The sequence below is a fragment of the Suncus etruscus genome, chromosome 11, assembly GCF_024139225.1.
Source record: "Suncus etruscus isolate mSunEtr1 chromosome 11, mSunEtr1.pri.cur, whole genome shotgun sequence".
Taxonomy (NCBI): domain Eukaryota; kingdom Metazoa; phylum Chordata; class Mammalia; order Eulipotyphla; family Soricidae; genus Suncus; species Suncus etruscus.
Genome location: NC_064858.1, coordinates 11,579,784 through 11,868,141, shown reverse-complemented (window position 1 = coordinate 11,868,141; position 288,358 = coordinate 11,579,784). Strand labels below are relative to the sequence as shown.

The 288,358-nt window shown below is 42.9% G+C and overlaps 4 protein-coding genes and 1 non-coding gene across 5 annotated transcripts in view; 3 read left to right on the top strand and 2 right to left on the bottom strand.

The window, feature by feature from the left end:
* LRRK2 (leucine rich repeat kinase 2) overlaps nt 1-88,421 on the bottom strand; it is a 124,034-nt gene extending 35,613 nt beyond the window's left edge. The window contains exons 1-39 of the mRNA XM_049783874.1: nt 88,271-88,421; nt 86,719-86,804; nt 81,785-81,894; nt 79,156-79,244; nt 77,399-77,533; nt 75,623-75,761; nt 72,466-72,593; nt 67,370-67,489; nt 66,863-67,002; nt 66,697-66,776; nt 65,552-65,658; nt 56,629-56,758; nt 54,894-55,018; nt 53,459-53,571; nt 44,016-44,160; nt 43,768-43,907; nt 42,034-42,165; nt 41,785-41,955; nt 38,468-38,726; nt 37,834-38,019; nt 36,787-36,905; nt 35,816-35,885; nt 35,145-35,362; nt 33,585-33,832; nt 33,182-33,330; nt 29,456-29,549; nt 28,716-28,902; nt 26,967-27,148; nt 25,148-25,377; nt 24,571-24,698; nt 20,357-20,575; nt 15,425-15,626; nt 14,354-14,442; nt 11,726-11,916; nt 8,974-9,128; nt 7,889-8,035; nt 7,239-7,430; nt 6,173-6,319; nt 2,332-2,432 (exon numbers count right to left, since the gene is read on the bottom strand). Of these exons, the coding sequence (XP_049639831.1) occupies nt 2,332-2,432; nt 6,173-6,319; nt 7,239-7,430; nt 7,889-8,035; nt 8,974-9,128; nt 11,726-11,916; nt 14,354-14,442; nt 15,425-15,626; nt 20,357-20,575; nt 24,571-24,698; nt 25,148-25,377; nt 26,967-27,148; nt 28,716-28,902; nt 29,456-29,549; nt 33,182-33,330; nt 33,585-33,832; nt 35,145-35,362; nt 35,816-35,885; nt 36,787-36,905; nt 37,834-38,019; nt 38,468-38,726; nt 41,785-41,955; nt 42,034-42,165; nt 43,768-43,907; nt 44,016-44,160; nt 53,459-53,571; nt 54,894-55,018; nt 56,629-56,758; nt 65,552-65,658; nt 66,697-66,776; nt 66,863-67,002; nt 67,370-67,489; nt 72,466-72,593; nt 75,623-75,761; nt 77,399-77,533; nt 79,156-79,244; nt 81,785-81,894; nt 86,719-86,804; nt 88,271-88,421 (5,754 nt within the window). The remainder of the gene's footprint in view (nt 1-2,331; nt 2,433-6,172; nt 6,320-7,238; nt 7,431-7,888; nt 8,036-8,973; nt 9,129-11,725; nt 11,917-14,353; nt 14,443-15,424; nt 15,627-20,356; nt 20,576-24,570; nt 24,699-25,147; nt 25,378-26,966; nt 27,149-28,715; nt 28,903-29,455; nt 29,550-33,181; nt 33,331-33,584; nt 33,833-35,144; nt 35,363-35,815; nt 35,886-36,786; nt 36,906-37,833; nt 38,020-38,467; nt 38,727-41,784; nt 41,956-42,033; nt 42,166-43,767; nt 43,908-44,015; nt 44,161-53,458; nt 53,572-54,893; nt 55,019-56,628; nt 56,759-65,551; nt 65,659-66,696; nt 66,777-66,862; nt 67,003-67,369; nt 67,490-72,465; nt 72,594-75,622; nt 75,762-77,398; nt 77,534-79,155; nt 79,245-81,784; nt 81,895-86,718; nt 86,805-88,270) is intronic.
* A 25,301-nt stretch (nt 88,422-113,722) lies between these two features.
* SLC2A13 (solute carrier family 2 member 13) lies at nt 113,723-181,229 on the top strand. The gene is made up of 10 exons (XM_049783811.1): nt 113,723-114,218; nt 131,519-131,678; nt 141,630-141,838; nt 150,611-150,719; nt 166,799-166,962; nt 169,006-169,126; nt 171,404-171,529; nt 175,431-175,552; nt 175,669-175,821; nt 180,858-181,229. The coding sequence occupies exons 1-10, from the start codon at nt 113,723-113,725 to the stop codon at nt 181,082-181,084; spliced, it is 1,887 nt and encodes a 628-aa protein (XP_049639768.1). The 3' UTR covers nt 181,085-181,229.
* Nucleotides 181,230-188,878: 7,649 nt separating this feature from the next.
* On the bottom strand, nt 188,879-230,877 carry C11H12orf40 (chromosome 11 C12orf40 homolog). The gene is made up of 10 exons (XM_049782873.1): nt 230,858-230,877; nt 230,553-230,699; nt 213,009-213,048; nt 207,724-207,862; nt 205,896-206,028; nt 204,254-204,302; nt 202,986-203,092; nt 201,100-201,380; nt 191,233-191,315; nt 188,879-189,334 (listed from the first exon to the last, which is right to left on the bottom strand). The coding sequence occupies exons 1-10, from the start codon at nt 230,875-230,877 to the stop codon at nt 188,879-188,881; spliced, it is 1,455 nt and encodes a 484-aa protein (XP_049638830.1).
* LOC126023585 (U6 spliceosomal RNA) lies at nt 213,422-213,526 on the top strand. Its single transcript, XR_007500699.1, has one exon. It is a non-coding gene; the product is annotated as a U6 spliceosomal RNA (small nuclear RNA).
* Nucleotides 230,878-236,295: 5,418 nt separating the features above from the next.
* On the top strand, nt 236,296-271,524 carry ABCD2 (ATP binding cassette subfamily D member 2). Its single transcript, XM_049783802.1, has 11 exons — nt 236,296-237,283; nt 239,271-239,451; nt 245,137-245,258; nt 247,241-247,406; nt 248,894-248,988; nt 252,653-252,798; nt 259,597-259,742; nt 264,513-264,597; nt 267,655-267,780; nt 268,623-268,865; nt 271,333-271,524. Exons 1-10 carry the CDS (start codon nt 236,333-236,335, stop codon nt 268,849-268,851), a joined length of 2,247 nt encoding a protein of 748 aa, XP_049639759.1. The 5' UTR covers nt 236,296-236,332; the 3' UTR covers nt 268,852-268,865; nt 271,333-271,524.
* The last annotated feature ends 16,834 nt before the right edge of the window (nt 271,525-288,358 follow it).

Sequence of the window (288,358 nt, the reverse complement as noted above, 5' to 3'; positions counted from 1 at the left end):
TCCCATGTCTTCAGGAAAAGCATCAAATACTGAAGCATCAGATATTGAAATGATTTCCACATTGTTTCAGTTTTTAACTTTTACCATACTGATTTCATACTGATTTTACCATACTGATTCCACAATGTGAAATCATCCCACATTGTTTCAGTTTTTAAATTTTACCATGCTTTCTGCCTTCTTTTAGCAGAATTTGTAGTGCAAAGCCAGCACATTGGTCCCACCAATAGGCAGAGTCAACTTCTCCCGATAGCACTGAAGGCCAGGATCTGAACATCCGTAGCTCAGCCACCACCTCTGGCACCTGAACTGCCACCGCCACAAACTGGATGAATGGCCAGAAATCTGTGAGGACCAACACTTCTCTGATATGATTAGCGACTTGGAAGTTATTTATTGTTCAGTAAAGTAATTTATCAGGGCTAGAAATAGTGCAGTAGATGAGGCACTGAGTTCAATCTCCACTACCCATATGGTCCCTGAGCCACATGAGGAGTGAGTCCTGAGCACAGAGCCAGGAGTAAACCCTGAGCACTGCCAGCAATGGCCAAAAAAACAAAAAATAAAATAAAATAAAAATACCTTATTGAAACTATGTGACTTTTAAATTTTTTATGATAACTTCTTTTGGGGGGGGGTTTGGGCCCCACCCGTTTGATGCTCAGGGGTTACTCTTGGCTAAGCACTCAGAAATGGCCCCTGGCTTGGGGGGACCATATGGGACGCCGGGGGGATCGAACCGCAGTCCATCCTACACAAGCACTTGCAAGGCAGACACCTTACCTCTAGCGCCACCTTCCCGGCCTCGATAACTTCTTTAGATTTATATGCTAACCCTTTTTATTTTTTGTTTGGGTTTTGATTTCTTGGATCATACCCAGTGGCACTCAGGGGTTACTCCTGGCTCTGCACTCAGAAATTACTTCTGGCAGGCTCAAGGACCATGCATATGGGATGCTGGGATTTGAATCTGGTCTGGCTGCATGCAAGCAAACACCCTACCTACTGTGCTATTGCTCTAGCCACTACAGCCCATTTCTTAAGTAAATGGGAAAGTAAGATGAATGAACTAAAACTTCTAGTTGAATTTTGGACTATAAGATGCAGAATTCATACTATATTTGATCTCTCCTTGCATCTTGCTCTCTCCTCATTCCTGTAGGTCAGGAATGACTAACAAGAGAGATAAATCTATGCAAGTACTATAACAGAGAGAATACTGGGAGACTAATTTGATTGTGATTTAAGGAACATTCTTTTGCTGAGATAGTGAATGCTGTGATCCCATAGAGTCCACTGACTCTCCATAACCGTATAAGGGGCAGAACAATACAGATAGCAGATCCTTTTTATAACAATGAGGGTACTAGCAACCATTCTCATACATAGAGATATAAACTCAAGGCTCAGATATAAACCCAAGGAAATTGGTACATGCTGTCCTGAAACAATATTCGTTGAAAAATAACTGAAGAGTTAACTGCGTTAAAAAAATATCTTTTTTTTTTTTTTAAGGCCCACCATATTGTCTGACCCTGCATAACAGCTGCAGTCAAGGAGCCGCCCTGGTCATGTGGCAGACAGTGGCATGTGTGGGCTGTTTGAAGGGGACCTATCCTTTGCAATGGAAATTCCTCTCTGCTCTCATGCTGGCCCTGATCTCAGGCTCAAAACAGGTGTCCTGGGGGCACAGTGGCACAGTGGCCAGGATCCACTTTTAAGTCATCATGTCCATCCACACCAAACTGTATAAGATTATGTGATGAAGGCTCTGCTCTGGATCAAGTTTACATTCTTCTGGTCTCCAGAAGACCCATATCACATCTCCAAGAAGTGAGCTTTATCAAAACAATACAGATGAGGGAGCCAGAGCTATAGTATAGTGGGTAAGGAGTTAGCCTTACACGTGGTTTACCCAGGTTCAATCCCAGTATGGTCCCTCAAACCCACCAGAAATATCCCCTGAGCACAGAGCCAGGAGAAAGCCATGAGCATAGCCAGGTGTGGTTCAAAACAAACAAGCAAACACAAACAAACAAAAGAGGAAAACAAAAAAGATTATGTAGATGGAACAGCTCATCCCAAATGGCTCTTGGGTCAAATATGTCTAAATTGTGGCTTCCAGACACATGGAGACAATGCACTCCCAAGAGCCTCAGATTCACCCCCAAACCCCTGCTCTCACCCCATCCCACATCACAATTTTATAATTAAACTCAGGACACTTTGCAGGAAATGTGGTTAATATTTTCAGCATCATTAATATATTCAAAACCCAAGTTGAGGATATTAAAATATACAATTCAATATAATACAAAATACATTTCTTACTTGTCTTAACAATCTAAGTGATGTATGTTTATTAAAAATCTTCACTGCCACTTCTTCTCCTTCATAGGTTGCTTGATAAACTGATCCAAAGCTGCCATCACCTTTTAAAAAATACCACACAGTTAATCTGTACAAGTAGAAATGCTATAGAAACCATCAATTGTGCCTGTTCTGTAGAACAAAGAAGAAATCCAATGGCTTATTCCTGAATCTCCCTTAGGCCTGATGTCCCTCTGTTCCAGACACAGAGAGGCATCTCAATTTGTCTCTAGCCTTCCTGTACTTATAGATATAGCCCAGACTTATACTTAGCCAGACTTGTCCCTGAAGATACCACACTTTCCCTTAATGTGTATGATAACCTGTCTTTATTTCAGCAGTACACTCTTTCTGAGTTCAATTTACAACTTTGACTTGGAGATCCCACTCTACAGTCTCAAAGCTTAGTAGAATTCCATCAAAAGTCACTATCTTTTCTCTACAAATATTATTATTCCACCCTCTACTTACCTGATAAAAACAAAGCACAATATATTTTAGGTCATCTGGAATCATGACCAAGAGTGATATACCTGAAAATTTTATACTAACTCAACCCACAACTGCATGGAAGGCATTCACCATGCCCATCTGGTGCCCTGACATTTTGTCCTAGACTGTGAGGCCTCCCACTCATCCTGTCTCTCCTGCAACATTAACTACCTTACAGTTACATAATGCTGTGTTCCTCCCACACTGAAAATAAATTAAAACATATTAAAAACGGTGCTCCACCTCTTTAATTAAGTTGACTCTAAGATATTGAAGTTTGTGTGACACTAATATGAATTAGATTGTTTTTGTTTTGTTTTGTTTTGTTTTGGGTGGGGGTCACACCCAGCAGTGCAGAGGGGGCTACTCCTAGTTCTACGCTCAGAAATTGCCCCTGGCAGGCTCGGGGGACCATATGGGATGCCCGAATTCGAACCGCCATCCTTCTGCATGCAAGGCAAACGCCTTACCACTGTGCTATCCCTCCAGCCCCAGGATTGTTTTTTAATGTCCATTTCTTCTCTATCATTATTGGTTTATAAGAAGACCATTGATTTTCCCATACATGGATGTACATGGAATCTATTATGCTGAGTGAAATAAGCCAGAGGGAGAGAGATAGGTACAGAATAGTCTCACTCATCTGTGGGTTTTAAGAAAAACCAAAGACATCATTGTAATAATGCCCAGAGACAATAGAGATGAGGGCTGGAAGGACCAGCTCTCGATATGAAGTTCACCACATAGAATGGTGAGTTTAGGTAAAGAGATGACTACACTAACTATCATTACAATGTTAAGGAGTAAGAGAAGCACAATGCCTGTCTCAAATACAGGCAGGGGTGAGGAAGGGGGGGTATCGGTTGTGGGAATGTTGTGCTGGTGAAGGGGTATTCTGTTTATGATTGAAACCCAACTACAATCATGCTTATAATCATGGTGCTTAAAATAATTCTGTGAAAAAAAAGTAATTGTAGTAGAATGCCTGTCTCAAATACAGGCAGGGGATGGAAAGTGGGGAGAGGGGAATGTTACACTGGTGAAGGCGGGTGTTCTGTTTGTGACTGTAACCCAACTATGATCATGTTACTTAAAAAATATATTTAAAAAAATAAAGATTATATATATATATATATATATATATATATATATATGAACTGTGCTCAAAAATCTCTTGTCACTCTCATCTGTATCTCCCCATCAGTGTCTGACATCTACCCATGAGTTCCTAAAAATACTAGATTAAGTCATAGGAGGAGTCAGTCATCAAAAGTTATTTTTTTATTTTCTAGGTCACAGGCAGTAATAAGCAACAGGATAAAAGAAATTGTCTTACAAGCCTACCATAGCTAGACTTTCCCTATCATACCTTCTATCTCAGGTCTTCATGCCCTGGTCTTTCCATTGTCTTCTCATTGCCATTGTCCCGTTTACCCAGCCCTCAATCCCACCCCTATCCTTCTATACATCGAATTGCAGGCATCACATACGGAGAGATGCAAAGATCAACGACCAACTTTGGCCAACCCCATAGGCTATTATTCTCCCCTGACACATAGTGAATCCTTGCTTGTACATATTTACAGAATTTGTACAATATTGTACAAATGCCCCCCAACGATGCTACCTGGTGAATATTTGTGAATAAATCTTGTAGAAAAATCAACAAGAAAATATCAGTTTTGTATTCTCCCATTCCTTCCATTCAATGTTTTAAAAAGTTGACTTTTAAAAACCAGTCAATAGCTAATACTATTGGTTCTGAGAGAGAAAAGGTTAATCACAGGAAATGTGAAGGAAAAGCAAGGAATGTGCACAGGAACAGGGAGACAAGGCAGGTGGCAGAGGGCAAGGAATAGGGCGGGACATTCACTTTCTCACAGGGGCCCCTGGTGTTGGAATAACCAGTTTTCATTTCTATTCAGGACAATTCTTTGCTGGTGATTATCTCTCATTGGCTTGAAGCACCTTTAGATTAAAGCACCTTTTGGATTGATCCACAACCATACCTGTTCTCCACCCCAGGTTCCTAATAAAGAACCCGGGTCTCAGGGAGAAATGCCTTTTGGTTTCAGTTTTCATGATTTAGTTATCTGCCTGCTGGCCTTAGTGTTAGGAGCAGAAAGCTTAGTTTCCTATATACAAAATTAAGATGAAAATCGAGCCCTTTAAAATTAACTGTGAACACCATTTCTATACATTGCACAACATGTTTTCATAAATCTGAAACCTATCTTGAATGAAATGAGATTATTTCAAGAGTTAAATCTAGCGAGACTCCTTCACAGAAAGAACAGATTCTGAGCCTTGCTTACATCCTTAGACTTCTAATTAAGATGGCTGCTGGCTGAGATCTAGGTCCAGAGCTGACAGTTCAATTGCTTGTCTAACACACTAATATTATCTTAGAGCTCTAGAATAGTCAGGTTCCTTGTAAATTTCTAACAGGAAAGGAATCAAGGCACAAAACAAGTCACTCATCTCTTCTTGGGAAGGCTCAATTTGGGGCAATTTTTCTAATATGTTTTAACAGACTTACTTTAGGCAATCTAGCTGTAGAAATTTAATTGAAATTAAATGTATATGCACACAAACATTCAACAAAGTTGAGCCAGAAAAATCTGCAAATATTTTACATTAAATCTGTCCCAAAATACTCATGATCGCAGAACCCAAGTGAGTCACCATTTAATGCTTCTGAATTTTAGACCCTATTTTGTGAGAATTCAAAATTGTCTTGAAAACTGCTACTATGGGTAATGGAGCAATAAATACTACAGTGACTAGGGTACTTAGCAGTGACGATGGTACTTGCATGCCGATGACCCAGGTTCAATGCCTAGCACTACATATGGTACCCTAAGTATTGCCTGGAATGATGCCTGAATGAAAAGCCAAGAGTAAATCCTAAGATTACGGGTGTGGCCCAAAATCAAACCAACAAACCTGCTACAATAACTACAAAGAGGTGACCCCCACTTTACCTCTTCTCTTATTGAAACTAAAACAGTGCAATTCTTGGCTGCAAGCTTTCTTCTCTCTTTCTAAGTCCTATCATTTAGAGCACACAGAGAGGGACTCTTGAATAAGTGTGTGCACATGACAGACCCCTCCTCACACACATCACATCCTTGAGCAAGGTGTGGAAAGGAAATCCCTGATCTATCACTCTGAAAGAGGGGAAACATGAGCACAGGTGTGTGGAAACACTAGCAGCCATTTCAATGTAATGGTTATATTTGATCCTTTTATAAATCATAAAGAAATATTACGACCTAAATTTTGTCTTCAATTCAACAAAAATAGTTACCCAAGAGATATTCTGGAGCTTGTTCAAAATGAAGTTCATCATTATTCAACATAATGTTTCTCGGCAGGTCAGCCAAAATCAGGTCAGGAGCTATCTGAGATATTGGAATGGTGAGCTTCGGGTGGTCTGGGCTTATGAGGAGGTCTCCTGAGAAGCACAGAAATAGCTTTTGTAAAAATAAATATCTAATGAAGTACACACATTTGTCCTTTTTATTAATAAAAATTAATGACAATTTTCTACATATCTAATGCTTCTAGGTGTCCTCTAAAAACACCAAGAACATGTAAAAGATTCAATTAGTATTTCTTTGAAACCAAAGAAAACTCATTCCTACGTTCATCCTTCAGAATCAATACTCAGAACAGTCTCTGTGAGCTGATACATGAGGCATGATCCCACGGCACATCCTTTGTGCAACATACAGGATATGAATTCCCTGCATCACCTAGTCAAGTCCTTGTGCCATTTCTTTGAGGCAATCTGGTTGGTCTCCTACCCTGCAGACAAGGCCAATACAGCTCAGTAAGTCCATTTTCAAATTCTCAAAGCAATACTAATCTGAATCTAAGACACAATATCTATTGGTAATGGACATAACTATTTTTCTGAACTGTTATCACAATCAAAAGCAATAGCTTCTGGCAAATTCCTTGAACAGGGGTGGCGAACAAGTTCGACACAAAGAGCCAAAATTTTAAACCATGAGAGTCAGAGAGCCACACAACGCAGTGACCTGCCAAAACAGACAAACACTCACACAAAAGCATATAATTTTAACAATTATGTGACACAACATGTGACACACGGGTCAGTTGTTTCCGAGGGATGGGAGATGGGATGACGCAGCCTGGGGGTGGGACTACGAGCTCGGAGATCTCTACTCAGAGATCCCTCCTCAGAAGCAGCAGAACAAAATCCAAACTTGACAAAGAACCACAGTATACAAAAGAATGATGAGAGGCAAAGAGCTGCATTCGTGTTCGCCACCCCTGTCCTTGAAGATGAGAATATCTTTTACGTGTAAAGTGTCCCTTCAATCTCATCCCCAGAGCACTGCACTTGCCTTGTTCAGCCTTCTTCATCAAGTCATCCAGCAGAATCTTTTGATGCTCTTCCCCATCATTAAAACTATAGAGTGCCCATTTCTTCAAGAGAGTTTCTCCTTCCCCACAAATATCGATCTCCAGCAGCCCAGGAAACCATTCTTCCATTAGGGAGTCTATGTGGTCCACGACTTGGCCCAAAAGCACACAGCCTGCACAACCCAAAGGAGAGAGATCAGCATCTTGTCAAAGCTGGTGCTGCAGCACAGCAGGAGAGAAAACGACCAAGTTCTTCGAAAGTCTAGAGCAGGGGTCTCAAACTCGAGGCCCGCGGGCCATTTGAGGCTCTCCATACATTTTGTGGCCCGCGACCGGCCTTCAAATATCGCAGTATTCACGATTATTTGCTTACCGAATAATCGCAATAAAAATCGCATTAGTAAGAAAAAAATCGCATTAAACATTCGCATACCCCGAGCAGTTCTGTTTGGGGTATGCAAATGTTTAATGCAATTTTTTGCGATTTTTTTTCTTACTAATGCGATTTTTTATTGCGAATATTCTGTAAGCGAAATCCCTTATGCGGCCCTCTCTCACCCCGACTTTGCCTCCTGCGGTCCCCAGGTAAATTGAGTTTGAGACCCCTGGTCTAGAGCTTTCATCGCCTTACCTTTTCTACATGAAGGAACAGTGATTTTTAAGAAGCTCTCTGGGCGATTGTCAAAAGCTTCAGAGCCCACCAGGCAATAGGCTTCAGGAGACCAATTCAAGTAGATGCCTTGTCGCCAGTACATTCTATTTGGCCGAAGAGCTCGCTCTGGAAGAAGGTTAAGGAGATCTAAACATTCCATTGACTAAAATGCTGTATCAATGAGAGCACTGCTTCTTTCTGAAGAAACCATTGTGCTCACCCATGAGCATATGTGACAGAAACAGAAAAATTCTTACTTTGGTGCAATGTATCTACTAGCTAATGAAATGAGTCCCTACACTTAGTTGCTAAATGGGAAAGCAACAATTTCCCCCATCATTTTCAAAAAAAACATTACCTATAGATAAGTTGAGACATATTTTGGGTTTACAGTGTCAGATAGCTTAAGAAAGAAATAGAAACATACATTTTAATAATTTTCTTTAAAGAGCTGGTGAGATAAGTACTTCTTGATTAGTGCAATATGTCTATTGATGTATTAGTGAGCCTTGTAAGACCAAGTTCTTGTTCCAAAATTAATGATATTTCTCCTTGATACATTAAGGAAGAATTAACATTATAAATACTTGTTTTTACTATAACTTCTCAGATATCTTATTACCTGTGCCAGAGGTCAAATGGCCAGGATCTACTGACTGAAACACTCCAAATGGGCATCACGATTTCTAATTTTTATTTGTTCATTTTTGTATCTGTGGGTATGTTCATAGACATATGTGGTAAAGCCAAGAACTCCCAAAAGTATTGCCTTTTTAGACTAATTTGGTTGGGAAAGCAAAATACTTTCACTTGTAAATGTAACTAAGATACAAACAAATGGGCTTTGAAGAATTCAGAATTTTCCTCTTGACAAACTCCATGAGTTTATATATGTATATGTTTTGGTCCACGTGAAGTTTTGGGTTTTTTTCTTCTGACTATCAGAGGCCTTACAGCTAAAAAATATTGTCTGGTTATCCATTACAAATTCTGGGGAAAGGACAAGTTCATTTTAATATGTGCCCCTCAACTTTCCCCAAGTTTTATCATCATTAAATACATACCTCTTCCTGAAAGCATGAAAGGTGAAATTTCAAGTAATCGACTGATTAATCTTGACCAAAATCCCAGTGGGAAATAAGGCATTTCATAGAGCCGGATGATAATTTCAGAATTCTCACAGTGGGGAAGCTCAATCACAGGTCTGTGGTCAGAGAGACTGCAGGAAGAAGCAGCATAGTCATAGCTTCCTTCACACACACCCTCCTGCTGACCATTAGATTTCAAGACATGAAATCAATGAATTGTAGGAAAATACTAAAAGTGCACCTTCCTGTGATGTTATTTACCTCTGTCAAAAACTCAGTGATTCAAGTGTTTATTCAGATGTAGCAGACATGGGAAATTTTTCAGTAATCTTATTATATGAATAAATAAGTAAATGTTTAAGTAAATATTATGTGTTGTCTTAATATCTAGTAAATGTATTGATTTTACTTTTGAGATTTAATGATTTATTAATTACCTCAATAAAATTAAAAAATGTACACATTGTAGATAAATTTTCATATTTATCCTTAAAAGTAGATGTCATCATTAATACAATAAGCCCTTTTCAATTTTCAATTACTTTGTAATATTCCGCATTAACTTACAAAGCAAAAAATTTCTAAAATAACAGGGTTAGAACTCTAGTCTCAAGGCCGAGTGATAGCACAGCGGCAGGGCATTTGCCTTGCATGTGACTGACCTGGGTTCTATCCCTGACATTCCATATGGTCCCCCAGAGCCTGTCAGGAGTGGAGTGATTTCTGAACACAGAGCCAGGAGTAAGACCTGAGCTGCCAGGTTTGGCCAAAACAAAACAAAACACACACATCACAAAGAAGAAAAACAAGCAGTGCTGATGGGAATGTGGAGAGAAAAGAACTCTTTTTCACTGCTGGTGGGAATGTCGTCTAGTACAACCTTTATGGAAAGCGATATGGAGATTCCTTCACAAACTGGAAATTGAGCTCCCATAGGACCCAGCTATACCACTCCTAGGAATATACCCAAGGAACACAAAAATACAATACAAAAATCCCTTCCTCACACCTATATTCATTGCAGCACTATTTACAATAGCCAGACTCTGGAAACAACCAAGATGCCCTTCAACAGATGAGTGGCTAAAGAAACTGTGGTACATATACACAATGGAATACTATGCAGCTGTCAGGAGAGATGAAGTCATAAAGTTTTCCTATATGTGGATGTACACGAATCTATTATGCTGAGTGAAGTAAGTCAGAGGGAGAGAGAAAAATGCAGAATGGTTTCACTCATCTATGGGTTTTAAGAAAAATGGAAGGGCCTGGAGAGATAGCACAGCGGTGTTTGCCTTGCAAGCAGCCGATTCAGGACCAAAAGTGGTTGGTTCGAATCCCGGTGTCCCATATGGTCCCCCGTGCCTGCCAGGAGCTATTTCTGAGCAGACAGCCAGGAGTAACCCCTGAGCACCGCTGGGTGTGGCCCAAAAACCAAAAAAAAAAAAAAAAAAAAAGAAAAATGGAAGACATTTTTAACAGTATCTCAGAGACAAGAGAGATAAGGGCTGGTAGGTACAGCTCATGACATGAAGCTCACCACATAGAGTGATGAGTGCAGTTGGAGAGATAACTACACTAAAAACTATCCTAACAATGTGAATGAATGAGGGAAGTAGAAAGCCTGTCTTGAGTACAGGTGTGGGGGGGGGTGGGGAGGAGGGAGATCTGGGAAATTGGTGGTGGGAATGTTGCACTGGTGAAGGGGGGTGTTCTTTACATGACTGTAAGCATACAACTATAATCATATTTGTAATCACGGTGTTTAAATAAAGATAATTTAAAAAAAAAACGACTTCCTGGTTTCGCTTTTCCTTTGCAACTGGTTGTGGGCATTGGGCGGTCTTTCCAGCATTTGGCCTTGGCTGAGAAAGAACTCACATATCTTAACCTGGTTGAGCTAATGGAAGATGTGAATAATGCAGGATTATGGACCTAGTCTATAACTATATTATCTAGACCTAGTCTATAACTATATTTTATATTTTACATAAAAATTAACAGGAAAATTTGACTTGTGTGAGAAATTTTTTTACTTTTAAGAAAAACAAAACAAAACAACAACAACAACAAAAGAACTCTGGTCTCTGTTGTGAGACCACCAAGCACTCCCACAAATGTATATCAAATAGTAATACCACTGTCTGCATAAAGGCTGCTCAGCATAACTCTTAGCGCCAGGTATAAGATATTCAACACCTAAAATTATATATGCTACACTATATATATAAAATATTATGTAAATCTCAGCACCATATAAGAAACCATCCTTACATATGTATTTCATCAATAGCAATCAGATAGTTATATACATATATAGCAACATTCACTGCTACTTCATTAAACTATCACATGCAGTTTTGTTTTTGTTTTGTTTTGTTTTGATTTGTTGTTGATGCTCAGGGGTTATGCTTGGCTATCCGCTCAGAAATAGCTCCTGGTTTGGGGTACCATAGGGGATGATTGGGGGGTCGAACCAAAGGTTCGTCCTAGGTTAGCGTGTGCAAGGCAAATGCCCTACTGCTTGCGCCACCACTCCAGCCCTCAAATGCAGTTCTTTTAAAGTGAACAGTGTACTTCCACTGAAATTTTACACACACACACACACCCTTTTTAAGCAAGTAGTACATTTACACATTTACAACAGACCAAAGTTATTTTAACAACTAAAACAATGTAACAAACATGTAAGTGAAAATTCTAGGGTAAACTTTAAATTCTTATTTACCTGCTTGGAATGAGCAAATATTCCTCTCCTATTGGCAAGGCAATTTGGAATTTCTCTAGGAGCTTAAAGTACTGTGACATGTAGTTCTTTGGAAATCTCTTTTTCTTTGAAAGAAATCTTTCCACATCTCTGCGTGAAATAATTCCCTTAGGGCGCTTTGGGCAGCCTTCCACCACTTTCACTGTTAAAATCTGAAAAACAAATTCATTAAACTTATAAATAATGACCAAAATTTCATTTTCTGTTTTGGTTTTGGGGTCACACTCGAGTAATCAGGGATCCCACGTAGCAGGGTTTAGTTGGGGAGGGGGAGACATATGCAGTGCCAGGGATCAAATGTGGGTTAAAGTTGTGCAAAGCAAATGTCTTACCCTTCATTCTATCCCTTTGATACCAACCATCAGAATTTATTTCCTGGAAGTCTTTAGCTAAGTGTACACCATATGGTGTCACTACTAAGAATTATCAAAAAATCTTAATGTTGTCAAATACAATGCAGGACTAATTTCTCTAGCAAGTATAAAACATAGGACAGTAGGATACCCATTTCAACTAAAAAACATTTATTGTACTAAAGAAATAAATTCAGATCAATCCAATATGTCATGTCCTACTGCAGCTTCATTAATAATACATGTCTAGGGGCTAGAGTAGATGGGCAATTGTCTTGTATGTGGCCAAACTGAGCTCAATTCCCTGCACCCCCTAAGTGTTCCCGAAATGAAGTGATCCCTAAATGCAGAGGCAGGAGTAAGCCCTGAATATCACCTTCCAGATTTCACATTCACCACAGGTCACTTTCCACGTAAGTCACAGGAGAAGTTCCCATTGAAGCAAGAGTTCACACAGAGTAAGAGTTAAGGTTAATTCCATGATTCTTCCACATAGGCCTTAGAAAACGTAGGCTCAAGAGTTCATGTGCAAGACTGGGGCTGAGGCTTGGGAGAATGCTATTGAATGAGCCACTCAGAGGATCCCGAGATTGTCCTCTGAGCTTTGATCACAGCAGTGAGAAGTAAATCAGAGCTCTTCAAACTCAGGTCCCTTGGTTGTAAAACCATGGCATGTGGAATTCTCACCCCATTTCCTTCATGAGATTGTTATAGTGGTTATATCTAAGAGTCTCAGAAGTGTGATTGAAGAGAGTTTAGGCCACAAGGACATGTAACAGCTTTAGTACAAAGCAAACCTTCTTACATCACCATACTCATTCCTCTTGCTTCGTTTTCAAATTTATCCCCCACAGCTACATTTATTTTTAAAAGTGGCCAGCACTTAATCTTCTTACATACACCTGCAATATCAAGGCATTCAAAAATAGAAACTAAGAGTATTTTGCATTGTCAGATAACTGGGCAGAATGTTTATAAAACCACTCTGGCCAATCAAAGCTCTGCCTTTTGCACTTGTCTCACATTTATTTGTTTACTGAATCCATGAGTGGAGTATTATGCTCTTTTTATATCTCAGAGGATAGTACAGAGTTAAGATGCTTACACATTACTTTGGCTTTCACTTAGGAAACTTAAGTCATATAATGCTTTCGGTTCCATAACAGACGAGGTGGCCTCAAGAGTTTCTTTATCCTAGGGCCACCTTGTTGTCCTTAGATTTTTGGAACATTCAGTATTACTCAGAGGGAGTAAACTGTCACTACAGAGTGATGTTCAATGCAAAAAGAAGCCATTATTCAGGGATCTGTGAAGTCACACGCTGAGAGTAGATGAGGAGACGTACTCCTGCACTCATTTCTGCTCATGACAAAACTCAGCTGTGGTAGTTTTGCACCCCTGGAATATCGACCAATGTTCTGTATACACTTTCGCATCATAATTGACAAGATATGGGGCTGGAGAGATAGCGCAGTGGTAGGGCATTTGCCTTGCATGTGGCTGACACAGGACAGACCTCAGTTCGATCCCTGGCATCCCATATGGTCCCCCAAGCCAGGAACGATTTCTGAGCACATAGCCAGGAGTAACCCCTGAGCATCACCAGGTGTGGCCCAAAATCAAAAAAATAAAAAATAAAAAAATAAAAATAAAATAATTGACAAGGTACTACTGAAGTGTACAAGGAGGACGCCTAAGGTGCAGCTTACAATGCATCTTTCAAAGGCCAACAAAGCCACACTCAAGACTGTCCTGAGGCAAAGGTGGAGAGCAATGTTTACAACTAACCAATATCAACTTAGTAGCAATGGGGTATCATTGGCAGGATAAAGCATTTTCATAACCAGCATACATGGAGGAAAAGCAGGCAAGAGCATGGCATACAAAACTTTACAAAAACTGTGTTCAGAGTCCACTCTATTCCAATCACCAGCAAAGTCCCAATGGTCATGTACGGACACTTTTCAAGCCTATTTTCATTGAGATGTATTTGCCCCAAGGTTTTCACACAGTTTTGACTCAACTGAGTCAGTTAGCAGAGCACAGAAATATCCCAGATCGAGAACAGATGAGGGATCAATAGGAGCACACGTGACTCCCATAAGCCATCCAGGGCATAGACCATAGCCCAGTGGTTTGGTTAATGTGTTCCAAACAGAATCCTGAAATGATCATAGTGATACCATCTCTTCTCTGCAAGGACTACCCTCAAGTACCCCAGAAATAAGCCACCAACCTGGGAAATGACTTTGCAAAGCCACCTGGGTTCCACAAAATATAAGTCACTTAGCTGTAGTGCAGGGTCTTGGAAGTGAAGAAGGACTCCTGTTGGAGAAACACAGGGCGAAATACAGAATCAAGTCTCTTCAGTGAGACTTAGAGAGACGTTCCTTCCACAGACAGGTCCAGACCCTCAAAACCAAGTTTACCAGGCCTAAAATCTCAGGATTACTTAGAAGTGGTTTTGGCCTACACAAGAGGATCCTAAATATTTCTGAGATAATGTCAAGCAGTGCAGAACATATCATTAGAAACAAATTCATCATCATCTTTTTGACATGCACTATAAAATTCATATCTTATTTCAAATAAAAGTTTAAAAGAAGGCAGAATCTCAGGAAGCTTTTGGCTTAAGAGTAGTGAGGAAAGGGGCCGGCGAGGTGGCGCTAGAGGTAAGGTGTCTGCCTTGCAAGCGCTAGCCAAGGAAAGGACCACGGTTCGATCCCCCGGTGTCCCATATGGTCCCCCCAAGCCAGGGGCAATTTCTGAGCGCGTAGCCAGGAGTAACCCCTGAGCATCTAACGGGTGTGGCCCGAAAAACCAAAAAAAAAAAAAAAAAAAGAGTAGTGAGGAAAGGAGCAAATCATTACCTGTGTGACAGATATTCTCCCTTACTGACAGCTGAGTCCTACTACTCAGCTCACTGATTGCTGGGAGGTTCTGATTAGAGAGAATTAGAACTGAGGGTGAACTGGGGGTTTTATCATTGGGTCATGTGGACCATGAAACAGTCCACAGAGTAGAGATGTCATCCTGGCCAGCCTCATCCCTCAGCCCAGTCAGATCCCTTCAGCCTCCCTCTCCTGCATATAGGAAATCAGAGCTGCCCCTCCATGAGACCTGCCAAGGCCTGAATGCTGTCCAGTTCTGTAGCTCGTATGCATCAGTGCTCAGGCCATTGGGTTCTATTTGAGGCCAAAGAAAAAGCAATAACCCATGAGAAGTTCTGCTGATGTTCTGTTAACTTCAGAATGGAAATTCTCCACAAGATCAATATGGTTGAGCATTAAGAAAGCAGGGCACGTACCCGATTCGTTGAGGAAATGGACTGCATGGGAGAGCTCTTGCTCGTCCAACTGCAGCTGGTTTTCTCTCACGAGCTGGAACAATCGTTTCCGGCCAATTACAGGAAATTCAATTGGCACATTTTTACGCTCTGATAAAATGATTTTCTCAAGTTCCACGTAGCAATCTGGAATCAATTGTCCAACCACAGGCTGATCGCGAATCTAGGTAATGACATACAACAAGCCGTGAAACCCAATTTTTGTGTTTGCCAACTGGAAAGTAAGCTTCTGTACTAAATATGTTTTTCTTTCTTTTTTTGAGCATATATAGCTAAAGTTTACCCCCTAATTAATGTTTCTTTAGGATTTCAATAATAGTATTTAAATAGCATCACATTCGTGAACCTAATGAAGATATATTTACTTGAGTATTCTTGTGTACCATTATAATCTTATACTTTTTTCTTTTTTTATATAAAATTTTTATTTAAGCACCATGATTAAGTAAATTGGGCCCAAGAGATGACCCACGTGACTGTACACATGCCTTGCATGCAGGAGGTACAGGTTGGATCTGGTACCACATGGGGCAGCAATTGTCAAAAATGACTCTGAGCACAGAGCCAGGAGTGGGCACTGAGCAAGACTGGGGCTGATCCCAAAACAAACATTGGTGCAAGTCAGCCCTTGATGGGGTTGACTGATGGAAGGATGGAGGATGAGGTCTTTCCCCTCCAGCTCAGAGCACGCATCTGCCACCCTGTCCAGCCGACGGTCCTGAGGTAAACAGCTCGCAGACAGTCAGGCTTGTGGAAATATTAGTTTTATTCGGTGGACATGACTGAAGTCCAAAGCCTCAGCATCAGTTCCTGCCAAAAGTCTCTGGCCTTCCACAGACCCTTGTTTTTATCCCCCAGAATCAGGTACCACTCAATGGTGGGATCAGATACCACCCAATGGTGGAAGCAGAATCAGGTACCACCCTAGGGTGGGGCTAGAATGCCAGGTCACACCCTAGGGTAGGGCACAATCACCGATCAGGGAAGGGTCAGTAACATAATAATCCCCTAAAATATTTACATACACAACAAAAGATTAAGGGTAGAGGGGTCCTAATTCAAGAGACTACTTCCAAAAATCTGGGAACATCCCTGCCAAGGTTCATGGCAAACTCCCAGACACATCTGCTGCTAATTAGAAAGAAATGATTTTCTGATTTCTCAGATACTACAGAAAAATGTGGTAGGCATGCTAGCAGAAAATTTACAAAGTATTGCTAGAGATTTTGGATCTGTTGTTAGACTCAAATACCCAATCTTTATAATCTCTTATTAGGTGCATATCAGCACTGAATGTTAGAGACAAACATGTAATATCACCCAAGCTTCACTATTTCATGGAAACTTGAACTTGGGAAAATGAAAAATCATCTAAATAAAATGTTTCTGCCCTGTAGGATGATTCTGGGCCTAGTATACTCAAAATTTAACCTACTATCTGAGGAATTTATATAATTTATAATTTTAATAGTATCTTTGTGTGTGTGTGTGTGTGTGTGTGTGTGTGTGTGTGTGTGTGGTTTTTGGGTCACACCTGGCAGTGCTCAGGAGGTTTTCCTGGCTCCGTGCTCAGAAATTGCTCCTGGCAGGCACGGAGGACCATATGGGATGCCGGGATTCAAACCGATGACCTTCTGCATGAAAGGTAAACGCCTTACCTCCATGCTATCTCTCCGGCCCCATTTTAATAATCTCTTAAGATGATAGCTTCTGAAATACAAATCTTTTCCAAATATTTCTTTGTTTTGTTTTGTTTTGGGGCCATCCATACCGAATGGTGTTCAGGAGTTACTCCTGGCTCTGCACTCAAGAATCACTCTTGGCAGTGTTCAGGGTACCATATGGAATAGCAGAGATTGAGCTCGGTTTAGAGTGTGCAAGTCAAGTTTCTGTTGTACTATGGCTCTGATCTTCCAAATCTTTTTCTCTTGAAAATTTAATCTTAAATAGAGGCATAACTCTTCACAACGATAACTGAAATGCCTTTAAGGTCCACCAGGTGGCAAACTTGCCTCAGTTTTCAATCTGTAAGTATACTCCTTTTTATAAATCTGACAATAATTATCAAAAGTTCCACTTGAATAACTTATTATAAAGAGAGAGTGGGTTTATTGTGCACATATAATTTAACTTCTTCACTCTCTGTTTGCAATTATAATCTAAGGTACTGGATGTAGTACAGCCATTACCATTACTTACAGATTTGCTTCCAAATCAGTACCTCCTAGAAAAATTTTTTTTCATATATCCCTATCCCTAGAAAAACTGAATTTAATCCCACAGTTCCACTTTTTATTTCCTTTCTATTATTCATAAGTAAAAATAGAATTTCATTTAACTTTATTTTGAACCCAAAGAAAACCCCACATATAAAAGTAAACAAGGGTTTATTTGCTTATGGAAAGAAATGAAGTTGCAAAAGATGTGCTTTGCAGTGCATGGGCATAAGGTCAGCGCAGCCTCCACAAGCTCCACAAGTGAACGGCACCACAAGTGAATGGCACTACTTGTGAGCACTCATTTCAGGCTTGTCCTGTTTTTCTGTACATCATTACCAGGCTATCACTTGCTCCCCCAAACCCTACACACACACACACACACACACACACACACACACACACACACACACACACACACACACAGAGAGAGAGAGAGAGAGTTTGCTTAGTGTACGCACAGACACCCATAGATAAAGAAGAGACCAAGAAAGAGTAAAATATGGCAGTAAGAAGAAAGGGTCTCAGTCCGAGAGAGAGAACTGTGGGTAAGACCCTTAACTTGCATGTGGCCAACCCAGGTTGGATTCTCGGATCCTGCATGATCAGAAGAGTCACTTCTGAGTGCTGAATGAAAAGTAGCACCTGAACATTGCTGTATGTGGTCCTTCCACCAAAAAAAAGAAAGACAAGAAAGAAAGAAGAAGAAAGAAAGAAAGAAGAAAGAGAGAAAGAATGAAGAAAGAGAGAAAAAAAGAAAAAGAAAGAAAGAAGAGAAAGAAAGAAAGACAGAAAGAAAGAAAGAAAGAAAGAAAGAAAGAAAGAAAGAAAGAAAGAAAGAAAGAAAGAAAGAAAGAAAGAAAGAAAGAAAGAAAAGAAAGAAAAGAAAGAAAGAAAAGAAAGAAAAAGAAAAAAGTATCTCAAACATGTTAACAAATTATCTGAATACAGTTCAAGCATGGGATGGCAGTGGAGAGCACTGCTGGTGGCTCCCCAAAGGGGGCAGTTCCACAAAACTCCCAGTCAGTGGGCTTCCAAACAAGCAAGCCAGAAAGAGAAAGATCTACTAGCAGCATGAACTTTCTTCAGAGAACCCTGGCTTTCAACCCTGGCTTCTGTCCTATTTCTGTGTCCATGTTAAAATGTGGGAGAATGGGGGCTCTATTGATTTGAAGAAAAAAACAGCATCTCTCAGCTGGGGGCCATAGGACCCCTTGTGAGAGCACTGGATAAATAACAGTGGCAGCATAAAATTTGGGGGGACAAATGAAAGGATGGGGACCCTCCAAGGTCAGTAGGGGGTAAAGGTCACATAAAAGCTAAAGCACCACAGCTTCAGTTCAACAAAGCCACCACTTAGCCCATAAACTGCTTCCACAGACAAACTCATCCTGAAAATAAATCTCTGCAGAAGACATAAATCTGACAACAGTGATAAAAAGGGGCCATTAAATTCCTATGTTCAAAAGAAAAAATCTATAAATATAGACATAGTCTCAGAAGAAAAAAATCCAGGTGCAGAGAATATTTCCTAGGATGGATGTTTGTAATTTGTTTGTTAAAAGTTGTAATATACTGTAATTATTTGCCTCACTAGGAAAATGTGCAAATAAGTATCATTCTTTTCATAAAAAACACTATAGATCTGCCATTAGTAAAAAAAAATCAAACTAAAAAAATTGTGATAAATGCATTAAAAGATACAGATAACATCATTCCCTCCCTGAGCACCACAGAGACTGGCTGATTTATATAAATGCTTATTAGATTCTGGAAAAGAGCGTATCTTAGAAATGGAATTAAATCAGGCCGAAAAGGCTATAACCAGGGAGACCATATAATTTAACAACCAAAGTAGAATGTTTCTGAGAATGCAGAGGGGTTCTATTAATAATTATGCTTCATCTGTCTGGGATAAACAGGACCCTTGTTACAGGCATGGGCTTGATCATTAGCACTAATAAACAAAGCGAACAAAACTAAGAAGGAGCCATACACCATTGTGTTGGCCTTGATGAACTATTTGGGGCATTTTGTTGTTGTTTTTCAATAAATCTACACCACAAGGGAAAAAAATGTACACCATGCTCTCTCTGAAGGACTCAGAGAAGATTTATTCCTCCTGCAGGAATTGGAAATGAATGTTCTCCCTGACAACCAATTTATCTGTATTTTATGAACCCTGTATATTATTGTTGATGTATTAAGAAAGAACTTGTGTAAATGGAAAAACTTCTTTCTCACTGATGAAAACCCAGTTAGAAATACAGGCAAAAGAAGGAAGGTGCTGAGAGATCATGGACGAGACTTGCAGTAAGAAGAGAGTGAAGGACCAAGACAGGCATGAAAGGAACTGCAAAGAGAGGGACAGACAGCAACAAGAGCCCAGAGTATAGACGAGAGCAGAACATAAGACCCAGGCCACCATCATTTTTTCCACTAAATCACCAGGGAAGAGTTAAGAACAATCACAGAAACACCCCTGCACTTCTCTCATGATCTCTGGTTCATTCCAATTCATTGCTATGTTGAGACATAAAGTATGCGTAAAAGATTTTTCATTGAAAATATTTTTATGATTAGCTTTTTTTTTTAAGTTCACAATTTTGAGCCTTTTCTGCTTTCCCAGAAGTCTGGTGTGACTGAGCATTCACACAGTGGGTACACGGCACAATACCTTGAAATTCAGGCTCTCATTTATGATGGTTTTCCGAAGTTTGGCCAAAGCATCGGATTCTTCAGTAGCATTCACAAAGTGGTAATCCCGTATTGCAGGAAACCCTCGCTTGTTCAGGAGCTCTTTGGTAATCTTACTAATGCAGGCTTTGCGCTGCTTCTCGTCAGAAACATCCAAATGCGTGCCCACGAGGATCACAGGAGATGAGGAGGCTCGTGCCTGTAGAAAAGACACATCTCAATTTGCTTTAAAACTGCATGTGTTGGGCTGGAGCGGTGGCGCAGCAGTAGGGTGTTAGCCTTGCATGCGGCTGCCCCAACGTCTCATCTGAACAGTTCCCTGAGCCAGGAGCTATTTCTGAGTGCAGAGCCAGGAGTAAACCCTGAACATCACTGGGTGTGGCCCAAAAACTAGAAAACGATGACAACAACAACAACAAAACAGCCCATGTGTGTCCCACCCAGTCCAAGAACTATTGAGCAGAAGTTAAAAAAAAAAAAAAGAAAATTTCAGAAAGTAGAAAATAGCCTTTTGTTTCTACCTTAAAAAGAAGAAAAATGGGGCCCGGAGAGATAGCACAGCGGCGTTTGCCTTGCAAGCAGCCGATCCAGGACCAAAGGTGGTTGGTTCGAATCCCGGTGTCCCATATGGTCCCCCATGCCTCCTGCCAGGAGCTATTTCTGAGCAGAGAGCCAGGAGTAACCCCTGAGCACTGCCGGGTGTGACCCAAAAACCAAAAAAAAAAAGAAGAAGAAGAAAAATGGAACCCTATGGGATTTTAAAAGCCAATAATAGGGTCTTTTATTGACCCCGTTATTACCATGTTTTTGGAAGACTATTAACACTAGCAGTGCATTTTCCTTTTGTTCTCTTACACCCTGAAGAGAGCTCTTATCTAAGTGTGTTTTGAATTTCTAAATAGAATATGCTTCTAGAATGCTCCCAAACTGTACCAGTGACATAATGTGATTATTTTGTATTCCTTATCTGAAGATTACTCTCTGAATTCATTTCAAAGTCACTTCACTTGATGCCTATAGTGGGTAAAAAGCCATGAAAGCTTCACTACCATGGGAATAAATGCTCGCTATAATAAACTATAATCAAGAAAGTACAATATTTTAGCACCAGAGATGTAGCTCAGTAGCTACAGTATATGTTCTGCATGTGTGAAGAGCAATGTTTGATTCCTGACATGAAAAACATAGTGTCTTTTTAAATTATAAAAGCAAAAGAAGGTCTGCATGCTATCAGACTATGGTACTAGGGGCTCTGATCATGTCATGACTTCCACTGAGGTCAGGGGACCATCACTGGAGTCTTCCTCATACCTCCATCTTAGCTCTGAAAACTCAGAGATGAAGGAAAGTGAGTGGTCTGGCAGCAGGGACAGATGAACATTACAAAGAGAGAGCACATGCATTAACATGGAACATGGGAAATGTTGGGTCTGAATGCTCAGTCCCAGAAGTTATAAACCTCTATAGCAAATGAAGTTCATAGCCCCTTAAGAAATTATATGAACAAAAAATATTAGAAAATATATTTTAATTATTATAGTCTGAAAAGGTTTCAAATGACTTTCACACTCACCAATGTTTCCAAGTCAAAGTTTTACTGCTTTTAACTATTTAAAAATGCTATTTGAAAGGGCCCTCACCCACAGTTCCAGAATCTCTTGCTCACTGCTTCACCCTATGTCTGCCATTTCAATGGACCCAGGTCCACAACTCCTGAAGGATGTAGCCACGGGACAGTTTCTCAACAACACTGGACACAGTTACACTTCCTGTGTAGAAGGTAGGGAAGGAAATGAGCAACTCACAACCTAATTCCTTAGAGAGAGGACAAACTACAAAGAAAAGAAAAAAAAATTTCTGCACAGAAAGGTGCCAACTCAAATAGAAGATACCTAAAAGCCTGCCAAATTCAATGCATAAAAACAATCACCTAGGAAACAACCAGCACCAACCAGTTCAATAAATCCTCAGACAATGGCTTTAGTTACCATGGTGAAGATGTTTAATGAGCTCAAAGAAATAATTGCTCAGGTAGCCAGCAAAAAAAAAAAAAAAAAAAGTATGAGAACCAAACTGAGAAAACTATAAGCAGAAATGAAAGGAATGGCAGGTGATTAAAAGAAAAAGACTTCAGTAGAAATTCTGAGCAACAGAATAAGTTAAGCAGCTAAAAAAGATTGGAGGAGACCAGAGAGATATTACAGTGGCTGGTGATTGTCTTGCATACAGCAGACCTGAGTTTGATCCCTGGCACTATATATGGTCTCCACCAGAAGTGATTCATGAGTGTAGGACTAGGAGTAATTTCTAAGTATGTTGGGTGTCCTCTCCCCACAAAAAATATTGAGATTCTCCAAGTTAAAATGGTGGAAATTTCTAGAAAACATCTAAAGGTGAACAAAAATCTAAAAAGAAATAAACAGGACATCAGAGAAATATGAGATAAACTCGAGAGGAGCAATTTAAGAATCATTTAAGTCTATGAAGAACAGGAAGGCAAATTTGATGAAGAAATAACAATTAAGGAACCATAAATAAGAATTTCTCAGAGTTGAATAATATTGGAATGGAGAGCCAAGTGGCCCAAAGAGGCCCAGCAAAAGTATATTCAAACAGGAAAGATTGTGTTCAGAATGACAAATCCAAAGATAGAGACAGAATATGGAATGCAGCAAGATCTAAAAAGGAAGTTACATACAAAAAGTGCCCCTAAGACTCACAGCAGGTCTATCAAATGAAACTCTATGAGTCAGAAGAGAATGGAGGGATAGGATAGAAAAAGGCAATAAATGAACACATCACCAAGAATGCTCTAATCAGCTAGACATTCACATTTGAAGGAACAATACAGAGTTTTGTGGATAGGAAACATCTTATGGAATTAATAGCCTTGAAACCAGTCTTGCAAGAAGAATTAAAGGAGCTTCTTTAATGGGCAAGACAAACTCCTCAGCACTTGGCCCCTGAGTCCAGCACTCACTCATGATTGCTCTCTGCTAGAGTAAGAAAGGTCTGATTACTTCTATCCTGCAATAGGGTCTCATACATTCACAATAAAAATGTTATTTATACTGAAAGTTATATCCCTTATTAGTGTTTTTATGCCTCCACTGAGATTTGTAATACAATTCTTTACTTAATGCATGAGACATAAGCAGTATTTACAGTATTTGTTTTTTTTTGGGGGGGGTTGGGGGGGGTTGGTTTTTGGGCCACACCCGGCGTTGCTCAGGGGTTACTCCTGGCTGTGTGCTCAGAAATAGCTCCTGGCAGGCACGGGGGATCATATGGGACACCGGGATTCGAACCAACCACCTTTGGTCCTGGATCGGCTGCTTGCAAGGCAAACACCGCTGTGCTATCTCTCTGAGCCCTACAGTATTTCTTGTATTGTTTCATTTTTTTTTTTTTTTTTTTTAGGGGAGGCTATACCTGGTAATGCACAGGGTTTATTATTGGCTCTGCACTCAGAAATTACTCTTGGAAGGCTTGGGGGATGATAAGGAATGCTGAGGATTGAACACAGATCAGCTGATTGCAAGGCAAACATCCTACACACTGTGCTATCACTCCTACCTCCCTACAACATTTCTTAACATAAAGCCAATATACTCATGTTTAGGATAAAACACACTATTTTACTGCTATAGGTCTTTCCAGATTATCCTCTATATTCCCCCTAGCTTTTCTCACTCTTAATTAAATTTTATGTTTGCAGGACTTACCAGTTTCACATAAATCAGAGCATGCTTTGCATGTGGGTGCCCTAGATTTGATCTCACATGGGACATGGTCCCCTGAGCACCGCCAGGAGTATTTCCAGAGTACAAAGCTCAAAGTAGCTACTGAACACTGCTGGGAACGGCCCAAAAACCTATCAAATAAAACTAAAACTATTTGCAGAAACTGGCTGAAGCAACTGCGTACCTAAAATTCACAGTGTACAGTCCAGGGGTCTCAAACTCAATTTACCTGGGGGCCGCAGGAGGCAAAGTCAGGGTGATCCTTGAGTGCAAAGTCAGTAGTAAGCCTTGAACACTGGGGGTGTGTGACCCAAACAACTAAAACAAAACAAAACAAAAAAGAGATTCCTCTAGGGCAGGGCCACAAAATGTTGTACAGAGGGCCGTTTGCGCGGGCTGCGAGTTTGAGACCCCTGGTACACACTGGGTTCGACGGTCTAGAATTGATCACCTTGATATTGAATAGCCAAGGCTTCATGGCATCCACTTCAGTCTGTCCTTTGCTGAGGTCGTACACTGCCAGGTAAAGGGCCCTCTGGGTCATAAAGTGAGGGTGTGTGCTGTAGAACTCCTCTCGGCCTGTGGAGACACAGACAAGGTTCTCACTTTCCTGAATATGTAACAATCCTCTTTTCAAAAGTGGAGGAGGGCTGCCTGACTTACTCTTCAAAATACAAAGGAGAAGCAACTCCTGGGGAATCACTAAGAACTGAACACTTTACAGTTTACATTTGGATGGTGTGTGCACATGTGTGCCTCACCCATGTAAAGTATGTGCTCTGCCACTGAGCCACATCCCCGGTCCTAGATTGACAACCTTTGCAAATGCCAGCTGTCAACCAGGTGCTTGACTCCAGCTGACACTCCTAGTCTCCCCACCCCCCTCCACTGAGAATAGGGACAAAATGAGAAAAGACAAATGTCTTTGAATAATTCCAAGGCACAGACTGCCTTTGGAGTAGCATCTTGGTTGTTAAACCCCCATTCTGAATGTCATGTAACTGAAATAGGTTCTAGAGAGAAAATACCTGCAAAATCCCACACGTTGAGAACCAGGTCTTTCTTTCCTTTGCCCCTAATCTGGACAGGCCAGTCCTTCACGTCAATGCCAACAGTGGCACTCTGTGCCCCAAGATCGGATTTCTTCATCTTCATTAACTGCTGCAGTAAGGTGGTTTTACCACTGCCAGTATTTCCCACCATCATCAGTTTCATTCGGTTATAAGGCACGGCCTTTTTTAATCGCTGCTGAAGAAATCTATATTTAAAGGTAAAAAACAGAAAAAAAAAAACTCTTTACAATGAACTTGAGTGAATTCTAATGCATTGAGTTGTTTCAAATACCAAATTGTTTTTAGCATATAGAGCACACACAGTTCATAAAACCAGTAGCTGATAGGAGAGTCCCTGTTTCAATATACTGTGAATATAAATATCATGCTAGTAATGACAATGGAGTTGATGACTGATGACAGCATCAACTAAAATGATCTCTTATGCTCTTTCTCTCTCTTTCTCTCTCTCTCTGTCTCTCTCTTTCTCTCTCATTCTCTCTCTCTTTCTCTCTTTCTCTCTGTCTCTCTTTCTCTCTCTCTCTCTCTCTCTCTCTCTCTCTCTCTCTCTCTCTCTCTCTCTCTCTCTCTCTCTCTCTCTCTCTCTCCTGCCCTGTACCTACTTGCAGTAATTTTCCAGGTAGCATATTTCAAGTCTCTTAGAAAAAGAGACAAAAATAAATGTATATTTAATAACTCTGAAGCAAGAGACAAGTAGGTGTCAGTTATTAATAATTCAACACTTATACCTTTGAAAGGGACACACTTATTAATTTTGCATCATAGTCAGGAGGTGCCTGTTCAGGGCAGAATGGCCAGGACTGACATCCAGGATCCTGTATTGGTAGGTACCTACCTGGTCAAACTAAGGGAACATAGGAAAATGATGATCAGGATGAAATCTGCAAGATAATTACAGATGGAGCAATGGTACAACATCTCAGGTTTCTGAGAGGGATTGAGTAGAAATGTCACAAAGGATAAAGGGTGGAATAGAGGCTATTATAAAGAATTTTGGATTATGTAAGTGTGAAGACTAGATTCATTGACACCTAGAATGCTGTCATGATTTCACAAATGATACTTAAAATTTAGTTTGTTTCTGTAAACTGTGGTAATATCAAATGGCCAAGTAAACTGTACTTTGACACTTTTCTATTTTTGACAACATTTAAAAGCTATTATTTTCTAGGTAATTCCCTTTGTCATCTATCTGTGGCATTTCTAATGAGTTTCCATTATGTTAATATTAAAAATCAAAGTTGGTCATTTTTAATCATGTAAGCAATGATGCTTTTAGATAATGTAGCTCTCTCTTCTAAGAACTGTACCTTGAAAAATACTATAGGCTGCTACATATTTGAGATTTTATAATTGGCAATGAGAGATCTAATTGACAAGCTTATTTCCTTTGCATTTACTTCCACCTCACAATAATAGCAAATACGTTCTCTCACTATCAAAGGGAACATTAAAAGGCACATCATGGGGCTGAAGAGGTGGCGCTAGAGGTAAGATGTCTGCCTTGCAAGCACTAGCCAAGGAAGGACCGCGGTCCAATCCCCCAGCGTCCCATATGATCCCCCCAAGCCAGGGGCAATTTCTGAGCACTTAGCCAGGAGTAACCCCTGAGCATCAAATGGGTGTGGCCCCCAAAACAAAAAAACAAAACAAATAAAAAGGCACATCATATACTAATGATAGTAGTTTTTCCTAAGTTGAAGCAATCTGTGCATAAAAACAATAAACCAGAAATTAGCTTAATAAACAAATCAAAGTAATACAAAAATCTCACCCTATGATGTCTTTGGCTTTACATCCAATATGTTTAAAATCAAAATTAAGACGTAGTTCATCCAAAGGTAGATCCCATATCTTGCTTAATTTTCCCATTTCATTAGGAAAGGATCTCAGTTCCACGTTGTAACTAACATCAAGAGATGTTAGATTTTCAAGATAGCCAATCTCAGGAGGAATCTAAGGAAATAAAAGAGGGAAATCTGGTTGGTGTGAGGGAAGAAGCATGTGTGCCTGGGAAGATGAACCCAATACTGAGAGCTATGCCGGAGGCATAGTCCCCATGCTAAGATCTAGTGAAGGTTAGGCAGAGCTCAAGTCTCAAGCTCCGTCTCCCCAATGAACTACTCAGTGATATCCTCAGCACTAGGTCTAGTAAAGAACCAGCTTAACCTGAGGAGGACCTGACTAAGTCTTTCTCCTCTCCAAACTATAGAGCAACAGACAAAACACTGATTTGCTGGCCAGTATCACAGACAATTACGCTACCCACCCCTCACAAAATCAGACACCTAATTCTTTGCTTTTCAAAGGCAGTAAACAGGATCAACCAAAAAATAAAAAACTTTATGAAATGGATAAATGAATAATCAATTTTAGGTTTATAAAAGAAGCAACAAAGTGAAGCAAGGAGGATACCCACTGAGAAAGAGACAACGGGGGGGATTCAGAAATTTAAGAGTGTAGCAAGGTCAGCCAAAAACATGTTTCATATTCAGATGGCATGGTGACAATATCAGGAATGCTGAGACTACAACATACCAGAAATGTAATATGATACTGTTAAAACATGACACATAGAACTAACAGTTATTCTTTAAAAATGTAGAGTACAAATATTTGGGGTCTTCAGAGGCACTTAGGGGGACAGAGTTCAGGCCATACCTGAGATACTCTGGCTATTCATGACTGAGCTCAGAAGTGACCTCAGCTGGTATTTGGGCAAACATGTGGTACCAGATTGGAGAGATGCAAGGCAAAAGCTTTACCTCCTGAACTGTCTCTCCAGCTCCAGAATACATATGTTTTCATTTGTTTGGTAGGTTTTTGGTTTTTTTGGTCACATTGGCTGTGTTCAGAGCTTATTCCTGACTCTGCACTCAGGAATTATTCCTGGTGGGTTTGGGAGACCATACTGGGATGCAGGGGATTGAACTCAGGTCAGCCAGGTTCAAGAAAAGTGACCTACCTTCAAGTACAAATGTTTTTAAAGGAAATCAAATGTTAATATATACTCATTTACCTTTAGATAAGATATTATTAAAAATTGATATTATGCCAAAAATATTATATCAAAAAGATATAATATCAAATAAAAATTGATATTATATCAAATAAAATCAGTAACAGTGCTTAGGACTTACTTTTTGAGGTGCTCAGGGACTATTGGTACCAGAGATTAAACTCCATTTGAATCAAAGCATGCACTCCAGTCCATTGAACCAACTCTCTAGCCCCAAATAAAGGACTTATAAAAATTTGAGGTGATATGAATTATGAAAAAAATTATTCTACTTAGGGAGATTGGGACCACATCCAGAAGTGCTCAGGAGTTATTCCTGGATCTGTGCTCAGAAATCACTCCTGGCAGGCTCAGGGGACTATATGGGATGCTGGGGATCGAACCCAGGTCTGTCATGGGTCAGCCGTGTGCAAGGCAAATGCCCTACCGCTGTGCTAGCACTCTGGCCCCAAATATCCTATTTTAAATTGGAAATATATTAAACACAAAATGATACCAGCTTACCTCTTTCAGTTTATTGTGAGAAATATGTAGTTTCTCCATTCTTGACCACATAAATGCCTTTTCACTCAAGTCCAAAATGTTGATCTGATTATAGCTGAACAAGAGCTCTCTTAAATTCAAGGACTTCCAGTGAGCAGGACCAGGGAGGCACTGGATAAAATTGCTACTCATGTCTATGCACCGCAAGCTAAAGCAGTATGAGAGCAAGAAAAAAAAATGAGTGTTTCCAAATACATGGGGGAAAGGTTGCATCAGCAGAATGAGAATGAGATGCCAGGGTTGATGTCATGAATGCTGACAATTAGAAGTGTCTGAGGAGCTCAAGAGGCTGGGGAGGCCTCCACAGGTGTCAGCCAACAGGACCAAAAAGCTGCCACCTCCAGGCCAAGCCCTCAGAGATGATGCTTCTGAGGACCAAATCTCATTGTTCCTCATTGTTCTTGGCATGCAAGCTGCATGCATGGCTTTGTACATAAATGTACAAATGTGTACATAAATGTACACATCAGCTAGAAAGAATAAATATCTTTTTAGGGATGACCTTTAAATTATGACTTTTAAAAACATATTGTCCCCAGAGTTTGCCAGGAGTAATTTCTGAACACAGCCAGGAGTAGCCGTAGCACCACCAAGTGTGGCTCCAAAACAAACAAAACAAAACAAAACAAAAACAAGTACCCTTCCAGCTATACTATCTCCCAGGCCCATCCAGCTTATTAAAGCTAAAATAATAAACTTACTGTGGAAGATTTAAAATTGCTTCTGGAACACATGTAAATCTGTTTTGAGATAATTTTAGACTTGTCAGAGAAGAAGGCAAAAAAGGCATATCAGCTGAAAGAAAATTAAAATGAGAGAACAGATATAGGTTAGTACATTTCCATTAGATAAGTATAGTCCTATTATTTATCATTTACATTCTTTTTTGTTTTTGATTTTTGGCCCTCATCCAATGGTTCTCAGAGGTTATTACCAGCTTTGCATCCAGAAAGTATTCCTGGCAGGCTGGGTGGACCCTATGGGATGCTAGGAATCAAACCTGGGTCAGCCATCATGTGCAAGGCAAACACCCTGCCTGCTGTGCTAATACTCCAGGCCCCTAATTTATATTCTTACAGGTTTCTTGAACCTATTTTTAAAATAAGGTCTTAACTAAATATCCTTGATATTGACCACAAAACATTAAAATAATACAGCATAATTCTAAAAATCTTCTCATGTGAAAGCAAAACAACCTAAAGTCATCTGACCAACATCTATGAAAACGTCTCTGTTCTGAAAAGAGCTGGAAGTTACAGCTCACCTCATGAAGCTCACCACAAACAGGGATGAGTTTAGTTAGAGAAATAACTACGTTTTGAACTATCCTAATAATGAGAATGTATGAGGGAAATAGAAAGCCTGTCTAGAGTATAGGCAGGGGTTGGGTGGGGAGGAGGGATATTTGGGACATTGGTGATAGGAATGTTGCACTGGTGATGGGTGGTGTTCTTTACATGACTGAAACCCAAACACAATCATGTATGTAATAAAGTTGTTTAAATAAAAAAATTTTAAAAAATAATAAAATAAAATATTTTATCTATTGAAACTGATTTATCAGTTAAAAAAAGTCTGTTCTATTGGCATAATGATTTGGCTCAGGCCTCAGAAGAAGGGGCATCGCCCACACACACCTGAACTATGGAAACAATCATAATTGTCTTTAACATTCCCAGGATCCAAGCCTCTAACAGAGAAGACCTACCACTGCTTTTTCATTGACTGACTCCAAAGAGTACTCCCAACACCCAGGTGACTCAGCAATAGTCTGCATGCAAAGCAGATCGCTCTGCATTTAATGATATGCTGAAACTAGAGGATGCTCCACATCAGCCTGACATCAACGAAAGAAATGCACAGAATCCAGAGTCTTTAAATATAAAAGTCTGATACCAACTATAGCTAAAGTGTGAAAAAGTTTCACCAGGACCTTGAGAATGACTGGAGTTGGATAGACTGGTATGCCTGAAACCCAGAGTCTGTCTTATGCCAATAAACTTCTGGGGTGAGGCCTTTCTGTAATCAGGTCAAGGATTTTTTCTCCCATTTTCCCCATTTTTCTGGACCTATGCAAACATTGGCGATTGCCACTATCACACCTTTACTATATTTTTTTACTCTTATCCTTTAAGGAAAAAAATACAACTTACTGAACTTAAAAACAAACTACTGTAGTAGAATGCCTGTCTTGAAAACAGGGGATGGGAAGGGGGAGAGGTAATGTTGCACTGGTGAAGGGGGGTGTTCTGGTTATGACTGTAACCCAAATATGATCATGTTACTTAAATAAAAATATATTTAATAAAAAAAAGTCTGTTCTAAAAATCTTATAATGTGAAAGCTAAATAAATTTAAGATAAATTCACCTAACTAACATCTAATAAAAGTTCTCAGTATTCTAATATAAGTATAATCTAAATTTCCTGGTGGAAAAGACCAGACTGAGGTGCCTTGAAGGAATAGGATGCTGAATACTGAGAAATCATAGAGTCTCTTTCCTCACCTACAGAACAAAGCAGCTAGGACAGATAAGTTCTGTGATCCTTTGGTTCAAAAATTCTAACACTATGAAAATGACTAGAAACATTATTTCTTGGCATTGGGCAGGAAGGCTCCCAACCAGAACTCAAAGGCCCCAGGGGCCACTCCCAGTGATACTTGACAAACCAACTGGCTAGAGATGAGGATGTGGTGCTTCTTAGGCCAGTGATCCTGGAGAACACCAGCAGGCCTCCAGAAGTTCCTATGAGGCCCTAAGACAGCACCTGGAAGTGCAGGGTATCATGTGGTATCAGAGATCAAACTAGAGATGGTTATATGCAAGGCAGTACCTTAACCCCTGTATCACCTCCCCAAGCAATGTCTCGTCACCCACAACCAACAGGAGCAATCCCTGAGCAAGGTGTAGCCCTGGACACAAAGACATACACAAATATGGATTATATTATGTTTTAGAATATTTTACTTTTTTAAATTAATATCTTTATTTAAACACCTTGATTACAAACATTACTGTGGTTGGGTTTCAGTCATGTAAAGAACACACCCCTTCACCAGTGCAACATTCCTATCACCAATGCCCCAAATCTAATTCCTCCCTACCCCACCCTTGCCTGTACTCTAGACAGGCTTTCTACTTCCCTCATTCATTCACATTGTTCTGATAGTTCTCAATGTAGTTATTTCTCTAACTGCACTCATCACTCTTTGTGGTGAGCTTCATGTAGTGAGCTGGACCTTCCAGCCCTCCTCTCTTTTGTCTCTAAAAATTATTGCAGGAATGTCTTTCATTTTTCTTAAAACCCATAGATGAGTGAGACTATTCTGAATCTATCTCTCTCCTTCTGACTTATTTCACTCAGCATAATAGATTCCATGCACATATTTTTCAAGGGCCAAAATATACCAGGTCATGCTAGAAATTGTCTCCGTAAGAAACAGAAAGACACATTCTACCTCACCTGTTTCCAAAAATACGTGGAGCAAAATAAACTGGTCAAAACGACTTGCCACTGAACCATTAAGAGTGTCGGGGTTCAGACACTGCATGGGAAAGGTGTTATAAAACCCAACATCTAGACTTCACCTCACAGGGAGTATCTGTGATGGATGGTGCTTCCCTGGACACCATCATATAGACAAGCTCATCTCCAATATTGCTAAGTGGTACAGTTTGGCACAAAGCGCTGTTGAACTTGATTCTACTCAAGCTTCCCTGAGGGTGACCAACTGATTCCATCCACTGGGCACCCACAAGCCTTCTGCCACAGGTGTAAATTGGGAGGGCCATTGCTTCCCCCTAAGACAAGGTCCGGACTGGGGCTCAGCATCTTTGGAGAGGAGTCGCACTCATGGTACAGACACCATATCACTGGATCCCTGTAGGAGCCTCAGGGCATCCCAAGCCTTCTCCTTCTAGCACAGCACTCACAGGTCCAGTTGGAATCTGCAGGGCTTCTTCCCTGCAGGTTTGCTTGTCTCTAGTCTCACCTCCACTCAAGGAGCAAAGGAGGAGACAGCTCCCATCAGCACCAGCTTGTATGGGACATCCTGAGGGTCTTGGCCAAAGTGCAGTAACACAAACTCATAGCAGTATCACACAGAGTGGCTGCACTGACTGCCTGCAACCTTAGCAGTATCACACAGAGTGGCTGCACTGACTGCCTGCAACCTGCTCCTCTGCATCCCTCTCCCTTCTGGACAGCCAATGCTCTCTCACTATTTCCAGAATGCCATATGCTGAGTGATAGAAGCCATAAGCATTTGCTTCCTTCCATTTTCATGGTTAGACAGTTCACTTCTTTTTGCCACCAACATGACAACTTGAACTTTGAACTCTAATCTGTTTTAAAGAAAATGCCACCCAAAATTGTTTGTCTCTATGAACTGGAAAACACTGTCTAGTAGAGTTGTCAGGCACTTACCAAGAAAATTCATCTGAGCACTAAAATTTTCCACTTTAGGACAGGCCTCCAGGAAGTCCTTGGGTAGTAAGGAGATGAAGTTCTTACTAAGGTTCAAAACCTTCAGTTCCTTTAGACTCAAGGGGGAACACAGTTCTGATATTTTATTTCTAGTCAGAGTAGACAAAACAAAGACTAAGTTGTAGATATGCAACCACTTTGAAGAAATAACTCAAACAACTTACCTTGGAATAGTATTATCAGAGCAGGTAGATTCTTAAGTGAATATAAAGATTTCAGAGTGATTTCTGCAACCCTCATTTTTACCACTGACCTCTCCTCCCAGCAGAAGCAGTCCTGTTACATTCTGTTCCCCTGCAGCAGAGCCTGGTGTTGGGTTTGGAAGCAGGGGGTGGTTGCTTACCCTTCCACAATCAGTTGTTCCAAGTTCTCGGCAACAGTGCTCAGGTGCTCAGGAAGAAAAGTCAGCTGGTTGTATGACAGGTTAAGCAGTCTCAGGGTTGGACACTTCCATGTGGTCTCTAGGACCAAGGACCCAATGTTGTTACGAGAGATGTCAAGAGTGGCCAAACACTTTATCTTCAGCAAATATGGGGGGAATGAGATGAGTCTGTTACTGTGCAAGTCCAAATGAGTCAGACACTTCAGCATCTGGAAAGACAGGGACCTAAAATGTCAAAAGGTTGAGGATATTCACCTAGAATTTCTGCTTTCTATTATGCTGGCAACTGAGGCCATAAATATATATTTTTAAACAGACTGGAATCCACAGAAACTCTCTAGTACACTTATGAGTAGGCATTCTCTACTCTAAAATGGAGCAGCCAATCTTTAGGTGTGCCTGAGAATCCAGGGGAAATGTCTACTGGTCTTCCGAATGCCATAACTGTCTACACAGGTGGGCCATTTCCAAGTTCTCTTACTCTAGCCATTCTAGTCTTCTCCTTCCAATGTAGCAAATATGTCTAAAAGGGTCAGTCTAAGCAATCATCCTAAACACCTCTCCTATGCTGTCCCTTGCAGGTGTGATGGTGATGGTAGCTAAGGTGGAGATGACGCATACATTGTATACATTTCTCATTCGATCATACAGCTTGGAGCAACATCTCTACCCAGGTGAGCAAATGTGGTGATTTGGACCAGGTGGGGACAGGGTAATCAATGGGAGCTGGGGAGGAGAACAGCCAATGTGGGGACATCACCAATCAGCGCTGGGGACATGGAGGAAGGGGACCTCTGTCTCTACATTCACAGATGCAGTGAGAAGACACTGATACTAACTGAATCATTCAAGGTTGCTTCTGTCTCAAAACTACTGTACATTTTATAAGTTAGAGAAAGGAAAAATATATTTGAGATAAAGCTAGTTCTTTAAACCATGGATGTAATCTTTGATTAAGTTTTCAATTACATCTGAAAATAGTTAAAGAATTTACACATTCACATTAAGATCATGCTGTGGGGACATCTTCTTTGGATTCTGACTTAAAGTTCATAAAAAGTTATGAAAAAAAGTAAATATTCAAAGCACTACCTATCAGTAGATTTACATTTGAACTCTTAGAATAGGAACTTGGAGCAAAAAAATTTTCAAGTACATATAATTTAAAATGTTACTCAAAGAAATGCCTTTGGGATGACTGAGCCTCCACACCTGGAGATGAGAAAGATGTTTTCTTGTCACATTGCTGGCAGCTAAGCCAGAGCCAATGCTACCAAACCAGGGCAATTCTTGTCTCTCTCATTCCCTTGACCCTAGAACGAGGCTGTGTGCTCAAGCCTGCCTAGACGTGGGTCAGATCTCTATCTTCACTTCTATCTATCTTTCTATCTATCTCTATCTTTCCTTCTCCATGAAACCACCAAGATGGGGGTTCTGATCATATGGCACAGGAGAGCCTGCTCTGTAAACATCTATGTGTGCGATCTAGTGACAGATGGAGAAGCTTTCTTGTGCTGTCACCTCACACAGCTGCTGAGGGAAGCCCGTGAGCATGTTCTGGTGAAGCTCCAGCCTCTGCAGGTGCTCCAGGTAGCTGCTGAGCCCACTCTTCTGGCTGAGGGCGTCGATGTCTCTCAGCTCATTTGCTGAAAGGTCTAATGATGTGATATATTCTCTCTCAAGAACCAGGGAAGAAGAGCTGTCAGAAGGCCTTGTGCTAGACTGAAGCTTTGATGACCCTTTTGTCAAAAAATAGACAGAGAAGTGTAAGAATTCCTCTCACCTGGTAAGTAATTGCTAGCCACCCACTCCCACCAGCTTCTTCTCTTCCAGACCCTGGAAACTCAGAAGCAAAGCAAATGATGGGACTCATTCCAGGGGCAGCAACAACATGAACAATGGACACACAATCAGACAGAACGGGGACAATGGAGCAATTGAGGGTGGTTGGGGAGGGAGCTTGCACCTTCAGAGAAGAAGCAGGAAGAAAACAAATGTCTTCTACCACATCGTAAAGGACAAAATTCTAGTCTCCAACTGTATCTCATTATTCAAAATTGTGGAAGTGCTGGGAACATACAATTTGAAGTCGTATAAGAGGAAAGTAGAAAATTAGATCATCAGAGGAAATGAAACAAAGTGCTATACGTGCTCAAAATACCACTGCCTTAGGATTGCATTGAAATACTTACTGAGTGAATCATCTGAAGATAATATTTTTCTTTCTCGCTTCAGCAAGTTTTCATGGTTTAAAAACGGCTCCTATAAAAAATAGAATCTATAATAAAATCAGTGTCCATTTTTTATGATCTTTTAAAAAATTTATAATATTTTCTGGGGCTGGAGAGATAGCAAAGTAGATGCCTGATGCAGGGTCAATCAATAGCACCTCCTATGATCCCCCAAGTCCAATCAGGAGTGATCCCTGAGTGCAGTCAAGAATAAGTCCCTGGGTCCGGAGAGATAGCACAGCGGCGTTTGCCTTGTAAGCAGCCAATCCAGGACTAAAGGTGGTTGGTTCGAATCCCGGTGTCCCATATGGTCCCCCCGTGCCTGGTATTTCTGAGACAGCCAGGAGTAACCCCTGAGCACCGCCAGGTGTGGCCCAAAAACAAACAAACAAACAAATAAAAAAGTCCTGAGTATGTGGCCCCCCAAAAATATTTTTATTAGTTTTTATGGAAATCATATAATATCAAGAGTTTGTCAGTCAATAGTAGTGAGTGAGAGAAGTAGTATGCCTGTCATACTCCCCCAAGGGGTGGGGGAGGAGGGAGATATGGGGCATTGGTGTTTGGAAGGGTGCATTGGTGAAGGGGGAGAGGCATATTCTTTTTTTATAACTGAAACCCAACTACAAACATGTTTGTAATCATGGTGCTTAAATAAAGATATTATTAAAAAAAAAAAGTTTGTCAGTTCTCATGGGACCACCCTAAAAAGGCAAGTGTGGGGCTCTGAGGAAGCAGGCAGACTAGCATGGAGGGAATCTGTGCTCCACACAAGATCAAGTCTATAAACTAAAAGGCCACATCATTTAGGAATTCCTGGTTTGCATTGAAACTCTGCTGGATGATTTCACCAAGGCTTCAGGGTTCCAGCTACAGCAGAGAATGTCAGCTCCCTGATAAGTCGGTAATACATGCAAAGGAAGTTTACTGACCAAAGAACTGGAATGCCTTGGTAGCTTTGGAGAGCAATGCTGCAAGACAGGGTCTCGGTAAAATTCTCCCACGCTGATTGAATTTGGCTTCTTTTTCATAAGAAATGAGCTGCCACTTCCTATATTTTAATGGTAAAGGCAAATAAGAAATACTGACTCAGTTCACAAGATGGTGATCATATTTTCAATCAAGATGAAATTATTTCATTCCTGAAATTGCCCAATTCCCTTTTTGTAACATCTTTAAATGATGTTGGCTTTTTTATTTTCAAAACTCAACCACATTTTTCTTCATCCATAAATTATATCAAATCACTGTCAGGACTGAACAACAACAGTCTGTGACAAAGATACGATTGAAAAAGAATTCATCCCTCATCATGACAAGGTGGGAAAGAGCCAAAAGTTACTCATGCAACAAAAATATACCAGTCAAGAAGCAACTAACACTTATGTACAGTTCTTTAATGAAATTTCTTGGCTTCAACTAAAGTTTTCTTTAAAAAAAATTTTCAAATCTCAAATTACACAGTGGAATCACACTATATTTGGGGGTGTCTGTGCCAGGGACCAAATCCAAGGCTTCAAACATCAGAGGCCTGAGCTTCCCAAACCACCCCTGGGCCTCAGAATCACACTTCAACAACCAGCAGCCTCATCTATCTAATTAAGCTTCCACTTAACTCAGCACCTTACAGTTTCATTCATGGAAAGACAATAAACAGAAGGAGCAAACCCAAGCAAAAAAAAAAAAACCCTAGAAAAATATTTAAATAGGATCTGGAGAGTTAGACCAGGTGAGGGTCTGGTCTTCAGAAATCCAGTTGCAGTGCAGAAGGTACATGCAGCTGCACGCAGGGTCTCTAGCAGCCCAGTTCCCTTTATGCAGGAACACATGCAGAGAGATTCCTGTCTGAAAGCACAGCTATTCCCAGCCTGAGCCCATGCCCCTCAAGTTTTCAGAGTTGAATTGTTTTTTCACCTCAATTGCTACCCTTGGCTGTCAGGTGTGTGTAAAAAACAAGGAAGAATTTTGCAAATAAATACCTTCACTATCCAGGTCATCACTTGGACCAAACACACTGTCCACAAAGGTTTCAGAAATGAAAGTCCAGTCATCGAACTGCTCAAGGGCCTCAGGAACAGGCGCTTCCGAGCTGGAAGCTGTGTTCACAGGTCCCACGCTGTGCGCCTGGCACCGGAGCACCATACGGGCCAGTGTGGACCCAATATCTACAGTGAAAAGATATGGCACAGCTTTGAGGCCAGAATAGACTCAGACAAGCATAGACATCACACCAAAGATCCTTGCACATTCTCATTTTTCTACAAATCTGCCTCCTTCCTTCCAAAGGTTGGGGCCCAAAGCTTCTAAGCACAATTAAACATGACAATATCTAAGTTCCCTGAATGAGTGGTAAGCAGGATAACAGGGATGGGGGAGATGGTAGGGGGTCAGGGGCTGTGAGGGAAGAGAGGGAGCAGAAAGGGGCTGTGAGATAGAAAAGGGGATGGAGCACACAGGAGCTACTAATATATCAAGAATTTAGATATAGCATTCTCTCAAAGCATTATACAACAAAAACTATGTCCAAGCTTTGACCACTCTTTTCCTCCTGTGCCTCCAGGCAGGATCCACCCACCAACAAGATGCTGGTCAAGGGCCAGGTCCCCTCCTTACGTGTCTTGCTCTTGGTACTGGGTGTCTTATCTGGGAACAGAGGTCCCAGCCATGCAGGCTCAAGCTTCCCCAAGCAGAAGCCACCCAGGCAGATGCTGCTATTGGCCAGGTCCAGGGCCAGTCTCCTCAGCAACAGGCTGACCACAGGGCTGTCACCTTTGGCCACACTGATGGCCAGTGCGTCCCGGATGTCTTGCTCTCGGGAGCCAGCATCAAGCAGCAACTCCACCAACTGGGGACTGCTGGTCTTCTCACACACCTGGGATGGAAGAGCAGAGTGCAGATGGGAGATGGGGTTTGGAAAATTTCTTCCCTCTCGCCCTCCAAGACAGATTAACAAAATGAGGCAAGGACCGCTTTCAGTTGGGAAATCGAGATTGATGGCAGAGACGGTCTGGTCTGCCATAGTGTTGGCTGAAAGGGCCACAGGAGGACAGGAAGTTCAGGGACGAGATGGACCCTGAGTCCTCCCGCACACTTGCCTTCAGGTTCTCAGCTGCCCTACCTGTAGACTTGGGCACACTGAGCACCCTGGCACTCTGCCATATGATTTGTATGGCAAAACGAGTGTGGAAGTCTGCATCATGAATGGATTACCACTCACTTCTCCTACAGTGAGAAGAACAGATCTCATAGAGAATGGCCATCTCTGTCCTGTCCTTCCCTCCTGCATGTAACCTGCAGTTCACTCCCCAGAAATATGCTGAAGAACAGCCAATTCTGGGGCTCTTTTAGGTACCATGGGAGGAAGATGAGAGAGCCAGTGTCAACGCTAAAAATGGGCACATCTGCACCTGTCAGCAGCAACCTCCACCTCTAGTCATGTATGACCATAACCTATGTCCACTCCTCCAACCACAAACCTTCCAGTCACCTGCATTCAGGTGACTCCCTAAACTGTGCTCCACCATATACAAAGTGTGAAACCTTTCTTCATTCTTGACTGGTTCCCTCACATTGGTTCCTATCATCTGCACAGAAGGTGAAATGCGGATGCACTGCAGAAAGGGGAAGAGAGAGAGGGACAGAGAGAGAGAGAGAGAGAGAGAGAGAGAGAGAGAGAGAGAAACAGACAAAAAAGAGAGAGATAAAAGGATAACAGAAGACAAGAGGACAGAGAGACAAGAGATAGAAATACAGAGATAGTCCTGTGCCAGGAAACTTCAGGGGTAGGGTTTCCTTGTATTTAGACCATAATTTTTCTCTCCATGTCCCTTATATTTTGGTGGGCCTATGCAAACAAATGCCACTCTAACACCATTTTTACTATGTTCCCTTGACTCCAATCCTTAAGAAAAACAACCCACTAAAACTTTTGAGGTTAACTTAAACTAGTAAGCATGTGCATGGAACTAGATAAATGTTCTTTGCCCTCAATGTTTAAGGAGTTACATAAGTCTAATGTCTTTATATTATATTGTGTGCTGCTAAGAAATAGTATGTACTACAACTGGGGATTTGAGGGACAAAGTAATTGTATTGTATATGGATTCAGTTTTGCTTTTCTTAATGTTCTTTGGCTGAAAGTTCAAGGCTGGGATATCATCGATGGGACTACCGAGAATTCTGTTTATGGGTGATTGTGCTTCCACTGTAACTTTACCCTGTCCTCTTTCTTTGCATCTTTGTTGTCATAATTAAAATAATAAAAAAAAGGAAAAAAAAAAGAAATACAGAGATAGGGTCCCGGAGAGATAGCACAGCGGCGTTTGCCTTGCAAGCAGCCGATCCAGGACCAAAGGTGGTTGGTTCGAATCCCGGTGTCCCATATGGTCCCCCGTGCCTGGTAGGAGCTATTTCTGAGCAGACAGCCAGGAGTAACCCCTGAGCACCGCCGGGTGTGACCCAAAAACAAACAAACAAATTTAAAAAAAAACCAGAGATAGAGAAAGAGAGAGGATGACTGTAATTCTACCTTCATGAGAGAGGTGACAACACATGAGCCATGGGCTCACTCCACTCTACCCACACCCACCCAGTCTGGACACATCCTTCTCCTTCTTTATATGATTTTTTATATGATTTAAATGATTCTCTTTTCTCTCTCTCCTCTTACTTCACGCCAAATACAAAAATACAAACCACTGTTTCGCATTTAAATGATAAAAAGGAAATCCAGAATATAGTCCAAGTTATCAGCAGCACAATTAACGACCTTTGACATTTTCTCATCTTTCTGGCTTATAATTAGTACAGTTCACAAGCCAAACTAAGTATTTCAAACCAGTGCTGAAGAAAGAATGACAACTCCAGCAATTCCACTGGCAGAAGGAAGCGGTGTAGACAGGAAGCCTGGTTGTCCCACCCCTCCCCGTTGCACCTTAGCATGTCTTCAGTGCTTCCTGCCTCCCTCCTCTTCAAATGAATTCGGGGAGGAGGGTCTATCAGTCTCAGGGACAATAAAGCTGGAGGCGGCTTAGCAAAGCAGGCAGAGTGTCCCAAGAGCACCTGGTTGCTCTATACCCCATCTTAGGAGGAGCTTCATCTCAGTTTGCACACCCAGTGTCAGTTCCCAAAGTCCTTTCCACCCTGACCCCAGGTCACATTGATATTCACCCTAGAAACACTGAGATCAACTCTGATTTGGCTCTGAACATGCCTCACTTGTACACCTTTACATGTATGCTTGGTACATCCAGAACCAGTCACCTGAATTTATATTCAGTATCTGCTAAATGCAAATAACCTCTGTCAACCAGGATAGATGCTTCGAACTTAATAGTTCCACCAATGCAGACATCTATATTTAAGAAGAAAAATAGTTACATTAACTCTGAAGACTGTGGAAATAATAGAAAGATTTTTGTATAATAACATTTGCTTAAACTGAGGATGAGTAGGTAGGCAAAATAGAATAACTGTACTTTTTAGGATAGTTTTCCTAAAGAACTCTGAAGGCCAGTTTTTCCTCAGCTCAGGCACATGGATGCAATGTTCTCACAGCCTTCTTGGCTACCTGTAAACCACTGAGAACTTTCCAGACAACAAAATAAAATGTAGAAAAAATAGGAAATGAGCAGAACTAAATCAGCTAGTGAGATGATGTGAAGATGGAGCTAGTGAGATGAAGAAGAGTTCGTATAAAGTTTCAAAGCTATTCATCAACCTAACAAGATAGATTAACATTTTAAAACAAAGAATTATACTGAATGATACCTAAAGAACCCAATCTGAAATTCTGTAACTCTAAATTTCTTCTACAAATCACAAGCCAAAGTGTTGGAATATGTAAATTGGTAAATTCGGTAGTAAGAGAAAAGGATGTAAGGTCCATAGCAGAGCAGAGATCATCCTGAAATACCATCCTGAATATTTACCTGGCAGATCAGAGGAGGGGTGTCCTGGACTCCATTGACATCAGCACCCAGCAGGAGCAAACATTCAGCCATGATGCTGTTGTTCTGCTCACAGGCTCGCTCCAACATCAAGCTCTTCTGCTCATCTTCCACACTCAGTTTTGCAAAGCATTTGCAGCAAAGTTTCAGAAACTAAAAAGAGTGAAAATGAGTAGGGCCCAGATAAATACATCGCAATATTTAGCACAGAGATGAAGAAGTGGACAGAACCTGCTGGTCCTTTTGCTCGAGGATGCTGGAAGACATCTGATGGAAAATGACCAAATCAAATGAATGATGCAACAGCAGCTTGGAGGAAAAGGGAGGCAGCAATTCCAGTAATGTCAGGATGGTCTGAAAACCCTGAAAGTTTGAGAACAGTAACGTCAATAATGGCCCAATAAATAAAAAATAAGTAAATAAACATCTAATTTATCTAATAAATAAGTAGATAACACAAAACAGAATACTTTGCCTGTGATCATTTAAGACTTGTGATGTTCACTTAATTAAATAATAAATTTATAGGTTTTGTACTTTAAAGCAGTAATCTCTTTAAATGACTCTAAAAGCCCTCTATTGGGGCAGAGTATTAGCACAGTGGTAGGGCATTTTTCCCTTGCAAGTGGCTGGCCTGGGACAAACCAGGTTCTATCCCTGGCATCCCCTGTGGTCCCCCGAGTCTGACAGGAGCAAAGTCTGAGCACAGAGCCAAGTGAAATCCCTGAGCGCTGCCTGCCAGGTGTGGCCCAAAAATCAAATTAATAAATAAACTTCCCATTAAAATAAATAAATTAAATATAATACCCGCTGTTGCAGGCACACAATAAATAAAATGCTAATTATCAAGTCATCATTAGCAAAGTAGACAAACGACTTAATACACTATAATTAGCCTTTTATTTATTTTGTTTTGTTTTTGGGGCCACACCCAACGAAACTTCGGGAGTTACTTCTGGCTATGAGCTCTGAAATTGCTCCTGGCTTGGGGGACCATATGGGCTGCCAGGGGATCAAACCAAGGTCCGTCCTATGTTAGTGCAACAACAAGGCATAACGCACCTACCACTTGCACCATAGCTCCGGTCCCTAGAGTTAGCTCTTAAGATCCCTACCTGAAGCCATATCTGAGAAATTGAAGCCCCTTTTTATTACAAGATTGCAAGTGAGGTTTTACAGATAACCAAAACTTTCCCAACTGTCTTGTGCTCTAAAATTTTTTTTTGGTTTGGTTTCTGGGCCTCTCCATATGGGATGCTGGGGATCAAACCTGAGTTGGCCGCTATGCAAGGCAAGGGCCCTCCCTGATATACTATCTATCGCTCCAGCCACCATAGTGTTTTGAAATTTTTATTTTTTTATCTTTTATTTTTTTTATAGGGTGCATTTACTGTATCTCCTCTTTCTATACTATCAGTGTAAAGAACATAGCCTGTGGTAAGAACTGGGAGGCCTTTTCTTTTCTTTTTTTTGTGTCTGTACTTTCTCTGATCCCGCTGGTCATTAATCTAAGAATGCTGTGTGTTCAACACTGTTTAATTCCCTATTATCTCATTACTAACAATATTTACACAAAGAGTACTGCCTAGATATTTTCATTTCTTTTTTGTTTTGTTTTGGTTTTGGTTTTTGGGGTCACTCCTGGCAGCGCTCAGGAGTTCCTCCTGGCTCTACGTTCAGAAATCGCTCCTGGCATGTTCGGGGGACCATATGGGATGCCGGGGTTCGAACCACCGTCCTTCTGCATGCAAGGCAAATGCCCTACCTTCATGCTATCTCTCCAGCCCCGATATTTTCATTTCTGGTCATGATGCCACTTATGAATAATTAGTCCCATTGTCTACTATTTATAAACAAAACACCACAAAATGATCAATGGTTTCTCAAGTCACTATAACGTTCCCATTAATGCAAAATGGCATGACACTTGCTACTCTCCTGAAAGTGCCCTCGACAGGGACAAACCTTCATCTGCACATCACGAACATCAGGGAATCTTTGCAAACTGGACACCAGAATCTTTGCTAGCAGATGTCCAGTTCCTATGCCTAAGTTCTTCTTCGTAGCGAAGCAGCCTATAAGACTTAAACCCAGACACTGAATTTCTAGAACAAAAGGAAAATATAAGCAAAATTAAATATTTTAATTTCAAGGCAAGACAACTTTAAAGACATCTAGCCAATAGCAAAAAAACACTTGAGTCATGCGCTCACCTTGACTGTCAGGAAACATCTGCAGTGCGTGCACCACTGTATCTACAGCTCCCTCTTGGGACAGCTCCTCAAGTGCTTCAGGAAAACAGGCTATAGAGGAAATGACTTTCAATCCACATTTCTGAATCCCAGGATTGCCAATGAACTACAATCAAAAGAGCAATGTAGAGTATTTGTTGTTAAAATGAGTTGATTTTTACTATTATTAGTCTTACATTTATTTATTTATTGATGAAAAGCACTGAAACATCGTAACTTTAAGACAACCTAAAGCACAAATCTAAAGCTTCTCCTAAGCTCAAATATTGCTTTGTTGGAAACCTCCATCTTATATTTGCATGTTCAGAAAAAAAGCTGTCTCATCATTTCAAACAAAAACATTTGTTATACCCAAAATTCTGATGATGGACAGGCAGGACCGGCATCTGTTATTCTACATGGTCCCCAAGAAAACCGGCTTCCGTATATTGCTGCCACCTCTGTGAAATGTCTAATTTTTAAAAAACAGGTTGTCCACATTTATTTTATATGGGGTTCCACAATTTAGGTAGCTGAATGGGTCTGCTCCAATTTCTAAGTGCATCACAGACTTGTTTTATGCTAAAAATCAAATCAAATTTTAACTAATAAAGTACTCAACCCATGTTCTTAATACCTTCACCTGTAACAAGTGCCAACTTGAAGCCTGCTACCTTAAGCTCTCATGGTAACTATATCAGGTGCAATTCACTGTGACTAATGATGATGGGCAACAGAAGATCTGTTTTTCTCTGCAAATAAAAGGAATCCCTGAAGGACAGAGATAGTGTAGGAGTTAAGGCACTTAGCTGACATCATGCTGACCTGGTTCAATCTCATACTGACACTGACGGTGTCACCCACTCCTGAGAACAGATCCAGAATAGCCCTTAAACATTACAAGGTGTGGTTTACTGCTATTGGAGTGGAGGGGTGACAATCATATATGGTGCGGGAGATCCAACCTCAGCTCAGCCAGCCTTCCCTTGGCTGCTGCAATCTTGTCTCTGGCCCCTCAAAACCCCCCCCTTTTTTTTTAATGTCAAGTGTCTCAGTGGTCTTTGATAAAGTGACAGGCAAAAATTTAGACATAGGATTAAAAACTTGCTAATTCCATATTTGCTTGCAGTTAACACAGTTCCTATGTCTGTGTAACATCTTTGATAATAGTTTGGAATTTTGGTTACAACCAGTGGTGTTCGGCTTTACTCCTGGCATGCTCCAGGGCAGTATTTGCTACCAGGAATCGAACCCGGCAAGTGCTTTATCTACTGTAATAATGCTCTAGCACTTATCTTATATATTTATAGATCTTTGTGGGGTGGGGTGGTTGATCCCCAGCATTGCTCCAGGGACATTGCACACAGTGCTAGGATTTGAACCCAGGAGTCAAATCCCAAAGCTTGCCCTCCCTTCATTTCATGTGGCCTTCTGAGCTACCCTCCCCATTTATATTTTTTGAACTTAAGTTTATCTGGCACAATTTTGCATACAGTCCACACCCACTGGCTCATTGCATTTTGTGGTGTAGTTAGTCCATGTAATTCACTCAATGCTCCTATTTTCATGAATTCTGACAGTGACACATTCTTTAATTAAGTCCAAGAACGATTCCAAGAAGTTCCTCGAAGAGAATTTGGTCATGGGTTCAGAAAAAAAGAGCCCTAGGACTTGAGGATGCGAAGATCCTGTCTCTGGCAATGGCAATCCCCTGTCCTGAAGCCCTCTTTATGGCCAATCCCAGGAAGGCACAGATTTCTATCTCTTTTTTCTTCCTCTTTTAAACATTTGCTATTTTCTGGGCACAATGCAAATGCCCGCCCCCCCCCCCCCCCCCACACACACACACATTGTTGTCTAGCTAGTGAGGTCTGCTGGGAGGCAAATTCCTCCAGGATTGCTTGGAAAAAACATGGTAGTGAATTCCATGCCTGCCTGCAAGCACACTCCCCCTGCAGTCCCAGCCTGTGCCCAGCCCCTCTGGGAGTTTGGAGACAGAGACCCTGCATTACTAGGAAGGAATTTAGGAGTCAGAAACAAGAATGATGTCCAAGTAAAACCGTCCCACATGGTTTAAAATGAGTTCTTGCTTCATGATTTTTTTTTAATTCAAGGGTTAGGGCCAGAGAGAGTCCATAAATATATATATATATAGCACAGCAGGGAGGGACGCTTGCCTTGCATGCAAGCAACCTGTATTCAACCCCCCCGCATCTCATGATCCCCTAACACCACTGAGTGTGGACCCCTAACACAAATTCATGGGTTAAAAAAGAGTGGGGTCCAGTGATGGGAGCACTTATAGAGGATTCATTATGAGCGGGGGGGGGGGGGGTTTGCTATTTTCTTGAGTGAAGGCTCTTGGTGGTGAACAATAGTGAAATAGTTTTGCCTACTGAGAGTCCTTGGGACAAAGAGAAAAAAATTCAGAGCCTTCCAGGCCCATCTGGGTCCATAGATGAAGTCCTGGGAAATACCTTGGTCTTCCTCATGGGGGGGAACAAAAAAAAAGTCTTGGGAGAGGAAGGTTGTGGATGGGGCTGGCTTGGAGGCTGGGGGGCTGGAAGAGGGTGGTCACTTGCAGGGTCAGAGGTCAGGGGTCGCCTTGGGCACGAGGTGGGGGCGTGTCTTTGCTTAGAAATTCCAGTGCCGACCCCAGGCCTGCAGCTTGTCCTCGCACCGCTGCCCTGCCGTGTCCGAGGAGTTGAGAGGTGAGTTGGGGGTCCCCCAAGCTTTGCCCCCTGGATGTTCCCCCCTGGTCGGGCTGGGGACGGGCCCCCGAGGCTTCCACATTGTCCGCGATGTCTGCGCTTCCCCGGTTGCACTGGTGAAGGGGATCTATATTTTTATGACTGAAACCCAATTACTAACGTGTTTATAATCATGGCACTTAAATAAATATGTTAATAAAAATTAAAAAAAGTCGGAGGCGGCCGGTCCCCTGGCACTGTCCCCCGTCGTGGGGAGGCCGTGGGCCCAGCAGGCCAAGCAGGCCAAGCTCCAAAGGATTCCAACGGATTCCAAAGGCTGCTCCACATCACCTAGAAGGTCCCGTTGAACAACAAGAACAAGGGTAGGCCAAGTGCAACAGCTAATAAGTTCTCAAATCTCCAGATATTAAACACAGAAAACTAGTAAAGGTGACCAAAACTGACTCAAGGAACAAGCGAATGTTTCTACTTTAGAAGACCTCAAGTCAATAATTTGTAAGTTACCAGGAATTTTATTTTTTGTTCTTTGAAGACAAGTTCAACCTATTGTAAATGCCTAAAATAATGAGTATTCCTTTTTAGTTTCTATTGTATTTCAAAAGAAGACTTCTAATTAAAACATTGAACCAAAATTAAATTAATGTAGAAGCTAGGAATTCTTATTGTGCTCAGTCCAGTAGGGGGGGGGGCTACTTTAAGGGTAAAAGGCCCTTAGAGGCAGCCTTTTTTAGTATTTCTCTATGGGGTGAGAGGACTAAAGGATGCCCGGATTTAAAGGCGTCCCCATCCTTATCAAACTTATATTTACATTCAGTCAGCCTTGGAACCTGTTTTTATCCACCCAATTTTTAGAAATTTCTAAAGTCAGAAAAATTTTTTTTCTTTATTTTCAGTAGAAATTTTTTAAAAACCATTTTTTTTCTTTCTCTAGCTAGTCAGGTTATCTATTAGCATCGAGATGATGATCTGCCTCGGGCAATTTCCCTTGTCAGATATCAAGCAAGTTTTAAGGCCCCTAGGTTTAAAAAAAGCACAAAACACTTTTTTTCAGCCTAAAATGCGGCAGTACTCAATCATAAACTTAGCAAAAGCATAATGCAATTTGAACACACAATTTGAATGAAATTACAAATTAACACAAAATACAAACTGACAAGTCAAACGAATAAAAAGCAAATTTTTGCACAACACAATATGAACACACAATTTAAACAAACAAAAAAACACCACAGAACACATACATGCATGCAAGGCAAACTCCCTACTGCTATGCTATCTCTCTGGCCCCATTCTTTTTTTTTTTTTTTTTTTTTTTTGGTTTTTGGGTCACACCTGGTGGCGCTCAGGAGTTACTCCTGGCTCTGCGAGTGGCAGGCTCGGGAGACCATATGGATGCTGGGATTTGAACCAGGGTTCTTCCTGAGTTGGCCCCCTGCAAGGCAAACACCTTACCTCAGTGCTATCGCTCCGGCCCCATCTGGCCCCAGTCTTTTAAGGATCATTCCTGGTGGGATTCCAGAGACCACATGTGATGGTGGGCTGGACCCCCTGGTGTCTTCAAGCTAGACTTAAATCTCAGGCCTATGTGGCTTAGGAGTTTTTTTTTTTGGGGGGGGGGGGACACACCACATGCATCCTCCCTCCCTCCTTCCTTCTCTCCCTCCCTCCTTCCTTCTCTCCCTCCCTCCTTCCTTCTCTCCCTCCCTCCTTCCTTCTCTCCCTCCCTCCTTCCTTCTCTCCCTCCCTCCTTCCTTCCTTCCCTCACTCCCTCCCTCCTTCTTCCCTCCCTCCCTCCCTTCTTTCCTTCCTAGAACAAGGCCCAGCCAATAGAGGAGGAAGAGGAAGCAAACACAGAGGGGCCAATGGACGTGGCTGCGGTGGTGGTGGCGGTGGAGGAGAAGGCCAGGGAGGCAGAGGCGACGGTGCCAGGGCAGCAGCGTACTTGGCCAGGGTGGTGGAGTTGGCCAGGGCGGCGGTGGAGATGATCTGGGCGGCGGAGGACTTGGTCAGGGCGAGGGAGGAGTTGTTGAGGGCGAGGAGGGGTTGTTGAGGGTGGTGGACCTGGTCAAGGCAGCGGCAGCAGCCGGTGTCCACCCTGCCAGGGTCTTCATGCAACCCGGGCAACAGTCAAGCTGGAAGCAGGCACAGATAGGGCAGAAAGAGGACGGAGCGAAGCAGGATAAGTGACCATTCTTTCCTTTTGGGCGGCGCTCTGGGGTTACTCCTGGCCATCTGCTCAGAAATAGTCCCTGGCCGGCACAGGGACCATATGAGACGCCGGGATTCGAGCCAACCACCTTAGTCCTGGTCCTGGGTCGGCTGCTTGCAAGGCAAGTGCTGCTGTGTTCTCTCTCCGGCCCCAGAATAATTTTTGTTTGTTTGTTTTTGTTTTGTTTTTGGGCCACACCCGGCTGTGCTTGGGTTTCTCCTGGCTCCACGCTGAGAAATCGCTCCTGGCAGGCTCAGGGGAACATATGGGATTCCGGGATTTGAACCACCAACCAGATTCTGCACGAAAGGCAAGTGCCTTACCTCCATGCTATCTCTCCTTTTATTTTGGGGAGGGGGGGTGTCACACTCGGCAGCACTCAGGGGTTCCTTCTGGCCCTACGCTCAGAAATCGCTCCTGGCAAACTCGGGGGACCCTATGTGATGCTGGGATTTGAACCACTGATCTTCTGCGTGGCAGGCAAATGCCTTACCTCCATACTATCTCTGGCCCTATCCTACACTTTCCGATGGTATTTTGGCCTGGTTCAAATGTCATGGGGCCAAAGTGTAATAATATAGCAGGTAGGGCATTTGCCTTGTAACTTGACACAGGGTTCAATCTCTAGCATTTCATAGGGTCCCCTTAGCCCACTAGAAATGATTTCTGAGCACAGAGCCAGGAGCACCTAAGCTCTGAGCATAGCAGGGCATGACCCCCAAAATAAACAAAACAACAACAAAAATAAAAATAAATCAGTAAACTTCCTGGCACCCTGAGGAACAGCATATTCAGCATTTGTAAGAACTTAAGTCCAGAGACAATTTGTTATACTGTGACTTAGTAGTTTTTCTTTTGATTTTTAGCTTTTGGGTCACAACCGGCAGCGCTGGCTCAAGGGTTCCTCCTGGCTCTCCGCTCAGAAATCGCTCCTGGCAAGCTCATGGGACAATATGGGATGCCAGGATTCTTACCACCGTCCTTCCACATGAAAGGCAAACGCCTTACCTCCATGCTATCTCTCCGGCCCCAGAAAATCTCTAACTACTGTTTGATTCCTCCTTTCCTCCTTTTCTCGTTCTCTTCTTCCTTCCTTCCCAACGTGTGAAGTACTTAGAATGACATAAACCAGACTTAAAATAAAAGCCAAAATAAGTAAAATAAAAAAAACCCAAAACATTACAAGGTGTGGCCCCCAAGCCTTCCACCAAAGTGAATCACAGAATGTAGAGTGACTTATTATTACATAAATTGGAGCTCAGAATATTCATAATTCAGAATAATGGTACTTGATTACAAATTTTAAAATACACATAAACATATATGTAACATTTATCATATTTATCATCTTAAGGACTTTCTTTCACTTATCTAATATTCTATTTTAAAAACAGTGATAAAGGGTCCGGAGCGGTAGCACAAGCAGTAAGGCATCTATCTACCTTTCCTGTGCTACCTAGGATGGACCGTGGTTGGATCCCCTCACATCCCATAAGCCAAGAGCGATTTTTGAGTGCATAGCCAGGAGTAACCCCTGAGCGTCACTGGGTGTGGCTCAGAAAACAACAACAACAACAACAAAAGTGATGCATTACATTTCCAGTCAAATGGGAGTTAAAATCAATTTATTTGTACTCAACAAATACTGTTCAATTGAAATGTGGAAGTTGCCAACAGAAAGACAACTACAAACATTAATTAAAACCATTTAAGATCTGTTTGACAGTTCTCTAAGCTTTATACAGAAGTTATAAATAACATAAATATGTCTTTAATATGAAAACTAACCAGATTGAGTGAAAAATACTCACTGCAGTCCCTTTATATCTGACTGTTGAGTTGTTCCAATTCAGAAAACTACCCAGAAGAACATGATTATAGAGCTCGAAAGAACACACAGTAGCCCAGGGCTGACACTGAACTGAAATATGCCTGGGGAGAGTGTCTAATTTCAAGAGAAAGAATCCACTAGGCAGTCAGGCAAAAGTGACAAGTTTTGTACTCTGTGGGAAGGTATGAGACTAGGATTATGGGGTCTGCTCATGTCACTGGGGACCTGACTGAGAGGTGAATCTCTCCACAACATGGATACCAAAGAGGAGGCTCCAGAGACAACCCAACCCAGCAGTTTGGACCAGAAATGACCAAATTAGCTTCCCCTCAAACTCGGGTCAAAATCAGTCATGAGATCAAATCAGAATGCACAAGAGCCAACAGATCCTGCCCTAAAGTTCATGAACAGTAGAAAACTAAATGTATTTAACAAATAGTACAAATGATTACCCTGTAAGCATTTAGCAGCCAGAGGTCTCAAACTCAATTCACCTGGAGGCCGGAGGAGGCAAAGTCAGGGTGATCCTTGAGTGCAAAGTCAGTAGTAAGCCTTGAACATTGGGGGGTGTGACCCAAACAACTAAAACAAAACAAAACAAAACAAAGAAAGATTCCTCTAGGGCAGGGTCACAAAATGTTGTATGGAGGGCCGTTTTCGGCCCGTGGGCCACAAGTTTGAGACCCCTGAATTTTAGCCTATTGTCAGGTTTTTTTTTTATTAAAATAACATTACAATTAGGGCCAGAGCAGTGGCACAGGGGTAAGGCATCTGCCTTGCCCGCACTAGCCTAGGATGGGACCGTGGTTTGATCCCCCAGTGTCCCATATGGTCACCCAAGCCAGGAGCGATTTCTGAGTGCTATCACCAGGAGTAACCCTGAGCCTCACCGGGTGTGGCCCAAAAAACAAAAAAACATTACAATAAATAATATCTCAAAAAATCCTTTTGTACATTGTGAAAATGTACCCATATTATAAATTCTTACAGTGAAGATAAGGTCAGAAAATGCCATAATTTTGGTGCATATTTATGTAAATTTTTACATTTAAAATTTATGTGAATATTTTCATTTTATATTTAAAATTTACATTTCTTTTTTCAGGGGGCACACCCAACAAGCACTCAGAGGTCACTCCTGGCTATGCCCTCAGAAATCATTCCTGGGATGCTAGGAATCGAACCACCATCAGTCCTGGGTCAGCCACGTAGAAGGCAAACACCCTACCACTGGGATATCTTTACTCTGGCCCCAAAATTTACATTTCTTTAATAAAGATTACACTTGCAATTCTTCTTGCTTTTAAATTTCAGCAGTGTGTGACATGTCTGGCATAATGAGTACAATGACCGAGTTTCCTGTGCTTCCCCATGTAGCTGCAAAGCTCTGAGTCCCTGCTGAGCTGGAGACCATTTCTCAGGACTGGGACTTGCATGTAGGATCTATGCATTTACTGCTGAGTCAATTTCCTGACCATCCTTGCAGTGATGAGCTGTTTCCTCCAGTGCTGAGGACACTGCTCAGTTCACAGAATCATTAATTGCATCTCAAACTTCCATTTCCTTGACCCTGACACGCTGCCCCCAAGTGTGGGCCTGGGCAGAAAGAGGCTTCTCTGAGGTGGACACAGGCAAGGGAGGAAGCAAGCCTACCAAATAGCATTGGGGATAACCAGAGCAGGCCCAGGGCCCTCACTCAGGGGGGCTCACTCTCAGGAGCAGCTTATTGCAGAAATAGCACTCCAATATCAGGGACCTAGAAGGTTGTCTGAGATCTTCTGCCTCAGTACCACCTATCAATATCCCCTGTTCCCCTCACCCAAGGAGGCTGCATTGCATGAGACTCAGGACACACTCTTATATGACTTCTGATGCCTAACACACTCCTGTCACATATGCAATTTGCACTATTTCTGGAATCAACTTGAATTATACTATTAAAAATTTAAGTACATTACAGACAACTATAAAATTCAATTTCAGTTAAAATTTTTAAGTAGAGTTCCCTGCAGGCTATTTTTATTACTAATGACATTTTCAAAGTATACTAAAGGACATGGACTCACTTCATTCATTATTTGATTACTTTTTTTCTCACATGAAAACACTCTGTTCATCATACTTCTTTACTCATATCTCTTATGAAGATTCAATTTATCTTATGCCAAGGAACCAATCAAAACCTAAACCTTAATTCCATCAAAACCTTTTTCATTACTATACAAAAAAATTCTTTCATATCAAGAATGGTAATTGATTATAATAGGTTTTCACAAATGTAGTTAGGTAAGTAAAGTCTAAGAAGACATGCACATGGGCCATTTGTAGTTCATCCTGGTGAAAGCTGGGAACACGTGCATAGGGAATACGAAGATTTCAGGTGGAGCCCTTTGAGCATGAGGCCAAAGAAAAGGCTGACATCTAAGGGTCTAAGGTCACGTTCTCGCATTTAAAGAGTCTGGCCTGCAGCTGACGGAGAACCATCTTACTTCTGCCAGCTCATACTCTTTCTCCTATACATCTCCATGGCACCCTGTATGTCCATGCATATAATGTCCAACCATCAGAACAAATGGAGATTTTAAAAACTCAACTCTTAAAAGAACTCCCCCAGCACCAAAAACTTAGCATCCCAAGTAATGACAAAAAGGCATAAAATCAAAATTGTACTAACCCTATTCAGAGATGCTAAGACCAGCTTGTGGATATGATTCTTCAAGAAATGCTTTTGAACCAAATTTAGCTTCTGCTGCTCTTCAGTATCTCCCCTGAATTCTTCCGGCATGTCTAGATACAAAAATAAATCCATAAACCGATATACAAAATTCAAAGATGAAGAAAGAATTTGGTCATGAAGATTTAAGCTGAATAGATAGTTCCTTATTAGCTTTACCATGACTGACCAACAATACATTTGCTGTACTTTTTACTGATCAATGATTTTTCAGCATCAAATAAATCACCCTCCAGAGGCAAGAAGGGGAAGAAGTGGGAGTGGAGAGACATTGGTGGTGGGAAATGTGCACTGGTAAAAGGTGATATACACTGAATGCCTGAAACTCAATCACGAACAATTTTATAACCATGGTGTTTAAGTAAAGTAATTATATATACATATAAAAGAAACCATCCATTGCTTTGAATAACCTTTAAAAACTAGTTCATTGCTAAAGACAGAATAAATACAGTGTGTGTGGATGTAGAAAGCAGTTCTAATGGTGGAAGAAGTTCCTGTAGCAAACAATATCCTTTTTGTGTGAAGAGGCAATACAGGCCACAAGAAGCCAGAAGATTCTTATGCAGTGATGGAAAAGTTTTAGAGTTATTTGGACTACCACAAAAAATGTCAGATATGAAGTGTAGGCAGCAAAGGCAGCTAAAAAGAAAAACTGAGTTTAAGCATAAAGATGGCAAAAAGCATTGAGTTTTATCAAAAATCCTCAAATCTATATTATAGTCTTGTTTATCTAAACTATCCCAAAACTGTTAAATTAATTGGAAGTAATTGTTGGCCATGACTAAAGTGTGAATGAATGGGGGACTTGTTCTAAGGGGACTCTGAAGGACAAAGAAGGTTACAGCAGGCTGAAGCAGGAGGTAAAGTAAGATGAAGGGAGCTACTGAGGCTAATGAGTAACAGGTACATGTTACATCTGGAAAAGATTAATTTACCCACAGGGTAAGAGGGGACTGAAAAGAGGCAAGAGAAGGGAATGTAACCTGAGTTATTGTTGTATTTGGGACAAGGAAACCAGCTTAGGCCTAGTGCACTGGAAGGACTGGAATGAGAAGCTAGGTGGGCATTGCTAAGAGGTAGGTTCCTCACTTTACATCCAAGTTATTTCCCCTTTTATCGAGGCATTGGTGGTTCAGTGGTAGAATTCTTGCCTGCCAAGTTATTTCCCCTTTAAATAAGAACTGAAACTTCTTATTAATTAACCTGACTCTTCCACATCACTTTTCTTGTTTTTATTTTGGGATTAATGGGAAAAAAATCTGTATTCATTTGGTAGAAACCAGTCCTTTAATATTTTTCTAAAATGTTGATTTTTAACGAAAATCCCCAAATCCATGTAAGCTCTCCCTCCATCATCAGTTAAGTAACTCACCAGGAACTATAAAATGTGAAACAGCTCTCAGTGCCTCCAGCTGCACAGATGGCAAGGCTTCATGGCTCTTCATAATGGCAATGATTCTTGGAGTTACCACTTCCATTGTGTCCAGGGAAGAGATGCTGGGGAAACAAGAGAAAGCAAAAAGTACAAGCTGGTGCCAGCACAAGCACCAATTTAAAACCAATGCAGGAAAACAGAAATAACAAAGCAGGAAAAGATCAAACAGAGAATTTATCCATAGTCAGTACAGGGTGCTGAAGTGATAGTCTAGGGGAGAGGGTGTTTGCCTTGCACGCAGCCAACCCAGATTGAGTCCCAGCATCCCTTTGAAGTATGAAAGTATGGTCCTTTGAGCTGGCCAGGAATGATTCCTGAGTGCAAGCCAGAAGTAATCCCTGAACACCACTGGATGTGGCCCCAAAACAAAACAACAACAAAAAATAAGTACATGTGGCAAGAAAAGAGAACACATGCCTTGCCTTGTTTTGTGAGGGTCTAGGTTCAGCTACTGGTGCTGCAAAGGGACCAAAGCCAACAACAAATGAGGTATGTGGAATGTGTTTGAATTCAGCAATAGTAGCTTACATGTTATAAGGAGTTTTCATTCTTTCCTTGACCTAATAGCTGACCCCACAGTATCCTATTTAGTTGACAGTCTGATACTTCCTTCCGCCCACATGTAATTCGTGGCAAGAACTCAGTTCAGAAATTAACTGCCCACATTTTCAGGCAGCAGCTGATTGGAAGAAGACATGGTTGGGCCGATCGCTGCAGGGCACGGCTGGCACTGAACCCCCACGGCTCTGATGCCCAGACTCCACAGGCCTCAGACGGGGAAGCTTCTTCTACACAGAAGCCATGCCTCTTCCCAGATCATTTTTTAGGTCATTTCTCCCTTTTAGACAAATGAATTCTACCTCAGAGTAGAAATCAGTAGGTAAAATCAGAATTCACACAGAATTATTAGTGATACACGTTGGTACCAGACCCCAGTCTGTAGGGTCCAACGTGTGTACCATCTTAGAAATTACAATCCTAGTCAGACATGCCCTCTGTGTACTCTCACTCCTCTCTAACTAAGCTTGCTGGGTTGAAGAGGCCATAGTATTTCTACAGCTCATACAGTGTTCATACAGTTCATACAATGTTTGTACAGTGTGCAGTTCATAAAGTGTTCATACAATTCATAAATTATTCATACAACTTATAGTGTTCATAAGTTTTGATAGTGCTTACACATTCTTCATATAGTTTGTACAGTATTTTTATGGTGTCTGAGCATTCACAGCACCCTCACACTGTCTCACTGTCATGCTATCTCAACTCTCAGCTAACGGTTGAGAAGGAAAAATTCATTCCCAAAGGGAAAAATTAACATTAGTTTTGAAAACACAACAATTCGATTCCATACCCTGATTTATTTTTTTAATTTTATTTTTGATACTCCAATAATTTGAAGCTATCTAAGGATATTGCTTTACCGGTGCCATTTCTAAAATGATAGTCAACACCACGCATGGCTGAAAGCAAACTTTCCTTGCTTCCATGATCTCTATCAACCTTTCAATGTTTAGATAAAACTGTCCAGTGATTTTCTGCATCAGGAAATTACATTGCCTGTATTCCTATCTTTCAATGCTTTATGGTTTTCTTCTCCTCTTAGAAATGTGCTTGACAGATTGATATTCTACTTAGGTTTTATAGATTCTGTTTATAGATTCTATATTACCTTCCTTCAAACAGATGATTTAGCATTTTGCAGCCGCTTTCAGCCACTTCAGGAGACTGTGCATGTTTCCGCATCAATTCTAGTACATTCAGGAATATTCCTTTGGACAACAGGACTTTTCTGAAATTAACTACAAGTGTATTTGATATTAGTTATTGCAACAAACAGTTGAAATGTTACAGTAAGACACAAAATATTGAGTCCCATTCATAGTTAAATGCATAAAAGCATATATATTTATATCTTGTTGACAATTTAAAGATCATAAATGCTTGTTTAAAACATTTACCATTTCCAATATTTTCACAATATCTTTGTTATATTTTTAAAGGTTAATCACTGGCATTATTGGATCCAATATAATGGCCACATGGCTCACATAAATGAATTTTTTTCAGGAAAATATTTCAAAGATAATGCCTTCCAGTTATATTTTATTTGAAAATTGAAAACATTTACAAGAATTCTTTATACAGACACTAGTGGTAATGGAATAAGTTACAAACACATGGAAATGGTGTTTGTTATCTGCCTAAGCCCTGGGGACCTTGGGGAAGCAGTGGAGGTCCAGGGAAGCAGAGAGGACGGACTGGATTCAGTCTAGGATACTGTCATGAGCCCAGTATTAGCCTACAAACAGGCATAGGTATCATAATTTCTATGCATGCCACAAATGCAAAATGCTGGACTGTACTAGGATAAACAATTGTTTGTTTTTACTAAGTAAGGTTGAAGCTTAAGAAAAGATAAGCTTTGCAACTGGTTTTGGAAAATTTCCACTCATTTCCCACTCATGTGGAAAAGTAACTATGCAAGTAGTATGAATTACAAGATAATTTTCCTCTTCATAATAATCTTCCTCCACTAAATGCAAATCTATGGTCTTGAAGCCTCTAATATCAGTAACTCCAACATCAGACTATAATTCAATACCTCAAGAGTGGCAGAAAGGAAAACTAAAATTTTAACTTAAGTACCATTTTTTAAGTACCATTTTTATATTTAATATTAAATGATATAAATTTAAGTCTCAAATAATTAAAAAATAAATCAATATGCAATTAAAAATAAAATAAGAAGTGTGGGACGGACATGGTTCGATCCCCCGGCATCCCATGTGGTCCGTACCAAACCAGGAATGGTTTCTGAGAGCATAGCCAGGAATAACACCTGAGTGTCACCACCTGTGGTCCCAATAAAACAAGAACAAAAAAAAAAAAATAAAATAAGAGTTTTAATTTATTTTCCATTATTTTAAGTGCCATTTTAAAAAAGAATTCTGAATCTCGTACTAGGAAAGACAAGGTAGTACAAAACTCAGAAATAAGTAGAAATGGGAGCCAGAGCAGTGTTGCAAGCAGTAGGGTGCTAACTTAGGACAGACCGTGGTTCCATCCCCCGTTGTCCCATATGGTCCCCCAAGCCAGGAGCGATTTCTGAGTGCATAGCCAGGAGTAACCCCTGAGCATCAAACGGTGTGGCCCAAAAACCAAAAACCAAAACAAAAACCAAAGAAATAAGTAGAAATGAGACACAGATTCAAAAATACTGTCCAGATTGAAAAACTTCTTCCTTCCAAGGGCATCAGACATTAAAATACAATGAGAAGCTGGTTAGTCTGCTGGGTGTTGAGACCTTTATACAGTCCCTCCTAATCCTCAAGACACCACAGACTCCAAATCCCACAAAACTCTCAGCCCTGTTTTATGTGTGGTTTTTGCTATCAACAAGTCACATGACTAAGAACTGCAGCCCCAGCAAAGCTTCAGGGCATTGGCTAAGGCCTATCTCTTCTCCAAGGGGACTCCCCACCACAGCAAACAAAGTTGCGGCCCCAGATATGGCCCTGTCCCTGGACACGGCAGTCATCCACAGCCCTTCTTGTTCTTCCTCTGCTCTGACTCACTGATGGGCAGTCCCCATTAGCTCCCAAGGCTCTCCCCACCCATGCCAGCTGGGCTAGCACCAATGCCCAAGGGCCTTAGAAAACAGATTCTCCTTGCAGGAGAGAATCTTATTCCTGAATAAGCCCCACTGACTGGCTTCTGTATCTCCTCCCAGAGAGCAAAGGACTCTGCTGACATGAGTCTGTGCTTCTATTTTCCTCCCTCCAAAAATATCCTGTAAGTACTGCCAAGTTCCCATGCCTTTGTGATGAGTCCCCCAGATTGCCTGGCAGAACTTCCTGTGGGGGGCAGGGTTCTGTGTAGCCTGAGCCTCGGTCAAAACTTGAGGCTTTCAAAAGGTATAAGAAACTAGTTTCGGGGCCAGAGAGATAGCACAGTGGTAAGGTGTTTGCCTTTCATGCTTCGAAGGTCGGTGGTTCGAATCCTGGCATCCCATATGGTACCCCAAGCCTGCCAGGAGTGATTTCTGAGCGTGGAGCCAGGAGCGACCCAAAAAACAAAACAAAACAAACAAACAAACAAAAAGACGCTAGTTTCGAGGCCGAGTGAGATAGAACAACAGTAGGGTGTTTGCCTCGCACGAGGCTGATCCAAGACGAACCTGGGTTCTATCCCGGAGTCCCATATAGTCCCCAGAACCAGGAGCAATTTCTGAGCACATTGCCAGGACTGACCCTTGAGCGCTGCCGGGTGTGGCTCACAAACAAAAAACAAAGCAAAACAAAAAATAAATAAACAAAAAATAAACAAAAAGAAAGAAAGTAAGAAAGTAAGAAAGAAAGAAAGAAAGAAAGAAAGAAAGAAAGAAAGAAAGAAAGAGAGAGAGAGAGAGAGGGAGGGAGGGAGGGAGGGAGGGAGGGAGGGAGGGAGGGAGGGAGGAAGGAAGGAAGGAAGGAAGGAAGGAAGGAAGGAAGGAAGGAAGGAAGGAAGGAAGGAAGGAAGGAAGGAGGGAGGGAGGGAGGGAGAGAGAGAGAAAGAAAGAGGAAGGAAGGAAGGAAGGAAGGAAGGAAGGAAGGAAGGAAGGAAGGAAGGAAGGAAGGAAGGAAGGAGGGAATGAAGGAAGGAAGGAGGGAGGGAGGGAGGGAGAGAGAGAGAAAGAGGAAGGAAGGAAGGAAGGAAGGAAGGAAGGAAGGAAGGAAGGAAGGAAGGAAGGAAGGAGGGAGGGAGGGAGGGAGGGAGAGAGAGAGAAAAGAAAGAAAGAAAGAAAGAAAGAAAGAAAGAAAGAAAGAAAGAAAGAAGAAAGAAAGAAAGAAAGAAAGAAAGAAAGAAAGAAAGAAAGAAAGAAAGAAAGAAAAAGAGAGAAAGAAAGAGAGAAGAAAGAAAAAGAAAGAGAGAAGGAGAGAAGAAAGAAAAAGAAAGAGAGAAGAGAGAAAGAAGGAAAAAAGAAAGAAAGAAAGAAAGAGAGAGAAAGAAAGAAAGAAAAAGAAAGAAAGAAAGAAAGAAAGAAAGAAAGAAAGAAAGAAAGAGAAAGAAAGAAAGAAAGAAGAAATGAAAGAAGGGAGGGAGGGAGGGAGGGAGGGAGGAGGGAGGGAGGGAGGGAGGGAGGGAGGGAGGGAGGGAGGGAGGGAGGGAGGGAGGGAAGAAAAAAAGAAACCGATTTCAGGGCCAGAGCAATAGCACAGCAGTTGGGCTTTTGCCTTACACACGGCTGACCCAGGACGGACCTGGGTTCAATCTCCGGGGTCCCATATGGTCGGTCCCCCAAGCCAGGAGCAATTTCTGAGAGCATAGCCAGGACTAACCCCTGAGTACTGCCGGGAATGGCCCAAAAATAAAAACAAAAAAAGAAACTGGTTTCTTTCTCAGAATGCCAAGCAATTTGGGAGAATTGCATATAAAATAGATGATAACAAAAACTTGACCAAATTTTAAAATGACTCTCTCTACCCTTTGCATTTCTAGAAAGTCTTCCTAACAAAATTACAGGAACAATATATAGAAAAATGAGGTTCAGAGCAATAGGACAGTTGGTAAGATACTTGCCTTGCACTCCAAAAAAGAAAAGAAATAGAAAGAGGTAACAATTTGGTATTTTATAACAAAGCCAAAAATGTTGTTGAACATAAGATACAATGCATTACCAAAAATCTTCTTATATTCTCTAGGCATTTTCTAGGAAATGGAAGTCATTAAAAAAAATGCCAAAGTGAAAATTTACATTTATAAACATAAATAGGAAATGTAAAATTTCAGTTATAAAAGAGTATGAAATAGTCTAATTTTTACAAAAAATAAAATAGGAGCAATGGTACATTTACCTTGTACCATTCCCTAACCTAGTTAGGATCTACAGCACCACATATGGTCTTCTGAGCATCCTTAAAGGTCACTCCTGAGCAGAGAGCTAGAACTAGCTCCTGAACACTGTTGGCTATGGCCCCCAAACCCAAAATAAGCAAATAAATAAAAATACAATGTATTTTTATGTATTTGACATATTTGACCATGTATTTGACATATATATATACATATATAAGTGATCATCTTATCGACATCTCAAACTTTCAGATATTGAATGTCTTCCATTACCTAGTTTCCATTACATAGTTCTATATTACATATAACTACATAGCTGAATTCTGTACTTCTTTTGTTGAAAACAACAACTGTGTTTCGTTTTGTTTTGTTTTGTTTTGTTTTGGGGCCATACCAGGCATCGTTCAGGGCTTACTCCTGGCCCTGGCTTTGTGCTCAGAGATCACTGCTGGAGGCTCAGGGGACCTGAGGGGGTGCCAGGAAGTAAAGCCATGTTGGCTACAAGCAAGACAAATAGCTTCTGTTGAACTCTAAGGAAACAGAGACTCTTATGGCCCCTGGCCAGCCATACGTGTGCTATATCCCTTTATAGGTGTGTGTGTGTGTGTGTGTGTGTGTTAAAGTGCTAGGGGGAGCTAGGAGACTATGGCCACCATCCCTGCCGCATTGCTCCTGCTGGATGGTCGCTGCCAAATTGCTGGAGAAACTGTTTACCAGACTCTTGTTTTTGCAACCTTTGCTGCTTCTCTCTCCTACTGCTCCGGACCTGACAATAACGGTTGGTGCCCAGAACAGGTGGTGACTAATGATCTTCTGAGGACTCAGAATTGTGATCCTGTAGATCAAAGCCATGATCCCTTCATGGATTAAATCTATGCTGGTATCCTGGATATTTAATAAAAGTCCTTTACTCTATTCCATGTCTCTCAAAGATCTACTGCTATTCATGTTATTAGGGGTGATGACATGCTGGTATATTTACAAATAATGATAAAAAGAAACAATACTGTACTCAAGAAATTACTTAAAAATATTACCCCTACAATCCCTATTGGACTCATCCACCTGACCTTGTAGGGTAGACCAGACCAAATGTTTAACTGCAAATGTTACCCCTCCTGTGCTAATGCCTTAAAAAAAAGAGAGCTTCTGCAGTAACTAGATCAAATCCAATAGAGAGTATTACTCTCAATCCCCAATACAGAATAATTCCATTGAACAAATGCCATAAGAGGGGAGATGTGTCTTTCCAGTAGAAGCTTGCGCTCAATCTCAAACCCAACGTAGTTTATAATATTCCAAATACTATCAATAACAGCCCAGAGAGACCTGCATCGCCCAGTCATGAACTCAAGAGTCTTAAAATTCTCCCCTGCCACATCAACTAAAGTCAGAACCCAGAAGACGTAGACCTCGTGAGATTCCATCTTACTAAGGGCTAAAAATAAATTCTCTTGGTCATTTTTAAAACTGTTTTTTACTGCTTACAGACCCACTTCTCCATATTGTAAAGAATATTTAACTGGCTGGAACAAGATTTTCAAGCAGTGGCTAAGCCCTTTCCAGTACTTGCAATGGAGAATGTAACATTATGATGAGTCCAAGGCCAAACTACTCAACCTAGATCAAACTGGCAAGAGACTGTCAGGGGTATAAATCATGTATGACATGCTGACAGGTGAGGGAGAATATGTAAGAACCAAAAAGCAAGCACTCTTCCTCGTACCATTCTAACACATATCCAAGAGATAGCATTGGGTGCATGGGAGAGGAATAATGCATATGCAAAGATCAAGAGAAGCTACATAAAAATTTTCCAGGGTGTCACAGAGCCTTATGCCCAATTTATAGGAAAATTAACAGATGTAGTGCAAAGGCAAGTGAGAGAAAAAGAGACCCAGAAACATCTGATAAGGCAGTTGGCCTTTGAAAATGCCAATGAAGACTGTCAAACAATTTTGTACCCAATTATAGAGAGAGAAGATGTTATGAGCTAATTGAAAGTGTACTTGAACATAGGTTCCATCTCACATCAGGCACATGTAAATATCCTTGAGGCCTACACAGTACAAAGGCAGGCTAGAGAACCAGGCCATCATGCAGAGAATATGGAGCCCCACCCAATCGTGTATTTTCAAGGCCACTACTTGGACCTTGTCCAAAATATAGCAGGGGAAACCATTGGACAAGGGATTGTTGCTCTGCTGGAGTTTGGAGAAACTGGACAAGATTACAACCCCATACCTCACAAACATGGATAGATGCTATAATTATGTAAATTTTGGCCACTACAGCAAGGAGTGCAGGACCCTTCCTGTTCCTGCCCTCTGGAGAATGCCATCTGAACCTTGCTCACAATGCAGCAGAGATCACTGGACAAGAAATTTCCCCAACAGCCAATAAGTATTGGGAAACTGGGCAGGAGACCAACCCTAGATCCCACAAAATCAGGGGCACCAACTCATGCAGGCCTACCACCAATAAGTTCACTGCAACTCACCAGGAAGGTCACAAGAAGTGCTGCCTTATGTATCCCTGCCCTGACACCATCAAACTAAAACCAGCTAAATATCCTTCCAAATTGAAATCTTGAATAAAGAGACCAAAACCACCAAGCACTGTAGGCTTACTCTTAAGAAGAAGCAGTCTAACTATTAAAGGAATCAATGTGTGTGTGTAAATAATAGATTCTGATTATATGGGAAAGATAATAATTGTTAACACAGTACCAATAGTATGAACATTTAAAAATGGAGAGCACATTGCCCAACTCTTGCTTCTTCCATTTATTGTGCCTGTCTACTCTGATTGCCCAAGGTTTTGGTAGCACTAATCCCCTTGCAGCCTCTGCAGATCCCTAGTGGCCTTTACCTATATTCATATAAAAAGCATGAGCCCACTAATAACTTTATACATACATAAAATGTGAAGTTAAATGAATTATTAGCACAGATGCTGATGTTTCCATAATTTCTTTCTGATACTGACACCATATTGGCCCCCCCCCCCCCGCAAGAGATAATTTATGGCTTGCAAGAAATAGGCAATTTACTTTCTTCTTCTGTCTGACAAAGTGCTAGAGGGCTAAAAAGGATCAGCCCTGAAGGGTCTATAGCCACATTTCAGCCTTTTGTGGCTCCCTTGCTCCTGAATAGATCTACATGAATAATGGAGCACTGAGTTAATATTTACTTCTCAATGCATTTTTTAATCAGGGCCTCTGCAGTACAGTACCCACCACCACTCCACTTTTAGTGGAATTCTAACTACCCTGTATGACGCCAATTATTAAAAAACAGAAAAGGAGCTATGATTTTCTATCTTTGACATTATTTTCTTTAAATTTTATAATTTACCTCAAGGAAAACTCCATACAGCTGCTGGAAGATATTTTCAAGAAGATGTACAGGCTCAGATAAACAATTAATTCACCTATTGAGGTGAAAATAGATAAAGATTGGGTAGCAAGCAACCTAATCATTCGAGGGAAAGGTTTTACTTATATTTCTACAGAGGAAAAGTCCTCAAAAGAAACGCTGGGTTCCATTATGCCTCATCAGAAGTCAACATATCTGAGATTCAGAAAGGCTTTTAGCCTTTTCATAGTTTTAAGAAACCATGTAAAGGATCCTCTTGTTTTAAGCAGTTCAGCTTCATTTATACTTTAGTACAGGAATCAGAATGTAATTGTTTATCTTTTTGACCTAATAAGAATCCGATTTTGACATGTTCCCTATCCTCTATTGGGTTAGTAGGTAGATAGCAGAAGGTGAAACTCTGGCAACCTCATAATGCTCTGTCAACAGGAAATAGTCGGACAACCTCATAGTCCCAGTTCCTAAAAGATCAGTTTTCACTTCTTGAAGGGAGATAATTATAAGTTTAGCTTTTTTGTATAGGTCTTAGCAACCCCCTGCACTTGGATCACCTTTTAAATAGCAGGTTTTGTTCTAAGTAGTCCTGGTGTTTCAAATTTCCTCTCTTTTAGGCTATTTTCTGATCTTACTTGTTTTGGTTGCTTCTATAGATTTTAATAGCTTTTCTTTTTGTTCTAAGCCTCTTACCTATTGCTGTTTTTACTATTTTACTATTCCTAAAGAAAGTTTCCTTTTCTCTTCTGGTCCTTGGCAACTGACCAACCACTCCCCTCACCCCAAATTAGAAATAAAAGAACTGTTGCTTGCAATCAGTCCATCACCTACTTGAATTGGCTTCTTTGGCTGGGGACCAGGCTCTTTTCACCTGCAGAGGACCACTGACTTCCTGACTACCCTATGCCAACAGATAACATCATCAGCTGAAATCCTTCAGATTTGACCTACCTAAACTTGATTAGTAGTGTAGAATAAGTCATAGATATTGTTTTTTTATTCCTATTCCCCCCATTTTTTCTATGGGAAAGAGAGAAGATATAAGGAAATAGAGATTCTTATGGCCCCTGGCCAGCCATAAGTGTGCTACTGTACCCTTAAGGGTGAAGATGTCAGTTATCAGAAGCCCACTTGTAACTGCCCAGGATGATAGTATGTATATAAAGCTCTGGGCTGAAGTTCTGGGGGTGGGGCTAGGAGACTGCAGGCCACCACCCCTACCAAATTGCTCCTGCTGCATGGTCCCTGCCAAGTAGTGTAAAAAACTGTTTACCAGACTCTAGGCTCCTGCTGCTTTTTGCCACCTCTCCTATTGATCCAGGCCTAATCCTAACACAGGATTATCCACCAGCCCCCACCTTTCCTTTCTTGACAGAGTAGGGCCCTTACCATTTTGTTCCAGCAGAGTAGAGAGTGCGTTGGCAGATGCCTGGAAGACTTCTTTGGACGAGGAATGCATCAGCATGGCCAACATCACCTCCCTATGAGCCGGAAACCTTTGGGAAGCAAGCACAAGATCACAAGACTCACCAGTGACAAAGTGTATCTCAACAACAGTCATACCATCTCCATTTACAAGACTGGACTTCATCTGTTTTATATGCATGAGTTAATTAAGAATCTACTTAAGGGGCCAGAGCTATAGTACAGCAGTAGGGCATTTGCCTTGCACGTGGCCAACACAGGACAGACCCCGATTCAATTTCCGGCATCCCATATGGCCCCCTGAACCTGCCAAGAGCTATTTCTGAGCACAGAGCCAGGAGTAACCCCTGAGCACTGTCGGGTGTGACCCAAAAACAAACCAAAAGAAAGAATAATCATAATCTACTTAATACTCATGAATGAACATTCTCTGCCTCTTCAGATTTGATAAACAGAAGGAAAGACAGCATATATATATATATATAAAGAACACCGAGAGTCAAGTGATAAAGTGAAAGCAAGGGACAGGGAGGCAAGAAAGAAATGGGTGAAATGAGTGGCAGAATGACCCAGTGGGACTATGTCTGCTTAGTGCTATTTCTATCCTAAAGCTATCATGGGCCAGGACCTACAAGTCAGGGACTACAGAAAAGAACAGCTGGCAGAGTAGAAGTATGGGGGCCAGGGGAGCAGGAGGAGAGCACGGCCCTGCTGACCAGCACTGAAGAGCAAAGGAGGGAGACGGGATGAGTTCTATGACCTGAACTTAGTGAACATAGCATATAAAACCAGCAGTTGGGATCAAGGGGTTCTTTCTAAATGACTTTTTTCAATTACTTTTGAACCCAGATCTCTCTCGGTGATGACTCAAACAAACCACCATGAGGGCTCTGAAGGCAGCAAGTGATGACTCAAACACACCACCACTGGGGGCTCTGAAGACAGCAGGTTCCAATTATTCTGTATCCATGACTGACTCACAGCCACACCTACAACATCGTAGCTATGTCAAAAGAATCCTAACAATAGGAGCTGTCGTTATGGCATTTGATAGCGACTAATGGAAAAATATAACTGAATCTCTAACTTAGAGAATCCAAACTACTAACTGGCCATCTTCATCTCCAATGTTCTCGTGTAGACTCTGCTGGTACATGAGGAGATTATTCAGAGCCCAGCATGCCGCCTCCTAGGTTTGGGAAGAGAAAGAGAAGCCATCAAACTTCAGTCAGAAGAAATGTAGCTTGGAGCAGACGTGATCTCGGAAGCACCAACCTGCACATGCCTGTTCTTCCGGTGCCATGTCAGGGCTTCATAACAGGATCTCAGCCAGAACAGCTGCTCCTCCTCAGCCTCCTCAGCCTCCAGGCACTCATTCTTCTCCTCCAAGTCTTGGTTTAAGAAAATGGTCTCAGCTTGAAAAAAAAAAAAAAAAAAAAAAACAGAAAATTTACTTAGGGGCAGCTGGCTCAGTGCTCCAAGTATGAAACATTATCGACAATGATTGAGGCTTCTTCAGCAGCAGCCTTGCTGCATCCTCACTTTCAATACATGCCACCCCCCAGACTTGAACACTGGCACCGCAGCTAACCCTCAGACAAGATGGGGCATCCATGGGAACCGACAGATGGGAGGGCTGGCAAAGACAACATGCAGTTCAATGGGGAAGCATCCTGAGCCTGGCCCAAGAACACTGTGCCAGCACTAGGAGAGCATCGAATACAACAAGCATTCCGTCAGAGGGAAAGCCCTGCTGAGGCCGGATATGGACCCAGCACTCACTGAGGAGAGCCAGACAGCTGAGCGCAGCCACCTGTACTGTGGCATTCCTGGGAAAATGCCTTACGGCTGCCACCACGAACACATGCACCTCATTCAGCACCAAAATGTTGAAGAAGTTCCCTGGGAGGGAGAGAGAAGAGAGAATGATGAATATGTTAGGTACACTTTATTTTACCTAAAACAAAGATCATCCCCAGTTCCTTTGTATGGTTGTTTACAACTTGAATTTACTCCCAAAACAAATATTGTCTTACTTGTAAACCGAGGTGGGACTGGCTCTGGATAGTCTGAGCTAACTGTCCTTACTGCCCACCCAGAGGTGGTCTCTGTACTCAATAAAAACGGCAGTTCTTGGGGCTGGAGAGATAGCATGGAGGTAGGGTGTTTGCCTTGCATGCAGAAGGATGGTGGTTTGAATCCCATATGATCCCCCAAGCCTGCCAGGAGCGATTTCTGAGCATAGAGCCAGGAGTAATCCCTGAGCAATGCCGGTGTGACTCTCCCCCACGCCCCCCCCCCCCAAAAAAAAAAAAAAACAGAAACGGCAGTTCTGGCAGGCAGCTAGCTCTCCATACGAGGTAGAAGACTGCCAGACTACACATGCTTCACCCTCAGCCTGGTTTGAATTATTTCATACGTGATCTTGATTCAGACTCGTTTACCTGGGATTGGAGATATGGCATGTGGGGTGATTTTATATGATTACACAACAGTCCCTTCATGGAAATTAAATTCCATTTCAACTCGTAGCAGCATTGATAATAATATGTTTGAGTAGCAGTTAGCCTTCAGTGACTTCAAAAGATGCCTTTACTCTAATTGGAATGGCCTAGAAATAAGGTGTGTGTTTTTTGACATTTTATTTCCTACAGTCTTTCAATTATCTGACCTAGATGGAGGAAATTCCTGGACAGGACTAATGACAGGTTTGGAAAGCAAAGAAAAAACTCTAAACCCAGACTTCTTTCATCACCATCTGATGAAAACAATGGTTTGTCAGACACATCATCCCACAATGACTACACAGAGCTGTGCTCTCCTGACTTAAAAGATGCCTTTGTAAGACTTCTTCCTCTTAGATATCCTCAGAAAATCCACTGGCACTTTGTCATTACTTGATTTTATCTATGATGATTTAAGAAGAAAATAAGAGTATTGGGCCCGGAGAGATAGTACAGCGGAGTTTGCCTTGCAAGCAGCCAACCCAGGACCTAAGGTGATTGGTTCGAATCCCGGTGTCCCATATGGTCTCCCATGCCTGCCAGGAGCTATTTCTGAGCAGACAGCCAGGAGTAACCCCTGAGCATCGCCGGGTGTGGCCCAAAAACCAAAATAAATAAATAAGAATATTTCACTACCTCTAACCCACTTAATATTTTTTGCTTTTGTTTTGGGGCCACATACACTGAGTGGTGCTCAGTGCTTACTTCTGGCTCTGTGTTCAGAAATGACTCATTTTGATATGTGGGGGACCATATGAGATGCTGGGGATCAAATAACTATATTAAGATAATATATATAATGTATAATGCAATGTATTATATAATATATATTATATTGGATGTGATATAATAATAAATATATTAATTTATATTATATATTTGACTCCTTATTGACTTTTGGATTTTATTTAAATTATAAAGAGAACCTCAAAATTTGTAATTTTTTTAAAATAAGGAAAATAAGGTTTATAGTTAGAAAATGGAAGAAATAGTCATGTCAAACAATAAGAGAAACAAAAGCATCTTCATTCAAAGATCAACATGATGATTTTATTTTCACAATGAGTTTGGGAGGGAGCTCAAAAGGACCAGAGCACACACTGGCCTGTGGGGCCTGCACTCCAGCCGCAGCACTGCACACAGTTCCTCAACATCTGGGGACCAAGCAAAGCCTAATCATCTGGTCTGCATACTGAATCATCAATCCCCATAGCTAGCCAGAGCTTTAAAAGGGACAGCATCCCAGATTCCTAACACCACTGGAGAGGTTTCCCCAAAAAAAATAAGAAAGAAAAAAAAACTACTTAAAGAGTACAAAGCAATCCACTGATGTGATGTGTTTGTGAGGTTTATTTCATTTCAGTTGCAGAATGCCAGGGTGTGTCATTATGAAGCTACAAGGTGCCTTTTCCCTCATCACAACTGCTAATCCATTCTTCCTCTGGTCCATTTCAAGGGATCATGGTGCGCTCACATGTAAAATGTAACTCTTCGAGTTGTAACTTGACTGTTAAAATCCTAGAACAAAGGTAGGGACTTATACGTTCATGTGTTGCTCTAGTTTCTTAACTCAAGAACTAAACTGTTGGGTGAGAGTTCCCAGATGTCTGCTTGTTTGTCTAACTCTGATGTCCTTCTTTATGAAAATATGAGTAACAATATCACCAGTTAGAAAATAGACTAGACAGTGGCTATAACATTTTACAAGAAATGCTTTGCTTTGTCTGGGAAAGCAAAATGGCTGGTTCTTAGCTTCATCTCAATCGCCTAACTCCACAATCATAGCTGGGATATACAGAATTTCAAAATGAGTCCAAGTTATAAAAGTAGACATCATGACAATATTTCATCACCCAGGATCATTTCAAGGCTCACAAACATTTTATATATAAAAGTACTTTGAAACTACAAAAGAGATGTGTGAGTATTGTCAATATCAAAATTCCATTACTTTAGTTATACAATAAGCATAAATATTGCTTATGAAGAAAATAAAGCTGTGTGCAAATTAGAATTTATAAAAATCCCACTTAACTAAAATATTTCCCACAACTACAATTTCTGAATTACAAAAAGGATATAGTTATAATTCCAGAAATGAAAATAAAATTTGCTACAAAAAAAAATCACCCAACAAAGTTTTCTAATGAAAGATAATTTACTCTCCATATTATAACAATATAAAAAACTAAATGTCTATGATAATCATGATTTTAGAAGCCAAATAGATCATGCAAAGCAGTATAGCATATGTCTGGCATTTGTGAAGTCCTATGCTCCAACCATGACACCACACACTCACCCCAAGCTGGAGGCAGTCCTGGTGCCTATGATGGCCCTAATATATTCTTATAAAGACCCCCCCAAAATCACCAAGCACAGGCACTACTAAGCTTAACATGCATGACTTAACACAGATGACTACAGGGGCCGGAGCAATGGCGCAGCAGCAGGGCGTTTGTCTTAATACATGGCAGACCCAGGACAGACCACTGTTCGATCACCCGGCACCCCATATGGTCCCCCAAGCCAGGAGCGATTTCTGAGCGCATAGCCAGGAGTGACCCCTGAGTATCATCAGATATGGCCAAAAATTTCTTTTAAATAAAAACTAAAAACAAGAATGACTACTATGCTTAACAAGGATAACAAGAGACTATACAAGAAGTTTCCTTTACAATCTCTATCGCTGTTCATTTAAACTGCTGGACCACACAGAACAGAGACACAAATAACATATGTATGGATGGAGGAAAGAACCGGGTTGACACTATTTACAAATATAATGGCTCCAAAGAAAGTTGAAAGCACTTATAAACTGTTGGAATTAGTAAAAAAAAAAAAAAAAAAAAAAAAAAAAAAAGAATTTAGAAAGACAGCTGAAATAATAAACAATCATTTGCAATTCTCATATATGCATAGAGTTCCAATAGAAGCCTATATATGTACATATTCAATATGTACAATGTTATACTGCCAGAAATAGATGGAGTGTATAATGATAGTAAATGTATCCTCTTAAAAGGGATTTAGTTCCTGTTGCAATAAAAATTCCAGGGACCAGAAAGATCATACAAAAGCTAAGACGTTTTCCTTGAACAATAGCTGACTATGGTTCAATCCTCAGAACTGCACTTGGGTCCCCTGAGCACTCCCAGTTGTAATTCCTGAGCGCAGAGTCAAGAATAAACACTGAGTGTGGCCCCAAACCAAACAAAAATTACATATTATAGAGGCCAGAGCAGAAGTGCAGCAGTAGGGCGCTTGCCTTGCACGCAGCTGACCCAGAATGGACCTCAGTTCGATCCCCGGCATTCCATATGGTTCCCCAAGCCAGGAGCTATTTCTGAGCGCATAGTTAGGAGTGACCCCTGAGCATCACCAGGTGTGGCCCAAACCCCTCCCCAAAATTACAGATTAAAATAGTTAAGGTGCTTAAAACTACAAAGACTTGAGATAAAACATATTACATTGGGAAATGGAAGCATATTTTTATACTCACACAAAGGGCACATAGCAAATGAAGGTTCTGGAAAGCAGAAGACAATGAACACCATTTTCCATCATTTATATTTCCATCATTTATATTTTCACAGCAACACTGAAGGCAGTAGGCCAGAACAGGACAGTAGTCAAATTCCAGAAACCGGGGCAAGCTTTGGAGCAGAACACCTACCTGACTGCAGAGCCCCTTCCTGCTTACAGAGCACCTATTTGCCTACAGAGCACCTATCTGCCTACAGGGCACCTACCTGCCTACAGGACACCTATCTGTTTGCAGAGCACCTACCTGCCTTGCAAGCACAAGACTGAAGTGTAACCCTCAGCACCACCAAAGTACTCAAGTGTGACACGTCAGTCAGTTAGGGCTCTAAAGTAGAGAGTGGGGGTGGGGGAACTGGCAATACAGTGAGTGGGAATGAGATTCCATCTCCAGCACATTACAACTATGTGAATGCAACAAAAAAGCCATGAAACCCCCTGCAAGCCCAGAACCAAGTGTGTGCAATCCAACAATTACTCATAAACAGAAATAAGGGAGGAAAAGGGAAGAGGTCATTTTTTTTTCAAAGGTGCAAAGGACAATATTCATTATGATTCTATTACAATTAAGCAAAACTGAGCAAACATTACTTAGGGCCACAGACCGACTTAGGAAAATTAAATTTAGAAAGTGTCATGGAAACAGCACATTCCGGGGAATGTGAAGCTTCATAGCAAAAACAGCTGGAAGCTACAGACTGGACCTGTATGGAGCAGAGCCACACACAAGGTAAGGCCCCGTCAAAAACAGCAGAAGTCGGCGCTGTCCCCAGAGACAAGGACACACCCACACATACACCATGACTTGGTCAGCACGGGAAGGAAACTCACCCAAGCTCAGTCTGTGCAGCAGGCAGCAGCTCACAGCCTGGATGTTCTCACTGCTGGGAAAGGCCTTCATGGCATCCACTACGATATTGTAGCACCGCACGTTGCCGCTCATGAGCACTTCCACATTGCTGCCTGGACAGAGAGTGTGGTCATCCTCAAACCTCCACTGCCTCCGCCCAGCACATGGGCTGCCGGACAGCAGGCCTCCGGGTCCCAACTCTGCCTTCTGCAGAGCTATGGCTGATAGGGAGGGATTTGGGTCCATCTTGATCACTGAGGGAAGTTGCTTTTCATTCTGCTCCTTAACTTTACAACCCAGCAAGGGGAACTAGACTGTACTTTACTGTATGTCTGACTGTAATGTCTTGGCCACATGCTTTTAAAAACAGCAATCTGAGGTATTTTTCTACTGGAACTCTGAGCCATTGTTCCTGTTCCTTAAACCTTACCAAAGAATCTATTCTGCTGCTTCCTGCTTTTCCCAGAGGGCAGCAGGAAAGCTAGTAGAGGAGGGGCCGAGACAGGTTTTGTATGTGGGAAAACCACTGATCAGTGGAGAAACTAATAAGACTGAATAAAAATGATAAAATCTTCAACACAAGCTGTTGGTGAAATTTTTCTTTCTTTTTTAGCATAGCCAAACCAACCATTTCCACCCTTTCCCCCCCAAAAAAATTGTTTTAAATAATCAAATTCTATTCAAAAATACCACATACAGAAAACCATGCGACAACAGGAAACAGCACTTTAAACAATCACCTACTCTTATTCATGCTAACAGACGTAATGACAGATGAACAGGTAAATATTTTTTCTATTACAGTATCTATGAAAACAGTTCTTCTCATTTTTAGCTTCTACTATTTTTTATCTTTAAAGCACCATGTTTTCAATGTAGTTATGTTATATGTGAATGACTGCTTCAAAAAAGCCAGTTCAGAGGAAATAAATGGAGATCGGGAAGAGCATCTCCATTTTGTACTTCTAATCTTCCATGACTAAGAAAATGGTGGATTCTGTAACCATCACAGGGCATATACAGCCTTCACAGTGATCCTACACTGCAATCTCATGCATCTGCAACTCACACATGCCACACATATAATAAGAGACCATGGGTGCATCTAAAACTGTGCATGCATAGTCTGTACCACATGTTACATGTGGAACAGAGACCACAGAAGGGCATATATTCACAGAATAATTCCATGCCAGGCATTATTCTGAATTCTCCATCTTATTTTAATCCTGAATTCTCCATCTTATTTTAATCCGCACAGCTTCAATGTGTAAAATGAAGCATTACGGGGCCGGAGAGATAGCATGAAGATAAGGCATTTGCCTTGCATGCAGAATCTCGGTGGTTTGAATCCCGGCATCCCATATGGTCCCCTGAGCCTGCCAGGAGCAATTTCTGAGTGTAGAGCCAGGAATAACTCCTGAGCACTGCCAGGTGTGACCCAAAAACCAAAAAATAAAGGAAGCATTACCAGACAATACGTATTTTGTCTTCTGTATACCTACAAAATACCATATACAGTACCAATATGTACTTACATGCATATAAAACATCACGCTAACCCTTTAACGGTATTTAATTACACACGCAGCAAATTCATTTCCTTCTATACCATTTTTTTTTATAAAAGCGAATTTCACAAAACCATTAAATGACAGTGAAGTTGAGGTCCCTTCTGATTTGTTTTCAGGCTTTAAGGTCTGGTGACATTTTAGTATCCTCACAGGCTCTACTCAAGACAAGCCCTACCACTTACTGACACAGAGACACGGGTTCCGCATGAACACACACATTCGCTCACGCAGATATGCCCATATGCATGTATAGACCACCACTCACATGCACATGTCCATACTGATGTCCCTGCATGGCACCTAAGGTACATACGTGTATTATATCTTTGCATTCATAAGAGTGTGTAAATGTGTGTTTGCATATTCATGTGTGCTTACACAGGCAGATGTACCAGTGTACACTGGTCTCCCGCCAGTGTCTTTACAGGAAACTGCCCTGGTTCACTCACTCTGCTTCCCCATTTCACTTCAGTCTCGCCCATACATGGTCCCTCATAGTTCAGCCTTCCACGATTTTCACAGTCCTGCTGTTCAACTCTCCTCATAAAGCAGCATCACCACCTAAGTGCTGATCTGCATCTCACCTGGCACCACAAACTCTCAGAAAGCGAGAAACAGGTTTATATTTCTGACCACCGTTTCTCAGCACCAAGTTTAGAGCCAGCTGCAAGAATGCTTCAATAGGGCCTGGAGAGATAGCACAGCGGCGTTTGCCTTGCAAGCAGCCGATCCAGGACCAAAGGTGGTTGGTTCGAATCCCGGTGTCCCATATGGTCCCCCGTGCCTGCCAGGAGCTATTTCTGAGCAGACAGCCAGGAGTAACCTCTGAGCACCACCGGGTGTGGCCCAAAAACCAAAAAAATAAAAAAAAAATGAAGAAATGAATGGCTAACTGTTAAGAAAAATAAAGTCATAAAACTTGTTTATCCGTGGTTAGATATGGAGAGTGTTATGCTGAGTAAAATGGGTCTGAGGGATAGGGATAGACCCATTTGTGGGATATAAAACAAAAGTTAGTATGGTAATAATAGCCAAAAACAATAAAGAAAAGAACCAGGAGGAAGCTTAGTGGGAAGCTTGCCACAAATAGCCATGGAATGTAATGAGAGCAAAGAAGGAACCATTATGGCAATGATAGTTGGAAATGATCACTCTGGACAAGAACTAGGTGCTGAAAGGAGAAAAAGGGAATATAGATTATGCCCTTTCAGTAGCAATACTACAAATCAGTGTCTACGAGGAAAAGGAAAGAGAGAATAAAAAAATGTCTGCCACAGAGGCAGGCAGAAAGAGGGTGGAAAGAGAAATTGGGGTGGCAAGAAATGTGCACTGGTGAAGGGTATTGAAAACTGTATGACTCTAACTCAGTCACGAAAAACTGTAACTGTATATCTCCCAGTGATTCAATTAAAGAATTTATTCAATTACAAAATTAAAGACAATATAACAAGTGCATGGCTTTAGCATTCATAAGATTCTAAATAACAGAGATACTTTAAGCGCTCAGAACGAGACATGTTGCAGTTTTTCAGACAAAGAAAAAACAATCATCTTTGTTGATCACTTACAAGGCACTGCTAAGGAGTGCAAACAGTGCAGTACATGAAACACAATTTCCTCTTCATTCTTGAATGCATTTAATGCATTTAGCAATATCACATAATCTTTATTCTCCACAAATTCAATCAGTTGCTCCTCTGAAACTAAAAACAATAGAGAAAGCACTGAAAAACTTAAGAGATAAAAACCTTAATTACTTCAAAATATAATTTATACAGTTTGAGACAGTAGTGTAATGGGTATAAGTAAAAAATAGTTTGACAAAATCTCCCCTCTCATAATTTCACAATAAGAAAGATTTCTGTGAGATTCAAATAATTCTGTCTGACCTATGTTAGTGATAAAACATTTTAAAATGCCAACATTTTAACAATCAAAAGCTCTGAGAAAACAGACTTCTTTACAATATTACTTGGGAAGGCCTAGAGAAAACTAACCAATGATGAATAAGGACTCAAGGAGTGAACTTAATACAGTGCATTCAGGAAAGGGAAAGGCGTGTGCCGAGAACAATTCAGCTAAATATACAAGCTCTAGAGGGAGGAATTTTTATTTTTATTGTTTTTTTTTCATAATACAGGTTTTTTTCCCCACAGATAAAGTTGTTCACGACTGAGTTTCAGCATATTTTACAGCACCAATGTCAACAGTTTTCCTCTCATAAGGGAGGAATTTTTAGAAAGGAACAAACAAACAATTCAACTTGAAATATTCTGCTCTAATGGTCTTCATTTTATTTGAGATCAAAAATTGTTATCAAGAATCTTCATACTTAAGGTTTTGAGAAGCCAAAAAGTTCCTTTTGGAGTCAGTCATTTCATGTGGTGGGAAGCTCAGACAGGTCGAGAATTTGATTTCAGGACAATGATGGGGAGGGTGCAGCCTCCCCAGAATAAAGCTCTGGGTTAGATCCTCAGAACCAAACAAAACTTGTCTGGGGCCAGAGAGATAGCAGGAGGTAAGGTGTTTGCCTTGCAGAAGGTCAGTGTTTCAAATCCCGGCATCCCATATGGTCCCCCGAGCCTGCAAGGAGCGATTCCTGAGCGTAGAGCCAGGAGGAACCCCTGAGCGCTTACGAATGTGACCCAAAAACCAAAACCAAACAAACAAACAAAAAAACTTGTTTAAGTTAAGGGCACTGAGGAGGGCCCTGACAAAAAACATTAAAAAATGCTGCATGCTCACTCCTAGCTGACATACTCTGTTGATTTTGTACAGAAGTCCATGTTACAGAAAACAAAACTGGTGGTTGTGTTGCTCTCATGACTGAAAGTATCAAAGATCCTTCTTCTTTTAATTTTTCAGTTTTTACTTTCCTTCAGTTTTTCAGACACTAAAATGTTGGAAAGACACCCTACAGGTAGCACTAAGCCTGAAGAAATTCTTATCCTTCCCACTCTAGCATGGAGAGTCTTTCTGGTGAATCAGCCTTTGATTCCTTATCCAAAGGTCCAAATGGGCCGCTGGGCTGGCAAGAGGAAGCCTTGCCTTCCATCACAGTCCCTCAAGTCACCATGTGCAGCCCAGAGACTCAACCACACCCTGCCTGATTTTTGCCACAACATGACCTAAGAGATACTGAGTTCAGCAATGAGAACTGAAATGAGTCTACTCCTGTGTTTCTTACCCCAGTGGATGACTCTGCCCCAGCCGACTCGTCCAGTGCTGGCCAGGCTTATACTATGTGGACGCTTGATAGTGTGTCCCTTTCACTGTAATACACTCTGCACTCTTTTTCCTTACACTAATATCAAAATGAGGAATTTAGCTGCTTCAATACCTCTCTCAAACAGCACATGTAAAGCACTGCATCCAAGTTTCTGAACTTCCTCATTGGTTGAAAATGTCCGCATGGCATCGAAAATCAACAAGAAGACATCACTTTCTTCATCCAATATCAGCAGCGTAATTTTCCCTGTTTGGAAGAGAACAGCATTCCTCATGTCAATAGCTACTTTAATGAACACAAAAAGGTTGGTGGTCTTTTTCCTGTTGAGCCACTGAACTAAAGATGAAGGACCATCAGGTTTTAGGTTTTTAGAAAACCACTAGGTTTTCTACACAAGAAGTTCCCAGGACATGTACAGCAACTAGACTTGAGCCTAGACTCACTTCTCATCTCTCCATACACGTCTGTCTCTACATGTGGCTTAACAACAAGGAAACAGGCACAAGCTAGCCTGGCCGGTACCTATGAAATCAAAGCCCTGGACAACCACAAGGCAGAGCTGAAACAAAGGATGATCCTCGTCCTGCTCTCAACTGAGACCCTGTGAGGTTTCTTCACAAGTTGCAGCACTACTCTCATCATTTTTTTTAGATAGTTAGTCTCTATCTAGGTCACTCCCTCCAGAAGCCACTGATCACAAGTGGCTGCAAACTCCTGCTTAAATTTATTAAAGAAAGATTCAAACTCCATTTCCACATTTGAAAGGTGTTACCAAAAGGGGACTCCCTCCCTTCAGCCCTCTCCCAGTACCCAGGAGCCCTCAAAGAATTACCAGACATACAGTAATAATAAGCCCTAAGTTAGCGTCCAGGAAGCATCTGAGACATCTCACTGAGGAAGTCACACTAATTGGCCTTTCCCAAACACATCAAATTCCTGAATAACATGTGAATGCCTTGTGCTGAGAGACTATTCAGGTAAAAAAGACTTTCTCTTATGTCCACTGCCATATGGCCATTGGACTTCCAGCCCTCCCCATAAGAGGCTCTCAAGGAAATGTTTAAAATCCATTTGTTATCCCATGCCAGGTGAGCAGCAGGTAGAAAAAGGCTGCTGACCTCCTGCACAGCTGAACCTGCACCATGAGTCCACTAGGCTTCTCTTTTCAACAGGGCCCATATGTGACACCTCCCCCCCACTCAGCCCTCCTGCTACCCCAGGCTCTGGGCCCTTCATGCTGGGCATTAACCGGCTGACCTCACAGAAAACTTTGGGGATAGTTGATTTTACAGGGTGAAGTGAGGGCTGCACAAGGGGCCAGGCTGTCAGTCCACTGTAGATCTGTCTCCTCAGGATACAGCATGATCCTGTCCACCAGCCACTTGAAGCTCTTCCCAGAACCAAGAGAGGAATCCTGAGGCAATGCCGGACAGTGATGACACTGTCCCAGTAAATCCCAGTGGGTCCCAAACAATTTATGCGCACCACAGTCCCAGAACTATGGCAGACCCACAAAAGACACTTGTACCCAAGATAATCCAAATATAGTTAATGAGGATGTGGGACCAGCCCTGAGGAGCTCAAGACATGAATGTGAAGGGGGCATGAGAGTACTGAAAGACCAAGACAACTAGACACTGAGGAAGGAAAGTGGAGAGAAGAGAGCAGGAAAGAAGCTAAAAGGGCCTTAGAAACCATCAGGATATAGATGATGCTAAACTTAAAAAATAATGTAAACACATTTAGCATGCATCATAATTTGTTCAAATATGTCAATGCTTTCTATGTTTAAGATTAAAACAAATGTTGACTATGAAAGTGAATTAAGATGTGTTTTACTTTGACTCACATTACAAACATATAATCACCTGAAGTTAGGAGGAGGTCAAGGGCTTTCAAGCCCACCGTGGACAGGTTCACGCTGGTTTTGTGAATCATCAGCATCTTAAGAATCAGCCTGCAGGTAGAAAAGAAAATCAAAAACAGGGCAATATCAGACTTGGGCATTTCTAGACACTTTGCTCACCTCTGTTTTTATTCAGTTCGTGATGTTGTTTCTTCCCTCTATTGAAACTTATTTATTTCTCCTTACTAAAATTCTCAACTAAGCTATGAAAACCGGGAATAGCCTTGATAGAGGTTTTTTTGGGGGGTGGGGGTAGAGAAATAGCATGGAGGTAAGGCGTTTGCCTCGCATGCAGAAGGTCGGTGGTTCGAATCCCGGCATTGCATTATGGTCCCCCCCAGCCTGCCAGGAGTGATTTCTGAGTGTAGAGCCAGGAGTAACCCCTGAGCGCTACCAGGTATGACCCAAAAACCAAAAACAAAAAAAAAAAAAAAAGAAAAGAAAGTTTTAAAAATCCAAATTAATTTATTAACTATTTTCACATTATTTCAGCCAAGGTACCAGTAGAGAGACCAAGGCCACTTTTATCATAAACTAATAAGTTATATGTCTTACATGTAGACATGGAGTGTAGCTGTTGGTTTGTGTTCGTACATGAAAAATTACTATTTGGGCCCGGAGAGATAGCACAGCGGCATTTGCCTTGCAAGCAGCCGATCCAGGACCAAAGGTGGTTGGTTCAATTCCCGGTGTCCCATATGGTCCCCCGTGCCTGCCAGGAGCTATTTCTGAGCAGATAGCCAGGAGTAACCCCTGAGCACCGCCGGGTGTGGCCCAAAAACCAAAAATAAATAAATAAATAAAAATTACTATTTAATGGAATAATTCACACTATTTTTGAAACAGTAGTTGACATGGATTTGAAATAGAGTGTGAACCTAGGAAACCAACAGGGATTCATACATCCCATCCTGCATCAACTCTAACACATACTTCCAGTCTGACTTGGTGGCATACTGCTCAAAGCACAGTCTCCAAGTATAGTGAAAATGGAGTCCCCATAGCTTTGCCAATGCCTCCTTTCTACACTACCCTGACTTCTGGGCACCTTCCCACTCTACCCATCTTAGGCCCCACCAAGGAAATTTCTTCTTGCTGAAAGCCTTGCAGGAGAGAGGTTTTGATCATAGGGATCAAATATTGTACCACATTTTTTTTAACAACAGTTTACCACAAATGCTTCTAGGAATGCTCTAATATACGCTACTGAAGACAGAGTGGGGCTAATTTAGTCACAGCTGTGTTTCTGCTAGTTCAAAGTTGGTGTGCAATAAGTATGGGGTGAATGAAGAATGCACGAGTGGAAAAACTGTGTATCATTTCACTTCTAGTCATAGCTTGTACTAGAAAATTACTAGGTAAGTTTTTCAGTGGTGCCAAAGGTACTAGATTGGCTAATCTTAGGGGATCTTGGAAATTCTCACCTAAATCAAGGGACATGATATTACAATTACCAATTAGAGTTATGCTTATGTAATTTCTTACTAAGGTGTATATTCTGATTCAGGATTTCAGAGATACTGACTGTAATTAAGGTGTTTTCACCGTACCCTTACAGATGTTGAGACCAAAGACCAATTCGTTCATGGAAACTAAAAATAATAAGCATGGACATGTTCACTTGTGAACAAACACATCATCTACTAGAGATGAAGCTGCAGTTGATACTAATAGTAAAATATAAAACTGGGGTCTAAAAACATGGTATTTTTGTTTGTTTTGGTTTTTGGGTCACACCCGGCAGTACTCAGGGATTATTCCTGGCTCTATGCTAGAAATCACTCCTGGCAGGCTCAGGGGACCATATGGGATGCCAGGATTCGAACCACCATCCTCCTGCATGCAAGACAAATGCCCTACCTCCATGCTATCTCTCTGGCCCCAGACATGGTATTTTTTAAGCTTGATTGATTGATTGATCTGGCCACACTTAGCAGTGCTCAGGGGTTACTCCTGGTTCTGCACTAAGAAATCACCTCTTGCAGGCTGGGGGATCATATGGGATGCCAGGAATCAAACCAGGTCCCTCCTGGGTCAGCCACATGCAAGGGAAATGCCCTACCACTGTGCTATCTCTCCAGTATTTTTAATGTACAGAAAAGAAGTATTTAAAAATGATTTTCCTGGAAACATACTTCTTCAGACAGATTTTTTTTCTTAACTAAGAACTCCAAATAAGGGGTTTCAATTGAAAAATTATCAATCCAAAAATATGTACAAAAGCTACAAAATTTAGTATACAAGTGCTAAAGGGTCATTTTTTTTCTCTTACCCTACTTTTGATATATTTTACACATTAGTCAGACAAAAATAATTGGTTTTTTTTAATTTTAAATGTATTTTGAAGCAGAAAGCCATACACTTCTAAATTACTATTTGTAGAACTTCTCAGTTCCCATATATATGTTTAAACCTGGTGGTTTGTCTCACTTCTACTATTTTAAAAAATTATTTTTTGAAATGACAAGCCATCTGCAATTTGACCAATCATATAATCACTGGTTCAAGGGGACTTTCTCCATCCTGCAGCTTTATGGACCAGCCAGGACCGCAAACAGTTCAGGGGGACATAGCCACTGTGATATACTTACTGATGAACCCCAAGGACTTCCCAGTCACGTCCGACATCCCGGGGTCCCATCAAGCTCTGCATTGTTTCAGGGCATATTTCTATTAATCTGCACAGAAGTGACCAGCCCACCTAAAATCAAGAAAGGCAAATATTCACATTATTTCTTATAGGGTGGTAGTAGAACAACATAGTCCAAGCATGAATCTTTTCATTCTTAGAGAAATAAGTGATTACTTTGATTTTTTTTAAGTAAAGAAATTGCAAAATGGTTAAGAGAAACAAAATCAAGATCCATCTTTCTCCAAAAATCATACCATGTCATGCAGGGATATTGTAACACTTTCAATTTACTGCTTGCTTAAACTGAAATAAACAGTTAATAGTTTTGGAGAACAAAAATTTTCTTCTTGTTTTTTTTGTTTGTTTGTTTTTGTTGTTGTTGTTGTTGGTTCTTGGACCATACCCGGTGATACTCAGGGGTTACTCCTGGCTAAGCACTCAGAAATCACTCCTGGCTTGGGGGACCATATGGGATGCCAGGAATCGAACCAGGTCCGTCCTGGGTCAGCTGCGTGCAAGGCTAATGCCCTACCACTGAGCTATCACTCTGGTTCCAGAAGAACACAAGATTAAGGGGGTAAGAATACCCCTTTTCAGGCCTTTTATCATGAGTCCATACACACACACTTTCTTCTGAGGACTTGGTGCTAGGTTATGGAAGACTAGAGGACAAAGGGCTCTGTGATAGGGAAGGGGGCAGATGGAGGTCCTGAGAAGAAAGTAGTGGCCTGAGCAACAAGGGCACAGAGGTGATTCGCTCAAGTGGTGACAATGTAGTCAGTTGCAGGAGGGAACAGACCTTGCATGGAAGATTTAGAGACGTGATAGTCATCAAAGAGCACCTAAAAAAATTTCTTCAGCACGTGGAACATCACATGTATCCTAGGCCCACTCACATTTCTAAAAGAAATATGCTCTTGGGGGTGCATTTTAAGTAGATCTATGTCAACTGGAATGAGTAGGAATAATCTTTTGTTCAAACAGGAGTTGGGTCCTTCTAAGCCTGGGTGCATGAGGGAGTTGGCAGTGTGTTAAGGAGGCCAGAGCTGCCAGGTGAGTGCAAGAATTTAAAGCCTCCAGAAAGGGTGCAGGACAGATAAAGGTCCCAGGCAATTCATGATGAAAGATGATTACACAACATCTGTTTACAATATGATTTCTGTATCTTTTCTGCTTTAAGCATGAGTTGCTCTACTCTGTTATTACTTCCTTTTACGTAATTTCAAACTGTTTTTAAAAGGCCCAATTCATCAGCTATTTTTGCCTACATTTAAGTAGGACACTCTCTTTCACATAAGTTAAACAGACACTGACTATCCAGCTGTCATAAAAAACAGTTATTTTTGTGCTTTTATAAAATACAGACTTTTCCCAAGTATTTAAGAAAATAAATCTCTGAATCTCCAGGTGGGTAGCCATTGAAGAGGAAGCCAACTTCTTTGGTGCTGACCATGGATAACACCTGCTTTCTTGGGTTAGGTCCACCCCTGTAAACTTCTCTGCAAAGAGGTCTAGTCAACTAGGCTTTTATAAGGTAATAAATGACACCCCCCCAAATCCAGCCAATTGCAAGCAGATCTTTTGAGATATGATGCAGAGTTATGAAATAATAGTGTTGGTTTCAGTTTATCAGAATTATTTTCTAAACTAAAGCATTAAGTTTAATGTACTATGGGAAAGAATCTAGAACTTATGGAAAATTTGAGAGTCGCTTTCACTTCCTTTGCTTCCTACTTCAAAAGCTTAAACTGTATAAACAGAAGTTGTGTAAAATTTGGGAGCACAGAGAAGTGATCAGAGGGGAAAGTACAGGAATAGTGTAGGAGAATTGATCAGTTTTCTAAAGATGGTCACTTATTAAGGAGTATTAATAAGACATGAAAACACATTAAATTTAAAAATTTACAATCTGGGGGAGCCGGAGAGATAGCACAATGGGCAAGGCCCTTGCCTTGCACATGTCCAAACTGGATCCAATCTTCAACAACCCATATGGTCCCCCGATCTTTCCAGGAGTGATTCCTGAACACAGAGCCAGAAGTAATTTCTGAGAACTGCCAGGTGTGGCCCCAAAACAAACAATAAAATAAAATTATATATAATCTAGAACATCATGTTTAATGAATTATTAAAACTTACTTTTGAATAGTAATTTATCTTTTCTTAATCTCATAATAAGAAGTTTAAATTCAGTAGTCTAGCTAAATCAACTTTTTTTTTTTTTTTTTTTTTGGTTTTTGGGCCACACTCGGAGATGCTCAGGGGTTACTCCTGGCTGTCTGCTCAGAAATAGCTCCTGGCAGGCACGGGGGACCATATGGGACACCGGGATTCGAACCAACCACCTTTGGTCCTGGATCGGCTGCTTGCAAGGCAAACACCGCTGTGCTATCTCTCCGGGGCCCTAAATCAACTTTTAAAGTATTAAAAACATCCACATTAATTACATGAGTAACAGAAAGAAATTTGAAAGAAAAACATCTTTAAAAAAAGATATGTTGTGTAGCATATCTTCATGGCTTTGACAGGACTCATGATAACTAAAATTGATTATGTCCAGTCAGGGAGATGGCTCAAGTGGGAGAGCACGCACCTTGCCCATGGGAGACCCTGTTCAAGCCCCAGCACTACATCACCCCTCCAGCACTGCTGAGTGTAGCCTGGCCCCTCTGGTTGTCTATCCACCAAAAAAAGGCACTGCTAACTTGTGTGGCTGTGATGTTGGTACCAAGGCACTGTGTGCTCTTCTTGAACGACAAAACAGTGAATTCAGCAGTTTGTGGGCTGTTTGATAAAAGATTTGAAGGTGATAGAATGGATTCTGGTTCTGTTGTTAGCCCTAGGATGAAATGACATTACAATTCACAATGTGTTCTGTAGGTAAACACTTGTACAGTGTCGAATCTCCCAGTTCTATCCCATTTGACTCAGCCAAATGCATCATCATCTTGCATATGATGTCTCTGGTACTCACTGGATGAAGATATCGGAGACATTGTAACTAACCAGAGACATATGCCCAGGTGCCCAATGTTTCTGAAGCAAAAAAGAATGGACTAATGATGACGAAATATGACTCCAAGTTTCAGGGCATCCTGGAACTCTAGGTTCCTAGGGCCCTGCAGACCCTGTCCACCCAGGTCACACTGCTTTGAGTGGCACTAATGGGGCAACTGCTAACATAGCAGTTGGGAGCCAGGTCATAGCTAAGCATTCTGAACATCCAAGGGGGGCGGGGGCAGGGAGAGAAAGGAGCAAACACAGTGACTCACAAAACCAGGCTCCTGGAAATCAAGGGCTGAAAAATCAATGTTCAGATAGAAAACATTTTCATTTATGAAATACAACAGCAACAGTTTATCTCAGATACAAATCTCCTCACAAAAAATAAGTCAGACATAAGATTCACCCAGATCAGAACGGACACAGCTGTATGCAGGAGAAAATGTCAAGGTGGAGGAATGGAGATAGACTCGTTCAGGAGAGAAACACTGGCTTTAGCATTCCACTTAAGAGAACTAAGTTCAAGTTCTGTTTCTCAGAACTTAACATGCAAAGTAAGACTGATTTCAGTTATTTACACCTCAAAACCTGCCAAGGAAACCAACAGGTTAGGCAGTGGTTCTGCATTGAGCGTCCATCCTTATCCCAGGTTCCCCTTTCAATATTTCAAACAGGCTGAGCAGCTTAGAGAGATGGTAGAGAGTCTAAGGTCTGCGTTTCCATTTGTTAAGTACAAAAGTATGAACTTAAAGTTACAGACTCATGAAATGCCACTCTCTTTATAGTCAAAACTTCTTTAGATAAAGAAGACTAGAAACTGGGTTTAAATTACGGTAATTATATAAAATATATAATAAAATATATCACATAATATTGTATAATGTCTACATATTATGTAATATGTACATAGAATATATAACGTTATGTATGTTTATTTGATATAAATATTCATATTAACATATAACTAATATTAATATAATTATATAGTGTAATTTATATTAAAATAATATTTATATTAATATGAATATATTATGTATAAATATAAATGGCATTTACTTAATATAACTATATAAAATACTTTATATTTATATATTGTATATAATATTTTATCTAATATAATATTGCATGATGTTATATGTTAATATTATAATAATAAAATAAATAATAAACATAAAGATTATATTAAGATAATAAACTCTGGGAGCTTGCCATTTATTTTATTAATGCAGTTATAATAATATGGACTATTATTTATTCCATATTGTGTTTAAACTAAGCACGAGATGTCTTTGCTCTGTAGACAGGGACACTGGAAAGAGTATTGAGGGAATAAGAATAAACTATGGGGACCAGAGCAGGGGCGCAAGTAGTAAGGTGTCTTCCACCTAGGATAGACCACAGTTCGAACCCCCACCATCCCAGATGGTCCCCCAAGCCAGGAGCTATTTCTGAGTGCATAGCCAGGAGTAACACCTGAGTGCCACCAGTTGTTGACAAAAAAACAAAACAAAAAGAATAAGCTATGGGGCCCGGAGATATAGCACAGCGGCGTTTGCCTTGCAAGCAGCCGATCCAGGACCAAAGATGGTTGGTTCGAATCCCGGTGTCCCATATGGTCCCCCGTGCCTGCCAGGAGCTATTTCTGAGCAGACAGCCAGGAGTAACCCCTGAGCACTGCCGGGTGTGGCCCAAAAAACAAACAAACAAACAAACAAAAAGAATAAACTATGGATCACATCATCTGGGCAAAGCTGAGTGTCATCCCTCTGTGCAAGTCACTTCCGAAGAGGACCAGCTCACAGGACACATGGTGGTGAGTGAGGTCAACCCTCAGGAACATGTAGAACCCAGCACCTCTCCCAAGGAGGACAATGCCCAGTCGCCACTCACCTGCTGTATAGAGGCCACCCCCAGGTACGAGTCCAGGACCACCAGCAGCGGCACATGTACGGTTTTTCCTTGAAATAATGTGGAAGCTGGAAGAAGGGGTGAAGCGTGAGGTTCAGTCCTATCCAGGCACCTTGATCTCTGCCTGGGAGGTCAGAGCCCAGAGATACAGAACTCAGAGGGGCACTGAGATACGTAGAGAGTGAAGTGGGTGGGGACTGAAGGTGAGTTGGAGATGCAGTGAGTTGGGGTCTGAGGTGAGTGGCAGGGGAGGTCAATGGTGTGATTGAAGGAGTGGGTGGGGTGACCTAGGGAGATAAAATAAGTTTGTGGTGATGTCAGTGAGGAAAAGGGGAATAGGAGTTGAGGTGAACAGGGGTGAGGTGAGTAGGGTGAGGTGAGTGGAGGATGAGATGGGACAGTTGGGTTAGAGGAGTGAGCTGAGTGGGGTGAGATGAGAAGGGTGAGGAGAGTGGGATGAGGTGAGAGGGTGAGGTGAGTTGAAAGGGGTGAGGTGAGAGGGTTGATGTGAGTGGGTGAGATGAGAGAGGTGAGGTAAGTAGGCTGAAGTGGGATGAGGTGTGCATTTGAAGTGAGGGGGGAGGTAAGTGGGATGTAGTATGTGGGATGAGAGTGAGTGAGTGGGGTAAGTTGAGAGGGGTAAGATAAGTAGGATGAAGTAAGTGGGATGAAGTTAGCGGGTGAGGTGTGTGGGGTGAGGTGAGTGGGGTGAGTTGAGAGGGGTAAGGCCAGTGGGATGAATTACGTGGGATGAGGTAAGTGGGATGAAGTTAGTGGGTTGAGGTGAGAGGGTGAGGTGAGTAGGTGAGGTGAGAGGAGTGATTTGAAAGGAGCGAAATTAGGTGGGAGAAAGTAAGTGGGATGAAGTGAGATGGTGAAGTGAGAGGGCTGAGGTGAGGTGCTGAGGTGAAAGGGGTGAAAAAGGTGAAAGGGGTGAGGTGAGAGGGGTGATTTGAAAGGGGGAGATAAGTGAGATGAAGTAAGTGGGGTGAGGTGAGAGGATTGAGGTGAGGTGAGAGGGGCGAGTGGAGAGGGGTGAGGTAAGTGGAATGAAGTAAGTGGGTTGAGATCAGAGGGTGAGGTGCGTAGGTGAGGTGAGTGGGGTGAGGTGAGAGGGTTGAGGTGAGGGGTGAAGTGAGAGGGGTGAGGTGAGAATGCCTAGGTAAAGGGTGAGTGAGAGGGTGATTTGAGAGGGGTGAGGTAAAGGAGATGAAGTAAGTGGGGTGAAGTCAGAGAGTTGAGGTGAGGGAGTGATGTGAATGGGGTGAGGTGAGAGAGTTGAAGTGAGAAGATGGAGATGACAGTTGAGGTGAGGGGTGAGATGAGGGGTGAGGTGAGAGGGGTGAGGTAAGTGGGATGAAGAAAGTGGGATGAGGTGAGGGGTGAGGTCAGGAGGTGAGGTGAGTGGGGTGAATGGCGAGGGGTGAGGTGAGTTGGGGGGAGGCGGGTAGGATGGGACGTGAGGGGTGAGGTGAACGAGGTGAGGGGCTCTGCGAGGAAAGCCGGGGCAGCCAGACCAGAGAGAGACACTGACCGTGCGGGGCGTAGGTGAGCAGCAGCGCGTCCTCGAGCGTCTGCACCAGCGTGCCCACTTGCTTGCCCTCCTGCACATTGCCCAGGCGGACGATCAGCTTCCTCAGGGTCTCCTGGTCCTCCTCGGCGCCCCTGCGCCCGCCGCTGGCCATCATGAGCCGCCCGGGGCGCTGCAATGCGGAGGGCGGGAAGCCCTGCAAGGAAGGAAGGAAGGAAGGAAGGAAAGAAGGGGGCCTCAGGACAGGGCTGGAGGGCAAAGCCGGGGCGGCCTTGCGGGGCGCCGGGTCCGGGGAGGCCGGCGGGGTGCGGGCGGCAGCGCAGGCGGGACCAGGACGCGCTCCGCCCCCCCCTGTTTACACCCGAGCCCCGCCTGCTCCCCCTTTTTGGCCGCGCCCAGGGCCGGGCCTGGGACCGGAGCCTCAGCCTGTGCCCGCAGAGGGGAAGCCTTGGAGAGGTGCCTCGTTGAGCCCTGAAGGCGCGGGGGGCTGCCTGCTGCACCCCTCAGGGACCCCCCCTGTTGCAGCAGCAGGGCGCGAGTGAATGCCGCAGGCTTTGGAGGGGGGAGGCCTGTCCTGCTGTGAGGGGTGACTCACATGACTTGGCCAAGGCCAAGGCCAAGGCCATGACTTTGCGCCCCACCCTGACCCAACTGGATGGACAATGCACCCTCAAAGTGAGGCCTGCATCCTCGCAGGATGAGGAGGGGTCAGCAGGGTCACTCGGTCAGTGGGGTCAGGCCTCCAGTTGGCAGAGGCCACTCTGCCCATCCTGTCACTGAGCACCAACTCCAGTCCCAGGGCCACTCTGCGCTGAGACATCGCACCCCTGGCTGGAAAAGCCCCTCGCTGAGTTGGGCTGAGTTGGGTGGGCTGGTGGGTGGGAAATGGGGGTCCGGAGCGCAGGGTCTCTGTCTGTGTCCTGCCACAGGTAGCCGATCCTCCAATGCCTGGTGTCTGCGGAGGCAGATTCCTTCTTCAGCAGCTCCCGAGAAAGGAATCAGCCAGCCTGTTGGGGAACACTGAATCTCCCTGGAAAAGGGTAGTTGAGTTTAGGGGCCTTGGTATACAGCCAGCAAAGTGGGTGTCGGAAAAGTAGGTGAGGCAGAAGGAGAAGCCACAGAGGAGAGGAGTAGAGTGTGGAAGGCCCTGAGCTGCTAAGAGAAAGGAAACGGCTCTCTTTCGGGGATTCTGTTCAGGCCTCTGCTCTCTGATACCTGCTGATATTTTTTGGTTGGTTGGTTGGTTGGTTTTGGTTTTGGTTTTTGGACCACACCCAGCGGCGCTCAGGGGTTACTCCTGGCTCTGGGCTCAAAAATCACCCCTGGCAGGTTTCAGGAGATCATATGGGATGCGGGAATCGATCCCAGGTCTGTCCCGGGTTGGCTGCATGCAAAGCAAACGCCCTACCTCTATGCTATATCATTCCGTCCCCTTTCTGCTGCTTTTTGTTTTGTTTTGTTTTTGTTTTTGGGTCACACTGGCAGCGCTCAGGGGTTCCTCCTGGCTCTACGCTCAGAAATCGCTCCTGGCAGGCTCAGGAGACCATATGGGATGCCGGGATTCGAACCACCGTCCTTCTGCATGCAATGTAAAAGCCCTACCTTCATGCTATCTCTCTGGCCCCATTCCTGCTGCCTTTATGTTCGTTTCTATCCACTAGGAAAAGAGGTGTGTGGTGCTGTGAAGTACTTGACCATATATGTGGTTTAAGATTAGAACACAGTGTCTTCACCTTTTTATTGAACCACTGAAAATGGGTAGTTGGAAAAATCAATGCAAGAAAAAATATGAAGAAACTGAAAAAAGGAACTAAAACATTATATACCTAATAATAATGTTAAAGTACAAGGGAAGAAAGGATGGCTATCAAAGGAATAATTACAAATAATAACAATTAAAACTAAATAAAATACCAATAATTTTCAATAAATACCTTAAATATTGATAGCTTGGGGTTGAAGTGATAATATTGAGTATTATCTAATAAGATCTAAAGTATCTAATAATGAAGCATATCTAATAATAGAATACTTGTCTTGCACTTGGTCAACCTGCTTTCTATCCCCTATACCCCAGTCTGTAGAGTCCCCCAGCCTGCCAAGAGTATGCCCAGAGCACTGACGGTGTGGCCCCCAAACAAACATAAATTAATTAAAAACCATATAGATAAACTGGAGAGATAGTACAGGGATTTAGATGCTTACAAATAGATGACACTTTCCATGACATGGGCATGTTTTTGGAGATTCAACTCCAACAGCAAAGGAATTGAAAGCAAAGATAAACAAATGGACAAATGGAGCTACATTAAACTGAAAAACTTTTGTACAGAAAAGAAATTACAAGCGTAACGAAATGTTTAACATAATAAATGACTAAATAGGACAAGATCTTGGTATACCTACATCAAAGAAGAGACCCACCTAAAGTGAATAAGCAGCCCAATACAAAATAATGGACAAAATATTTGAATTGATGTTCTTTCAAAGAGAACATACAAGTGTTTAGAAGGCATATAAAAAAATACTTATGACCACTATTATCAGAGAAAAGCAAATTAAGATCCCACATCTGTAAAAACAACTTATTTCCAAAGTAACAACAAAAAGTATTGGGGGGGGGGGTGCCCGGAGCAGTGGTGCTAGTGGTTGTGGGTGTACCTATCTGAGACCCGCCCATTTCTGGGAGGGGTCTTGGGAACTGAATATTAGGTGTGACCTTACCTGCAAGACCCCGCCCATTCCTGGGAGGGGTCTTGGAATAGGTAGATAAACCTTTGAGCGAGGGGATTAGGGGCGCTCTGCCCTGCTGGGCCTTCTAGCTTTTGGGTCTTTGCCTCTTTTGGTCTTTGACCAGGATGGAGGTCAAAGGAAGATGGCTGAAAGGAGTTAAGACGCAGGGCTAGCCTAGAATGGCTGAATGCTTGAAAGGTTATGAGATAGGCCACACACATGTGGTGAATAGGGCATGAATAAAGCTGATGCTTCCTGATGCCTGTCTCTGGATGATTCTGATTCCGCTGCTCACCTGGTCCTGGGACCCGCCGGCTGGATGGGGATTGCGGAGCCACGTGGCCTGGGATGGCAGAAAAAGATTCCTCCATCCATTGCCATCCACCTCCATCCAGCTCAATTGTTAATTATTTGATTCTACAGTGGTAAGGCATCTGCCTTGCAAGTGCTAACCTAGGAAGGACCACTGTTCAATCACCAGAGTCCCATATGGTTCCCCAAGCCAGAAGCGATTTCTGAGCTCATAGCCAGGAGTAACCCCTGAGCATCACTGGGTGTGGCCCAAAAACCAAAAAAAAAAAAAGTATTGGGGAAGATGTGGAGAAACAAAAAGGAAACCCCCCAAGCTGTTTGTGGCAATGTTTGTTATCTCCTTACAGATAAAAAGATAAGCACAGCAAGTCTTAATAAACATCGTAATGTTTATTGCAGTATTGTTTACAGTGCAATATGAAAACAACCAAAATGCCCACTGACTGCTGATTAAATAAAGAACTATTTTATTTATAAATAGAATCCTATCCCCTATCAAAAAGATGAAATGTTGTCTTTCATGACAAAACAGGGACTTGGGAATATTAAACAAAACAAAATATGTCTAAAGGAAAAAGACAGGTATCAAATGATTTCACCCATATGTGCAATATAAGGAAAGAAAGCTGATGAAGAGAAAAAAGAAAATAAAAAGACAAGCCAGTGGACACTGATAATAGATCACCTGAGGAGAAAGGTTCAGGGAGAAAGATAAGGCAGAAGGATGTGAAACATAAAATAAATAAACTTGTCTCCTTAAACAAAAAGAGAATTCAAGTTTGGTGTGTGTGAATGCCCTTGAGCCAGTCTCAGTGTGACCTGCTGGCTCACTAGCTCCTGGCCTGTGGCCAGGCCACGAGCTAGGCCTGTCCCAGAATGGCCAGCCTGGTGGCTTCTGCTCTCCTCATCTTTGATCCGAGGCCTTGTCTGCAGTTTTCCATAGACCAAGCTCACAACCCCAAAGTTCCACTAACTTGGGCTAAACTGCAAGTGCCACAGACACAGAAAATAATTTAGACTAGTTCCTAAGAGAAATGAGGAAAAGAGAGAGTTTTGATGGAAAGTGAGACGAAAGCACTCATCTTCATCTCTGAGCTGCTTGCTTCCTCAGAAATGCCCTGGAACCCACACCGTGGTGAGATGGGAGTGGGCACTTATAGAAGGGAGCCTGCAGCCAAGTCCTGCCCAAAGGCCTCTCAGCTGTCTATTTGGCTGATAAACCTCTACACTCAGTCCAATTGCAGAATCAAATGGCAGAAAATAACTGTGGCACAAAGATTCTTCTTTGTTTTTGTTTTTTTTTTTTTTGGGGGGGGGTCACTTGGCAATGCTCAAGGGTTATTCCTGGTTCTTCCCTTAGGAATCACTCCTGGTGGTACTCAGGGGACCATGAGAGATTCGAGGGATTGAACTCGGTTGAGCTGTGTGCAAGCAAACACTCACACTGTACTATCTCTTCAGGCCCTAAAGACTTTCAGAGAGGAAGTTGTGCTGCTTTTATAATAAATCAAGGATCTCCACCCTTTTGTCACCAATTTTCATTTTCTGACTCAAGGAATAAACAGAAGAAAGCAATTTGGGGGTGGGGTCACACAGTAATACCCAGGGCTACTCCTGGCTCTGCCCTCAGGGACTCTCCAATTGTCAATCGCACCCTGAACCCCAGCTTTGTGTCGGTAGGTACTGCTCCATCTCAAGTTCCTTGTCCTAGGCATGTCATTTCACAGTCCCTGCTCATAGCCGGGCCCTGACAATATCGGAGACAACTCAAGAAAGGAAGATGGATAGGCAGTTCATGGTGGGGTGCGAGGGGACCAGTGTTGGCCATTTCCCTAGCTGAGGCTGCCTTCACAATGCTGAAGCAAAGACAAGACCCTGGGGTCGCAAGGGATTATTCTTGTCAGGTTCAAGCACAGTTTCAAGGCTCCAAAGGCTTGCTCTTCTATTTGCACTAACATTTGCTACAGCCTCTGAGTGGGACAAACTGAAATGAGCTTGGGCTTGTGGGTGATTCTCTGGAACTGGGCTTTGAAGTAAGCAGCAGGGCAGATATTTTATGAGTTGAAGTGTTTAACCTAAAAAGAGCAGTGTCCGATCTGGCTACTGCCTGAAAAGGCTCCTGTTTGTTGTACAGGATCTTCACCTCTGTTTTGCTTCTTCTGTTGCAAATACACCCTTGATTGCACCAGCTCAGGCTACTTCTACATGAAATGAGGAAGGAAAATTACTGATACTTTCACTAGTGATTCGTCTTCACCTTTTTCTATTTCTGCTCAGAAAATGGGCTTGCCCATAAACCAAGAGATGAGTGACCCTGTATTGGAGTCAGAGGCAGCTGCCCCTGCAGACCGATAGGCTAAGCACATGAGGGTAGGGAGTTGGTACAGAGCCCTTCACAGCAGAGATCTGGGCTCTCGACCTGTGGTTGGCACTTGGAAAATGAAGGTCTGTTGACATATTAACTTGGTAATAATAACTTAAGAGCTGCTGAGAGTTACTGTTCCCATTTACCAAGGGCTGGAAAGATCCCAAGGAATGTTCTAAGTGACCAAGACAGGTGGATGAACAAGCCATTGCTAATCATTTTTGTGTGTAGGACACAACATAGATTTGTAAACGGCAGATTTTTTGTTAATAAAATTTTAATTGAGTCACCATGAATGACAAAGTTATTCAGGATTGAGTTTCAGTCATACAATGTCCAATACCCATCCCTTCACCAGTGCATATTTCCTGTCACCAATGTCCCCAGTTTGCTTCCCAATCTCTCCTCTGCCTCCCTCCTACTGCCTTTGTGGCTCTTTTTTTCCCCTCCCCTTCTAAATACTGTGGTTTGCAATATGGTTACTGAAGGGATATCATGTATGACACTTTTCCTCCTTTCAGCAACCAGTTCTTGTCCAGAGTGATCATTTCCACATTATCATAACACTGGTCCTTTCTCTGCCTTAACTGCTTTCCCCCACTATTTGTGACAAGCTTCCTACAATGGACCAGCCCTTCTCTCTATTATCTTTGAGTATTAGTACCATACTATTTTTCTATATCCCACAGATGAGTGCAATCATTCTATGTCTATCCCTATCCCTCTGACTCATTTTTCTCAGCACAGTACTTTCCATATCCATCCGTGTATAAGCAAACTTAATTTTTTCTAACAGTAGTTGGCAATTTAAAGAAAACTACAAACATCTGAAAACAGTCAAAAAATGCAAACAGATATCTCAATTTTTTTTTACTCCTGAGCATTAATACACATCCACACAACAATCTCACAACAACCTGGAGAGGAACATGCATTTATAAGGCTCTGGTATTTCTGTCCTTGTGTCCTAATCACTTCTCTAATATTTGGTTCTACTGCATTTGGTCAGAGAAGGTGATGGAGCTGGCAGAATGCTTCCCTGCTCATCCTCTATGTCTGGCACTTACCATCCTATTAGGGACACTGAGTGTGGAGTCAGCCTTGTAGACCCATGGGCCAAGGCATCACTAGCTATCTTCCAGCATGAGGCAGGAGTCTGACCCAGAGCTCAAGAGATGAATGCCACAAAGACAAGCTCTCTGCTTCAATGACTTCCCAGGGCATTTCTCAATTCCCAAGGATTTGAGCCCCATTGCTTAAAGGAGCAAAGGAAACCAGGGAACATTCCTCATTCTTATCAAGTCCCTGAAACTGGAACTTGGAACTGGAACTAAGTCTTGAAACTGGGCTGGAAGTCAGAGGTTATGGGAAAGTAAGCAAATGACAAGCTAAGATAATTTACTGGATTATCTTAGACATGAAGACTATCTTTCAGAAAAGGGAAACCTCTTTAATGTTAATTTATGCAGAGCTTTCAGTTAGACCATAGGACAAATTTCCTGAGACTGGGACGAAACAGGGTCTCACTTTGTATATTAATTAACCACAGCATCCATCCCCATAGCTTCTTCTTTTTTATATATTAATATCTTTATTTAAACATCTTGATTACAAATATGATTGTAGTTGGGTTTCAGTCATGTAAAGAACACCCCTCTTCACTGGTGCAACATTCCTACCACCAATGTCCCAAATCTCCCTCCTCCCCATCCCACCCCCACCTGTACTCTAGACATACTTTCCACTTCCTTGTTCATTCACGTTATGATAGTTCTCAGTGTAGTTATTTTTCTAACTGCACTCACCACTCTTTGGTGAGTTTCATGTCATGAGCCTAACCTTCTAGCCCTTTGTCTCTGAGGATTATTGCAAAAAATGTCTTTTATTTTTCTTAAAACCCATAGATGAGTGAGACTATTCTGTGTCTATTTCTCTCCCTCTGACTTATTTCACTCATCATTATAGATTCCATGTACATCCATGTATAGGAAAATTTTATGACTTCATTTCTCCTGACGGCTGCATAATATTCCATTTGTATATGTACCACAGTTTCTTTAGCCATTCATCTGTTGAAGGGCATCCCCACAGCTTCTAGAATATAGAGTAGATGGGCTTTTTTGTGTGATCCCATTAACCTCCAAGATGCCAAGTCCTTCAAAACATTTTTCCAGAAGCAAACGTACCGACAAGCATTAATTTAAAAAAATTAACCAAGGGCCAGTGAGGTGACGCTAGAGGTAAGGTGCTGCCTTGCAAGCACTAACCAAGGAAGGACCGCGGTTCGATCCCCCAGTGTCCCATTTTGTCCCCCCAAGCCAGGGGCAATTTCTGAGCGCTTAGCCAGGAGTAACCCCTGAGCATCAAAATGGGTGTAGCCCAAAAAAGCAAAAAAAAAAAAAAATTTAACCAGCTCACTATTTATCATAGTTCTTTAACAAAATGAACAGCAGTAGCTAAAATAGCAAGAAAATCCTGGAGAGCAATTTCTGATGTGGGAGTGTGAATGAGGGATTCTCATGGAGCTAGTGAGAAGCTCCAGAGGTGCCTCCTTAATGCCAAGCCAGGACTGGGTCACTGGTCTTAAATCACTTTGAGGACACTCTTGGAGGGTGCTTCCTATTGTCCCTTTTTCCTGTTGTAGTTTGTCTTAAAGAGCACAGATGAGTGGTGTTCCTTTCAGCCAAGCCTTACCAGATGATGATGGAGTGAAGACACACCTGGCTTCAGCCTGACAGGTGGTTCTGTGGATAGACGGCAAGTGGCACAGCGCCCACTCAGAGATGATCCTCTAGTAGCCTCTAAGAGGTGAGAGGTGCCGTGAATGCAGCCACCTCAGGATGAGGGAGTCCAAGCCCCTATTTCCATGTAGGATGCACTGGGGCCCTAAGCTTGCCTGCTCATGGACGACATACAGCTCTAAATATACTATTTTATTTTTACAATTTAAACATCTTTTAAAGATGAAGTAATTCAAGGGTTACTTTATAGTAAGTATGGGAGGAAAAAAGTTTGTTAGCCACTTTTTTTGTTTGTTTTTGAGTCACACCTGGTGGTGGTGCTCAGGGTTACTCCTGGCTCTGCACTCAGAAATCACTCCTGGTAGGATCAAAGGACCACACGGGATATTGGGGGTCAAACCCAGCCTGACTGTTTGCAAGGCAAACACCCTATCCTCTGTATTGTCACTCCAGTCCTGCCACTTACTAATTTTCAAATAAAAAACAAAGAACCACTAGTAAAATTTTTGAAATCATAATACAGCATCTAAAATTATTTAAACTGACTTTCTCTTTAAATACTTAGAATCAACCTTTTCTCAAACCATCTTCTCGAAAAGGAAATGTAGTTATGTAAATAAAAATAACTTTATAAATTCATATGTAGGGGTAGAATAATACAATATTTATGCATTTAAAAATACTCCAGTTATAGAAAAAGCATATGGATGAAAATTTGTGAACTTTGGTGATTACTAATTTTTAATTATTGGCACATTTGGGTTTGTTTTGAAAGATTATTTTTTGGGGAGGTGCCAGCTTTTAAAAAGATTTCCCCTTTTGGGCCGGCAAGGTGGCGCTAGAGGTAAGGTGTCTGCCTTGCAAGCACTAGCTAAGGAAGGACCGCGGTTCGATCCCCCAGCATCCCATATGGTCCCCCAAGCCAGGGGTGATTTCTAAACACTTAGCCAGGAGTAACCCATGAGCATCAAATGGGTGGGACCCAAAAAAACAAACAAAAAAATTCCCCTTTTACACAAAGTAAAGAAATAGCATAGGAATCAAAATGTAAACATAGTTAATTGGTTGACAAGTTTACCCAAAAAAAGAATCCAGTATGAAGACCAGTTTATTTACAATGGTGAGAAATACCTACATTTAGATAATTTGTAGTTTCACAGAAAACCTAAAAAAGGAAAAATCAATTGAGACATAGGCTAAGTGATGCATATTGACAGCAATATTGAGTAGGGAAGAAAACAAAATTTTAGGAAAGAACTGCCACAGGTCCTGGTTTTACAGCATCAGTGCAATAAATTCACATAACTACAGTACAGCTAGTTAATCTGAGTGAAAAGATAGTTCCCACATGGTCAGCTCTGTGACTCCTTCCTACCTCCTTCTCTGCATGTCTTACTCCATGCAGGAAGAAAGTGTTTGGAGAAATTTTTGAAGGCGTTCCCCAGAGCTGTGGACCAGAGGCCAAGGATCACTGTCAGTATGCTCTTGCCAACTGCTATTGTGATCTTTGGAGCTGCCCCCTCTGACTCATCTGGAAGCCCAAAGCAGACAGAATTACCAATCAGAGAGAATCTATCTACCTCAGTTATTTTACACTGACATGGCTCTAGAATAAACACAGGACTTTCTCTGGTCTTTAATGGTGGTGTATGATTTCCTGGACATGAATTCTTTTTTTGTTTTGTTTTGTTTTTGTTTTGTTTTCGGGCCACACCCGGTGGTGCTCAGTGGTTACTCCTGGCTGTCTGCTCAGAAATAGCTCCTGGCAGGCACGGGGGACCATATGGGACACTGGGATTTGAACCAACCACCTTTGGTCCTGGATCGGCTGCTTGCAAGGCAAATGCCGCTGTACTATCTCTCTGGGCCTGGACATGAATTCTAACCTATTACACACTTCAGATTCAGTCAGCTGAAAATCTAAAAGCCAACCTCTTGGAAGTTTGCTCTACAAAAGCCTGCAAAGACTAACTTGAAGTCTAAGTTTAAGAGAATAAGAGCCCACAAGCCTAAGAGGAAGCATCTGTTTCCCACAATTGGTACATCCTGCACAAAGGTAAAAAACATTTATGATTCGGGCATGAAAAGAGTTTCATTGGGCCAGAGTGATAGCATAGTGGTAAGGCCTTTGCCTTGCATGCAGAAGGATGGTGGTTCAAATCTCGGCATCCCATATGGTCCCCCGAGCACACGGGGGGCGATTTCTAAGAGTAGATCGAGGAGTAACCCCTGAGCACTGTCGGGTGTGACCCCAAAACAAAAACAAACAAACAAACAAGCAAAAAAAGAGTTTCACTTTATTTCTTAAGAATTCTTCACTCAGGGGAGGGAAAGAGAGGAATGTTATGAAGCCAGACAGTCTCACAGACTGGGAAGCAGACAGCAGAAACCAGCTTCCTGGAGTCATAGACTGAAGCAAAGACAAACTCAGTTCTTCAAAGTCACTGTTCACCGCACTACAGGATGGAGTTCAGTACTATATTACATTCAAGGAAATAACTTTAAAGGAAAAATTCTATTGAATGCAGGGAGAGAAAACTCAAAACAAGTCACACACATCAGATAAGTTGTCCATGTAAGGCCAATGGTGGAGAATGCACCCAGCTATGTCAAACAGGAAGACACAGCAGGAAACCTGACTCCCTGACTCTAAATTTCTATCAACTCAGGGCAGGAAGAAAGAGTGTGAAGAACTACTTTTGTAACTTTAGTTTTGTTTTGTTTTTATTGTTTCTATTTTTTCTTTGGGTGCCACACTCAGCTGTGCTCAGGGCTTATTCCTGCCTCTTTGCTTAGGGATCATTCTTGACTGGTTTGAGGGGATTATACAAGATACCAAGGATCATAGGCCTCACACAAATACCATATGCACTGGACTATCGTTCTACCCACCTTCTGCAACATTTTAGTATCCAGAAGTAGCAGAAACTTCCCAGGGGTGGTATATATGCCATCCCCATATAACTCTTACTGAACAAAGCTAATTATTCATTTTTCTTTCATTTTGTTTGAAAAGCTTGTTTCTATCCTGTTTAGCCATTTCAATGTACTTGGAAATAATGCCATATTGGTTTAGTCTGGAAAGCAGCAAAAAGACAGTCACTATCAGGTAGTGAGTAGAAGGGAAGGCATTTGCATACCTATCTGGGCAACTGCAGCAAAAGAGATGCTCACAGTCATGAAGTACATTTTTGGTTTTTCTTCCTTCAATATGAAGAAGTGCTTCCACCAACTCATGGATCTGCTTTGATTTTTCACCAGATTGCTGCAGAGCTCAGAGATTCTTTGCTGTTGCACAGTGGTCCCAGGAAAAAAGAAGTTTTCCTGTGGTTATAGACAAAAATGGAAACAAAAATTCTAGGTGTAGGGCCAGAGAGATAGCATGGAGGTAAGGCGTTTGCCTTGCCTGCAGAAGGTCAGTGGTTCAAATCCCGGCATCCCATATGGTCCCCCGAGCCTGCCAGGAACGATTTCTGAGTGTAGAGCCAGGAGTAACCCCTGAGCGCTACCTGGTGTGACCAAAAAACAACAACAACAAAAAATTAAAAAAAAAATATCCCTGAGCATCAGTAGGGGTGGGTGTGGCCCCAAAACAAAAATTCTAGGTGTGAGGAGCTGGAACTATACCACAGCGGGTAGGGTGTTTGCCTTGCACAGACCAACCCAGCATCCCATACGGTTCCCTGAGCCTGCCAGGAGCGATTTCTGAACATAGAGCCCTATGTAACAGCTGAGCACCACAGGGTGTGTCCAAAGAAACAAAAGAAAAGAAAACAAAAGTATGAAAAAAATTCTAGGTGTGAGAATAGGAACAAGGTAGTCTGTCAAGCATAGAAATATAACAAAACTGGGAACTCCAAGGGGGACAGATGGACGAAAATAGTCCAAAAAATTTAAGCACTGGGTTCAATATTAGAAACCAGAAAACTTAATAAGTCTAGAATGGGACCAAAGAGATGCAGTGCTAGAGTCTGTAGGGGCCTTTGGTTTGTCAGAGGCCAAGTAGGCAGGACTCTGATAAAATACTTAAAGTCTTTTTTAATAGAGAAGGCAGGGGCCTTATGACAAACCCCTAGGCCAGGAGAGGGAGAAAAGGGAGAGAGAGCTGCATTTAGGATCAGGGCAAGGTGAAAATACAAGGAAGGCCAAATACAAGGAACAGGTAAACAAGGTAAAGGGTAAACAGTCCAAAAAGATACAGCCAGATAGCTGCTCTAACTGCCTCTTCAAACTGCCACCAACTCTCCACACTGACTCTCTGAACCCTGAGCCTCCTGGGTGTGTGTGTGTGTGTGTGTGTGTGTGTGTGTGTGTGTGTGTGTGTGTGTGTGTGTGTGTGTGTGTGTGTGTGTGTGTGTGTGTGACAGCTCCAACCAGCCAATAATAATTAAGTTTCTTCTTAAAGGGACAGACCCCTTTTCTGGTGCTGGACTACAGTTATGTAGGACAAGATCGTAGAAAAGCTGCTATCTTGGTACTTAATTCACCTAGGTTCAACCCTAGCACTGCATATGGTCATAAGATCAAGAGCGAGCCCAAGTGCTGCCTATTGTGGCCCAAGACCAACAAAAATTCAAGAATGTTTCTAGTGTTTTGTCCTAAGGATGAAACCTTTACTTGCAGACACATCAGATGTGTGACTCAGATGATAAGACTATAAAGAAATTTATTAATCTCTACTGTGCCCACCACTCTGCAATCTTCCCTTCTTAAAAATGTGCATCCCTCTCTTCATTTCCTATAAAAATGAGTTCTCATGATCTGGACAACATTTATCCTCAACAGAGTCAAGGAAATTATCCATAACAGTCAAGTCTCTTTATTTAAAGATTCCTAGGTATCTAAATTTGATGAGAAAACGAATACCTTTTGCTCCATTAACCTTGAACTTACAAAATATTTAGCTCATCACTACATATTTCAGCAAACCTGGTGATAATTTGTAAGATGCTTTATTTAGACTATTCTGGGGTTTTATCAACAACATTGAAGATTTTTGTGTATTTTCTTGAACATTCTTGCTCAGTTCGGTGTTTATGAACAGAGTGTCACGTTAAAATGATCCCAAAATAACTATCCATGCAGGATTTTTTAGAGTCATAAATTTCATGTTAGTAATTTTAACAGATGCAGGCTGACTCCAGTTGCCAAGGGTATAAGCACATGTGACGTGCTCAGCTAATATCTGCGAGTGAATGATTGATTTGCTTCTTGTGGTAAGAAAGTGCTGTTTGATGATAAGAGAGTAAATGTCTGAAAATGGAAAAGTACAAGAAGCTGCAGAAAAACCAAATTGTTATATTCAAAAATCATGCTATCAAGTGCAGGATTGGCACATTTCTTGCCTCTAATAACTGGCTCCTTCCTGAGTGTCTTCATGCATCTCAAACCCAGGACCACCTTCTCAAGAGCAGCAAGAGGAGTACCTGAAGTTTAGTTTTCCTTTGTCCCTTATGGTTGTTGGTAAGAAAATGCACACACATCCTAACCATGCAACAACTCTATCCACAGTTGAGTCTGTTCTACATACCACCTGCCCATTGTGCAACTTGTCCAAATTCTTTTATGCCCCTTTTCATCTGAAGCACCATTTAGTCATCTTTTAAAAGGATTAGTGAAATAAATTAACAAATGCTGGTGGAGGACTTGGTTGCACAATCCCTGGCTTACTATAGAAGTACCAAAAAAAAAAAAAAGCCAGTTCCTGAGTATGACACAGAGCAAAGGAAGAAACTAGAAAATCCAGGAGCAGCCACCATGTTCTATCATTGGAGAATTTCCTGCATAGAGAATATCCAATTGTACAGATGACTCACTTTCCTTTAACTCCTGTGTCAGTCAAACTCTGCGGTCAGTTTACTCTTCTATGGTCTCTATATATGTTCACACTGTGAACAGGGAACCACCATTTAAAATAATAATGTGACTACATGGGTTAGAGCTATAGCTCAGCGGTAGGGCATTTGCCTTGCACTCAGCCAACCCGAGACCGACCTGAGTTTGATTCCCAGCATAGCATATGTTCCTGAACCTACCAGGAGCAATTTCTTACCACAGAGCCAGGAGTAACCCATGATATTGCCAGGTGTGGCTCAAAAACCAAAATAATGATACTAATAATGAGGAGGAGGAGGGGGTCTGGAGCAGTGGCGCAAACAGTAAGGCATTCAAATGCCTTGCCCATGCTAGCCTAGGACAGACTGTAGTTCAATCCACCCAACGTCCCATATGGTTCTCCAAGACAGGAGCAATTTCTGAGTGCATAGTCAGGAGTAACCCCTGAGCGTCATCGGGTGTGGCCCAAAAACCAAATAACAATAATAATAATAATAATGAGGAGGAGGAGGAGTGGGGGGATGATGTGACTACAGTGGAACTGCAGGGGGAGTCATGAAGGAGGAGGAGGAGGAGAGGAGAAGGAAGAGGAGGAGGAAGAGGAGGAAGGAAGAAGGAAAAAGAAGGAGGAGGAGGAGGAAGAAAGAAAGAAGGAGGAGGAGGAGGAAGAGGAGGAGGAAGAGGAAGAGGAGGAGGAGGAAAAGTCATACAGGGAAGGATTAGGAAGCAGACAAGAAGGAAGAAAGGACAGGACAACCAGAAGAGTCTACTAATAGTTCAACTTTGAAAGCAGCACAAGCTTCCACGAGACCCTGTAACTAGGGCCATCAGTCACTGAAGCTGCTGTGAGTGATTGATTTGGAAAGTGGAAACAAAGATGAGCTGAATTATTCACACTTCAGAGCAGGTGTGTGCTGTTAGGATTGAGATGAGTGTATCACTTACAGCACCAAATAGCCATTGGACAAAGATTAACTTGGCAGCTTCTTCAGGAAATGAAACAAATGAATAAAATGTACCTGAGGGTAAGAGAAGAATAGATTTTCATTTTCTGTCTTGATCTGAAATTATTTTCACTTTGAAATAAATATTATTCTTGTCAGTTCAAAAGTTAACTCCAAAGGAATCTGTGGGGGTAAGGGGAGATGGAGTTAGATGAAAATCACACAATTAATTTTAAATATGCTTTCTCTTTTTTTTTAGAATTCAGGTAATTGTTAATTTACTTGGAATTTTAAGCATCTAAATTTATCTCCTAGAGATTAAAGAATAAATAGATATCACCAGTTTTTACATAATTTTCCTTATTGCTTCCACTTCGCATAATTATTGATATTGTAGCAGGATCTTTTTCTTAAAAGCAAGGGAGTAAGAAGTGAGGCACTTAGGAACTCCAAGTGAAGGTGAAGTTTGAAAGAAACAGCTTTAGGATCAGAGGAGATGGACTGGGCACTGTGTGCTCCAGATCTGCCAGCACAAGGGTCTACCAGTGATACTTGGAGTAATGAACCATCTTCCTAGGCCTACAGTGGAGTTCCCTCAGGAAGCAGCTGCAAACCATGAGTCTGACTTTTCAGTGCTTCTTGTGACTTGGTATAAATCTACCAGTGTATTCAGCCACACATGTGGAATCTCTCAGATGAGACTTGAAGCCCAAGCATGGGTTTCTGGCAGGAATCTAATAGAGAAGGTAGTTATGTGTTTAGATTCCAGTTTTAGTAAGGTAGTCCGGAAGCTGAGGAATGTGAGCAAGCAGAGAAAATGTCCATAAACTCTGTCTGGATACCTAGAAAGTTTCTAACCTCGTTTCCTAAGCCCTGGTTTCCGATAGCCCCACATTCTCAGGCAGGCAGCAAAAGATGTAGAAGGAACAACACAGTGAGTGCATTTGAAGGCTTCCCCAAAGTGCAGTATGTCTACAGAGAAGGACTAGCTCTGTAAGGCTTGTGTCTGCTTGGAGGCTCCCAGACCCTCGTGGATTCAGAGGCCCCATGAGCGGAGAGCAGCAGGAAGAAGTGGTTTCTAGAGCCCTTGGGAGAAGACAAGAAGTCCTAGTGGTGGCAGTGAAGGCTGCAAAGGGTTTCATCCAAATATGAATGTGCTGCATGCTTCTGGATATGCACAATGCAGTGGTTATTATAGTCATTACAGTCTGTGTATTTTGCCAGAATAATAAAGTCACTTGAAAGCAAAAATTGATTGAGATGATGCAACTTAAATAACTATCTATCTATCTATCTATCTATCTATCTTTTGATTTTTGGGCCACACCCAATGACGCTCAGGGGTTACTCCTGGCTATGCGCTCAGAAATCGCTCCTGGCTTGGGGGACCATATGGGACTCCGGGGGTGGGGTGGTGGGGTGGTGGTGGTGGTGGAACCGTCCTAGGTCCGTTTTAGGTTAGCGCATGCAAGGCAAGCGCCCTACCGCTTGCGCCATCGCTCCAACCTCAACAACTTAATTAACTTTGATATGCTATAAATCTGCATATACATCCAGCCAGGTGTGTATATCTATATATATAGATTTATATAGATCTATATATATATAGATCTATATAAATCTATATATATAGATATATATTATATATGTAGTGTTATATTCTGTCATAAAATCTTTTTTACTTGGAATACAGATTTTTAACATCTGCACCACAACGCCCCCTTGTGGGCCTCGGTGAGGGGCGGAGGACTCCTGCAGCGGGTTTGGCTCTGTCCCAGACACATGCATTTGGAAAGGTAACACAAACCTGAGACCAAGGTCAGGCTCTGCTATGTTTAGGCAATATTCCGTTCACTTGGTATTTTATTTGAAAACATTTTGAGGCTTCAGTTTTGAAATTGAAATTGATATCACCAGGGACGCTCAGTGGGTAACTGTGCTCACTGAACTTGCAGTGCTTCTAAGGAAGCTTCTCTAGGAGAGATGCTGCTACGTTATTCCCCAGTGTTTCTGATACTCACTCCATTCCATTCCCCCTTGCATCCTGTTCTGCTCTCAGCAGGAATAACTTTGGTGACTGCCATTCAACTGAGCTATTAATAATGGGAAACTAAGGACAACTCCTTTCTCTTTTGATTACAATAGTATTTTTCATTTAATGTTTCTATTTTAAAGTTATTTTTTAAAGATTCTTTGAAGAGAGTGTTGGGTCACACCCTGTAATGATCAGCGCTTACTCATGATGCTACACTCAGAGATCAGTCCTGGCAGGTCTCAGGACTTCAGCAAGCAGCCAAGTGACATGTTAGCAAAGCTTTTCAAGGCCATGGAAAGATGCAAAGTTGTGCTCTGATGTACTGATTTCCTACTGAAAATGAATGCTCCTAAAGAAAAGTCATTTTAATTGTGGTCCTCCTTTTTGGGGGAACAACTTACGGGGTTTGGTAAAAGGTTTTTTTTTTTTGTATTATTTTTTTAATCAGGCATAGGTTCTTGAGAATAAACACAAATAACTGGAAGATTCAATATTCAAGTAGAGGTATTCAAATAGAATATTCTGTCTGAACCTGGGATATATGTCCTCGGAAAGTAGAACCTGAACTCATCTGAACAAACACAGACTAAGTAACTTGTAGATTTTGTTCCCAAGAGCTTGGGGACTGCTGTGGCTGTCCATGATATCATTGTGTATCTTAGAAACAGGTCATCATCCCTTCCGGTTATAATTATGTAGGAGTTTTAATCACTAGTGTTAGAAATTTGGGGGTAATTTTAGATGGACACAAAGCTGCAAAAACCATTTCCACATACCCGTCAGCCATTTTCTCTTCCTGCTAACATCTGGCATGCACATGTATAAAAACTGAAGATACATACTATTATCAAAACTCCAATATTCACTCCAACTTCTGATTTAATGGGACTGTTTTCTCTGTAATGCACACACTATTCAGTTGTCATGCCCCTGAGTCTCTGCTCTGTCAAGTTTTCAGACTGTTGAAAAGAATAAGTGCTGTGCAGAATGCATATAGAGCATTATCGAGTGGTGTTTCTCTCCTAACTTGACTAGAGCTGGGGATTTTGTAGTAGGAGCTAGAAGAAGCTCCTTGTCCTATTGCTCCAGAGTAAAGAATCAACATGACTCATCAGGGGCGAAGACAGTTTTTTACTGGACTACATCATAGTATTAGGATTTTTCTCTAAGGAAGTCCTTAGTCTTCTCTATTTTCTGGATTAGTCAACAACTTCTTTATATCCAGGGTATGAAAGACAGGGGAGCCAGCTGATGTAATCCAGTATTAAATCACCTTCTAGACCAGATTATTTCAGCTTGGTGCCCACCCTGGGAAAGCTTTCAAGATTTTCCTGTGGTCTTTGACATGCTCTATTTGTTTTCTTAGGCATTAACTTTTAAGCGTTAAGAGAAGCGCCAGCATCAACTCACATCCACTCTTCCCCTACCCTGGAACCAACCATTTTTCCAAGGAGCTCCTCTTGCTTTCATTGGTAAATGGTATTTGGTATTCAAAAGCCAGGGCTAGATGCTAGGTGAGTCAGCATCTTGCTGGGTTTCACAGGCTTTATGTGAACTAGGAATCCTCTTGATACAGTGATGATTTTGTGGACCCAATCTTACAATAATATATTTACACTTGTAATTTTCTTTCACAGCCAAAGCTTTTCATCCCGATTTCATAGAGAAGATAAATTCACTGATGTGATATGAGGCAGCTTGCACATGCCATGCATTAACTCTTTCGGTTATTATTCTCATTTATTTTGAAAAACAACTTTTCCATAAGGCATGGCAGATGCTGATAGGATGAGAGCAGCTGTGGCAGAGAGAGCAGTCTTACAGAGGGACAGCTTTTCTTAAATGAGTAAGATGATTAATAGCTCTTCCACAGAGCTGTTATTACATTTTTAGTGAAAACATCTATAATCAGTAACCCATTCACAGTTTCACTGTGGCACCAGTTGCCACAGTCTTTTTTATGACAAGATTTCAACCCCAGGCCATGTTCCCTTTGACCATACCTGACAAGTCAAACATAGCCACTCCTGGACCAAGGGTCTCTCTACCTGAGCCAGATGGCCTAAGTTTCTGTCCATACATCCTAAGCTCTTGGTCCTGGCTTTGTGCTATCAGGTTTTCTTCTGTGCTTCCATCTTCAGGCCATAGATTCTTTTTTTTTTTTTTTTTGCTTTTTGGGCCACACCCAGTGACACTCAGGTTATTCCTGGCTATGTGTTCAGAAATTGTTCCTGGCTTGGGAGACCATATGGGACACTAGGGGATAGAATCGCGGGGTTCATCCTAGGTTAGCGTGTGCAAGGCAAACACCTTACCCCTTGTGCCACTGCTCGAGCCCCAGGCCTTAGATTCTTTACCCTTTTCATTTTCACACATGTATGTGACTTTGTGACAGCTGTTATTATCAGTTTTCCAGTCAAAGTGACTCACTATCCCAAATGGATGAGAATATCCAAATAAGAGCAGAAATCCAACTGTGGATGCTTCTTGTTGGTAATGGGGAGAGGAGACTATGGATTGGAGATCCCTGGAGTCATTGTGCTTATATATTTACCATACTTACCGAGGGTAATATAGTACTAATCCCTTTACACATATTCATACACACACACCACTCAGTTTTGTGGTTCTTTAGCCAGAGACCGGAGAGGCCACAAGACAGAGATGTTCTTCTATTATTTGTTCTTGGGGTGCAAAGGATGAGACTTTTCCCCTTTCTGCAAAGTTTGTATGCCAGCTCTTTGAGCAATATCTCCAGCCCTAATATAAAAACTTGAAATTCAATTTATTCAGGTTCTTTAAAGTTTTAAAGGAAAATACAAAATGATTCTACTTCAAAAGTCAAGTCAAATAAGGGCAACAGGGAGAAAGAGAGGGAAACAATTGATCTTGGTGGTGGGAAATATGCATTGGTGAAGGTTGTTGTACATTCCATGACTGTAACTCAATCACTGAGTTGTTAAAAAAAAAATCAACAACTTTGTGAAAAAAACTTGTAATATGAACTGTAACCATGGTGTTTAAATAAAAAAAAGTAAGTAAAACTCAAAAACAAAAATCAAGTAAAGTTTCACATTCTGAATAATGTCTTAAATGTTAATACATTTTATGCAAAAATTTTAATATGAAAAATTCAATTTCATCCTTAAGTTCTTCCATTGTATTTATGACTTAACGTTTAATCAAGTATAAAATTAGTTATATAAATGTATTAGAGTCTGGTTTTAAAGTTCTTTTCAATATCTACTCATAATGAGGACTTAGTCTATATATTCTTTTTAAGGAACAATTAAATACTTGATACACATGACTCTAGGAGGTCTTTCATTTATTTAACTGCAATAATTTAATAAATATGCTTAGAAATGTAATGATTCCTTCAGGGAAGGTGGGTGCATTCTTGGCCAGGTGAGTTCTTCTCTGTGGTTCCCAAACTCTAGGTGGCATTTGACCCTGTGTCACTCCCCCTATACCTGGAGGGTTGGGCCACTGCCTGTCATCAGGTGACAGGGATGGTACAAGGGAACTTACCCAGAATGCTTTTTAGAGTACATAACACAGGAGCAGACATTGATATTTCTCCAGAGATCTGAGCATGGTTGGTCACATGTTGTGTCAAGATGATTTCCAGAGCAGTGGCGCAAGCGATAGGGCATTTGCCTTGCACATGCTAACCTAGGACAGACTGCAGTTAGATCCCCCAGCCTCCCATATGGTCCCCCAAGTCATGAGTGATTTCTGAGTGCAGAGCCAGGAGTAACCCCTGAGCATCACTGGGTGTGGCCAAAAAAAGAAAAAAAAAAGAAAAAGTAAAAAGAAAAGATGATTTCCTGAGTTTGCAGCAGTTCCACATCCAGCTCTAACCACTGCTGCCCCAACCACCTCTGTGTCTCTGTACTCTGTGATGTCTGCAGCCCCTCCAAGTCACTCATGATGACAGGAAACCTGATCCCATTGATATTGATAGTTTCACCCCACTGGGGCATTTCAAGAAGAGTTCAGGTGATCTTGGACCCACCTACAATTCTAGGTCAACCAGGATGGCAGTTCTGCTGTGGTCTACTGGCCTTGTAGTGTTGGGATTTGAGGCTTTCCTGGTGGTGGTGGCGGAGGCATCCAGGGCCACATCCAGCAATGCTTTGGGAATGATGCATTAATAGAACCCTGGTCAGGGGATTCTTAGGCCTGCCAGCATCCTCAATGATTACCTTCTAGCCCAAGGAACATGCTTTATAGAGTTGAGAATGGTGACTCCTTTCCTGAAGGTCCCCATGAATTCTGTTCAGAAGCATCAGATGAATCACTGTCAGAAAATTCTAGTCTTTAACAATATGTTTCTCCAGTAATTGGACTTTTTTTCCAGTGCCTGCAGTGTGGTTGAAAATAACATCATGGCCTTGTCATGCTCCATCAGACCAGGTCACAGCTGACCAGTTGCATTGCTCATCAGCAGTCAGGATTTGAACAAAAGCTAGAGAGTAACTTTGTTCCCAAGAAAGAAGACAAGTTCCTAGAAGGAAGACCCCTTCAGAAAATTGGGGCCCAGAATATTCCAGGCAGAGCAACACTGTCTCCACACAATCATTATGTGATAAAGGCACAGAAACTAGACAGATGAATAATTAATAATAATTTTAATGCATAAAATTTCAGAGGAAGAAAAACTTTTGAGTGTTGGTCTTTTGAAGTCAGGTGCCACCCAGAGTAAAACCATAACTTGTCACTTTCTGGGTTTGCTCTAGTAATTGTAAACCATCATGATAAATTAGAAAACAGGATTTTTGTTTGATTTGTGGTCATCACTGGCAGTACTTGGGGGTCACTCCTGGTTCTCAAATGATGGCAAGGATAGGCCAGGGGCCTCACACATTCTTAGATCCCAGTGAATTTGACTTTTAGAATGTAAATATTCTCAGCTTTGGGTGGCCAGCATTTGTCACTCATTAACTGTTGGCAGAAACATACCAGATTTCTGGGCATTGTGTAAACTTGTGAGAAAAACTTGCTTGAAGTTGGGAACTGATTAGACATGTAAAGGGGAGGAGCGAAAAGGATGATGATGATGATGACTTGTCCAATGATGGTGTGACAGTTCTCAGTCCTGTATAAGCACAGTGATTTATGTATGCTCAAGGATAATATTATTGGTGTTCATCTTTTGCATAGAGACTATCTTTCCATGTGCAAATTATTCTTTTGGGGGGTCACACCCAGCAGCGCTCAGGGGTTACTCCTGGCTCGATGATCAGAAATCCCCCTCCCCGGCAGGCTCGGGGGACCATATGGGATGCCAGGATTCAAACCACCATACTTCTCCATGCAAGGCAAACGCCTTACCGCTGTGCTATCTCTCCGGCCCCCCATGTGCAGATTATTCTGCCTCTATATGTCAGCAACACCTATACTCATGTTGGCTCTCCTCTCTCAAGACCATTAATAAGTTTTACTTACTTTGTCTCCAAATTTAAACTTCTTTTCCTTAAAAGCATCTATATCTGTGTCATATGTTGTAACTTATACTCTGATGTTTTTCCTCTAGAATCACATGCAGAACAGAGCAGTAGTGTGGAAAGCACCTACATGGTCAGAAGCTAGACTTGTGTCCACTAGTTTGGAAGCAGCCCACCATGGTGTGAAAGCTCCCTGTTTGTAAAATCCTTAACAGTCACTAACAGATCAGGAAAGTGAAGTGTAAGCAATACTAAATGGTTCATTCTTCAGTTGTCATTTAATCAACTGTTTACATTCCAAAATTTTTGTAACATTTTTTAATTGTTACATAGTTAAACCAAAGAAAAAAATTATTTACCCTAAAATAAATCTTTTTTTTTTTTTGGTTTTTGTGCCACACCCGGCGTTGCTCAGGGGTTACTTCTGGCTGTCTGCTCAGAAATAGCTCCCGGCAGGCACGGGGGACCATATGGGACACCGGGATTCGAACCAACCACCTTTGGTCCTGGATCGGCTGCTTGCAAGGCAAACGCCGCTGTGCTATCTCTCCGGGCCCCTAAAATAAATCTTAAATGTTATTCCATTGATCTCTTCTTCCCTCCAAACTTGATCTTGGTTTTGTATATGGAGTGATACACTGAGAAGAGGCTTAGCTACTCATGTGTGGCATGCAAGCAGTGTTTCCTCTTCAGAATGAGAATGAATGACCTAGGACAGTGCCAGTAAAGTGTTTTTTGTTAAAGTAAAATAGCAAATGCTATTTTAAAATTAAATATTAGTTTCATCAGAATGGTAAATTATTAACTATTTATGATTACTGAGGAAAACATGCTTTACAAATCACACTGAATCGCACATTCACACTATCACTCCCTCGCATGTTCATCTACTCACCTGCTTGCTCACACTTATTTGTTCACCTTCAGTCACTCATTTGTTTGTTCGTTCAGTCACACATTTGCTCATTTACTCACTTCATTTTTATTGAACTCCCTTGCATGTGCCGCCAACCTCCATACACTAGACTTAGAATATGGATTATTGAGAAGGTAGCCTATCCTCAATCCTCAGGGCACTTGTCTTTAATTGTGAGTTTAATTGGGGTGCTTGGTAATTACACTTACAAAGTCATTCTGTTCAATCGTCCTAGTTAAAGGAAACAGACTGTGAGCTGTCAATGCTCCTTCCTCCACCTTACCTATGCCACATACTTAGGGGCTTGCATGCCACAAATTTAGCACCACTTGAGTAAACTACAACATCAGAGGCATCAAATAATCCATGGCACCCAGAGGGACATGCAGGAGGTTGGGAGGATGCTGCAGTAACACTCATTCTTCTGGACACAGTGAAGCCTGAGCTAGCTGATGTGGGTTTGCACAAGCAGTGGAAACAGCCAGTTGGCAGGTAAAAAGCCTCCTGGGTGACAGATAGACAGGCACAAGTGCCCCAGAGAGAGTTTGCTGCTGTCAGATGACCTCTGTGAGCAGTGAAGAAGCAAGGAGGAATAAAATCCACAACTGACGAAAATATCTCTTACCAAACTAATTTCACTTCTAATAGAACTTACCACACTAATTGTGTTAGCCAGCTAGAAAACAGCATTTTCCCCAGCTAGTTTTTTTCCTTCGTTTTAATGCGATAGATTCGTTCAACTGATGCTACTAGGTTTGTAATCCCTGGAAGGCGCAGGGACTGACCTGGAGGCATCTAGCCCCCAGTTTAACTGACTGCTGCCCCCCAAAGTCGGCTTCAGCAGGTTTCCAGCAACACAGGCCGTTCAATGACCTGCTATGGGGGGACCTCCTGACGATGCCTCCCCACAGAGAGGGCGCCCCCAAAGATCTGAAACCACTCCTGGACTGATTCTCGACCCTCATTTTGGCAGAGAATTGGGGGTATGGTACTTGGGGGCTCACTTGGGAGACGGGCTTAGGCCTCCTCAGAGAGCTCAGAACCCAGTCAGTCCCACAGGTGCACAGCCCCGACACACCTGAGGCGCCGCTCAGGAACCGGAAGCTCGCGGCTGAGCCCGCCCACAGGGGGCGGGGTCTCATCAGCCCGCCCACGAGGTCCCGCGGCAATGCCTCGGAGTTCAGCCTGAGGAGAGGTAGTGGGGGAGGAGGGAAGGGAGCAAGCTCGCCACAGAGGCGGGGCACTAGGCCGGCTAGGACCCGCCCAGAAGGAGGTGTGGTCTTCAGGCCAAGGGTGGTCCCGCCGGAGAATTGCGTTGGTCAACACAGCGAGCCCGCTAGTCCCGCCCACAGTGGGCGGGGTCTTTAGCCCCGCCCCGTGACGAAAGGATCCCTCACCGGCGCTCTCTTGCTTGCGCAGCATATCCTGGCGCAGGGCGGGGTCCGGACACCTAGCCCCGCCCATAAAGGAGCTGAATTTGGGAAGACCCGCCCAGAGGAAGGGGGTGGGGTCTTTAGCCCCGCCCCTGCTTGCGTCGTTTATCCTGTCGAAGAGCGGAGGCCTGGTCCTTATATTCCCGCCCAGAAAGGAGCGAGAGTTGAGAGACCCGCCCACAGAGGGGGCGGAGTCTTTAGCCCCGCTCCGTGACGTAAAGGTCCCTCTTCCTCTTGCTTGCGCAGTCCATCCTGTTAAAGGGCGTGGTCAGGACCGCTAGCCCCGCCCATAAAGGAGCTGGATTGGAGGAGACGGCCAGAGGAGGCGGGACTTTCTATCATGGCCCCGCCCCGTGACGAAAGAGCTTCTCTCCCTCTTGCTTGCGCAGCCCATTCCGTCGAAGGGCGTGCCCAGAACCACTAGCCCCGCTCAGGCAGAAGCTGGATTGGAGGAGACTCGCCCATAGGGGGCGGAGTCTCGCGTAGCTCCTCCTGGCGAGGGGCGTGGCCGTCTCCGCTAGCCCCGCCCAGAGAGGAGCTGGATTGGAGGGGACGCCCGGAGGAGGCGGGACTCTGCGCCTTGGGCCCCGCCCCCGCGGGGCGCACGTGACCCTTCTCCGTCCGAGCCCCAGTCGCGCGGGCGGGCCCCGCAGCTCCCGGTCGTGTGTCCTGCGCGTCCCCCGGCCTCGCCATGTCCCGCAAGGCGCGCGCGGGCGCCGCCGAGTACACGCTGCGCAGCCTGGGCGGCCTGATGGGCGAGCAGGACGCGGGCGGCGGCACGGGCGAGCGCAGCCTGCTGGCGGGCGCGGGGGGCGCGGAGCTGGAGCGCGCGGCGCGGCGGCGCTTCCAGCAGGGCGAGACCCCGGCGCTGGTGTACGTGGCGGCCGGCTGCTCGGCGCTGGGCGGCTTCCTGCTGGGCTACGACACCGGCGTGGTGTCGGGCGCGCTGCTGCTGCTGCGCCGCCGCCTGCGCCTGTCGGCGCTGTGGCAGGAGCTGCTGGTGTCGGGCGCGGCGGGCGCGGCCGCGGGGTCGGCGCTGGCCGGGGGCGCCCTCAACGGGGCGCTGGGCCGCCGCGCCGCCGTGCTGCTGGCCAGCGCGCTCTGCACGGTCGGCTCGGCGCTGCTGGCCGCCGCCGGCGACAAGGAGACGCTGCTGGCCGGACGCCTGGTCGTGGGGCTCGGCATCGGTGAGTGGGGGGGCCCGGGGGGTCGGGGGAGCAGAGTCGGGGTCCCGGACCCCCGTCTCGACACCCCTGGCTGGGTGTCAGCACCCGCTGCCCTGCTTGGCATCCTTTCGGAGTCCGATGATTCCCTCCGCTTTGATACTTTCTGTCCCCAAGACCTGTCTGTTTGTCCATTGCCCCCCCTAAGTGTCCCCCACTATATAAGGGTTCGCTGTCAACTCCCGGGGCCACCAGGATTCCAGCCCCCTCCCCGGGCATGCACGCATCTTCAGGCATCACTACTTCTGGATCTAACCCTACCTGATGTTACCCCTGTTCCCAAGACCTGTCTGTTTGTCCATCGGCCCCCCCCTAAGTGTCCCCCACTATATAAGGGTTCGCTGTCAACCCCTGGGGCCACCAGGATTCCAGCCCCCTCCCCGGGCATGCACACATCTGCTCCAGGCATCACTACTTCTTCTGGATCTAACCCTACCTGATGTTACCCCTGTCCCCAAGACCTATCTGTCCATTGCCCCCCCCCTAGTGTCCCCCACTATATAAGGGCTCGCTGTCAACCCCTGGGGCCACCAGGATTCCAGCCCCCCCCCCCCGGACATGCATGCTCGCATGCATGCATGCCTCTGCTCCAGGCATCACTACTTCTGGATCTAACCCTACCTGAAGCTCCCCCTGTCCCCAAGACTCGTTTGTTCATCGGCCCTCCCAAGTCTCCCCCAACGTGTAGGGGTTCGCTGTCACGCTCAGGAGCCACCAGGATTCCAGCTCTCCCCGGACGTGCATCGGCTCCAGGCATCACAACTTCTTGTGGATCCAGCCCTACTTGATGCTATCCCTGTCCCCAATTCCTGTCTGTTTGTCCATCGTCCCTCCAAGTGTCCCCCAATATGTAAGGGTTTGCTGTCACCCCCGGGAGCCACCCGGATTCCAGCCCCCTCCCCGGGCATGCACGCATCTGCTCCAGGCATCACTGCTTCTTCTGGATCTAACCCTACCTGATGTTACCCCTGTCCCCAAGACCTGTCTGTTTGTCCATCGGCCCTCCAAGTGTCCTGCAACGTATAGGGGTTTGCTATCATCCCCGGAAGCCACCAGGATTCCAAACCCCCCTTCCCTGGACATACATGCACACACGTGCCTGCTCCAGGCATCACTACTTCTGGATCCAGCCCTACCTGATGCTACCTACCCCTTGAGGCTTTTGCCACAAGGTCTCTCCCCTGTGGATCACTGGACGCCACAGACCTTTCTTTTCTTGAGACTCACTTCTCTCTCAGATCGACACATCTGGAATCCTAGTTTTTCTGGACTGTTCTTTCTGTGCCTCCCTTCCATAATCCCTTCTTTAGATGGAATGTTGCCGTCTCTGCTGCTCTTGCTTTTCACTTTTAGTATTTGCTTATATCTTTTCCCTAAATGAATTCCTTGTCTTTTTATTTTCTTACTTTCCCCTTTAATTCCATTTGTCCATTGATCCATTCGCCTCTTTATTTTGCTTCTCTGGCTTTCCCCTAGGAAATTATCCGCTGAAATTATTCCCGCGAATTATACACTGAAGGTCAAGTTCACTTTTCTGAATTCATTTAGGAGTTGTCCCCTCCTGTGGAAAATGCCCCCAGCAAGATACTCTTAAAGCAAACTCTGCAGTTTGCTTTAAAAAAAAATTAAGGCTCTCCTGGCATTGCTTTTAAACCCTTTACGCGTAGCAGGAGGGCAATTGCAAGTTGTTGGCAGATAAAAGTTATTTGGCAGGTGCTCTGTGTTATTAGAAAGCTTGCCTGAGGGAAAATGTGCATGTGTCTAGAGGCATGGATGGAGACTCAATTCTCAGCCCTAACTTCCTGGATCTACCCCTGTGCTTTTGGATTGCTTCCTTTTGTAGTTGTGGTGCTGGTTGATGAACTCACTAAACATCTGGGTTCTGTCTGCCCACCCATTGGACGTGTTTTCCAGCTGCTCGCTGGACTCCAACAAAGCGACCCGTCTAGACTAGGCATGTGTGGCAGCTGTGGCCCTGGAGAACCAGATTATGACATTACTGACTTCCCCTGCTGCTTTCTTTCCCCAGAACCAGGGGTTCCCATCAGGTGTCAGGGAGTGTGGAATTGGCACATTGTACCAAAGCATAGAGAAACCAGAGAATCTCTCTGAGGAGCCCCTTTGCCCACACACCACTCCCAGTCACCCGAAGGCCTGGCCACCACTACCACACTCTTCCAAGCATTTTCTGCTGGACACGGCATCCTGATTTTCCCTTCAGAACACGGAATGACAACTTTTGGCTGCAAACTCTGCTCATGAGACTCAATCTTACCTGTGAATCAAAGTCAAATATTGGTTCAAAAGGTTCTATCTGAAGTGGCCTAGTTTCAGCTGGTGCGGCTGTGAGGCATGACTGTCACTCCTTTCTCTGTGTGAAGCTTCGGAGTGGCAGCTGGGTGGCATGATCGGAGCTGCCTCAGGGGCTGAGGAATTGAAGCTGGACGTGGTTAGCTAACTAGGGAGGCAGGGCCAGAAACGTGTGTATGATGTGATGAAAGAAAGAGAGAGAGAAACAGACAGAGACAGAGAGGGAGGGAGAGAGAGATGTGAGGGTAGGGAAGCTAACTAGGGAGCTAGGGCCAGCAATGTGTGTATGATGTGATGAGAGGGGGGGGGGGGAGAGAGAAGAGAGAGAAAGAGAGAGAGAGAGAGAGAGAGATGTGAGGATAGGGAAGGCCTGATCCAGGACTGACTATGTGTGTGTGCTGTGAGCTTAGGAATGTGATACAAGAGTCGAGAAGGCACTGAAAGCAGGCTCTGTCTGGGGAGAGTCTCAGGTCTGGGGAGCAGTTGGTCAGTGGCAGTCACAGCCATGGATGGTGCCGCTCTACAGTACTCAGCCCGTCTCTCCTGTTCTTCTATCCCACTGCCTGCCTGCCTGCCTGCCCTGCACTAAACATCTGGGCTCTCTTTAGACCCACTATCAGCCCTTCACTTCTACAAAGGCTCTGCAGCATAGAAGGATGCTAGATTTTGCTTGTGAAGTGAAGATTTGTTTCCAAACATTAGATGGCTTTGAAGCACGCATCTCCGTATTTCACATTAGGATCTGTACAAAGCTGGGTGGTGATTAACACATCAGACCCTCGGAACACATCTACATCCCCCTCACACCCACGTCACCAACCTTACAGAACTCAGTGTGCACCTTTCATCCTTATTAGAGCAGGAGATTGGCTCCTAATGTGGATGATTTGTAGGGACCAAGTTGGTTTTCTTGCTTAGTACACTAAACCTGAGATAATTTTGTGCTACTTTTTAACTTTTTTTCAAGTGCTCAGGTGTTGTGTACTTAGGAGTGTGTGTGTGTGTGTCTGTGTGTGTGTCCCTTTTGATATTTGGTGAATAATGAAAAGGGGCTTCTGAACCCTGTCAAAGAACAGTTGGCCTCTTACTTCCCAAACTAGCTGGCCCACTTCAGGGCAAGGGCAGGAACTTGCTCAGTCAAGGCAGTGTGCTGGCCTGTTGGAGGCGCTGCTGAGTAGAAGGCAGTGAACTGAGATGGGGACCGCGCCAACCCAGTTCTTAGGAGGAAAAATACCTGAAATATTTGGCAAGTTCTCTAAGGGTTCCATTGTAATAATCTAATTAAATCACTCATTTGCCTATTTAACAGATGCTAATGGAGGCTCCATTATTGATTCTGTCAGATTTGGGGTACACAGTCATTAAATAGGCAAAAGTTCTACTTTAGGGACTGGAGATTTGGCTCAGTGCCGACTTTCCTTGCCTTTGTGAGGCTCTGGATTCAATGCCCAGCACTCTATAGTCGTGTGTAGTGACAGGAATGACCCCTGGCCACTGAGCAGGGTGTTGTCCTTGACACAATTGGGTGAGGCCTAAAAGCAAAAGAAATACTTACTAATAAGTAAAGATGCCACCTAGAGCTGTTGGTGTGACAGAAAGAGCAGCCTGAAACTGTTGAACCCTCGAGGGCTTTAAGTTGCCATCTGAGCTGGCCTGAGGGCAGAGCAAGGGGAGGCTGTCAGTGCCTCAGCATGATTCCTATGTTGTTTGCTCCTGAACCACTAAGCAGCAGTTTCCTGCCCAAGGAGACAGTTCACGATTCTTGAAAGATGAAGAATATCTGGCACAAACAAGGCCAATTTTAGATAGCAAAACAAACCTCAATAGGCTGGCATTTTGGTGGAGTTCTCATGGTCAGAGGCTCCGATAATAAGTGCAGTACTTGGATGTCAGGGACTGGAGGGAGGCTTGGGTTGGGCACAGTGGGGTACTGGTGCATACGGGTGTCAGCAGTCCCCACAGACTGTTAGTGGGGCAGGAAGGCCAAGCAGGGCCCTGAACAAAGTGTCTGCAGTCAGGCCTGGCAGTGCGGCTCCCTCACCACTGACCACAGGCTGGGCAGAGCTGGAGAATGTGGCCTCTGCTCCTTGTTCTGGTCTTGCTTTGGGGCCTGCTCTCTTCCTCCCTGAGTCCATACCATCATTCTCACCCCCACTTCATGTGCAAAGAGTCCCAGTGGGTAAGGTTGCCACCCCAGGAATCACTGCATGCTTGCCCTCAGTCCTTTCTTCTCTCTTTGCTGGACACAGGTGTGTGTTGGCCAGAAGGTAGGCGTGCTCAGTTAGGACCCTGCACACACCAGCTATTTAGAAAGGATAGGGTGCCAGAAGGGAGCAGCCCCTGCGTTGCCTTGCCCTGTTCCAGCCCACAGCTCACAGGTGAACACGGCACTTTCTCTACATGGGCATTAGCTCTGATGCTCCATATCTACGCAGTTCATGCCTTTGTTCAACTACCTGAGAACCTTTGGATTCAGATGTTCCTCAAAATTCAGACCTTTCCTGGGAGCTGAGCTGCTCACATGGCGCTGTATTTTATTTAGTTTGACTTCAGAACTCGGTCTGCATGCTTGTTTCTATGGCCCCTACCTGAGCATCCTCTACTCTACTGGAAGCCAGAGCCTCACCTCTGTCATCCTGGCTGAGTAACATTCTTAAAAATGTCATAAGCCCCAACAGCTTTCTTAACTCATTTTTCTTTTTAAGAGCAAATAAGAATACCTTTGATGAAAAAGGCATGTATGACTGAGTAATGTTAATCAAGAATTGTGGTGCAGAAGTGAGGTTGGCCAACATCAGCCGGTTGTTTAAACAGCTGAGCAGCTCAGGCAGTGTTTCCATGGACAGTGGAGTCTGTTCATCCTCTTTCTCTTCTAGATTTCTGCTCTCTGCTGGCAGGATTGCTCCCCGCTTCCCACGCCCAGTCACACGCACAGGCACGTTCAGCTTGCAGTCCCGGTGAGGCTCCGGCAAGGTTCTGTTGGCCTGTCTGCACTGAGCAGGGCCTGAGCCCACAGCTGTCAGTCAGCAGGGCAGTGTCTTAGCCCTGAATGTAGATGAGCGCCCAGTGCTGTGACTGTGATGCTGCTGTTGGCCCAGAGCTTGCTGGGCCTTTCAGTTCAGCTTGGTCCCGTATCTGGTGGAACTATGGTAACTCCCGTATTATACCTTCTGCCTCTTTTGTCTTTAGCCTTCATTGTAAATAGTATTAATTAGAAGTCAAGAAAACTTCCATGGTTAGGAGGGAAATGTGGACTCACCAGAAAACCCCCAAACTTTTTTTGTTTTGTTTTTGGGCCACACCCAGCGACGCTCAGGGGTTATTCCTGGCTATGCGCTCAGAAATCGCTCCTGGCTTGGGGGACCATATGGGATGCCATGGGATCAAACCGCAGTTCATCCTTGATTAGCATGTGCAAAGCAAACGCCCTACTGTTTGTGCCCCCGCTCCGGCCCCCCCAAATTTTTTCTTAAGATTATATTCACGGTTGCAGAGAGAGAGGAGCCAACTTGGACTGGATAGTCCTAGCAGCACCACTGTCCTTCAGCTTTCCACTGCGTTCAGAAGGTTCCTCCTTGGATAGAGCCCAGAGGGCCAAAGGCCCCGGTGCAGCTCACCCTCTTGGCCTCCTTACCTTCCCTGCACTGTGGCTATCAGCTCCCTCTTCCTAAGCCTACTGCCACCACTGTGGGAACATTGGCTGGCCTCTGCCAGACACACCCCTATACTAATGGCTGCTCCCCCATTCAATCGGTTGCACACAGGGCCCCCAGACACTGTTGAGAGGGCTGCTGGGCAGGCAGAGTGTGGCTACTCCGTCACAGTCTCTGCACTGCTGGGGCTGGTCTAGCTGTTTGGAAACCATGGCACTGCTCTGGGACTCACTCCCTGAAGCCCCTTTCTCTGCCAAGATCTGGCTATGATGTGTAAAATTTGAATGTGAACTTTTCTGGAAGTAATCCTTGGCTCCTGGTGTGTGTGTGGGGGGCAATGTTGCCAGGTTGCTGTGTATACCCCCCAAGCAAGGCTTGAGCACCTCAGAAGACTGGGGTACTCCTGAGAGCTCAGGTTATTCAGAGGACTGAGAGAACCATAGAGGCCCAAGGGCAGCACAGAGAATCAAGGGTACTACAGGTGATCTCACACTCATGGTGTGAGTGGCAGCAGCACAGTTACAGAAAGTCTCAGCTTTGGGCCTCAGTGTCCACTCTACTTGGGCTGTGCCTTCCCAGAGCCATCCATTGTCCCTCCTTTAACTGAGAGGGCCTGTTAGGGTAGGGGTGGGTAAGACCCACAGTGGGGGGCAGGGAAGCCTTGCTGTGTATGAGACCTGAGGCAGGGGTCTAGTGAACCCCTATATTTCTGACCTAAGGTAGTGGGGGTGGTAGACATTGTCCCTGTAGCTAAGACCGAGGCTGGGAGGGTTGGGGGTCGCTATTCCGTAGTAGGGCCACAGAGTCTCACATTTGTGTGCTGTCAGTCATGCACCTGAACATGCCCCTTTCTCTAGACTAACTGTTCTTATATGTTTCTCTCTGGATAGGATACCTGGAAGCCATGGGCCAGTCAGTTCATGGGTCTTGATAGATTCCTCCCTCACACTACCCTGACCCATGCTTTCCTGTGCTCATCAGATCCATAAAAGTCAACGGAAGAAAGTGGAAGGTGATGCCCACTGGGACATCGTTCTAGGGGTCTCAGGATGCTATGCTAGGTATGGTAGGTGCAGTCAGGAAGTGTGGGCCATGGGCAAGTGTGAGTCTGATTGAGTCCTTCCTAAGTTCACACCTGACTGTCCTCACCTACCTGAGCTCACACTTGACCATCCCTCCTTCCTGAGTTCACATCTACTGTTGCTCCTGCCTGAATTCATTATCTGGCAGTATTCTGCTTGAATGACTATCTGTAGGATAGGGACAGTCCTGTTTCAGAGGGGAACCAGGGTTAACGGAGCCAATCAAGGCCAGTATTTGCACAGTATAATATCACTGTGAGTGGGTGCTGGGCATGCCCGTTTCTGTGCCTCTGATATGAGCACTGTGGTAGAAATCAGGTGCTTGCAGAAATGAGGTAAGCAGGGCCTGCAAGGTTTGCCTGGTGATGGGTATCCCTGGCTGACAGCTGGGACCTTGGTATCTGATCAAGACCAGGGCAGCTCTTTATTCCTTGTGATGTTCAGTCCTTGATCCAGAAAACCCAGTACAGCCCTTCTGGTACCTATTTAGTTAGTACCTAAGATTAGCACACTGTTGGTTTCAGTTTCATAAGATGCTTTGTAGAGAGGCCAGAGAGATAGCATGGAGGTAAGGGGTTTGCCTTTCATGCAGAAGGTCATTGGTTCAAATCCCGGCATCCTATATGGTCCCCTGAGCCTGCCAGGAATGATTTCTGAGCGTGGAGCCAGGAGTAACCCCTGAGCGCTGCTGGGTGTGACCCAAAAACCAAAAACCAAAAAAAAAAATTAAAAAAAAAGATTAAAATGTTGTGTATGGGGCCCGGAGAGATAGCACAGCAGTGTTTGCCTTGCAAGTAGCCGATCCAGGACCAAAGGTGGTTGGTTCGAATCCCGGTGTCCCATATGGTCCCCCAGGCCTGCCAGGAGCTATTTCTGAGCAGACAGCCAGGAGTAACCCCTGAGCACCGCTGGGTGTGGCCAAAAAACCAAAAAAAAAAAAATGTTGTGTATTATGTGTATATGTACAGATGATAGAAGCAAAATCAATTTAGCTGTGGAGTCAGTTATGAATCAGTTTAATATTGAACGTTCAAGATCAGCTAAAATAAGGAAAATAGGGCCGGGCGGTGGCGCTGGAGGTAAGGTGCCTGCCTTACCTGCGCTAGCCTAGGAGACGGACCGCGGTTCGATCCCCCGGTGTCCCATATGGTCCCCCAAGCCAGGAGCGACTTCTGAGCGCATAGCCAGGAGTAACCCCTGAGCGTTACTGGGTGTGGCCCAAAAACCAAAAAAAAAAAAATAAAATAAAATAAGGAAAATAATTATTGAAAGATAACAATGGAGAAGAGGAATCAATGAAGTTTAGATCTCATCTCACTAATATTATACTGGTTTAGGAGCCTTTGAAGGTAAAGTAGTCACAGAATGATGTGCCTTTCGTTCTGTTTGTGATACGGCTCAATACAATAGATTTGGGAGTTAGGGAGTGCCATACCCAGTAGATCTCAATGGTCTGTGCATGGAATTTTGCAACACTTCAGTCCTTTGAGCCATTTTTCTGTTCCCTATAGTAAAATGGAAAAAAAAAAAACTCTCATCAGAAATTTTAAAAACAGGAAGACAGATTAGAAAAATATTGTGGCACATTTATTTGTCTAAAAATATATATTTGCACTCAAAGCTTATTAGACAGTTTACAGCAGGAGAAAATGCAATTAGCAAATAAGCTCATGGGTAAGTGTTAAACCTTGCTAATAATTAGGAGTAAAAATAATGACAACACCATACTTATTAAAAGAGCACGTGGAAAAAAATCACAGCTGAGGATTTCCTAAGAAAAGATTATCTTGTTCTAAAATCAATTGGAATCATTTTCTGTAGAGAACATTCTATCTGTAGCTTGCCATATTTAACATATTTTTTCTTTTGTTCTTTTTTGTATTCAACAAACTTATTTTGAATTACTGATTTATTGATATCAAGGTAGATTAATACCATGAGCTTTGTATTCTTGGGGTTTATTTCTAGTAGTTTAATGCTAATATTAGAATATTATTAATATGTTAGAGTTGATATACAGTACTAGATTTAAATAACTAATGCTAACATTAGAATAATATCAGAATATTTGGGCTGGAAAGATAGCACAATAGTAGGGTGTTTGCCTTGCACACAGCCAACCCAGGACGGACCTGGGTTCAATTCCTGGCATCCCATATGACCCCCTGAGCTTGCCAGGAGCAATTTCTGAGCGCAGAGCCAGGAATAATCCCTGAGAGCTGCCAGGTGTGCCTCCCCCCCCAAAAAAAAAAATAACCAAAAGTAAACAACAGGGAAAATTGATAATATCAGAATATTTAATGCTAATACTCTTTCCTTGGGAATTTTTGTTTGTTTGTTTGTTTTGGGGCCACACCCAGTGACGCTCAGGGGTTACTCCTGGCTATGCACTCAGAAATCGCTTCTGGTGGAGGACTGTATGGGACGCTCGGGATCCAACCGCGGTCTGTCCTAGGCTAGCGTGCACAAGGCAGACGCCTTACCTCTTGCACCACCACTCCGGCCCCTTCCTTGGGAAATTTTTCATGGAAGATTATGAGTAAATCAAAGAAAATTTCATTTTTTATAAATAGATGTATAGATATACAATATTAAAAAGGCTGAGGACCTGAGCCAGAGTGATAGCACAGCAGTAGGGTGTTTGCCTTGCATGCTGCCGACCTGTGATGGACCTGGGTTCAATCCCATATGGTCCCTTGAGCCGACCAGGTGTGATTTTTGAGTGCAGAGCCAGGAGTAACCCTTAGTGCCACCGGGTGTGGCCCCAAAACAAAACAACAAAAAAGCATGAGGACCTCCAATGTCTAGGACTGGGAAGTAGCTGAGTAGATGGTGCCTGTGCTTGGCTCTGGCTGACTGGAAGTGTGGCCCTTAGCTGCACACAAACCCACTGATGAGAGCCCCAAGAACAGAAGCTCAGTGTATGGACACATGAATAACAATGGTCTAGAGAAGTGCAGCTGCATGGAGAATTTGAAGGGAGGCACCAGATTGTGTGTGCAGTTTACGAAATGGTGTTTCTGTCTTATTTTTCCCACTCCTTTATATTTGTAAATATGGAAATTTTGATCTTGTGCTTCACATCTTGCAATTTAGGATGGGCTGAAAAGCAGTAGAATGGGTCATGGCTGGCATACCTGAGGGCCTGCTCTCTGTGAGATGTGAGGTTACCAAGTCTAGGTTTTAGAGGAGTCAGGTTTTTGTGGTTGTTTTCAGACATAATAAGGTTCTAACTAGCACTTTCATTTTTCCAGATCATAATTTTACTTTACCCTGGGGAGTAAGTAGAAAAGAATGACACTATAACAGTAATGTCAATATAAATAATTTTTAAGACTAGCGATACTGAGAGGAATAGATGCATCCTGTCACTCTTTAACTTTATGTGCCAGCAGGCTCCCTTGAATTCACCTCGAGCAGCGTGATAGTTACCAGGCAGAACTCCATCAGCCAGGCTGCCTTTCCAGTGACTGGCTGGCAAGATAACCTTTTGGAGAATTGGCGGTTCCTTTCCCCAAACAAGTCAAAGACCACAACATCTGTGTGTGAAGTTGTGATGTTGGCCCAACCGATGTTTAAATGTTTAAATGTCTTCAGTGTAGCTACTGGAGAAATGTTCAGGTCCTTTAAGCAACAGTCACCACCACTCCAGGACTTCACATTCAGGCCTTTCCCTTTTGAACTTCAAAGTCCAAAAGGAAACCTATGTAATGGATTCGTCTCCTTTTCCTCCTCTTTTTCCTGTCGGTTTTGGCAGACAGCAGTACTTAGGGTTTACTCCTGGATTTGTACTCAGACATCACCCGTGGTGAATTTGGAGGATCATATGGGATGCCAGGGTTTGAACCTGGGTTAGCCGTGTTCAAAGCAAGTACTCTATCCTCTCTATTATCTCTGGCCCTGATTTTGGCTTCTTAATTCTCCTCTTAGGGCTTTAAGAAATAAAGGGCTCCTTGTTCCTAATCATCTCCTCCTCTCCCTTCTAGAAAGGTTTAGGGAAGACGAAGATGAGTCCACAGTGTTGAAGTTTGCAGTCTGGTGGCTCTTCTCTGTGATAAAAGCCCATTAGAGGTTCCAGCGTGGGGACCCCTAGAAACATGCATCCTAGAGATGAGATCAGATCCACCTTTTGACTCCAGAGTCTGCTTCTCCTGTGGGGTGGCTAACAGAAGAAAAATGAAAGGAAGAGTGATGTAATAGTGACAGGAAAAGTACAGAAAGAGGGACGGGAAGTTAAAGTGATGGAGGATAGCACAGTGACGCGGTATGATAGGGCAACATGACAGTAGAGTGGCAGAAAAATGACTTTTAGCATGAGAACAGAAAGGACAGAAGGGGACAAAGTGATAGCAGTGACAGGAGAGTGACATAGTGATGAGAGGGTGACAGAGCAACAATAGAACCAGTTTTAGGAGGGACAGTTGGTGTAACAAGGACAGCGCCAAGTGTCCTCTCCTGGCAAAGGGAGCTGTGTTGTCATTGGACTTCTTTCATCCACCAGCTTCTGCCCTTCCAGGTATGTGTCTCTGGCTGTTATGTGAGCTGATCCTGATCTTAGGTCTGTCCCTGAGTCCTTGAGCCTGTGTGTCCCAGTCTCCATGACAGGGACAGAACTAGTAGCACACAGCAGGCAGAGACTGATGGTGCTAGGCCTGTGGTAGGGCCCAAGTCACATGGGCCTGAAACCATTGCTTGTTTTTCTTTAAAGGTTAAGCTGTTCTGACATTTAACTCTGAATGTTAGTGTTATGGACAGAAAGACGAGAGAAGGATGAAGTCGGCATTGCATGAATCAGTATAATTTTACCCATTATCTTTGTCAGTGCATTTTGTGAAACACTTCCATGCTTCCTGAAAACTGGATACTTATATACATCATGACAACAGTTTTCCCTAGAAGTAATCAGTGTAGGAGCAGAATATCGGGGATGGAGAAAGAGAGAAAAAATGATGAAACATTGCTACTTACTATAAATTATTTAAGTGAGCCATATAGAGGCTTGGAAATGAAATACATTTTCTGCAAGGGTAGTAGTTTCTGTCCTACTTTCAATCAACAACCTTTCTTTCTATGATCTAACTACATAGGTTATAGTTATACAAATGAGTAGTGGCATCTTAGAAAAAGAAAGAATGCAATGCTTTGTGATCAGAGAGATATTAACTGACATAGAATTTGCTACTTCTGTGTAAATCATTGGTTATGAATTTGAAAACAGTATTCTATTTACATAATGAACCCAATCACTATTAATCTTTCTTTAAAATAAACAGTTCTTAGGAACTGGAGAAAGAGGATAACACAGGGAGTAAGGTACTGTCCTTGCACATGGCTGACCTGGGTTCAATCTCCCGCATCCTTTATGGTTTTCTGAACCCACCAGGAGAGATTCCTGAATGTAGAACCAAGAGTAACCCCTGAGCATTGCTGGGTGTGGTCCCAAAACCAAAGCAACAGTTCTTAGAGAAAAAAGTAAAGCTTGCTTAATTTACATTAAATTTTTGATTTTAAAGAATTTATATAGTAAAATTATCTTGCATACTTGTAGACACCTGTAGTTAATTCTTAGATCACTCCCTGCCTTTCCTTTTTTCCTCTCCTCTTTTTTGATTATAAAAACCCACCCAGGCTTGATTAGGGATCTATCTAGATCTAATTAACATCAGTACTTTTTTTTTTGGGGGGGGCAGGGTCACACCTGGTGACGCTCAGGGGTTACTCCTGGCTCTGTGCTCAGAAGTTGCTCCTGACAGGCTCAGAGGACCATATGGGATGCCAGGATTCTAACCAGGTTTCGTCCTGTATTGGCCACGTGCAAGGCAAACGCCTTATCACTGTGCTATCTCTCTGGCCCCTAAATAAGTACTCTTAACTATGTTAAGCCTACCCCTGAGGTGAATTGCCTTTGTTCTTTTTTTAACTTTGGCTAATAAAAGATAGCAGGGAGATCCAGGGAGAGCTGGCTCCTTTCTATCCAAGATTCTGCTCAACCCCCTGGCCCTATGCTCTTTCTCCCATGAATCCCTGTTTTTTGTGCAACAGCCCTTGCTGTTGACCCATCCATTTCAGGGTCAGAACGAATACAACGAATTGCAAGAAGCCCATATATACTCTCCTCATATAAATCCTTAATTGAATTTTCAAGCCTCATCTTTTACCTGTAGGAAGTAGGGCCTTCAACCATCTGCTTATGATCCCCTCAGGATGTAGATGAGATGACTTTGCTGTTTGTTGTCTGCCATTGTCCTCTCCTTGTGGATGTGCTGATCTGTGGATGACAGTCTCTGCCTGTGGCATCTCGAAGAGTGATCTCGGAAGGTGTGTGGAGTGAGAAGCAGGTGCTTGCCTACCATCTCAGAGATAGATGTGAAGCCTACACACCTGTGCTGAAAGTCTGTTTTCCCCCATATCGGCAGCAGACTGAGTTGTTTCTGTTTTGGCCACATCAGTCTCAGCCTTGGAGCAAACATGGAATAGCCTTGATGCCATTACCAGGAGAAAGGGAGTGACAGGCCTGCAGAATCTGGGATCACTTTTATCCCTTTCCCAGATTCAGTGGAAATAGGATGGCCCTTCAGTCAGTGGGGCCCCACATCTCTACAGTTTCCTGGGTTGCCACTGACCTCCATCATTGACATCAGGCAGTAATAGTCCCTTCAGATCCCCTGAGAACAAATGTGTGGGAGGTCTCACACTAGGTGTCCTCTATACAGAGTATGGATGTATATCAAGGCCACAGAAGAATAAGGTGGGAAGTTAGGGCATCAAGTGAAATAAGTTTATCTTGGTGTTGAGAGAACCTAGTGACCCTCAGCCTCCTTCCTGCCTTTTCTCTCTCCCACCACCTGTGTGCCAGCCTGCACCCTCCCTCTACTTGATTGCTCATGCTCATTTCTCTGCCTACTCTTCTCTACTAGCTCTCCTCCTGGGAAGGGAAGAGGTGGGCTGCAGAGCTCTCACACCTGAAGGGTGACTCGTCTCATCCTTATCATTGCTCATTTTATAAAACATTTCAACTCTGCCTCACAGGTCTCTTGATATTCCAGTGCAGGCAATGTGCTGTGCTGTATAACTCCCTGCTTTACAGGAGGAAGGAGAGAAAGCACATTTGACATTTGTGTGGCTGAACAGAGTAGGGCTGGTCACTTGCCCTTAATGCCAAAAAACAGGCACCAGCAGGAAGAAGAGTAGGTAATTGTCATTGCGTATGATCTGACACCCTCTCTCCCTCTCCCCCCCAACTGTGCTCAGGGCTTACTCCTGACTCTGACTGTGCTTAAGATCACTCCTGGCAGTGCCAGGGATTAAACCTGGGTCAGCTGTGTACAAGATAAATGCCTTATCTATTAGACTATCTCTATGGACCATTGGACCTAATTGGACCATTTTAACAAGTTCATAGGTTGTTATTGTCCCAGTATTGGACACATATAATACCATCAACTGAGCCCTTTGGTATGAAGATGGGCATTATGTTGTTCTATGCATCCATGCCTCTTTGAACATAGAGTAAATTTTGCCCTAGACTCTAGGCAGGGCAGGGGTCCTCAAACTTTTTAAACAGGGGGTCAGTTCACTGTCCTCAGACCATTGGAGGGTCTGACTATAGTAAAAACAAAACTTATGAACGAATTCTTATACACACTGCATATATCTTATTTTGCAATGAAGAAACAAAACAGATACAAATACAATATGTGGCCTGTGGGCCATAGTTTGAGGACCACTGCCCTAGAGACTCTGAAGTGTGTGTGGAGTTGGTAGGCATGGTCTCTGGGAACAGCCGGAGACAACTCCTGAGCTGCTCCAGAGCCCCTCCATCGTAGTTTGTGCTGAGTTGATTCTAGGTTGCCCAGAAGTTATTTCAGAAATGAGTGCCAGGGCTCGGAGAGATAGTGCAGCGGTGTTTGCCTGGCAAGCAGCCGATCCAGGACCAAAGGTGGTTGATTCAAATCCCGGTGTCCCATATGGTCCCCCGTGCCTGCCAGGAGCTATTTCTGAGCAGACAGCCAGGAGTAACCCCGGGTGTGGCCCAAAAAAACAAAAACAAACAAACAAAAAAAAAAAACAAAACAGAAATGAGTGCCAGTCTCCTCAGACTCATACTTGAAACACAGCTTGGCAGGTGTAAAGCCCTGATTCACCATGTTCTCCTTCAATGCCCTTCCTGCTCTGATGCCTCGATGCTTTGTTGTCAGTACTTCGTGGGACAGCTGCTGCTTCCTGCTCCCACTCCCTAAGAAACCCAACTGTTTCTGCAAATCAGGAAATTACCCGGATGTGTCTGTTCCCACCTCCTCCTGCACACCCACTAAATCATCTTGGTTTTTTTTTCCCCTACCATTTTAATTCCCTTTTGTTTTCAATTTCTGGACATTTCTCTGGGCATATACCTGGCTGGGCCCCTTTTCTACTGTATGCTGTGTCCAGCATTGGTTTATCATTACCAACATACTCTTCTTCTACACACTCAGCATTTATCAAGCCTCCCCCTGGCCATCATCTTTCATTTCTGCTGTTCTTTTACTGAAGTAGACTCGCTCATGGCTCTGCTGTTGTTTTGTAGACAACACCAGACTTTCTATTGAAGAGTAATGGATGCTCAGCTCTTATTTTGCTGCTTTAATATTGCTAATACTTCCTTTTACTCCTTGAACCACAATCCAGTACATGGCTATGTCTGCAAACACATTCTGGTCCTGGCTGCTTCCCGCTCTGTAGATTTTCTGCGTGCTCACCAGTACCTGTTTCCTTGCAACCTGTATTTAGGTGAATCAGAGTCCTTACCACTTTAGACCCACATTGTTGTTCATGAAATGTCTACTTCTCTGTCCAATGAATCCTGTGTTTTTATGGGCTCTATGTCTTGAACATACGCTGCGTTTGCCTTAATCTTTTCGGGTACCCACTTTACCTGGCGGGCTTCCTAAGCTCCCTGTCCCTTGGAACCTCTAAACTCTGAGGAAGTTTCTCACTTCTGTTTCTTCATCTACCCTTTCTCCCATCAGGAACATCTCCCCTGCTTGCACCCTTGCTGCCTCTCCCTCTGCTTTTCTGGGCACTATTCTCCGGCTCGGCATTGAGGTGCTACACTTTGTAATGAGCTTGCACCCAGGCGTGTGGCTGTGTGGGCCTGCTGTGCACGTCTGTTGGAACATGTGTTGGGTACTCAGCAGAGTGAGAAGGAAATCTGCTTTCCACAGCTTTCTACCATCGGAACAGTTTTCTAGTGATGACTAGTATCTTCAGTTCTTCTCCTTCCAAGGCTTTTCTACACAGCACTGGGGGCAGAGTCCCAGGACCATAGTGGGTTGGGTCGGATGTGTGTGGTCAGTTCATGAGCAGACCTTCGCCTGGCATAGTGAAGGGGGATATGACCAGTCTCTTGTTGGGACATACCTGCTTTGGAGGCCAGTTTTAGGAGGGACTTGCCTGCCAATCGGTCAGCCTTCCCACTTCCTGGACACTTGTGAAGTATTAGGATAACTACTGGCCACCCACATGGTACTGAGCCCCACGTGACGGCTCCCTGGTGTCCAGCATCACCTACTAAAGAGCTCAGCACACCTGCTCAAACATGTGCCTTCATGCCCCTTCGCCGCTTCAGCATAAATCCTGTGCCCATTATTAGACACCTCGGCCTCGACCCTGTGTGCCCCTTAAATGCCTCAGCCCTAGACCCTATGAGCCTGTGCACCCCTTAGGCGCCTCAGCCGTGTGTGCCTGCACGCACGCTCCTTAGATGCCTTGACTTTGAACACTCTGTCACCTGTTGGATGGATCCTTGCTCTGCAGGGAAGCTTGCTGGTATGTCAAGGCATCGTAAATAAGAGTAGAGCCACTGTCTCACCCACTTCTGGTGGTCACATATGCTCAGTGCCCAAGGTCCACTCCAGGGAGCCGTTTTCTGTTTTGTTGGGGCCCCAACACAAACTCGCATCCACACACGCCCAAGCATTCTCTGTCAGCAATGGAGTAGCCTGTATGCTTTCCTCTGTTCCTCATGGTGCCCAGCCCTGCTGGTGTCTGGCCAACCCGCTGAATGTGCTGTTTGTGGGTAGGGTGGATTTTACATGTGTACAGGCTCTCCTCACAGGCCTCAGCCCACCCTACAGTTCAGGTCACCCCACAGTCACACTCCAAAGTATCGACCTCCACAGCCAGCTCAGTCCTTGCTGTCTCTGGCCCCATCCCCTCATACTGTTCTCTCTCCCCATAGGCATCGCCTCCATGACGGTGCCCGTATACATCGCTGAGGTCTCCCCACCCAGCCTCCGTGGTCGCTTTGTCACCGTCAACACCCTGTTCATCACGGGCGGGCAGTTCTTCGCCAGTGTGGTGGACGGCGCCTTCAGCTCTCTCCCTGAGGACGGCTGGAGGTGTGTATGTGTGGACCGGGGCGTAGATGGGCCCCCCCAGAGCTGCCCACTACTGTGTGTAATGTGGGATCACACCTTGTCCCTGTGGGTATTCCTTGGGTCATGCTGACACTCACCCTGCAGTGAAGACACCTTCACAGCAGTCGATAGGTGCAAAAGGGCTTGGATTTGATCTTCTGAGTGACAGGCTCTACAGGAGCTGAAGCCAGAATAAACACCTTTAAATTTGAGAAGCTACTTTCTGGCCCAAGATCTAACTGTTAGCTTTTACATAGCTATTCAATATCTAAACAAAATGTCCAAATTAGTCCTTTATCACTGGATTTGTTTAAGCAAAAGAAATGAGGAAACATTTTTTTTAAATTGCCTTAAAATGAAAGCAAGCTGGGTTGAAAAGAGTACAGGATGGCAAAAACAACCCCATCTCCTGTACCACATAAAGTCCCTGAGCACTGCCAAGGGTGATATCTGAGTATCCAGACAGGAATAAGCATGGAGCTCTGTTGTATGTGATTTTGCCTCCCCCCCCCCCAAAAAAAAATTAGAGAAAGCTATGTATATATTAAAACTTGAAGTTGTGTGGACTCTGGATTTTGAGATCATGCTCTATAACATTTATAGTGCCAACTTGGGAAAGTGCTTGAGTAGGATGTTTACCCTTCTCTTCTTTGAGAGCCAGTGATGACTGTGTCAGGAGCTTTATTCCACAGAACTAGAACACTAGCAACAGGTCAGTTGTTATCAGAACCTGCTACCTTAAGTAGACAATTTTGTACTCGAGTGCCAATGAAGTGCTTTCTTATTGCTGGAGTAACACTGCAAGAGGTACACACAGGGCATGAAACTCGGGATGGGCAACATAACGGCACCGATTTGCAATATAGTTGCTGAAGGGACATCGAGAGAAAGAGAGAGAGAGAGAGAGAGAGAGAGAGAGAGAGAGAGAGAGAGAGAGAGAGAGAGACAGGGGAGAGAGAAGAGAGAGAAACTGAAGACATTCATGGTAGTCAAGGGTGTTGTACATTGTATGACTAAAACTCAATCATGAACAACTTTGTAACTGTATCTCATAGTGATCCAATTAAAGAATTTATTTATATATAAAAAAAGAAATGACATTGAAAGGCATAGAAACATTGGTCTAGAAAAGGGGTATGGTCTAACTTTGTCATTGTGAGTGCAGTGGCGAGCATAGACTGTTCTTCCTACAGACCCTGTTCTTCCTGAGAACAGATGACAGCTCAGAGGTGCTGCTTTTTCAGAAGGCTCTAAGGAAGTGACTTTTCCATGTGTAAGATGAGGCTCATGGGTGACAGGGCAGAGGCCTGCAGACAACTGCATATGGCAGCTGTGGGGAGGACAGGAGGAAGCCAGGAAAGCGTTGATTCCAGCCTTCATTTACTCTGACCACCATGCAGAGACCCAAGTGAAAATGAAACTGGGAGGGCATAGGGAACACCCATGTCTGGCCAGTGCCATCATTGCAGGAATCCAGGCACGCCCACAACTGTGGCCTCCGCTGGTGTTTTACTGTCTTCTCCCTCTTCAGACATTTGGGGGGGGGGGGCTTTGTGCAGCAACAGTAGTGATACCCTTGTATCGGTTGTAAAGAATCCTCCTCAAAGAAAGTAGTATGTTGTGTTTGTTTTTTAGTATCAAACATCCTAGGGAAAGCAGGCCTGGAATTTTCAATGGTGTTTCTTTCACACATACCTGTACTCACTATCCCTTAACTCACTGGGTTCCATTGTTTTAGTAATTTGTTCCGTACTTATTTTTCTTCTGATTCTTGTTGCCTCTGTCATGTTATAACCATGTCACATTCCTACCCCCATCCTACTAGTGTATGCTGGGCATTTGCAAGAGTGCCAAAGACATTCCCTTGGGCCCTAGCCCAAATCTGAACAGGCTACAGTATATGCTGCTTAGCCCAGTTTATAGATGAAAGTGTTCAGGGAAGTTATATACTTGCCTGGCTGATCTGCACTGATTTTTCCTTGAAATCTGATATTTGCCAGTTCAAAAATTTCAAGAGTGGGCTTGGAGCCAAAAAGCAAGACAAAAGTGAAACATTTGTTGAAGTCTTTTAAGAATGAGTGTCTGGAGGCAGGCACAACCTGCCTCCAGTAGTCAGAATAGGCAGAAGTAGTCAGAATAGGCATTATATTCCCCATGTACAAGTCCCTCTACCAATGTTCCCCTAATGGCTGAGCACTATGGAATATACAGTCTTCTTGGAAGTCGCCTAAGTCTTATTGGATAATTTGAATGTGTGCACTGTTTGGGAAAGGTTGGATTTTTAGAGGTTTTAATGGTTTCCCTGTCTCCCCTACTTTGTTCTCCTGTGATGGGAAGGCTTTCATGGGGTATATGGTTACTAGCACGTAGGTAGTTTCTATTTTGACCCTCTGCTCAAATACTATAGTTGGTGAGTCATTTTGTTATGCAATACTGACCAAGAAACAAGCTGGCTCTGTAGGTATAAGAGGACAAGGGGACCAGCTAGTTTATTTTATATTCAAACCTGACCAGGCTAATGACAGAAAGGTTGAGCCACACAGAGATTATAGGCAGTATTGTTCAGGGGCACATTTTCTGGTTGGCTCATCCTGTTACAAGTATTAACAGATAATTTCCTAGTTTATTGTTGTGGTGACTAGTTATCTCTCACCAAACTCTGCTTTATTACTAGGGAGTAATTTGTTTCTAGAAACAAAGATTTCTGTTTATAATCACAGTAGCTCCATAATTCTTAGCCTATAGCTTGTATATGGAAGAGTCATATAATTTGAAAAGCAGAATTAGGAGAGTAGGGCACTTGTCTTGCATGGGGTGAACTTGGGTTTGATCCCCAGCACCACATATAGTCCCCTAATCCAGTGAGGAATGATCTTTGAGCATGGATTCAGGAGTAAGTCCTGAGTGTAACTCTACCCTGGATTTAGGTGTAGCTACCTGAGACCCACCCATTTCTGGGAGGGGTCTTGGGAACCAGATATTATGTGTGACCTTACCTGCAAGACCCCGCCCATTCCTGGGAGGGGTCTTGGAAAAGGTAGATAAGCCTTTGAGCCAGGGGATTAGGGGTTTCTGCCCTGTTGGGCTCTCTGGCTTTTGGGTCTTTGACCAGCATGGAGGTCTAAGGAAGATGGCTGAAAGGAATTAAGATGCATGGTAGCTAAGAATGGCTAAATGCTTGAAAGGTTATGAGATAGGCCACACACATGTGGTGAATAGGGCATGAATAAAGTTGATGCTTCCTGATGCCTGTCTCTGGATGAGTCTGATTCCACCGTTCATCTGGGCCTGGGACCCACCGGCTGGATGGGGGTTGCGGAGCCACGTGGCAGGGGATGGCATCCACTTCCATCCAGCCCCATCTTTAATTATTTGATTCTACACTGAGCATTGCCAGGTGTAACCCCCAAACAAACAAAAATAATTAAGAACAAGAGGTAGTCGTGTTTATGTGCCTTATTTTAAGTACTAACAATTTAATCATATCAATTTGAAGTCTTAAAGTTTTGAACAGCACATTTTTAAAATTTAGTACATTTTCTTTCTTTCTTTCTTTTTTTTTTTTGGTTTTTGGGCCACACCCAGCGGTGCTCAAGAGTTACTCCTGGCTGTCTGCTCAGAAATAGCTCCTGGCAGGCACGGGGGACCATATGGGACACCGGGATTTGAACCAACCACCTTTGGTCCTGGATCGGCTGCTTGCAAGGCAAACGCCATTGTGCTATCTCTCCGGGCCCTTTAGTAATTTTCTTGTCAAACAAATGTCAAGCACTCTGGGTACTTAGCCTCTTGCTTGTATGTGGATGTTTTCTACCTTGAAAGATTTGTCTTGGGCCCGGAGAGATAGCACAGCGGCGTTTGCCTTGCAAGCAGCCGATCCAGGACCAAAGGTGGTTGGTTCGAATCCCGGTGTCCCATATAGTCCCCTGGGCCTGCCAGGAGCTATTTCTGAGCAGACAGCCAGGAGTAACCCCTGAGTACCGCCGGGTGTGGCCCAAAAACCAAAAAAAAAAAAAAGAAAAAGAAAGATTTGTCCCTTGCTATGTAGAGTGTCTCATGTTTATATATCTGGAAGTGTTCTTTCTCTTTTTTTACACAGATCATTACTGGGAAACAGAAATTGCTTATTTGTTCTCACTTGTTTTTAAACTTGAAGGAGTTTAAACTTGAAGGTGCACATTGATTTTTCCTTGTAGACCTTCAGAAAGACTGTGGTGTCTCTTTTAACAAACCCCCCCAACCCTTCCCTCCCCTGTATCAGTTGTGCCTGCTATAGGTCATCAAATTAAGGTAGCAGTCCTCATAGCAGAGGGAAGTTAATTTAATACCCTGAGCCTCAACCTGGAAGTTTCTTTTCTTTGGAAATGGAGTTGTGGGCCATGGATTGATACTTGAATAAAAATGGTCAAATTATTGTAACTGCAGCAAGTGGCTAAACATAGCATTAACTTTTTGCATATAAGTTTTTGCATCAAGTAGGAATATAGAAGAGTCATAGTTTCTGTTTTTTGAGCATCAAAGCAATGTTTTGTTACTGACATGTAGCTATTGTCATTATTTTATAAACCCAGGCATAGGAGTCTTGTGGTAACGCAGATGTTCATGAAGAAAAAGTCAGAACGCACAGGAATGTAAACCAATGCAATTGAGTAACCACAGTCAGTTTTAGAATGTAAGAAATAGTGTACAGAAGTGGTATGAGGGGTAGAGTTTGTGCTTTTTAAAGGGAGTATCTGTCTCAGCCCTAAAAAGGCAATAATGGTAAATGTCACAGGCAAGTTCTAGGACAGGAGTTAGGATTATTAACACAGTACTATTGGTGTTCATTCCTGAACTTCAGTGGTGGGCTCAGAACTTTAACATAATTTCAGGAAATGTTTGTTGGATAGAGTTCAATAGTAACTTAGATCACAAGAATTTTTTTTGTTTTTTGTTTTTTGGGTCACACCGGCAACGCTCAGGGGTTACTCCTGGCTCTATGCTCAGAAATCACTCCTGGCAGGCTCGGGGGACCATATGGGATGCCAGGATTCGAAACACCGACTTCCTGCATGCAAGGCAAACCCATTACCTTTATGCTATCTCTACGGCCCCAGATTACAAGAATTTAATCTTAGCTTTCCAAGCAAACATAGTAAAAATATATTTCAGTGACCTTTTAAAAAAGTTATGAACTAGAGGATTATTAATTGCAAATACTTTTGATTTCAGAGTAGAATATTTCATTGTTATATATGAAAAGATGCCAGTTTGGAACTGTAGTTTTGAAGAATAAAGCATAGTATTTGCATGTATATGATATTCTAACTTAATTTAACACAGACATGATCTGTAACTCATCAGCAAGTGGATGTGAGCAGAATGCAAACTAGAAGAGCAAGGCTGGCACTAGAATACCAGATCTTCAATTTAATCTTGGTCCTTTTCTGTTTATTACAAGACAGTATTGGATATTAGAAGAGAACATTGGTAAAAACTCAGTTGTATTTGGTGCAGGGTTTTAGGCCATCCAGCTAATATTAGTGTTTCCCAAAAATTCAACTAATTTCTTAACAAAAATAATATAGCTAATAAGTATACACTAGTGTATATTCAAAATAGTAACTAGGAATTAAGGTAGAGTGGAGATTTTATTTGCAAAATACTTCTTTTGACAACGTGAGATTGAAAGAGAATCGGAAATCATACTATAAAACAACTAGGAGCACATTATCTAAGTGTTGATGGTGTCTAAGCACTGTGTGCTTCTTGAGGGAGATTCTGGCAGAGCTCAGAGCTGAAGAGCTATGCAGACATCTGCAGTTTGTTTTTAATATAACATATTTAAGCACTACGCTGCTCTGAGGGTTTTCCTGTTACAGCCTACTGCAATTAAAACCATCCATCATAGATAGGCCTCTTGCACCTTATGCAAGGCACTTTCATCTGGTTTGGGATTTTGAGGCAGAAGAACTGGGGACGGGGGTGGAGGGGGCCGACTAGAAATGGAAAATGAACACAAAGGATCTGATGCCCTTCCTCACCTGGGCACAGTTCCTTGGTGTGGGCAGGAGGTGGCAGAGAGATTGGAAAACTAAATGTGAGAGCAATAACTTGAATTCTCTCAGGCTTCACAGAGAGCATCTTAAACTCACCACATTCTTGAGTCACCTATTTTTGCTTCCATTTAAAAAACGATCTTCTCATTTCCTGTATTTTTCCTGTGTGTTAAAAAATAAAACTTGACGGTCTTCAGTACAAAGGTGATATTTTTCTTGAGTAATATTTTCTTATTTGGATGTATTCAAGAGAACCACCTGCTCCCTCTAACACATACATCCTGTGGCAGGTGGGTATGCTGGTAAGAGTGATGGGGTCACAGGCTAGGACTGACAGGTGCAAGCCCCTTTGCCCAGATGTCTTTAAAATGATGTCTTTAAAAATGAGGCAGTGGTTGTTCGTGTTCTCTTTATAAAACTTCTCAGATTATCAATGGATCAACAAATACTAATGATTGTTTGACTGTTATAAGAACCAGGCTACCTAATGTAAACCCCATGCTAATATCTCTATTTAAAATGGGAGAACGAGGGTCTGCTTGCAAGTCTGAGATACATAGCATGTGACAATTTTGTAAGCCACTGCATTTAAATAAAGTTTAAAAACTGTCTTGGGAATTTAAATGCAGAGTATTCTGTGAGCTTCCTTTGGCCTGCCAGCAGTGCTGTTTCATATTCATTACAAGTGCTCCTCTAGAGTCAGCATCACATGGACTATGGGGCCCCGAAGAAGAAAGGTAGTAGGAGAAGGGAAGAAGCAAGGAATTCCTTTTTTCCTATTCCTGTATAGCTGCTTTTTTTCTTTCTTTTAAATAATGGCAATACAGGGGGCCGAAGAGATAGCACAACAGTAAGGCGCTTGACTTGCAAGCAGCCAATCGAGGATGGACGGTGATTCAAATCCAGGAGTTCCATATGGTCCCCCGTGCCTGCTGGGAGTGATTTCTGAGCACAGAGCCAGGAGTAACAACTAGGCAACAGATAAGCCTTTTAACTCCTTTAAGAGAAGCAATATATGTAATAAAAAGTTCACTACTTGTAATAAAAATCATGTTTAGTGAGGCAGCAAACATACCTTAAGAGGAGGTCAGAATGTGTGTGTGTGTGTGTGTGTGTGTGTGTGTGTGTGTGTGTGTGTGTGTGTGTGTGTGTGTGAGGGGCCGAGGGAGACCTATTCATGTTTGGAATGACAGGTTTAAACACTGAACAATACTGTGTGTGAGATGTTTGCAGAACTGCAATAAAGTATTGTAGGAGTGGCGCTGGGATATTCTGTTAGTATGGAATATATACATATATGAAGAGAGCTACTTTATATCATTTTTATAAATAAAAGCAAGTCCTATTGTGTGCCCAATATTTTATTATTGTGCTAGGTACAAAGCTAAAAATGCTTTAGGACAATAGGACAGTGAAGTTTATAGTACAAAAAGTAGTGACATGAATTGAGTTAAAGCCTGTTACATGGATGGTGCATTGTTAGTTTTATATGCAAAACTCCATATGAGGGCCCGGAGAGATAGCACAACGGTGTCTGCCTTGCAAGCAGCCAATCCAGGACCTAAGGTGGTTGATTCGAATCCTGGTGCCCCATATGGTCCCCCGTGCCTGCCAGGAGCTATTTCTGAGCAGACAGCCAGGAGTAACTCCTGAGCACCGCTAGGTGTGACCCAAAAACCAAAAAAAAAAAACCAAAAAAAAAAAAAAAAAAAAACCTTCATATGATTTTTTAATGCTGTAGGGCCAGGGGTCTTCAAACTATGGCCCGCGGGCCACATATTGTATTTATTCCCATTTTGTTTCTTCACTTCTAAATAAGATATATGCAGTGTGCATAGAAATTTGTTCATAATTTTTGTTTTTACTATAATCTGGCCCTCCAACAGTCTGAAGGACAGTGAACTGGCCCCCTGTTTTGAAAGTTTGAGGACCCCTGGCTAGGCCATATGATTCATTGTGTCAGCCTTTCATAAACACTTTTCTTCATAAACATTTTTAGATATTTTTTGTTTTGTATATAGTTTTGGCTTGTGTTTGGAGGAGATACTCTATACCCATATTACAGTACTGCATTTTGACCTTTTTTAAGAATGAAAATGGAATTTTTTGGCAAATAGTGTATTGTATTTCTCAGAACACTCTGAAGTTCTCAGGGTCGTACACTTGGGCCAGGCATTTCTTAGGAGAGTGCCTTTGAACTGTGTTAGTCGTGTGATTGTGCCTTGACTCCTGAGGAAAGGTGAATATGGTTATTGGGTAACTAGAATTGGCTTTCTGACTCTGCCATACAACACACCCAGAAATTTGAAACAGTAGGAAATACTAGAATATACTAGATTCATGGATGTTCCAGTTGAAATAGACTCAGAGTTATCTAAACTGTCAATGAAAAAAAGATGGAGAGGGACCAGGCATGTGATTTAGGAATAAATGTACTCCTCACTTGCAGGAGATTCTTAGTTCAATCCTCTGTGATATAAAAGTGAATAAGTACAGATGTGTGTAGTATATGTATATATATTTTATATACAAATATATATATATAATATATACATTTTTTTAAAAAATGGAGACCTGGAAATGTTTTTAAGAGTCAATATCCTGGAGTAAAGAAGACACAAAGTTAGTTTGCCAATTGTTAAGAATAGGCATTCAAGAATCCGGAGACAACGCAGATGCCCAACAATAGATGCGTGGTTAAAGAAACTGTGGTACATATGCACAATGGATTACTATGCAGCTGTCAGGAAAAATGAAGGAATAAAATTTTCCTATGTATAAATAGACATGGAAACTATTATGCTGAGTGAAATGAGTCAGAGGGAGAGAGATAGACACAGAATAGTCTCACTTATCTGTGAAACTTAAGAAAAATAAAATACAGTATTATAATAATACCCAGAGACAACAGAGATGATATTTGAAAGGACTAGCCCATGATATGAAGCTTACCACAAATACTGGTGACTGCAGTTAGAAAAATTACTACACCAACTACTCTCATGATAATAGTGGTGAGTGAAAGAAATAGAATTCCTGTTTGGAGGACAGGCAGGGACTGAGGGAGGTGGGAGATTGGGGGCATTGGTGGTGGGAAGGTTACACTGGTGAAGGGGGCTGTATTTTTTTTATAACTAAAACCCAACTAGAAACATGTTTGTAATCATGGTGTTTTTAAATAAAGATATTAATAAAAATGTTTTTCTGGAAAAAAAAAATGAATAGGCATTCAAGGATAGCAAATAACTTGAAGCAACCTCAGAAGTTTTTCCCTGTTTTAGTTTACTTGAAAGATGGTAATTCACTTTCCAGAAAGCCTCTGGGCTTGTCCCCTCCAAAGTTAGAGAGTAAATGTGATACCTAAGGGCAAAATGAGGTGTTAACTGCCCACGAATAAGCAGAAGTCCAGTGAAGAACTGTACCAGGGTTTTATTTCCATGGAAAGAATGTCTGTTCTTTAATGGGCCACAGCCAGGCTGGGGTGCTGGGCTTGGGAAGTTTGGATGAGACTGGAAGCCAGGACCTTACTTCTGCAGGGTAACCCAGGTCCAGAGATGATTGTTTAATTAGACACAGAGTTTGGGCTCAGTTGCATTGCAAATTGTGGACTGCAGAGTCCCATATATGCTATTATTATCCACCATGTTTGGTTCAGCATGCATATGTGTGATTACTGTGATTTTTTTTCCACCTTTTCATTGTAGGTTTATATGAAAGAGAAATTGGATTTCTCTATTTCAACAGTAGAAAATATCCTTTCCCCTGGTCAGATACAATAAAAACAGAATTACTTTTACAGAGTAAACATTATTGTTCCCAAAGTGTTTGGCACAAAACTGTTATACAACTTACGCTGCTGAGACCAGTTTGATGACACTCGTGGGTTTCTTTGCAGGTACATGTTGGGGCTAGCAGCCATTCCTGCCGTGATACAGTTCTTTGGCTTCCTCTTTTTACCTGAAAGTCCTCGGTGGCTCATTCAGAAAGGTCAGACTCAGAAGGCCCGGCGGATTCTGTCTCAGATGCGTGGTAACCAGACCATCGATGAGGAATATGACAGCATCAAAAACAACATTGAAGAGGAGGAGAAAGAGGTCGGCTCAGGTGAGTAGCAGGTTAACAGCCTGAAGGAATCAAGCATCTTGGGTTTATGGAAAAGCCACAGGCCTTTTAGTCCTGTCTGGTCTCAGCATGTGGCAGTTTTATGTGTGCAGCCAAACTAAACTAAACATATTTTGATTTTAAAAACAACATAATGGGGCCTGGAGAGATAGCACAGTGGCGTTTGCCTTGCAAGCAGCTGATCCAGGACCAAAGGTGGTTGGTTCGAATCCTGGTGTCCCATATGGTCCCCCGTGCCTGCCAGGAGCTGTTTCTGAGCAGTCAGCCAGGAGTAACCCCTGAGCACTGCCGGGTGTGGCCCAAAAACCAAAAAAAAAAAACCAAAACAAACAAACAAACAAACAAAAAAAAACATAATGATGTTCTGAAAGAATGAAGAAAATTCCTCTGTAATAGTTTTATTATTATGGAATCACTGTGTAAGTTTGACTTGCTCAGGATATCATTATTTGGTGTGGAAGGGTATTTTAAGTCTATTTACATGTATACATTTTACAAAAATACAAATTATTGACTCTTGTGTTAGCTGAAAAGATATAGCGTGAACTTTTATTAAAATATATGTTTATTATAAGTCAATTTTGTATTGATTAATTTAATGAATTAATTCCATTAATTTACATACTGATTATTTTAAGGACAGGAATATGTCCATATGCTGTTTTTTGAATAATTTGGGGCTTTTCTATTTTCATGGAAATGTTTAGTTACCTTATTGACCTTATACCAAATCAGACCCCCAGAGAACTGGGGTTTCTAGTTAATTTGTTGGCAACTTTGGAGAAGGAAGGCAGGGATTGTACTTTCTGGGGATAGCTCACAGACCTATGGAGTTCATGAGATGTCTGCCTGTACCTCTGATGGCCTGTTATCAACTGACAGATGACTTTAAACCTCTGTCTACACTTGACTGGTGACTCAGATGAAAATGTGGACCTAGATTAGTTTTCATGTGGAGAAGCTATTGTGTCACATCCTTGCTCAAGGGATGAGGCATGACCACTCATCTGTCTTGCCACTCAGAAGTCAAGTAATAGTTGGTACCTGCCAGCTGTGTTATCCTATACCTGCTCCAGTTAACCTGGGCAGGAGCAGAACCAGTATGGGGTGTTATATTTTCCTGCCAGAGCAAGGCCTCTCCCAGGCACCTGTCCTGAGGGTAGGCATTTTTTACAGACTCTAGGAGGCACTTCTTACAGATTCTGGGCAGAAGCAGAACTAGTATGGGATGGGATACTTTCCTGCCAGAGCAAGGCCTCTCCCAGGCACCTGTCCTGAGGATAGGCATTTTTTACAGATTCTAGGAGGCACTTCTTACAGATTCTGGGCAGGAGTTTATGTCTGGATTGTTTCCAGGTGATTTAATACATAATATAGTGAAGAGAATTTTGTTTTAACAAAAGCATCACTTTTACTGAGTTCAACATTGTGTTAATTTTTAATTATTACTTTAAACTGTATTTAAATCATAAATAACTTCCTTAATATACTTGTCCAAATTCCTCTTGACAGTTAGCTTGAATGTAATATGAGGCTCTTGTTAATCAGATCCCCTAAGACCTACATACACTAATGTGTGATTAGAGAAACTGCTAAAGTATTCTTAAGTTAGATGCTATTTAAAGCTTAAAAGTTAAAATGCCAACTTAATTAAAAATTTTTTCTTGCTGAGATCAGAGAGGTAATACAGGATTTAAGATGCTTGGTTTACATGCAGCTGGCCCTTGTCCAATCCTCAGCATCACATGGTCCCCTAAGCTTCACTAGATATAGCCTTGACAGTCCCTGAACACTGCCACTCTGGCCTTGTTGAGCACCACCGGGTGTGATCCTAGACCAGGGGTCCTCAAACTTTTTAAACAGGGGGCTAGTTCACTGTCCCTCAGACCATTGGAGGGTCTGACTGTAGTAAAAACAAAACTTATGAACGAATTCTTATGCACACTGCGTATATCTTATTTTGCAATGAAGAAACAAAACAGATACAAATACAGTATGTGGCCCTCGGGCCATAGTTTGAGGACCACTGTTAGACCCTGAGCAGCACTCAGTGACAGTGAATAATGTCTGACACTGCAAGAAGCATTACATCCTTTGGCCCTTGCTTTGAACTTCCAACCTGAATGGCCAAGAATATCTTCCCCTACAATGAAATGGAATGAAATGATCAAAACCGAGCTGAGCCAAACCAAACCTTACCTGCTTAGGAATGCTGTTACACTGGTTTATCCCAAAACTCCACTTTGACTCCTTAGAACTTTGCTGACTGGTCTACCCATACTATTGTGATTACACACCATGTTTGGTTTTGTGACTCTTCGGCTATAGTCACAGTCTTCTAATGAAATGGATTTTCTTTTTTAAGAACAATTATTTACTGAAATTCTTTTAATTGAAATTCTGTGTTTTACAGTACTGTTCATTGTGGTATATATACACACAATGGAATACTATGCAACACTAAGAAAGAGCAAAATTATAGAATTTGTAGTAACAGGGATGGAATTAGAGGATATTTGCTGAGTGAAGTCAGTCAGAAGAAAAGGGATAGGTAACAAATGGAATTTCTTAGATATCTGGGTAAATAAAGTTGCAGTTGCTGACATCTGCTTTTGTTTTCCTTTTCCTTAACCCTCTTGATTTATATGGCACTGAACCAGGAGCTCCTGTTTTAAAGTGTGTGCCCTTGATCACTGACCCATCTCCCTGGCCCCAGCTTTCCTGACTGTAGAAGACATCTCTAGTCACAGAATTCCCAGAACTACCTTATGTGCATATTTCACACAGTTTTTAAAAGCACTAAGAATATCCAATGAGTCTTGGGTTAGTATCAGAAATGTTGCCAGTAAAAGTTTATAACTTGTCCATTGCTGGGCCTGTGTTTTTTGTTTTTGTTTGTTTGGGCCACACCTAACAATGCTCAGATTTACTCCTGGCTCCATGCTCAGAAATTACTCCTGGCAAGCCTAAGTACCATATGGGATATTGGGGATCAAACCCGGGTTGGCCACATGCAAGGCAAATACTCTACCCGCCGTGTTATCGCTCCAGCCCTGGCCTGAGCTCACAACTTGCTGATGTGAAAGCTGACCTGTTTTGTACAAGTTCAGAATGACTGAGTACTATGCTGAAAGCTGAGTAATGTGTGCCAAGCTAAGGCCATATTACTTTGGTTTAGAAGTGAGAAGTTGGACTGTGGCCGAGGATGTTCTCCTTAGGAATGAATTGCATCACTTTGAGGTATCCAGGAACTGTTCAGAGTCTTGGAACAACAAAATTGAGGCCAGAGCTGTTTTTGTTCTGGTGCATCATATTCTCTTAGGAAGGAGGGGCCGGTGATCAGATCAGCATGGACAGAATTTCTGCGATGAGGATGTCTGCCCAGGACAGGTGTGTCAATGTGACTGCAATCCTGGTAGGTGTGTATGTCTGAGTTCCTGTCAGCCTCCTGGGCCTCTTCATCTCGAGTCTTCACAGTTATGTGCAGCATTCTTAGCATCAGATGAGTAGGGGCAGACCTAAGGGTCTGGGCATTGGCTTTCTGGAGAGGACACACAGATGGGTTTTTAGGTTCCACCTGGATACTTAACAGCCAATGAGCCAGGTTAGAGCTAGATGGGCTTCCATGATTCTGCATGCATTTTCTTTGTTATTTCACACGTTCATCACTGCTTCCCTTTCCTAGGAGCTGTGCTTCATTTGGCAGGCTGCACCTTGGGTTTCTCTTGCACCCATCTACTCAGCTTCCTCTTGACCACCCACTTGGCCATCTGTGCAGTAATCCATTTGGCCATTCACTCAGTGTGGTTGGAGAAGCTGTGCTTGTGGTCTCACCTGGGCATGTCAGGCACATAACAATGAATTTTTCATGACCCTGAGGACTCTCTCTTGCAGAAGAGAGAAAAATCCATAACAGGGCTCAGCAGATGTTTCGGGGGTGCAGGGCTTGAGTAAGCCATACAGATGCCCCTACCTTTAACCCTTGACATCTCCTTTTCCATTCCTTTCCAGTACAGGGAAGCTCCTAGTATGGTTGAGATCAGGAGAAACTCAATAGGAATGTGATTGGCCCTTGGGCTTCAATGTGAGGGGCATCAGGTGGATTGGTGGGAAAGGTAAGGTAGGAAATTTCTTTTCCTTCAGTGAACATTCATTAGTGCTTTTGCTAATGAGTGCTATATGCATGTATGTGTAACTGCACAGAAGAGGAAAGCAAGAATTTTGTGTACTTAGTCTGAAAGAAGCCCTATTTTTCATAGTGTGTTCTTAATTAGCAAATCTTTCATGTCTAAGGTTTAAAAACAAAAAACCTATGTGCTGAGGGATATAACAACTGCAAGAATTTATAAAAATGATACTGATTTCTCCCAAATGTTCTTGGGTAGTTTACTTTTCCTTTGCTTTCCTTTTGATGTATTGTAAAGGAATTTGTTCAGTGGTGAATTGTGTTACAGGTGTAATGTGTAATCTCTTTATATAAAATTGTGTTGGACTGGGAGGTGACTCAAAGGGCTGGAGTGCATGCTCTGTGGGGAGGAGTCCCAATTTCAACTCCCGACACATGATTCTTGAGGATAGCTTTATCTACCCCCAAAGAAAATTGATAGTAAATAAAATAGTGTCCTGACAAGGGCCCATTTCTAGGCTATGATCTCTGAGCCTGCTTTTGGCCAGAGCTGAAGGGCTGGAGGACCCGAGCTGGCCTTTCCTGCTGAATAATCCCACTTTGTTCTCTAGAAACCTGCACTGCCTCTGTACTACGATGCTTCCTAGGACTTCGTGAAAAAGAATTTCTGAAAGTGATTTTGATTTGATTTCTTGCAAAGTTGGAAGACTGCTTCATTCTAAGCCAGAGTTCCATTTTAAGGAGTAATTTGAACCTATTTGGGTTTATTAACGTGCCACCACTTCTCTTCTTCCTCTGTTTTTTTTTTTCTTTCAGTTTTGCTAAAAGTAATGGAACGAGTCTTTAATAGAAAAGCATAAAGCAGTAACAACGATAAAGTGATCCATTCCTTGCCTACTAGCTTTTCAAATCAAGACAAGCATCCCAGCATGTTGGGAATGAACACAAGCTACCTTTTCAGACTTGGCATATTTTAGGGTTATCTTGTGAGAAGGGGGTTTAGTCAGAGGCATTGGGATGAAGGGAGACTGACAGGCTTCCATGGCTCTCGGTGTTCCCTCAGGAATGAGTGTATTCTATGTCAGTTGCTGGATGTTGATTTTTGCTTCAGGCAGCAGAACAGTAAGTGAATCAGATTCACCCACCATCCAGCCCGCTTCCCCTGTGAATCACATCAGCTAGTGTCATTAGGGGAGAGTATCAATCTGAGGTGTGCTTCAGTTCCCAACACCCTCAGGCCCTAGAGCAGCAGTTTCATCTAGTGAAATATATGTGCTTCTTAGTTTGACACAGGTCACCTATTCTCTGGAGAAGCATGTACTGGAAAGGAAACACAGGGGAGTAGCCTTGGTCACTGGAGAATGTGGGAGCCCGAGGGGAACACTCTAGTGGGCCTGTGACAGATCTAGTGACAGGTTTTTGCCGAAGGAAAGAATGGAAAGATTCCAAATTAGCCCCAATATCTAGGGACTATTCACTCGCTACTTGGTCAATGGAACCTACCTTCAGTGCTCCCCTAGTTTTGGAGGGATTGCAGGTTGCTAGTGGTAAGGGTTGAGTATGAAATGCTAGGATTGGACTTAGTACCTGCAAAAACCCAGAAGAACATAGGGGAGAATTTGGAGCAGGACATCTGGAGGTAGCCTCGGGGTGATGTGGCCCTGCAGTGATACTGCAAACCTGAGCGCCCAGCTTGATCTGTTTCTCTTGTACTTGCTGGGCCTTGTCTTGAAGCAGGTTTTCCTCTTCCCTTTCCATCTGACTGTGTCAGCCCTCAGGAGTCCCTCTGGAGCTTTGTTTGCAGCTCTGTGGAGGTGGGATTGACACTGTAATGGACTGTAGAATCGATGGATTTGCATCTGTGTCCCTGACAACCCTGCAGGAGCATGTCTCATACTCTTCAATCCTGTCCTTTACCTTCTGAGCCCTTGCATAACCACCTTTTTCCTGACTGTTTTATACTGGAGTCTTTCAGCTTAGCTTTTGCAGTACTTATGTGGCTGGGTATTCGTACTGGTTTTTGATTTAGCTGAATGGATTCTGCATGAGGAAAGTGTGTCTTCCTCAGATGTCAGATGCGATGAAAGTTTTGTGATTCTCCTTCAGCCCCTTCTCATGTTGTACATCCGTGTGGAGTCCAGTCATGTTAGTCACCAGATCTTCTTTCGCCTGTCTTTTTTCCTTTCCATTCAGCTCAGTGTGTAGCTGATCTCCTGTGGCTGCTGTAATTCCTACAAGCCCAGTAGCTTACATAGTGCAAATGAGTTTCACTGTTAGGTGCCCACAAGCTGGAGACGGTTCTGTGGTTAGAACTGGATGCAAACAAAAATGTCACGCTCTGGAACACAGTGTGCCCTTCGTCTCCCCCACCCCCACCCCCAGCACCCCCATCTGCTCCTCTTAGGGAATGATGTTTCCTCAGGTCAACCTAGTGTGGCATCTTTAGACAATGGAGAGGGGCCCTCGGGTTTCAGGCCTCTATTGTTTTATGTATGTCACATCTCATGTTTCTAATCAGCATAGTTGTTTTGGTTTATATTATATCAGATTTGTGTTTAAAGAAATATTAAAAAAATTAAGTGAATTTATGTACAAAATCTTTATCTACAAAAATGCTTTTAGGTGGGCCCGGAGAGATAGCACAGCGGCGTTTGCCTTGCAAGCAGCCGATCCAGGACCAAAGGTGGTTGGTTGGAATCCTGGTGTCCCATATGGTCCCCCGTGCCTGCCAGGAGCTATTTCTGAGCAGACAGCCAGGAGTGACCCCTGAGCACTGCCGGGTGTGACCCAAAAACCAAAATAAAAAAATGCTTTTAGGTGTAGCATGGTCTTGACATCTTAAAATTCCACTTACATCCAATCTACTATTACTTGATTGGTTTCTTCCTGCCTTAATGTTTTGTGATTAATGCCTGCTTGCATTTGCATAGTCAGTTTTACTGCCTAATCAAGCTAAATTTATGATTTCACTGAAAGAAAAGTCTTTAATTTTGTTTTTGCAGAATCAGATATATAGATGCTGCTACTGAGACTTATCTGTAAAGAGGGAAAAAAATCTAATAAAGGAACTGTGTGGGGCTGTCAGTGCTTCTTTGGGGCAGGAAATCCCAAACCAAAAGTGCCCGTGGTACAGGTATTTTAGAAACTAGCAAATAAGCATCATCCTCTGTCTCTGTTCTTAGCTTGATAGTTGAACAAGTTTAACTTCATCCTAATCTGTCATAATTTTCCTGGTTTCTCTACCCTCAAAGTTGGGCTTATTGAATCTTGGAAGTTTGGACAGAATTGGCCTGCAAGGTCCAAATTCTCCATGCAGGTCATAAAAGTTATGAAAGGGTTTATACATTCATGAATGTGCTTTAAATTGTCCTTGATCCATGGGTAAATTATAATATTTTTGTTGAGAGGTCTTGTAGGAAAGAGACAGGTGCTCATATCATGTCTGGTACATGCCCATCTTTTAGCATATTCTTAGATTACTTGAATATGAAAAGCCCCTTCCCCCCCAGACACAGACTGATTCTGGTGGAGCTGCCGTCTTCCTTGATGTGTAGACAGCAGTCTCAGTCCCATCTGTACCATGTGGGCTTTCTCTGCACGGATTCACTGAAAGCATGCTTGAACCCTGTGTTCACAGCTTCCTGCATTTTCTGCAATCTTCTCCCCTACCTCTCCTTCCTCTGACCACACCCACCTGTACATGGAGTTTATCCCTACATTTAAGTCCTACATTTAAGTGCCACAGTCAAGTCCTAGCTGTCCTGTGCTAGCCTTTACTACTGAGAGAGCAATTCGTTCTAAGAACAGCATTTCCGAGCCAGAGACTATACAACTCCTAAAAACCAGGATATTCTTAGGGAGCCTCTGGAAGAAGACAAGGTCAGAAGGGGCCATAGAAAAAAGGTTGAAAATTGCTAATGCAGAATATACATAGCTACTTGTGGGGGAGCTGTCCATGGTCTATAAGCATTGGCAACTGTCCACCTCTTAGGGAACTATTGACAACCTAAAACAGAATCACTACACTTATTTTTCATTGCCCTTTTACAATTGTAAAATAGTAATAGTAACAAAACAAAATAGTGATTTTGTTCCTATTATACAATATAGTATCATACCAAATGATCTTGAAATGGATTTTATTTTAGTCAAATACTTGGAATTAAGTCTGCTCTTTGTTTAATTGTTTTTAATGAGTTCTGTTCTTTTGATTGATTTAAGCAATTTTGCCAGATACTTTGTACTTGGTCCCACATTTGGATGGATTCTTAATAATTAATCTCGAAGGAAGATGAAGAATAAATAATAGGTAACAACAACTCTTGGGATTGAAGAAAGAATAAAAGAATAATTTCTAACAATTGCTTAGGTTTTCTTACTATCAAAAATTGCTTGAAGTTTAATTCTTTTGTGTTTATTTTTATAATTTAAACTGAATGCATACTGTTTGTTTTAAAAATTAAACATCACTCATATTTCTATACAAATATATGCTCTATTGAAATGAAAATTGCCCAGTCATGTTGATTTTATGGGAATTGGGGGAATTCTCCCTAATGGGAATATTTAGTTGAAAGCTAAAAAATAATAGTATATCCTCTATTTTTTTCTTTTTTTTTTTGAAAAAGCTGGACCTGTGATCTGCAGAATGCTGAGTTACCCCCCAACTCGCCGGGCTTTAATTGTGGGGTGTGGTCTGCAAATGTTCCAACAGCTCTCAGGCATTAACACCATCATGTATGTATGTCTTTCTGGCTTTTTACTGACTCGATTGTAAGCAATTATTGTACATGTAAAAATAATAAGTCTCTTGGTGACTTGTAATTATTTAAATGTATAGAATTATCCTTTTGGAAGATACTTTTTGGCTTTTAAAATCCTACCAGTTTATAATACAAGGAAGTGATCGATTGCTTGGTGGAATAATCTTTGACTTTGATCTCAGACTATTTAATATTGGACCTATACAAATGTGTTCTGAGCCAAGATGTGTCCATACAAACCATTTCTTCATGCCGACTATGCAACAAACATAAGTGATTGGCTGTGATGTCCAAGTTTGCGTTCAGGTAGTCAGTTGCATATACAACACATGCCCACTGGCACATAGACACACTTTGAGAATCTGACTTACTCAGCACCTCGGTGGGTTGTAACTTCATGGAGCACATTTCTGGTTAGCGTCCTTTACTACATCCTCACCTGGTCTGGCAAGGCCTGAGTGGGGAAGTTTGTGTTCTGGAGGGCCATGATATGCAGGACTTGTGTTCTCTGCAGGTTGGAGAGCCAGGATGTGCCTTTATGTCCTCGGTGGAGTGATGCGTGTGCAGCTGGATGACTGTTGACTTACCTACCTAACATTTTGGTTTCTGGGGATCTTTTCCTTTGTTCTGCTCATTACTAGACATTTAAGTTGGACGAGTTTGAAAGTGTAGGTAACGGTTTCTGTACTTTTTCTTCCTCATGAACAAGATGAGAAGTTGTGTGGTGACTCCTGCTCATGGGTATTTCACACTTCTTTGTGATGAGTGTGACAGGTGCTGAGAATGATATGCATGTTTCAGGAAAATGTTCTCTTCAGGTCCTGCTTTTCTCTGTGAGATGAGCGTGCATGGGCGTTGCGTAAGATCAGGGCATGTGCATGTTGGTGAGATCAGGGGTGTGAATGTTGATGAGATAGGAATCTAAGTGTCAGTGAGGTCAGGGATGCAGGTGTTTGGTGAGGTAAAGTAGGTGTTAATGCTCATGAGATCAGAGGTGCGAGCATTTTGTGGAATCAGGGTGCAGTGAGAGACTCCTGATGCCCTGTACCAAGTCCAAAGTGCTCCTAAGAGAATTTATGGCCGTTACACCACAGGTGAGAAGTTAGACCCCTGAGTTATTGAGTGCAGGTGAGTCACTCCTGGGTTATAAAGTTCAGACCAACCCTATTTCTTTGACATGAACACCTGTACCAGTTCCCATGCAGGTGGGAACATGTAAAATGTTGCATACTGAATGGGCTCTTACTGGCTCTGCCTATGTATTGAGTTCTTCCCCTTGTTCTACGGTCTTCAATGAATCATGAATTTTGTCTCTTCCAGTGGACCATAGTTCTTAATCAGGGAAAATATTAATCATCTTATTTTGTTCTTAAAATATTACTCTGTGAGACTAGATTCTGTTTTTCTTGGTACACATTTCAGTGCTTTATTTCTAGCTTCTTCACCTATAAAGGGGACTCTAAATCCAGGCTCAAAACTAATTTTCTGAAGAAATTGTTTTTGTGGATTCCATCTTTTACCCTGATTTGTGTAAACTTGAAATATGAGACATTTTTAACTTTTCAAAAGCTTATAGGAAGATCACATGGAAAAATATTGAAAGACAAATAACTTTCCACTTGCATTTATTTTTTCTTTTCTCTCCCCTTAGCTTTTAAAATTATATTTCAGAGAAGGAAAGGTTTTCTTCTTAGAAAATGTAATTTTCTCATTCTCTACCATGAAAAATGACTGTGTGTACATAATGCATTTTATATTTGTTTAATAACTCATGTTTGTGTCCTAAGATAAACCTAATCTCCTTTTATCTTATCTGTTAAACATCTTTTAGCTTCTTAAAATCACCACGTCCTTCAACACATCTTTTACTTTATTAACTTTAAACAAGCAACTAAATAGATTTTTTTCTATTCACAAGACAGAAAATAGCAAATGCATTCTGAGCTTTCGTGATAGATAGTTGGCATTATTGCACTGACCCGTATAGATCTACAGCTTGTTTCCACAGCTGTCAGGAGAAAAGGAAATAATAAACAAAGATGAAGTTGGAAAATTTCAAATTATCATTGTCATCTATTCTAAACCCTAATCTGATAACTAGTACCTATCACTGCTGCCACAATCAGCTTTCTCTGTCTTGAAGTTCTCCTAATTGGGTTTGTTTTCACTGGAACCTTTCTGACCTCTTGGATCTTGGTGCCTGTTATCTGCAACTCTGGGAAATTCTTATTGATGATTTCTTTATTATTTTTTCATCACATTGGCCTTCCTTTCTTCAGGATCCCTGATAATTCTTACATCGTTCCTATTTATTTCTTTTCACTGGGAACACTGGCATGCCTATCAGTAGCCTTTATTTAAATTACCTTTTAAGTGAATTAAGTGGGCTTTATGCACATTTGGAGGAACAAATGGCCTTTCAAGTCAAAAACAAAGGCTAAAATATGTTTTCTGCATGCAAACACCCTTTGTCTGCAACATGAGCAAACTGCTGCATCTATGCTGACACCTGTATTTGCATCCCATGGCATTGCTGAGACCATACTGGCATGGCCACAATCACCCTTCATGCCAGAGTCCTCTTGCTACTAGAACTTCAGAGATAGTCAAAACATCAAACTCCCTGAGCAAGCAAATGCAGATGCTCTCCCTATGTGGAGTTTGACTGTGGTCTCTGTATTTCGGGCAGATCTTTGGAACACAAGTTCTGTGGTTTGAGTTCTGAGTTCCTTCTTTCCCAGAGTAGCTGAACCAAGTTGGTCATTCTGTCCAAGTTCGTGGTGGTTCTTCCTGGGCCTGATAGAATTGCAGGATTTTAAATGCTATTAAGTTGCTCAATAGGGAGACAAACAGTCTGATGACATTCATTAATGGCAGTGAGATAATGATGGTGGCTCTGCTCGCACAGACTCATTCATTACTCAAATAGGGTTATTTCTAACTGGGCAAACTGAATATGCAGAAGGATAGAACATGATACCAGAAAACTTGAGTGTGTCAAGTGAACTGAAAATGCAGGTTCCACTAGTTTCAGGTGTAGAAGTCATAGCCACCTCCTCCTGGGTCTCCCAGGGGCCCCTTCCAGTGACTCTTCCAGTGCCTTCAGGCTCTCCCTTCAGGCTCTTTCCACAGCTGCTTATCCAACTACATGTGAGAGATTTAATTCTACACATAACTAAGAGCCGGAATTGGCATCAGTGCCCTCATAGAGTTTCTTCAGAATTTTGTTTTGTTTTGGGGGTCCATGACCAGCAGTACTCACGACTTGCTCCTAGCTCTGCTCTCAGGGATCAGTATTGGTAAGGTTTGGGGAACATAGTGGTGCCAGAGATCAAATCTGGGTTGGCTTTGTAGCAAGTGCTCTACTCTCTCCACTGTCACTACCTGCTCTACTGATCTCTCTGGCTTCAGAATTTTTGAACTTGTTGGATTTTACATGAAAGGCACTGAATTACCCTTAGAGTAAAAGGCAATTCCCTGTTCCTCATTTCCTGGCAAGCCCTATGGCTGGAAACTCGAACCCTGGAAGCTGTACCACCTGCCCAAGAAACCAACTGTTTCTCATGATATGATACTGATATCAGGATACATGATATGTTTTTTTGTTTTTTTTTTTTTTTTTGGCTTTTGGCTTTTGGGTCACACCCGGCAGTGCTCAGGGGTTACTCCTGGCTCCATGCTCAGAAATTGCTCCTGGCAGACTCGGGGGACCATATGGGATGCCGGGATTCGAACTGATGACCTTCTGCATGAAAGGCAAACGCCTTATCTCTATGCTATCTCTCCGGCCCCAGGATACATGATATGTTTTAAAGGAGAAAGAACAAGCAAAAAAATTGCATTTCTTCAGAACTAGACTACATCACTAATGACCATGCATAGCTTTTTACAGAAGCCTTAGGGATATCTGTGAGTATTACCACATCATCAGCAAATGTGATGTTGTCATTTCTTAATTTCCCATTTGGATTCCTTCTATCTTGTCTAATTTCTCTGGCTAGGACTTCCAACACCTTATTGGGATAGAAATGGTGAGAGTAGATATTGTTCAAAGTTATTTCAGATCTTAGAGGACAAGTCTTCAGGGGTTTTTTGTTTCATTTTGTTTTGTTTGTTTGTTTATTTTGGGTTGCTTTTTTTTGGGGGGGTGGGAGTTTGGTTTTTGGGTCACACCCAGAGGTGCACAGGGATTACTCTGTGCTCAGAATTCGCTCCTGGCAAGCTCAGGGGACCATATGGGATGCCAGGATTTGAACCACTGTCTGTGGTGGATCTGCTGCATGCAAGGCAAACACCCAACCACTGTGCTATCTCCTGCCCCTGTTTTTTTTTTGTTTGTTTTTGCTTTTGGGGCCACACCCTGAGGCGCTCAGGGGTTACTCCTGGCTGTGTGCTCAGAAATCACTCCTGGCTCGGGGACTCTAAGGGACATCTAGGTCCGTCCTGGATCTGCCGAGTGCAAGGCAAACACCCTACCACTGTGCTATCTGACTCCAAGTCTTCAGTTTTTGACCATTGACCGACCATCATGTGGATGGGGATGTGGATGTTTAGCTCCGCTAATTGGTAGTTTTTTCCTGTCTCCTTTGGTTGACTTCTAGTTTCATACCAATATGACTGTGATGTTTGATACAATTTTAATTTCCATAAATGTATTGAGTGTTTTTTGTGTTCTAATGTATGATTTGTTCTTTGGTGCCCATGGCCTCACATGTGCAATGCAAGCATCCTACTACTGAGTTCCATCCTTGACCCTTGATCTGTTCTATGAGCACTTGAATGTGAATTCTGATATTTTGAGATATAATATTTGAAATTATATATTATTATCTAGTATTTCATCTAAAGTATTTTTCCCTTGTTGATTCTCTGGCTAGATGATCTGTCTATGCTATGTGTAAGTAGGAAAGTTCCCTGATGTTGTAGTGTCTTTAGCTAACAGTGTTACCCCACTAAGCTCTGTTAATATTTGCTTTATGTACCCCCATGGTCTTACAATAGGTGACTATATGTTAATAAGTGGTCGTGTCTTTCTGTGGCATTTATCCTGTTATCAAGTATTATATATTGTTCATCTTAGTTTCTGGAACTTTGTTTTACCTGATATGAGTATAGTGGTTTCTGCCATTTTTGTTTTCCATTAGCCAGGTTACTAGTTCGGTAACTTTATGTTAAGTTTCTGCTTGCCTCCACAGTGAGTGAAGCTGTTGTGAGCAGCATGTTCTGTTTTTTGGATTGGCCAATTCAATTCATTTACATTAAAGGTCATGATTGCTGTGTGAGGGTTTGCTGCTGCCACTTTAGCCTTTGCTTTCTGCTTTTAGTTCCTTGTTCCCATGTGTGTTTGTGTATGTGTGTTTATGTGCTTTTGTTTTGGGGGGTAAGGCCTTTATTTCTTCTTAATATTTGAAAGATAGTTGTGAAGGACAAGACTTTGGATTAGAGATTGCTTGAGTATTCTGAGTGAGACATCTTTCCAGTAGAATTTCATCTACTGAGAGCCTGCTGGGAGAACTGCCTGTTACCTCCTGCTTTACCTGTCCACCTTCAGTGGTCTTTGTTTGGATTCTGAATAGATTTATGACTACATCTTGGTGTGTGTCTTGGCATTTGTAGAAATAGGTGAGGCACAGCCAGAAAGGAGTAAGCACTGCCAGATGTGGCCCTAAAACAAGTGTGAGCAGGCCATGAAATGTCATAAAAATTTTTACATAAATGTGTAGATTCTTGAATAGTTCCTTATGCTCATTTAAATACTTAATTCCTTTTTATAGTATTTAAAAGGCACATGAAAAGTACTGATGTTTAGTTATTGTGTGTATTCAGCAGGTGTAAGAAATGCATTCCCTGAACTGAGTTACTATGGTTACATTTAAAAAAGGATTGACGTTCACTGGTGAAAGAAAGTCTAAGAAGCTGAAAGACTGAATTAAAAAGCATTCATTCAGCTCATGTGATTACTGAGGCTTGTTTCAGGTAGGTCTTCTAAGGGCACCTAATAAGGACAGCATATTCCCCACTGTGCATAGTGTAGAAGGGATTTTTTAAGAGCTGTTTTCCAAAGGACAGCACATCCTCCAAGTGGCCAGTCTGGCCCTATTGCCAGACTGCAAAGCAGACACCGGCACACCCAGGTTTTCTGCAACATGAATTCAGGTAAACAAAATATTATGTTGTCCATACTGAATGACTGGGTGGCATCAGAGTAAGGTGGGTAACCTGACAAATGACTAGTCTCTTCCCACCTAGCTAGATCTGGAAAAGCTATTCTTTCTAGTACGTTAGGGACATTCCGGTAAAAAAAAAATTTTGTCTTAGGCTTTAGAGCATTATTAGTGTAGGTTATTTTGTGAAAAACTTTTTACTTAAGGATCCACATTATCAATGTATTCTGGTGAAATATGAACCATGTTGATATACACTTTTTCATTCTATTTTATTTTTACTGTTTACCTAGTTAAAGTATTCCAGTACAAGTAAAGCTAAAAAGCCTTCCATAAAAAAACAGAAATGACAATAGTTGAAATTCAAATCAGCATGTTTGGGATTTAAATGTTTCCCCACATCTATACAGTAGTTTACATATTTATGTTTTTTCCTAAAATATTACTTAAATACCATAGTTTTCAAAGTTGTTCATAATATAACATTGTTTCAAGTATTCAGTGTTCCAGCACCATTCCTACCACCAGTGTAACACTCCCTCCTCCATGTCCCAGTTTCCCACCCACCCACCCAAGTGTGCCCCCTTAGCAGGCACAAAATAATTTATTTTATATTGTTAACAAAAGGGTAAGTAGAATTATCCAAAAGTAGTTAAGTAAAACAAGATTAGTGGAAATTGTTTTTTATCACACACACAAAATTTATATTTAAAGTTGGCATCAGAAAATTTACTGAGCTATTTGTTGTTAATGATGTTGTCATTTATTGAGCTTAGTGGGGTTCTGTATTATTTTCCTACTTAATTTGCTTTATTCCTACTGAGTTATCAATATTGTAGAATTTGGAGGTGCCATATGCTCCAAGAGCTGTAGAATTAGAATGATTCTTTGACTTGGCATCTCTTGAGATTAAGTTTTGAAACTGTAAAACTGGGCTGTTAATATGACATAGGCTGTGAGGTATGGCTGTGGCTGCTGGGCAGTATAGAAGACTTTAAAAATAAGAGCTGGGGCCCATAGAGATAGCACAGTGGCATTTGTCTTGCAAGCAGCCGATCCAGGACCAAAGGTGGTTGGTTCGAATCCCGGTGACCCATATGGTCCTCCGTGCCTGCCAGGAGCTATTTCTGAGCAGACAGCCAGGAGTAACCCATGAGCACTGCCAGGTGTGGCCCAAAAACAAAAACAAAAACAAAACAAAACAAAAAACTAGGAGAAGTGAAAGGGTAGTTAGGAAAGGATTAGCATGTCTTGTCCTAGGTCTTAGACTTTCATATAATAGATTTCTACTCATCAGTTTCCTGCTTTCTTGGGTCCTGTGCCCCATGCTAAAGTGCTTCTTCCACAAACCTTACCTATTTTTATGAAAAAGGAGGTAGATGTGCTAATTTTGCTATATTATTCCAGTACTTTGGGGGGAGTAGAGTAGATGTTGAAGTGCTAACACATTGAAACTTTTTGCATTTGTTTTCCTATATTTGCTTCCTTTATATTTTGGGTTTTGGATGTTTGTTTTTTTTTTAATATATTTTACTGTAATATATTTGATTTTCAGGGGATTTTTTAAATTTTATTTTTGGGCCACACCCGGTGACGCTCAGGGGTTACTTCTGGCTATGCACTCAGAAATCGCTCCTGGCTTGTGGGACCATATGGGACGCAGGGAGATTGAACAGCAGTCCATCCTATGCTAGTGCAGGCAAGGCAGACACCTTACTGCTTGCGCCACCACTCCGGCCCCTATACTTTTTTTAAAGAAGTTATCATTTCTACTATTTTAAGTGTACAATTTAATGACATTTTGCTTTATAATAGATTACCTCCAGTACCAATACCCCTCTTTCTCCTGAACTTTATATCACCACAGACAGCTTATATCAGTGACGGCTAACCTTTTTGAGCCCGAGTGCCCAAACTGCTTTACAAAACCAAAGAATTTCCTCAAAGTGCCAGCACGTCCTCCCAGTGGCCAGTCTGGCCCTATTGCCAGGTGAGCTGCAAAGCAGACACCGGCACACTCGCCTCCCACCACGCCGCCTATCTTAATTGCGGACCTTTCTGCGTGCCAGCTGCAAGGCCTTCGCATGCCACAGCTGGCACGCGTGCCGTAGGTTCGCCATCACTGGGCCCTATACCCCTTGAGCAAAGCTCCTCAGCTCCTCCTTTGATCCCTAGAGAGCCTGTTTCATGCACCTGTTGTAGATGTCCCACAGAAGTGGCCAACTCACTTGGTTTAGCTTCCTGTTTCTAAGATTTCTCCTTGTGGCATCAGAATGCCTCTGTTCTTGGTGGCTGACTGGTACGCCATGGTGTAAATAGATGTACCACATCTTTCATATCTTAGAGGACAAGGTGGGCACTGACTTATGTCCACTTTTAGATCGCCGAGAATAATGAGCACTGGACTTGATCATTCAAGCATCTGTCTCCCTGAGTACTTTTTTTTTTTTTTTAATTTTTTTCTCCCCTCTTATTTTGAGGACAGTGTTAAGACTGGTCTTCCTAAAATAGACCATGATATAGGAAATGGAAGCTAAGTTGCAATATATTTAACTCCACTTTGCATGGCAGGAAGCAAATTCAAAAATAGAGTGAAAGGAAATGGACTGCCCTATGTTAGAATTCATGGGTGTCTATTGTTTGGAGCTCAAATAATGCCTTCTTTGGGGGGGTTGGGGGAGGGAGGCAAACCCAGGAGTACTACTCAGAGATGATTCCTGGATCTGTACTCTGGAATAACTCCAGGTGGGCTCAGAGGACCATATGGGGTGCCAGGGATGAAACTTAGGTCAGCCATGTGCATGGCAAGCACTCTGCCTATTGAACTAATGCCCCATTTCTGAGCAGCCTTCCTTTCTATCACCTCAGACAGTGTAGGAAGGGCGGTAACATTTGCAGTAGTGAGAGCTTCTGTCAGTGGGACAAACACTGGCAGCCAGGCACACAGGCCATGCTGGACACCCCCTCCCACTATGGGGGTCAGCCCCAACTAACCACAAGACAAGGTGTCACAGCAGGCTCAGCTGGGTTGAGGAAGATTCTCCCTGTCAGAATTCAGAGGCTTGAGAGATATTATCAGAACAGTCTTGAGTAGTTATAACAGGAACTTACCACATCTGAGCCCTGAAACCAGCTTCTGTTAGGGGCTCTGCCAAACCCTCTTCATGCTAGTATCTGCAGAAGGGGTGGGGATGACTGGATGTGAAGGCCTAGACCACCTCAGCAGCTAGCGACCATGATCCCACTTGCTTGGAAAGTCAGGGTTACCTCCCAGCAATAGGCTTGCTATTTCCACAGAGGACTGCCATACCTATGTCTCAACAGCAAATCTGGGCCTTCCAGGCTTTCCTACGTAGAATCTTGGCTTTACCTGGGCCCTGGACAGACCCAGGGACATAGGACAAAGCCTCCTCTTCCCACCCAGGTGCCAGATTTCCTTCTCCCCAGGAACTGGCTGTTGTGTCACTCCTAGAATCAAACACATCCCCAGAGGCCATGCTGTCACCATTTTCCCAGTGAGTGTTTTTAATTTATGATGATGTTGGGATCAGGGTGCCTGCTGAGGTGGTATTGATGGGTTCCAGGAGATATTAGAGGAAATGAGGTGAGCTTACAAGTGCTTCTCTCCCAACATGAGGGAAAGAATCCTTAACCTTTGCTGCCAACACTGTTTATCACAGGATGACAGTCAGCAAGTGTTGCCGAATGCACGCCGGGGACTGTCTAACTGGCAGCTGACAGTTCCAGTTCAGGACTGGGGCTTCAGCTACACTGCTGCAAGGTGTTTTTTTGACACTGCCTTGTGATTTCCCCAGCAATAATGCGTGTACATACGTTTTTTCTTGTTTATAAAGGGCCTCAATGCAGAACACCCACCACCACCACCACCACCACCATCACCACCACCACCACCAGCAGAGCAAAGGAGCAGACAAAGCAAAAGTTCTGGCAATGCTATTGACATGTGTGCTGGCCTATATTGTCCCACTGTGCTGGTTTTCTCAGTGCTTGAGCTGACCCACATGTTCTGTCAGCACAGTGCACTGACCTGCTTGCAAAGGCTTTGAGACATGGTCCTCCTGCAGTTTCTTTTGATTGATATTTGGTTTTCCTCCTTGTTGATTCATTTCTCCCAGAAAGTGAATTTTTATTGAGTTCTTTTTTTTATTTGCTTTTCAACTCCAGAGGCAAAATGCTTTGAATGTTCTCGGGGGGGGGGGGCGGGGGGGATCAGAAAACTTTTGGAAACAGTTGGGACTAGAAGGCAGGTGTTCTGTGACTGAACTGATGATGTCATCAAGTCTTCTTCTCACAGATAGTAGCCATGACTCACAGCCAGTTAGCAAGCTCAGGTCACATGCACCCTGATTCCCAGTGTCTCTCCGTGACGCTGGCCGTGCGGGGCTGGAGTCGTCACTGGGTTATTTTAATCATGACTCCTAGCCCTTTGATGAGCCAGCATGGTGTTGGTATTTTTAACCTTGAATTCTGTGCTTGTTCCTGCGTGATGCTCATATCAATCCTGGTTACTTTCTGGCTATTTTTAAGTTCCCTGAAAGAGCACAATGAATGTCAAGCTATTACTCACTGAAAGTTGATGGCAACATTTTGTCCTGGTGTTTGTGGGGAGTGGGGACACATTGAATTGTGTTCAGTGTGTCTTCCTGGCACTGTGCTCAGGGATCACTTCTGGAGGGCTTAGGGACAAAAGGGCTGCCAAGGATTGAACTGAGGTCTCTGTGTAAAGACAAGTTCCCTACCCACTGCAGTATGGCTACAGGCCCTGTGGAAAGGCCTTTATTTCATGAACTTCCATGACCTAGAGCCTGCAGGGCCCCTTGGCTATGAGATTCAGCATCAGCTCTGACCTGTGGATGTCCTCCTGGAGGGTCTTGTGTGTCTGTCTGCCCAGAGGGTTCATTCTCCTGAGTCTGTGTCTCTTTATCCTTTAGAGGGGTTCCCTGCTCAAGGGGATAAGGGGGTTCTCTGAAAATCACTTCTATAATATAGTTGTTCTGATTTGGTCAGATATTGGCTGTGACTTATTTTCATTCCTCACTTGCCTTTTTTTTTTTTCACTTGTTAGCAGATAAACTATGCTGGTGGTAGTTGTTTGTTCATATTTCTCTGCCATAAATAGTAGTGGATTGGCTGTCCCCACTCTTCACCATGGCCATCCTTTGGATCTTCCATGCCAACACCCTTCTGCTCCAAGTGAATGCACATCTGCCCATCGTTCTGTTTGCTTGGTGGCTGGATGGTGTCTCTGACTGGTCCCTTAGTATTCAGATGGTCTGTGCACTTCCTTTCATCCTTTCGATTGCCTGATTTCATTCTGCATGTTTATATTCTCCCTCACTATTGAAGACCATTATACTATTACACTGTTGAATACTCTGATGACCGCTGCCTCTTTCTCTGGCAGACTCAGGTCTACCACTGAGGGGTTCACCTGGGGTTGGAGTGGTTTCTGTATAGTAAGATACTTACTGTTCTATACTAGACAGGTTCTGCCTCCTTCCATCCTGGCATCTGTGTGTAAAGATCTTCATTCCTGCTGCCCTGGCTTGTTACCTCAAGTGGGGTGGGCTCCTGGGATCCATCTATTACTTCAGGTTTGCTTTCCTCTGATTCTCAGACTTACTAGTGGTACAGAATTCTCTTGCATGATTTTCTATTCTTTGGTTTTCCCTTCTCTGTTGATTTTTCTGGCTTTTGTTTATTTGGAGGTGTAGTTAATGTATTTGTGTTAATGGTCACTGAAGTCAGTCCTGAAAATAATGCAGAGCTGTCACTTGTCTTTGTCCTGGAGGTATCTGAACATGAGACATGTCTGGGCTTGGGGCAGAGACATTTCCTGGGTGAATCCCTTTCTTACACCTCAGTCTTCCAATCTCACCAGATCAATCAGTTGCCTCTTACTGCCAGTGTCTTTGCACAGAAGTGACTGAATTGTCCTCAGTATCTTCCTGTGCCTCCTCATACCTTCCGCTTGCTGTTTTGTCTCTTGGGGAGCAGGCCTGCACTCTGCCCAGCTAGGCATTCAGGAGCACCTGAAGGTGCTCCTAAACACTTAATAAAAGAGTACAGGAAGAGCCAAGTCTCTTCTTGTTTCTGAGGACAAGGGCCTGTCCCGACATTGCTGTCCCATCTCCATGTGAGCTGGAGCAAAGTTACAATCAGGCTGAGGTAATGGCGAGTAAAGACATAGGCAGCAGTCCTGAGGCTTTCTAGAGGATTGTGTTGTGAGATATGTCTATTTCTGTTTCCATGATGGTATATTTTGGGGGTGTCCTCTTAGCACTCAAAGCGAGGGTCTTTCATGTACTATTTCACTGAAATGTCACCCTCTACCATAGAGAGTTTCTGAAACCTACTGCTAGTAGACACAGGCACATTACAAATTTTATAGGGTTCACTGAGAGCCCTGGGCTTCCTTTTTTTTTTTTTTTTTTTTTTTTTTTGGTTTTGGTTTTTGGTTTTTGGTTTTTGGGCCACACCCGGTAACGCTCAGGGGTTACTCCTGGCTATGTGCTCAGAAGTTGCTCCTAGCTTGGGGGATCATATGGGACACCGGGGGATCGAACCACGGTCTGTCCAAGGCTAGCGCAGGCAAGGCAGGCACCTTACCTTTAGCGCCACCACCCGGCCCCCTGGGCTTCCTTTTTTGATGAGAAAACTCATCCTGGGTATTGAGTATTTTGTACCTGGGTATTGAATTTTAATACTGAGAATAAGTCTTTGGAATCTTCTATATAGGAAATTAACTCACAGAATAAATATTTTATGTTTCTCAATTAAGAAAGCTAAATAAGGAAGTCAGAATTAAACTGTTCACTAGGTCTGTAAATGATTTATAAATATTATCTGTTCTTTCATCATTTTATTTCTGATGAATTTTTATGAATATGTAAACGTATATTTTAATATTGGCTCAGTTTATGAGGCAACTGAATAGAATGACTTCCTGTTTAACAGGTTTATGAATTTTTAGAATTGGCAGGATAATCACAAAGGATTAGTGGAATGCAATAATTTCAACTTATAATACTTTTAATATAATGGTATTTAAATAGAGTAAAACTTCTTATTTGCCTTGAGGATAGGATATCTTTTCCAATTTTCTCTTTCAAAATAGTTCACTATAGACCATGGAAGAAATCTAAATAAGAGGCAGAAACAAAGCAGTGACTTTTTCCTTTGTAAAAACTATGCAATAAATATGCATTTTTATTCCCAAATAGAAAAAAAATAGGTTTATCATACTTTCTTTGTCTTTTGAGTATCCTTTGCTTCCGGGGGAAGTAAAAAAGCCAACTTTACTATATGAACCTTCTTTTAAAATAAGTATAGAGAACATACACCCCCCTTTGTTTAAGTAACTCTTACTTTTATAAGAATTTTAGTAATTTATTTAATATTTACTTGGCATGAATCAACGCAACTGGAATTCTCGGCCACTACCCAGCCTCAGCCTCTTGGTTGCCTGGCAACACAGGATAGAGCAGAGACCCAGAGAACAAAACACAAAAAAATAGACCAAACTATCTCAGAAACCAATGAAATGAAGCATTTGTTTCCAGGGTAAAAAAAAAAACAACACAGGAAGGTACCCAATAATACATAGCAGATTGCACATGTGACATGTGTTAATGCATACACACTAAATCTCCTAAGAGTCGTAGGGTGGTTATTGCGATGGAATTTAAGCAACACACTTACCTACTTGGGCAAATAGAGATGACAGTTCACCTCATCATTTATCCATGAGTCTTGTACTTACTGCCTAAGGGCAACTGGCAAAGGCCTGTGCTTGAAGAACGGAGCTTGCTTACCTAGCAAGTCTCTCTGTACTGATAATACGGAGGTATCTTTAGAATTGAAGATGCTTTTCAGATTATAAAAATAATCTTAATCGGGCCGGGAAGGTGGCGCTAGAGCTAAGGTGTCTGCCTTACAAGCGCTAGCCAAGGAACGGACCGCGGTTCGATCCCCCGGCGTCCCATATGGTCCCCCCAAAGCCAGGGGCGATTTCTGAGCACATAGCCAGGAGTAACCCCTGAGCGTCAAACGGGTGTGGCCCAAAAACCAAAAAAAAAAAAAAAAAAAAAAAAAATAATCTTAATCAACTGTTTGATTTCACTTGAAAAATAAAATTATAAATATAATGTTGGTGCCAGATATAATTTAGCAGAAATTATTACTCATCAGAGCCAAAGAGATTTTGATTAAAACTCTCAAAGGATCATTCATCTGTGAAAGGCAGTGGGAGGAGTTGCTGTGGAAGTGTGGAGATTTTTACTGGGAGCTTTAATAAAAGGCTAGTGCCTTAACAGCTGTTTTAATTTGTAGCAGGACAGTTTTTCTTCACACTGAAAAGATTAAAAAAGGTATCGATGATTGTTCCTGAGATTTATCTGACTCTGTTTCTGCAGAGTCTCAGAATATTAATATTCATAGGCTTTCAATGGCACAAAAGGTAGCATCGAACATTGAAGGCAGTACTGTTGGCAAAACATTCCTGGGGAAAGCCACAACACATGCTGTCCTCTTATTTAAATGCCGTAGCGAAGGTAGCATTCTGAAGACTTCTTTGTCAGTAAGAGGACATGCCTCCAACAGACCCTGCTCTTCTCAAATATGATTGAAATCCTAATGACACATGTCCCCAGAGCTGTATTCTTCTCAGGCTCCTCCTGCCAAAAACCCAGCGGAGCGAGTGTCACATACTGTGGTGGAAATCCAGAAGTTTTCCCTGATTCGAAGGAAGAAGACAAGTCTAGTTTACTATTTCTGTTCAGTGTTCTGTTGAAAGTTTCAGCCACAGCAATAAGATGAGAAACGGAAAATAGAGGGGCCAGGAAGACAGTACGCAGATCTGGAGTGTATGCTTTGCATGTAGGAGTTGCAGGTTTGATCCACAACACCTCATGGTCCTCCAAGGACCATTGGGAGTGGCTTTCAAGTGCCACCAAATGTTCCCACCTCCCAAAAAAAGAAAAAGAAATGAAGAATCCAAAACAGAAAAAAAATGTAACAATAAAATTGCTTCTGTTCACAGATGATACATCGTATATATAGAATCATTTATATCAAACCTGCTAAATATTATGACCTCTTGTATCAATAAAAGTGCTTCATGGCTGGGGTGGACGGTTAGGGCCACAGATTGTCAAGTTGTTCTAATCAGAGCATGTTGAAAGAACCCTCAGTCTAAAGGGGTGAGGAATGACACAAGGGTAACATGCTCTTCTGTGTGCAGAATTTCACTCTTTTTTTCCCTTTGAGTATGGGAGCTGTACCTGGAAGGCCTTGGGGACAACTCCTGAACTGTGCTTGGATTGCTCCTGGCAGTGCTCTGGGTGTGTTCTAAGGATTAAACAGGGATTGGCCAATGCGAGGCAGATGCCTTCACTCCAGTATTTTCTCCAGCTCTGCTGCCCTTCTAGAAGTTTCCTTTTTCTTCTGCTACATGCATAAAGATGAACCATGTGTTCAGTTCCCTGTGCAGTGAAGTCACAGCATCTGAGCATTAGGCCATTTGTACTGAGAGTCTGGAGAAGGCCATCAAGATTGTGGGTGCTGCTTCCACACAAATTCCCTGATTGTGCTCACTGTCCTGCCATTCCCTCTCCCAGATGTGGGTGTCTGTTAACTGGGTGGGATCCTGCAAACACTGCTGTGGGAGACACTGAGCACAGAGCAAGAAATAAACATGTTTAAAAAAAATATATAGCAAATTTGGCAGTGAATTATCCAGGTTGTTCTATGAGTTGAGGAGATTGAAGAGTCTCTCCCCCTCTTCCCAGCTCCCTCTGCCTGGTTTAGTCTATATGAACACTGTCCCTGGGCCCTAGATCCTCTCAGTTTATTGATCCTTCTCTCACAGGTACTACAGTGCCACTATCCTTCAGATGTCTGGTGTGGAGGATGACAGACTCGCCATATGGCTGGCCTCCATTACTGCCTTTACCAACTTCCTCTTCACGCTGCTGGGAGTCTGGCTGGTGGAGAGACTGGGCCGCAGGAAGCTGACCTTTGGGAGCCTGGCAGGTGGGTGTAGGAGGCAGTTTCTATCCTGTGCTTGTCTCTAGGATGATAGGTCAACAGGCCATACTAGAGTGTTCCTACCCAGAGCTTCTGCAAAGAACTGTGTCTGGGTTAGGAAAGGAAAATACAACTAGACTGTGATGATACTGAAACTATTAGGGGAATTTGAATTTGTAAAGGATGGCATTTGGCACTTACTATTTTGAATTCTACCCAAAGGTACAAAAGTAACCAGAATAATTGTTTTATTTTGTTCTTTCTTGGTATTCATAAAGTCACATCTTAACCTATTTGATTTTTAATTTGATAATATATAAAAGTAAACTTGGAACATTTTTTTCCCAAAACACTCTCAGCAGTGGCATAGTAGAACAGAACATTTTCTATGTTTAGAAAATGTAAAAAATCACAAAGCGGGCACAGATTGCTTTTGAATTTGACCCTGATTTAGGGTAGAAAGTAAGATTAGACTAAATGTGTTAACAATAGTAAACAAGAAAATGTTTCTCGTTTTTCAAGTGTCTTTAAAATCTGTCTGCTTGTTTTATTTTCTCCTTAAAATGGGCTTTCTCATTGGACATAATGAAGCCTGTCTCTATCTTCATTTTTATAAGGTCACATCGGAAAACTTTCTAATCTACTTCAAATTTACAAGCAGAGTCCTTCCTCTGATAGCTCCTTTTACGTTTATTTTAGAGTAAGAATACTTTTTTCCATTAAAATACGAAGCTTTGGGACCATCAAGAGAGATGATAGTACATGAGTTAAGACACTTGCCTTAACTGGTTTCACCCCCGATTTCTCATATAACTTCTGAACATGACCAGGATTGATCCCTGAGCACAGAGTCAGGTGTGGTCTCAAAACCAAGTACAAAGTTTCCAGACGAAAATTTCTAAATTCTGTTTTAACCAAAATTGCTTCACTCTCCCACTTTGATCCAGAAATCTCTTACCATGATTCTGGGATCTTCTTACTCCTGGATCCCTCTGGCTTCCTGTGTCACCCAGGTATCCCCTTTTTCCCATCAGAGGATCCTGCTCTCCCACCCGTGATCCATGAATCCTTTCTTCACCACAGTCCAAGTATCCTTGCTCTCCCATCATGAGCCATGGTCTTTCTCTCCTACTATGATCTAGAATCATCTCTGTCCACTGTCTTTAAAATGTATTTGGTTTAATATCTCCCAGGATTTTGCCTTAATATCTCCCAGGATAAGGAATAAAAACTTCATTGTGAACAGTATAAATCCCATATGTTAAGTATTAAATCCCCACTCAGCATGAACATTAATGTTGGTGTATATGCTCTTCTTTTCTTTCTGCACTATGGCCAAAACAGTAGTCTGAAATCTGAAAAGTTTATTTCCCATCAGAATGTCTCTCAGGGACTCAAACTGAACTTTTTTTATGTGCTAGAAATAATTTCTATTCCTGTTCCTTAATACTGAAGACATCTTCACCCAGATACTACTAAGGTGGATCGACCCATTTCATTTCTGACCCACATATCTTCAGAAACTATGATTCTTCCTTAATAAAAAATTGTTCTGTACCAGAGCGATAGCACAGCAGTAGGGTGTTTGCCTTGCACTCGGCAGATCCAGGACGGATCTGGTTTGATCCCCAGCATCCCATATGGTCCCTATAGCCAGGAGTAACTCCTGAGCATCACTAGATGTGGCCAAAAAAAAAAAAAAAAAAAAAAACCCTAAATAAATAAATGTTCTTCTAGCTCTTACTGACATGCCATGTTGGTTTCACTTTATCCTGGTTGGGTCTTTCTGGATCAGTTGCAGTTGCAATTAGGGTGCCTGCACTGCAGGCTCAGTGTTGGAACTGGGTCAGCCAACAGAGGTGAACACTGGAGTCTACTCTGGTCTCTGTGGAGTGAGTTTCCCTGGGGACCCGCACAGAGACTGGAAGCATTGTTTGAACCCAGTGAAGAAGCAACTCTCAGAAACCTAGCTCACCAAACTCAGTCCACTCAGATGAAGGTTATCAGCAATCTCGAGGGCTGGAAATACTTTACTCTTTTTGTTTCCAGGAACCACTGTAGCGCTCATTGTCCTGGCTCTGGGGTTTCTGCTGTCTGCCCAGGTATCGCCACATGTCACTCTCAAGCCAGGGGGTCCTACAGGCCAGAACGCTTCTTGTACAAGATACAGGTGAGCTTTCTGCTTTCTCACCCACATGGGGAAACTCTGTGTTTGCCTTATGTTCTCAAAAACTTGACAGCATGCTAGGCATCTGGGCCTATGAGGAAAGGGCAGAAAATCAGAGCAACCATAGAGAGGAGGGTTCCAGAATGGAGAGGATGACAAAGGAGGCCCCAAGAGTTAGATGATAGAAAGGGAGCACGTTTCCAGGAAGAGGCTCAGACACACACACACCCCAGGGAGCAGAAGACCCTCAGAGGGAAGAGAAAGCATCAGGAGAGAGTAGGTGCTCAAGAAAATGGACTTGTGAGCCCAGCCTGGAAGTAGCCAGGTTGCTATGGAGCCCATATGAGGTAGTGTGGGGGCAGTGACAGGTATTGCCTGGCCCAGTGGCATGTGCGTTCCATGGGTAATCAGGAGCTTCTTCAGTGATGGGACCCAGGTGCTGGTGGAATCCTAGCAAGTGTCCTCTGAGAGAACATCCTGGGAGCTGGAGATACTTGGTAGGAGGAAGAGGTGTGTGACCCTGTTGAAGCGAGCATGCGCATGGGCAGATGAGCCCAGAACAAACACAGAGAGCAGTGGGGACAGGCTTGACTAACTGAATGGATCAATGAATGCAGTTGAGAGAAGCAAGAATCAACATTAAGTGGATCGAAAAATGTAAAGTGAAGTGGGGGAAGAGATCATTTGTAGAGGGTGTGCACAGTATGGGGCAGTGACTAGACATGGTATCTGGCATGCACATGGCCCTTTTGGGTAACAATCCCCTTCATCGACATGTTCTCTGACTTTTTATAGAAATTGCTGCATTTTTGAGGAAAAAAATAGGCGTTCACCTCAGAAAATACTCCTCAAAAAATGTTTGAGGAATACTCCTCAAAAATAGGCAAACTCTGTTTGCTTTATGTTCTCGAAAACTTGACAACATGGTAGGCATCCAGGCCTATGAGAAAAGAGCAAAAAATCAGAGTAACCATAGAGAGAGAACCAGGGGGAGGAGGATTTCAGGATGGAGTGGTAGAGTCCAGAACAAGGGGAACCCTAGAAGTATATGAGCCATTGGGAGGAGGGTTCCAATAGAGGGTAGCAGGCAAAAGTAGGCAAAAGTGACATACTTTCCCCAAGTCTTCAGTCATCGGGTAAGGCCTGAGAATGAATAGTATTAGCTTCCCCTCCCGGGTAAGAATAAATAAGTCGCTCCAAATAGAAAAGATTTCCCTCCCAACAGGCTGCAGTCTTGGCTGAACACCACATACTGGCCTTTCTGCCCCAGGTCACTCCTCACAGTGGCAGGGGAGGATAAAGGCACCATGGCCTTCTTGATTGACAGGTTCCCAGCAGCCTCAGAAAGGGCTTGGGTTGCTTCAGGATGGGGGTAGACTTATTTAAAGTGAGTGGTGCTAGAGAGACAGTACTGTGGGTAGGCTGACCCAGGTTCAATTTCTGATACCCTAGATCAGGGGTCTCAAACTCAATTTACTGGGGGCCGCAGGAGGCAAAGTCGGGGTGATCCTTGAGTGCAAAGTCAGTAGTAAGCCTTGAACACTGGGGGGTGTGACCCAAACAACTAAAACAAAACAAAACAAAAAAAGATTTCTCTAGGGCAGGGCCACAAAATGTTGTATGGAGGGCCACAAATGGCCCACGGGCCGCAAGTTTGAGACCCCTGCCCTAGATGGTCCCCCCCAGTAGCACAGAGTCAGGGTAAGCCTTGAGCACTCACTGCTGGATGTAGTCTCAAAATGAAATCATAACCTGGAAGTGGCTGTTTGTAGAGAAGTTTTACATGGAGGTAACTGGTAACATTTGACTTAAAATATTGAGCAAGGGCTAGAGTGAGAGCACAGTGGACAGGGCAGTAGCCTTAGATACAGTCAACCTGGGTTCAGTTCCCAGCATTCCATATGGTGCTCTGAGGCTATGAAGGGTGATTCCTGTGTGCAAAGCCAAGAGTAACTCCTGGCATAGCTGGGTGTGCCCCAAAATAAAAACAAACAAACAAAAAACACAAGTAAGAGGCAACTGAGAGTATATTTTGAGGTTTGTGTCTTAGGGAGCACTTGAAGCACACCACCCCATCTTTCTCCCACCCCACCTTCATGTGTCCAGAGGAGACTACCAGTAAGTGGGTGACATTCTCTCCAGCTGTGCAGGAAGCAGCCTTCTGCCCAATACACTTCTTCCTGCCTCGTCCCTCAATCCCTCAGCCCCCTGGAGCAGGCCTGGGGACAGTGACCAGCCCTTCATCCTGCTGACACAGCTGAGCCTTTTGTCTACTTTCAGCTTCTGTGACGAATGTATGCTGGACCCCGAGTGTGGCTTCTGCTACAGCATGAACAAATCCACCATCACTGAATCTTCCTGTGACCCTGTTAACAAGGCATCAACCACCGAGGCAGCCTGGGGCCGGTGAGTCTCAAACCTTGTGAAAGCACGCACACACGCGCGCACACACATACACACACACACACACACACACACACACACACACCGCGTGCGCATACAGTGGGTTGACTTGGATCTGCTCAGTGACCTATAGGTCCAGATTGCAGGACTCTTGTTGCTAGTGAGGATAGGAGCTTGCAATTCTAGGGAGAAGGATTTTGCTCCTTGTGTGTTATGCAAAACAGACAAGAGTGTAGCTCTTGTGTGTACGGAGAAGTGTGGTGGGATACATCTGAGACCCTGTATGTGGGATGCAAGTTCCAGGCTTAGAAGGATGGTTGTGCTTCCTGTGTTCAGGGTCAGGGAACGATCAGTGGCTTCCAGCTCAAGGGCTGGATGTCGTGTAGGTAGAGCATAGTGTCCACTACCTCCATGGGTTTGATGGCCTCCTACCTACACTTATGGATGCCTTATTCTACAAAGGAGCTGCCATTGGTTAGCAGAGTCTTGACTTTTCAAAGGATACAAGACAGTTAAGTCAGCTGGCATATGTATGCCCCAAGATTTGGAGATAGGGATGTCCTATTGGGCTGGAGCAATAGCACAACAGTAGGGCATTTGCCTTGAATGTGGCCAAGCTGGGACCCACCTGGGTTAATCCCTGGCATCCCATATGGTCCCCCAAGTCTGCTAGGAGTGATTTCTGAGTGCAAATCCAGAAGTAAACTCTTGAGTATTGTGGGGTGTGCCACCCCCCCCAAACAAAAGAGTATCCTAATTATGAGGAATGACTGACAGAGTTGTTCATTCCATCACCAGCAAAGAGATGAGTGTAGCCTGATGTCACATAGCTGCCTGTGTCTGACCACTTGATAGGCCTCAGGGGAGTGTTATCCTGATTCTGAATTTGAAACTGAGCCAGCAGTTCCTTTGTCCACAAGACAGTCAGTACTTTTGCTGCCTCCTTGAATGTTATCTTTGGTTCCCCTTCTAAAACACAGGTGTTGGGGGATGTTCCAGGACCTCACGAGTTGTTTTCTGGTAAGATTACTGAACTGCAACCCTCCTACCCAAACATTCTTTAGCCACAGTAGCCTTACAACCAGTGATCCTTTCCACATCACCAGCAGGATTTGGTGGGAACTTCTAGTTTGGATCCTTCATGTTGCCAGTGACCTGGCATGGGCTGGCCTTCTTGGTGTTCAAGCCATTGCCACTGTCCCTCCCAGGAGTCGTAAGGCTGAGTTCTGTCTATTGCACCCTTTCCTCACCTGGATACTGACCCAGCGGCTGCAGCAGGGACAGATGTGGTTCTAGCTTTCTCTGCTGTCCTCAGCCCATGGACTCATCTCCAGGTAGTTCAAAACTGTGACCCCATCCCTAATTGCTAATCCCTCAAAGGACCCCTGCCTGAGCCTGCAACCCTCTGTCTTCCAGATGGCTCTGCGCCCATCTCATGCTTCCGTAGAGACGTGTCTCCTTTCTTGGGTGTAGGAGTTCATGCCACCCGCATGTGGGATTCTCTAAGCAATGCCTTCTTCAGCTTCTTTCATTTTCAATGAAACTTTGATAATTCACAACACTTGAGAACAGCATAATTATCTCCCCCCCCCCCATAATGGCAGCGAAGCTTCTGATTAGGAGTGTGGCCGGCCATTAAGTGCCAGCTCCATTTCTTGATGCAGAATTTTCTTTTACAATTTAACTTGCAACATCATTAAGAGTGAAACTGCTGTGCTAGCCGTTTAGGATTCTGCGTCATGTGGCTGCTTGAAAGGCCAGGCCTGTAACAGGAATAGCAAACCCTGGTCCCTGGCCCTTTAAGACACACTTTTAATTGAATACATTTGCTTAGATGGCATGGCTGCCTGTTAAAATTAGCAATAAGGAATATTGTTTCTGTTCATGAGTGAGCTCTTTTCCTTTCCTGAGTATAGTTTTGGGGCTTTTTTGTTTATTTTTTTGTTTTTGTTTTGTTTTGTTTTTGTTTTTTGGGTCACACCCAGCAGTGCTCAGGGGTCTCTCCTGGCTCCACGCTCAGAAATTGCTCCTGGCAGGCACGGGGGACCATATGGGATGCCGGGATTCGAACCACTGCCCTTTTGCATGAAAGGCAAACGCCTTACCTCCATGCTGTCTCTCTGGTCCCTGTTTGTTTATTTTAACCACAAATATTTCCTGGGTGTAGTTTTATTGAACTCCTCTGCAGGGGGTTTGTCCTACCAAGTGAGTGAGTGAGTGACAGGTCACACAGTGGCAAGTGCCCTTGCAGAGGGCTACAAGGTGAAACTGTTGTCTTCCTGGCCTGCTCAAATGGTGCAGTGACTCCTTCCTGTCACAAAACAGCTCTGTCTTTCTGAACGTGCTTGTGATTGTGTACAGACAAGGACAATTCCCCACATTGAGGGACGTGGTGCATCTTTCACAGCAGCTTCCTAAAGCCTGAACTGAGAACAGGAAATAACCTTCTGATGCCTATTATTAATGAAGCTCTTTATTCCCCATCTCTATCATATTTGTATTTTGAAAGTAGTCCAAAACAGGAATGTGATACCACTTTTAGATTCGCCTGTGTCCCCAGGGCTAATAAGCAGAAATAAGAACGGTCTTTCCATCAGGCTAGCCCCCTCTCGGGGGGTTCCTGTATCTGACTCAAATTGTCACCATCTCATTGGGGCTCCCATCTCACTCTGTAGCTTATCCCTATCTTGTGGGAATCCTTAGTGACCCCTGGGTCTTCAGAGCCATTCCCAGAAAGAGTTGGGCAAGTCTGTCACACAGGCGTGTATTTCTGTTCCTGTCTCTCAGATGGACTCTATTCTTTTCTTTCTCCTTGTTTTTGGTTCTGTCTGGTGATGCTCAGTGCTTATTCCTGGCCCTATGCTCAAGAACCATTCCTGGCAGGGTCCAGATGGAATCATATGTGGTTGAACCCATGTTGGGTACATGCAAGGCAAACACTGGACCTCCACGATCTTTCTCTGGCCCAGTTTCTGCTTTTCAAACCAAGTCCACGCAATTCCCTTTGCAACACAGAAGTCACAGAAGCTGGGGTTCCCCCATTTTTTCCTCACAGGAACAACTACAGATGATGATTCGGCTGAACATCTCAAAAAGCACCTTAGCAGTGGGTGTCCATCTCCTTGTGTACTTCACTCCTCTGTCCAGGCCAGGAATATCCATCTGTAGGGCCCCAAGGCTCTGGACATGCTATTGGACGACCCTGGTTAGACAGTAAACTGCAGGGCAGCCCAGGGCTGGCTTCCACCCACGTTTGTTTTCGTGACCCTCTGGCAGTGGAGCATGCATTCCCTTTCTGAAGTGTGAGAAGTCACCCGGTGGCCCAGTGAGGTAAGCCAGATGAGACGGCCTCTCCCGGATGGGATGGCCCTGTGCGATGGCAGTTTGGATCTGGCAGCACCTATAGGCTGGTGCTCATTTACTTGAGGCATCCTGGAAAGAACCCAACAGTCTGGGCATATGTCCTGATGCTGCCTTCACTCTGGTTTATGCCAGGAGCAGGGACGGTGCCTTCTAGGGGTGCCAGAGATTATGGCAAATCCAGGGGCGAGAAGCGACTCACCTGTTCACGGGCCAGGGTGGGATACCCAACCCTGGATGGTGGCCATTGTCAGGGTAGGTTTGGAAAAGTCTCCAGCTCTCACTGGGTACAGGGACACATGAAATCTTCTGTTTAAATTGATGTGTCTTGGACTGTCATCGTATTATATGCAGTATAAAACATTATCTGAATTTTTAATATGTTGGACCCTATTCTCTAGTGACAGTTAAGGAATTTTCAAATAAAACCAACATAATCACATTGAGCTTATGTAACTATACATGAAACACTGAGTTAATTTTAATATTAATAATTAATACTTAATTGATACTTAAGTTAATTACTTAATTGCTTTTTTTCCAGGTGTGCAAATGAAACCAAATTCAAAGCAGAAGATGTATTTTGGGCTTACAATTTCTGCCCCACGCCCTACTCCTGGACTGCACTTCTGGGCCTCATTTTATATCTTATTTTCTTTGCACCTGGTAAACAAAGGATTTGTTTCTACTGTAAATTAAATGCACTCTTTTTAGACGCAAAAAAAATGCAGTTTCTCAAATTCTCTACTTGCTTTACTGAGACGAGCATGTATTTTTTTCAGGAATGGGGCCAATGCCATGGACTGTAAATTCTGAAATCTATCCTCTTTGGGCAAGAAGCACGGGAAATGCCTGCTCATCTGGAATAAACTGGATCTTCAATGTCTTGGTGTCGCTGACATTTTTACACACAGCAGAGTATCTTACATACTATGGTAAGAAGAAAATCTTCCCACCTAGATTTTCCCACTGCTCTTGGTCTGGTATAGCAGCTTTTCTCCACCTGTCTGCCTGTTATACTCAGAAGGTTTTAAATGAATAAATGAACAGGTGAATTTTGTAGACCAATGATAAATATGAAGATACACTAGGAAAATCTGTTCTTCCTCTCCTCTGTACATGTCGGTCTTTCTTCCATTGTTTATATGATCCTTTAATTATAAAACTATAAACAACTGTTGTGCAATCACAATGCCATTTCTGCTGTTTTCCTGCATCACAACATCCGACAGGATTCCTGTGTATATCTCTTCCAGATCAAGCCCAATCCCCACCCCATATCCTTCGCTTCGGTAATACTAATTGGTCTTCGAATCCAGATGCTTGTTTTCATCATTTGTTTCTCCCCTCAGTGAAACCAGTGTTTGTCTTTCTAAGAACCTTATGAGTTATTTCACTAAATCCCTTTGTTGCTGTAAATGGTGGAGTAGTATTTAGTATGTATGTTTGCCACACATCTTCTCTATACAGGCATCAGTCAAGGCCACTCAGGTTGTTAGGAATAGTTTTATGGAAAGGCATGTGAAATATTTAGGACAGGGGTCTCAAACTCAAGGCCCTCCATACAACATTTTGTGGCCCTGCCCTAGAGGAATCTTTTTTTGTTTTGTTTTGTTTTGTTTTAGTTGTTTGGGTCACACCCCCCAATGTTCAAGGCTTACTACTGACTTTGCACTCAAGGATCACCTCGACTTTGCCTCCTGCGGCCCCCAGCTACATTGAGTTTGAGACTCCTGATTTAGGATGTTTAAATCTTTTACCATTTGACAAATGTTTTTTAATTTTAAAACCTTATCTTTGTGATATAATTACAATAAATACTCAGAATTTGATGTCTTAAGAGTACTTAGTTACTTATGAATACCTAACTATGGACTAATATTCAGAGGAAGTAATCTTCTTTATAGAAAGTCTTAGACCACATAATGAAAGTCGGCAAGGTCAGGTTTTAATAGAGCAAGTCTTTGATTGATGTTAACACATATAAATTAAAATTTAAGTAGTATGTAGTAAACTTCTTTCAGAAACACGTATTAAGTAGTTTTTTTGCTTTTGTAATAAATTTAGTTACCATTGTGCCTTAATCCCTGATGTTAACTGCTGGCTGGAAGAACAGTTTCAGTTTAGTTTTACTCTGTTTGTGGGTGTCTTTATGACAATTGAATCTGCACATTGATTTATACATGATTTATGTTTATAGCCCTGATTTTGATTCCATAAATATGCACCCTAATGTTTCTCATTGTAATTCATGGGTCCCAGATTTTCATTTCTTCCTAAACTACTGTTTAGAAATATCCATCACTAATGTCTTTAGGAAAAACATCATGAAAATGTCAGCATTATTCCACTTCACTGTCTGAATAGATGAAAAATAGTCTGTGTGAGTTACTGAAATCAGCTCAGACAAGGTCTTTGATGCTACCCCACGATGTGTAATTCAGTAAAAGGTGCTTTTATGTGGGACTGCGTGACAGGCCCAGGAAGCCAGTCTCTTGCAGAGAAGAGCTATCTTGTGAACTCTGCTCAGGGCCCCCCAGCTCGTTTCCTTTAGTAGTGGAGAAGGATACTGCACAGCGGACAAGCCCTCCTGAACATGTGGTCCATGTCCAAGGCTGCTGCCCTTTGGTTGAGCCACCAGACTCCAGATCACGGCTGTGCCAGTGTTTGCTTGATTTGGGTTCCAGGGTCTCACTGCCCCAGATGACACTTGGCCATGGGAAGCTGAGAGTTTCTCTGAGTTTTCTTACCAGTTGATAGGAAGGAACTTCACACTGACACAGGCTGTCACCTGCCCTCAATTCAGAAGATGACTTCTTCCATGTTCTATGCAGTTAGGGATCTGGGGTTAGTGACCCATGTTTCGTCTGATCTGTTGTTCCCTCTATACTTTTTCTTTGTGTTCTCACCATTGCATCTTTGTTCCTTTCTGCCAAAGATTCCATTTCTCCTCTTACCTCTATGGTTTTTGTGACTAGAGGCTCAGGGTTTTTGGACCACCAGTGGTGCTCAGGAGAACATGTGCTGGGGATCGAATCCAGGGCTTGAGCACACAAAGCATACTAACTCTGGGAACTCTCCCCTGACCCCAGTATGGGGTCAATTTTTAACCATGTTAGTTTATCTGTTGATGGTTGTATCATCAATCCACTTGACATACCTCTCCTTGAGGGGAAGAATTTGAAACAAAAACTCAAGCAGAATGTGAATGGGTATAAGAAAATGCCAGTGTTGGAGCTGGAGAGAAAACAGAGTTAAAGCGTCTGCTGAGCATATGGCCAGCCCTGCTCAGTCTGTGGTCCCACAGGATACCAAGTACCAGCAGGAGTGGCCCAGAACAGATTGTCAGCGATGGAACAATGTTACAAGAAACCCTGCATTTCAGCACAAACCAGAAAACGTCTCCAAGGCACATGGCATAGCATAGCATAGCTGCTCATCACCTGTGAATACTGAACTTACCCACATGCTTTCAGGCCTAGAGGGAATGATGGGAGCGAGGGATGTCCGGAAGTGGATGAAACCAGGGAAATGACACAGTTGCTTTATCTACTGTCCAGCAGGATTGTAGAGCAAAGACAAAGGGGGGGGGGGGTGAAGTGTCATCCAGCAAACTGCAAAGCAGAATCAATAAAGGCCAAAGCTGGATGCTCAGAACTGCTTCAATCCCCCTGAGCCTCCTTCCCAAGGGAGCATTTAGAGAGGTTGAGATCAGTGTCATTATTGGCCAGTAACCTGAAGCCCAGAGACAGGGCCAAAGACCCAGGCTTTGTGCAGAAAACAAGATCTGTTCATGTTCAGAGGCATGGCAGAGAAATGGCACAGTCTTATAAACCTCGGTCTGCCCTCCCAGGCTGTGACAAAGGAGAAGGCTACCCCATGTGCCTCTCCTTGCCTCCCACAGAACCTCATATAGAAAAGAAGCATCCAAAGCTAAAGCCACAATGCCATCTACTGGAAGAGAAGGCAATCTGCACCCAGAGTAAAATCTTTCCCTGGATGCTAATTTAGAAATCACCTGAGGGCTACAGAGTTGGTACAGTGGGTAGGGTGCTTGCTTTACACATGGCTAACAGGGTTTGGTCCCCAGCATATCATTTGGTCCTACAAGTACCACTAGGATTGATTCCTGAGTGTTGAGCCAGGAGGACCCTGAACACTGCTGGATGTAGTCTAAAAATAGCAAAAAAGAAAAAGAATCACAACCAAATGGAGATGCAGAACAAAAATAATAAATATCTGGGAATCCAATGCGAAGATATGGAGTTGGGGGCCAGAGAGATTGTTCAAGAATGAAGGCACTTGCCTTTTATGTGCCTGGTTTGAATCCCCAGCACTACATATTGTCCCCTGAGCATTGTAAAGGGTCACTTCTGAGCACAGATGGAAATAGTCCTTGAGCACCATCAGGCCTCCCCACCTATCCCTGATAAAAACATACGAACTTGTGGGATATAAGAGATAATAAAAATTTAAAACCCACCCATAGGAAACCCAGTCACATGTAGAACCGTACATAAGCACATAATGTAAAGTAATGAATCACAAAAGAAATGAAGTTCTTTACTAAGTACTGAGTTGAAGCTACCACATATTATGGTGGACCAGAGCGATAGTACAGTGGGAAGGGTGCTTATCTTGAACACAGCTGACCCAGGTTCCCATATAGTCCCCCGAACCCACCGGGAGTGATTTCTAAGGAAAGATCCAGGAATAATCCCTGCGCTCTATCAGGCCCAAAACCACATAAAACCCCACCATGTGCAATGATAAACAGGCTTCTTTATCTTGTTCAGGAAAGGATGACAAACTAGCAATGACTGAATTGGAAGAAGAAAGAAAACAAGAGTTAGGAAAAGTCAAGACACTCTACAAGAGGTTTTCTCTTTCAGGAGAATTTGAATAAAGGTAGTAGGTTACCAAGAAAGCAAAGAAGGATCCTATATAATGTACAGGCTGCCAATTTCTCTGCAGAAGCCCTTCAGGCCAGTGGAGAGGAGAAAGGTGTGGTCATGTGATAAAAGACAGAAACCATCTGTCAACAGTGTTCTGCCCTGCAAAATTATCCAATATGATGGAGAAACAAAGACTTACCCAGACTTAGGAATATACAAAAATTAAAGTCCACTGCTACCAGACCTGCTCTAGGAAGAGTTCTACATCAGAGGTTCCTAGACTTCTTTGGTCTATACCGCCAAAGTTTTGGATATTGGGGGGAAGAGGGGTTAGCTCAGTGTCCCTCCAGGGGAGTGATACTATCCACTTTCCATAATACTACATTGTGGGGGGAAAAAAACACCACTTAAATTGAACTGAGAAGTTAAGAGCATCAGAGTAGGAGACAACAAAAATGGGGGTGGGGGCACAGGCTGTATAGGTAAATGAGGACAAGTGATAACATCATAAGAAAGGATTCTGAATAGCTTTTTTACAGCCCTTCTGGTAAATGGTAAGCAAAATTCTGAAGCTAAATGGATAGATCTTGAGGTGTTATGCTAAGTAAAATGTCAGAAAGAGAAAGACAAGCACCAGATGATTTTCTCTCATGCAGAATGTAAACAAATCATGTGAACCAAGTAAAGACAAGAAATTCTCTTGCCAGGATAGTGAGGAAAGAGCCTTCAAAGCAATTGCCTTTGAGCTCATCAAACATTCCTTTTTTTTTTTTCAATTGCTTTATTTAAGCACTGTGATTACAAAAAAAATATTGTTCATTGTTGAGTTTCAGTCACACAGTGTACAGCACCCTTCACCAGTGCACCCTTCCGTCTTGGCTTGGCATATAGCTGAGTTTGGGAAGCTAAAGTGCCTAATATTCATGGGATGAGGACAATGACAGTGACACTTTGGTCTGATTCTCTTTCAGGGCACAGGTATGCATGACTAGCCAGAAAGAAAAGCCAGACATCTCCTTTCTAAATGGAGTGGCTAGTAACACCGCTTTATTCATGCACGTCTGTTCCCTTTGCAGGCGCCTTCTTCCTATATGCTGGATTTGCTGCTCTGGGACTCCTTTTCGTCTATGGCTGCCTTCCTGAGACCAAGGGGAAAAAATTAGAGGAAATTGAATCTCTCTTTGACCACAGGCTATGTACGTGTGGTGCTTCCGATTCTGAAGAAGGAAGGTACATTGAATATATTCGAGTGAAGGGAAGTAACTATCATCTTTCTGACAATGATGCTTCTGATGTGGAGTAGCAGCTGCTGGCCGATGTCCTTGTCGGATAGGCCTGGGGGGAGCAGCAAGCCGGCAGCCTCACTGCCCTCCCTCTAATCTGGTTCTTCCCACTACCCCACTGGAATGACTTCAGGAGGAAGTGACAACTGACTTTTTGTGTGTGTGACACACACAAATATAGAAATAATATTTGCAGAGATTTCAAACTAAATAATCTAGAACAAATGTGATTCCTCCCTGAGTTAAATGAATATTGTATCCAGTGACTTCGGTGACACCCATTTTTCCTAAGACCCACATAAAGCTATTAGTGTAACAGTCAGTGCTAATATGGTCCAGAAGTGTTATCATGTCATCACCTTCTGCCCCAGCATTTTTCTAAGGACAAGTAGCTGACTGTAGGAGCGGCTGTTAGAAAGTGCCATTCCGTCAGCAGCAGCAGATTCAAAAATCCCTTTGAGTAGGGCACCACTGTCCACGTCTCCTTTGAATTCCATATTTTGGTTTTTTTCTCCAGTTCACACCTGGCTGTTCTTCAGAAGCTTCATGGACTCTTTTGGACATTTTTAAAAAGCCGGTATTTGAAGGATTATTTTCTTATATATTTTTTGCATCAGTGAGAAGTGTAACTTTGCACAGAGAAGCTTAGCAAGCTTTCTTAAGTATTTTTATTGCTAGATTTTTAAGGATTTCTGATTGAAGTAAACACTTAATTGTAAACACAAAATAGTGCCAGATCTTTATCTGTACTTCAGAGCCAATCTGTGTCCATGCCCAGCATGTCTTCATTCCTGACTCTGGAGTCCTATCTGTGCCTTCATTTGTGCTCTAGAAACAGCATCTAGCAGTCACGTCTGTCCTTTTGCTAGATTTGTGGAAGTAGAAAACAACACCAACAAGAACACTAGAGGCAGAAGTAATCCTGCTTCTTTTGATATTTAATCGATAGTGGGGCTTCTTCTGACTGTTTTCGGAACATCCTACAAGAATTGTCACATTTATGATTTATTAGTACTGGTTTTTATTTTGTTTACTCTCCCTTTCTCTAATAACTTAAAAAACAAGGGAGGAAAGTTCTTAAATGTGTTTTATCTGTTTCTTTTTCTCATACTCAGCTTGAATACTTTTCTTATCAAAATTGGGGTTTTTCTGTTGAAACCAATTATTCTTATGTAGCACATTTTTTCAAATGCCAACTTCCCACTTTCCTACAGTGTCTTATCAAAATAATGCTCATTCATAAAGGAACCTAATTTTTGCTCTTAGGAAGTATATAGTACATACAAAATTTACTTACAAACCTAACTTGCTAGTTCCAAGTAGAAATACAAACTAGTCACCTTGATTAGAAATGCCTAGGTTTGGTACATTTTAACATGACTCCAGAGAGCTAATAAGGTATTCCTTGGAATAAAAAGGTGGCTCTCTCGATATTCAGCATTTCTGCCAGTGTCCAAGGTACCATTTTACTTTTGGTGGAAAGTGGATAAGGGGCATCATACCTGACTGTGCTCAGGCATCACTCCTGGGATTGCCCAGGGGACTATGTGGAAGGATAGAACCCAAGTTGGCTGCACACAAAGCAAGTACCCAACCTGATGTACTGTCTCTCCAGCCCTTGTTCCCATCAGAGTAATCAAAGCTCAAAATATAATGAGTTCATTCTCTTAATCCATGCAGGGTGAGCAATGTGCTTAAATAGGCAATTAATTGGCCAGAAGTCCTTTCAATCACAGAAGAAATGTTTTCTCACTTTTAATCATTTCACATAATAGGGGCTGGACAGAGTACAGAGGCCAAGGTGCTTGTCTTGCATGCTTCCAATCCTGAGAAATACTGTACTGTATTTTTCCCCAAGCTTCATCAAGGGTTATGCCTGAGCACAGCCAGGAATAGTGGCCCCCAGCACATCTGGGTGTGCCTCCAAAATAATGTCATATAATAAATTTATATTTATATTTTATTAAATTAAATGTTTTGATGAGTCCTAAGAGAATACCCAGAAAAGATGTTACTTGATTAAAACTATTCTCTTGATATTTTGTATCCCACCAAAAATTCTTATCTTCAATATTTCACATAAAGGGAGGTAAAATTGAACTGTTATCAAATCAAAATATGAGAGGAACTGTTAAAGTTCAGTGAAGTACTCTCTTTAAAAAAAATTTGGGGGGTGGGGTGGGCCAGATAGTACAGTAGGTAGGCACTTGCCTTATACATGGCCAACCCAGGTTTGATACTTGGCATCCCATATGGTCCCCTGAGTAATGCCAGAAGGAACGCCTGACACCACCAGGTGTGGCCCAAACCAAAACAATTGTTTTTCTGTTTAGCCAAACAATTGCCTCAATTCTATTTTGTTTGTTTGTTTGTTTGTTTTTGTCTATACAGCCTTAACTTTATCTTATATGCTCATCTGGGCTGAAAGCACAATAACTTTACTACTCTAAACCAGAGTATGGCTGATTCTCCCTGACAATAGCGAAAGGTATTTTTAACTTTATATCCCTCCACAATTGCACAAGATTTCAGGGAAAATTAGCCACAAAACTCCCTGAGGCTCCTTAATCTTTCTTTAAAGGACTATTTATTTCTTAGGTAGTGACCAAGATAATACTCCATGTATCTCTGAAGTATGACAGAGAGGCAAGGTGTTAATTAACATTTATAATTTTAAAAAGTTACAACTTGAAGAAAAGGGACCTAATTGAACTGGGTGTTGTTTTTAAATAAAACAGATATAGTGTATTAAGTCACATGCCCACGTTTTGCAGTTTTTAAGTACCAGAAAATTTTAGGGTCTAGAACCTCTGGTTACCATTTCAGTTTGAAAACATTCCATCTGAGAACATTCCCTCAACTATTATCTATGATATATTGCCCTATCATCAACATAGATCAAACCTGAAGTTGTACAGGTTTCAATTGAAACTGTGTATTTCTTTCCACAAATGCTACAAATGCCACTGAGGGCACCTGTAGAGGACAGTGAAGGGAGGTCTTGGACTCCCTGGTTTTCAAGTGGATGGACTATGAGAGACTCGAGAAACCAGCATCTTTCCTACATCCAAACACATGGGAAGAAACCAATGGATTTCAAAGATTAAATAGTAATTTATTCATTGTAAATAACTTCCAACAGTCACTAATTACCTCAAGTGTGATTTTTAGTGTATGTGTAGAAAATTAAAAAAAAAAAAAGAAAAAAAAGAAAAAGAAAAACAACCACCTAGATTTCATTCCTTTGGTGGTTCCCTTCCCAAAGAAAAGTAAAGTTCTTTTGGAAATTCTGTTGTCCCCAGCCACATGTGATAACCATTTCCCTGCTGGAAAGCAGCATGGGGTTGGGAGATGGGAGGGGGAGGTCACATCACCAACTGCTTTATTATAATTTTTTAATCACTGAACATATTTCAGTGGAAGAATAAAAATGTGATTTTTTTTAATTATTCACTTTAAAATGGGACATTATCCAAGTGAATGACTTAATTCTTACTGTAATTTTATCCAGTTATCCAAAGGAAAAATAAATAGGTTTACAACTTTATCCTCTTGTTTTACATTAGAAAGCAAAGTTGAAATTATTAACAATTCATAGATTCTGAAAGCTTTACTGAAAAAAAGATTGCCCCTAGACTAGCTAACAATATTGCACAGAGGCAAAGTCTGCTAACACTACTTGATGGCTCCATCTACTGGAGAACAAGTAGAGACCACAGTGACCATCTCATCAGCATACTGTGAAGAATAAGATTGGTATTTTATTACATGCTGGTTCCTACTCATGAGATCTAAGATTATAGATGGGACCAGAGTAATAATAGTATAGTGGAGAGGGCTCTTGCCTTGCATGCAGCCAACCTGAGCTTGATCCCTGGTCCCATATGGCCCCCAAAGCCTGCCATGAGTGGTCCCTAAATGCAGAGCCAGAAGTAAGCCCAGAGCAGATATGACCAACTCCCCCACAAAAAAAAAAATGTATGCAAAAACTAACAACCTCCATTTATAGAAATTGTCAATGACTTAATTTAGAGCTTTTATCTAAATAAAATGTTAGTCGACATACCAAGCCAGGAACAGAAAATCATAGGCACTTTGTAGCAAAATATATTATATACTACAAAGAGATGTGTACTGCTTTCTCCAAAAGCCCTAGAACTATTCTCTGACTTAAGTTTTATGGCCTGCTTTCTGTTACTTTCTATCAGATGTTCTTAGATGTACAGTAATGTTCAGCTAATTCAATGAAGCAATTTTGGCTGTAGTACCCTATCAATTATCTGTATATTCAATCCTTCTGAGTGAAATCTGTTGCTATTCCTGGAAACAGCACTCATTTTTAAATGCCAGACCGTTACCTGCTCCCAACTCCCTGGACTTTCTTTAGGAGAAATGTTTTAAGTGCCAGTGTTCATCACAGATGTTTGTTAAGAGTTTATGACATTCAGAATGAAGCACATGAAATCATTATATCGTCTTAATTTGCTTGTGAATGTAAAACAATATTCTCATAAACTTTTATATGTATAAGAATGTTTTACTTGAGTGATTTAATCGCTGGAATATTTCATAACCACCTTTTGTGAGTGCTATTTATATATTTTATTTTCAGAGCATTCATATGTTTGTCCTTATTCAATTAAAAATCAGAAAGATAAATGGACCATGCAGCTGACAAATATTTAAATTTAAAACGGAACAATTTGTAGTCATCTCATTGGAATATAAGACCAAACTCTAGTCAAAGTAGAAATTTATATTGTGTCCAAACTGATTCCTCATGGTTTTGGAACTATCTTAATTGGTGTCATAATCTCTCCTATTTGTAATGTTCAAATTTCTATTTAGAAAAACAGTGTACAACTAGACCTTTTTTAAGTGTTATGCTTTTAAACTTATTTCAAATGTGTATTTTCATTTCTGAGTGCATGTTATATATTATAATGTTTAATATATTTCACATGTCAAAATATTTATTCCTATACATGACAAATGGGATATAGCTCTTAAAAATTATGACTATGTACCAATTTCTTCTAGCTTACAACTGTACCTAAAGCATTATATATTTTATGGAGTGATGTATATGTAAATGTTTTTTAAGTTATTTTATTGAACTTTAATCTTTACAAAAAAATTTAAATCTTTTTTAAAGAAGTGTCAGTGCCAGAACTGTGAGTGCAAATAATCAAATAAAAGTTAAAACAATTTATTACTCATTTATCTCCTTTGCAGGTTATTTTCTCTTCCTTGGATAGTTAAATTTAAGCTACACTAATTTGTTTTTTAAGTATCAACTGAGATTACCCACTTCTTTATTCTCGGGTATTCTTATTTTCATACTATTTTTACCTCTTTCATCATGGCTGACTATTTAAACATTTTTAATACTTATAAATTGTTCCATGAAGGGGCTGTCTAAAGAGAGTACGTGTGCTTGCCTTGTACATGGCTAATGCCAGTTCCATCCCTGGCACCCCATAAGGTCCTCCAAGCCCCACAAAGAGTGAGCCAGGAGTAAACCCTTAACACAGTGCTGCGTGTGGTCCAAAAATTTGTTCCAAATTTTATTTGGAATAAAGTTCTTAGGAACCCTTGAACTCTGTGCCACTGAGTGAGTGACACCCAAGCAGAGTGTCCTGAGCAGAGCTCTGAAGACTCAGTCATCAAATAACCTGTGCCCCTGACCCTCTCACCTGACAACTGAGAGCATAGTGCCTGCTATCAGAGACAAGCCAGCCCAGTGCTGGGGGGACACGGCTTTGCTTGTGGACACCGAGGTTCAAATTCAGAACAATGGGGCCCGCCTGAAACCACACACTTTTCTCTCTACAGACTTCCAACAGTCTTCCTTCCTGTGCTGGGTCTCCATTAGGCTCTTCTTGAAGACCCAGGCAGAAAGAATGCCCATTTGAAAAGCAGAGTGTGTGTGTCCTGCAGCACCACAGAAAAAGGAGCTCCTTTGTTCATCTGACCTGTACTCAGGGCTGGCACACCTTTGGTCTAAGGGATCCTCAGCCTCACTCTGCCACTCACTACCCATCCATGAGTCTAAAAATTGACTGATTCTTGCCCATGTTTCGTGATCTGTGCAATGAGATGTCATATGATCCATCTTTCTGTATGTGCCCTAGGGTGATACCAATGAATTGTGTAAGAGTCTAAGAAGCATCACCTCTTGGAAGACTGCTGTTGGCATCATTGTCCACATGCCATCCTGGCAGCTGCCCTGTGAGTTATATGCATCAGGCAAATAAACCCTTGGGTGGACATGGCCCCACCGCATGGCCCACTCTATCCTCTCTATTCTGTGGGAGCTGGCCTGATGCCCAGGAGTTACCAACCACTGTGATTCAGGTGCCACTTTGTACAACAAGTAGTATGAACTTAAGTTTAGCTAGCTAATGAAGAGGTAATGCCAGTTCTCATGTGGAGAGGATGTTAAAAACTATGTTGTAAATGTTAACAGGAATGTAAATAGCTGGTTGCTCAGAAATCTCCTAAAGCTGTTATGCCCAAGAGAAAATGTAGTGCCAGGCATGAACCCAGGCTCCAACTCTCTGGGTATCTTCCTGGCCTCAGAGATCATGTATGGAGTGCTGTTCATGTCAAGGTTTATCAAGTGGGTCCTTTCCCCGGAGAGGGTGTAGAGGCAGGCCCGTGAGGTTGTCACTACTGTGAATACTCATGTTTACCATCTGCTTGGTGGCTTTGAAAAAAGTCACTATCAGCTTCAGATTAACAGTCCCCATCCAACTATTCTTCTTTAAAAGCACCAAAATGTCTGCATAAACTTGAAGAGAAAATACCTTCCTTTGAATATAAGCACCAAGAAATACTTCCTGGGGGCCGGGCGGTGGCGCTGGAGGTAAGGTGCCTGCGCTAGCCTAGGATGGACCACGGTTTGATCCCCCGGCATCCCATATGGTCCCCCAAGAAGCCAGGAGCAACTTCTGAGCGCATAGCCAGCAGTAACCCCTGAGCGTCACAGGGTGTGGCCCAAAAACCAAAAAAAAAAAAAAAAGAAATACTTCCTTTGTTTTGTTTTTTGTTTTTTTCGGCCACACCCGGTGACGCTCCTGGCTCTGCACTCAGAAATAGCTCCTGGTTTGGGGGACCATATGGAATGCTGGGGGATCAAACTACGGTCCGTCCTAGGCTAGCGCTGGCAAGGGAGACACCTTATCACTCCACGCCACCACTCCAGCCCCTCCAAGAAATAATTTTGTGTGAAACAAAAGATAGATTTTATGTAAAAATCAATTTCAGAAACTCTGATGTTGCAATGAAATGTAGTCATATAAGCAATGACATAATTTTAATGGACTAAAATATTTAGATAAAAAGCTCAGAATAAAGCTATAAAATACATTAGGCCTTCGAAGGATGAGAAGGTACAGCAACTTTGTAAATCATAAATGTTCACAATATTGTAACAGTGTTGCCTAGATATAAATTAAAACACATAGTTAATGTTCTTTAATATTTTCTGTCTTAAAACCTTGGATGAGAACATTATTTCTCAAAGATACAAATACTAAATTTTAAGATAAACATAAAAGGAAGGAAGCAGTTTAGCATTTTAATTCATATACACGATCATAATACAATCCTATTAAGAATGATAGGACACTAACATGTATATTGCTGAGAAATCTAAAGATAAGAGCTATAAAAGAAATACCTACCTAGAATTAAATGCATAACACTGAAACGTTCTCAAACGACAAGAATATAAATGCCTAGCTCCACTTCTCATTCTAACTGGTGGAATTCTGAGCCACAAATGAACTGTTGAGTCTTGGGCTGAACTCTCAGAGCGTCAGCAGCCTCCTAAGGGATACCTTGCTCCCCAATGGCCCCGATTCCTCCCCAACAGCGGACCTCTCGGTGTCTCCCCAACCAGAACCGGGAGACAGTCTCCCACACTGCACAGCCACATCCACCTTCACTGCCCCAGCAGGCCAGCTCTCTGTCTGCACCCCCACATCGCATCTTGCTCCCTGCAGAATGACATCCTGGCTGCTTTCATGCTGTAAAGTATGGGCCGAATAACTCTGAGACTGTGAAAAATGATATGAGCTACTTTCCCCTGAGAACTGGTGACAAGGATCACTTTGTGTAGGAGTTCTGGCGCCATCTTTGGTATCCTTTTCACCTGAATGTCTAGTCATCCTTCTTGGATGAGTATTATTAGATGTTTCTTTGGCTCTGATAGGTCTCTCTGACTCTTCCATTTGCTGTGATGCTGAATCTTCATCTTCAGATGACTAAAAATTAATTAGAAATTTTTGTGTAAATGATACTTAATCTTTTTAAAAGCATTTAATCACTTTCACAAGATTTTTTGGTTGTTGTTTAGGGCCATGGTCAGTGACCCTCAGAGGCTACTCCTGGCAGACTCAGGCGACCATATGGGTCAGCCATGTGCAAGGCAAACGCTGTACCTGCTGTACTAGTGCTCTGGCCCAATAAAATATTCTTAAAATCTATACTAAAGAAAATTTCAAAATATGTGAGACTTTGGCAGGTTGTAATTCAAAGATGATTAACAATCTTGAAATGATAAACATCAGGGAGTTTGCAAATGAGAACGATTGTAATGACCTCTAATAATAGGTCATATAATAATCCTAATTTCTATTGAAAATGTAGAAGGAATGCAAGAATATTGTCTCAGGGTGAATCTCCGTCATATAGGCTCTGAGATCTGCTCCCACACACACAGGAAATGACCTACTTTTCAAATGTTTGAAAAGACCAGTGTAGGAGTAATCACATTAAAAAAAAAAAGACATATATAACTTGGTCTAGTATTCACTAATTCATGAGTCAAGAAAATAGAGTTGGGGGGCCAGAGAGAAGCATGGAGGTAAGGTGTTTGCCTTTCATGCAGGAGGTCATCAGTTCGAATCCCGGCATCCCATATGGTCCCCTGTGCCTGCCAGGAGCAATTTTTGAGCCTGGAGCCAGGAATAACCCCTGAGCACCGCCAGGTGTGACCCAAAAACCACAAAAAAAAAAAAAAAAAGAAAGAAAGAAAATAGAGTTGGGACCAAGACAGGATGGCAGGCAGACTGGGGTTTGATTCCCAGCACCACAAGGCCTTGCAAACATGGTCAGATGCAGCCTGTGAGGTCTCTGAGCACAGGTGGGTGCAGTCTAGGTGCCTCCTAGGGCCAAGCAGCAGCAAATCACAGCATCAGGCCTTGTACTGAACTGACCGCCCAGCCCAGCTGGCAAAGAATCACTTGGGGTGCAGCCATATTTCCACCCTCTTTCTTTCTATATATGGAAAGGACCCTGAAAACATAGACACAAAATCTTATGCACAATTAGTTATAGCAGAAAATATTGATTATAAATAATGTAATAATCATTTATAGAATATAAATATAAAAATTTATAATAAGCAAAAATGCAGTTATTCTTTGCCTCTTGTGGAGGCACAAGGTTCAATCCACCAGCGTCCCATATGGTCCCCCAAGCCAGGAGCAATTTCTGAGTGCCTAGCCAGGAGTAACCCCTGAGTATCACCAGGTATGGCCCAAAAACGAAACAAAAAATATAATAAAATAAAAACCAAACGTTGATTATTCAAATTAAGAATAAACAAGACTGGGGAAATAGCTCAAAGGACCAGAATTCATGTCCCCAGCACTGCTCTGTTCCCTGAAAGAAAAACTTCAAAGAAAACCACAAAAATGGGAAATGACCCTGAGGCCTCAGTACTGAAATTGGTACTGAGATTGGAAACGGAAGCTGAGAAATGGCATGGAACAGGCTGAACACAAAGTGGGCCAAAACCTCTCAGGAACACCACTGACTGCCAGTGTGTAGAATGATCCAGTCTCCAAGGTCAAACTGCAGGAAATATGTGGAAGTTCCATGCAGACATATATACTTCTAAAAAACGTGAGCTTCAGGAAGACCATGTGGGTACACCTGACAGTGTCTCTGGGGCCATCAGCAGAAGCGACTCACAGAAACTGAGCAGAAAGATTCTTGCACGGAAACTGAGAAAAATTCTTGCCTACACTACTTTACATTTCTTTCCACTATCAACTTGCTGTACTTTTTTTTTCAGAATGAAAACCATAAAAATACAAATAATTATAAAGTGGCAGATGCTACATTATCCAAAATTAAAACACGAAGCGTGACTTACCATCTCTGAACTGGAACTGAAGTGGCTGTCTGTCTGCCTCGGAGAATAACTGGCAGACTGACTGCTCGATGGAGAATCAAAGTCTGGAAAAAGAAATGTTCCATTTGTATAGAAAAATATTAATAATCCAAAAATTGTTTCTAGCTGAGAGGGCAGCTGCTAACCAGAGAACTTGCTAACATGCTCCTGCACGAGCACATGTCTCAAGAGAACGGCAACCTGTGTTTTGATAACGTCTTGCACATTCAACTGTGAGGGCTAGTCTATACTTGATGAATCCTACTGACAAATTAAATAAGTAACATAATGTAAGGTGGGAAATGAGGGTTGAATTAGACTCCTTTGCGATCCATTTTTAAATGATTGGTAGTGTGTGTGCTTGCAAGGAGGAGGGGGGAAGCCAAATTTATTACATCCTATGGAATCAGATAATTAGTAATAAATAAAATGAATTTTCATTATGCGGTAAAAAAGAATAAAGTATCCTATGTAAGAATATGAGATTCTTTTTTCATCTCCCTAGTAGATTCTCTCAGTAGAACAGCAAAGCTTACAGGAGGAAGCCCAGGAAATCACAACTCCCACACACAGACAAGGCTGTCAGCAAGAGCACTCAGCTCTCCCTCATCTTCGAGGATGAGTCAGGAACCAGGAAGCACCGTGAGGCCCCGGAGTCCTACCTCACACCTGAGGACAGGACTGATGCTCTGAAACAGGCCTGACCCTTTCCGGTACAATGCCCCATAGGGACTCTCATCACATCTGATGGCAGAACAATATTCTCTGTTAGTCTTCTGCACTACAGGAAGGGGAAAGTTACTGTTGTCGTGGAAGGTTGTATTATAGTTCCTGAAAACAAAAACCAACTAGCATGTGCTTTAGCAGTCCCTCATTTAATTAACATCCCAAGGAGCTGAAGCAGTCTGCAAGAGATCTTGTACACTGTGGTTCACTGCAGCTTTACTCACAAATAGCCACAAGGGGGAAGCAAACTCAACATCTACTAGTACTCTGGACACTGGGAATGCTGAACTGACAAATCACATGACAGTCAACATTAAAAGGAAAAATTAATAATAAATATTCATATGAAGCAGAAGGAAATATAATAGTACTGAGGGAGAAATCAGATTAATATTTTAGGTTTTTTTTGTTTTTTTTTGTTTTTTTGGGGGGGGGGTTTGTTTTGTTTTGTTTTGTTTTTGGGTCACACCCGGCGGTGCTCAGGGGTTACTCCTGGCTGTCTGCTCAGAATTAGCTCCTGGCAGGCACAGGAGACCGTATGGGACGCCAGGATTCAAACCAACCAGCTTAGATCCTGGGTCGGCTGCTTGCAAGGCAAAAGCCGCTGTGCTATCTCTCGGGCCCCAATATTTTAGTTTTTTAAAAAATTAAACCCTAAGAAAAAAAGTTCTTTAAAGTTCCTATGTATCCTAGTACAGTGATATCCAGGAAAAGTAATTCTATTGAAGAACATCTTGAAAGTGAGAAGCTTTTGTCCACGGCATACAGTAAGGAATAAAACACTGATCCTATATGCAGCATTTTGTACAGACAAACACATGAGTAGTCATTATTTAAAATGTATAAAAGATATACAAAATAAATACATAAACACACATAAGATATTCCCACAAATATAGCCGAAATTTCTGTGAGAAACATGGGCCACATAATGAAAGGAATTTCACAGATGAGACACAAATGACCATGAACCTAGTCAATCATCAGGGAACTATGAAATTACAATAACATTTCAAATGGGTAGAAAGCTAACTCAGTGTTAACTGTAAATAGAATAAGGAAAAACTAATATGCTGACATCTTGCGAGTGGGAGTTTAAATTCTGATAACTCTTGGACAGTAATCTTACAATACTCAGAACTGAAGATATGCATGCCACGTAGCTGGCCAGTTCTACTAGAGCAGCATTTTATACCTGTTGGAACATGTAAAACTGTCAGGAGAAACTTCAGCAATTGCCAAAGTAGCAGTTTATCATAGCAGAACATCCAAGATGACTTAAATAAATCATTGCCAGAAGATGCCTAAATAAATTTTAGTACAATGACAAGAACTAGCTGAGAGCTCTATGGCAGTAACACATAGAATCATATGTATTAAAGTGATTGCCTCAAAATAATTCTTGGTGAACAAAACTATAGCAAGCTGCAGGAAAGTACAGGTTCTACTCAATTTATGAAATTCAAAGCTAATCAAAGCTTTTCTAATCAACAGAAAAGTCAAATTTAAATAATAGTAAGAGGCGCAAACCAAATCTAAATACTAGCAGCATCAGAGGAAAGAACAGAAAATGCAACTGGGAGGCCATGTAAGATACTGATCATATAATGCTGCTTAAACTACAAAGCGAATAAGGTGATATATTTTATTTTATTCCTATTCACTGACGTGTACATATACATTTATAAGTAAGTCAAAATGTAAAGCCAATGGCAGTCCTGGTATATAAAGATATTGATGAAACATCTATGATAAAGATATATTTTGTAAATCTTTCATACTTTAACTTATTTCTATTTAAATACAAGATTTTAAAAAATAAAATTCACTTATTACCTTAGATGTTGGCCTACCTTTCAAAACACAAGTGCCTCTTCCTTCTATCAGAGTCTGGAAGAAAAAAACTTTCATTCTTAGCACTAAAAATATTTACTTCTATCTACTCTCCTAACTGCAGCTCATTTTACAGCTCTCAACCTTCATGTTAAAGTTCATATTAACTTCACTTTAAATTGACAAAGATGTTAAAAATCACAAAGAAAAAATCCTTTCAACAGACAATAAAACAAAATTTAGACTTAGAAGCTAGAAGCAACAGATTCAACACTTGCTGAGAAATGCATTACAGGTCTTTTGGTAACGTAGTAAGATGAGGAATAATCCACTCAGTTTTCTTTTTCTGGGGAGATTCCTAGGAATGTGAGGCCTAATGCAGTGGTGTTTGGAGGTAACAGGGACCTCATCCAGCAGTAGGCAGGGTGATGTGGTGTGGGGGTGAAGTTCAGGGCTTTGTACATGTGAGGCATTGTATTTGGCCACTCAGGCTCTCCCAGCCTATTTTATTCTTAATTAATACACGTATTAATTTTCCACAGAATGTACTATTTCATTAATTTCTCTAAAATTACTTTTTATATTTATTGAATCGCTGTGAGATACAAAGTTGTTCATAATTGAGTTTCTGTCATACAATGTTCCAGCACTTGTCCCTCCACCAGTGTCCGCTTCCCTCCTAACTAATGTCCCCGGTTTCCCTCCCACTTCCCAGCCTGCCTCTACAGTAGACACTGTCTTTCTGCTTTCTTCTTTTTTTAGGCACTATGGTATAAGTCATCATTTCTTTTCCTTTTCCTTTCTGGCAGAGGGATTCCCCAGCAGAGGTCAGAAAGCCCAGGCGCCTCCCTGATAATTCTCAGCAGATCTGGTCATTCATTTCAATGCAGTTTCATGTCTGTCATACAGCTCAGGCCCTGCACTGCCCAGCAGTGCTGTGGGACAGGTGGAGAGTGGAGAGGAGACGTGTGGGCCCCACCCAGATGGTACTGCAGGGTCCCCAAGGCTGCACCGAATAGTACTCAGGGGACCATATGGTGCTGGGATCCAACCAGGATGGGTGCATGTAGGCATGTGCCTTAACCTCTGTACTATCTGCAGGCCTCTTTACTCTTTTAAACCAAGAGTGTATGTCGATATCTCCCGAACAGAAGGGATTTAAGCATTTACTGTTGGTTTTGAGGCAGATGGGTGGATAGGGTACTCCTATCAGTGAGCTTCAGAAAGTATAAAGCAAGATGTGGTCTAAAGAAGTCACTCATCAGCCATAAGCATGAAGGCTGGACCCCCTTGGAGATGCAGGAATTGAGGCCTAATGAAACTTGAAACAGACCTCAGTGGGAAAAACAGCACAGTATGAACAAGAACAGAGGAACTGGAGAGGTAGTGTAGTAGGTGGGGAGCTTGCCTAACACATGGCTAGCATGCAGCTGACCCAGAGTTGATCCCCAGCAGTCCATACAGTCCCTCAAACTCTGTCAAGAGTGAGAACAGCTCACTGAGCAGAGCCAGAAGTAAACTCTGAGCACCTTCTAAAAAAAATGGACATGGAATAAGACCACCACAAATCAGAGTCCTTTTCCCTGACAACATCCTAGCACAGACTTATCGAGACAGACATTCCCAAGCCAGGAGGGCAATTTGGGGAAAAAACTATAAAGCCACTTTGCAAAAGCATGTTCCATTTTGAAAGTGAAGTATAGGTAAAGATGCTCCTTGCAAGATGAAATAGCAAGAAACTAGGGCAATTATATGTAGAACAGACTAAATGGCAAAAAAGAAAGACCGGTGATGAGACCAAATTAAAGGCAACTATGTAATGAAAGTGAATTCAACATTAGAATATAACATCTGTAACTATTCAAGTATTCCACATAACACCGCCTAGGTAACTCAGATAAAAGACTATAGGGCCAGATCATCCTGGCAGAAATCAGTGGCCTTAAATGAGGCCAGCTGGACTTAACAAACAGATATAAAATAGTCTGGTCTCTTCAAGAAGAGAATGTCTCCATGTCTCAAGTACACATAGGAGGCTCTCACAGAGCACCTGATGCTCTTTCATTCTTTTTTTTTTTTTTTTTTTTTGTGGTTTTTGGGTCACACCCGGCAGTGCTCAGGGGTTATTCCTGGCTCCAGGCTCAGAAATTGCTCCTGGCAGGCACGGGAGGACCATATATGGGACGCCGGGATTCGAACCGATGACCTCCTGCATGAGAGGCAAACGCCTTACCTCCATGCTATCTCTCCGGCCCGCTCTTTCATTCTTAAGGGTTTCCTTTGTTAGGGATCAGACTGAGGGCCCCAAGCAGGGAACTGTCACACTGCAGAGCTATTGCCCTGATCCAAGGTGAGCACAGGGGTCACAACAAACTTTAATAAATTTAAATATATCAAAACCACACCAAAAATCCTTTCCAAGCACAAGGGTTTGATGCAAACAATGAATCGGAGAAGCAAATGTGGTGTTTCTAAACAAGCAATAGACTGTTCAACAGTGGGTCCCGACTGTCCCTGGCCATGACACTGATACATTGGCCACAGTAGTGCTGCCAGTCCTGGAAACTGTTCCCTGTCATTCCTGAAGCAAATGAGGCTCCCATAACTTAACAATTTGCTCTGCTTCCCAGGATCAAAACAATCTATCCACTTCGCTAATCTACTTATTAGTACTTTAGGTCAGAAGGTTCTATATCACACTCAACCCAACTGCTTTTATTTGTCTATTTACTTGATTTGGGGTGGGGGGAGCCACATCTGGTGAATTTCAGGGGTTATCCTGGCTCTATGTTCAAAAATTACTCCGGGCAGGCTTGGGGGACCATACGGGATGCCGGGGTTCAAATCCAGGTCAGCTGCATCCAAGGCAAATGTTCTCTTCTAAATACCTTTAAAAATCTATAAAATGATCTTATAGGAAGCTCCCACTGCCCTTTGTACAAACTCCAGTTGCTGCAGTTCGTCTAAACACTGTCGATATTTGTTGCTGTAGCCTAGTAACCTGACTGTAGATTATCAAAAGGAGGCCCATGTCTTGTATCTGTACCCGAGTCCAGAACAGAACACAGTGGCTCTGTAGCTTCACTGCAACCAAAACTCTGGTGATAGTGGTAGCTATTTATCACCCATTATATGCAACTCTAGTTTGGAGAGGATACTCCATCAACATCTATTAAGTACATTCATAATCCCAACCCAATGCATACTTATTAGAGATAAAAATAAAATAGTAATTACCAGTTGAAAACACAGACTAAGTGAATCATCATCCAAGCATGTGATCTTGAAAGACTGCTTGAGTCTCCCTTTTTGTAAATATCCAATAGAACCAGGCTCTAGTAACCTGACAAAGTAAGCAATGCTCCCACACATCTGTACTGTACTAGCAATCATACATGAAGACTTACAGGAGCATTTTATTGATTCCTTACATAAACTATTTTATAGTTTCAATAAAACTATAGTTCTTAGTAGTTAAGTTTCAATAGCGTTAAATATGCAACTATTGTTCATCTGTAGCACATGGAAACCTAAAGAATTTTCATCTTGGAGGTGATTTTACAGGATTTAAAGAATCTTAAATGCAGGGTCAGAGAGACAGCACAGAAAAGGCATTTGTCTTGCATGTGGCTCCCCCTGGTTCAATCTACAGATATTCCCCAGAGTACTGACAGGGTTCACTTCTGACAAGAGTCAGAAATAGCCCCTGCACTGTTGATATAGCCCAATATACCTCCATCTCTACCAAAGAAATTTAAATGAATTCAGATCAACCATATCAAATTAGGCGCATTACAGCATTTGATATTTTAATTTCTACCTCTACATTTTCATTTTCTCAAGGGAATATATAAAAAAGAAATACAACTGACTTAATTAGCAATAAAATGTAAGATCTTCTTTACCTTGCCAAGTCCGAAGTCCCATGAATGATTAGGATGTGATTCTTCCAAAGGGCTATTACCACTATGTAGGATCACAAAAAAAAAAAAAAAATCAGTGTCTATAATCCCTCTAAAAAGTGCACTTCTAAATTATGACTCCCAAAGTTGACTGCAGATAAGAATTATAAGGAAAGCTTTTATAATCTAGAAGTTCCTCAACTCCATCCTAAGGAGCCTATTGATTATATCTGGGTGAAACTTCTATTTTTATAGCCAGAGAGACAGTACAGAGGTTAAAGAGTTTGCCTTGCATGTGTCTGACCCCAGTTCAATCTCTGTACCACATAAGATCCTCTGAGTACTTCCAGGGGTCACTCCTGAGCACAAAGCTGGGAGTATCTCCTAAGCACTGATGAGTGTGGCCACAAAACAACAACAAATTCAACTGAATGTTTAAATTCAACCCAAATTTGGATTTCATGCTTTAAATCACATTCATGAAATATGTAATTTTAAAATTTAAGTTAAACTTTTAAGGTCTAAGATGCAACTTTTCATTTTTAAATTTCCTGGTATTTGGAGAATCTACAACAAAGAAGATAATTTGCTTATTTATTTGTTTTTCTTTATTTTGTTTTTGTTTTTTGGGCCACACCCATTTGATGCTCAGGGGTTACTCCTGGCTAAGCGCTCAGAAATTGCCCCTGGCTTGGTGGGACCGTATGGGATGCCGGGGGATCAAAACACAGTAGCGATCTTTCCTTGGCTAGCGCTTGCAAGGCAGACACCTTACCTCTAGTGCCACCTCGCTGGCCCCTAATTTGCTTATTTATTAAGGAAGTTGTGAATCTATTTCTAAGTCATATCCATTAGGGTGGAAAGAACCTGGGGATAATGGTGGAAGGATCTTGGTACTGGTGGTGGGCAGAGTGGAGTGACACCACTAATATAAAACAATAATATCAGTATTATACCATAAAGTGCCATTGTAAATATGTTTTAAATACTTCCATAAAAAGTACTTTCAGGGGGGCCGGAGAGATAGCATGGAGGTAGAGCTTTTGCCTTCTATGCAGAAGAATGGTGATTCGAATCCTGGCATCCCATATGGTCTCCCTAGCCTGCCAGGAGCGATATCTCAGTGTAGAGTCAGAAGTAAGCCCTGAGTACTGCCGGGTGTGACCCAAAAGAACCAAAAAAATAAAAAAATAAAAAATAAAACAGTACTTCCAGGGTATAGAAATATAATTTAGTGGTGAAATGAGGGTGCATACAATGAGATCCTGGATTCTATCATGATATCACAAATAAAGTACTTTCGAAGTAAAAAAAAAATGTTCTAGCTCATAATTTTCAATAAGAAAGATCTGATTAAATTAGATCACATCGGGCCCGGAGAGATAGCACAGCGGCGTTTGCCTTGCAAGCAGCCGATCCAGGACCAAGGGTGGTTGGCTCGAATCCCAGTGTCCCATATGGTCCCCTGTGCCTGCCAGGAGCTATTTCTGAGCAGACAGCTAGGAGTGACCCCTGAGCACAGCTGGGTGTGGCCCCCCCCAAAAAAAATTTAGGCCACATTGGTCAAAGAAAGCTGGGTTACTCTAAGACTATAAGTTTTCTTTTTTCCTTTTTTTTTTTCTTTGCTTTGTGGGCCACACCTAGTAACGCTCAGGGGTTACTTCTGGCTATGCACTCAGAAATTGATCCTGGCTCAGTGGACCATATGGGATGCCAAGGATCCAACTAATGTTCATCCTGGGTCAGCAATGTGCAAGGCAAAACACTCCAGCCCCAAGACTACAAGTTTTCTTTACCTCTAAATTTACCATAAATTGGTGATACAGATTGACTATGCTAACATCTGAATTCATCCTCTCTTCTTTTTTTTTGGTTTTTGGTTTTTGGTTTTGGTTTTTGGGTCACACCCAGCAGCGCTCAGGGGTTACTCTTGGCTCTATGCTCAGAAATCACTCTTGGCAGGCTCAGGGGACCACATGGGATGCTGGGATTTGAACCACCGTCCTTCTGCCTGCAAGGCAAACACCCTGCCTCCATACTATCTCTTCAGCCCCTCATCCTCTCTTCTGACTCAACCTACTAAGCAACCCTCTCATATTAATAAGTTAGAAAATATGCTTGTAGAGGAATGTTTACTGGCATGTCTTCCTTTGCATTTCTTGGTGTTAACAGACAATATGGTGGTTATATAAAGTTTCTTGAATGCAGCAGTCAACTTGTCCAACTCTAATCACACTAAGACTCAGAAAAGATTTGTTCTACTGGAAATATGAGTGGATGCCCTCGAGGCAGACCCTGCCAGGATCCTGACAAGTGGGAGACTTTGCATGAAGCCATCTAGATCCTACAGCAATGTTTCATCCTGAGCAGTTACACCTCTGACTACATTACCATGTGTACCAAAGACTTACATGCAGGGCAGTGGGTATTTCTGGGTGTTTTTCTGAGGTGTATTTTCTTCACAATCACTGCCAAATATTCCTTTAAAAATAAAAGCGTTCATTAGATTAAGAAGTTAGCACTCCTTAAAAATAACTGTAAAAGACTTGTAATTCACATTGGTCACAATAAAACTTTTTTTTTTTTTTTTTGGTTTTTGGGCCACACCCTGTGACGCTCAGGGGTTACTCCTGGCTATGCGCTCAGAAATTGCTCCTGGCTTCTTGGGGGACCATATGGGACACCGGGGGATCGAACCGCGGTCCGTCCTAGGCTAGCGCAGGCAAGGCAGGCACCTTACCTCCAGCGCCACCGCCCGGCCCCCACAATAAAACTTTTAAAAAAAAGTTATCACAGACTTTTTCTTAATTTGAGCCATATTCACGTGAGCCTTATAGAAGGAACCCACAGTCATTAAACCAGAAAATAACACAATTTTCATATTCCTCCAAAAGGATTCAACTACATGTATGCAGACATAAACACAAAATACCAGTAGGGTCTACTTTCTTTTTTTTGTTTTTTTTTTTTGTGGGGGGGGAACCACACCCGTTTGATGCTCAGGGGTTACTCCTGGGTAAGCGCTCAGAAATCGCCCCTGGCTTGGGGGGACCATATGGGACGCTGGGGGATCGAACCGTGGTCCTTCCTTGGCTAGCGCTTGCAAGGCAGACACCTTACCCCTAGCGCCACCTTGCCGGCCTCAGGGTCTACTTTTCAATGCAATACAAACCTTTTATTTTAGAGTTGGTTGGATAATGTTTCTGAATGAATGTGCCAAGCTGATTGCCTTTATTATTGCTGTCCTCATTCTGATAGTTCCTGTTTAACCAATACTTCTCTGAATAGCTTGTCTTATTAGGTATAGGAGTACTGAGAGTCACCTGAGGTCCAGTAAAAATACAATTAGTGCATCTTTCAGTGAAATAGTTATTATCACAGCTAACACCTTGAACACCCTCATAGGCTTTCTTTACTCTTTTTTGGTCTATGGCTAATAAATTGATCATATTTGGACCAATCAAAGAGTCGCTCTTCTTTGACATGAGGCTTGGAGTTGGTTGGTTCACATCTTCAAGAAATTCTGGAACCTCTTTTGCACTCTCTCTCCAAATACTTTGTGTAGGTTGTTTGTCAGTAAGGAAGTCTGGCTGTCTTCGCTCCACTGTGCTCCCCCCGGCTTCATTGTTAACTACAGGCCTTCCAGAAAGAAGATTCCTGTTTCCTGGACTTTAAGATAAAAATGTATTTAGCAAGAGTAGTTTTTCATTCAGAAAAACTTAAATTATCAGAGAACAATTTTAGTAGTAGGAAGTTCTTACAACATACATACAACTTCACTCATACGTGGGACATAAACTCATGATGGGGCCAGAATGGTAGTACAGTGAGGAGGGTGAGGAGGGCATTTGCCTTGCCTGTGGTCTCCTGAGTTTAAGAGCCAGCATCCCATAGGTCTCCCTAGCCAGGAGTAACTCCTGGGTGAACAGCCAAGAGTAAACCCTGACTATTGCCATGTGTGACCCAAAACTGGAAGGAAGGAAGGAAGGAAGGAAGGAAGGAAGGAAGGAAGGAAGGAAGGAAGGAAGGAAGGAAGGAAGGAAGGAAGGAAGGAAGGAAGGAAGGAAGGAAGGAAGGAAGGAAGGAAGGAAGGAAGGAAGGCAAGAACTAATGAGTAAACTAGATTAAACAAAATTTAAGACTAAACTAGTGAAAACCAAAGGATGGGTCCTGGAGAAATGGGGCCAGAAAGGAGCAAAGGGAATCATTTTCATAATGATGAACGAAAACTAAGCTTTTAGAGAGAATTCTGTGAAAATATCCATAATGCCAACCCCCTGAATCTTACGGACTGTTAGAAACCAATGTCACTCAATACACTTATTTTTAAAAAGACACAATTCAGAGCTGAGAGACCATACAGCGGTTACAGGGCTTGCCATGTGTGTAGCTGACCCCAGTTAGATCCCCAGAGCTGCACGTGGCCTCCTGAGGACCGCCAAGAGTGATCCCTGAGCATTGAATAAGGTATAAACCCTGAATACCACAGGGTGTGGTATTTGCCTTATCCCCCAAACCAAACAGACACAATTCAGAGGTCAGAGATATGAGGCATGTGCCTGCACCACACGTATGCAGCTGTGGTGGCCAGCCCCTATGTAATCCCCAGCACCACTGCTGGTCCCTTGAGTACCACCAGGGGTCACTCCTGAGCATAGTCAGGAACAGTTCCTGAGCACCAACCACTGAGTGGGGCTCCAAAAAGAGCAAGACTTGGGCCCGGAGAGATAGCACAGCACCGTTTGCCTTGCAAGCAGCCGATCCTGGGCCAAAGGTGGTTGGTTCGAATCCCGGTGCCCCGTATGGTCCCCCGTGCCTGCCAGGAGCTATTTCTGAGCAGACAGCCAGAAGTAACCCCTGAGCACCGCTGGGTGTGGCCCAAAAACCAAAAAAAAAAAAAAAAAAAGCAAGACTTGAAAGCTCCTGCCTCCCCCCCTGGCTCTCCATACCTCCACCAGCAACAATGTGAAAATCAAAGTCATATGTTTATGATAAAGAAAAAGAAACTAGGCAATATGAAAAAAGTGCAAAACACCTTAATCCAAAACACTTAAATAAAAGCAGATGTACACATTAGAAAGTAATTACTTAAAATGATTTTCAATTAATACTACACTTTACGTTATGTTTTTATTTCCCCCAGAAGAGTTATTTAAATGAATTCCTGTTTCTAACTGAAATTATTTTTGTCCAAAAAAATGGAATTAATAATCTTAAAGAAACGCGAATAAATGTTACAGCTTCTTTATTTCCTTCAACAACAACTTTGCTTACCTGTTTAATCTTCCAAATAATGGTCCAGTTTTGTAAGATGAACTGAGAGCATCTCTATTGTCATATAACTTGGAAGCCAAGGTATTAGAATAATTAACATTATGAAGCTGAAACCAAAAAAGAAAATGATGAAAGTGTTTAATGCAATATAATTTATGTATTTTGCCATGAAATCTATTTAAGTGGACACCTTCATTAAAAACATGTAATTTTTGAATCTAAAAAACCTTAAGTACTTATTGAAAACAAAATTCTCTTCTAGGGGCCAGAGCGGTGGTGCAAGCAGTAAGGCGTCTGCCTTGCCCATGCTAGCGTAGGATGGACCGCTGTTTGGACCCCTCCCTTCCCGTGTTCCATATAGTCCCACAAGCCAGGAGCGATTTCTGAGTGCATAGCCAGGAGTAACCCCTGAGCATTACTGGGTGTGGCCCAAAATCAAATAAACAAAAACAAATACAAAAACAAACAAAATACTGTTCTAAAAATTATGTGAATGATTGTTTAAAAAAATCAAAAAGTTGATACTCTGGTAATTTAACCATTTTCTCTGAACTTAAAAAAAAAGATTGTGTGGGCCAGAGCGATAGCATGGTGCCTTGAGCCTGCCAGGAGCTATTTCTGAGCACAGAGCCAGGAGTAACCCTTGAGCATTGCCGGGTGTGAGCCCCCAAAAAAAGATTGTGGAAAATATCTAGGATACCAGGATATGTAAGTAAATTAAAGTTGGTTATCTCTGACAGAAAATGTTTTCTCCCAAATAAACAACTTTACTTGCTCAGTTCTCCTATCTAATAATTTTTACTATTTTAATTTTTCTAAATAACAATATGCAAAATAAATGCAGAATGTGAAGACTTATAAAAAGTTATGAGATAATTTATTTTAATGCAGAAGGTACTATTTAGATATCACCTATTATAGGCCATCACTGATCTATTTGGCAATAATATATTTATGCTGTAACATATTTCATTTATAAGCCATGAAACAGAAATGAGAAGCCCACAGACAATGACAGAAATAGGAAAAAAAAAGTGAGGGGATAGAAAAAAAATAACGTATTGCAAGTCTTTTTCAAAAAGGCTAAGTCTTAAGTCAGGGAAACTTGGGCATTTGTGAAGTGTAGATCACACTTGTGGTAGCACTGGTGTTGGAATACTGAAATGACTATAAAAGAATAGCTTTGTAAAGTATGGTGTTCTAATAAAGTTTCAAATAGGAAAATATACAGTAAAAATTTTTTTTAAATTCTTTTAAAAATATCTTACCTGTGCTGTGCCATGTTCTTCCTTGTTGCCTGGTATTTGATAATGTGTACTAATGAAAGAAAATTTTAAGATTAAAAAAGGACATAAAATGTATTACGTATATATACTTAAAAAAATCATGCTGCTGGGGCCAGAGAAATAGCACAGTGGTAGGGCATTTGCCTTGCATGTGGCCGACACAGGCTGAGCCAGGAGGGACCGGGTTCAATTCCCGGAATCCCATATGATCCCCCAGCCTGGCAGGAATGATTTCTGAGTACAGAGCCAGGAGTAACCCCTGAACACTGCTGGGTGTGGCCCAACAACCAACCAATAAAAAAAATAAAGTTAAAAAAATTATGCTAATGGGCTGGAGCAGTGCTTTTCTTTTTTTTGCGGGGGTGGGGGTTAGATCACACCCCGCGGTGCTCAGGGGTTACTCCTGGCTGTCTGCTCAGAAATAGCTCCTGGCAGGCACAGGGGACCACATGGGACACCGGGATTCGAACCAACCACCTTTGGTCCTGGATCAGCTGTTTGCAAGGCAAACACCGCTATGCTATCTCTCCAGGCCCGAGCAGTGCTTTTCAAATAGTGGGGCATGCCCCTGGGTGGGGGCACAAGACTCCGTAAAGGAGGTACGTATGACCTCAGCAAACAATGTCATAACAAGCTAAGCCCCGTGTTTATGTCTCTGTATATCTCTGGAGCTGAGAGTTGCTGTGTCCTACTTCAAACCCCGCTTCAAAAGCTATGCATTGCAAAACATGCACATTGTAGCCATTAATCCAGACATCACCTCTGATTAAAAAATCAGCTCAAATTATTTTATATATTTTTGTTTTGCATGTTGAAGTTTTTTTAATAAAGATACTATTTACAGCTGTGCAGGGGGTGCAAAAAATGTTTTCTTCTTCCTAGGAGGGCATGACAGAAAATAATTGAGAAGCACTGGGCTGGAGAGATAGCACAGTGGTAGGGTGTTTGCCTTGCATGTGGCTAACCCAGGACAGACGGAGGTTGAATTCCCGGTTTCCCATATGACTCCCTGAGCCTGCCAGGAGCAATTTCCAAGCACAGAGCCAGGAGTAACTCCTGAACGCTGCTGGGTGTGACCCAAAAACGAAAATAAAAAACAAATAAATAAATTCATGCTGTTTTGCACAAATACACAAAAATATTCAGAAGTAATAAATCACTCCCAGATCACAATATTATTATAAAAGTATTACTAGAAATATAAAATTTTCCGGGGCCAGAGCGATAGCACAGCTTGCCTTGCAAGCAGCCGATCCAGGACCAAAGGTGGTTGGTTCGAATCCCGGTGTCCCATATGGTCCCCTGTGCCTGCCAGGAGCTATTTCTGAGCAGACAGCCAGGAGTAACCCCTGAGCAACGCTGGGTGTGGCCCAAAAACCAAAATAAATAAATAAATAAATATAAAATTTTCTAAGGAAAATCAAACCTCACATATAGCACAAATATAACTCTACATATAATTTATGAAGACATGATCATTTAACAAAAGTTTTAATGATTTAATTATTCAGTAACAGCCAAATAAAGCTCAAGCTTGAAGGATTAGTTCTGCATATTTCCAGTGAATGACAGTGCTGATGATGAGCCCCGTAAATATGTATTGTGAAATTCAGCGAAAACTTACTTGTCTCCTAGATCATCGATACAAAGGTTAGATGGTCTACTGGGAGGTGACATTGGAAACTCTAGATTCTGCTTCCTGAAAGGCATTTTTACATCTTTGTTCATGTTCACGTGAGTTGGTCTCCTCACAGTTTCTAAAATGAAAAATCATTAACTTAAGGATAGGATTAACTCTCTTAAAGACATTGTATATACCATTAAAAACTTTAGAAGTGGGAATGTTGTACTGGTGAAGGGGGTGTTGTTTTTGTGACTGAAACCCAACTGCAGTCATGTTTGTAATCACGGTGTTTATATAAAGATATTTAAAAATAAATAAAAAGAAAAAACCTTAGAAGTCATATTTACTAGAACAACCTATCTTCTCCGTATGCCAGAGTACTAATGTTAAGCAGGCCTCTACCACTGAGAGCAGTTGTTGGCAGACAGTGAAGGCTGAGAGAAGACAATGCACCTTGGCAGTGGGGCACAGCAGAAGAAGCTGCATGAAGATTACTCACAATAAAAAAAATCTGAGTTAGTGCATGATCTGGCTATCCCACTCGAGGGTCCATAGTCAACAGAAACTAAAATAGGGTCTCAGAGAAAAATCTGCACACTCTGCTCCTTGCAGTATTATTCACAATGGCCAAGAGAGGATGATCATCTGCCCACCAGTGGAAGAATGGAGAAGGGTGTGGAGAACTTGAGCCACTGTAAACAGGGAAGAAGCCTTCTATGTGCAATATGATGGGGCCTGTAGGCATTATGCGAAGTGGCCAATAAGTCTTACCCAGGTGGTGCCTGCTGCAAGGAGGGTGGCATGAAGGCCACCAGAACCAGAATTACAGGTTCATGCAGTGCTAGGAACTGAACTCAGGTCCTCACATACAAAAGCATGTGCTCTACCATTTAAGCCATATTGTGAGCCATTAGTATGCTTTAAAAATGAAACAGCAGGGCCAGAGACATAAGACAGGGGTTAAGGTAGTTGTCCTGCATAAAGCAGACCCTAGTTTGATCTCTGAAGCTACATATGTTTGGCCACGTACCACCAGGAGTAATCCCTAAGCAAAAAAACAGGAGTAAACCCAAAGTACCAATAAGTGTGGTTCAATTCCTCTTCCATATAAAAAAAAATGCAGACACAGTTTCCTTTGAGGGAAATACCGATTAAACCTATTTATTTAAAGAATCAACATGGGGCTGGAGTGGTGGCGCAAGCAGTAGGCATTTGCCTCGCACACGGCTGACCTAGGACAGACCTTGATTCGATACCCCAGTGTCCCAAAGCATCCCCAAGCCAGGAGCAATTTCTGAGCACATAGCCAGGAGCATAGCCATAGCACATAGCCCTGAGCATCATCCAGTGTGGCCCAAAAGCAAAGCAAAACAAAAAAACAAACAAGAATCAACATGAAAATCAAAAGGAATATTTTTTTAGATATTACTCTATAAAATTAAATGTGAGGGAATAACTAATAAATTATTCGTCATTTACCCTTTCCTTTCAAACAAATTCTCTAAAGAGTATAAGATAATAAAGACATTGATTCTCTTCCCTTAGTTAAATTTTGGTATCTGCCTAGATAAAAGAGTGTGAAAACTGAAAATACATCAAGAGAAACTTAATCATACTTTATAAAATCAGTTCCATAAAACACAATTTACAAAGTTAAACTAAAAAATTAAACAATAAACTATTTTAGGCAGAAATTAGGTTTCTTATTGAAGAGGGCAACCAAGATGTAAAATAAGTTTACTTTCCACATCCTTTAAGCTCTAAAACCATATAAACCTAGATGTTAAAGTCATATCAGAGTCAAACAAATACTCAAGAAACTACTTACCAGTTGTCTTCTTTTGGCAAGAGATCTTATTTACTATGTACAGGTTAAGAAGGTCCAAACTAACCGCAGAATGTTTGACAGGGGATAACATGCCCAGCAATTTCATTTTGGATTTTAATTTTTTCTTTTCAAAATATTCCTAAAATAATTTTAAAAAATTATTGCAACAACTATGTGGTTTTAGTCAGAATCATAAATAATTAAAAACAGTTATGCTACTAAATAGCTGGGGTTTTTTTTAAAATATTTACCTCTTTTATATGTTCAGATTTTAAAATAAATCACAAATTAGTTACCTAAAGATTCACAATTCCATCGTCTAATAATCATTCCTTCGTTAAATTATAACACCTTTAAAATATAACTTTACAAAAACGTTTTCTAGGTATCAAAAGATTAACTTTATCAGCAAATAGTTTTAAAAATCTGAAAACTGGGGCCGGAGCAGTGTCACAGGCTGTAGGGCATTTGTCTTGCATGCGCTAACCTAGGACAGACTGTGGTTTGATCCCTCGGCGTTCCATATGGTCCCCAAGCCAGGAGAGATATCTGAGTGCCTAGCCAGGAGTAACCCCTGAGCGTCACTGGGTGTAGCCCAAAACCAAAAAACAAAAAAAAATGAAAACAGGTGGGACCAGGCTATGGGCTAAAAACTGGGGTATTCTCAGAATGGGGACAGGTCAAATCCCCTGTCTATGCCCTGCCACCAGAAAATCCATCTGCCCATCTTCCAGAAAAATCCATATTCCAGAAGAAAAATGGCTCGGTTCTCTCCTCAGTTCCAGAAGAAACTTATAGCTGCCATTCTTCCCAGGTCATCAAAGCCTTCTCAGAATGAGAATAGGCAAGATTCTGTCTGGAGGCACACCAGCCCACAGTCAAATTGACCTCACCCTTGGACAGAAACAGCTCAGCTCCACAACTTAACTTAGCAAATTGCCAAGCCACCAAATTTGTTCCAGATCTATATATAAATCCTGGATCAGGTGGCCAATATGCAGTTGCCCAACACCTCAAAATTTCTTTGTGGTGTCAACACAGAAGTATCACAGCAAATATGATAGGAGAACTGTTGGGTTGCTGATCCTACCCTAATCAATAATTGTACTCCACCCTACAGTGTGATCTAGTGATGGTATATTGGATTATTCCTTACTTGGTATTCTTCTCCCATCCTAGGGTGGAACCTGATTCTTGACAATAAAAACAGGGGTCTGAGGAAGGCAGGGGCTCATTCTTCGGTCTTCTTCCACTGAGCTGCACTCCATCTTAGGAGCAGAAAGCTTTGGTGGTTTGAATTCCTTGCTTGAGCACTGGATTCTCTGAACCCATTCTTGTACCTATTCACTGTGTGAATTATTTCCTGCGGATCTCTACAACTGGAACTGTTCCCCCTGGCCTAATCGGACAGGGGACTGGGAACTGCCTTTCCTGTCTGGGAGCTCGGTAAGAATCAAACCTCAACCAATCTCCTAGAGATCATGACTCTTCAGAGGACCACCAAGTTCAGTGAGCCTAAATAGTAATATAGAAGGCTCAATTACCACCAACCACTGCCCAGTAAATTCTTAAACAATGACTTTAATAACATCACTAAGAAATATAATAATTATTACAAACTGACCCTTACTGATCTCCGTTTTGATAACCCATTTGCCTTTGTGTTGTAACAAACAATATGAAGTAAATTTGTCCCTGCAAGGGTGGCTGATGAAAGGCTGGGGACACTGGTAGAAGGAAGAGAATATTAATATTGGTGATGTGATTGGTGTTTGTACATTTAATGCCTGAAACAACTGCATTATTAACAACTTTGTAAATTCAGTGTTATAATAAAAAAATGTTTAATCTGGAAACAAATGGGACAGATTGTAATTCTTTTTCTACAAAATGTGCTAAAGAGGCTTACTTAGCCCATATTCTCTTTTAAGCACCTCTTTCTATATCTCTTTGAATGATTTCTTGCTTCCTCTTTCAAACTTGTGCAGAAAATTTACCAAGATTAGAAGGATCTGTTCCTATCTCATCAGAGTGGTTTGCAAGCACAGATTCAACACATTTTAAAAGATGTTTCCAAAGATTAGTCTGAGCATAAAGTGACAGCGTCCTTGGGAGGCAAGTATTTTTCCCCATGAACAAGTATCTAAGCCAGCGCTCTCTGTTAGGAGTCTCAGAAGGAAGACAGTATTTGTAGGGGACTTCACTTGGTGGTGATGGTACCTCCACAGAGTGAAGAAAGGACATAAATCATTAAAGTGAGCAGATCATTGAGGCAGTGGAAGTCAAAAGCTCAGACTTCTGAGGAAATGATTTCTAAGACTGAGTAACTTGTCAGTTGGCCAGAGGGAAGGAACATAAAGTTCCAAGAATAAGGAAGAGAATAGACTCTTCACCAATGAGGCTTTTCCATAAAGTGTCACTCTTGGTGGATTAATTAAGGTCAGTCCCAAGGAATGGGTTTGTCTATACTCTACCAAGCACAGAAATATGGGCGAGGTGAGGTGAGGGAAGACCCAAGGGCAGAGAAAGGAGTTATTTCTTATCTTTGCCCTTTTCCTGAACCAAGAACAATCACTCTCCCCTCTTCTTATCATCTAGAAGGCAAGCTGAGGTCATCTCTCAAGTCTGAAAACTATTTTACTCTGAGTGAGCTGACATTGTCGCCTTCTTGCCCTGCTGTCCCCACTCCTCTCAGTATGTACCCGTAGTCTGCCTATTTTACTCGAGAATTGGCAGCCATGTCAATCCACATACCTATTAAATTGGCTTGCCCTTTGCTAACACATGGAATGTCATTTTGACTGTTCATCTAGGTCCAAAAGAACAGAGGGTTAAGTGATTTTCCCTAAGTGGTAAAGAATAAATGCACTGAAGTTCCCGAGAAAGAAATAGACAGCATTACATCAGACATATCTTCCTTAGCCAGGAGGAAAAGCCTCCTATAAGGTTCTAGGAAGTGGTGATAGAATCTTACATGATAGCTCCTGTTCTTATGAACTTTGAGATTTTGGGTCACAAGTCTCAAGGAATACAAAAAGGGTTTGAAGAAAGGCAAGGGGAGAAAGAAGAATAAGACTTGGAAAGTGATGTGGCCAGAAACCCACATTTTGAGGGAAAGACTTTCTCTACATGGCTTTCTCTTTAAATGTACTTAAAACAATGATCCAAATATAGTCAGTTAAAACAAGTCCTGGAACAGACTACATGTCTATTACTTTACTGAGTGCAAATTTCATTGCTTGATGGGATTTTAGGCATAGGATATAGAGAATAAATCAAATTAAAGTTGAAAATGAAGTATATTCTCATAAATATACTTTAGTGGAAAGGAGAACAGAATAAGTTATTGTTCCAGTGTTACTGCACTCACTCAGCAGGATAGGGATGATGCTTGCTGCCATGGCCACACTGCTCCTCTGATTCCTTTCTGACTGCTGTGATGGGACTTGTGAATGGATTTGTGCAGAAGCAGATATGAAGCCTTGGGAGAGACTCCCCATTTTCTCTGAACCCATATCCTAAGAAATGCCTGGGAAATTCTGAGCATCTGCATGGCACAGCCCTTGTCTCTCAGCTGTCTGACAGCTGTTTAGTTGTACCTGGGGTCCTCCGATTGACCTGGCCTGTGAATTTGCCCTCCAAATTTAGGCTAAAGCACAGAACTTTGTGGGGAAAGGAAGAACCAATGTGAACCTATCCAGTTCCTTCTCTGGTTTGTCACCTGTCCACAGAGAAAAGAGCCAGGAAAGAGAGGAAGAAAGGTATTTGATAACCATGAGGGAAAATAAGAGCAACACAGGCTCCTCCAGAGAGGCGAGAGCCAAGTGCACATCCCAGGAAAAGCTACAGGAAAATCCCCCAGATGAAGTATGAGCCAGAATGGTCCCTCCTACACAGATGTAGATAGCACAACTATGAACAATGTGGGACATGCACAACTCTACCTCTGTGGAGTTGTCATTTTACACACTTCCCCCAAACTGGCCTCAATGTCTGCAGCCAGGGCTGTTGTCTAGGAGAAACTGTTTTAAAAGTTAAGTCTTCTTGGGTTGTCTCAGCATGCCCTTTGTTCCAGTGGGGGTCTTTCCCCTGGGGGAGAGACAGTTGTTTGCAGATGTTCTGCTCCTTGAGTTCTCTATCACAAAGGTTTCCAGGATCCTCACAAGGTACCTGCCTTTGAAAAGGCCTTCTGCCTTTGGGCAGGTTTGGGGTCCAGACTGTGTCCCCTCCCAATACTCATGGCCAGCACCCCCCACCTGTGGGCGAGACTGTTGAAGCCTCGCTGCCCTCCGTGCTTCTGACATCATCTAGACTAGTGCACTATTGAGCCCAGTTCACTGTGCATGCAGGATATTTTGAAATGAGTGTTTTCAATACTTGTGTCAGTGAGAACTTTTGGGTCTCCTCCACCTCATCTCCATCTGTTTGTCACCAACAACAATGACCCTAGAAAGCTTACTATATCTCCAGATACATGGGCAGTTTCTGTGAGATGCAGGTCATTCAGATATGTAGTATGTGAGTGCTCAGCTTTGCTACATGATATATCAATAAAAAGAGAGAGGGCGGGTAAATAAGTTAAAGCCAGGATGGCCCCTAGACAAGGGCTCCTTAAACTTTTCTACTTAAGACCCCCCCCCTTTCAGCTCACAAATACCTAGGATTGGGGCCAGAGAGATAGCATGGAGGTAGGGCATTTGCCTTGCATGCAGAAGGAAGTTGATTTGAATCCCGGCATCCCATATGGTCCCCTGTGCCTGCCAGGAGCGATTTCTGAGCATAGAGCCAGGAGTAACCCTTGAGTGCTGCCAGGTGTGACCCAAAAACCAAAAATGCAAACAATAAAAATAACAACCTAGGATTCATTGGATAGCCGACTCTTAAGTTAACTTCTGGCCATTAAGTGTTCAGAAAGCTTTTACATCATCCACTTCCTCACAACCACCACACTCAAATTCATGGCCCCATATGAAGTTGTCACCCACAGTTTAAGAAGCAAGGGTCTATAATAGATGATGATGATAATTATAATTTAAACCAGATATAAATCATACAGAAAGCATCAAGGCATAATCAGACTTGAGACAGATTTTCAAAGTACAAAGACAACAAAATAAACAATAATCCTAAATTACTGGCTAAAAAATTTGGGATCAACCAAACTAATACAAGGACGAAAGGACAACAGGAAAATTGCTTCAATTATGTTTAGTCCCCCCCACTCTGGAAAATTCTTCAGAAGGGCACAATTCATGGAGTTTCCCACTCAGAAGTTTTTCCTTTACCTTTTGCTTTCTCCTCTCCTGTTTGGTCAGAATCCTGGTCCTAAAAAGAGATGCAGAATAAAAAAATTAGTGATTAAATTTTAAAATGGCCTCTTTTCATTGAAAACTGCCATTTGAAAAGAACTAAAGACTTGAATTGAATTTTAAAATTGCAGCAATAGGGGCCAGAGAGATAGCATGGAGGTAAGGCATTTGCCTTTCATGCAGAAGGACAGTGGTTTGAATCCCGGCATCCCATATGGTCCCCTGAGCCTGCCAGGGGCGATTTCTGAGCATAGAGCCAGGAGTAACCCAGAGCACTGCTGGGTGTGATCCAAAAACCAAAAAAAGAAAAAAATTGCAGCAATAATTAATCATTTTTTAAAAGTTTTAAATTAAATTATTGTGAGACAGTTAAAAAGTTGTTGATGTTTGTGCTTGCTTCGGCAGCACATATACTAAAATTGGAACGATAGAGAATATTAGCATGGCCCCTGCACAAGGATGAAACGCAAATTCGTGAAGCATTCCATATTTTAAAAAAATTGTTGATGTTTTGTCTAATGTTCCAATACCCATTCCTTCACAAGAATTCACTTCCATCACCAGTGTCACCAATTTCCCTCCCTTACCCTACCCTGCACTGTGGTAGACACTTTTCTCTTTTATTCTCTTTCCCTCCTCCATTTTTCTTTTTAGACATTATGGTCTGAAATATTGTTACTGAAGGGATATCATTCATATCACTTTACCGCCTTTCAGCATTCTTGTCCAGAGTGATCATTTCCAACTATCATTGTCATAGTCTGTTCTAAAAGCAAAACTTTTATTATCTTATGAAAAGAGATCTTGATAATATTCTTTGGGAGTGGTCACCATTCTTTCTGTACTCAGGGCTTACTCCTGGCTCTATGCTCAGAATTCAGAGGCTAGAACCCAAGTCAGATGTATGCAAACCAAGCGCCCTACTTGCTGAATTATCACTCTTGCTCTGGATAATATTTTGTGTGTGTGTGTGTGTGTGTGTGTGTGTGTGTGTGTGTGTGTGTGTGTGTGTGTAAAGTAAGGTAGTTTTTAATGACATTTATTTAGAAAGATGAGATGGGAGATACAGAGATGTGTATGTTCAAGAGTGAACACCAGCTTCTCCAGAATGGAAACAAGCAAAGACACATGGAGACAAAAATGCAAGATCCATGTTCTAAGGAGCCTACAGGCTTGAAGAGCAAAGTTTCTTGATACTATTCTTTTTTTTTTTATTGTACTAATGACTTTATTGGAGATACAATAATTTTCAAAAATATACTTCTAGTGAACTTTTTCTTTTTTTCTTCTCTTCCATTTTATTTTTCGTTTTTCTTTCTATTATCTTTTTATTTTTAATAACTTTGCTTTCTACCCTTGAAACAATGTATTATGACTAGTTATATCAACTATGTGATGCATTTTCTTTTTTTTTAATTATTACTTAACATAATTTTAATATTATAAGGAGTTAAATTGACTTCCAAGAAAATGTAGATCCTGTTTTAACCTCAAAGCAAAAAGAGTGGTTTTGAATAATGAGAACTCACTATATTCCCATGGAAGGAATTAGTTTGAATATATTTGAATACATTAATTTAGCTAAATATATTCTGATATTATAAACATTTCTCATTATTGAGTTACCTAGATAAATATACACTTTTTTTACAATTTTTATTTAAGCATTGTGATTTATTTTTAATATCTTTATTTATTGATAATATTCTTTTTTTTTTTTTTTTGGTTTTTGGGCCACACCCGATAACGCTCAGGGGTTACTCCTGGCTTGGGGGACCATATGGGACACCGGGGATCGAACCGCGGTCCGTCCAAGGCTAGCGCAGGCAAGGCAGGCGCACCTTACATTTAGCGCCACCGCCCGGCCCCTATTGATAATATTCTTAAAAGAATTTGTTGTACATAAAAATTAATTCTGTACATAAATATTAAGAGTTCCTTAAAAATTCAACAGCAAGGGGCCAGAGCGATAGCACAGCAGTAGGGCGTTTGCCTTACATGCGGCTGACCCAGGACAGACACCGGTTAGATCCCCGGCATCCCATATAGTCCCCTGAGCCAGGAGCAATTTCTGATTGCAGAGCCAGGAGTAACCCGAGCACTGCCAGGTGTGCCCCCCCCCAAAAAAAAAACCTGATTAATTAATTTAAAAAATTCAACAGCAAAAGAGAAAATACCTATAATAATAAGTTCTGACATAGTTAGAACATATAACATCTATATACAGTTACAGAAATACCCAATATTTCTAAGATCCTAAAGGAAATTATGCCCTTCACAGGAAAAAGAAAAGTTGACCCCATCTCTACTCAGGTTCCATGTATAACCTTTTTGGTACAGGAAAGGTTTTCAGGGGCAGAGAATAAAACAGATGGTGTTACTATGGAATTTAGAGGGGAGAGGGAGCCCCATCAAAACAAGACAGAACCACTGGAATTGAGAAGTGTTGGCCACTCAAGCAGGAGTGCGCTGGGATGCCAAGGATCCCCAAAAAGAGTGCTGCAGAATTAGAAGTTAGAGCCTAGCTGGGATGCAGCACAACCGAGTGTATACAGTGCAAGCCAGTGTATCCAAAAAGTGTTGTGTGGGTAGTCACAGTCTGGTAGCAACAAGGGGGAGGGGCCAGGAAGAAGAGCATTGCATCACTTGAGGATTTACTTAAAAGAAATGGAAAGCCTCTGGCTAATCTCAACAGGAAACAAGATCATTGAGAGGAAATTGGCCAGCAGAACTACTAGGAAACCCAACAAGAGATCAGCCAACTGATCATAGAAGTTCATAGAAGCCTCAGTGCTGGGATGCCATGATCAGAACTAGGCCCTATGTAGTAGCCAGAGCCATAGTACAGCAAGTAGGGCACTTGCCTTGCCAATGGCCTGGTTCCATCTCTAGCACCCCTTATAGTTCCCCGAGCTTGCTAGGAGTGATCCCTAAGCTCAGAGTCTCCCACTCACAACAAAAGAAACAGGCCACAGGGACAGCAAGTAACACCACTACATGGAGGAAGAAAAAGGCTATACTCCAGAGGTTAGGACATAGCTGCCAGGAGGAAGAGACAGCCTAGCTAAGTTGTGCACCAACTCCCGATGCAAACTGTGGGTTACAAACTCTTCTGACAGGCCATTCTTTTGTTATTTTTGTTTTTATTTTTTAGTCATGCCTGGTGCTACTCAGGAATTACTCTTGGCTTTGCACTCAGGAATTACTCCTGGTGCTTGGGACCAAATGTGATGCCAGGGATTGAGGTCAGCCATCTGCAAGGCAAGTGCCCTACCCACTACACCTCTCTCCAGCCCAGCCATTCTTGATAAGGGAAAAAGTAATCTGAAGTAACAGCATAAAACAAAGCACTTGTCTTTGGTGGCATAGATATATAATTCCTCACCCTGGCTGAGTAAGAAAAGACTTGGGCCAGGGTAGGCATACCCGGAAGTCTTCAGAGTTATTCCTGGCTCTGCACTCAGAAATCACTCCTCGCAAGCTCAGGGGAACATATGGGATGACGGGGATCGAATCCAGGTCGGTCACATGCAAGGCAAATGTCCTTCCCACTGTGCTGTGTTTTAACTGAGATCTTTACCTTGGGTGTGGGGGATGCAAAGGAGAGAGATTTAGAGTTCATTAGTACTGGGACTATAATGATGAGGTGCTTCTGCCAGGCTTCTCCAACACAGAAGAAAACAATTCAGGTCCTTTTACCATGGGCTTTAAAAGCCTCTGTAAAACTGACCCAAATTGTCTCCCACAACACACCTGCACTCCTGGCCAGAGATGGCCTCTGGAATCACTGTTTAAAAATTTAGTTCCACTAACACTCCCCAATTTCTTCATCCCCAATCACACATGCTCTAGGGCCCCATTTCACTGGTCACTAAGTTTCGATTCAAAGCACAGAACAAGAGCATCAAAGTCTGAGCACAGAACGTGCTCCAATCCCTCCATAGGGTTCAATCAAATACATCCCCTCAAAGACCTGACTAGATTATAAAGGCTGCATCCCCTCCAGAGGCACAAAGGAAACTACAGGCTTTTTATTGTCAGACAGGGTAGGACAGTGGTCAGCAAACAAAACAAAAGATTAATTCAGGAAAAGGCACATTGTCTCAAGAAAAAGGGCAGGTCCTCAAGCAAACACTTCCTGGTGCTAAGTAGGAAGTTTTGGAGGCTTGTTTAGATTCCACCCTGGGGAGACAGAAATTCGGGATTGTATCTGCATGGACTCAGTATAAAGAGCTCCGCCTAGGGTCTTCCCCACTCACCTATTTTTAACAAGATGAATCAAGTAGATGTGCCCTCCTGACCCCCACCCCCAGCTTCTACAGACTGAGATGGCTCATACACTGGGAAATACTCCACCGAAGCCACATACGCCAGGTTGCCAAAGAGCACACATGCCCACTAAATAGAAGTTCTTCCAATAGACTCAGTTGGTGAAACTAAACTGACTCTTCATTCTGTGAGACAGAGGTGCTTTGCTCTGCAGCTGGGGGAAATGAGGACAGGTCTGCAAAGTGTGCTACTCACTGCCAACTGGCTATCAGCACTTGGTAGGCTACCACAAGGCCCTGAGGGCCACTCAGAAAAATGCACCCAGGGTGCCCCTGATCCATGCCACACAGCAGTTGGCACTGACTACCTGAGTCTTCAAGAGCCTGTGACCTCACTGCTCTTTGCCAGGAAAGGGGGAAAAAAGGTTCTGATCTTGGCCTGATTTCACAGTTCCAGGAAGAGATGAGGAGGGAGTAAAACAGTTTTACTTGGGAAATCTGAGGAGACAAGTACCTAATGTGCTAGTTTATACACTGCTCTAATCCCTAGCAAGGATTCATTCAGCTGGTCTGTTCCTTAGTTAAGCCTGATCCGAATACACTGATTTCTTGAGTGGGCACCAGAAGAAGAAAATTCCTTTGTGCCTTGGCTCCCTGAAGTACATTCCATTTCATCTATAGAACTAAACAACGTAAAGGTTAGGCCTTTTCGGAAAGGGTGAGTCAAGGGTAAAGTGTCTTTAAGCTTTAGAGCAAATGCTGCTCCTACTCTTTAACATAGATCTCTGGCCTGGACCAGCACCAGTTTGATCAACAGAGTTCATCTCAAGTTCTGTCACAACTGGGACAAGTGGGGTTTGTTCAGACCTCACAAGAAGACACCTACACATTCAAGAAACTTAAGAAACAGAGGCACATTTCCCAAACAAAAGAACAAAGTTGATTTCCAGAAACACTTCTTAATGAAGCAGATATAAATAACTTCCATGTTGAGTTCAAAATGTCACGAAGATATTCACCACAGTTGGCAGAGAAATTCATGAACATAGCAAGATTTTCAACAAAAATAGAATATTTTAAAAGATCCAAAGAGAAATCAGAGCTGAACAATACAATATGTGAACTAAAATAAGTCAATAGAAAAGTTCAACAATAGACTAGATCAATTAGAAGAATCAATGAACTCAAAATCAGAGTAGCACAATTCATCCAGAGGACAACGTGAAAATAATAAAACTTAAGGTAATAACGGGACAACCACAAGCATATCCCTCCACACAACACAGAGATCACAGAGAGAGAAAGGGGGGCGAGTTTATTCATAGAAATAAGGCTAAAACTTCAACCTGAAAAAGACAGTCTTCCAGGTCCAGCATGCCCAGGTATCATTATCAGAGGAATTCAGAAACTAGCATAATAAGCATAATTAAATTCCTACAACATAGGGCTGGAATACATGTTTTGCATACCAGGGACCTGAGTTCAATCTGCAGCACTGCCAGATGCAACCACAGGACCAAGCCAAGAGTTGACACCAGGTACCGCTGGGTGTGAAATGAAAATATATCCCCTTAAAATAATAAAGTTTAGAAATAAAAAATAAGAGAATTTTAGAAACAACCAAAGGGGCTAGAGAAATAATAGTACACCAGGTAGGGTGCTTGCCTTGCAAGCAGCCAAACAGAATTTGATTCTCAGCATCCCATATGATCCTCAAGCCCACTAAAAGTGATTCCGAAGTCCAGTTCAGAGTCAGAAGTAACTCTGGACATTGTTGGGCATGAATCTGTGTGTGTGTGTGTGTGTGTGAGAGAGAGAGAGAGAGAGAGAGAGACAGAGAGACAAAGAGACAGAGAGAGAGAAGGGAAGAGGAGGGGGAAAGGGAGAAGGAGATGAGAGGGGAGAGAAAAAGAGAGAACAAGAGAGAAGAGAGGAGAGAGAGAAAGAGAATCCTGCTGTTTGGAAGGGCATTCTTCTCTGAGATTCACACCCAGGGAACTTGGATTCTGGTCAGTTTCCACATCAGTGTCAACATTCCCGAAGGTCCCTGGCTTTCCCCTCTACATAATGTCTGCTCCCCACCCACCATCTGCTTAGGCCTGGCTAACTCCCTAAACTTTCAGATACTGTCCAAATTGAGCAAATTTAAGTTCACTAACTGGGTGTGGGGAAAATTGCCTTGGAGGGGGGAATCATGTATAGAATCAGATATACAATCAAAAGAGGGAAAAAACGAGCTTAAACTACATACTCGACCAGATGAGCATGACAAACATTCAAAACATTCATAGAGCATTCAATCCAACAGCAGAAGAATGTATGTTCTGCTCAAGTACACTTAGAATATTTTCTAGATCAGGACATAAGTTAACCAATAAAACAAATCTTAATATACAACCTAAGACTAAAACCAGATCAAATCTGTTCTCAACCATAACAAAATGAAACTAGAAAACAAAAAATAAAATTGAAAATATACCAGTCAGAGGAAAAAAATAAAGAGAACTGAGATCAGGAACACAGCTCAGTGGTAGACAGCAAGGGTATGAATGCTGGGGTCCCTGGGTTTTATCCTCAGCCCCACAAAAATGAGGAGAATTAAGAACAAACTGAGCTCAATGAAAATAGAAATAGAACATAAAACATGGAATGCAAACCCACGCCCCATAGCTGCCACCATTAGCCAGCTCCAGCTTCACACTATTCTCAGAAGAGATGCAAGCCAAGCCACTAAAATGCAGATACAGGGGTCTGCAGAAAACTCAATCCCCCCTTCTCCAACTCAATGCTGCAGTCACTTAGCTTCAGAAAGATGAATACCATTGTAACTACATACTAAAAATAAAAGCATATACAAACTCTTCATAGCATATACTCTAATAAGTTCAGGAAACTAGACATTTGTTTCATTCTTATTTGTTAAGAGACAGTAAAGAAAAGCAGAAAGGAATAAAAGGATTAATAGAAGAAAGGATTAGATAAAGGGATAAGGAATGAGAAGGAAAGAGATAAAGACTCCAATTATTAAAACTATGAAAACCAAGGCTAACTACAGAAATTTCCCAGAGCATTATGTCCTCTGTTACAATTTCAAGTAAAGAAAGGGTTAAAGAAACTTGCTAACAAAACACTTTATTAAAGACACAAAGATGGGGCCAGAGAGATAGCATGGAGATAGGGCATTTGCCTTGCATGCAGAAGGTCATTGGTTTGAATCCGGGCATCCCATATGGTCCCCTGAGCCTGCCAGGAGCGATTTCTGAGGTGGAGACAGAAGTAACCCCTGAGGGCTGCTGGGTGTGACCCAAAAAAAAAAAAAAAAAAGACACAAAGACAAGACTGTCAACTACCAAAACAACACTAACACAGATTTCACATGGTACATATAAAAGGTGTCCCAGTAAAACGGGTTAAGAACCACGAGTGACATTTGCCTTACGCTGTGCATCTGGAAGTGATTTTGTTTTCTGGGTTTGCTTCTCTGATCTGGCTCTCTTTTAGGGTTCATTTCCTTTTTTTTTTTTTTTTTTTTTGGTTTTTGGGCCACACCCAGCGGTGCTCAGGGGTTACTCCTGGCTGTCTGCTCAGAAATAGCTCCTGGCAGACACAGGGAACCATATGGGACACTGGGATTCGAACCAACCACCTTTGGTCCTGGATCGGCTGCTTGCAAGGCAAATGCCGCTGTGCTATCTCTCCAGGCCCTAGGGTTCATTTTCTTAGTGAAACTATGAAATCAAAAAAAGTATATCCAGAGCATTAAGATCTCTTATAGTAATATCTTAATGTGATTGAAAGTACAAAATGCCAAAACATCTGTTACAGAATAACAAATTAAAGACATTTTATGCCCAGTACTACAGAGAAATTAATAATTACCTAAAACATAATCTTAAAGTGTTAGCTAACAGACTTATTGAGATTCAAGGCAGTAACTAACCTAGAAAAAGTACTTTTTTTGTTTTGTTTTTTGAACCACACACGGCGGCACGCAAGGGTTCCTCCTGGCTCTGTACTCAGAAATCACTCCTGGCAGGCTCAGGGGACCATGTGGGATGTGAGGATCAAACCTGGATTCATATGGGTTGACTGCATGTAAGGCAAATGCCCACCTACCACAGTGCTATCACTCCGACTCCTTTTTTTTTAATAAAAAAAATTCTTTATTGGAACACAGTGGTTACAGACATTTTCGTACTTGGGTTTCAGTCATAGAATGTACACCACTCTACCAATCTGATCTTCCCACCACTAATATCCCATTTCCCATGCCCAGCACAACCCCTGCCTGTCTCTTAAGACAAGCATTCTGCCTCTCTCTCTCTCTCTCTCTCTCTCTCTCTCTCTCTCTCTCTCTCTCTCTCTCTCTCTCATCATTATTGTGGTTAGTTCTCTAACTCCACTCACCGCTCTTTGTGGCAAACTTCATGCCATGAGCTGGTCCTCCCAGCACTCATCTCTATTGTCTCTGGATATTATTGCCACACTGTATTTCTTTTTCTTATAGCCCACAGATGAGTGAGACTACTCTATGTCCATCCTCTCCCTCTGATTCATTTTACTCAGCATAATAGTCTCCATGTCCATCCATGTACAGGAAAATGTTATGACTTCATTTTTCCTAACACCTGAAGAGTATTCCATTGTGTAAATGTACCATGGTTTCTTGAGACACTCATCTGTCGAGCATTTGGGTTATTTTCAGATTCTGGCTATTGTAAATAGTGCTGAGATGAATATAGGGATGCAGAGGGCATTTTTGTATTGTTTTTGTGTTCCTAGGGCATATATATCCCTAGTAGTGGTACTGCTGGATCATATGGGAGCTCAATTTCCAGATTTTTGAGGAATATCCAGATTGTTTTCCAGAAAGGCTAGATTAAATGGCATTCCCACCAGCAATGAATGAGACTTCCTTTCTCCCCAAATCTGTACCACCACTGGTTGTTCTTGTTCTTTATGATGGGTGCTTGTCTCTGGCAAGAGATTATACCTCATTGTAGTTTTGATTTGCATCTCCCTGATGATTACTAACGTGGAGCATCTTTTCATGTGCCTCTTGACCATCTATAATTTTTGTTTTGTTTTGTTTTGGGGCCACACCTGGTGACACTCAGGAGTTACTCCTGGCTCTGCACTCAGAAATAGTTCCTGGCTTGGGGGACCATATGGAATGCCAGAGGATCAAACCGAGATCCATCTAGTGCGTGCAAAGCAAGTGCCCTACCGCTTGCACCACCACTCGGGCCCCTGTATTTCTTCTTAAGGAAATGCCTATTCATTTCTTCTCCACATTTTTGATGGAAAATATATTTTTTCTTGTCAAGTCCTATTAGTACCTTGTATATCTTTTTTTAAATATTTTTATAATTTTTATTTTTTAATTTTTATTTTGATCATCTTGGCTTACATATCTTTCACAGTAGTATTTTAGGAACATATTAACATTGAATCAGGGGAATACCCATCACCAAATTTGTCCTCCCCCACATCCCCGTTCCCTTCCTGCAACCCATATTCCCCATCATCACCCCCCAGGCTACTAGAGTAGGTGGTCCCCTCTTTGTCTAGCTTACTACTAGTGATCATATATCTATTTGGTCCTGGTACCCTCCCTTGTTTCCCCTCTACTTGACAGGAGGAGCTAGATAAATGGAGTTATGTGGTTTTGTTTGAAGGAAAGAAAAGCAATAGAATGGGGTAAAAAAAAATCAAATAAGCTGAAAATGGGAGGAGTCCTTCTAGAGGCTTTCAACCTCAGTTTGAGAGAGGACAGGAAAAAGGTAATTGAAACACCACAACAATACAGAAAGAAATATCAAATTAAATATCCAGTGAGCACTACAGCAATAAAGACAAGCACCACACAATAGTCTTGGTCCTGAAATCAAGCCATGCCAAAGTGCAACAAGAAAGAGAAAGAGAAAATAAAATAAAATAAAATTGGAGATATCAACTTCAATATCTACACCAAAATAAAGAAGTCAAAAAAATCAATAAATATATATGTGGATAAAATGATTATTTTGTGCTTTTTTTTTTCTTTTTCCCCCTGCATAGGCACAGTAACTATTGGGGATATTATAGAGGGAATTCCGTTGGCCTAGGAGATGCAGGGTTTCTTCACCCCTGAAGTATACTGTCATGGGATTAACTATAGACTCCTTGCATGATCATTTACTGTCCCCTCAGTGCTTTTGTGGTGTAAGGAAGACTTCTGCTTTGTCATGTATGGTAAAACCAGACCTCTATATCTAGAGATCTTGGTGTCTGTACAGCTCAAGGAATGCAGTTTATGATGAAGTCTTTCTTTGTGGTTCTAGCAGTTCTGCTTCTTCAGTGTCGTTTTAATCCATCTTCTGCAGTTGGTGGACTTGGTCATTATGCTGCTCCTAGGATGGAGCCTGGAATAATCGTAGACCAAAAGTTAGGCTAGAGCTTTTTGTTATTGTTGTTATTGATGCTGTTGGCCCCAGGATGTGAAGTACCTTGTATATCTTAGATATTAGCCCCTTATCAGATAGGTATTGGCTAAATAGCTTCTCCCATTCTGTGAGTGACCTTTGTATTCCTAGTCACTGTTTCCTTTGAGGTGCAGAACCTTCTCAGCTTAATGTAGCATCATTTGTTTCTTTTTGCTTCCTAGCAGTGGTGTTTCCTTTTAAAAATACTTTATTGATTAATTGATTGGTTGTTGGCCACACACAGTGGTGCTCAGGGGTTACCCCTAGCTCTGCACTCAGAAGAGTGGATGAGGGTTTCTTTTTCAGACATCCCTGCAGGTACTGGTTGCTACTTCTTTTTGAAACATCCTAGAGTCAGTAGTATGAGGTTATATCTCATTTTAATTTGAATTTTCCCTAGATAAGTGGTGAACTGCATGTTTTCAAATTCCTACTGGCCATCCATTTGTCTTCTCCCTATTTTTAATGGGATTCTTTGGTGTCTTTTAAGTTTATTTTGGAGAAAGACAATGAGAGATTTCTTCTGGCCTGTGCTCAGGGATGTCTGAAGACCATATGCAATGCTAGGGGCTTAAACTAGAGAGGCTGTGTACAAGGCAAGAACTTTAACTCCTGTACTATCTATCACTCTAGTCCCTTTTGTGATTAAGTAATGAGTCTTTAGAGATCTTAGATGTTATTTCATTGTGAGATATATGATGAGTAAATATTTTCTTCCAGTCAATAGGATGTCTCAAGCTTTTAGTTTGATGTAGTCACTCACATTTTTTAAATCTATTTGCTTGGCCACTGGCATAGTCATTGAAGATGGTTCTGCAGACATTATCAAAAAAATTTCTGCTTTCTTTACTCAATATATTCTATGGATCTGTACCTATTATCCAAATTTTAAATACATTTTCTATTAACTTATGTGCATCGTGTGATCCACATTCAAATTTTGCATGCAATCAACCAGTTTTCCCAGCACTTTTTGTTGAAGAAACTTTCCTTGCTTCACTTCAAAGACCTAGTGGCTTTATCAAAGATGAGCTATTCAGAAACTTGAAGGATCTTTTCTGGGCTCTCAATTCTATTCCACTGAATTGGGTTTTTACCCCAGTGCCACACAGTCTTGATTATTATAGTTTTGCAGTATAATATAAAGTTGGGGAAAGAGAAGTCTTCTGTCTTATTTTTTCCCAGAATTGCTTTGGCTATTCAGGTTGTTTTATTGCTCCATATAAAATTTAACAGTATACTGTCCATGGCCTTTAAAAATGCCATCACAGAGCCAGAACAATAGTACAGTGTTGGTCTTGCATAAAGCCAACCTGGTTTCAATTCCTGGCTCTCCACATAGTCCTCCAACTCCACCAGGAGTAAACTCTGAAAACTGCTAGATGTGGCCTAAAAAACAATATTCCATCAGAATTTTTAATGGGGGCTTAATACAATCTGCATAGTGCTTTGGTAGGCTGGTTATTTTACCAAAATTAATCCTTCCAATCACATAGATGGGATGTGTTTCCATTTTATTGTATCTTCTATTTTAACTCTGATTTTTTTTCTCTGAAAAGTTTTTCATCCCTTTTTTTTTTTTTTTTTTTTTTTTTTTTTGGTTTTTTGGGCCACACCCGGCCATGCTCAGGGGTGACTCCTGGCTGTCTGCTCAGAAATAGCTCCTGGCAGGCACGGGGGACCATATGGGACACCGGGATTCTAACCAACCACCTTTGGTCCTGGATCGGCTGCTTGCAAGGCAAACACCGCTGTGCTATCTCTCCGGGCCCTTTTCATCCCTTTTTTAAGTCAGGTACTTTATGGCATACAATTATGACTGGAACTATTTGTGTTTTTTCTTCTACTTTATTATTTGCATATAGAAATGCTTCTAATTAATGGATTAACCAACTAATGTTGTAGTCTTTCATTGTTTATGGAAGTGTTTTGGTAATATCTTTATGGGTTTTTTAGGTATTATAATCATATGCAAATGGTGATAGCTTGACTTATTTTTAGTATGGATCCCCTTGATATCTCTTTCTTGGCTAATTGCTAGGGCAAGGACTTCCAATATTATGTTGAATAACAGAGGTGACTGTTAAAATCCTGATCTTTAGCCTGATCATAGAGTATACGTGTGAACCTTTTCTCTACCAGAGGCCACTGGACATTTATAACATCACTCACTGGCCATATACTATAGGTAGACAGGCAGCCTATCAGAAGCATACATGCTTGTTCTTTCATAGAACAAAACCAAATGATTTCATGGGCTGTATATCATCCCTACGCATCTTAGAAGGAATCCTTTCAGTTTTCAGACTGTTTTTCAGCACTTAGTGCTGTATGCAATTTTGCATTATATTATTACATAATATATAACACACAACCTAGATTAGTCTGTGTATAGAAAGGTCTCATAGTTAACCCATATTTACATGGCCCCTACTACCTAAAGAGTGAATTAAAAGTGTTGATATTACTTGGACGATGTATAAAGTTATGCCAATATTTGAAAAATTAGTATTGGGGCCATTCTCTACAATATTCCAGCCTATCTACACCACTAATGCCACAAATACTGCTTACATTGTGTTACTTCCATATTTGAAATGCTCCTTAGTGACAGATTAAATTTCAACTTCTGTCTGGCTTCACACAGACAACAGGATTTCCACTACCACTGTCACACTTACATTTTAAGTTATTTAAATACACCATTTTTATTTTCCTCTACTACCAGAGTATAGGGGACAATCCCCGCCCCCACTCTTCTGGGAACTGGATGAATAAGAGAAGCTCAATTCTGCTGAACTAGGCCAAACCAAGTAACAAAAAAAAAAAAAAGGAAACAGTGGAACACCTCCTTCTTCCTTAGCACTAGTCCTTTCCCTCACAAACAGAAGCATGAGATGATTATGTCTCAAACTAAAAGCAGTAAAACACATAGGGCCAAGTTTCTTTGAAACAAGTTGTAAAGACTTTTGCAATTTTAAAGGTATTCTCACTATATGATTCTGTACTCGAACTTCACATATAAAGATTAGGTTTCTATAATACATGACAAGAGCACTACTGGAATTTAATTATACAATTAAGTTGGTAAGGGCAAAACAAACTTCCTAAGCCTGTTTCATTTATTCCCTTAACAAAAATGTAGAGCACCCTCTATTAAGTGCTGCCATTACAGTTTTTTATACTTACTTTCCACTTTTTTAAGAAACATCACTAAGGGGCCGGAGAGATAGCATGGAGGTAAGGCGTTTACCTTTCATGCAGAAGGTCATCAGTTCGAATCCCAGCATCCCATATGGTCGCCCGTGCCTGCCAGGAGCAATTTCTGAGCATTGAGCCAGGAGTAACCCCTGAGCACTGCCGGGTGTGACCCAAAAAAACCACCAAAAAAAAGAAACATCACTAAAAATTATATCATCCATTTTATCACCCTTTCAGCTTTCAAGAACCTCTGTTTGGACCTCAGGTAAGCCCGGAGGGGAAAAAAAAGAACCTCTGTTTAACTCCTTCTCTGAGGTGTCTGTGTTGATCTGGTATTGCTAATCTTCCAAGACTTCAAGCATTTTCCTTTTTTTAAATTCCTGAATATACATATACTCCCTTTATTGGTGTCACTTTTGTAAGGCTCATCATTCTGGACAGCAAAGTCTAGGATTGGGCTCAAATTCTAACAACTGAGTAGCTAGATGATCTCAGGCAAATCACATAACATTGTGTCACAGTACTCCCATGCTTCACTGGATTCACTGGATACTTTACATACTTCACTGGATTCTTTTTCATTTTGTCTTTGGACCACACCTGGCAGCGCTCAGAGGTTACTCCTGGATATGCGTTCAGAAATTATTCCTGGTAGGCTCGGGGGACCATATGGAATGCCGGGGATAGTATCTGTGCAGCCACATGCAAGGCAAACACCCTACCCACTGTACTATCACTCTGGCCCCTTCATTGTATTCTTTTTTTTTTTTTTTTTTTTTTTTTGGTTTTTGGGCCACACCCGTTTGACGCTCAGGGGTTACTCCTGGCTAAGCGCTCAGAAATCGCCCCTGGCTTGGGGGGACCATATGGGACGCCGGGGGATCGAACCGCGGTCCTTCCTTGGCTAGCACTTGCAAGGCAGACACCTTACCTCCAGTGCCACCTACCCGGCCCCCTTCATTGGATTCTTAAGAGTAAATGAACAATCTATACAGAAAGCATTGATAATATGCTTTTGTCACATGTTAACTGTATCTACATATGAGGCATTAAAGATATTTGGTGTTTTTGCTCTACTACAGTCTTTTTGTGAGCCAAATTATGTTTTTATTTTCTGAATCCCTCACATTCTATAGTTTAACAATGCCCTCACAAATAGAAAAAAACCACACAAATTTGTTGACTTAATATTGTATGATCCAAGGGAGCAGTTATTCTGTGGAAGTTTTAGAATTTACTCTCCATTTACTTCACTTGTATACATAGCTGACCTCTGAATATGAGTCTGAATTGTGTGGGCTTCTCTACTGACAGATTTAGCCAACTACAAGTATCAGGTGAAGGCAACTAAAAGTACCTGAGCATTGCTAGGTTGTAGTTCAAGAATCAACTGTATTTTAAGTTCCTAAAAATTCTCAAAAAAAAAAAAAAAACCTCTAACAGAGAATGAACAATTGTTCCAGGGTGTTCTCAGGTTTAAACTGCTTTTGTATAATGGCTGTAGTTACTTAACAGTGACAAGAATGTACTTCGGTCTTTTTTTTTTTTTTTTTTTTTTTTGGTTTTTGGGCCACACCCTGTAACGCTCAGGGGTTACTCCTGGCTATGCGCTCAGAAGTCGCTCCTGGCTTGGGGGACCATATGGGACGCCGGGGGATCGAACCGCGGTCCGTCCAAGGCTAGCGCAGGCAAGGCAGGCACCTTACCTCTTTGCGCCACCGCCCGGCCCCTGTACTTCGGTCTTAAGGCTCAGACCTTACATGCTCTGTCACCACCAGAGCACAACTGGTTGATCTTCCCTACCTAGAGGTTCAATGCAGACACAGTTTTCTCATCAGCAATGGGTTTGACCCTACCAACAGCAGCCCCCAAAGGAATTCCAAGAGCTTTACACTTTAGTCTATAATTTTCCCATGTGTTTTTGGTTTTTAAAAAAGTTTCCTTCTGGGGAAAGGAAAGTAAGGTGTGGAGGTAAGGCATGGAGGTAAGGCGTTTACCTTTCATGCAGAAGGTCATCAGTTTGAATCCCGGCGTCCCATATGGTCCCCCGTGCCTGCCAGGAGCAATTTCTGAGCACGGAGTCAAGAAAAACCCCTGAGCACTGCCGGGTGTGACCCAAAAATCACAAAAAAAAAAAAAAAAAAAAAAGTTTCCTTCTTCTCTGAGTAAAACTAAGATTCCAGAGAGATGTCATGTTTGTCCTTTGGCTCTCTATACCTAAAAACTCAAGGTGAAAATCTCATTTTGAGAAAAACATTACAGACTCCCAACATTCTAGTGACTGCCTTTGCATCCTCTAAAATATTACGCCTTGGAAAATCATTGGAAATCTATGACAGAAAAATAGCACCTTCATACATCACTAGTGCTTAAGTGCACCTGTAAAATGATTTCAGCTAATTTAACATTCACATTTTAAGGAATGTCAAAATTTAAAAACCACATCATCGTGTATCAAAGCAAATCTTGTAAAGCCTATGAATGAAATTCCACTTTTCTCCCAAGATAAAGCAGGATGTTAGAATACTTGACACTCGACTAATAACTCAAAGGAATGCCTAAAATATGCTTCAATGCTGTGACAGGATCAACGATCCTGTTAACACCAGGTACAGTAACACTGTTGTACAACAATGCTAATCCTGGCTGTTTCTTACAAAACTCTCAGGTTCTACATTGTGCATCTATAAACTCCATCTCCACTGTCCTCTGACCTATTCTTCCCCCCTAGCCAGTTCCACCTAAACAATGATTTCTGTCAGGCAATTCCATCAAATGAACCACAGTCCCACAGTGTTCACCCAGGTGGACATTTTATCTGCAACCGTAGTTGCAGTGAGCAAGATAAATAGAACTAAACCTATAGCAGCCTCACTTCTCAAGCTCCTGGTACTAAGTTATCACTTCACTCCACACAATCACGTCATCAGTTCTTAAAAAAAAAAAAAAATACTACCAGAATCTTAACTCAATGAAATAAGTCAGAGGGAGAGAGATAGACGCAGAATAGTCTCCCTCATCTATGGGTTTTAAGAAAAATAAAAGACATTTTTGCAATAATTCTCAGAGACAAAGAGAGGAGAGCTGGAAGGTCCAGCTCACGACATGAAGCTCACCACAAAGAATGGTGAATGCAGTTCGAGAAATAACTGCACTGAGAACTACCATAACAATGTGAGTGAATGAATGAGGGAAGTAGAAAGCCTGTCTAGAGTACAGGCAGGGGTGGGGTGGGGAGGAGGGAGATCTGGGACATTGGTGATGGGAATGTTGCACTGGTGACAGGGGGGGGGGGGGTTCTTGACATGACTGAAACCCAACTACAATTGTATTTGTAATCAAGATGTTTAAATAAAGAAATTAATTAAAAAAAAACTTAACTCAGGATTAACACCAGGATTACCACCAGATAATGCCCAATCCACACCTCCAAAATGATGGTGAGTTGGGGGTTTGGAGGGAGGCTGAGAACTGGGCGTCATGAGGCCAGGGGGTTGGAAGGGGGGGGTGGCTTATTCAAGGCCTGGCAGTGGGCAGCAGGCGGCCATTTTCCTCACGGCCCTCTTCTTCCACTCTCCACAACTCACCTGGAGCCCCCGACCCAATTCATCTCTGTAACTCTTCCGAGGGAGAAGGCCCTGAGCCTGGATTCTAGTAGCCCCGACTGCCCCTTTTTCAGTGGCTGGCTTGAGGAGTCGCAGGAAATCACCTTCCTCGAAGGCCTGGCACAGGTGCTGAAAAGCCCACAGAATGTTTCCGCCAGGAAATGCCAGACTGACTGCTGATAGGCCCACGCGGTGCTCCCATGATGCACTGCTGCCTGATACTGGTTGCTGATTGGTCCACTAGGCGCTCTCAACAGGCACTGCGGCTCCAGAACGGAAACGCTCACTAGACGCTCCCAACAGGCATTGCGGCCCCAGTGCTGCTAGGCCCACTAGGAGCTTTGGGAAGTCGAGGGAGGGGACGCCTCATTGGAACTCTGGACGCCACATCTGTCAAGTCCTATGATTGGCCCTTAACAGTCATTGACCAACGCCAAACTTGGGGGGAAAACGGAGGTGATACACGGTGCCTCTGACAGATCCTGACTTAGACCCCAAGTCCTCACTATACCAGCCCAAGAGGACCCTTGGTGCAAGCTGTCACCCCTGGCCAAACTCCAGGCAAGTGCCAGAGTGCATCTTGGTGGGCAGGGAGGCAGCACCCCAGCCACTGCCACCCTGGGCATGGGACCCCATTCTCTCTCAGACTGATAGCAGAGCATCAGGCCCTGCCCTCACCCCCAGCAAGACCCTCTGCATGGAAAAGTGGGGAGCCAGTGAGCACAGTCCCAGAGAGCTCAACTGATCTACATCCACAGGGGCGAGTACAGCAGAGCAATCCATCTCTCTTCTTCAGTGAGACCCCCTCCTACTACTCCCCCAGACTCTAAACCTCCCTCCTCAGGGAGATTTCTCCCCACAAATACACATTTGACTTGGTTGTCAGCCCAATGCCCTTGCCCTCCTCTTCATAAAAGTCCACCTTTAGGCCCCACCTTAGGAACTGTTTGAGTTTTCCCCACTGAGTGCATCTCCAGTGATAGTTCTTAATCCCAAATAAACACGCCGCCTTAAAATTCTGATGTTCAGGTTAGCATTCCAAATAAATGCACACAAACACACACACACACACACACACACACACACACACACACACACCAGTTGCCATAATTGTTTTCTTGATTGAATCTGAGGAACAGCCTGTGCTTTCAAATGTAATACATGTTCTATCAAATCACTGGACAATAATACTTCCAACCAGGTTCTGCTCTAGATCTAGAGTGGGCATTTTGTTTAATAATAGAAATAGGGCCCGGAGAGATAGCACAGCGGTGTTTGCCTTGCAAGCAGCCGATCCAGGACCAAAGGTGGTTGGTTCGAATCCCGGTGTCCCATATGGTCTCCCATGCCTGCCAGGAGCTATTTCTGAGCAGACAGCCAGGAGTAACCCCTGAGCAATGCCGGGTGTGGCCCAAAAAACAAAAATAATAATAATAATAATAATAATAATAATAATAATAGACCCCAGCTTTGTTTGTTGAATTCACTAAATTATATCTGTTATTAGTTTGCATTAGGACCAACTGAATTCATCTTTTTTTTGTTTGTTTGTTTTTTGTTTTTGTTTTTCCCCCCCCAGACCTGTTTTTTGTTTTTGGGCCACACCTGGTGATGCTCAGAGGTTACTTCTGGCTATGTCCTCAGAAGTAGCTCCTGGCTCAGGGGACCATATGGGACACCAGGGGATTGAACCGTGGTTTGTCCTAGGCTAGAGCATACAAGGCAGACACCTTACTGCTTGTGCCACCGCTCCAGCCACTAATTCAGCATTTTAGAATAGATTCGTCTTTGGCATAGAGTAGGTGGTGGCACGTAGCCAAAGCAGAAGCAGTGGCCCTTTATATTGTTCTTTCCTGTCCTCACCATCTTAACACAGCTATAAAGTGGTCATAATTACCTGGAAGGGAAAATGGTTTCTTATCAAATCTTACCTAAAATCTTACCAAAATCTTAACAAAATTTTACCTATCCACTTTGACAGTATCATTGAGTAGCCAACTATTTTCACTCCTGAATATAAAAATTTGAGAGACTAGAGAAATAGAAAAGCAGATGATTAAGCAGGATTCTATCTCCAGAAACCCACGTGGTTCCCTGAACTCCACCAGGAGTGCTCTCTGAGTGCAAATTCATGAATAATCCCTGAACACTGCCCAAAAATAGGCCCCCAAATATAAAAAAGAAAATAGAAATTTTATGATTGATTTTATTATGTATTTCAAGGTACAAAATTATCCCCTTTCTAAACAAATATATGCAAAGTTGAGAAATTTTATAAAAAATTCGTCTGAAAAAAAGGGGGGGCTGGAGAGATAGCATGAAGGTAAGGTGTTTTTCTTGCATGCAGAAGGATGGTGGTTCAAATCCCGGCATTCCATATGGTCCCCTGAGACTACCAGGAGCAATTTCTGAGTATAGCCAGGAGTGGCCCCTGAGCACTGCCGGGTGTGACCAAAAAAAAAAAAAAAAAAAAAAAAGAAATTTGTCTGAATTCAATCAAAGTAACTTTTTTTGGGGGGGGGGCACACCGGCATTGCTCAGGGGTTGCTCCTGGCTCTATTCTCAAGAAATCGCTCCTGGCAGGCTGGGGGACCATATGGGATGCCAGGATTTGAACCACCATCTTTCTGCATGCAAGGCAAACATCCTACCTCCATGTTATCTTTCCGGCCCCCAAAGTAACATTTTATTTGCTCTCATTGCACCCTGCCTATATAGAAAGAAAGAAAGAAAGAAAGAAAGAAAGAAAGAAAGGAAGGAAGGAAGGAAGGAAGGAAGGAAGGAAGGAAGGAAGGAAGGAAGGAAGGAAGGAAGGAAGGAAGGAAGGAAGGAAGGAAGGAAAGAAAGAAAGAAAGAAAGAAAGAAAGAAAGAAAGAAAGAAAGAAAGAAAGAAAGAAAGAAAGAAAGAAAGAAAGAAAGAAAGAAGAAAGAAAAAGAAAGAAAGAAAGAAAGAAAACTGTCTTGATATTCTTAGTTTCTTCCAATTCTAATGGCCCATCATTGTCCTAGCCTCTGGAATTCTCCTGCAGCCTTCTCTGAAGGCTTGAGCCTGGTCTCAACTGCGGAGTTGAGTCCTGACTCTTGGGTGGTATAGTGGGAGTATCTCAATTGTTCTAGTTAGCTCAACACTAAGGGAACAACTCCATAGCAAGTCAGATGACACTGACCTTCTCCCCAGTTCCACTGACTGACCTTTAACCTTCTTTGACCACAGTTCTGCTAACCACATGTCTAGCTGGATTATCTTCTTCATACCTAGTTCCCCATTCTGATCACTAAATGCTTGTTCCTTTATCATGAAGTAATTGACCTTTCTACAACTAAGAGCAAAGCTGTTCTTGGATTGCCATGATAGAGCTCTCTGAGACCAGTGACCCACTGCCTCTTCCTTCCCTGACAGCACTATCCCAGGACAGTGATCCATTCTCCCTTCTAATAGCATTGCTATAGGCCAGAGATGCAAACTCTGAGCCTCACCTGCCTGCTGCTTTGTGACCCTTGCATTCCTCGATGTACCCCCTTCTGCCTTGCCAAACAATCAATGCATTAGTTTGGTTCTGGCCTCCATGTATCAGAAGAAATGATATACAGAATCAAAATACATAAATACAAGGCAGCATCATTCTGACACGAAAAGCATGAATTTAGGACTTAAAAATACTTAAATATGGGACCAGAGAGGTGGCGCTAGAGGTAAGGTGTCTGCCTTGCAAGCGATAGCCAATGGATCCCCCAGCGTCCCATATGGTTCCCCTTCCCAAGCCAGGGGCAATTTCTGAGTGCTTAGCGAGGAGTAACCCCTGAGCATCAAATGGGTGTGGCCCCAAAAAATACTTAAATGTAATTTCTAAAGCAATGTGGCTAGTCATCAGAGAGAAGCAGAAATTTGCTAGTGGTTTAATTTCTATATACGCTGAAGTGATCCATACATCTGAAGAAAGATGTGATGATTCTTGGACTTGATTTAGATAATAGGGATAGAGTCGCTGTTAAAGTTTTAAAAAATTGTTTATGGTGGTTTGGCGAGATAGTTCAGCAGGGAGAATAATTGCCTTCCACTTGGTCAAACCAGACTTGATTCCCAGCGCCCACTAAGGTCCCCTGAGCCAGGAGTAAGCCCTGAGTACCTCTAGGTGTGACCCAAGCACCCTATAAATTGTTAATGGAAATGAGACTAGTATTTTATACTCCGTGAACTGAATAATGAAGATCTTTGCAAGCAGTGATGGGTTGTATCTTCTACCAGGCAAATTCTGGGAGGTGATGTTGCCAATGATGATTATGTTTTGGCTGCCTTACCCACCATTCTCTCCAATGTGGTTTAAAGCCTCTGACCACAAGAACAGAAATGAGCGTGACTGTGTTCTAGTAAAACTTGAATACAAATAAAAAGTCGCGTGCCACATGATATTCTTTAGATATATCTTCAGCCAGTTGAAAATGTAAAAGCCATACTTAGCTAAAGCGCCATATTAAAATAACGGTATATACATTTTTTTGTTTTGTTTATGAGTCACACCCGCCAGTGCTCAGAGGTTGCTCCTGGCTCTATGCTCAGAAATCACCCCCGGCAGGCACAGGGGACCATATGGGATGCCGGGATTTGAACCAACGACCTTCTGCATGAAAGGCAAAATGCCTTACCTCCATGCTATCTCTCCGGTCCCGGTATATACATTTTAATTTCAGAATTCTGGTTAGAGTCCGTTTACTCTAGACTTACCTCACCAAAAATAAGTTATTTATGACCTCCTTATCCTAAAACAACCCAAAAAGTAAAAGTTGGAATACTCTCATCCTTGCCCTTAAAAAAATGCCCTTACTATGTTTAACAACAACAACAACAACAACAACATGCAGGCTCCATGTAAACCCTCCAGAAGGATTGTAAACAACTTCTAATACTCCTGTTTGTTTTGTTTGTAATCTCCCCGTTAAGTCTAAACAAAACATTGGAAAAAAAAGACAAGAAATCGTTAACAGGAAAGAAAGAGTCCTGCGGAAGTTCCTTTAATCCTCCGCGCCCTTCTGGATGCGTTCCTGGGAGGAGAGGTAGGGAGACCGCTAACTTGTCTTGGCAGAGCAGCTGCAGTTCTGGAGAGTAAAGCTCACGGCCTGGCCTCGCAAGACGCGACAGTTAGGAGGCTGGCAGGGACGACAGAGAATCTCTGTGTCTGGAGACCTGCGTTCACTTGCAATGAATCCCCCTTCTCCCCACTTTTGCCAGCTGGGGACTTGGAGCGAAATCTGGGTGTCGGGGGCGGCCGAACAGACCAACCACTCGCGACCGAGTCCTCTAGGATCCACCCACTGCCTTCTCCAGCCCCTTTCTCAGCTCCTCCTCCGGCTCCTCCCCAGCCTCCGAGCCTCCGAAGCAGTCGGGAGCCCGGCGCCCCTCTCCGACGCGTGCCAACCCTGAGTCCGGGGTTGGCCGCGCGCGCTCTGCTCCTTTCCTCTTCTCCCTTCTCCTCTCCTCTCCAACCAGGACCTCTCCAAACCCAGGCGCCCGGAATGTGACTCGCTGCTCTGTGCTCGTTTGCAGGTGCAGACAGACGCTCCGGGGCCCGACTGCAGACCGGACTGCGGCGCGCGCGGAGAGTGCAGAGCCGGGCAGGAGCGCACCGGGATGCGCGTCTGAGACGCGCGGCCCCGAAACGCAGCGGGACGTCCCCGGGGGCAGCCGCCCGGACAAGGCCATGGCGTGAGTCTACCGGGGATTCCCGCAGGAGGCCCCTCCGCGCCCGGTGCCCGGAGACCCGGGGATGTCACGCATGCTGAGCGCGGCCGCCGGCCGGGTGCGCGGGGCCCGGTGGAGCACTGCCCGGAGGGCCGCCTGCTTGGTGGCCACGGCGTACGCGCTCAAGACTCTGTACCCGGTGCTCAGCAGACGGTGCCAGCCGTGCCACCGCAGCGGCGATGAGGCCACGGCTCGCCCTGCTGCTGTTTCTGCTGCGGGAGACCCGGGAATACCGCACTGCGCCCGGGCCACGCGCGGGAAACCCACGCCGGGCGTGAACGCCGAGTTTTTCCAGCAGCTGCTGGAACTTCGCAAGATCCTCTTCCCCCGGCTCGTGACGACCGAGACGGGCTGGCTGTGCCTCCACTCGGTGGCCCTGGTGTCCAGGACCTTCTTGTCCATCTACGTGGCTGGCTTGGATGGGAAGATCGTCAAAAGCATCGTGGAGAAGAAGCCGCGGAGCTTCCTCTTCAAGCTCATCAAATGGCTCATGATCGCCATCCCCGCCACCTTCGTCAACAGTGCCATCCGCTATCTCGAGTGCAAGCTGGCCCTGGCCTTCCGGACGCGCCTGGTGGCCCACGCCTACGAGACCTACTTCACGGACCAGACCTACTACAAGGTGGTGAACATGGACACCAGGCTGGCCAACCCCGATCAGTCCCTCACCGAGGACATCCTGGTGTTCTCGCAGTCCGTGGCCCACCTCTACTCCAACCTCACCAAGCCCATCCTGGACGTCATCCTGACCTCCTACACCCTCATCCAGACGGCCACGTCCAGGGGGGCGAGCCCCATCGGGCCCACCCTGCTCGCCGGCCTGGTGGTCTACACCACTGCCAAAGTGCTCAGAGCTTGCTCGCCTCGCTTCGGGAAGCTGGTGGCCGAGGAGGCGCACAGGAAGGGCTACCTGCGCTATGTGCACTCCAGAATCATTGCCAACGTGGAGGAAATCGCCTTCTACCGGGGTCACAAGGTACGGTGTGGGCACAGGGTCCGAGCCCCTGCTGGTCGGTGGTGATGCGCTTTCAGCAGATCTGGATATCCTAGCCGCAGAGTGCCAAGACAGGCCTCACTTGTCCTTTAGCACAGCCAATTAAGGACCAGAATCTCTTAAGGCTTTAGGAGTACTCGAAAAACAATCACCTGGGGCCAGAGAGATAGCATGGAGGTAAGGCGTTTGCATTGCGTGCAGAAGGTCGATGGTTCGAATCCCGGCATCCCATATAGTCCCCTGAGCTTGCCAGGAGCGATTTCTGAGCGTAGAGCCAGGAGTAGCCCCTGAGCACTGCTGGGTGTGACACAAAAAAAAAAAAACAAAAACAAAACAACAACAACAAAAAACAATCACCTTTACTTCAGGGAGCCAAAGAGACCCAAATTATCTCCAAGCATTTTCTTAAAACCTGCGTCCTGACCAGGTAGTGGTCCTAGAGTGACTTAAAGAAACATATTTGGAAGCCGAGGGAGCACATCTGCTTGCTCAAGCCACGCCTGAGTGGGATTCTCTGGTTTTCCTAGACGACACCTGTACTTATGTGGGGAATGCACTTGGGATGTCTTTGCAGCCTGTCCAATAAGGAGCACTCACCGACCATCCTCAGCAGGGGAGTGTCCCATTCATAACTGCTTTTAGATAATGTTCAGCCAAAATGTCCAAGAAAGGGTAATGCACAAAAAGCCAACTTTGAGGGAAGAATTAAGATTAGAAAAGAAAAGAGTGAGAAGGCCCTGAAATGTTTTTTTTTGGGTGGGGGGTAATGGGGAGAAGAGGGAAGGGGCTACCACACCAGTGGTGCTTAGAGGTCACTCCTGGCTAAAATGTTATTTTTAACTATTAATGATTTTTAACATTTAAACAGTTTCTGAAAATAGTTAACCTAATTATAGACACCTGCAGTGCAGGAAACTCACTTCGGGCAGTGAGATGGATAGGAACTGGAAAGTGATGCATCAGAAATCTTTGGAAAAATGACTTGGCGAATGAAATATTAATGCATTTCAATGTGGGAGATGCTGTTTTAATTACCAAGCAGTTTTATTTAATTGTTAAGGCATCAGTGATTATAAAAAATTCATAGTAGTACCAATCTGAAGAAGAAAAATGAGTGTCTATTTAGAACTTTGACTTTGAGTTGGCCTCATATGTTCCATTAATCACATTGATTTATCAATCCTGGCTCCTATGGGTGATGTAAAGTGTGATGTGTTACATGTAGGGTTCTCACTCAGACAAAATTGAGTCCATCAGAAAGTGGAGTCTTGTAACATCTATGCCCTCATTGAGCTAATGCTCAGAGACCCTCAGTGTAATTAGGATGAGTTTCTGTATTGTTTATTCACATCTTATAAAATATAACTATTGTGAACATACTAAAGAAAACTTTGAGATCATAGTTATAAATCACCAATGTTTTATTATATTTCATGAACATCATATTCATTGAATATCTTTCACTTTTCAATGATACAGGTGTGAGCAAAACTAAATAATACCTCATTATGATAGTAATTCATACTCATTTGTTCTATACTAATGCAGCCATTTATGTATATCTCTATGTATATATATATATATATTATTTAAAAAAAGAGCACTCAGGGGCCAGAGATATAGTACAGTGGATAGGGTGTTTGCCTTGTATGTGGTCATCCCAAGTTCAGTTTTCATTATTCGATATGGAATCCTGAGTCCACCAAGAGTGATTCCTGAGTGTAGAACCAGAAGCAACTCCTGAGCACCACTGGTGTAGCTCAAAAGCCAAACAAACATTATTTTAAAAAGCTCTCAGACACCTTCTGATAGTAATCTATGTTGATTTGTCCTATACTAAGGCTAAATATATATATTTATATATATACTAAATATATATCTATATATATATACTATAAAAGAAAGTCCTAGACATGCACATTCTTCATTTCTATATTTCTTGCTAGACTTAATCTCTCCTCCTCCCTAGGTGGAAATGAAGCAACTCCAAAAAAGTTACAAAGCTTTAGCGGATCAGATGAACCTCATTTTGTACAAGCGTTTGTGGTACATCATGATAGAGCAGTTCTTGATGAAATATGTTTGGAGCTGCAGTGGACTCATTATGGTGGCCGTGCCTATTATCACCGCCACCGGCTTTGCAGATGGAGGTAATGACACTTCTTCTCAAGCTCAAATATGTGTTTAAGATGATATCTCTTTAAGGTGATGAAGGCATTGCTGTGTGTGATGTGAGTGGAAATGTGTAGTTATTCTTCGGTAGCAACTAGAGGTCAGAAGCAGTGTCAGGCTTTAGTTGTGTCTTTAAGGACAGCAGGGCAGAAGGTTTCTTGGAACTCCAAAGACCTTCCAGATGTCCAGAAATTTGATTCGAGTGTTTCTGGGAGTGGATAATAAATGCTTTTAATTATATCGCCTAATATGGAGTTATTCTATGATGTCTATTTAGCTGAGCACAAATTAAACCTTTAAAAAGAGATAATATTGAGGTTAAAGTGTACACTTTGCATGTGGCTGGCCCTGGTGTGATCCCTAGCACCACAGGATCTCAGATTATTTCTAAGTATCATCCCAGAACCCCTGAGCAGCTCCAGTAGCCCCCAAGCACCATCAGAGTGGTTCCGATGATCCCCGATACTTATAGGCTGGTGCAGCAAAGCATCTTCCAGTCCTGAGTGGAACCCCAATCCTATTGTCCAGGAATCACCAGAAGGTGCCCTGCCCTCTGAGCACCACTGGGGAATCCTGTCCCATCCCCCTGCCTCAGTGCCAGGGCTGTGATATAGGCTCTCCCCCACCCCATGCTGTGAGCCACAGACCTGCACTGTTCCTGCATTGTTCTCTCTCTGTCTCTCTCTCTTTCCTCACTCCTCTCATGGAACAGCCTAGGTTTGCCCTGAACACTACAGAACAAACTAGGAAGAGTGTTCCTGAGAACACTTGCCTTCCTGGCACATAAGGGTGGGGGGTGACCTCTTGGTATCACATGGACATGGGACCATCAAGTGGCAGGTTCCTAATTCTACTGTGTCACTGTCTCAGTGCCTTTTGCCGCCACTTACATCCATTGGAGTAATTAAAGAGATACAGGATGTTGTTAAAATGTGATGTAAAAGTTGAGATGGGAAGTTGGACCTTTAATGGCAGGGATGGCAGAATTCAGTGAAGAGCTGGTATATTCTGCTCTTCCTGCTCTTCCTTCTAAAATAGCCCTGCCACACTCTAAGTTCACCTACCCAAAGCCGGATAAAACAAGGAGTTAAATTGATGTGGACTACAGAGGGAGATTGTGCAGTTCTGTGCCACTCTGGCTTCGGCTCCTTCTGCCGTCTGGCTTAGTCATGTTAGATCCAATCTCTGCTTGCCAGTCTATAACCTAAGTACCATCAAGGCTCTCCTGGATTTACTAGAAGGACCATAAGGACAGAGATTCACCCTGGGCATTGCTGAGACCTGCCCACAGTCACTCCCCAGAAAACAAAAGGCAGCCTGCACAGTTGCACAGGACCCATAGTATCTCACTTGTTTGGTACAGAACTGGGCTTGACAGACACTATGGACAGTAAATGTCTGATCCAGTAAACGGCACACATCATTGGTATTAATATTTTGAAAGTGTTAGTGCTAAGCCCGGAGAGATAGCACAGCGGTGTTTGCCTTGCAAGCAGCCGATCCAGGACCTAAGGTGGTTGGTTCGAATCCCGGTGTCCCATATGGTCCCCCGTGCCTGGCAGGAGCTATTTCTGAGCAGACAGCCAGGAGTAACCCCTGAGAACCGCTGGGTGTGGCCCAAAAGCAAAAAAAAAAAAAAAAAAAAAAAGAAAAGAAAAGAAAAAGAAAAAAGAAAGTGTTAGTGCTTGGCCCAATTCTTAGAAAAATGTCCATTAAATTTGAGTCATTCTTATCCTAAAGTTCAATTTTAGAGATTTAGACTGATTGATTAATATTTGGTACTTATATCAAATATATCCCACAACCAGTTTCATAGTGTGACTTGCCAAAATGGAATGTTGTTTTTTATATTTATATTCTAAAGCATCATTAAAAAAATTTTGTTACATGATGAACCAGGGATTTGACTCAAAGAGCTGAAGCATATGCTTTGCGTAGGGATGGCATGGGTTTGAACTCCAAAACTGCATGATCCCCTGAGCACTGCTGGAAACAAGCCCTGAACAACAGGTTAGCAGTAGTCTCTTAACACAGAAGGTTGTGACCCCAATCAAAGTCCACATTTAAAAAAATGCATCAATACTATTTTTAGATATAATCCTTTCGTGATGAGATAAAATAAGCTGCTTTTCCCCCCAAAGATTATTAGAGAAGAACAGACACAAAACTATGAGCTTAAGATCCATATCAGAAAAAGATTCTTGATAAGATTACTGGGTAATCATGATGATAAAGTTAAGTATTCATAATAAAGTACATGAATTTTTTTTTGTGATGCAAGATAGTATTTATTGAACAAAATTTCGAAAACTGTGTTGTCAGAGGTCACAGAAGTGGGGAATGCAGGAGGTCAAGTCAATAGGAGTTTCCACCTCTGCTTCACGCACTGGTATTCCAAAGCTCAGGGAAATGCCTGGCCTAGCTCAGGTCAGTCCCAGTCTCAGCTCAGGTGCTCAACTTTATCACTTTCCCTCACAGAAAAGAGCTTCCGGAAAAGAAGGCAACATGGTAAAACAAGGAAGTTTATATAAACTTGTTTAGAAAGATGTGATGGGAGAGAAAGGGAGAAGTGTGTGTTTAGGAGAGAACACTAGCTTCTCCAGAGTGGAAACAGGGAAGCAAAAAAATAGAGATGCATGTTCAAGGGAGAACAAAGCTTTAAGAATGGGCCTATATGAATATTTTTAAAGATTCATATACAAAGAGTATTAGAACCACCCCAGTGACAAGATTATGGGTGCTTGTGTTCCTGCTTGAAAGCTCTGATCTTATTACAAAACCCTGGAGTATTCAGCACAAGACCAGAGAAAATGTAACTATTATTGGTGACAAATTAACCCCACAGGGGCCAGAAAGAAGTAAACAGTGTATGCAAAGACTAACAAGCTTCTTCTGTAGCTGATGTAATAAGGCATTTGAAAATAAATTCTTTAAATCCTGAAAAGACCATATTAAATTAAGGAAACCACATTAAAATGTTAGATGGAATAGTTGATAACAGTCGTGTCAGTACAAATAAATCCATGTATTTTTTAAAGACTTTTCAAATGAAAAATCGTCTATAAAAAAGCAAAATAGGAATTCCACAGAAGAATAAAACCAATGCAGCATTACATCCTTATTATGAGTCAATTTCAGCATGTTTTGTAATTTCTAAGTTACTATCTTTGTGTTTATAATGCTTACATGTAAGTGCTCACATATTTTACCTATTCTGACTTAACTAATGAAAACACACTTTTTTTTTCTTTTTGGGTCACACCCAGCTGCTCTCAGGGGTTATTCCTGGCTCTTTGCTAAGAAATCACTCCTGGTAGGCTCTGGGGACCATCTGGGATGCTGAGGATAGAACCCACGCTGGCCTCATGCAAGACAAACACCCTACCCGCTGTGCTCCAGCACCAAAACACTTATTTTGGTCAAGCAAAATAATTTAGTTTTTATAGATAAAGTTGGATTGTTATGTCTAAGACCTAAGCTCTTGGAACTATATTTCATTTTGTCTAGTCTTTGGTCTTAATTTACACTCATGTTTTAGTTGTCCCATGTGTTAGAAATAAACTAAGTGCATGATTCTATATATTTTAAGGCAAAATAGATGGGGAAATGTATAATAGAGGGAAGAAAGGCAAGTAAAAACAGAAAGGAAGGAAGGAAGAGAAGGAGGGAAGAAAAAGGAAGAGAAGGAGGAATGACAGGAAAGGAGGAAGGGAGAAAGGAGAAAGGGAGGAAGGAAGGGAGGGAGGAATGGAAGAAGAGATAGAAGAAGGGAAGAAGGGAGGGAGGGAGGGAGGAAAGAAAAGAAGAAAGAGAAGGAAAAAAGGAGGAAGGGAGGGAAGGAAAGAGGAAGTAAGGGAGGAAAGGAAGGACTAGGGACTGATCCCATTTCAGCATGTCCTGCACCTGGGTTGTACCTTAGCATATGCCTGGACCATCAGTGTTTAGCACATCATGGACCATCAAACCAGCAGAGCTCTCTGGTAGTGCAGCTAGATGTTTACATCACCATGCAGAGAAACAGCCCTTCACTGTGAGGTTAAACAGAGTGAACAAATATCAAAGTGGGCCTGTGGCCATTTGGAAATATTCATTTCTTCATTCATTTACATGGTTCTTTAAGACTTTAGAGAGCGTCTGTATAAGGCTCAGACCATCAAATTCATGTAAACAGTAAATTGAATGAATAAAGAGAATTGGATTATTGGTTGTAGCACTTCAGAAAATAGCCAGTACTAACATTGGGAGCATATTTGTGGGAGGGACAGGCCAGTGTGTGCTGGTTGGTCTTGTCCCTGGGGGCAGACTTCCGGAGCCAGTCTTTTGTTCTTTTACTCAACAGCATGCTCAGAGGAGACCAGAGTGCTTGCCCAGCTAGCCAGCCTTACTACTTGCCAAACAATCAGCCGAGGCACAGGCCCAGGCCCACTCTATACCCTTCTGCTTCATTCTACATCAGGTTATTGGAAATTCCTTCCTGGCCCCACTCCCCCTCACCATTCAGTGCAAGCCCTGTGGGGAATGAAGAACAAAGCCTCCTCGGTAGATCTTCAGGGAACTTGTGGGCACTGAGACTAACAGGGCTTCCAGGGATTCCTGCTCGAGGGAGTGAGTGCTTGAGGAAGAAATGGCCTGGCACAAACAGAAGGCGAGTCAATAAGTCAGCAGAATATGTATGTGTAGACACATGAGTCATAGCACTATGTGGAGCTGCAGGATAAGGGACAGGAACAGGAAGTACTGTGTGTGAGTCCAGGAATGGGGAACTGCATGTTTGGTGCTTCTGGGGAGATCAGGACTAGGTGCCTCATGTTTGTTGGTACTGAGGGAGTCAGGTAAGGGGTACTGTGTTTAGTGCTCCTGGGGAGACCAAGAACAGGTCAGCAGAGGGACATTCTGAGGGTCTTGCATTTGTGTGACAGGAGCTGTCCCAGAAGCCTTGGCTACTGTTCCAGTGGACATTATTTTCCAGACTGAGTCTGAAGTGTTGTGTTGCCTAGTTGTGAAAACAGGCGGTGGGAACTGGCAAGGACTGAAAGAATGCCTAAGGAAATAACCTTAGTTTTTAGACTAAGATTATTCAGGAAATACTCTACAGATTTAATTATCAAACTGCCTTGGAAAATAAGGAAGGCAGGGGCCGGGAAGGTGGCACTAGAGGTAAGGTGTCTGCCTTGCAAGCACTAGTATAGGACGGACTGCGGTTCGATCCCCCAGCATCCCATATGGTCCCCCCAAGCCAAGGTCGATTTCTGAGCACATAGCCAGGAGTAACCCCTGAGTGTCAAACAGGTGTGGCCCAAAAACCAAAAAAAAAAAAAAAAAAGGAAGGCAAACTTTAAATCAAGTCTGGTCACTCTGGGGAGAAAATAGTGAGGGGTGAAGCACATGGCAGGTCCAGGGCCCAGGTATACCAGGTATACCATACCAGGTATGGTCCCTCATAATACATGGCCTCCCTAGCTAGCATTCCTAGATGTGGCCCTGGTGGCCCCAGCACGTAGCGGAGAACTCCCTAACTTAATTATCCAGCAGAAGTTTACATTTCCTGGAAATTGTTGCTACTGATCAAAATTCAGGGTTTTATTTTAGCCACACGTTTATTTGCACAAACTAGATCCTTTCATTATTTGGAAACACTCAGCGAACTTGTCATTTATTTTCAGACCCAGAGGATGGTCCCAGACACGGCATGGTCAGCGAGAGGACAGAAGCCTTCACCACCGCACGCAACCTGCTAGCCTCTGGAGCCGATGCCATTGAAAGGATCATGTCTTCGTACAAAGAGGTGCTTGCGTCTCGGTGCCAGCTGGACTGAGAGAAAGAATAGTGCTGAAAGCCGCATAGGCTGCTGCTTGCCATAGCAATGTTATTTTTGAGAAATAGTTTTTCCTCCACCAAAACTCCTAAGAGCAGGAAGGCTCAGTCCCACCACTGTTTGGCTGCCCATCGAGGCAGAGAAGTAATGACACGTTGAGAGGAGCTATATAGGCAGCAGCCAAAAGGGTAGATGCTAGAGTGCACAGACCTTAGAGTGATTGTCTTGTCTCTGACCACAGAAGGGGGTTTTCTAGAGAAAGAGAAGAAAGACACAGTAGCTACCTCCCAGTGGGAGCTCCTTGAAATTAAAACCTCCTCATAGGTGCCCTTCATTTTAGCAACAAGTCCTGACTTTTGACAGGTTAAGCTTTGGGGAGAAGGTTAATCTGAGGAAGCTGCCCTTTTTCTCCAGCTTTGGGACGGGCCACTTTCCTTGTCTGATTTGACATATTGATCCTCTGTCCCACCCTCTCAACCCTCATCAGCATTTCTCTATTATTATATTCCCTTGATGCTGAAGGTCTTAGTTGCCACTGTCAGTTGTTCAAAACTAGCAGGAGAGGGCCGAAGAGATAGCACAGCAGTAGGGTGTTTGCCTTGCATGCAGCTGACCCAGGACTGATGGTGGTTCGAATCTCTGCATCCCATATAGTTCCCCGTGCCTGCCAAGAGTGGTTTCTGAGCACAAAGCCAGGAGTAAGTCCTGAGTGCCTCTGGGTGTGACACACCCCCTCAAAAAACAAACAAACAAACAAAAAAAAAACCCTAGTGGGAGATGAATTGTCCTGACTGATCTGGCCATTTTCTGTTGGAAGGGGTCTTACTGCCATCATGAATGCCAGAGCAAATCCATCAAGGTTGATGGTGAGGTTTATATATGTGTTAAAGAGTAAGGCTGATGGTTTTAGTAACTGAGAGCTTAAGATAAACTGATATGACCAATGTCCAGGGTTTTATTAGGAAAAAAAGTATATACCATCAAGATAACCTGCAACACTTGCATTTTGGTGTTAATTACTCAATTCTTTTTTTTTTTGTTTGTTTTTGTTTTTGTTTTTGGGCCACATCCGAGGTGCTCAGGAGTTACTCCTGGCTGTCTGCTCAGAAATAGCTCCTGGCAGGCACGGGGGACCATATGGGACACCGGGATTCGAACCAACTACCTTTGGTCCTGAATCGGCTGCTTGCAAGGCAAACGCTGCTGTGCTATCTCTCCGGGCCCAATTACTCAATTCTTGAGGTTCCTAAGGGCCCATGGGGCTACTTGGTCACACTGTTAATGGACTGGAAATCTTTAAACTACTCATTGGCCTGTGTTTCTTTGTGGATATTAATCTTTATTTCTAAAGAAGCATTGTCTGAGATTTTGCAGACAAAGTAAGCCTCCGTTTGATAACCAAGTTTCTCTTATTTGTGCAAATAAGACATGGCCATGAAGTATTAAAAACAAATGACTAAATGTTCCAAGAAGAAGGAAAAGTAAATGTTTCGGGTTCAACTTATAATAGTATATTGATAAGATAGAATTTACAAAGCTGAGCAATAAGCTTTGCATGAAGGAGGCCCAGAATTAATACCCAGACCCCACAACAGGTACCTCTGAGCAAAAAAAACAAAAACAAAAACAGAGAAAAGCTCCCCAGTGCTGCAAGGAGTAGCTCCAAACTTGCAAAGCGATAAAATTTACTATGTTCCTGCAAGTGCAGATATATTCCTTCCATCTGATCCCCCACAGAACATCTGAGTCTACTCAGATTTTAAGCATCCAGTTTTGGCTAGGTTTGGTATGATCTTTTCGTAGCTCTGAAATTTTATATCAGTTCTATGACAAAGTTGTACTTTAAAGCGTTTGTCTTCTTTCTGCCTGTTGTCCTTCTTCAGCCTGCAAGCCCTCAAAGGTGAAGGTCTTCCGTGGACATATTAACTCTTTCCCCTCTGTGTTGGTTTTAGATCACTGAACTAGCAGGTTACACCGCTCGGGTGTACAATATGTTTTGGGTCTTCGATGAGGTCAAAAGAGGCATTTATAAGAGAACTGTCACCCTAGAGTCTGAGAACCAGAGCAAGAAGCAAGTTAGCACAGAGCTTCTCCTCAATGATGCTCTAGCAATCAGAGGTAAACATTCAAATGCTTTTATAATTTTTCCCTCTATTAATGTGTTTGTTTTCTGAAGAGAAACAAAAACAATTTTTAAGGTCATGGGGTTTTTGTTGTTGTTGTTGTTGTTGTTTTGGTTTTCGGGTCACACCCGGCAATGCTCAGGGGTTACTCCTGGCTCTTTGCGCAGAAATTGCTCCTGGCAGGCACGGGGGACCATATGGAATGTCAGGATTTGAACCAACGACCTTCTGCATGAAAGGCAAATGCCTGGGGCCGAAGAGATAGCATGGAGGTAAGTTTGCCTTTCATGCAGGAGGTCATCAGTTCTAATCCCGGCGCCCCATATGGTCCTCCGTGCCTGCCAGGAGCAATTTCTGAGCCTGGAGCCAGAAATAACCCCTGAGCACTGCTGGGTGTGACCCAAAACACACACACACAAAAAAAAGGCAAATGCCTTACCTCCTTGCTATCTCTTCGGCCCCTAAGGTCATGTTTAACTGTTATAAGGAAGCAACATTTAGTTAAATAGTGATTCTTAAAGTTAGTATTGCAGTTGAAAGGGTAGTGAATATCTACCACAGACAAATATTATGCTACTCTTGGGGCCGGTGAGGTGGCACTAGAGGTAAGGTGTCTGTTTTGTAAGTGCTAGCCAAGGAAGGACCACGGTTCAATCCCCCGGCGTCCCATGTGGTCCCCCAAAACCAGGGGTAATTTCTGAGCACTTAGCCAGGAGTAACCCCTGAGCATCAAATGGGTGTGGCCTCAAAAAAAAAATTCCAACAAATATTATGCTACTCTTACTTGGGACAAATTTTTGAGGATTATTTCTAGAAATTGTACATATGTCAGAAAGAATTGTTTTTGCTTAAATTTCCTATTGTTCTCTGTTGCCCTAAGTCTGTAAGCATAAGCTTAGTTCCTAATTTACAATGACATTGCTCCAGATCTTGTCTCCCTTTTGCAGTACTGATTATTTGACCAGAAGTTTGATTTAAGAGTATGACCTGGACTCTCAGACAGAATTCACTTTTGCTCTTGTTATAAAGCTGGTATTATTGTAACATGGCAGAGAAACACTTTTCACACAAATGTGTCAGCAGGTTCCAACCTAAATTGTACTTTGTCAGCTGGAGCAGTGGCGCAAGCCATAGGGTGTTTGCCTTACTTGCTCTAACCTAAGATAGACAGTACGGTTCGATCCCCCTGTGGCCCATATGGTCCCCCAAGCCAGGAGCGACTTCTGAGCGCATAGCCAGGAGTAACCCCTGAGCGTCACCGGGTGTGACTCAAAAACCAAAAAAAAAATTGTACTTTGTCTTGCATATAGAAAATGACAAGCATTTGTTTCTATGACTTACTACTGTGATTACCCTTAAAATGAGTTTATGTGTTCCTCTGCACTAAGCCTTCAGTTACTTGATTTGATTTGATTTGATTTGATTTAGCAGTGTTCTATGATAGCTTTTTCAAACATAAACAAACAACTCCTTTACTTGTAGGAAAAGTGATCGATGTGGATCATGGGATTATCTGTGAAAACGTCCCCATCATCACACCAACAGGAGAGGTCGTTGCGTCCAGGCTGAACTTTAAGGTGACCTGATGCTCTCGAATTTCTGCTTCTGTTTGTTCCCATCATTGAACACAGACTTCCTGAATTCCTGGCATGGGGGAGGAGGCTCCGAGACCCTCAAAGTCCCTGTTTCTTTATTGGAAACCAGGGCAGGGGTGGGTGAGATGAGGAGAGTGAGCAAAGTCTGCACAGGAGCAGGATCTTCTCAGTAAGCATGAAGAAACAGTATTTCTGTGCTTTGTTGCCAAGCTGACAATCACATTATGATTATGAAAGCATGCACAGAATAACTGTGGGCAATAAGACATTTCCTGAGAAATTGCGTGGAAATAAATTTTAGGTTTCCTTTTTTTTTTTTTTTTTTTTTTGGTTTTTTGGTTTTTTGGCCACACCTGGTGATGCTCAGAGGTTACTCCTGGCTATGTGCTCAGAAATCGCTCCTGGCTTGGGGGTTCATATGGGACACGGGGGGATCGAACCATGATCCATCCTAGGCTAGTGTGGGAAAGGAGACACCTACCTTACAGCTTGTGCTACCGCTCTGGCCCCAATTTTAGGTTTCTTTTTTTTTTTTTTTTTTTTTGGTTTTTGGGCCACACCCGGTGACGCTCAGGGGTTACTCCTGGCTATGCGCTCAGAAGTCGCTCCTGGCTTGGGGGACCATATGGGACGCCGGGGGATCGAACCGCGGTCCGTCTCCTAGGCTAGCGCAGGTAAGGCTTACCTTACCTCCAGCGCCACCGCCCGGCCCCAATTTTAGGTTTCTTAATCAGAGGAATGGTTTTATTTTTTTTTTTTTAACAGCTAATATTATACGGGGCTGGAGAGCTAGTCTAACAGGTAGGGCATTTATTTTGACACACCAGGTATCAGGATCCTCCGCCACTGTCCCACAGTTCTTCCCCCACTCCCTAAAATGAATTCTAAAATAGCCCAGTAATGGTGCTGAATAAATTGAATTTCTACAAAGTCACATTGATACAATATAATTCTAAGCATATTTCAAGAGGAAAATGCTCTCAAAATCCTTTTTGGGGGACTTTCAGAATTTTAAAGAAATTATTTCACAAAGTTCAACTAAAAAAACACATTTAAACCTTATCAAAAAAGGGTAGAGGAAATGTACAGACACTTCTCAGAAGACAAGCAGATCACCAATAGATATGTGAAAAAGTGCTCAGCCTCTCTTATCATTAGGGAAATCCAAATCAAGACAATGATGAAAGATTATCTCACACCAGTGAGAAGGGGACAGATCAAAAATACTGGGGACAATCTGTGCTGATGGAGATGTGGAAGAAAAGGAACTCTTGTGCACTGTTGGTGGAAATATTGTCTGGTACAGTCCCTGTAGAAAGTGATATGGAGAGTCTTCAATAAAATTATAATTAAGCTGCTAGATAACTCAGTAGTTTCACTTTTAAGTGTCTACCCCCAGAACTTAAACTTAAACTTAGTTTAAAATAATGTATGCACAACATTATACATTGCTATAGTATTTGGAATTTGTTAGATGAAATCAACCTAGGATTCCAATGACAGATGAATGGATTATGAAGATGTGGCACATATTACAAAGAAATGCTATGAGGCTGCAAGCAATGTTGACATCATGCAATGTACTGCAACCTGATTGGAACTGGAAGATACCAAATAAAGTCAATCAGAAGGACAAATAGAATGATCTCATATATCTGTGGATTATAGATTAACTGGAGGAGGAATTGTAATGTAGTGGATGGATGCCAAGATCACCCTTGATCCCGGAGCATGGGGGAGGGCAGAGAACAATATCTAAGAATAGCTAATACTAAGAAAAATAACTCTGACAAATCAAAGAGGGAAGGAAGATGAGAAAGGGAAGGAATGGGGGAACAGGGTTGAGGTTTCATTTATACTGATAATGTTGGGTAGTGGCATAGCTATAAATCCACAGACAAAAACACTGAAAACATAAAATCTAGGCTGCAACCACTGAGCTTTGTAATTTTCCTGTCAAGGAGGTAGGCAGAGAGCAGGGGATGTATGGGTAGAGGATGAAGGGGAATGGTAGAGGAAGTTGACATAACAATTGGATTGATGTTGAAATAATATATGCCTAAAACTCAACTATCAATAACTGGTATATCACTGTTCTTAAAAATAAAAATTATTTTAAACAAAATTTTAAATAATATGAAAGCAAAAAATAATAACTTGGAGGATTCTTGCAGCAGAATTGCTCTACACCTTGACTGCATCAATGTCAGTATCCTGTTCGTGATATCGTGCTATAGATATCCAAAAGATTTTCATTGGAGAAACTGAGCTAAGGATACTGGGGTCTATATGAATTCTTCCAATTGCACGTAAATCTTTACCTCAAAATAAAAGCTGAATTGCTTTCTTAAAAAATAATAAAATGGGGGCCAGAGAGATAGCACAGCGGTAAGGCATTTGCCTTAGACGCAGAAGGATGGTGGTTCAAATCCTGGCATCCCATATAGTCCCCCGAGCCTGCCAGGAGCGATTTCTGAGCATAGAACCAGGAGTAACCCCTGAGCACTGCTGGTGTGACCCAAAAAACAAACAACAACAACAAAAATAATAATAATAATAATAAAATGATGTTTCTTTTCCTTGTCCATTATGAAAAAGACCTTCTAAGTTTATCCTAAAATGACTTTCCAGGTCTGCCAGTGGTGACCTGAAGTGTAACAGCGTAACTATGAGTTACAGATCAGATGCTTCTAAAGATAAGCATTTAATAGGTACTATAGTGTTTTATTGGATATATATATATATATACATTTTTAAAATTCACCTCTAGACATCAATGATTAATTGTAAGCCCCCCCCCCCGGTTTTCCTATCTTACTTTGGTGAACAAAAGTTTACCCATCTCTGACTACTGTACAATTAGAGTCTGTCATTTTTATTACAGATTACAATTAGAATTTATAATTTTATTTCTGTAATTTGGGGCTTTTGTGATTTCTGTGACACTCTAGACTGCTGAAGTATGAAATTAAAGTACCCAGCTGGCTCTTTAAATAACTTTGCCTAGTAGCTAATATTCTGACAAATACACCAAGCTGTATTTGAATTTAATATTAAGTGTCAATCAATGTAAGTGTCAATCGAATATTAATAGGAATAAAACGGAATAGCTTCTAAGCATGTACAGCTCTTTATTTCCCACATGGCCATGGTTCTTTCTATGTGGAGTGTCTCTGATTACCAGACCTCAATTAAAACTGTTTAATCTCAAATGCTCATTCCAAGATCCTCTCCCTTTGGAATTGGAGTATTTTATGATGTTTCTAGCATTGAACTAAAAACCAGAAACCACATTGAATGTTTTTCAAGCCTATTGCGTTTTTATTATATCCACCATCTAGCCTAGGTTATTATCCTTTTGAAAACTTTTTTTGTTTTTTTTGTTTTGTTTTGTTTTTTGGGCCACACCCAGCGGTGCTCAGGGATTACTCCTGTCTGCTCAGAAATAGCTCCTGGCAGGCACGGGGGACCATATGGGACACCGGGATTCGAACCAACCACCTTAGGTCCTGGATCGGCTGCTTGCAAGGCAAACGCCGCTGTGCTATCTCTCCGGGCCCCTTTTGAAAACTTTTAAGAAACATTTTACTTTAAAATGATCTCCCGTGAAAGCTCATGGTGGTGTGTGACTTGTTTCTTATTGTAGGTGCAAGAAGGGATGCACCTGTTGATCACTGGCCCCAATGGCTGCGGGAAAAGCTCTCTCTTCCGAATTTTGAGTGGGCTCTGGCCTGTGTATGAAGGAGTCCTCTATAAACCACCTCCTCAACACATGTTCTATATTCCACAAAGGTAGGTAACTCTCTCCTCATACTTGTGCACCTTTGGTCTTCCCAGCTCATCTCTCAGGAGAGTCGGGAAAAGAATCACCCTGTGCAATTCGAGTGCCGTTGGGGGCTATGATTAGTGTTGTGTGTGATCTCCACAATTTTACAAAAGGGGGGGGGGCCAAGACAAATGGATCCTGCATTTGTCTCAAAAAGACAAAGACCTCAAAGGACCCCAAAAGAGGCTTGTATTTTGCAACAAACATAAATCAGTAGGAAGTGCTCTCTAAGTTGTGAAATTGACTGTTGCCTCAGAAAAGAGTCAGCTGCCACTTGCTTCAGGAGAGAAATTAAAATTAGAAGTCAGTGGGGGAGGTGATGTTAGGGCCACATTTGGTGGTACTCAGGGGCTATTCCTGGCTCTGGACTTGGGAGTTAGCCTTGGCAGGACTCGAGGTACTGTATGCAATGCCAGGGATCAAACGGGTCAGTTGTATGCAAGCAAGTACCTGACCTTCTGGACTAGCTTTTAGGCCTAAAAGTCAATTTTGAGGACTAAAAGTGTTTTTAAATAATTTTTGTCAGAAGTCATTATAATTGCTTCTAAAAACATTAATATTTGTTTAAAGTCCTATAAGACAAATATCTATGTATTTTACTAAAAAGGATAGAATTTATGTAAATACATGCAAATTTAGTGGATCTGTGTGTAATTTTAATTAACTTCATTGTGCATGGTTTCTCAGATTTTTTCAAGTAAATTTTAATAAGGTTTTTAATAAATTTAATAAAATTTAAATTTTATTAAAATAAATAAATTTAATAAAATTTAAATAAAATTTTACAAGGTTTTTTAATGTAAAGGAAAGCAAGTACAACCCATTTCAAAGCATGATATAATTTAAACATTTCTTTTGGGCTAATTCCTTTATTATTATGAAATATTTTGTTACACTAGCTTATAGCAAGAGTATTAGTTAATAGGTCAGAGAGATAGTTACAATGGGTAAGACACTTGCTTTTCATGCAGCAGACCCAAATTGAATCCTCAGTACCCAAGCCCACCAGGGATAGCTCCTGAGTACAGAGCCAGAAGTTAGCCCTGAGCACCACCCAGTGTGGCCCCAAAACAAAAACAAAAAAAGATACCAGTTGAATACTAGCATGGCAGAAAAAAATGTACAATGCATATAGAAATGAGTCTTGTATAACTGTAGAATAAAGGGAGACAGAAACAGCCCTTATTGATAATAATTAATTAATAATTAATCATATTAATAATATTTTTACTTTTTATATTGAAAGATCTCTATGCAGAGATCATAAAATCTGGCACCGGTTAGCTTTCATTTTCATACTAATAGAGTGTGAGTGTCTAAACTTGCTATAAGGTTCAAAAAGAAAAAGTAATATGGTCTGATTCAGCCACTCATTTTAAAATAAATTCTTCAGGGGCTGGAGAGATAGCATGGAGGTAAGGCGTTTGCCTTTCATGCAGAAGGTCATCAGTTCGAATCCGGCTTCCCATATGGTCCCCCGTGCCTGCCAGGAGCAATTTCTGAGCATGGAGCCAGGAGTTTTTCCTGAGCACTGCCGGGTGTGACCCAAAAACGACAGACAGACAGACAGATAGATAGATAGATAGATAGATAGATAGATAGATAGATAGATAGATAGATAGATAGATAGATAGATAGATAGATAGATAGATTATAGATAGATTATAGATAGATAGATAGATAGATAGATAGATAGATAGATAGATAGATAGATAGATAGATAGATAGATAGATAGATAGATAGATAGATAGATTCTGCCGGGAATGCTGTTAGGACTCAGTTTTCAAGCTGGGAAATCCAAATTCCTGAGAAATTAAGAAATAGTTTTAAGATTCCCCCCACCCCTAGTTAATATCTTCTAATACTTTAGCCTTGCTAGTAATGAGAAGCAGGTAAGAAGAAATCTAGATCTTAGTCTGAGAAGGTGCATAAAAGTTGTGTTGAAAAAAATTTATATTTCAAATAGCGCTCCCATATCCCGTCTTCATTGGGTTGACTAGAAGTGTCAACCAGTGGAACACTTGATCTACCGTACTTCAATCAAGTATTTTTCTAAAGCATACACTGGCTGCTTTGACTCTCTGGCTAGGGCTCTGGTAAAATGGTGGTTTCTTCTTATTCTGTTCTTGAAGAAAGCCTTGGGCCACGTGAGGCACCACAGATTGTGTGCCCTCAGTTGATCTATTCTGCCAGGAGCTCAGGGCTCTGTCCCTCTGAGTGGGTCCCTGAGCTGCTGGAGCAGTGCTTGCCCTCATATTCAAGCTTTCCTCTGCTTTGGGTGTCACAGAAAAACACAGGACCCAAGTATGAATCAGGACAATCTAGTGTAAATTCTCCATTCATTTTCCAGAACTTCTTGGATGTGGGTTCCTTTATTCTTCAACACTGTCGAATTCTTGTCTATAATTTCTTTAACTATTATTTCTTCATCAATTTTTTTTCAGGGATCCTGATTATTCTTAAAGTGTTCCTCTTGAACTTACCCCTTAGTTGTCTGGTGTACTGTTCATATTCTTTTTTTTTTTTTTTTTTGGGGGTTTTGGGCCACACCCAGTAACGCTCAGGGGTTACTCCTGGCTATGTGCTCAGAAGTTGCTCCTGGCTTGGGGGACTATATGGGATGCCGGAGGATCGAGCCACGGTCTGTCCAAGGCTAGCGCAGGCAAGGCAGGCACCTTATGTCTAGCGCCACCGCCCGGCCCCTACTGTTCATATTCTTAGACATTTTTCCACTTCTCTTTTTTTTTTTTGTTTTTTTTTTTTTTGGGTGGGGGTTGGGTCATACCCGGTAGCGCTTAGGGGTTACTCCTGGCTCTATGCTCAGAAATCACTCCTGGCAGGCTCGGAGGACCATATGGGATGCTGGGATTCGAACCACCAAATTTTCATACTAATATGAATGCATGCATTCATATTACTGCATTCATAATACTGCATGCAAAGCAAGGCAAACGGCTTACCTCCATGCTATCTCTCCAGCCCCCTCCATTTCTCTTTTTTTGGTGGCTGCCTCCATCTTTTTCTCCGCTATGTTATTATGTTGATTAGAGCTCTCAAGTTTTGTATATCCCCTACCATATTCTTTATTTCTGTGATTTCTTTTTGTTTGCTTGTTTTAGTTTTAGTTTTGTTTTTGTTTTTGTGTCACACCCGGCAGCATTCAGGGCCTAATCCTGGCTCTACACTCAGAAGTTGCCCCCAGCAGGCTCAGGGGATGTTAAGGAATGCTGGGATTCGAACCACAGTCCTTCTGTATGCAAGGCAAATGCCCTATTGCTGTGCTATCTCTCCGGCACCTATTTCTGTGATTTCTTTTTGCTTGTTTTTGGGGTTTTTTTAGAGGGTGCCACACCCAGTGGTGCTCAAGGGTTACTCCACCTGGCTCTGCACTCAGGAATTACTCCTGGGGGTACTCGGAGGATCATATGGGATGTTGGGTGTTGAGCCTGGGTTGGCCACAGAAAGGCAAGCACCTCATCTACTGTACTATCTCTCTGGACCTTTTTTTTTTTTTTTTTTTTTTTTTGGTCATTTCTAAGTGTGGGTTTCTCACATCAGATCACATACTTTCTTGTATTCTTCTGACTCCCTGTGCCATCATTTCTTGGCACTCCCTAAACACGCTCAGCAAAGAGTCATTAAAGCTGTTCTCTGAGAAGTGATGGATCTGGTTGGTGATAGTTGAACCTTCCATGTTATTCTTCTCACTCAGAAACTTAGTGGGCTTCTATGAAAGCTTCCTATGGGGTTTGCTGTGCTCAGGGTGAATCTTTGTTTTTATCCCTCTGGGATTTCTGAGTGACTGGGCTGGCACGTGTGCTTTCTTTCCCTGCCTGTCTTCATCAGGATGGATATACCTGTGATTATCGTGAAGTTGGATCAGTTGTCAGTGCTGTCCTGCCTGTGAGGGATGAAAAAATTGATCAAAAATTACCTGAGATTATTTATAACAATGAAAATCTAATCACTGGGATTAGAGCTGATTTCCATAATTTTTATTATAATAAAATGTAAAGCGTATGAAGCCAGAGAGCTATTCCAAGGGTTATGATGCTTATCTTGCATGTAGCCATCCCCAGTTCAGTTCACCCTGAGCACTGCTAGGTCTGGCCCCAAAACCTAAATAAAGGAATAAGTAAATATAGATGCTTTTGAAGGCATTCCAAATTTGAAAGAAAAATGTGATGCTCATTTACATATTGGTAATTCTGGGGTCCGAGAGGTGACTCAGAGGGTTGACACTTTGTATGCTTCCCTGAGGACCACTAGGCGTGACCCCAACTAATCAGGATTGACAATTCCAATCATTATGGTCCCTATGGGTTGGTTGATCCCAGTATTAGTATCGTCTCCTTAGGAGACAACGGAGGTGACTCTGAAAGTCAAGCACATACTTCTGATGGTCACTGCTGGTAGCAGCGGCTTCTGCTGCTGGTTGGAGGAGGCAGCGGCTGCCTGCCAGCCGGCGTGTAAGTTGACACCGCAGTGACATGATGACATGCAGCACATCCCAGACTGGGGGATCATCTGAGCAGGGCAATGCGGCCAGAGGAGTAGAAAGGCGATGCCAGTGGAAAGGCGACTCCCGGGCTGATGTATAATGCAGGCCATGGGTGGGACTAGAGACAGCCAGGCTGCTTGCCTTGGGACCCAGGCTGTGTTCCCCGTTTGCCTCTGCTCCTCAGTCAGAGGCCACTTCGAGTTCCCTCCTTTACAGAAAGGCAGAATGGAACAGGCCTCCTGTAGATGTTTGTGAGGTGGGTATTGGTGACTGTTTGGTCCATAGGCCTTGGTCGCATGCTCCTCTGAAGACCCCAATTGCCTTGGATTGCAGGGGTCACCCCAAAAGACATCTCCTACTGCTTCTCAGTGGCCTTCAAGGCTTACATAGAACTGTCATGGCCACTCAGCCAGTTTCTATTTGATTCCATCACTTATGCACTCAATGTTAGTCCAAGATAGTGTTACATTGGGCGGAGAACTGGGAATGTAGACCAGACTCTTCTGGGGGGTGGGGGAAGAAACGCTCTGGATCTCGTAGTGGTGAGGGTTGCAGAAGCTTGGGAAGAATCGGAGAAGGGCAGCAATTGTACATGTTCAAAGGCTGAAATCTAGGCATGAAATGCATTTCAATTGAAAAAAAAAAGACAAGACCCCATTGAAAGTCATGGTATATGAATTTGTTGGCATTTCAGTTGAAATTTTAAAATGTTAAATTTAATATTAGTTTTAATATTAAAATATTTTAAAATAATAGGTAAGTATGTTATAAAACAGCCAACTACTGTTATTCAATTCAGTTGTTCACTTCTCATGGGTAGACAACCATTTTGACAGACACTGCTGAGCACATCTCCCATTTAAAATCTTTCCTGGTTTCTTCTTCTAACACCCTTGCCACATCTTGCTCTTTGTTTTGGAGTTTGGACCATTGCCCATCTTTCCCATACTGCTTAAGTCTGATTTCAGAGCCACTGGGCTGCAGTCAGGTCTGTGCCTGGGATCTTTCCTCCGAAAACGCCCTCTGTAGAAGGCTCCATCTGCATATTGGCAACTATTGTCCAGGGCTGTCCTTGGTTCCATCCACATCAGTTTCATGAAGTTGGTGCTGATATTTGTGGTGCTCTTCATCTGGCAGTCTTGGCTTTCTCCTCTGTTCAGTCTGTCTCCCTTGATAAGTTTTTAACTCAGGACTGTGCCGTTAAGAGTTTTGTAGACTAGAAAGGTAGCACAGTGCTCAGGGTACCTGCTGTGTTTGCAGTGGACCTGGCACCCCACAGCATCTGTTGAGCACCCAGGATAATGTAGAACTGAGTGCAGAGTTAGCCCTGAGCTCAATAGGGTATGGCCCAAAACAAAAAGCATTGCAATGACTGATCATACAATGATTGCTTCGGGGGGTTACGTTGTGTGGTGTCCGTTCACCTTACAGGTAGTGCCCCTTCATGACCCTCCATCAGGGCCCAGATTTCCAGGCTGGAGGGAACAGTGCCAGCCTGTGAACCCTGGACTGCAGGGAGATGGCTCCAAAGACTGCATGTGTGCTGTGTACACTGAAACCCAGTCCTGTCTTGGGACATCAGGAGACTCCAAATTCGACAGGGAGTAGTCCCTTAGCACCACTAGAAAAGGAAGGGACAAAGAAGAAAGGAAGAAAGGGAGAGATGGAATAAGAAGGGGACAGAGGAAGAAGGGATGAGATGGAGGGACTAAGTGGCATTTTACTTTGCATTTCTTTCCATATAAATGGTATTAAAATAATATCTATTTAAACACCGTGACTACAAACATGGTTGTAGTTGAGTTTCAGTCATAAAAAGAACCCCCCCCCTTAAATATAAATGGTATTTTTACAAGGTTTTCTTTCTTTTTCTTTTTTTTTTATTATATTGCTGGGTTAAAGCCACAAATTTTGGGTCAGAATTGAAGCTCATTGGGAAGCATTTGTCTTGCATTTGTGAAGCCCTGGGTTTCATTCCCAGAATCAAAGAAACAAACAATACTCAAATTTCATAACATTTAACCCCGATGCTCTGAGTGAAATAAGCATGTATGTGGGCAGGCAATAACCAGCTCCTACTTGTGGAAATTTCTTTGGTCCCTATCATGCATGAGCTCTGGTCCTCTACTACTGTGTAAGATGGAACACACAGCTCTGGGAATGAGCACGGAGTTAGTTCTGACCTTCCACACCCCAAGGAGGCAGGTCTGCCTGGGTGAAGCCAGCTGTGAATGAGGGTGCTGTGTGCTTGGTGTTTTTCAGGCCATATATGTCCCTGGGGAGTCTCCGGGACCAAGTGATCTACCCCGACTCTCAAGAGGACATGCAGGAGAAGGGTTTCACCGACCAGGACCTGGAAAGCATCCTGCGATGCGTGCACCTCTATCACATAGTGCAGAGAGAAGGAGGTATGGCCCTTCCCCAGCCCTCACGTCCTTCCTCAGCCCAGATTCAGGCAAGTGTTGGGGGACATGGAGATAAGGGGCCCTTGTGTGTGGGGATGGTATCAATAGGCGCCCCATTTATGGGAAAAAGTATGGAGGTTACCCAAGCATTAGAAATAGCACTACTGGGCCCGGAGAGATAGCACAGCGGCATTTGCCTTGCAAGCAGCCGATCCAGGACCAAAGGTGGTTGGTTCGAATCCCGGTGTCCCATAAGGTCCCCCGTGCCTGCCAGGAGCTATTTCTGAGCAGACAGCCAGGAGTCACCCCTGAGCATGGCCGGGTGTGGCCCAAAAACCAAAAAAAAAAAAAAAAAAAAAAGAAATAGCACTACTGGGTGATTCCTCAAACCAGATCTTAGTGTTCATATCAGGCAAGTAGCAATTCAAGAAGGTATCTGTGGGGGGCCAGAGTGATAGCACAGTGGGTAGAGTGTTTGCCTTGCACTAAATCAACTGGGGCCTGATCTTCATCTGAGCCTATCAGGAGTTATATCTGAGCACAAAGTCAGGAATGACCCCTGAGCACTGCCACCAGGAATGCCCCCTCCCAAGAAAAAGAAGGTATCTGGGGCCAGAGCAATAGGACAGTGGCAAAGGCTACACAGATGAAGGGGCTATAATGATAAGTTCTGGACAAGTGGCTCCACCCTGGGTCACCCATGCCCAGGACTGGCAGCCTCTTGCTTGCTGACTGAAGAGTCACATGGCCCAAGAAGGAGAGGGCAGAGATTTCTCCATGCTCGGAGTGGGTGCTGGCCACTGGTGCAGTTGCTGCTGATTCTGGAGATTGGAGTCCAGTTGTGGGTCTCCACGTTCGCCCCTCACTGCACGTAGGCTTTGGTCTTGCATTTTCCGTAAAGGTCAGGTATGGGGTCTGAGGCAGTGGAGGAAGGTGGAAACTGGAGAGAGGGCAGCAGGGGAGGTCTGCAAGTTGAATGCCATTTGTACCTCATTGCAACATAACTCTCTGGCAGTTGCAGTTGTGATCAAAGTTGCAATCCCACTTGGAAAGGGGTATTTTATGTCCAACACATTCGGAGGCAACTCACGTAACTGGGCATCCCAGCCTGGAGATGAGGCACAGACATGCTGTCCTGGTCATGGATGTTTCTAGAAGCATCAGTCATTTCTCTTCTTCTCCTGATCCATCTGTCCATCCAGGACATGGTCCTTGAGTCAGCTGAGGCTTCCTGCCCAGAAAGCTGGGGCCAGCAGGCCCATATCCTGCTTTTTTCTCCCTACAATCTCCCTGTTAAGCTTCTGAGGGTCACTAATTCTCTCAAAGGAGTGATTAGAGTTACAGGGTTGCTCCTCTGGGTCTCTGCTTTGCTAACATGGCCCTGGGATGCCAAGGTCAATAGGAGGTTCAAGTCAGCAGCACCATCTCTTACATTGGAAAATTTGCAAGAGAAAGGCCCTAAAGATTTTCATTATCAAATCTGTGTGGCCATAAGGGGAGGACAGTGGCTAAGTTGCCCCAGTGACTGTCATGTCTTATAAACCCTGCAGCAATGGCAGGATTCTCCGTACCCAACCCCACAGCGCTTGGCCATTGCTGTTCCATTGAGCACTCACCATAGCTAGAACTGGCCTGTCCTGGCACCCAGAAGAATCACACAGACCCACTTGACTTGCTGAGTTTCTAAGCCCTGCAGCTTTGTGGAAGTGTGATGGAACCTCCTGAAAGTCCATCAGAACCAGCAAACTCTTTGCTTAGAAAAATGCTTCTCTCTGGCAAACATCAGACTTGACCCCAGTGCTCTGTTCCTATTCCCTACAGAGTAGGGTGTGGGTTCATGGACCAACCAGTGGATGGCCACCTCCTGGCATGCAGGAAACCTTTTCTCCCTGCTGGCCCAGTTGCCCTGACCCTGTATAAGGCCATGCAAAAATCACCCCCCCCCCCTTTCACTTCTGGGACCAGGCAGTGCTGCCCACAGAACTTCTGGGTTTAGTGGAACAAAGGACATGATTTATTCAGATTTGTAAAGCTACAATTTCCTCTGACCCAAATACTTTTCCTTGTGCCTCCTTCTCAGTTGGCAGGGGGAATTTTATTTGAAGCCCAGAATATTCCTCCACTGTGGGGCAATTTGAGGCTTTATGTTAAATGGTCACTTGATGCTTCATAACTTCAGTCCTAAACAATGTTACACTACCAAGTTTGCACTAAGAGTAAGAACTTTGTGGGTTCACTCACAAGGACCTGGATTCTCCTGGTGAGTTTCTGCCAGTTGGGCCAGCTGGTTCAGGGTGAGACCAGAGGTGGCAGTGTTTCTTGAGGCTTGGATGCAAAGACCACCATGTACTGCAAAGAGGCCTAATGATGTTCAGGACACAGGATCAGCCTCATGCAGCCCTCATCCCCACCCACCTCTCCCAGGTCCCAAGAAGACAAGCTTTCAGAGAGGGCTTTTTCCTTCCTTCATCCCCCAAAAGGGTATTTTTGAGGTGTTTTTTTCTAACATAAAGTTATTAAAAAATCTGCTTTAAAGTAGGGTATTTCCCTATTTTCTGGTATAGCCAGAGTGATAGCACAGCGGGGAAGGCATTAGTCTTGCAAGAAGCCAACCCAGTTTTGATCCCGGCATCCCATATGGATCCCCAAGCACCACCAGGAATGATTCCTGAGCACAGAGCCAGGAGTAACCCCTGAGCACTGTGAGGTGTGCCCCCCCAAATAAATAGAATATTTCAAAAAAAATTACCAATAAAATAAAGTGAGGCTCCCCAACAAATCAACTTGTGATTATAAAATATTATCTATGTCAAAATTTCCGATTATAAAAAAAAATTTCCAATTATTTTCTTCTTTGAAAATTGAGCATTATTCGGTGCAATTGTTTCAACCTTTTTTTACCTGCTGAAGTCAGAAAATAAATATGAAAATAAGGGGCTGGAGTGATATCACAGCGGTAGGGCATTTGCCTTGCACACAGCCAACCCTAGATGGACCTCGGTTTGATTCCTGGCATTCCATATGGTCCCCTGAGCCTACCAGGAGCAATTTCTGAGCACAGAGCCAGGAGTAACCCTTGAGCATTTCCGGGTATGACCCAAGTACTCAAAATTAAATGGAAATAAGAATGATACTTTTCATACCATGAAAACAGAAATAAAAGGCAGTAACAGGGCCCGGAGAGATAGCACAGCGGCGTTTACCTTACAAGCAGCCGATCCAGGACCAAAGGTGGTTGGTTCGAATCCCGGTGTCCCATATGGTCCCCCATGCCTGCCAGGAGCTATTTCTGAGCAGACAGCCAGGAGTAACCCCTGAGCACTGCCGGGTGTGGCCCAAAAACCAAAAACCAAAAAAAAAAAAAAAAGGCAGTAACAATAATATTATATATTGAAGACAAATACAAAAGTGATATCACAATGTATGCTTTTGAATATTTTGTGCGGGTTTCCCAGTGTTAAGTGGCAATGACTCTTCCACAGCCTGGCAGAAATGTCTGCAGACCAGCCCTCCTGTCTGTCACCAGTGGCTGAACAACACTCCCCTAATCATCTTAAATTCTGATGATCCCACCCAGAAAAGATATGACAAAGCCCCATGGTTTTTAGTTAATCTTGTTTTCTTTTTTTTTTTTTTTTTTTGGTTTTTGGTTTTTGGGCCACACCCGGCAGTGCTCAGGGGTTACTCCTGGCTGTGTGCTCAGAAATAGCTCCTGGCAGGCTCGGGGGACCATATGGGACACCAGGATTCGAACCAACCACCTTTGGTCCTGGATCGGCTGCTTGCAAGGCAAACACCACTGTGCTATCTCTCCGGGCCCGTTAATCTTGTTTTCTAAGAAGATAGGCCATAAGTACCTAAATAATTTAACATTTCAGAGATGATAACAGTGTATAACTTAAAGTCACATAATTCTAATGCTGGAAATAGAGTATGTTTATTTACAGAAAGTTCATTTGAATGTGAGTATATGTAACCATTTAATGAAGGTCTGTAATGAAGAGAAAAGGGTGTCACAGATAGACTGGAAAGTGTTAAGACCAACCTCATGTCTCGTTCCCCTAGCTCTGATTCTGGCTCTCCAGCACAGAAGTGGTAGAAACAGATTTCTCCACGTCAGGTCTAGAATTTTAAAAAGGTGTCAGGAATTTTTTTTTTGTGGGGGGCCACACCGGGTGATGCTCAGATGTTACTCCTGGCTATGCACTTAAAAATCGCCCCTGGCTTGGGGGACCATATGGGATGCCGGGGGATTGAACCATGATTCGTCCTAGGCTAGTGCAGGCAAGGCAGACACCTTACCGCTTATACCACCACTCTTGCCTTGGTGTCAGGAATTATTACCATGAGAAGACTATCAGATCTAAAAAAAAAAAAAATGCAAACCCACGAACATGTTTGGTACATCCAGAACATTCGTCCTATATACAAACATGTTCTTTGTGTTATAAACTTCAACTTGTCAGCAAGTGCTTGTCCAGGGCCTTCTGTAAAATATGCTCTGCTCTTTTAAACAGTAGATGTATTAATGTGGAGGTGACAAAGTTTAAATATTTACCTGGGCCAGGGGTGCAGTGTGACCTTACATACCACACCATATTCAGTACCCAGAACCCTTCACCATCACTGCCCACTGGGCCCTCTCAGCTCCACTTTTTCCCCTCAGTTCTGTGCTCCAATTGTCCAGGATTTGTTTTCCTGGCATGATTTCTTTATGTAACCACCACAAATGAGAGAGCTGATCTGTTAAAAATGCATCTTCTTTTTTTGAAGGATGGGATGCTGTTATGGACTGGAAAGACGTCTTGTCTGGAGGAGAAAAGCAAAGGATGGGGATGGCACGCATGTTCTACCACAGGTAGGACCCTGCCACTTATGTTCTACCAGTGAAACTCATGTCCTGCCACAGGACACACAAAATTTACCATTTCAATACTTGCTGGTTTTTTTTTTTTAACAAATTTTTCTTGTTCTCTTTTACTTCAAGGACTATGAGATAAGAAATGTTCAGAAGTGTTAAGTCTCCGTGTGCCCTTAGTGGAAAGTAGGAAGAGTTCATAGTCATGTCACTCTGGAAACACTACATGTGTTATTGCGAGCTCTGGGTCCTCTTAGTTCTCATAAACTGGCACAGCTGCCACCCTCTCCACCCACACAGGCAGTGGCTCACCTTGAGATTAAGAAGCAAACCAGGGCCCGGAGAGATAGCACAGCGGCGTTTGCCTTGCAAGCAGCCGAGCCAGGACCAAAGGTGGTTGATTCGAATCCCGGTGTCCCATATGGTCCCCGGTGCCTGCCAGGAGCTATTTCTGAGCAGACAGCCAGGAGTAACCCCTGAGTACCATCGAGTATAGCCCCCCCCCCCAAAAAAAAAAAAAAAAAAAAAAAACACAAGAAAATTTTCAGCATGGATCTTAGTGGACTGAGAGATGGGGAAACACCTTCTCTTGATAAACTTTCCTCTGCCCTCAGCTTTGTGGCCTGTGTGTTCAATACAACCACTCAAGACTGAGAGAAATATATGGGCTTCTGATCTGTGGTTAAGTTTGCCCTTGTTTCCTTGGAGAAAAGCGCCTCTGTCTCGCATGCAGACTCTTGCAGAACGTGAGCTGTGTGCAGAGCACAGACAGGCCTCCGGGGGCAGAGGGGCCTTGCTGCAATGCTGAGCAGGGGTGCTGCCATGGAAACAGCCATTCAACGCAGGCAGAAATGCTGAGAAAAGAGCCAGATCCGCAGCGAGTGAGCCGTAGAAGTGCTTTAGTATCGAGTTGGCTACTGATTTTGAAATTCTTTATAGGAAACAAAATCAGAACCTCAAAGAAAGGGAAATGTTTATTCCAACCCCCGTGATTCAGTAACTGACATTTTTGCCACTCATTTCTTTTTTGTTATTTGTAAAGCACTGGCTAATAATAGAGCTTCAGGTATATATATTGTTCCCACTCCAGGTCCACCACCAGCATCAGCCTTCCTCCACCAGTAATTTTTTGAGGCATTCTAAACTCAATCCCAAATACCATAACATCTTCCTACAAAGCTGGGCATCAGTCTCAGAAATATTGGCATATCTCTTACATAAGAATGCTCTGCGGGCAAAAGGAACAGCCACTCCAGCAGCACTGTTTCTGGGTTTTGTATGTAGGAGCAGTTTCAGATTCCAGCACATGTACGCACACACTTGCTCCTGCCAACCAGTGAAAGCCTGAGGTCCAAGCTACAAGGGGTGTAGTTGCCATGACAACTGGGAAAGAGCTGGGCACTCCCTCCCACCCCCATTCCCGCTCTCAAACGGCCTCTTTTTCGCTTGGTGCACATCACTGTAAACGAGCCGTGGGGCTTTACACAAAAGGGGGAAATTTTATCCCATCCCTCTCTTTTATGCTTTCTTTTTTTCTGCCCCTTTTTTTCTTGAAATTACCCAACGAACCAGTGGTGTCTTTGAAGACAAAGCCCAAGGACTTTGTGGTAGCTGGGACCAGTGCAGCACCACAGGCGCTGATGGGAGGTAGGGAGAGGGTTTGCATCTCCGCCTTTGGTTGTAAGCAGGCAGCCAGTCACCCCATGAGCTCCAGGGCCTTGATGTCCCATCCCTCAGCTCAGACCACTCTGCAATAGGTGCTGGAGCCTGTTTGTGAGCTAATGTACATGGACCCATGGTGAGGATGTTGAATGTGTGGCCACTCTTCATCATTTCTCTCTGTATTGTTATTTCTTTTTTTTGTTTGTTTGTTTGTTTTTGGTTTTTGGGCCACACCCAGCGGTGCTCAGGAGTTACTCCTGGCTGTCTGCTCAGAAACAGCTTCTGGCAGGCACGGGGGACCATATGGGACACCGGGAATCGAACCAACCACCTTAGGTCCTGGATCAGCTGCTTGCAAGGCAAACGCCGCTGTGCTATCTCTCCGGACCCTGTATTGTTATTTCTTGCAAAAAAAAATTGATATATTTTGAGCTGGAGTGATAGCACAGCAGGGAAGAAGTTTACTTTGCATATGGGCTGACCTGCGTTCAATCCCCGGCATCCTGCCAGGACTGTTTTGGTTTTTGCTGTTGTTGGCTTTTTTTTAAAATAATTACTTTATATAAGCACCATGGTTTCAAAATTATTCATGATTGAGATTCAGGCATAGAATGTACACCACCCTTCACCAGTACACATTTCCTGCCACCAATGTTCCCAATATCTCTCCCATCCCACACCTTTGATTGCCTCTGGGGCAGACATTTTACTTCTCTCTTCCTCTCTTCCCACCCCCCTTTTTTATTTCCTTTTTGACACTGTGATTTGCACCATGAGTAATTTCTGAAAGCAGAGCCAGGAGTAGCCCCTGAGCACCAGCTGTGGCCCAAAAACCAAAAGAGAAACAAACGAAAAAGACTTGAGCTATTTTCCTGAAGGACCTCCTTTCAGCCTGGGCCAGTTAGGGCTTGACTCTGATCTGGGAGCAATGGCTGTTGTGGTGGTGGGCTCCAGACACTGTGTCCAGAGGGACAGCGAGGGACTGGAGAGAGAGGAGATGAGTAGAGGGTGGGTGTCAGGAGAGGTGATCTCTGAGGGCTGCACTTTTTTCTACTAAAACTGAGCATAAAGATGTTTTGAGTTCAGGAGCAAAACGTGGACAGGTTCCCCGAGTATGGACCTAGTAGCTGCTGTCCTGCTGCTGCCTGCTGGTGGTACCCAGGTGCTTTACCACCAGCTACAGAAGGAGGCTGGTGCAGTGAGCTCCCTGCTGATGGTTGACCCTCAGACAGAGACCCAGCAAGAGCTGCCACATGCCTGACTCACCTCACAGAGTCCCAGAGGCCTCCTGGTCCCAGTTGCACCAGCCCCATCATCCTGTAAGCACGTGTGTGCCTGCTCTTTCCTGCCCCAGAAGTCCTGGTCCAGCTCGTCCTTCATTGTCCATTTCTGCAGGCCCAAGTACGCTCTGCTGGACGAATGCACCAGCGCTGTGAGCATCGATGTGGAAGGCACCATCTTCCAGGCTGCTAAGGCAGCAGGCATCTCCCTGCTGTCCATCACACACCGGCCGTCCCTCTGGTGAGTGCCCGGCTCCTTGCCCCCTTGCAGAGGACAAGCTCTGCCCTGCAGCACAGAGAGGTGCAAGGTCTGCTCGGCCCCCTCTGGACAGATGGTAAGGGCTCATGTGGGCCTGTCCAGTGGCCCAGGATGCCTAACACACTCAACCTATCTGATTGTCCTGGTTGAAAGAGCCAAGAGCTGGGTTTTGTCATGTTTGCATAGACATTGTCTTAGAGCAGTTTGACCCTTACTGCAAAATGGAATAGAAGGTTCTAGAGATGCTGATAGTCTCCTGTCCCCCTTCCACTCACAGACTCTCCTGTGACTCCCTATCTCCCCCACAAAGCAGCACATGTGCTTTTTCTGCTTGTTTGTTTGAGGGGTCACACTGGGCAGTGGTAGGGGGATGCTAGCCTGGTCTTCCTGAGTCAGACCATCCGTGTGGCCCTTTGAGCTCTCCTTGGACAGTGGCAAAGGGGCCTGCACTCCTCAATCCTGCAGTTTAGTGGACCTGTTGCTTCCACAGCCACAACCCATGCTGGGGTGGACATTGGCCCTGTGAAATGGGACCCACATCAGGGTCCTTATGGGGGGTCCCATCCCGCTATCCACAGGGCTTCTATCACTTTGGCTACTCTTGGGTGGCCCCATGTCCTTCCTGGCTGTGAAGCTCCCCTGGCCCTGTGGGACACACAGAGCCTGGACAGGGAGCTGGGAGGGGTGGGTAGGGTAGTTCCTGCCCTCAGTTCAGAGGTGGAAGAGGCCAAGGAGGTGAGAAAGGAGGAAGCAGGATATGCCTTGAGCCTGCCAAAATCCTGTAGCTGCAGCGGCTTCCCACAGTCCCTGCCTTGTTTCTGCAGGAAGTACCACACTCACCTCTTGCAGTTTGATGGCGAAGGGGGTTGGCGCTTTGAACAACTGGACACCGCGACCCGTCTGACCCTGAGTGAGGAGAAACAGAAGCTCGAGTCCCAGCTAGCCGGGGTCCCCAAAATGCAGCAGAGACTAGATGAGCTATGCACAATTCTGGGAGAAGACTCGGTGCTGAAAACAGTGAGGAGCAAAGAGGAGGCACCCCAGGCTGTCTAGGACACTCTATCCAGGTAAGGGCTCAGCAGCAGCCCCCGGTCACCAGGTGGGAAGTGGTGGATGGATGGCTCAGCCTAAAGAAGCCCAGGACCAGCCTCCAGCAAAAGCAGCAGCGCTAACCACAACTGGTCATCCTGGTGGGGTCTTCCCTGGACCCCAGGAACCTTGTCCCATCCTAGGCCTTCCGTAGGAGACACATGGGACCTCCAGGCCTTATGAAGGGTCGGAGGAGGGAACAGCTTCCTGTAGCATCTTTGCTGAAGCCAGTGAAGTGCGTGTGAGCCGCTGACCCACCAGGATGTTTCTTCCCTATCAGAACTGTTCTTCTCTGCATCTCCACATCTCCAGGCAGGGGTCTGGCAGCTGGGTCATCACTGCAGTGTGGGTGACAGAGTACATCTCACTATATGAAATGCCACTTAAAAACAGTAACAGCTGGGGCCAGAGTGGTGGCATAAGCGGAAGGGTGTTTTCCTTACATGCGCTAATGTAGGACAGACCACGGTTCGATCCCCCGACTTCCCATATGGTCCCCCAAGCCAGGAGCAATTTCTGAGCACAGAGGCAGAAGTAACCCCTGAGCATCTCCAGGTGTGGCCCAAAAGCCAAAAAACAAACAAACAAACAACAACAACAACAACAACAAAACAGCAACAGCTGTGGCTGGAATGATAGCACAATCCGACCCGGGTTTGATCCTCAGCATCCCATATGGTCCCCCAGAGCCTGCCACGAGTAATTCCTGAGCTCACAGCCAAAATTAATGCCTGAATGCCATCGAACAAACAAACAAAAACAACAGCAATAACAACAAAAATCCCTAAACTGAATTTCTTTCTTTTTTTTTTTTTTTTTTTTTTTTTTTTTTTTTTTTTTTTTGGTTTTTGGGCCACACCCGGTGACGCTCAGGGGTTACTCCTGGCTATGCGCTCAGAAGTCGCTCCTGGCTTGGGGGACCATATGGGACGCTGGGGGATCGAACCGCGGTCCGTCCTAGGCTAGCGCAGGTAAGGCAGGCACCTTACCTTTAGCGCCACCGCCCGGCCCTGAATTTCTTTCTTAAAAAAAAATAAAATAAGGGTCCAGGGTGATAAACACAGCCCGGAGGGTGTCTGCCTTGCATGTGGCCAACCTAGTTTCAATCCCCAGCATTCTATATGCCTTCTCCAGAGCGCCGCTGGATGTGGCCCAAAAGCCAAATATAAATAAATAAACCATTTTTAAAATCACGTTTTAGGCTTTGACATCTTAATGTGGACTCAGAAACGTATGAATTTCGGTGTGAATCTTGGAGATTTTTGCTTGGCTCCATTTCAAGCAGACTTGCCTGCCCAGAGAACAGGGCACTGCTGGTGGCAGACTGCACTCTGCTGCCAGCGCTGTGCATTGCAGCTATTTTGTAGGGCCCGAACCAGATTCCCTGTTCTCAGTCTCAGCTCACGCAAGCGGCTGTGTTGGGAGGCTGTGTTAGGGAGGCAAGTTCATTTTCCTGGTTTGCTTTTGAGAAAACTGACCCACAGAGGGAAGGTTCCAGGGCCCTTCAAGACCTGAATCAGAGTCAGGGCAGCTCCACAAAGCCTCTGCTTTGGTCAAGAAGCAAGGACCCGACTGAGGGCAGATGCTGGAACAAGAGGAAGGTTGCAGAATTAGTGATTGCTCTGTTATTGTAGAAATCAGGGACACAGAAAAAAGGCCGCCCAGTCTGCAGCCTAGAATGAGCCATGGAAGTCAGCAAAGCCTTTCAGCTGCTCTGCAGACATATGCACACACATATGTATACATCCCTCTCCCCCAGGAAACAGGCCCTCTCTGATGAGAAAGTCAGGGGAGAGTGGGGCTGGAGAGATAGCATGGAGGTAAAGCATTTGCCTTACATGCAGAAGGACGGTGGTTCGAATCCTGGCATCTCATATGGTCCTCCGAGCCTGCCAGGAGCAATTTCTGAGTGTAGAGCCAGGAGTAAGCCCTGAGCACTGTCAGGTGTGACCTCCCCCACCCCCAAAAAAAAGAAAGTAAGTCTAGGGAGAGACTCTGCCCACACAGATCTGGCGCACAAACCCAGGCCAGGCACTGCACTCCCTGTGGTGCCTGTGCCACAGAGGACTGTTCAGATAAGCTGAGCGGCCAGTGGTCATGGCTCAGGGTGTGCCATGCAGCTGTGGGCAGTGAGACCCTGCTCCTGGAGTCTGTGGCATTGCCGCCTACTCCCTCCCACTTCTTACATCCACAGTGAACTTTCTCTCTTAAGAAAAGGTAGAGAAAGGACACAGCAAGCTTCAAATCGTATCAGGAGTGAAAGGAAAGAGAAAGGTGTTCTGTTCTGAGCTGCTTTTGCCATGTTAGTTGACTACCCCGTACTTTTCCTGTTTTTTTTGGTCAAGGAAGATGTAAGTGTGGGGAGGGGGTGACTTTTTGACTAACATGTAAATCTGGAAAATAAGTCGCCTTCCTTCCACAAAATGTGGCTTTATGTTCCTACAGGCTGCATGATGCTAAGCATGTATGAAACAGTGTGTCCTTCTGACAAGATGGCATGGATAAACCCTTCTCTTCAGACACCTCCACCGGCCTTTGTTTACAAGGGGAACAGTTTCCCGCAGCAGTGACTGGGTTTTTGTGTCAAATTTTGGCCTGCTACTAAAGGTATAAAATGAACATGTTCGTTTTCTCTGAGACTTTGGTTCCGAGTCTGATTCCATATTGGTAGTAGGCCCAGCCCGTCAAAATCTGCTTGGAATCTTTTCTTTTTTTTTCTCATAGATCTAAAAAATTGGTCAGCACCTTGGAACCCAAAGCCAAGGGAGCAGCACACTCCTGAGGTGTACAAAAAACAAGATGGTAAAACCGCTGTTAGAGCAGCTGCTAGTGTGGTGGTTTGGGAACAAGGGGCCTTGCACACAGGTCTGTGGAACAGCTGTGGGCTGCACTTGAACCCTGGCCCATGTGCTGCCTGTTCAGAGGGCTGAACTACTTTTGCAGAAGCGAGTACTATCATCACGGTGTAAGGCTGCTTTGCCGCTTTTCTTCTGGATGTTCAGAGCCCATGGTCTGTGCCTCCCAGCACAGTATTCATAACCACCCTGAAGTAAATATACCCTCAACATGGGAAAGCACCATGTTGAGGCAAGAGGGACAGTGTTGCCAAGAGGGCACATGACCTGCATGTGGCTGGCCCCTGTCTAGTCCCCACACACACCTCACCTGGTCCTCTGATTCTGATTTGGCCAGGAATGATCCCTGAGCATTGCTGGGTATGGATCCGAAACAAAAGCAAAACAATCACGTATGCATCTTTGCACACATGCCCACATGTGTCCAAGTGTGCATGGCCTTGAACATTTATATAAAAACAATATTTTGACTATTCGTGGTGCCAGGCTCAGCATCTTATATACACAAAAAATCAGCATGATTTGGCATCATTTGGGGAAGAACAGTCACCCAGTGCTATAATGTCTCTATCTTCCATAATGATACCCTGTAGTTTTCCTTTTAGATAGATTTAGATATATTTTTCACTATATTAAAATCCACCAGAAGGTAGAGTAAGCACCAAGGATTGGATGTATGAAAGCTGCAATTTAGATATGGGTATGTTTATGACAAAGAGATTTTCGAGGACCGGAGGAAATCTGCTTTGCCTGAATTCCCAAAAAATAGTCTCCTTTGCCCATTCTATTTTTTAACTTCTTGTTTTATTATAATTATAATTTTATATATAATATTGTATAATTATATATATTCAAATCAGAACTATAGGGCTATTCCACAAAGCTATACTAGGAAGAGACAAAGCTCACCAAAGAGAAATGTTGACATTTTTCTGTGCCCCTTTATCTTTGTATACACATGTATTTCCAAATTCAATAAAAAAGCCAAATTGCACGCACTTAAATTTATGAAAACCTAACACCCTCACTATGGTAATAGGGATCATGCTGATGTTTCCTCATTTCTTGAATATTAGTTGCAGGCAGAAGTTGCATAGATGCATCGTCATTTACTTCAGCATCCTGGCTTATGACTTTCAGTTGCTTCCAGTTTTCTTATGAGAATGAGAGATCAGTGGGGATATGTTTCAGTTTCTAGAAGTGGAATTCTGTGGTCTCTGAGCTACTTTCCCATCTGTGGGTTGGTGGTCCAGGACTCTCTAACACAGGAACATCTTGAACAGGTTAAGAATAAGAAATAAAGGGCCGAAGAGATAGCACAGCTGTGTTTGCCTTGCAAGCAGCTGATCCAGGGCCTAACGTGGTTGGTTCAAATCCCGGCATCCCATATGGACCCCCATGCCTGCCAGGAGCTATTTCTGGCAGATAGCCAGGAGTAACGCCTGAGCACGGCCAGGTGTGACCCAAAAACCAAAAAAAAAAAAAAGAATAAGAAAAAGGGGCCAGAGAGATAGCATGGAGTTAAGGCGTTTGCCTTGCATGCGAAAGGTCAGTGGTTCGAATCCTGACATCCCATATGGTCCCCTGAGCCTGCCAGGAGCAATTTCTGAGCCTAGAGTCAAGAGTAACCTCTGAGCACTACCGGTGTGACCCAAAAACCAAAAACCAAAACCAAAACAAAAGAATAAAGTAGATTCATGAACATTTGAACTGAACTTGATAATGGAATATCAGGGCACTGAAAGGGCACTGGGATGGTCAAGTAGCCACTGACTTGGCACTTGGAAGGAGCCTGGAGCTGGTAACTATCAGTGGGGGATGAGGGGGCAGAGAGAGATTTGAGGCCAACATTGGAGTGTGGAGAGAACACAACAGGCTGGAGCACATGGTCTGCACACAGGAGAATCAAAACATAGAATCAAAATAAGACTCAAACACGGGTTTGATTATTGGTGCTTCATGGCCCCTCCAGCACCCCAGCCAGTAGGTCTGCACCCCTTCCCTGCCCTCTTTCCTTCTCTTCTTCTTACTGTGTGCATGTGTGTACCTAGAAGGACAGTTCTGGTGACAAATGTGATTGTATGCACACGTATGCCTTTGTGCACTCCAGTTTACACAGGTGTGTGCCCAGAGTGTGTCCCGCTGATAAGGGGACCTAGGCTCCGCAGCTGAGACTTTCCTTGGAAGGAAGAACCAGAGGGTTTGGTTCTGGCTGATACCATCAGAGCAGAAATGACCCCTGGGGAAGTCTGGCCTGGGTTGGCCACCATGCTGGACTTGCCCTGCACCCCTGGTCTGCCCCACCAGCTGCTCCTGGTACGAGTTGCAGGGAAGTTCCAAAATGTTCCTTCTCTGGGCTCTGGTGAGATCTGCAGCCATACTGCCTGCTACCAGGCAGACGCAGGCCCCAGCTCCTGCCTTCACAGCCACAAAGCCTGGCTCTGCTCCTAGAGGGAGAATAATCCCTGCTGTGTCTTGTTCCTATTTCAAGGGATCTCTGTGAGTGGTGGAGGGGTTGGCCATACGCCACTAGGGCATGGCTCGGCCACAGGGAGGCACCAAGAGACCCTTTGAGAAGCTTGAATGGGAGTGAAGCTGTGGTGCAGAAGGACCCGGATGCCCCCCAAGCAAAGTCTTGCTGGTTATTTGTGGCCCTTGGCCAGGAGCACAAACACTGGCAGTTTAGAAATTTAAAGCAAGATTGTGATGGGAGCATTCTGGGCAGCCTGGTGTGAGCAACCAGGCCACAATGGGGAAGACAGGGAACTCAGAAACTTCCAGAAATCCTATTTTGAAACCCATATTTATGTTTGAACCATAATTGCAAAGGACCATTTCTTCAGTGTAAGGCAAAATATTTGATCGAAATCTTATCTGAATCTCTATGTGTTTATCAGAAACACTGGTTCATATCATAACATCTTTCACAATATTTCCATCACTTTCATTTACTTTTTTTAGGCTGTGCCGCTGAGTGATTTTTGCACAGCTAAAGCATTTAAAGCGACGTTTCAAAAAAAAATGGTCTCTTGATTTAAAGGATTCCAAAGCTTTAAATTGACCATGTTCTGTGGTTTGCTTTGGCTTTACTCTAAATCCTTCACCAATGAGCAGGCTTAGATAAGGGCGATTCTTCCTCCCTTAGAGTTAATGTTCCCCAGCCAGACTCCAACATCTCAACTAATGCCATTGTATTTAGCTTTGAGAACCCTTCCATAAATAGCCAAGTCCTATCGGGAGTCTCAAGGAACATTTGTTATTTACTTTTGTCTTTTTTTCCCACTTTTTTTTTTATACTGTTGCTGTTATAAAGTTGTTCATGATTTGAGTTTCAGCCATACAATATTCCATCACCCCTCTCTTCACCAGTGCACATTCCCTACCACCAAAGTCCTCAGTTTCCTCCTTCTTCTCTTCTGGCATCACATATGGTCCCATGAGCACACAGAGAGGACTCATTCCTGAGTGTAGTCATAAATAACTGAATAAAGAAATAAAAATAAAATATCCATTTCTAGTCTGCAGTTTAAGTTGTTGGGGCAGTCTGTTGAATGGTCACATCGGTTTCCTTAGCAGTAAAAGGGGTTTGAGCCCCCTAGACGAATTCCCTTCGCCTTGCTGAATGGGCCACATGGGAGGCCACTCAGTGAACGCAGGCCTGGGTAGCAATATCGGCCTCCGACTATAGATCTGCAGCATATCCTTGTCAAGCCCTCATCCTCTTGCCTTCCTGGGCACCTCGGGGTCTGGAGGAAGGGGAGGAACAACTGACAAAGTTGGCATGAATGAATGGGTTTGGGGTGAGTACGAGTCACCCCCTGAATGCTTAGCCTCCCTAGGTTTGTGCTTCTGGGTCAGGGTTCCTACATCAGTGCTCTCTCTGCCTCATCACATCCTCCATTTTTGACCTTGGAGCCGCCTCTTCTTCCCAAGGCACTTGTTCTGGTTTCCTGGCAACCGGGGATGCCAGAGTTCACAGGCTCATAAACACCAGATCCCTATAGGAGCTGACCTCTGCTCCCTCTCAGACTGAGGGTGATAATTTGGGGGTGATCAGGCTCCACCCACAGATTCAGGAACTGTTCCTGGCAATGGCTGGGTCCTACCTCACAGTGCTGATCCAGTGGTGCTAGGAATTCTTATGGGTTTCGCAGAAACTGAGGTGAGGAAAGAGGTGAGTAGGAAGCATGCAGGAAGTGAGGTATGAGGAGGGACTGTGGATTGCTCTGAGAAGCCCAGAAGTCGAATCAGGACTTGGACAGATACTGGGGTTGAGGAGCTGCCCTGTCACTGTTCAATGCCCCGAGCAGTCCTGCTCCTCCCTCTGCAGTAGGTTGGAGTCCACAGCCCTTCCTTCAGCTGTGAGCAGGACATTCAGGCCAGCAGAGATTTCTGCTGTCTCAATGAGCATCTGGTCTGCTTGCAGGGCACAATGATGTGGTGTGAGTCTATCCCTGCTCTGTGACCCTGCTGGGTTACTGGAGGCTACCCACTGTTGACCTTGGGTCACCAAGAATCAGCACTGTGAGTGGGTCACTGAGAATTAGCACTCACTGGTGTAGGCTTGACCCCCTGCTGTGACATATCCAAGACCAGCCAAGATCCCCAAGGGATGCTTGGGGTATGAGCAGAGGTCATTGATGGTGATGTCCAAGCCAATGACTGGCAACTTTGAGGGAAACTCGCTAAGGCACGGGGTGATGTCCCCTCCTGCGATATTAAGGATTTCCTTGCCAGGATTTGAGGTGACGTCCCCTCCCACAAACATGAAGGGATTAAGGGCTCCTTGCCATTGCAGAAATGTTAGCAGATGATGGAAAATTACACCAGAGAGAAGTTAGAGACTGTAAGGAAGAGAATGCCCATGACCACCAGTTTCAGCTCTTCCTCTCCAGAATAGTGCTGGGAATCAGGCTCCTGGTTTAGTTTAGGGTGTTTGAGAAGACACAGGCAGTTCCAGAGACTCAGATATACCTAAGAACTGCAGGACAATCTCCATTTCTCACTCCTTCCCTCTGGGAGTCCTCCCTTAGCAGTGGGAACTTATAGTCTACTTGTTAATGAGTCAGCTATTGATACAGACTGAGGGCAAAAAGTACTGTTTTAAAACTCAGAGTCCCTGCTATAAAGAATCGTTTTAACTTTAATACTTTCTAAAAATAGAGAATTGGTGAAAAAAATGTGGGAAATGACAGATCATTTATTATTATATTGTTAATGACCTTACCCAATATATGGAAATACGTGCCATTATTATGAAAACAATTTTTTGGGCCCGGAGAGATAGCACAGCGGCGTTTGCATTGCAAGCAGCCGATCCAGGACCAAAGGTGGTTGGTTCGAATCCCGGTGTCCCATATGGTCCCCTGTGCCTGCCAGGAGCTATTTCTGAGCAGACAGCCAGGAGTAACCCCTGAGCATCGCCAGGTGTGGCCCAAAAACCAAAAAAATAAAAAAAAAGAAAACAATTTTTTTACTTAAAGAACTGTGATTTACAAAGTTATTGATAGTTGAGGTTTATTTCAACACCAATTTCACCACTAGTGTCAAATCCCATCACCCGTGCTCCCACACTTTGACATCCTCCTTTCTTGCCAGCCCCACCTCTTGCCTGAAACCTTGACAGGCACATGACAAAGTTCAGTGGTTTCAGCTTAGATCTTATATTTTCAGTGTTGTTAAGTCTGTACTTTGGATATGTAGCTATACCACTCCCCCACATCACCACTATAAACAAAAACATTAGCCCTGTTCACCCCTAACTATCCTTTTTTTTTTTTTTTTTTGGTTTTTGGTTTTTGGGTCACACCCAGCAGCGCTCAGGGGTTACTCCTGGCTCTAGGCTCAGAAATTACTCCTGGCAGACTCCAGGGACCATATGGGATGCCAGAATTCGAACCACTGTCCTTGTGCATGCAAGGCAAATGCCTTACCTCCATGCTATTTCTCAGCCCCCACCCCTAACTATCCTTTCTCATTTTCTACATCCCTTGATTTAGTTTTTGTTTTGTTTTTGTTTTTGGGTCACACCAGCAGGGCTCAGGGGTTACTCCTGGCTCTATGCTCAGAAATTGCTCCTGGCAGGCATGGGGGACCATATAGGATGCCGGGATTCGAACCACCGACCTTCCGCATACAAGGCAAATGCCCTGCCTCCATGCTATTTCTCCGGCCCCCCTTAATTTATTTCTCTGTTCTTCTTTAAGCTCTGGGGTCAAGGGTGATGGAGGCATTCTCCTTTCCTGTATTATATTTCCTCATCCAATGACTGTATACTACAGATAAATGAAAGCATCCTGTTTGTCTTTCTTCTTCTGGCTGACTTCAGTCAATATGGTATCTTTCAATTCCAACCAGATTGCGGCACATTGCACGATATCATCATTCCTTACAGCTGTATAGTATTTTATAGCGGTCTCACAATCTGTAAATGCTTTCTTTTAAGTTGTTTCTGAACATACTCAAAAGAAGCAACATATGGCAGTTAGGATATCCTGACAACTTGTGACATATATTATGTCCAACTTAGGTTTGGGCATCTCAAATTTTGAACTCCAATCAGAAGTTCTGACTTTATTCTAAATTTGGTGGGCTATATATTGTCTCACAATCCCAACCAGCACAGATTGTTCCTACTATTTTTGTTGTTGTTTTTTGGTGTGTGTGCCACACCCGGTGGCACTTAGTTTCTGCACTCCTGAAATAGCTCCTGGCTGGCTCGGGGGACCATCTGGGGTGCTGGGATTCAAACTAATGTCAGTCCTGGGTCGGCAGTGTGCAAGGCAAAGGCCCTACTGCTGTGCTATTTCTTCAATCCCTGTTCCTACTATTTTTGATATGTGTCAGTGTCATTGGTGTGAGATGATCTCTTATTGTCTTAAATTGGATTTCCCATTCTTTGTGATGTGTGCCATTTGCATCTCCCTGATGGGATTTCCCTAATTATTAGTGATTCTGAGCACTTTTTCATGTGTCGATTGGCGTTGTGCTTGTTTTCCTCTGAGAAGTCTGTTTATTTTTTTCTCCCCATTTTTGACAGGGTTTTTGGAATTTTTTTTTGGTTCATCTTTGTAAGTACTTTTGTAATATTTTATAATATTTCCTGGCTATCTAGCTTTAATCTGATATCTTGAATGAGACTATTTTCCCCGTTCATCTTTTAACTTTAGTCATGTTTCTTTTGGCATACTGAAAGTCTTTAATTTGGTATAGTCTCATTGGTTTATATTTGATTTTGTTCTCTTTGCCAGTGGTATCAGATCATTGAAGATGTCTTAAGGTCCAAATCTTGGAGCTTTCTGCCTATATTTTCCTCAATGTACTTTATAGTTTCCAGTCAGATCTCAAGGTCTTTGATCAGTTGTGAATTGACTTTTGTGTATGTTTTGAGATATGAATGGAACTATAAATTTTTTTTGCCTTTTTGGGGCCACACCCAGTGATGCTCAGTGGTTACTCCTGGCTATCTGCACTCAGAAATCGCTCCTGGCTTGGGAGACCATCTGGGATGCTGGGGGATTGAACCAAGATCCGTCTTAGGTTAGCATGTGCAAGGCAGACGCCCAACTGCTTGTGCCACTGCTCCAGCCCCTGGAACTATAGTTTTTTACACATTAGTTATTCAGTTTTTCCTGCACCATTTGTTGAAGAGGCGATAATATAACTTTATTTTATGTCATTTTTGTTACTAGGTCCTGACTTTAAGGAAACTAAGCTTCATTCACAAATTTCTTGGTAATCTGTGTTTTAAACTCCTTAATGTCTATTTTTTTCTATAAATCAACGTTCTAATGATAAAACTCTAAAAACAAATATGTTCTGGTTAATTCACAAAGTGGAGTAAATATTCATATCAAATACAGTATGGTATATGTTATTTTAAATTGTTTCTAATTTTTTATTACATTATTTCAACAGCATAGTTTACATAGTCGCTCATAATACATTTGTTTCTGGCATTCCACATCCCAACACCAGTCCCACCACTGGTGTAAAATTTTATCCACCATTATCCCTGGGGTCTAGACACATGCCAGGCAAATATCCTACCTCTAAAACCAAAACCCAGCCGTAAGCAGATCCTGTTACTGAGGGACTTCTCACACCAGACCGGGAGTGGAGGGACCTTCTGAAAGCTAAAGACTCGAAACGACCTCATGTGAGTTCGTCTGGCTCTTAGGTGCCACTGAACAGAATGCTCCAGCTCTGGGTACAGAGCACTACTGTTTCCCTCACTGCCAGGTCTGAGTGTGTGAGAGTCATTGAGCAGAGGCCGTGGGAAGGAAGCAAGGCTCTGAGAGGAAAGAAGGGCTGCTCGCTGGCTGAGTCCCAAAACAACCTCCCTTGAAGAACTGCTCAGGTGAGAACTAGTTAGAAGCAGATGTGAGAATGAATGCGGAGGACTGAGGACTAGTTGAGGGAAGATCTGAGGGTGAGTTTGGGGCTGGTATAAGGATTAATGATGTGTTTCTAATTTTAATTTTTAGTTCATGAAGAATAGATGTGAGGATTACTTATGAGAAGGGAAGTCTGAGGCTCGTTAAGAGCAGGTTAAGGTTGGTTAAAAGTGGATGTGAAGGGGCCGGAGAGATAGCACAGTGGTAGTGGTAAGGCACTTGCCTTGCATACAGAAGGATGGTGGTTCAAATCCCGGCTTCCCATATGGTCCCCCAAGCCTGCTGGGGGCCGATTTCTGAGCATAAAGCCAGGAGTAACCCCTAAGCGCTGCTGGATAGACCAAAAACCAAAAATAAAATAAAATTAAATTAAATTAAGTGGATGTGAAGATTAGTTAGGGTAGACTGGAGCTAGTGAAGGACAGATGGAAGACTCGTTAGGGGCAAGTGTAGGACTAGCTAAGGACGGACGTGAGAATGAGGTTAGGTTGAGGAGAAAACACACCCATAATCCATGAGGTAAGACACGAGTTGGCTGCGGCCCCAGATGGTAGGCATGGCCGGGTGGTGCACGTGTCTGGCAGTGCCCTCTACATAGCTGTACTTGGGCAGGGAACATGGCCAGGCTGTGAGTGGGGCCTCTACAGAGTGGGTTGCTAGGAGAGGAGTCTGGGTTGGGCAAGCCTCATACCTTCCCTCACAGGGGTGTGGGCTGGATCTGTGGCTCTGATTCCATCTGGGTTTTGGCCTTGGCTGCTAGGCTTTAGGCTACTGCCACAACCTGCCAACCCTGGTACAGCCCAGCCCTGCTGGTGCCCACAATGTCCTCACAGCCCTGTGCTCATGCCCACAAGCTCAGAGATGCTCAGGCTTCTGCTCAGTGGACCTCCCTGGAGGTCTCTCTAAACCTCACAGAAGACCAGTCGCCCCACCCTTTCCTGGCTCCAACTCTCCCTTGGCCCCAGAGAGAAAGCTTAGCTGTGGGGAACTCAGGGGCCCATACATAACCTGTCCTGGGATGGATCTCATTTTCATCTTCACTGTTAGGCTATACCTCCATCTGTGTCTACAACTACATAGAACATCAAACCACACAACATCCTGTATTTACATCTCTACCTATATGGAACATCTACTCTATACTTTTACACCATGCGTCTACACTGCTCCTTCATGCCACATGCCTACTTCACACATCTGCTCTCTGCACTTATGCTGTGTGTATACACTGTCATCCCTCCATCACACTGTGTCTGCTCCATGCATGTACACCATACACTCATCCTGTGCATGGATATCAGGCACTTGCGCATTACTTCAGGCACTTGTTTATCTATATGGTTCATCTGTGTCTGCACCCACACTCTACTACATGTGCATATTTACCTCTATCTGATGCATGGGCAGAGCAGAACCTGGATGAACATAGCACATGACCCTCTCGGGGAGATGGAAGCCCACATTTGCAGAAAGAAGTGTGTTAGTGTTTTCTTTCTGTTATTTGCTGCCATGAACATTTTTTATTGCCATGAATGTATTTTAACTTAGCGGTTTAAAATACCTTAAAAGGGGTCAGAGAGATAGCACAGGGAGTAAGGCACTTGCCTTGCATGCGAGACAGACCCAGGACAGACCGGGTTCACTTCCCAGCATCCCATATGGTCCCTGAGCCTGCCAGGAAAGCTATTTTTGAGTGAAGAGCCCAGAGTAAGCCCTGAGCACCACCTGGTACAGCCCACAAACCAAAATAATAATAATAATAATAATAATAATATAAAATAAAAATAAATTCTAAATGCCTTAAAAACTTGATTAATGCCTTACAAATTTTAAGAATAAAAATAAATTGGGGGGGGCCGGGAAGGTGGCGCTAGAGATAAGGTGTCTGCCTTGTAAGCGCTAGCCAAGGAACGAACCGCGGTTCGATCCCCTGGCGTCCCATATGGTCCCCCCAAGCCAGGGGCAATTTCTGAGCACTTAGCCAGGAGTAACCCCTGAGCGTCAAATGGGTGTGGCCCAAAAACCAAAAGAAAAAAAAAAAAAGAAAAAAAATATAAATTGGGGCCAGAGCAATGGTGCTAAAGGTAAGGCATCTGCCTTGCAAGCACAAGCCTAGGACAGACCATGGTTTGATCCCCAGCGTCCTATATGGTCCCCCAAGCCAGGAGCGATTTCTGAGCGCATAGCCTGGAGTAACCCCTGAGCGTCAATGGGTGTGGCCCAAAACCAAAACCAAACAAAACAAAAGAATAAAAATAAATTAAAAATTAAAAGAAAAGGGGGCCGGAGAGATAGCATGGAGGTAAGGCGTTTGCCTCTCATGCAGGAGGTCATCGGTTCGAATCCCGGCGTCCCATATATGGTCCTCCCGTGCCTGCCAGGAGCAATTTCTGAGCCTGGAGCCAGGAATAACCCCTGAGCACTGCCGGGTGTGACCCAAAAACCACAAAAAAAAAAAAAAAAAAAAAAAATTAAAAGAAAAGGGCCCGGAAAGTTAGCACAGCGGTGTTTGCCTTGCAAGCAGCCGATCCAGGACCAAAGGTGGTTGGTTCGAATCCCGGTGTCCCATATGGTCCCCTGTGCCTACCAGGAGCTATTTCTGAGCAGACAGCCAGGAGTAACCCCTGAGCACCGCCGGGTGTGACCCAAAAAATAAAAAAATTAAAAAAAAGAAAGAAAAATTGCAAATGCACAGGTATACAAATACCCAGAGACAACCTCTAATTGATCAAGGGGAGTTCACCTCCATCAATAATTTAAAACACCAGCATTGAAGATGGAGCAAGGTGGGGGTGTGCCTGAGATTCCCCACTGGAAATTCGATCCGTGCTGTATCACTGGTGCCGCCTCCCACAAACTGGCTGTGCTCAGGGTGTGGAGGGCCATCTCTTCCCAGAGTCACGAAATGAAACCATTGCCCTTCCCCAAACAACATTGGCTCTGCTCTGTTCAGACGAGATTTCCAACCTTTTTCAGGGATCTGGCAAATGACAACATCGGCCGGGTCAGAAAGATTCTGGGGGAGACCAGAGTTGCTTCCCCCTGCCCCCCTTCTTTGACAGCCTGGAAATTCAGAGAATAAAATGTGATGAAGGGTCCTAATGGTCTAAGGAAAGAGAGAGAGAAGGGAGAGTAATTCCTCCATTAGCGCACAGATTCTGATGGAGACCAGAATTCCTTTTTTCTTTTATTTTTAAATTTTATTTTTTGATTTTTGGGCCACACCCAGCAGTGCTCAGGGGTTACTCCTGGCTCTGTGCTTAGAAATCACTCCTGGCAGGCTCGGGGGTGGGGGGGACGACGACGACGACATACAGGATGCTGGGAATCAAACCAGGTCCATCCTGGGTCGGCCACTTGCATTAGCAAACGCCCTACCTAGAGACCAGCATTTCTTAATCAAAAATCCCAAGCAGACCCACTGTGCCCAGGTCAGCCAAAAGCCAATGGAGCATTCAGGCCTGCAGGGTAAATTGTTCCCCCAAATATGTATGAGGGGCTGTTCGGACAGGACAGGGTTTGGGCCACGATCTGCCAATGCAGATTGGAATGAGCTGATGGCAGTGTCCTGCTACCAGTGAGCCCCTTTGCACCAAGTGAGGAATACCCAGCAATGGCCTTCTACAAAGTGGTGCCCTCACAGGATGTGGGGCCTAGCCAGCTGGACTTAGAAAGGTACTTCCTCAAGAGTTTGGACAGCAGAGCTAGGAGGGATGTTTTGCCCCTTAGCTGGTACCCCCAAGCAGTGAATCAGAAAGACAAAGGAATAGGAGGGGGCTGGAGGCCACGGGTGGGGAGGAAGGGCAGGGGAGTTGTGGGCTGGGCGGGGCAAGCACAGGTAGGTCTTGGAGCTACACTGACCCCCTGATGGCCACCTTCTTGCCACAGGGAGGTATGGGAGCTACTCTGACCCTCTGGAGGCAACTTCCATGCCTCTCTTGCACATTGGCAGGAAGAGGACGCCCAAACCCCTTCTGCTCACGATCAGTGCTAAAAGGGTTTCTGCATCCTGGTCTGGTCGTCCAGTCTGACTTACAGGTACGAAGTTTCCAGGCTGCTGGAGGGCCAGTGGGTGGAGCTACACAGCAAGAGAGGCTGGGAGAAAGAAAGAACTTCATTGTCAACCGACCAGCAAGTTGGATGGTGGCGGACACCAGTCCTCAAAGCTGCTGTCTAATTTGAAACAGCAGAAGCACCAGGTCGGACCCCAGACACTCAGGGCTCAGAAACCTGCCCCGGGCTGGCCCCTTGAGGCCACTGTCTTATCTGCAAACCAAACAGGGAGGGATTGGTTTGGGAAGGTCAGACTAGGACACGGAGCTGCCCTGGCCCTGACACACCTGCTTGGTTCTCTGAGTGGACTCTGTCCTTTAAGACAGTGAACAGTCATGGCTCAGAGTTGCAGCACTTCTCTGGCATGAGTGAAACTGGGATTATCACCCAGCGTGTATACACACAAACATATGTACATGTACAGACATTAACATGCGCAAATAAGGGAGATATGCACAAATGCGTGCCCATACAGATGCCACATACATGCACACACATCAATTCAGATGCCTGATGGGACCCTTACAAAATTCAAGACAAAATTGTGCTGAGTCTGGGATTATGAACACCTCATAGGCCCTTCCCCTCACACTTCACACTCACTTCATATCCACCTCACAGACCTCTCGCCTCACACTTGTTATGCCCGAATTGAATTCATCATAACTCAGTGAGGTAGCAGGAATCAAGGAAGAGAGAGTAGGACATACATTTATTTCATAACAACGGGCCCAGAGATTGACAGATCTTGGACTTCAAACCTTTTGACCAGGGATTCCAAAATGGAGGTTACATTTATACTCTAATGACAAAAGAATCACACTACACTCTTACAAAATTAGCTATAATCGGGCCCGGAGAGATAGCACAGCGGCATTTGCCTGGCAAGCAGCCGATCCAGGACCAAAGGTGGTTGGTTTGAATCCCGGTGTCCCATATGGTCCCCCGTGCCTGCCAGGAGCTATTTCTGAGCAGACAGCCAGGAGCAACCCCTGAGCAACGCCGGGTGTGACCCAAAAACCAAAACAAAAATAAAAACAAAAACAAAATTAGCTATAATCTTCGCTTGTGTTTAAAACAAGATACAATTACAACCATATATCATACAAGTGTCAATTAAGATCGTGCAAGGTTAACTACAGTGTTTAGTTATGTTTAAAACAAGACAAGGATTACAGACATACACCAAACAGGAAGACAAGATACAGTTACAGTCATACATCTCATGCAAGCAAGTTGTCTCTACAGAGCTCAATATCAGGAAACACTTTCCACTGTCCCTTATCAGCACAGGTGATGTTGGGTGCAGGGTCTGGAAGGGTTCACATGGCCAGCACAGACGGCTGCTCTGACTCTTACAGATCTTAAATCTTTACTTGGTTCTTTAATTTTACATTATGGCAGCTATAAACAAATCAATATCTAATACCTCATCTCAGAGGCTGTTCACTTCATACTCGTGTCGTGGAACCTAGAGCAGAAGGGACTCCATTTTGTTGACCCAGTTTTAAGGGTTCCGTTTCCTGCTTCTAGGCTAAGTTTCCATTTGCAGAAATCTCATGACTCTTTGATGGCTCTCAAGGCCTTTAGAAACCATAAACACAGTCACTGGGATATCTGGCCATAGCAGATATCTTGTTAGGGCTATGATAGCAGGAACTATGGAAAGCCCCCCATCCCCATCCCCACCCCAGGTGCCAGCCTATCAGTTTATTTGTTTTTTGTTTTTTTTTTTTTGTTTTTTTTTTTTTGTGGTTTTTGGTTTTTGGGCCACACCCCTCGGTGCTCAGGGGTTACTCCTGGCTGTCTGCTCAGAAATAGCTCCTGGCAGGCACGGGGGACCACATGGGACACCGGGATTCGAACCAACCACCTTTGGTCCTGGATCGGCTGCTTACAAGGCAAACGCGCTGTGCTATCTCTCCGGGCCCTGTTTTGTTTTGTTTTGTTTTGTTTTTTTGGGTCACACCCGGCGTTGCTCAGGGGTTACTCCTGGCTATCTGCTCAGAAATAGCTCCTGGCAGGCACGGGGGACCATATGGGACACCGGGATTCAAACCAGCCACCTTTGGTTCTGGATCGGCTGCTTGCAAGGCAAACACCGCTGTGCTATCTCTCCGGGCCCCAGCCTATCAGTTTAAAGGTCAGCAAGAGGAAACAGCCCTTACATGTACCCTAAATAACTTGGTTTGGGGGTGTGTCACCTTCTGTAAGAGGTGGCCCTGTCCAGGAGTTTGGGGGTTTGTTGGCTGACAGAATAAAGTCCTGCTTTGCTTTATTCTACTTGCATGGACTCGCCCTTTGGTCCTTTGACTCTGGACCCTAACAGTCTCACATTCACCTCACAGGCCAATCACTGCACACACTTCACACCTCACACTTATCTCAGTCTCACCTCACAAAACTCTCACCTCTGGCCGGAGAGATAGCACAGCGGCCAATCCAGGACCAAAGGTGGTTGGTTCAAATCCCGGTGTCCCATATGGTTCCCCGTGCCTGCCAGGAGCTATTTCTGAGCAGACAGCCAGGAGTAACCCCTGAGCAACGCCGGGTGTGACTCCCCCCCCCCCCCAAAAAAAAGAAACTCTCACCTCACACTCATCTCTCACCTCACAAGCCATTCACCACCACTCACTTCACACCTCACAAGCTGCTCCTCTCACATTTGCCTCACAGGCTGCTCACAGAACTCTCCTCATGCTCATCTCAGACTCCCCTCACCTTCAGCTCACACTCACCCTGCCAACCTCACAGACTTTATACTCTAAAACGACAAAGAATCACACCAAACTCTTACAAAACTAGCTATCATCTTCACTTATGTTGAAAACATAAGCTTAGTGAGCTTAGTGGATGGAGCCAGATGTTGGACTCTTGCTCCGCACACAGGCGCAGGGCCTTGCATGTCTTGGCCTGCACTACAGATGCTCCTATCTGTAAAGCAAGATTGAGAGCATCTGGTGGTCAGTCCCCTGTGGATCAGCATTTGTCACCATCACGTACATTGATTTTTTTTTTTTACATCTCATTCCATATCTAGAAAATCAAATGTAGCTACATAACAAGTTCTCCTTGATGCTTATGTTTGATAAGGTGCGGCTTTTCTAGTTTCTTCGCATCTTTTTCTAGTGCTTGAATTTCTTTGTGGCCCAGCAGTGAGACTATTCTTTATAAGCCCAAGAAATAGCAGATTTTATTCTTTGCTAAGGATAAGCACATAGGAGAAAGTTATTGTTACATTGGGAACAGTTGGAAACCTAAAGCTGTAGGAAGGTCCCTGGGGCCCAAGTTTCACGTCTAAGAAACTTGGAGCAGAAATCCCTCTGGCCAGACACACAGGCTTTGCAGAAGCAGCTGGCTCACAACCCACCTCCCAGTCCTGGCCCAGTTAATTGCATTCAAATGCAAATTACAGCCATTAACTCATGCTGGGCCAATGCCAGCTTCAGGAGCCAAGTTGCTCAGAGCCTGTTTTTTCAAAACCGTGCAGGACTCGACTTGATAAGCACTTAAGAGAGTCATTCATTACAGCCTTGTTTGTTCTTGGTATGTTTTTTTTTTTAATTTTGGAATATTACAAAACTGAGTCATCCACAGATCACTCTATTATTACTGATGTTTCATTGAGAACATTTCCCCCTCACACACATTCTACCCTACCTCTGGTTTCAATGTATCCCCACCCCTTTCTTTTTCCATCTCTGTAGCCTAAAGCTCTTGTCTTTGTTTTCCAGATCCCCTATGTTCTTCTCTTGTTATCTCCACTTGCAGATTCTCCTGGCTGGATCTGAAAAGAAAAAAAAAATGATAAAGATGATCTGGATTTTTTCAAAAATCTGTATTCTTTCAGCAAACTTTGAGTAATTAAAGTTGATTGTAACTCAGGTGTTTGAGGCGTGTTTCTCCAGCTTGTTCTGGGAGTATGTGTTTAGATGATTTTCCCTAAGAAATAAATAAACAAATAGCTATGTTGGGAGGTGAAGCTTGTTGGGCTCAGAACCCAGAATCCTGCCCTAGGCCCAGGTGCCCCAGGCTTCTGGGCCAGATGCACCTTGTTTCGTGGTTTGTCACTGAAAGCTGAACAGGCCTCTGCTCTCATTTCTTTACTCGATTTGAAAACAGAAATTGCAGCTGAGTAAAGCAGAATGAGAGTCTCCCCAACAGGAG

Bases quoted from the DNA above. Each gene is read 5' to 3' on its own strand.
- SLC2A13 (XM_049783811.1), top strand. From the start codon at position 113,723: ATGTCCCGCAAGGCGCGCGCGGGCGCCGCCGAGTACACGCTGCGCAGC. The intron at 141,839-150,610 runs GTGAGTAGCAGG...TTTTTGAAAAAG, and splicing joins GGAGAAAGAGGTCGGCTCAG to CTGGACCTGTGATCTGCAGA. The intron at 175,553-175,668 runs GTAAACAAAGGA...TATTTTTTTCAG, and splicing joins TCTTATTTTCTTTGCACCTG to GAATGGGGCCAATGCCATGG.
- C11H12orf40 (XM_049782873.1), bottom strand. From the start codon at position 230,877: ATGCCTGTTGGGAGCGTCTA. The intron at 230,700-230,857 runs GTGAGCGTTTCC...TGGGCTTTTCAG, and splicing joins ATGCCTGTTGGGAGCGTCTA to CACCTGTGCCAGGCCTTCGA. The intron at 213,049-230,552 runs GTGAGTTGTGGA...ATCTCTTTTTAG, and splicing joins AATTGGGTCGGGGGCTCCAG to GACCAGGATTCTGACCAAAC.
- ABCD2 (XM_049783802.1), top strand. From the start codon at position 236,333: ATGTCACGCATGCTGAGCGCGGCCGCCGGCCGGGTGCGCGGGGCCCGG. The intron at 248,989-252,652 runs GTGACCTGATGC...TTCTTATTGTAG, and splicing joins CGTCCAGGCTGAACTTTAAG to GTGCAAGAAGGGATGCACCT. The intron at 259,743-264,512 runs GTATGGCCCTTC...CTTTTTTTGAAG, and splicing joins CATAGTGCAGAGAGAAGGAG to GATGGGATGCTGTTATGGAC.